Here is a 275,635-nt window from a genome sequence, read left to right on the forward strand (position 1 = left end):
AGTTCCCCCACCAGGGATCAAACCTGCGCCCCCTGCATTGGAAGGCAGAGTCTTAACCACTGGACCACCAGGGAAGTTCTCAACTTTTTAATGGAAAGAAAAATCTAATTTGACAATACTTTCTTTTCTCAAATTGCAGTTGACTACATAATTAATTTTTTAATTAACTTTTATTGGAGTATAGTTGCTTCAATAATATTGTGTTAGTTTCTACTGTACAGCAAAATGAATCCGCCATACATATACATATATCCCCTCCATTTTGGACTTCCTTCCCATTCAGGTCACCACAGTGCATTAAGCAGAGTGCCCTGTGCTACAAAGTATGTTCTCATTAGTTATCTATTCTGTACATAGTATCAATAGTGTATATGTATACCAAGGGGGAAAGGGGTGGTGAGAGGAATTGGGAGACTGGGATTGACATAATTAACTTTTAAAGCGATGGTAGAAAAGTGAATTGCATTATCCTTATAGTAATCATTTTTCAGGTCTTACAACACAACTACATCCTGACTAGATGTTCACAATCTCTGAAAAGAAGCTGCCCTCTTCAGTATCTACCTTCCTTCAAAAGACCCTTACGTAAAAGACCTGACAGGCTAAGTGAAGAGAAGAACAAATACAGCTATTCAAATTACAGCCAAGTAATCTACTTTCATGTAACTGAGGCAAGAGGACTTTCCTATTGAAGTATCAAGATAATTACCAATTCTCAGCTTTAATTGTCCCAGGGAAAAACTAGTCTGAAACAAAAAACAGCTCTAAGAAATTCAGAAAGTAGTTTCCTGAACATTTTGTAACTTGAAGAAAAGGACTTTGCAATCCGAGTAGCACTTTCTGCAAACCCTAAAACAGAAGTACAAGAAAGTTAGGAGGAACAGTACAATGGCAAATAATTAGGGCAATCTGCCCTCTGCATGGTTTCTGGTCAGAGAGCAATCAGGAATAAAACAGAATGCGTCCCACACTTTATTTAATTGGAGATAGAAAATATCATAGACAAGATTTATTATGTAGGCACAAGTTAAGAGAAATCATATTTTAATAATATTGTGGACACTGAATCTGAAATTAATCAGAGAAGTTGGAGAAAACTTTGCAGGCAAGCAAAAACACTTGAAATCTTCCATCTCCCTTCACTATTTGGGATATTTTAAAACAGAAAGGTCTAAATTCCCAGATTTAAAGATACTTTTTTGTTCTAGCTTAGTGAATGGGAACATTTCTTTTTTTCAGTCTAGCTTGATGTTTAATGGCATCCCTTCTTTTCCCCCATATCCCTTTTCAGTTTAGCCCAGTGTAGCCCTGAAAAGGATACAGGTTTCCCTCAGATTATAAATGCTAGTCAGCCTGTAATCCTCAGCACTTTTTTTTCTCACTGCCTGGCATCTAGGTATCCTTCCCAACAATTACTCCATTTGACTCTTTCTCTTTCATAGGGTACAGTCTTGGTGCAACTGCAATCCAGGTGTCCTGCCCTCAACCCTTGATGAAAGTCAAAGAGGTCCCTGAACAGTCCCTCTGAGAATTCAGATTCTACCTCCCAGGGCCTGGAGGTAGGACCTATCAGATTCCCTATCCTAGGATTTAAATCTACCATATATTTAAATGCTTTAGTGATAGCACAATGTTTCTGAACGTGATTTTCTATACTTTCCATCAATTCCAGAGACTCCCTGAGATCCTCCCACCAAAAAAAACCTTTTGCTTAAGTTGACTAAAGTTGGTTTCTTCTACCTGTAACTCAATAACAGTGACACTATCATATCATTGTAAATACTGTTTACTATTTTTCAACTTTGAGAATCAACCTAAACCAAACCCAGAGAACACAATTTTGGTTATAGAGGAGACTTTTCATGGTCGTGACTTGGAATATATAGCAGGTGGTGTTGCAGGACATTATTACCACACTTCCAAAGATCTCTGTAAAATGTGGCTTCTTTAAGCAGCAAAGAATTCAAGCAGATTGAAGAGGATCAGAAAATCCAATTATGCTGGGGGTTCCCAATTAGATGGAGCTGTAGCTTATCTTCAGTGTTAAATTACACTCCACTAAGTCTCTCATCATCAGATAAACTTAAATTATCCTTTAGCCTCCAAGGCAGAGCTCCTAGACTTAAATTCCCTTAGCCTTTTCCTGGCAGCTTTTACTTGTCTTCCCTGTGCATCTCAGGGGATGGTTTCATAGGCAGGGCAGAGCATGCCTGAAAGGTCCAGCTGAGTTTTATCAATTTGCAAGTGCATACACCCTATTTCAATTAACTCACATTGCTTATGGACTTTTATCTAATAATAATTCACCCTGAGCAGGTCCTGTGTTTTTATTACACAATATTCTTATCATTGTGCAGCTTCCCCAGACTGAATGAAGCCAGGTTTCTCCTCCCACCAGCAGGCCTCACTATGTCTCACTCCAGGTGAAAAGTATAAATTAACAGAAAAAAAGGGCAGAATTGTTAATATCCTTCTTTCACATTAATAGGAATCAAGATACTAACTAAAGTTTAAAAGAACAAGAAATAGGAGCAAAAAAAAGGAATTAAACAAACAAAATTAAGCACTTAAAAAACTAAAATTAATGTAATATTTAAATAATGAGAAGTAGAGATAAAGTAAATAAATTATATCTATCTTATTTGCAGTTAAAAGTTGGATTAGTTTTCTAATTCTGCATAACAAATTATTATAAGTTTATCAGCATAAAACAAAACAAATTTATCATCTCACAGTTTTCAATGTCAATGAAACCTGGTTAAACCTGTCATTAACCTGGGTCAATGTCCAGGTTAGCTGGATCTTCTGCTCAGGATCTCACCAAGCTGAAATCAAGGTGTCAGCCAAGGCTGCATTCACACCTGAGGCTTGTAGTTCTCTTCCAAGCTCTTTAATTGTTGGCAGAATTCATCACCTTGTAGTTATATGACTGAAGTCCCTGATTTCGTGCTGCTGTCAGCAAGGGATCACCCTCCAGAACTGGAAGCCACCCTCAGGTCCTAGCCATATGGCTCTCTTTTCTCAAAATATGGCAGCTTTCTCTTCAAGGCTGTAGGTGTACCTTTTTTGGAAAGGCCCAACCCCTCTATTAAGGGCTCATCTGAATAGGTCAGGTCCACCCAAGATAATCTCCATTGCATTAACTAAAAGTCAATTGATTAATAACCTAATTATTAGAGTTATGGCCCATAATATTCACAGGTCTCACCAACCCTCAAAGAGAGAAGATTACATAGGGCATGCACACCACAAGGAGGGAATGAATCTTAGTGGCCATCTTATTAGACTTCCAAATAGCACACAGTCATGATCTAAAGTAGGTAAATCAAAAATCAGAGGAACAGGGCTTCCCTGGTGGTGCAGTGGTTGAGAGTCCGCCTGCTGATGCAGGGGACACGGGTTCATGCCGCGGAGCGTCTGGGCCCGTGAGCCATGGCCTCTGAGCCTGCGCGTCCAGAGCCTGTGCTCTGCAACAGGAGAGGCCACAACAGTGAGAGGCCCGCGTACCGCAAAAAAAAAAAAAAAAAAAAAAAAAATCAGAGGAACAAGCATACTATTCGAACTTAAATTTAGACTTTTAACAACCAAAACATAGAATTAAACATATATTGGTTTTGAGGAATGGACCTGGGCAGGGAGAGAGACTGTTACTTTTCATTATATGTTTTTATGTACTATTTCGTGTTATTTTATATTACACAAGAAATTATGTTACAGTAGAAAAATTAGAAACCACAGACAGGGGTGGTGGAAAACTCTCACCTTCACAGGCTCATTTTTTCTTCTCTTAAGTGTTCAAGTTACTTTGAGTTGATTCTTTGGACTTATTCTCTTCTTTCTCTACCTACTCTCCCTGGATGATTTCACCCATTCCTGTGGCTTCAACTATCTTCTATATGCTGTTGGTTCTCGAATATATATTTACAGCCCTGACCTCTCTTTTGAGTTCTACACACGTCTTTAATTCTTCCTACATATCTCCAACTACTTAACTAACCAACATCTCAAACCTAGTAAGTCCAAATTTTAATTTATTATTTGCTACCACCATACCTTCTCCTTCTTTTATTTCCTATATCAGTTGATAACATAACTATTCACTCAGTCTCTCAAACTATAAATTTTGGAATCATCTGTCACACCTGCCTATCATTCATGGTCACCAAGTCCTCTTGGGTATAATCAGACTAGTTCCACATCCAACACTATCTCACCATCACCACTGCCACACCATGCCCAAGTCTCATTTCTTTTAACTGATTTCCATCTACCAACCTTCCACCTACTAATCTATCCTCCAAACTCCTAAGGGTCATCTTCCTAAAAAACAAATGTGATTACACCACTCCCTGCTTGAAAACTCTCCTTCTCGCCAGTTTCCTTAAGGATAAGCCCAACCCAAATCTCATCCTCATCTCCATTTGCTTCTCATCCCTCCTGTTACTCCTTCTCATCTCTCTGCCATGCAAACACAGTCTATCTTCCAGCCATACTGAATTTCTCACCGTTTGATAAATATGCCGTGTTCCTTTATAATTACTGAATTTTACACACGCAGTCCTCTCTTCCTAAAATGTTCTAGCCTCATACCCATCCACTTTCTTTTTTTTTTTTTTTTTTTGCGGTATGCGGGCCTCTCACTGCTGTGGCCTCTCCCGTTGCGGAGCACAGGTTCCGGACGCCCAGGCTCAGAGGCCATGGCTTACGGGCGCAGCCGCTCCGCGGCATGTGGGATCTTCCCGGACCGGGGCACGAACCTGCATCCCCTGCATCGGCAGGCGGACTCTAAACCACTGCGCCACCAGGGAAGCCCTCCTATTCACTTTTAAAGATCCAATTCAAATGTTGCTTTCTCTAGCAGAGGCTTCCTCATCTCCTCACAAAGAGTTCATTCCTTTTCCTCACAACATATAGTTCTTCTGCATTTTTCATTACCATCTCACTTATTATCTTCCCCACTCAAGGGCATTTTCAGGAGGGAATCTCTATTATTTGTATCTATATCATTAGTACCAAACACAATTCCTGGTGCATACTACATACTCAATAAATGTTTTATAAAACAAGATTAACTTGCACATATATGGCCACTTGACTTATGAAAAATGCAAAATTATAACGCATATCTATATGGAAAAGTGAATTTTGTCCTTACCTCACACCATATGCAAACATTTATTCCAGATAAATTATAAAGATAAATGTGATTTTAAAATAAAGCTTCTAGGGACCTCCCTGGCGGTCCAGTGGATGGGACTTTGCCTTCCAATGCAGGGGTTGTGGGTTTGATTCTTGGTCGGGGAGATAAGGTTCCACATGCCTCATGGTCAAAAAACCAAAACATAAAAAAGCCAGAAGCAATATTGTAACAAATTCAATAAAGACTTTAAAAATGGTCCACATCAAAAAAATAATAATAACTTAAAAAAATAATAAAGCTTCTAGAAGATAAATTTGGAAAATATCTTTATGACTTATGACCTCAGAGCAGGCAAAGATATCTTAAGCAGGACACAAATGTGCTAATCATAAAAGAAAAGATTGATAAGTTAAACTACATTGAAATAAAGAACTTCTGGCCATTAAAAGACACAACTAAAAAAACAAAAAGGCAAGTCACAGAATGGAAAAGATATTGGCAATGCATCCATTCAACAAAGAACTTGCACCAGCTACAAATAAATTTTTCTAAAAATAAAAAACAGACAACCCAATAGAAAAAATATGGATAATTGACTCACAAAAGAATATATCTAAATAACCTATATGGATATAAAGATGTAGTCAGTTTCATTAGTCATCAGAAAAATGCAAATCAAACTGACAAATGAGATATCAAAACCTACTCATCAGATTGGCTAAAATTAAAAAGACTGACAGTATCAAATGCTGATGAGATTGTGGAACAACAGGAATGCTCATGCACTACTGGTGACAGTTTAAAATGGTACAAACTCTATATAACAATTTGACAGTCTCTACTAAAATCATATACACTACACCCCTTGACCCAGCAGTTCCACTTCTAGGTATATACCCACAGATATCCTTACATATGAATACCAAAGAGAATTAACAAGAATGTTCACAGAAGCACTATTTGTAATAGCCCCAAATGGAAACAACATAAATGTCATTTATCAATAAAATAGATAAATTGTGGTATATTTATCAAATAGAAATTACACACTAACAAAAATGAAAGAACTACCGCTATATGCAAAAACATTGGTAAAGTCACAAAATGTTGAACAAAAGAAGCTAGACACAAAAGAGTACATACTACATGATTCTACTTACATAAGCTTCAAGAAACAGGTAAAACTTCCCTGTGGCAACAGAAGTCAGAGTTGGGTGTAATGGTTGGGAGGGGGCACAAGGCAGACCTCTTAGACCTCTAGTAATATTATATTCCTATCTGGGTACTGTTTACATGGGTTTGCTGATTTTGTGAAAATTCATCAAGTTGCACATTTATGATTTTTGCAGTCTCCTCTATGCATGTTATACTTCAATAAAAAGTTTACTTAAAAGATTAACCTGCACTGCTCTTACATTCTGCAGCATTAATGACTGCTGGTTGGACTGTAATTTCTATAATCAATAAGGAAGTGAATAGCATGCTACCATGTTATTATTTCCTAGAGTCAGTTTTTGAACTGAGATCATTATCCCAGAATGTTAAATCATTTAAAAGCATTATAAAAGCCTATTACAATTGAATATCCACTTAACCTGTAAATTTTTCTTTTTATTATTATTTATTTATTAATTTTTGGCTGCGTTGGGTCTTCATTGTTGTGCACAGGCTTTCTCTAGGTGCGGTGAGCAGGGGCTACTCTTCGTTGCAGTGTGTGGGCTCCTCGTTGCAGTGGCTTCTCTTGTTGTGGAGCACAGGCTCTAGGTGCTCTGGTTTCAGTAGTTGTGGCACACGGGCTCAGTAGTTGTAGCTCACGGGCTCTAGAGTGCAGGCTCAGTAGCTGTGGCACACAGGCTCAGTAGTTGTGGTGCACGGGTTTAGTTGCTCCACAGCATGTGGGATTTTCCCAGACCAGGGCTGGAACCTGTGTTCCCTGCACTGGCAGGTGGATTCTTAACCACTGCGCCACCAGGGAAGTCCCAACCTGTTAATTTTTCAAAGAACAAAAGTTTGAAGAGCATAATTTCACAATGTGTTTACAGTTAATTGGCTAATAACATTTAAGCACAGCATCAAAGGGTTAAACTAAGTCATTCTGCCCATTTCTAAGAGGTTACACTAGGAAGATTTCAAATGAAAACTCTGTTATTGTCAAAAAATCAGGCTATTCCTTATGTTCCTTTAGAAGGCTGTGTTAGGTTATTATGGTAGGCTGACAATGGTTCCCCAAATATATCAGGTTGTAAATCCAGGAACTTGTAAATGTTACCTTATAAGCAAAAAGGTCTTCACAGATGTGATAAAGTTAAGGGTCTTGAGATGGAGAGATCATCCTCAATTAATTAGGTGGACCTTAAATGTAATTATATGTATACTTAGAAGAAGGAGATTTAACTACATGTAGAAGAAAAAGTGATATAAAGACAGAGCAGAGAGAGATTTAAAGATGCTGGTTTTTGAAGATTGGAGTGATGTGGCCAGAAGCCAAGGAATGCTGGCAACCACCAAAAGCTAGAGAGGCAAGGAATGCATTCTCCCCTAGAGCCTCCAGAGGAAATGTCACCCTGCCAACACCTTGATTTCAGGGTAGTGATAAAGGTTCTGTACTTCTGGCCTCCAGAAGTGTAAGAGAGTAAATTTCTGATGTTTCAAGCCACCAAGCTTGTAGTAATTTGTTACAGCAGTTACAGGAAAACCATACAGGTGCTAAATATCAACACTGAAAATTGTATAATATCTCTAAAAATAATACCCTTTTTTCAAACTTGTATGTTTATTTTCCCAATTGATATTATGGATTGTGGCATTTTATAGGACACAGAAGTATTCACAGAAAGTAGAAAGATAAAACAAATACTAGAACATAATTTGCATGGTTCATCACGGGGACCTTAAAAAATACAAGTTTGTGATTTTCTACTCTCAAGTTATCTTTTGTCTGCTAAGGGCTGGACTTTAATATTCACTAGTTCTTAAAACTTCAAGTGGTGTTAAAAATGGAATGTAAGCCTTCTAACTCAAAAACTCAAATAAAGAGTATAAAAAGCATTTATTTTATTCATTAAGGATTATTTAAAATGAAAATATATAGGGATATATTGAGATTTCAGAGGGTTCTCAAATAAAACCTAAGTGCCTTATGGTAATTCATTAATCCACTTATCCTCAGTGAATGCTTGAGCTAATTTTAGCATATTGTATTCTCAATGAATATGTCCCAATTCACCCAAAAGGTTAATAGTTTATGCAATGCATTCTTATCAGGTACAGGTACACAAAGCAATGTGCTAGTTGCTGATGTTGGGAGGTGGAGGAGTGAGCCACAGAAAGCAAAAACTTTTCAGTGCTGATTTCTGCTGTATGGGACCTGCAGCAATAAGATACAGAAAGATAAAATGAACACAGATAGCTATATTACAAGATTGTTTCTCTAAGTGTTATACGAGAGTTATAGGTAAAAAGTTAGAGTTCGGAAAAAGGAGAAATTTCCATAGAACTAGGGTGGGAAGAGGGCGAAGGCAATGAAAATAGTCCATGGAGAAGGTGGACCTTGAATTATCTAATGTGCCAATTACCTAATTATCTAATGAACAGTCCAGGTGATAAAGTATCATGTGTCCAAGTTATTGTACAGAGACGACTTTGGCTGGTGTTTACAACTGATTGGAAACAACTCAGTAAAAGTCAGGCTAGGGAGGTTGGACTTGTCTATAAGCCATGAAAACCCACAAGAAGTTCTAAAGCAAAGGAGTGATAAGATTGAGAAATTAATCAAGCAAGGTGTAATAGGGAATGGGGCTAGGGAGAGAAGATGGGCAAAAGTGAATCAGATTCTAGCTCTGCTACTTGCACTAATCTCAGGCAAATTACTTGTCTTCCTGTATCTCAGACTCTATTTCTGTAAATGGAGTTAACTGAAATGACCTCGTAAGATTGCCGTGAGGGTCAAAAATAAATAAGGAACATAATATTACATAACTTTTAAAACAGGATAAGTAAAAGGTATAAAATACAAAGTATGCACTTACATTCATAATCCAGGCAAGATTTAAGGAGGGCCTGAAGAATTAACTGGGAATCTTAATCAAAAAATGTATACCAGAGATATTTCAGTGGTAGACCTGACAGACTCAGCAATTGATATAATGGGGGTGGAGATGCAGGGAACAAGGACCAAGAGATTTTAACCTTAGATGACAACAACAATGAGAACATAAAAAGAAGAGTAGGTTTATGGCTCACTAGATCTCTCCTTGACTCAACAAATAATCATCATGTGCAGGTATCACTCAAAGTTCTGGGACTGCTGCAGAAATAAAGTAGACAAAGAGCTGCCGCACAGAGTTTGTATTCTATGGAGGGACACAGGTAATTAAAGATAAATAAACACATGGTATGTCAGTATATTAATCATGTTTTTTATTATCTGTATTTTATGATATTTTGACAACTCCTTTTATGAGACTCCTGCAACCTGGTACACTATCTCCCAGGCCTAAATCACCCCAGGATCAGGTACCAGACAACTAGGAACCACCCTTATATCTCAGAGCCTGGAGAAATTACTCAAACTAAACTTGTTCAGCTACTTACTCTGCCTTTCCCAATCCTTCCCCCAAGAACCACAATAAAGGCCCTGGCCCATGCTTTCCCCTCACTCCTTCTGCATCCTGACCTACCCCTGTGCTTCCCCATCTGGCCCTGCATGGCATGGCATGCCTCCTCCTCTTGCAAACTATAACAAACTATCTTTTCAACGGCAATCATCTTTTATCATCTATTAACCAAAAGAATACCCTGTCATGGCAGTTAACTGAGGTTTTACTTCACATAGTCAGATTAATTTTTAGAGTACTAAATGGCTTTTGTCATGTCCTCCAACATACCAGAATGGTATTATACTTGGAAGTAATTCTCTAATATGTTTCACTATATTTTTTCCACTATAGTTATTTTCATAATAATTGAAATGTATATGAATAATTGAACATTTTACAATTTACAATAATCCCCAATATACTTCCCCAGTATAGATTTAATTACATCTATACTGCCTATCTAAAAAGAGGATTCATATAATATATCATATTTTTCAAGCATGTAATATAGTTCAATAAATATTAACATGTTATTAATATTTTATAATCAAAATAAACCTCTACATGAATTTTCACACTTACAGTTATTTCAAAATGCCATTTAAGACAAACAGTACCATTATTCAAAAACTTCATGTTGGTATAAATATTGGAAACATGGGAAATTAAAAAATTTTTAAACCTTGAGATTATACACATTAAAGAGGTTTTACATGTTGCTATTTTTGGCTACCTAAAACTAACTAAAATTACTTTCACCAGCGTGTTTTGAAGAATCTTACTCATTGCTGCAGATTCCCTAAGTAAGGTAAATATAACTATTAATGTCAAAAGATATGCAATATATAGATACAAAGTATCATAACCCAAATAAACCAACATAAATGTCTCCAGAAAAGATTTGTGATAATTTTGACTTGAAAGCTTATTTATTATCAATTGTTTAGAACGACTCATAGTTATTTGTTATAAGATGCACTTGAATCCGTAATGAAGCCACAATTATTTAAAGCCTCAAGTTGGCAAATCAGTTATCCCATAATGAATGGCAAGTGATATCAGTTGTAAATGTGCATCACAAGGATCATGTACCATTTTAGTAGAAATACTGAAAAAATACCCTGAACAGCATTTTATTACCATGCTAACGCAACACAAGTTTGTGGCAACTATATAGGATCCAGAAAATAATGTCTAAATACCCAAGAAGTACATTTAGAATTTCTATGAACACTGATGTCTTCAAACAACTGTTTACATTACACTAAACCAGCAGTACTCAAACTTTTTGGTCTCAGGATCCCTTTAAACATTATGGAGGGCTCCAAAGAGCTTTTGTTTATGTGGGTTCAGTCAATCGTTTATTACCATATAATAAGTTAAAACTGAGAAAATATTTAAATATGTATTTACTTATTTAGTAAAATTTTTTTAAAAATCATAATAAACTCACCACATATTAATATCAGAGCAACTATACTATCATGTGCTGTAGCCTCTGGAAGAAAAAGGGAGAAATAAAAGTCTGAGTATTATTATGGAAACAGTTTTGACATTGCAGACTCCCTGAAGAAGAGAACTGCTTTGAGAACTGCTGCTCTAAATCTTTCATTTTTCAGTAGGAAAAGTTGAATTTGTCTACTAGGTCACAAGAAAATGCAGTTTTCAGAAGGGAGAACTAACAGTAACCAAGCCAGTTCTTAGAGTTTTAAGAAACAGTCCAAGCCCAATGACTAAGATAAGGGCTATAACTTCCAGCTTTACACAGAGTTCAAGTTCAGAGCCTGAGCCAACAACAGCATAGCCTGGATACACTCATAGACAGGAGTAATGTTTGTGAAATGCAAATGGTCATCAGCAGTTAGTTAACTGTGACAATGCTCTTAGTTAAAAAAAATCAACTTAATGATTTCTTTATGACTGTTGAATCCATTAGAGTTAATTACATATCAATATTGCAATTAACTGATAAAAGTGATAAACTGTGCTTCTGTTCATCTTGTGTTGTCTAAAACACCTTCTGTGTGCTAAAATTCCTAAGGATAGATAAATAAGTCCTTGAGCTGGACCTGGCAAAATAGCTAATGAAGAACATTTGTACAATATAGTGCATGTGTGAGTAGCAAATGTTTATATTTATTTGGCATATATAAACATGCATGTATATTCACAAATTTCCTAGTCTCCTTAATTTACCATATTAATTTCCTTTTTTAAGCAAAAACAAAATATGAACATTGTTCTATAACTCAATGAATTCCAAGACAAAATTACAAAGATTTTAATTTTTTGATGTCTATATAGTAGACATTTTGTTTGTCCACTATTAGTACCTTAAATGATCCTGATTGTTACAATCTGGCTTCAAATTGATTAAAAGCCAACAGGATATACAGCGGAAAAAAGACAATCTCTTCAGCAAGTGGTGTTGGGAAAGTCAGACAGCCACATGTAAATCAATGAAGTTAGAACAAACCCTCATACCATACCAAAAATAAACTCAAAATGGCTTAAAGACTTAAATTAAGACATGACACCATAAAACTCCTAGAAAAGAACATAGGCAAAACATTCCCTGACACAAATCATACCAATGTTTTCTTAGGTCAGTCTCCCAAGGCAATAGAAATAAAAGCAAAAACAAACAAATGGGACCTAATTAAACTTATAAGCTTTTGTACAGCAAAGGAAACCATAAACAAAATGAAAAGACAACCTATGGACTGGGAGAAAATATTTGCAAATGATGCAACCAACAAGGGCCTAATATCCAAAATATACAAACAGCTCATACAACTCAACCACAAAAGAACCCAAACAATCCAATTATAAGCTACCTACATCTCTTCTCTTCATCGTCAAATTACTCAAAAGGATATCCTTGAGGGGTAGAAAGCAGTGTCTTAAGAATGAAGTATATGACAAATAACTGGTGAGCACAAAGAAATAATCACTGTGATGCCACCAAACGAAATGCCCGTGAGCCACTGAGCTGCACATTGGTCCCTCCTCTTCCTGGGGCTACCTGCTTCTCTGGATGTGAAGGAAGACCAAGGTTCAGAGAAAGCACCCCCAGAAATGATGTGTGCTCAGGGGATGTGATTCAACACACTCAAACTGTATACACCAGTTGACAGCAACCTCAGTTCACTTTCCCTTTACTACCAGGTAGCTAAAGGCCTTAACAAAGATTACAAGCTATATGTTTCCAGGCCTCCAACTCAAAACCAGCTCTATTTCTAGGAGTACAACTGAGAAAGTATCAGGTTAGAGTAGGAAGTCAAGTCAAGGAGAGTACACCCATAATTCTCTAGGTAAGCAGTCCTCTATAGATGAATAATAAACAGAAAGACTTGAATACAGGGCCTGTGCAAAACTATTACAAAATGAACTAAATAATTCTGTGTATGGTATAATACAGGGACCAAGTTCATTCTTATGCATGTGGATATCCAGTACTCCCAACATTTACTGAAGAGACTATCCTTTCCCCATTGCATATTCTTGCCTCCTTTGTCAAAAATTAACTGACCTTATATACATGGGTTTATTTCTGTACTTGCTATTCTGTTCCATTGATCTACATGTCTGTTTTTATACCAATACCATACTGTTTTGATTACTAGAGATTTGTAATATAGTTTGAAGTTAGGAAGTGTGATGCCTCCAGCTTTGTTCTTCTTACTCAAGATTGATTACACTTTTGGGGGACTTTTATGGTTCAATACAAATTTTAGGATTGTTTGTTCTATTTCTATGAAAAATGCCATTGGAATTTTGATAGAGATGACATTGAATGGACATTTCAACAATATTAATTCTTTTAATCCATGACCATGGAATATCTATTTATTTGTGTCTTCATTTCTATTATCAATGTCTTATAGTTTTCAGTGTACAGATCTCTCACCTCCTTGGTTATATTTGTTCCTAAGTATTTTATTGTTTTTGATGCAATTACAAATGAGATTGTTAACTTCTCTTTCTGATAGTTCACTGTTAATGTATAAAAAAGCAACTAATTTTTGTATATTGATTTTTTTATCCTGAAAATTTACTGAATTTTTATTAGTCCTAACAGTTTTATAGTGGAGTCCTTATGGTTTTCTATATATAATATCATGTCATCTGCAAAAAGTGACTTTTATTTATTCCGTTTTGATTTGGATTATTTTATTTATTTTTCTTGTCTAATTGTTCTGGCTACAACTTACAGTACTATGCTGAATAAAAGTGACAAAAGTGGCATCTTTGCCTTGTTCCTAAAGTTAGAGGTAGTTTTTAGCCTTTCACCATTAAGTATGATGTTAGCTGTAGGCTAGGTGTCTTGGAAACCCATCCCTCATGGGGGAGTCAAAAGTTGGGGTGCTAGGTGTGCAGTCCAAACTCTGTTCCTCAGAGAGAAGCTGGGAGTTGGAGTTCCCTCTCAATAGTATGACACTGCTGGGGGCGGAGTTTATGGTGAGTGTGTGTCTCAGCCTTTCCTACCCATTTTGTATTTTCTCATATGCCTGATATGTAGGAGTTGCTTAGCTAGTTTCTCGATTTTTTTCAGAGGGAATTTCTTAGAATGCAGCTACACACTTGTTGCATCCATGGGAGGAAGAATGTTTGGAGCCTCCTATGTTGCCATCTTGATAAACTCTCCAAATGTTAGCTATTTCTAGAAGACACTGAAATGGCTCACTCAGTACATGTTTTAACTCCTTCTAATATGCTGAAGCTAAAGAGCTGAAAACTATTTCTCAATCCCTTTGTACCTAGGGTTCTAGGTTTTATTCAAGTTCCTATGATCAGATGTTAATCTCGACTTTGGTATTCACTTTTGCTGGTGTGGCTTGGAACAGCAGTGGCACACTCTGGGACAGCAGCTGTAACAGCAGCTTCCTAAATTGGCAGACTATTTTCTGCTCGTAGCAGAGGCTCAGGAGCTGATAGTTTTGGGGGTGTCTTTCTGATACTATAGTATCCTGCTTGGGGTAAAAGCAACAAACCCTTGCCAGCCAGTGTGAGTTGGGAACCATTCCTGGAAGCTCAACCTAGAATCTGTGAGCCATTTAATACTCCATGATAAATCTCTTTGTGCTTAAACCCATTAGAGTGAGTTTTATTCTCCAAAACTGAACACAGGACAAAATACTACTGTTATTTCTTCTGGAGAAAATTTCCATCTGTGAACAAAAAGATCTGTGACCAAGATAGCAATTGAGAGACAGATTTCACTCTGCATATATGACTTTAAGTCAGTGAAGGGCGAACCAACTCAAAAACAAAGTATGGCAATTACAAGATATTGAATATAGTTCCCTGTGCTATAGTAGGTCCTCGTTGTCTATCTACTTTATATATAATAGTGTGTATCTGTTAATCCCAAGCTCCTGATTTATCCCTCCCCGCTCCTTTTCCCTTTGGTAACCATAAATTTGTTTTCTATGTCTGTGGGTCTGTTTCTGTTTTGTAAATAAGTTCATTTGTATCATTTTTTTAGATTCCACATATAAGTGATATTCAGTATCTTGTAATAACCTATAATGGAAAATAATCTGAAAAATAGTACATATATTTACATAAATATATATTAAACTGAATCACTTTGCTGTATACCAGAAACTAACACAACATTGCTAATCAACTATATAACTATATTTCGATTAAAAAAAAAAATGAATGACAAGCAATGGTTTGTAATGGGCCTCAGTGGACATTTGGGTTGTTGGAATTTGGATGCAGCATTTAAAAAGATATCCGAGGGCTTCCCTGGTGGCGCAGTGGTTGAGAGTCTGCCTGCCGATGCAGAGGACACGGAATCGTGCCCCGGTCCGGGAGGGTCCCACATGCCGCAGAGCGGCTGGGCCCGTGAGCCATGGCCGCTGAGCCTGCGCGTCCGGAGCCTGTGCTCTGCAACGGGAGAGGCCACGGCAGTGAGAGGCCCGCGTACCGCAAAAATAAATAAATAAATAAATAAAAGATATCCGAATTTCTTGACTATAACTTAGTTTAATAAAATAACATGCCACTGTTTTGCTATATATTTCTTTCTGTAAGCATGTATCAGGACTCTTCCATACAAACACCTTCAAGAAGCAGTAACTACTCATCTGCATGAACCTACAGGCCCTGGGAAGGCCAAGCACTGGATGTGAACTCCAAAAGGAAGCATAAAAGAACTCAGAATCTAGGTCTCCTGGAACCTCAGTGCTGTTCTGTCTGAATTTAGCTATCATTCTTTCTTTACCTCTGGGCCCTTGAGAAGCTCTATAACTTTACCCTATACCTTTAACCCTACTTCAAGTACTGCCTGATGAACAGCTGAGAAGGATGTGTGACACTCTCCATGGCTTTGACTTCTATAGCCCCATGACTATTTTTTAGGTACACAAACAATAGCCGTAAAATAGACCTAGTAAATTTTTGTAGCAGATAGTATGGCAACAAGAAATATTTATTGAGTGCCAAAGGTATAAAGCATTCCAGGTAGTTGAGATACAGATCAAAAAGTAGACCTAGTTCCTGCTCTTAATTCACAGGCACTGACCATTTTGCTTCTGAGTGTTTCTGCTTACTTGTAAAGTCACTGACCTCAAACTGAAACAATAGCAAAAAGCACAAATGCAAACCTTAATCTGTGTTTCTGTACTTATAAATAAAACTCACTTAAAATCCCTTATACTATAATAAGTAATTTCTCACCAATAGCGTACTCAGACCTGGAAATGTCTAGAATTTAACCATTTTACACTCCCTGTGTGTGGAAAAACTAACAAACAAATAAATCCTCTATGTACATTTTCTGTATCTTGATAGGGGTTTAGATAACCCAGGCTTTTGCATTGCTCAAAACTTATCTAATGGTATGCTTAAGATTTGAATATCACTGTTACATAAATTTTACCTCAAAAAAAAAAAAAACCTGAAAATAAATATTAAACTCTAGTTAATTACATGCATGCTAAGATGTCTAGGAGTGAAATGTACTTATGCCTGCAACTTAGTTTGAAATGCATCAAAAAATTAGATGGGCAGAAGGCAAATATAACAAAATGTTAACAATCATAGACTCTAGGTGATAGATTCAATAATTTTTCCAAATATTCTTTATATTGAATATTTCCATAATAAAATATTTAGGGGAAAAAATGGTCCCCTATAGCAGAGCAATCACCAATTTCCTAATTGGCCCTAATTCTGGGACCACATTGACTTGCACAGATAAAGAACCCTATGGAAAGAAAAAATCAAGAGCAAATAATGCAAATATGATAGATCATGGAAGAGACTAGGCACATTTTCTAGGCACATGGAAGATGGAGAGAGGTGCAGAGGACCCTAACAAGCTCACTTAATATCACCCTGCTAAAGAAAAACCTGCAAACACTAGCTGAAAACCATGATCACAGGTGGTGTTTTTTTTTTAATATCTGCAGGGCATGTTTTTTAAAGTATTTTTATTACACTGAAAACAGAAAAATTGTTCTGTTTTCTGTTTCAAGGTAATAAACTGCTACCACTGCCTTCAAGGAAGGGGGGAATCACACAGAGTGAAGGGCCCTCTACCGTAGAGCACCTTAGTGGGTTTGGAGGTGGGAGACCAGGAGAGAGAAAAAGGGAGAAGGAGAGGAAGAGGCAGGGAGAGGGGACAGGGAAATTGGGAGGAGATGGAGAGAGGGGGAGAGGGAGAGAAGGAGAATTTGAAGTTCCAGGGCCAAGAAGGGGAAAAGAGGAGCCAACAGATAAAGAAGGGCTGAAACAAAAGAAGTCTGTGAAATTCCATGATGGTGGGTGGCCAAAGGACATTCTGAGACCTGGGAGGCTGATTCATTTGTGCTTGTTTGCATTGCTGCTGTGTAAACTCTGCTGTTATCCTTTCCCCAAATCTTCACTAAAGTCTCTTAAATTCATGAATATTTTATGCAGATTGGCTTTTAGTGGACATCAGGCAGGGAGCTCAGTTTTGTTTCTGGGTCAATGTAGTGCAGAAGTCTTGAAAAGGGCTTCAGACTCCCACAGGCCTTTGAATGAGAGGTGTCCAAGTCCATTTTATGGAGATCTCTGGGGCTCAGAATGAATGGGAAGGGGGGATTGGGGAGTTCAGACATTGGCTTATTCAAGGAAAAGCTGGCCTGCCAAGAAAAAAATTGTCAAATTCACTTTTTCTCATCCATTTTTAACCCAGAACACCCTCATTACCAGATTTGGAAATTCTGGAAAGTCATTTTCAGCTTTTGGCGATCATTCTTTTTTTATGGGATAATATTGCCACCTGCTGGTATTTGAAAAAAAAATACCTTTATAATATTAAGTTTTAAACTTGAACTTGTTTAGAAACCTTAGAGACTCATTGGCAAATGTTTCCTTTGTGCCAGAATACAAACTTGTATAGATGAAGTTCTTTGGCCTCAAAGACTTCATGTTATCTAATGTCAAACTTAACAAAAACACTTTCTTAACTTTCCAGATTCAGTCACCATTTCATCAGTAAAACCTTTCTTGACAGCAGGTTCCCATACTTCTGAGGCAGAAATTGACTACTCCCTCCCTTGGGCCCTAGTCCATCCTGTATATATTTCTTTCTTAGCACATACAATATACTACAGTACTTGGTTTATTACAATACCTGTCTCCTATAACCAGACCATAAACTCCCTAAAATTCAGGGACTGTATCTTTTGTGCATTTATATTCCCAGCACCTGGAACAGAACCTACATATTGTAGCAAGTATATGGCAAATGAATAAATGAATGACAGTCAAAAAGCATAGGCAAAGCAAATATCACTACATATAAACTTTTATTAATTCAAAATAATTTTAAATAAATATTTTGGCTCCAGATATGCACATTATATACTTCCTTATATATGTGCTATCTTTTACCTCATGCAAAAAACCCACATTTTACAAAATTCATATATATGAAATCAGTAGAATAAAGAATAAATATGAAGTTACCTCAGCAGGTAATTTTCCTATCAGCATATAATCCATAAATTCTTCACTTTCATAGGGTAATCTAAAACAAGATACTGATGGACTCTCATCAATTAAGAGGACCAACTAAGAGGCAACATTCAGAGTAAATAAATTTTATTTATTTGATAATGAGTCAGCATTGTTGAGGTACAAAGGAATCTGAAAGTTGCATTATTTGAATTATCCATATTAGTTACATAACCCAGGATCACAAACATGAGTTTGAGATCTATTGAGATCCTCATATGAATTCTGTGGAACTCCAGGGCACCCAAGTCTCCTATCTGAGTTTGAACGAGAACTAAAGAGCTCTCTCCTTCAGAACTCTTTGGAAAGGCACTTCCAGGGAGCATGGCTGCTTACTCTCAGTCAAGAAAGGGTCAAAGAATGTGCAAAAGAAGTGTGGTGGGTAGAGGACCAATTTTCACAGGGTTCTGTACACATGCACTCTTAGCAGATAATCTGGACACCTATTTCACTAAGCAAAATCTGATGGAAATTCCTTCATGTTCTTCCCATTTGCCTCAGACCTTCTATTTTCCATTCATTCCTCTTTCCTTCTTGCCTTCCATTCTAAGGTTGATCTCATCCTTTCCCAGTTAAGTTCTGAAACCTTAATTTATAAACCGTCTCTTTCTTCCGTCTTCCTCCTCTTTCCCTCCACTAGTTCCTCCCTACATATCAAAACACCATTTTGATGTGTTTTGGGGCTCTTTAACTTCACTGAAAAGATTACAAAGTCTCTTAACTGATTTTCCTGGGAACAGTGCATGAGGATAGGTCTGTGGGAGTGGACATAAAATACGAGAATCTTTGTATCACATATTAATACCCATCAGAAGACACTCCACCACGGAAGAGGCACTAAATAACTAAGTATACAGAATACTAACCAGCTGACATCATCCAGCTTGTCATTGACCCCCTTAGTGCTGGCATAATGGACATAGTAGCCATGGTGGCATGGACAGAGACTATGCATGGGCCCAATAGTATGGCTCCCTCTCACCAAGGTTGATCTAGCTAACTGCTACAACAGATCATCCAATCTGCCAGTAACAGAGACCAAAGCTGAACCCCCAATATGGCACATTACCTCCAAGAGATCATCAGACAGAGTAAACTGATTACATTGGACCCTTTCCACTCTGGAAGGGGCATCGATTCACCTTGACCAGAATCAGCACATATTACAGGTATGGATTTGCCTTTCCTGACCATAAGGTAGTAACCAGCACCTGAGACCTACCAATGTTTCTGGTTCACTTTATATCCTGCTTAACTTTGCTACAGACCAAGGGATCTTCTTTATAGAGAATGAGATACGAGCATAGACCATTGGGTCCACTGGTCGTACCACATACCGCAACATTCAGAAGCTGCCAGTCTGAGAGAGCAATGGAAGAGCATTCTGAAGGCATGGTTGAGATGATACCATGTGAAGATACGACACCCTCCTCCAGGATGCAGTTATACCCTAAATCAGTAACAATTATGGTATGGCATCTGTAATAAGTAACACACATGCAAGCAAGAAACAAAGGGGAGGAAGCAGGAATGGCCTCATCATTCCCAGTGACCCAAATACAACAGCCACAGCTGGACCATCTCAGGTCCAGAGCTCACAATGCAGAAGATGAACTGCATCACAGGTGAACTTTTCCCTCTTCCAATTCTGCTTTGTTCACCCCCTTACAGGTGTTTTTCCAAAATGTACTCCCCAGTAAATCATCTGTGCGCACTCTCTGCCCTTTTGACAGGTCCCCATTCATCATGGCACATTTCCTTACTTTCTGTCATGTTAAAACAATGCAGGCTCACCTTCTATTTTTCCTGCCCTACAATCAGCCATTTCTAAAGAATTAGAAGTGATATACTACAAGAGAAATTGGTAAATCTAGGTAAAAGTCTTTCAAATTTTTATTTTGAAAATTTTCAAGCTGAAAGGTAGAGGAAAAAGAATACTTCTTTAGAACTTACAGTAAGCATTTTCCAACAATTGGAAACAGCTTCATTAACCACTGAAATTGGACCATGTGTATACTGACAGCTTCATTGCTTACCACTATTTCCTCTTTTATCTTCCCATATCCTAGTCACTGTTCAAACACTTTTGTTGGTTAGTATACCTTCTCAAGACTTCTCTAATCCCTGACTCCTCAAACATCTGCAAATCTCTCTCTCCTTGACAGATGACTGATAGCTTAGCCTAGTACAGGATTCATGGGGTGTAGTTCTGTCACTAGTCCATTGACATTATCCTACCATCTTCTAGTCTCCAAACTTGGATGCAGGAAATTCAATCTCAGTCTGATTTTTTTTCCTTCACAAGTAACTTGTTTTTTCTATCTGGAACCCAGCAAGATTTTATTGTTTTCCCTGGATTTTGAAAATTTTATAGGGATATGCCTATTATCAGTTGTTCTCATCAATGCTAACTGAAACTTGGGTCAGGGTGAGGGAATGGGGTATCCTTCAAGATACAGACTTAGGTCTTTCTTCTAATATGAGTTCTTGTTATTTTCTCTCTCCGTTTCTTTTTAACCTTGTAGAACTCCTCCTTATACATCTCCTGGATCTATTAAGTCTCTGTTGTCTTTCGTTATTCCACTTTATTTTTAATTTAGGTTTGGGGGGGTTATTTTTGGCAAAATCTCACATGTACATCATTTAAAACTTTATAAGACTTGTTATGAAAAACATCAGGCCCCACATATTTCAAATTTCTCACCCTAGGAGGCAACTGCTTCAACTCTTCCTGTTGGTTTTTGGTATTTACTCCCAATCTCTAAATAACATTCTTACAGTCTTATGTTCTTCCTGACTTTCAGTTATAGGCATTACTATCTACTGATAATATATATTACAAAAGATGAGAATTTAGCTCTCTTTCACATATAACCACCATTCTCACCACACACACACACACATGCATGCATGCACGCGCACACACAAACACTTGGGTTCCCTTGTTCTTCCAAAATCTTATAAAGTTATGATAGATCAATATCCATTTTTTTCCTAGTCTCTCTCCTCCATACTACCCCACTAGCCAGCCCTTCTAAAAGCCTCTGGTATCAATACCACAGGATCATATTACAGGATCCATATCTATTGCTTAGATTAATATCCAATGTTTATGTTGACCATATAAATACTATGATAGCTGAATCATGTTTACTATGATTATTTTCCCTAATTAAGAATTATCTTTTTTTCCATTTTTTACTTTTCTATGTTTTTAACATTAATTTCCCCCCCCATATTCTCCAGAGCTTGTATAAATCTCTTCTCAATAGACTCAGACCCATTAGGTATTTTATTAATTTCATCTTTTTTTTTTACATCTTTATTGGAGTATAATTGCTTTACAATGGTGTGTTAGTTTCTGCTTTATAACGAAGTGAATCAGTTTTACATATACATATGTTCCCATATCTCTTCCCTCTTGCGTCTCCCTCCCTCCCACCCTCCCTATCCCACCCCTCCAGGAGGTCACAGAGCTGATCTCCCTGTGCTATGCGGCTGCTTCCCACAAGCTATCCACCTTTCGTTTGGTAGTGTATATATGTCCATGCCTCTCTCTCACTTTGAATTTCATCTTCTTGAAGAAGTCTCTCCTTGAGCCTTCTGACCTGTTCGAATCTAGATTGATTCATTTTAGGCCTGCTGTACAGCTGTCATTTGGTGTGTCTCTTCACTAACACTCAGTAAATTCCTTTGCCTCTCTTTTGTGTTGGATCCTGTTCCCTCAATTTTGTTTACACCTTCCTTGACTTATACACCATTATTTTGATGATGCACAGGCTCCAATAATGTCGGTAGAAATGGTGTGTGGAAAATGAATCTTTAACCAAATGTCTTTGTTATAATTTATCTCTCTGTATGTATTTGTTCTTAGTTTTCAGATATTTCTTCCTCTTGAGTTTTCCAATGCACTAATTCAGGCAGATCTCCAGAGTGACTCTCCTTAAATTCATCCTCTAAAGTTTTATTTCAGTGATTTTTTTTCTATGTTTATACGTATGATGGTTAATTTTATGTGTAAACTTGATTGGCCATGGGGTACTCACATTAAACATTATTTCTGGGGTGTCTATGAGGGTATTTCTGGATGAGATTAGCATTTGAATTGGTGGACTCACTGGATTGCCTTCCCCAGTGTGGAAGGGCATCACCCAATCTGTTGAGGGCCTAAATAGAACAAAAGGTGGAGGAAGGAGGAATTTGCTCCTTTTTTCTAGCTTCACTGTTTGAGCTGAGACATCTCATCTCATCTTCTGCCCTTGAAGTGGAATTTACATCACTGGCTCCTCTGGTTCTCAGGCATTCAAACTCAGACTGGATTACACCACTGGTCTTCTTAGGTCTCCAGCTTGCAGATGGCAGATTGTGGGACTTCTCAGCCTCCAGATGTTATGTTTCTCTGAAGAACCTTCACTGCTACAGATTTGGGTACTGAGAGTGGGATGCTGCCATAACAAATAACTTAAAAAGTTGAAGTGACTTTGCAACTGGTTATTGATAGCAGCTGGAAGGGTTTAGAGGTACATGATAGAAATATGAGCATTAATGGTAATTATGGTGAGGGTTCAGAAAGAAAAGAGGACAACTGGAGAAAAAACCTCAATCTTCTTAGAGAATATTTAAGTAATCCTGAGCAGAATGTTGGTAGAAATATGGACCATAAAGGCCGTTATGATGAGGTCTCAGATGGAAATGAGGAACATGTTATTGGAAACTGGAGAAAAGGTGACCCTTATTATAAAGTGGCAAAGAACTTGACTGAATTGAGTTCATGTTCTGGTGTTCTGTGGAATGCAGAACTTGCAAGCAACAAAATTGGATATTTAGCTGAGGAGACCTCTATGCAAAGTATTGAAGGAGTGGCCTGGTTCCTCTGGACTGCTTATGATAAAATGTGAGAAGAGAGAAATGATTTGAAGATGGAACTGTTAAGCAAAAAAGAACTAGAACTTAAAGATTTGGAAAATTCTCAGCCTATCTATATTGCAAAATAAGAAAGCATTCCTGGAAAAGAATACTAAAGGTACAGTAAAGTGACTGTTTGATAAGAAGATTTATATGGATATAAACCACAGCCCTCAACAACCATCTCAACAGAAGCCAAATGTTATTCTTCAAGACAAGAAAAGAATAACACCACTCCCCTTCTCCCCCTACTTCCAAGGCACTTCAGATATTATCAGGGCTGCCACTGCCATCACAGGTCCAGGGTAGGGGTAAGCAGAATGGTTTCAAAGGGTGAGGCCACCTCTCTGGTTCAGATAGGCCAGCATGCCCCTGCCCAGTGCCTTAGTAGCAGGACCCTGACAGAGAGCTGCAGCATGGGCAGGGTCACTACACAGAGCCACGGTGTGGGCAGCATACCACCAAGCCATGATGGTGACATTGCCACCCCAGTGAGTCTGGAAGGCAAAGCATCAGGCCAAAGAAGATTATTCTCAAGCCTTAAGGTTTAATAGAATTTGCTGCATTAGGTTTTGTACTTACTTGGAAACTGTCACTCCTTTCTTTTTTTCGACTTCCCCCTTTTGGAATGGGAATGTCTATCCTTTACCTGTCCCACCACTGTATTTTGGAAGCACATAACTTGTTTGCTTTCACAGGTTCATAGCTGGAGAAGAATTCTGCCCCTGAATAAATCATACCTCAGTCTCAGTCATAATCTGATTTAGATGATATTTACAGAGACTTCGAACTTCAAACTTTAGAGATGATGATGAAAATGAGTTAAAACTTTTGGGGCTGTTGGAATGGATGGATGTATTTTGCATGTGAGAAGAATATGAGTTTTGGAAGGTCAGGGGCAGGATGTTATAGACTGTATGTTTGTGCTCCTCCAAAATTCATATGTTGAAATCCTAAATCCCAATGTGATGGTATTGGGAGGTGAGGCCTTTGGGAGTGAGGATGGGGCCCTAATGAATGGGATTAGTGCCCTTATAAAAGATATCCCAGAGAGCTCTCTTGCCCCTTCTGCCATGTGAGGACACAGCGAGAAGACAGCCTTCTGTGAACCAGGAAGCAAGTTCTCATCAGACAGGTGCCTTGCTCTCGGACTTTCCAGCCTCCAAACTACAAGAAATAAGTTTTTGTTGTTTAAGCTACCCACCCAGCCTATGATATTTTTATTAAAGCAGCCTGAACTAAGACAGTATGAAATCTTACTTCACTCAGTGAGACAATTTACACTTTAATTTGCTCACAGATTTATAAAAATTTCCACAAAGCAAACCATAAGAAATATTTAAAAGTAAATATACTATAAGTCACAGTCACTGATAATTCAATAATATAAGAAATAATTTTTAAATGGTTTGAAATATCTTAATGATTTGAAAATTAACTCCTGATCAATGAGAAAAACCATACTCTAGAAATTAATGAAAAGGTAAATACATAAAAATTTATGGAACACAGAAAAAGACATAATTAGATAAAAATTTATGTCCCTAAATCCTTTCATTATGAAGACAAATGAATAAAAGTCCAGAAACATTATGTTTATCCTAAGTTTTGGGGGTTTTTTTGAAAAAAAGCACAAAATTAACTGAAAGAAAATTTGAGGAGTGAATGGATAAAAATAACAGATATAATCTACCTATAATCTATATCAGATACAGGAAAATAGTAGAAGAATTGATAAATAATTCCAAAAGATGTTGTTTTGAAGACTAACAAGATACAAACAGACACACACACACACACACACACACACACACAACGCTTTACGATCCTGCTTAAAAATGTATGACAAAACAAATATTAGCAAGACTAGGAACAGAAGAAATGTATGATTTCCTAGAAAATACAAATAAACCAAAGTAAACCAAGTAGAAAACCCAAACTGACTACTTACCAAAGAAGGGATTGGAAAGTTGACTATTACTTTAGATAATAAGACAAACAAAAAACCTTTCAATTTGAGTCCACCTAACTGTTAAGGAACAAATAATTACACTATTATTTAAACTATTCCATACAAAACAAAAAGATAAAATGTGTCTCATTTCATGAAGGCAGCATAACTTTATTACCAAAACTTAATTAAAAAATAAACCCGGGCTTCCCTGGTGGCACAGCGGTTGAGAGTCTGCCTACCGATGCAGGGGACACGGGTTCGTGCCCCGGTCCGGGAAGATCCCACATGCCGCAGAGCGGCTGGGCCCGTGAGCCATGGCCGCTGAGCCTGCGCGTCCGGAGCCTGTGCTCCGCAACGGGAGAGGCCACAACAGTGAGAGGCCCGCGTACCACACACACACACAAAAAATACAAAATAAAAAAATAAATAAACCCCAAACTATAAACCATTCTACTTACTTCAGTTACTAAGACTATATTTAAAAGTTACCCTAAATCTTATTGACCTAAAGCAACAATATTTTTTTGTTCATGAACCTGCAATTTGGACAGGACTGCTCATCTCTGCTCCACTCAGCAACAGCTGGAAGGGCTCAAAGGCTGGGGACTGCAATTATATAAAGCCTCATTCACTAATCTGGTGGTTGATGCTGTCAGATGAGAATCTGGTGCCAGAATACCTACACATGGCTTCAATATGTGGCCTAGGCTTCCTCACACCACAGTGGGTGGCTAGATTCTAAAGGTAAGCATCCTGAGAGAGGCAGGCAGAAGCAGTACCATCTTTTAGAACCTAGCCTTGGAAGTCATACAGTATCACTTCCCCCAATTCTACTAATCCGTGCAAAGTCCAGCCCAAGTTCAAGGACAGGGGAAGTAAACTCAGTCTCTTGATGGGAAGTGGCAAGTTTCTAAAACAGCATGTGGGACCAAAAATATTGCTGAGACCAGTCGTCAAAAATATGACATACCACAGTCCACCTTCTGGCCACAGCAGTTCGTATCCCTCCTACATGCAAAATATACTCATTCCCTCCCACCGATACCCATAACATCAGGCTGAGGTTTGAGGTCCAGGTATTGATGAACTTCTTGAGTATAGTGCCTTAAATATAGCCCCTTGAGAAGAGTTCCTCTTGATCTGAAGAGCTGTAAACAAAAAAAGATAAGTTATCTGCCTCCACAAACACGAATACACAAAGGTAGAGCAGGCATAGGATAACACCTACAGACACTCTCATTCAAAAAGGGGGAAAGGAGACAGCAGTCACTGGTCAATTAAACCCAGCTGGGCACATGCTGCTAGTTGCTCTATTACAGCTTAGTTGTACTGCTCAGGAATGATTCACTGTGGCTCATGGCTTCCCAGCTCTGGGTTGTTGGTTCACGTTAAGTAGCCATGTTCTTAGCATGCTTCCTGTCTATAGAAGGTTGGGATCCAAAGCCCTCTTTTCATTTTGTACTGTCTCTGTGCCTTTCAATCCAAGCTGATATAATCATTTTAAAAACCATGTGGATCAAGAGACTGAGAAGACAAGCCACAGACCAGGGAAAATATTTGTAAAAAACATATCTGATAAAAGATTGTTACCTAAAATATACAAAGAATTCTTTTTAAAATGTTATTGGAAAAGCTGTCCTTCTGAAAAAGACTTCTTGAAAATAACTATTATTTTTCTTCTCAATGGTATTGTAATTAAGTTATTTCCTCTTCCTTTTCCTCACCTTTGGAAAGAAACCACGGAGCAGAGCCTTTGAGAAGAGAACAACAGGTGGGCTGCCCATCATGTTGGGAGGGGTTCAATCAAAATATTCAAAAAATTCTGAAAACTTAACAGTAAGAAAATGAACAACCCAATTTAAAAATGGGCAGAAGATCTGAACAGACACCTACCAAAGTAGATATACAGACAGCAAATAAGCATACGAAAAGATGTTCAACAGCATACTTTATTAGGGAAATGCAAATTAAAACAACGAGACACCACTACACACCTACGAGAATGGCCAAAATCCAGAAAACTGACACCACCAAATACTGGTGAGGCTATGGAGTAACACAAGCTCTCATTCATAGATGGTGGGAATGCAAAACAGTGTAGCCACTTTGGAAGACAATTGGCAGTTTCTCACAAAATTATACATATTCTTACAATATGATCCAGCCATCACCCTCCCTAGTATTAACCCAAAGAAGCTGAAGACTTACGTCCTCACAAAAACCTGCATACAGATGTTTATAGCAGCTTTATTCATAACTGCCAAACTTTGGAAATAACCAAGATATCCTTCAGTAGGTGAATGGATAAACCACTCACACAATGGAGTATTATTCGGCGCTAAAAAGAAATGAGCTATCAAGCCATAAAAAGACATGGAGGAAACTTAAATGCATAAGTGAAAGAAGCCAATCTGAAAAGGTTACACACTGTATGACTCCAACTATATGACATTCTGGAAAAGGCAAAACTATGGAGGCAGTAAAAAGATGAATGGTTGTTAGGAGTTGGGGGAGGGATGGAGGAATAGGCAGAGCACAAAGGATTTTTAAGGCTTATAATAGTGGATATATGTCATTATACATTTGTCCAAACCTATAGAATATATACCAAAAGTGAACCCTAATGTAAACTATGAACCAGGCATGATAATGATGCGTCAATGTAGGTTCATCAATTTTACCACTACTACTCTGGTGTCCGAGAGGGACAAGGGGCTATGTGGGAACTCTCTGTGCTTTCTGTTGCATTTTGTTGTGAACCCAAAACTGCTCTAAAAAATAAAGTCTTTTTTTAACTGTGTAGATTTCTTGTGAATCAATTTATAATCCACTCCATTAGACAAAAATCACACCCATAAATTTCGGTATAGGTCCTTGAGCTCCTATAAGGGTCCTGAGGGACAATTCTCTTAAAATTCTTAGAGGACCTTTTCGTTTAATAGAGAAGATCTGTGAGTCATCTGTGAGAACAGACACGGCATGTTCTCAAGATCCTTAGAGGGACTATTTGCCTTTCTGAGGCACGACATTAAATCTCCTGCAGCCTTAACTAGGAGTTTTATAATCACTCCCTTGGCTTTGTAGTTAAACCATGTTTTCTCACAATACTCTAGATTTGATCTCTTTCCATAAGACTTTTCTTAACTTGAAAATTGTCTGCCATCTGGAGAAACTGGAAAAATGAGTTTTATTTTCAAACTCAGTAAGTTCTGCTTCCTCTATATTTAACAATTCTTTCCTTAGCTTCTCTTTCTTAGTCCAGTTGGACTGCTATTAACGAAATGCCAAAGTTGGTGGCTTATAAACCACAAAAATGTATTTCTCACAGTTCTGAAGGCTGGAAGTCCAAGATCAGCGTGCCAGCATGGTTAGGTTCTGGTGAAAGCCCTCTTCCAGGTTACAGACTGCCAACTTCTCACTGTGTTCTCTCATGGTGGAAAGGGTTAGGGAGCTCTGCGGGGTCTCTTTTATAAAAGCAGTAATCCCATGCATGAGGGCTCCACCATTATGACCTAAGCGCCTCCCAAAGGCCCCATCTCCTAGTACCATCGCATTCGGCATTAACACTTGAATCTTGGGGGATACAAGCCTTCATACCACAGCACTGCCTATCAATTTTACTATAGGCAGCAAGTAATAGCCAGAAAACACCTTCAAATTCATGCAATTCATTATAACCGTTTTCTACTTTCCACGTTACCGTAAGTACAATGTTGCTAAACTTTCTGCTATTACATAACAAGGATCTTTTCTCCAGCTCCCAATGATACTTTTTCACTTTCCTTTAAACATTCACATCCTCCTTGAGAGCCATTAGGTTTCCACTAACAATCTCTTCAAGGTCCTCCACCGTCTGCCCACTGTCTAGTCCTGTCTAGTTTAGCTTCAGTCACTGCTGCATTTTGAGGTTTCTGTTACATGGCACCCCACCTCCAAACACCAAAATCTAACTCAGTTTCTATGACTGCATAACAAACTACTCCAAAATTTAGTGGCTTAAAAGAGCAACAATATTTATTTTGCTCAAGAATTTGCAATTTGGGCAGGCCTTGGTGGGGATAACTCATTTCTGCTCCATTCAAGGGAGACATAAGCAACAAAGAATTATAGATGTTATGATAGATGTTTAGAGTACAGATGAGGGGCAAAAAGGAGACAGTGGTTAATTCCACCTGGGAAATCAGAAAAAGTAACCTTTGAACCGAAGTTGGGGGCTGACATGAAGAGGAGCAGGTATCGAACAGTGGGTTATATTTGGAAAACCACAACTATATTGGTATGAATAAGTCCACTGAGGTGGGAAAGCAGGCAGGAAGTGACTGGTGAGAGCTGAGGTGAGAAGCAAGGCTGAGATCAGATGATGTTGCTACAGGAGGAAGCAGGGGGCCTGGGGACAAATCCGCTTAACGCTGCTACGGGGAATGGCTGCAGCTGAGAACTGCTAGGGACCGTGAAGAACTACAGCCGCTGAAGAGAGGCCCCTATGATAAGAGTCAATCAGAAGAAGCGAGACCAAGAGGTGCTGTCACAGAGAGAGGTTGTCGGAAGGTGCCACTTCAGTGGTACCTGAGAGAAAAGCTACCAGAAAGAAAAGCAAGAAAAGCCCTCAAAGGGAGCAGCCAGTAGGTCAGGCTGGGGTTCCCTGCACGTTCTGTATTTCTAATTTACCTTTACCTTGGAGAGAGAGGTTTTCCCCAGTATTTATTTAACAGGCAGAGATGGTAATGATCATGAGAATTTCAATACAATTTATCTCCAGAACATCTACAGAAACTCAGTGAGGCCTGCAGTTATTTACACGGGCCAGACTATTTTCTCAGGTTCATGGTGGAGAAAGTATAAACCTGGAAAAGAGATCTGTATTCTCTCACAGTCATATTCTCTCTCTCTCTCTCTCTCTCCCGCTCTCCAGCTTAACCTACTAGATTTCTATATAACTACACATTAATCTCTTATTTCAAGCCCACTAGAAGCCAACAGGATGAACTCTCTATGGAATCCTGACTGTGTATTACATGTTTTCTCCTTGAAATGAAGTTTTATTTAGCAGTAACACTTTCTGGAATAGAATTGAGAACAACATTCAGAGAAAAGATTATTACTCTGTAAAATAAACACTATCTTACCAAGCCTTCCTTTCCTGACAGCCTAACTGCACTCCCGGTGCCTAAGGAGTCATGACGACAACTGAAGACACTGTCAGTTCTTATAGCTCAAGTGGACAGGAATTATAGTGGAAATTTCAAAGAGAATCACTAGTGCAACAACTGTAGCCACTCAGATAAGTAGATATGTATGAAGAATGGAAGTAGAAAAAAATGCCTCTTGTAAACTGACAAACCATGAGCACAACTCCCTGTAGCCTAAATCTCACTTATGCTTGAAAACAAGCTTACATGAAACTTAAATAGAACCTGATCAGATAAAAAAAACATTTTTTAATATTTAGATTCAGGCAGCTCTAGCAGGAGTTGGTGGATCTCTATTTTATTGTTTCAACACTGACATGACTCAGTTATTTACTTGTGTTTTCTGATTCTTGCTCCTGTAACCAACTGCCTATATCACTGTAACTTCTGTTTAAAAAAAATCAAAGAAAGAAAGAATCTCATTGACCAGCAAATGACCATTTCCATTATGCAGGCAGTGCATTCATGGCAGCATCTTGTAGGCCCTGGCTGGCTACAGAAGAAGGGATGGACTACTGAGTCCAACAATCACCAATCAGCTGTAGATGAACTGGCAGAGTCACGTGGCACTGCAAAGAGCCACCATTTGCAAGGAACTGCCTCGAACTGCTTTCCTAGCAGGGACTGTGGCCATAACAAGTTCTACACAGATTGGATAGTATCCTCCTTGAGAATCTCCAGGCACTGATGTGCTCTGTTCTCAGCTCTGAGACCTCAGCCCAAAATCAGAGGGAAGAGGAAAAGTCCCATTTATCAACTTACTACATTAGTCTACTTTGAAATTTATATTATCTTTTAATTACTTATTTTAGTAGCTCTATTTAATAGCTTTTTTAAAATGTAGATCTTTAGGTAAAATCTTATAGACAGTTGGGTAGCAGAAATCCTTACATTCTTTTGATGTATGCAGTAGTTTCTTTATCCCAAAATTGTCCCCAGAGAAATCCCAATATCCCCAAAAGACTCCACAAAAAAAATAAACAAAAATTTTCCCATTCTATCCAAAAGAAAATAAGTCAAGATAATTTTCCTTTGTTCAGAAAATATTTGAAGGCCTTCTAGTTACAACAGGTACCATTTGGACAAGTAGATTAGAATCTTGTGTAATTTATTCTCGGGAGTGAGCAAATATATTTTGGCTATTGCCAAAAGAACAGACATGCAGAAAAATAAATGCAGTTGTGTTTGGGTAGTGATCTGGGTAGGAGAGGTTGGGGGAAAGGAAGAGAACATTGCAAACTATGACGCCAGCAACCTGCTATAAAGCCTACTCTCCATCATACCGTTTAAAGATTCTTCAAAACGAATCTATTTTCTGCAAAACCTCCCTACGACAGCTTACAGAATTGCAACATTCATTTTGGAGGCAAGTGGTCTAGTGACAAAAAAGGATGTTAAACTTAAGACCTGAAACTATACAACTCCTAGAAGAAAACATAGGGGGAAATCTCCTTGACATTGGATATGACAATGATTTTATGATTTTATGGATATGACACCAAAAGCATATGCAACAAAAGCAAAAATAAATAAATGGGACTATACCAAACTAAACAGCTTCTGCACAGTGAAAGAAAAAATCAACAGAATGAAAAGGCAATCTTCTTTTGCAATTCTATGGAATGCAAGAAAATATTTGCAAACCACATATCCAATAAAGGGTTACTATCCAAAATATACAAGTAACTCATACAACTCAGCAGCAAAAAAACCCCCCAAACAATCCAATTTTAAAATCGGCAGAGAGGGGCTTCCCTGGTGGCGCAGTGGTTGGAAGTCCGCCTGCCGATACAGGGGGCGGGGGTTTGTGCCCCAGTCCGGGAGGATCCCACGTGCTGCGGAGCGGCTGGGCCCATGAGCCATGGTGGCTGAGCCTGCTGTGCTCCGCAGCGGGAGAGGCCACGGCAGTGAGAGGCCCACGTACCGCAAAAAAAAAAAAAAAAAAAAAAAAAAATCGGCAGAGAAAGTGAACATTTTTCAAAAGAAGATATATAAATGGCTAACAGGTACATGAAAAGATGCTCAACATCACTAATCATCAGGGAAATTAAGACAACGAGATATCACCTCACATCTGTTAGAATGACTATTATCAAAGAGATAACAAATAACAAGTGTTGGCGAGGATGTGGAGAAAGGGAATCCTCGTGCACTGTTGGAGGGAACATAAACTGGTACATTCACTTTGGAGAACAGTAGGTAGGTTCCTCAAAAAATTGAAACTAGAACCACCATACAATCCAGCAATCACACTTCTGGGTATATATCCAAAGGAAATGAAATCAGGAACCCAAAGAGATACCTGTAAACCCATGTTCATTGCAGCCTTATTCACAAAAGCCAAGATACAGAAACAACCTAAGTGTTCATCAATGGATGAATAAAGAAAATGTTAAACACACACATATATTATTCAGCCACGAGAAGGAAGGAAATCCTGCCATTTGCTACAAAATGGATGGATCTTGATGGCATTATGTTAAGTGACATAAGTCAGACACAGAGAGACAAATACTGTATGATCTCACTTATATGTGGAATCTGAAAAAAGCCGAACTAACAGAAACAGAGTAGAACAGTGGTTGCCAAGAGCTTAGAGGTGGGGGAAATGGGAAGATGTTGGTAAAAAGTATAAACTTCCAGTTTCAAGATGAATAAGTTCAGGGGATCTAATATACAGCATGGTGACTCTAGCTAACAATACTGTACTATATACTTGAAAGTTATTAAAAGAGTAGATCTTAAACATTCTCACCACACACAAAAAAAAATAATGTGATAAAGGTGTTTAGTAACCCTATTGTGGTAGTCACTTCACAATATATATGTGTATCAAATCATCACACTGTATACCTTAACCTTACACAGTGTTATACATCAACTGTATCTCAATAACGCTGGAAGAAAAAAAAGGATGAACACAGAAAAACAGGTGTTTATAATACACAAATAATGAGCAATTTAAAATGTCTACTAATTTTACAAATTTATCAATCTAAGTTAAACCTGTTTACCTCATTAACTAAACATCAATCCATGAGAGTACCATCTTGACTGTAGGTCCTTAAATGTATAAATTCAAAGATATGCCATATTAGAAAGTGCCTGGCTATTCCACACATTGATACATTTCTCAAGTCTCAACATTAAGTATTTATTGTAAGCTATGGTAAGAATTGTGATCTTCATCTTAAGAGCCACAAAAAGTTACTGATACTTTTTTAGTAGAAGAGGATGTGATCAGATTTACATTACAAAAGGAAGCCTCCAGTTGTAGTATGGAGAATGAATTTCTGATGTGTTGGAGGTGGGGAGGTTGAAAAAGGTGGATGTGTGATGCTACTGTAAAATATTATTGCAGTGATACATATGAATAGAATCTTCGACAGTAATCTATGCCCAGATTATGGACTAGTGTGGTAGCAGCAGAAAGAAAAAAGGATGAATTGCCAAGATGACTTTGCATAGCATACAGGGAGCGAGGGTAAGGGAGCTCCTAAAGACAGGTAGTTTCTGGTTAGAAGAAAAAAATATATGGTGATTCCACTTATTAAGAAAAGGGACGCCAGAACATAACCAGGTTTTAGGAGAACAGATGACTCTGATCTGAGGCATACTGAGTTTGAGAGGGAGCTCAAAGGAGTGTTTGGCACATACTAAAGGAGCAGATATTATTATCATAATCATCCTTAATCTCCCACTTTTTGTCACATGTAGGGTCGTATACAAATACTCTTCGTCTTGAGATAGATATGGCTGATGGGGATGTTGTGGCATTGTCTCCTCATAAATTATGGGTCAGATATGAGGATCCCTGAATTTCTTGCCTTGGGGTAAGCTGAAGGAATATGGCTGTATCTCCGAGCACCATCTACCCGTGTTGGAGGTAACAGAATCCAATACCCCTAGATGAGGGCTTAGACTTCTTACAACAGTGCTCCCCATCCCACAGCTCTGAGACTTTTGAGTAAAGCCTGCATCTCACCAGACTGTCTTTCCCAAGATTTGGCATCAAAAGTAGAGGATTATCACTTTTTTGCCAGCTCCCTCCCAAAACCCAGCAAGACAAGTAGAGAATCTAGTTACTATTCAAATGTTTTATCTTACTAAGGGAGGAAAAAAGGTTGGCAAAAAAAAAAAAAAAGTATAGAAATCAAAATGTCCTTCTAACTAGGCCTCACTGACCATTTATCATATATCTGAAACAAAAATACACTATCTAAATTCTAAATATAGTATTTTTTCCTTCATTTTTTTCCAAAGGAAGGAAATCATAATAGTCTGTAGGAAATTTTCCAACACACAAGCTGTACACATATTTGTCATTTCTTCATCAAGCTGAAATCTTCACAATAGAATCTTAAGAAATCTTTTAAATATTGAGAAATTCACAGAGTTTTTGGCATATATATACACAAATATATACATTGACAAAGACTCTCACATTGACCAAATTTTAATCAAGCTCCTCTGAACCCTCTTCTCAACTAGGCCTCAACCTTTGGCCTTCCACATTAATCTCTGTATCACCCAGTTTTAGCAAGAATCCTGCTAAGTCAGTTTAGCATGAATCTCCCACCTTGGGTATCTAATCACTCTGGCCTGCCTCCAGCAAGAATCCTGTCAGTTGGTTTAACCAGGATCCACCCTATCCCTGATGTTTCCTCTTAGTAATTTTCCATCCACTGATCTCCATTCTGCTCCTTGGCTATAAATGCCCACTTGTCCATGCTGTATTCAGAACTGAGCACAGTTCTATACTTAGGTCTTTTTTCCCCTACAGCAATGGCTCCTGAATAAAATCCATTTTTACCAAGTTCACACACGTGCAGCTCTGGTTTCTTTGACAATATGAAGCTCTATATACAGTGTATATAGACACACACACAGACACACATATAAAGGAAATCATAAAACTTTATTTATAAAAGTAAAAGAATATTTAAGTAAATAGCGTATCATATCAAACCCCAGAGAGGATGGCTAAACATAATTTCCTACCCCTTTTTAAATTAATACCCTTTGCAATATGACTTTGTGGCCCTTCCCATCAAAAGGGTGTATCATATCAAACCCCAAAGGGGATACCTAAACATAATTTCCTACTCCTTTTTGAGTTAATACCCATTGCAGCAATATGACTTTGTAGCCCTTCCCATCAAAAGGTGTAGTCTATTCTCCTATTCCTTGAATCTGGGCTGGCTTTATGACTTGTTTTGCCCAAAAGCATCCAACAGAAGGGATGTTGTTAAGTTCTAAGCCAATCCTAAGTCTTTACTTCAAAAGTCCTTGCAATTCCGCTTACTTTGCTTAAGTCCCAGCAACTGTCATGTGAAGAAGTCTAGGTTAGCCTGCTGCGGGATGAGAGAGACACAAGGCTCACTGCCCCCACTGCCTCAGCCAAGAGCTCATCACCCTCATAAAGAATGCTGAAAACATTTTTTGAAAGAAGGACTAGAAAATTAAGGCAGGGGTATTTCCTAGAACATACAGCAAAAAGAAAGAGGAAAATATGGAACAAACAATATAAGAAATGGAATATAAACCTAAAAGATTCAACATCTGAATAACAGATATTCCAGACAGAAAAAATCAAGAAAATACAGGAGAGGAAATAATCAAATAAATAACAGAAGAAAATTTCAGAGAACTGAAGTAAAATGCAAGTCTTCATATTCAAAAACTATATACCAAGCACTAATCAGATGAATAAAAATAAGATCCTTATCTAGGTACATTCTTGAGACTTTTGAGCATGAGGTGTATATGAAAAATATTTTAGGGACTTCACTGGTGGTCCAGTGGTTAAGAATCTGTCTTGCAATGCAGGGGATGCTAGTTCAACCCCCGGTCAGGGAACTAAGATCCCACATGCTGCGGGTCAACTAAGCCCGCACGCTGCAACTACTGAGCCTGTGTGCCACAACTAGAGAGCCCACACACCACAACTATAGAGCCCACATGCTCTGGAGCCCACATGCCACAACTAGAGAGCCTGCATGCTGCAACTAGAGAGCCCACGCACTGCAACTAATAAGCCCACATGCCACAACTAGAGAGAACACCATGCACTGCAATGAAGAGCCTGTTCACCAGAATGAAAGATCCCACGTGCCACAATGAAAGATCCCATGTAATGTAACTAAGACCCAACACAGCCAAAAACTAAATAAATAAATATTTTAAAAAAGAGAAAGAAAAATATTTCAAAAGTTTCCAGAAAGGCAAGAAATAAGCAGGTATCAGGCTTCTCAGTAACAACACAAAATGCTAGAAGGCAATGTACCTTGCCTTCAAACTTCTGAGGAAAAAATGTTTATAATTTTGAACTTAAAACTCTATACCCACAGCTCCGTCAACAATAAAGGTCAAGCAAAAACATTCTCAGACACACAACAGCCCTAAAATTTGTTGTTAAGCAATGTTACGAAGACATCAAGGATGTCGTTCAGTGAAATGAAGTGAGAGACAAAGAAAACATAGGATCTAAGAAACAGAATATCTAATCCAGTAACACAGCAAAGGAAAGATCCAGAATGACAACCATGCAGCAGACCTAGACAGTAACAAATCCCACACTGACAAAAGGCTCTAAAAAACTGTCTCCAAGGGCTTCCCTGGTGGCGCTGTGGTTGAGAGTCCGCCTGCCGATGCAGGGGACACGGGTTCGTGCCCCGGTGCAGGAGGATCCCACCTGTCGCGGAGCGGCTGGGCCCGTGAGCCATGGCTGCTAAGCCTGCGCGCCCGGAGCCTGTGCTCCGCAACGGGAGAGGCCACAACAGTGATAGGCCCGCGTACTGCAAAATAAAAAAAAAATTAAAAAGAAAAAAACTGTCTCCAAGAAGAAAGTGGATTCTTAAAACCGAGTGTGACAGGCCAGATAATTTTGAGAATATAATGGTGTCTTATTCTTTTGTCAGTCAGAAGAAAAAAACAGTAATTCTAAACTCTAGAGAAAAAAAAGCTATATATGAAAGTCAAGATTCAATTATAAAGAAAATTATAGTATATAATTTTGAGAAATTTATGTAGAAGAAAAGACAACCCTCAGAATGGGGGAAAATATTTGCAAATGAAGCAACTGACAAAGGATTAATTTACAAGCAGCTCATGAAGCTCAATATCAAACAAACAACCCAATCCAAAAATGGGCAGAAGACCTAAATAGACATTTCTCCAAAGAAGATATACAGATTGCCAACAAACACATGAAAGGATGCTCAACATCACTAATCGTTAAAGAAATGCAAATCAAAACTACAATGAGGTATCACCTCACACCAGTCAGAATGGCCATCATCAAAAAATCTAGAAACAATAAATGCTGGAGAGGGTGTGGAGAAAAGGGAACCCTCCTGCATTGTTGGAGGGAATGTAAATTGATACAGCCACTATGGAGAACAGTATGGAGGGTCCTTAAAAAATTAAAAATAGAACTACCATACAACCCAGCAATTCCACTACTGGGCATATAACATGAGAAAACCGTAATTCAAAAAGAGCCATGCGGGCTTCCCTGGTGGCGCAGTGGTTGAGAGTCCACCTGGTGATGCAGGGAACACGGGTTCGTGCCCCAGTCCGGGATGATCCCACATGACGCGGAGCGGCTAGGTCCGTGAGCCATGGCCGCTAAGCCTGCGCGTCCAGAGCCTGTGCTCCACAACAGGAGAGGCCACAAGAGTGACAGGCCCACGTACCGCTAAAAAAAAAAAAAAAAAGAGCCATGTACCACAATGTTCACTGCAGCTCTATTTACAATAGCCAGGACATGGAAGCAACCTAAGTGTCCAACAACAGATGAATGGATAAAGAAGACGTGGCACATATATACAATGGAATATTACTCAGCCATAAAAAAAACAAAATTGAGATATTTGCAGTGAAGTGGATGGACCTAGAGTCTGTCATACAGAGTGAAGTAAGTCAGAAAGAGAAAAACAAATACCGTATGCTAACACAGGTGGATGGACCTAGAGCCTGTCAAACAGTGAAGTAAGAAAGAGAAAAACAAATACCGTATGCTAACACATATATATGGAACCAAAAAAAAAAAAAAACTTGTTCTGAAGAACCTAGGGGCAGGACAGGAATAAAGACGCAGAGGTAGAGAATGGACTTGAGGACACAGGGAGGGGGAAGGGTAAGCTGGGATGAAGTGAGAGAGCGGCATGGACATATATACACTACCAAACATAAAATAGATAGCTAGTGGGAAGCAGCTGCATAGCACAGGGAGATCATCTTGGTGACCACCTAGAGGGGTGGGACAGGGAGGGTGGGAGGGAGATGCAAGAGGGAGGGGATATGGGGATATATGTATACGTATAGCTGATTCACTTTGTTATAAAGCAGAAACTAACACACCCTTGTAAAGCAACTATACTCAAATAAAGATGTTAAAAAAAAAATCTATTTGAGCTTGATCCTAGAAACGTTCTCCTTAGGGTCATGACTTTGGATACAGAGACAAAGAAACGTAATCACAGCATAAACTGTTTGGTTCCCTATTACATAATCATAAATTGGGTAAATGTCATTTATTGAGGTTTTTTAATTTAAACAAACTTTTTTAGAACAGCTTGATATATAGAAAAGTTACCAAGATAGTGCTGAGAGTTCCCATATACCAGTTTCCCCTATTATTAACATCTTACACTACATGACATGGTTGTCACAACTAGGGAATGAACACTGGTACTTTAGTATTAACTAAACTACACATTTAACTTGGATTTCACTAATTTCTCCCTGATGTCCTTTCTGTTCCACATCCCATTCAGGATACTATATCATACTTAGTGATCACGTTGTCTTATCTTTTTCTGGTGACAGTTTCTAAGGACCTTATTTTTGATGACCTTAACAGTTTCAAGGAGTACTGGTCAGTTACTATGTTCGTTCTAGCCTTCCCCGCCCCATGCTTATCTCCAATCTCCCTTTCCAATAGTGAGAAACCTGGCCCCTATCAGCCACCACACTTTTACATATTTGTTCATTCTCAGTACACATGTAGTTTCAGAATTGTTAACCTGTACCCGTGAGACACAACTTTATCAGAGTATAGTGTTTATGTATATCTTTAGTCTTACAGTTTCCGAGTCAAAGCATTCTTTTCCAAAGTTATTCAAGTCAAGCATCTTTTTACCCATTCCTTCAGTGAGGCTATGCCATATACATTTCTAATACATTGGTTAGATTCTTTTATCAGTCTGCATTCCATTTTGGAATCCCTCAAACTCCTGGTTGATTTTTTTTAATATGCATACATTAACCTTTTTATGCTATAAAGTTCTATGGATTTTAAAGAATGCATAGCATCATATGTCCACAACAGTTTAGTTCATCACCCTAAAAACTTCTATGTGCTTGCCCAAGTCAAACACTCCCCCTTCCTCAAACCCCAACAACCACTGATCTGCTTTCCATCCCTATAGTTTTGCACTTTCTAGAAGACCATATGAATGGAATCATTTAGTATGTAGTCTTTTCAATCTGGCTTCCTTAACTTAGCATCCATGTTGTAGCATTAATTAATAATTCATTCCTGCTTTTTGCTGATTGATAACCCATTGTATGGCTGTACCATCATCTATTGAAGAACTTCTTGGTTGCATCCAGTTTTTTGATTATTATGAATAAAGCTAGCAGTTGTGAATAAAGCACACATAGGTTTTTGTGTGAGCATACATTTTCAAATCAATTTGGTAAGTACCTAGGAGTGTAATTGCTGGGTCATATGGTAAGTCTGTGTTTTGTTTTTGTTTTTTTAAACATCCTTACTGGAGTGTAATTGCTTTACAACGGTGTGTTAGTTTCTGCTGTAAAACAAAGCGAATCAGTTATATGTATACATATATCCCCATATCCCCTCCCTCTTGCGCCTCCCTTGCACCCTCCCTATCCCACCCCTCTAGGTGGTCACAAAGCACCAAGCTGATCTCCCTGTGCGACGCAGCTTCTTCCCACTAGCTATTGATTTTACTTTTGTTAGTGTGCATATGTCAATGCTACTCTCTCACTTCCTCCCAGCTTACCCTTCCCCCTCCCCGTGTCCTCAAGTCCATTCTCTACCTCTGCATCTTTATTCTTGTCCTGCCCTTAGCTTCATCAGAACCATTTTTTTTTTTTAGATTCCATACATATGTGTTAGCATACGGTCTTTGTTTTTTCTCTTTCTGATGGTAAGTCTGTGTGTAACTTTATAAGAAATTGCTAAACTGTCTCCCAAAGTGGCTACACCATTTTGCATTCCCACCAGCAAGTATGAGATCACCAGCATTGGGTACTGCCAATATTTTGGATCTTAACCATTCTAATAAATGTGTAGTAGCTCCTCACTGAGTAGCTCCTCATTATTTGTCATTAGGGAAGTAATTTTCACTTCCCTAATGACAAATAATGTTGAGTATCTTTTCACATGGTTATTTGGCATCCATAAATCTTCCTTGAAGTGTCTATTCAGATCTTTGTCCATTTTTTTAATCAGTTGGTTGTTTTCTTATTGTTGAGCTTTAAAAATAAATTTGTTATATAGTCAGGATATATGTTCTTTATCAGATACGTGATTTGCAAACATTTTCTCCCAGGTATAACCTGGCTTTTCACTGTCTTAACAGTATCTCTTGTAGAGCAAAAGTTTTTAATTTTGGTAAAGTCCAATTTATCAATTTTATCTTTCATAGATTGTGAAAGGACCATCTCCAAGAAGGAAGTGAGTTCTTATAACCAAGTATAACACAGAAGCCAGGTAATTCTGAGAATATGATCAAAGTATCTTATTTTTTGTCAATAAGAAGGAAAAAAGTAATTCCAAACTCTGGCGGGGTGGGGTAGGGCTCTATAAGAAAGTCATTATCCACTTATAAATAAAATTAAAATATTACATATTTTTTTAAATATATGGAGTAAAAAATATATGGAGAAGAAAATATAACCCATTTGACTTTGGTCCTAAAAACCTATTGCTAAGGTTATGATTCTGGACCCCAAAATAAAGAAATATAATCACAATGTACTATTTGTTTCTGCACTGTGATCATAATAAGTTAAACAGTTAAATGTTGTTTATTAACTTTTAGAATAAATTGAAAGCATGGAAGAGTTAATTATGATTACAGAATAATTATGATAACACTAATAGCAATCATTCATATAGTACTTAGTATGTACCAGGCCTTGTTTTAAATCCTTTACATACAATAAGTCACTTAATTATGACAATAATCCTGTGAAATAAGTACCATTATTATCCCCATTTTACAGTTGAGGAAAGTGAGGCACAGAGAGATTAAATAACTTGCCAACTTCACAAAGTTAGCATGTGGTAGAGCTTGGATTTGAAGCCAGTCAACCTGGCTCCAATGTCTACATTCTTAACCACAATGTTATACTGCCTTCTTTAAATAGAATATAAATATTATCAACTGTGATAATTTTAAAATAAATAAATATTTGACAGAAGTTAAAAGACAGGACTTCCCTGGTGGCGCAGTGGTTAAGAATACACCTGCCAATGCGGGGGACACGGGTTCGAGCCCTGGTCCAGGAAGATCCCACATGCCGTGGAGCAACTAAGCCATTGCACCACAACTACTGAGCCTGTGCTCTAGAGCCCGGGACACAACTACTGAGCCCGCGTGCCACAACTACTGAAGCCCATGCACCTAGAGCCCGTGCTCTGCAACAGAAGAAGCCACTGCAATGAAGCCCACACACGACAACAAAGAATATCCCCCACTTGCCACAACTAGAGAAAGCCCGTGCGCAGCAACAAAGACCCAATGCAGCCAAAAATAAATAAAATTTTAAAAATAAATAAAATAAAAGACAGGAAAAAAGGTAAAAGAGTTGAAGTAAAGGATATGAGTGATAATATCCTCACTTTATAAAAAGGGAAATAAGAGATACTGCTCAAAATTAATGGAACATGAAATAGGGGCTTAGTTATACTGGAGTTGCAAAAATAGAGGAAATAACATCAACAATATATAACCACATAAAATCTGAAGGAGAGTAGAGTAGCACAAGAATAGTATAAATGAACTAAAGCCTCATCTTTCTTTTTTTTTTCCGGCTATGCCGCACAGCTTCTGGAATCTAGTTCCCAGACCAGGGATCAAACCCAGGCCCCCTGAAGTGGAAGCAGGGGAATCCTAACCACTGGACCACAAGGGAATTCCATAAAGCCTCATCTTTAATGGCAGGTCATCAATGGTATTGCCTTAGATGATAAATCAAGAAATAGTGGTATATTATTTTAAATTATAGAGGCACCTATTAGAAGACAAAAAGAAATAATCAAAATTGGCTTGCAGTATTTCAGACAGGCTAGTATAGTACAGCAGTTAAAAATAAAAGCTCTGGATCAAAACTTCCTGGGATCAAACCCTATTCCTCCACTTAGTATTAATAGTGCTATTAAAGAAAGTTACTTGGTCTTCTTTTCCTCAAGTTCCTTATCTAAAAATGGCTATATGCTGAAAATAGCTAATTTACATGATGTTATGAAGATCAAGAGAGGTAATATAGGTACAGCATTAGAACTAACTGGCCCATAGTAGGTAAACTCTAAATAAATGTTAGCTATCAGCTATGAATTAGAGAGAACACACACGCGCGCACACACACACACACACACACACACACACACACACACACACAAAATAAGTTTACATTTAGTTCCTGACTTAGCCAAGGATCCAAATCTTATCAGCAGTCAGATTGCCACTAAGAGCAGGGACAGATGTAGTATATCTCAGCATAGCTTCCACTGGCCTCTAAAGTCATGCACTACCAGTGAAAGGACAAGGTAGGGTCTTGCAATATTTGGCAAGATCAATTCTTATGGTTCCACTTCTCTTTTATGCTTAGGGCTTACATTACCATTTTGGTAAAAACAAGCTCTAAGAATTTATGCCCTTTAACGGGAAAAAATTATAAACATCTGGGCTCCTGCTGGTTCTTGAGCCAAACTCATTGCTAATAAGGCCACAACTTTTTATCTAATGGGAGAAAGCAGAATCAATGTCCAGATGTTCCTGAACAGCCTTGCTTCCTCCAGGTTTCCAGTGTTTGTAAAGACTGTTTCTCCACAAATATACCCTGAGGAGTAGAACTGGGGTTCTGATCACTGCAGAAGACATTAAAAATCATGGTCCCTGCCACAGATTTCATTATGTCATTAGGGAAAAAAAGGACACATATAAAAATATGTTGAACTTCACAATACAGACAAGGTAAGGGGGGAGTGGAATAAAGACGCAGACTTTTCACAAAATGAAAAAAGTGGTGTTTGAAAAAGAAATAGATCATTCAGTGGTGATAAGATAAAGATGCTTGGGGCTTCCCTGGTGGCGCAGTGGTTGAGAGTCCGCCTGCCGATGCAGGGGACGCGGGTTCGTGCCCCGGTCCGGGAAGATCCCACATGCCACGGAGCGGCTGGGCCTGTGAGCCATGGCCACTGAGCCTGTGCGTCCGGAGCCTGTGCTCCGCAACAGGAGAGGCCACAACAGTGAGAGGCCCGCGTACCAAAAAAAAAAAAAAAAAAAAGATAAAGATGCTTGGAAAAAACTAGATTTCAGTTGGGTAGAAAGAAGAAAGCATTCTATGTAAAAGGAAAAGGATGAGCAAAACTAGGAAGGCAGCAATGCAAAAGGAGAACTTAGGAAATGTAAGTGTCCAATGTGACATAAGAGATTTGTACAAGACTACACTGTGAAAGGCCATGGAGAACCTGGAGCCTTTCAAGGTATGTACTAAGCAGAGATATGGGGTAAGGTGTTTCAAAAAGTTTAATCTTTTCTTTCTACATTCATTCTCCCGATGACTCAGTCTCATAGTTTTAGACACTATCTCAATACTGATGACTCCCAGATCTCGTTCCTGAACTTCAGTCTAATATACCCACATGAACCTAGACAATCTTGCTCTGCTTGGATGTCAAGCAGGAATCACAAACTTAGCATGTCCAAAGCTTAACTCCTAACAAACCCACTACCAAACCTGCTCCTCTCAGAGGCACCTCTATCTCAGTTGGCAAACCCATTCTTCAGCTGTTCAGGCCAAAGACCTTCAGATAATCCATGACTCTTCATTTCCCCTCATGCTTCACATCCAACCCATCAGAAAATTCTGTTGGCTCTACTTCAACTACATCTCAAACCAGAATACCTCTCACTACTCCCAATGCTATCACTGAGGTCTGAGCCACTATTATCTCTGACCAAGATTTGTGTCAAAGCTCGTAACTGATCTTCCTGCTTCCTCTCTCTTCTCAATTATAGTTACCATAATGATTCCATTAACAAGAAGGATCATGTCACTTGTAAGTTCAAAATCCTCCCAAGGCTAAACATTTCATTCAGAGAAAAAAACCACACTCCTCATCGTGTCCTACAAGGAACTACTCAACCTGTATTTTCCCACTCTATACCTCTCCTCCTAATACACACCCTTGCTTCCTACTACCCATCTTTCAGCTCACTCTATTGCTCTCCAATACTCAAACATGCCAGGTACGCTTGCACTCGAGGTCCTTTGCACTTGCCGCTCCCTTTGCCTGGAACCTTATTTCCCCAGATATTTGCTGCCTTCCCCACTCACTTCCTTTAGTCTTTACTCAAGTGCCACCTTTGCAAAAGGGCCTTCCTGGCCACCTTATCCAAAATATCAATCTTTCACCCTCGATACTCCCTATCTCCCCCCTTCATTTATCTTTTTCTCCTTTTCAGTTATCACCATCTAAGACATTATGTATTTTCCTACTTTGTCATTGTTCTACCTCACTAGAATATAAGCTACCAGTCATAAGTTTTTGTTTGATTGTTGATTACTATATGATTACTATACCCTTAGCAGCTAAAAGTCCTTGGCACAAAATAATCACTCAATAAATATTTGTTAAATGAATGAAAGAACATGGCAATGCTGTACAAAATACATTAGAAGAAGAAGAAATTATAACTAGAATACCATATTCTCAAAAACATTTATTGAGTACCAACTATGATGTAAGGCTTCTGGGGAGTACAAAGATGAAAAAGACAATAGTGAGACATAGTTAACTATAATCCAAAACAGATATTCACAACTTTCACATGAGAGTTACAAAAAAAAGTGGTATAAGGGACTCAAGAGAAAAACTCTATTGGCACGGGACTACTGCAGTAACCTAGGCATCAGCTGATCAGGCCCTATACTGGATAGAGTGCAATAAGAATGCAAAGGGTCATATGTGACAATGATCATAATAACAGACAAAAATAGTTGGTAGGATCTAGTGACTAGCTGAATTCGGAGAGAAAGAGCAAACCACTGCTAAACGTCAAGCTCAGGTAATGACAAAAATAGTAGTGCTATTAAAAAAAAAAGAGAAAAGAGGAGGAGGTTTAAAGTGGATGAAAAAAATGTTAAGTCCAACATTAGACATGTTTGTTTGAGGTAACACCAGATCACATAAGAGAAAATTTCAGGACAGTTCTAGACTGAGAACTATGACTCAAGGTTAAGAATATAGTTGATCCTTGGACAACACGGGGTTAGAGGTGCCAATCCTCCACCCAATCAAAAACTCATGTATAACTTTATAGTCAGCCCTCTGTATCCACGGTTTTGCACCTGTGGATTCAACCAGCCACAAACTGTGTAGTACTATTTAAAAACCGACATATAAGTGGACCCACACAGTTTGAACACATATTGTTTAAGTGTCAACTATATAGACTTAGGAGTTATTTTCTCACAGAGAGATAACCGAACTGACAAAGGTGAGATTTCTAAGCAAAAAACTAAAGGCAAAAACCATGAGAAATAGATAACCTACTGGGCAGGGGAAGGAAGAGGTACAACTGAACATAACAAAGAAAAAGAAGTTAGAGAGGAAGAAATAAAACAATGACACCTCAAAAGATATATATATATAGCTATTAAAAATTTCACCAGGCTTTAAAAAAATAACGAAGCTACCATCCACTTTTATATTTAATAATTTTGCAAATATGTTCATTTAGGTACTCAAAATATCTGAAAATCAAAGCAATAATTCATCTCAATCTGGACTTAGAATTGTCAGACTGGTGAAATTAGGCATTTTCCTGGTAATCTCTGAAACAAAAAGCAGCTTGTGTACTTTTGCACATTTAATGGATTGGAGTGTGGATGTAAGATAAAGAAAATGACACAACAAGACTCTGTCACCCAGGATACCACCTAATGGCAAATTGCTCAGCCTTCTTTTTAAATGTAACTCAACCCTGGTCAGCATCTGGCCCAGTTCCACATATATAAGGAGTATTCAATATGTATTCATTTGTAATGATAGCAAACAGAACAAGTAAGAAGACACAAAAATAGGTAAATTTAAAATAATTAGTTCAGGGCAGAGATGGGAAATGAGGAGTTATTTTTTAATGGGTATAAAATTTTAGTTTGAAAAAATGAAAAAGTTCTGGAGATGGATGGTGGTTAACAGTCGCACAATAATGTGAATATATTTAACGCCACTGAACTGTATGCTTAAAATGGTAAATTTTATGTTATGTATATTTTACTATAATAAAAAAACTAGTTCAGCTCATATTTTGTTTTATAAGCTAAATGTTAATTCTTCAGGAGCAATGTTTACCTCAATATTCTTTTTAATCCCAGATCTCTAAATTAATGACTGTAATTCAGAAGGAAGAAAAGCTTTAATCTAAGATAAAACTGACAAAGGAAAATAGAGAACAAGATAAAAACAAGTTTTTTTAATTTAAAATAATTTTTATCAGATTGGATCTAGATCAAGATGGCAGACAGAACAGGAAGATCCCAAGCTCACCTCCTCCCATGGACACACATAGAACTACACATAGAACAACTATCTCTGAAAGTGTCTAAAGACTAGCAGAACAGATTTTCTACAACTAAGGATATAAAGAAAAGGCCACATCAAGATGGGTAGCAGGGGCAGAGAACCCACACCCCAGTGCAGCGACCCACAACTAGGAGGGATATCACAACTGCAGGCATTCCCCCTGAGGAGTAAGGGGTCTGAGTCCCATGCCAGGCTCCCCAGCCTGGGGGACCAGAACTGGGAAGACAAGCCCCCATAACATGGATGGACCTACAGAGTATTATGCTAAGTGAAATAAGTCAGAGAAACACAAATACCACATGATTTCACTTATATATGGAATCTAAAAACAAACCAAATGAACAAAACAAAACAGAAACAGAGGCATAGATACAGAAAACAAACTGGAGGACACCAGAGGGGAAGTAGGTGGGGGTTAGGTAAAATAGGTGAAGGGGATTAAGAGGTACAGACCTCCATTTATAAAATAAATGAGTAACCAAGACGTAATGTTCAGCACAGGGAATATAGTCAATAATATTGTAATACATTTGTATGGTGACATTTGGTTAATAAACTTATAGTGGTGATCAATTCATAATGTATATAAATGTCAAATCAGTATGTTTACACTAAAAACTAAGATAATATTGTATTCAACTATACTTCAACAAAAAAATAATAAGTAAATATTTTAAAAGAACCAACCCAAATTACAAAAGTAGGAAAAGATAAAATGAAAAACAGTCAGTGTTAAAATTAGGGAATAAAGTCAAACACCTAACTGCAAACTTGGAGGAAATCATGAAATTCCTGACAAAGGAATTGTGTGGTAAAAGACAGAAGGATCCTTTCATATCTCAATCTTGAGGAGCAAGAGCTGAAGGCAAAGTCAAAGTAGAACAGTAGAAAAAATAGATGATTTTAATAGTTTGGCAAAACCGAAGCTACAGACAACTATGTGTAGGTAGCTATGAGCGAGTTCAGAATACATAGGGAAACAGACATACATAGTATGGAGAGTGGTTTCTTTAATTGATATTTTTTAATTGATATTTTCACCATTGTGTTTACTGTGTTCACTCAAACTTAGAGCTGGCAAGCAACTTCCATGACAGGAAGATCACCAACTGAATGGGATACTTCACTCCTCCAGTGTAGCAGAATTTTCAATGCATCTTCATGGTAGTCCTGAAATATAATGAGACCAGAGTCAAGTAAGATACTAAAGCTTCTCTTCAGATGCAGCAATTTCTACCAAAAGAATAAGCACAAATTCCCCTACCGAAGCTGTGAGTTCCAAACCCACCACCTTAGGATTCTGAGTGATTAAAACTATAAGAAAAACTAGCCTCAAATTCCCCCTTTTCATGGGCAGAACTGTTTCCCCCAAATTTCATATACTGAAATTCTAACCCCCAGTACCTCAGAATGTGACTATATATATTTGAAGACAGGAGACATTATATAGGTGATTATGGTTAAATGAGGTCATTAAGGTGGCCCCAATCCAGTATGACTGATGTCTCTATAAAAAGAGGCAATCAGGACACAGCCACAGAGAGGAAAGACCATGTGAAGAAGGAGTGAGAAGAAGGACATCTACAATCCAAGGAGAGATGCTTCAGAAGGAATCAAGTCTGCAGACACCTTTATCTGAGACTTCTAGCTTCCAGAACTGTGAGAAAATAAATTTATATTGTTTAGACTTTAAAAATAATTTAAAATTTAAATAATTTTTATCAATTATCTATTATTCTTTTAGTTTATATTTTACTTATTTACTTATTCATATTAAATCTACAATAAATTCAGCAACAACTAAAGTATCAATAAGCCAACCATAAAGGCTAAATTAAAAAGAAATGTTTCAAACAGGCAAAATGTAAAATGTACTCACTACTACTAGTCCCATGGAAAATCAGCAACAGACATATGGGAATGAAAGGTCTTCATCATGCAGTAGCCCAAGCAGTTACCAAATAAATGCTCTGATAACTGGTCAGCTCTCTGTGGACTTAATTTTTTTTTTAATTTTATTTATTTATTTATTTTTGGCTGCATTGGGTCTTCATTGCTGCGCGAGGGCTCTTCTCTAGTTGCGGCGAGTGGGGGCTACCCTTCGTTGCAGTGCGCGGGCTTCTCACTGCGGTGGCTTCTCTTGTTGTGGAGCTGGTCCAAAACATACTGATCTCTTCACTGCTAAATACTCATATGCTTTGTAGTCTAAATTAGTGCTTCTTGGAAGTTCCCTGGTTGTCCAGTGGTTAGGACTCAGCACTCTCACTGCTGTGGCCTGGGTTCAATCCCTGGTTGGGGAACTAAGATCCCGCAAGCCACGAGGTACGGCTTAAATAAATAAATAAACAAACAAACAAGTGCTTCTTGAACTGTGGTGAGATGTCTTTTTTTTTTAATTTTCTAATCCTTTGTGGACAGAGCCCTTTATAAAATGAAATTTAAATGAATTACCAGAATTTTTTTAAACATGTAAAATAGAAACCAAATTTTATTATAAATTTGACAGACATATAATTTCTCTGTCAAATTTCTATAAAAGTTTCTAAAGCTTATTCTCAATTTCCGTACTTATATTCCAGCATAGTGGTAACAGTTCATGCTCCAGTATCAGTCTGCAGACTGCACTTTGGTTTTTTTGTTTGTTTTTAAATTTTTATTTTATATTGGAGCATAGTTGATTAACAGTGTTGTGTTAGTTTCAGGTGTATGGCAAAGTGATTCCATTATTCTGCTCAATTTAGGTAATAACCTAAATGGGAAAAGAACAGACTGCACTTTGAATAGCACTGGTCTAAACGACTTAAAGCTTCAATCAATGAATATTTATTTAGAAAAAAAAGTGAAATTTGAATTCAGCATTTGTATCTAAGCAGGACTCAGATACGAAAGGGACAGTAACTCCAGAAAGCAGAGACTACATGTACAAAGGCACAGAGGTGAGAAATGACATGGCATGTTGATGACACAATGAACTGAACAGTTCTCACTTGAGGGGCATGTACTGTTAAGAGAGGGAATTGAAAACCAGGGAGGGTTTACAGAGGGAAAGATGAGCAAGGAAAAAGCACCAAACATTTCTAAAGAAGTACCATGATAGAATCAGTTGTCTGAAAAAGTAAGCTGGTAGTAGAATCAAAGTTGGGACAGAGTGAGTGTGGACTCTACACTTACAGGGATCATATATTATACCTTTTTACATGTCCTCCAGAGCCTGGAGAAAGTGCTCGGCACATGGTAGACAGTAAAGCATCTTCATTAAGCAGCAGGTATTAAAAAATAATTGAAATTCTGTTAGAGGTACTAACTGAAGATATTCTATATTTATTTCAACTGACTCCTAAAACTTAAACAAAAAACAATGTACAGATACTTAGGCCTGTATAACAGTGAAGAAAACTCAGCTTGGAAAGAGCTGATCATTGGCCAGCAAGAGATTTCAACAAATTTCTGAAAGACAAAAATAGAAGTGTATTGACAACTTAAACAGAACAGACTACACTAGGAGGAAGGTGCAATTGAGATGAAAGCTGATCTGCCCACTGGAACCCTAGGCTCAGGGATACCTGAGGAACTGTCTTAAAGGGGCATTAAGAAAGGAAGTAGCTAAGGACAGAGATGAACTGAAGATCTGAATATAGAAAAACTGTACCAAGTCAAATATTCCATGTCTACCTTCCTCTTCCACCTCTGCTCACAAAGCACACAAGGAGCCTAATATTTACCCCCAGCCAAAAACAACAAGAGGGTAACTCTCCTTTGTGGCAAAAATGGCCAAATGTCGACCAAAATTCATACACTTCCTCCTATAACATAGAGTTGTCCCTAAGAAATAACTACTTAGCCAAAAACATCATTTCTTAGACCCCTCTTGTATCTAGGCACGACCATATGACTAGTTTTAGCCAATGGAATGTAAATAAAAGTAATGTGTCATTTCCCTGCCAAGGCAATTAAGAAGTGCCTTCTCTGCTCTCTTCCCCTTCCGCTAGGAGGAGACAGAGAATCACAAGGAATTTTAAGGATGGCAGAATCATAAGACAGAAGAAATTCAGTGCACTAAATCCCACGAAGGAAAGTTGCCTGCTGAGAGGAAGACCTTCATTGGACTAATAAAGAAGTAAAAAAAAAAATGCTATTTTGTTTAGCCATTGAAATTTTCAGGTTTACTGGTTTCAGCAAATAGCATCCTTATTAATTATAGCCCCTTTTTAAAAAGGAAATAAGAAAGAGAGGGAGGGGAAAACATCACCAGAAAAATTAACTTTAAGCTATGGTTTTAGTGACCCAGAGCCAGGCCTTCCTCTTTGTGGCATTTGGAAGACCAGCAGCCTGATAGTCGGCTATCCACCCACGCTAAAGGAAAGCCTGGCAGCTGGCATGTTCCATCACACATACATATGAAGATGAAGAACTACGTCATTGGAACAAAAGGGACATGAATGATTATCACCAAGAGATCAGATGTGGTAGATTGAATTATGCTTGTAGTACCTTATCCTATGCAGCTAACAGCAACTAGCTCATGCTTTCATCTTGAAAGTTCCTTGCCAAATACTGCAACTTAATTAAACTGTCTTCCATGTTACCACAGACAAGTTTTATCAAACATTTTGCTACTACATAACACAGCCATTTCTCCAGCCTCCTATAATAGTTTCCTTGCTAACCACCACCCAGTTCCAAAGCCAATGGGCATGCATTTTTAGTTTTCATTATAGCAGCACCCCACTCCTAGGTACCCATTTTTAAATTGATCAACCTTTTCCTGCAAAACAAGCAAACACAAAAATCTCAGTAACATATGAAAAATAAGCATATATTTCTCACTTAGAAATAAGTTCTTTAGGTCAATTGGGGCATCTCTGTTTCAGGCTGTAGGTCAAGTTGACATCTTTTCTATGTTTCTCCATCTGGGGCTCTACAGTGGCCAGCAGATGCCTGGGACCTGTTTTATTATGCAAAGATTGGAAACTCCCAGAGTGCCAAGTAGAAACATTTAATACCTCTTAAGGCCTAGGCTCAAAACTGGTATACTGTCACTTCTGCCCAAGGTCTTCTGGCCAAAGCAAGTCGCAAGACCAAGGAGTAAACATCTGCTGAAAGTTACCTAATCTGTCATAATCCACTGTCTTGTACACAGAAGATTGTGACTGCTATGCAGTAAAAGCTGATTAATATAAGAACCAATACATAAAAAAAGATTAAATTTTGCCATCTGGTACAACATGGATGGAACCTGAGGGTATTGTGCCAAGTGAACAGGTCAGTCAGAGAAAGACAAATACTGTATGATTCCACTCACATGTGGAATATTTTAAAAATAACAAACAAAACAAAAAGCACACACACATAGATACAGAGAACAGACTGGTGGTTACCAGAGGTAAGCGGTGGTGGGGAGACAAAATGGATAAAGAGGATCAAGTGTATGGTGATGGATAGAAACCAGACTTTCGGTGGTAAGCACTTTGTTGTGCATAAAGTCGACAAATTATAATGCTGCACACATGAGATTTATGTAATGTTATAAACCAATGTTACATCAATAAATACACACACACACACCCCAAGAGAAAAACGTAAAATTACAACTAACTATCAAATATTGGTAGGAATTTGGGGGAAGGAAGGGGAAGTAACTGAATTAAATCTTCATCTTTTATAAAAGGAAGGAAATAGTGTTTAATCAATCAAGGAGTGTAGGTAAAAGCATATAATTTAAAGTTACCTAAAGAACAAACAACAAAATAGTTCAAATGTTTGTTTCTGGGGGCAGGCCTAACAATGGGAGGCAAGGAATGAAAAACTGTTGCTTTTCATCAAAAGTACTTTTGTACTACATTTTTTTGCTGCCATGTTCATGTAATACTCTAAGAAAAAAAAGTAATGAATTTCTACTAGATGCTTCTTGCTTAAAGGCTAGATTTTAGAGAGAATATTCCTGTATATAAACTGAATACCATGGGAAAAAAAACCCTGTATCCTTCAAGTGAAGGGAAATTTTGTTATATTTTCCTTGTGGGGCAAAAGCATATGAGTTCCCCCTTAATATTCAATATAAGTGAAGTAGTTCACATTCTTAGAGAATGCAGTCAGGAGCTGATAAATTTTAATATTTAGAAATTTACTTAACATCACTTTGGCTTTAAAAAATTCTTAATATGGAAAAACTTACTTATAAAACTTGAGTTATCTGCTGTTACTCACAATATAAGGAATTGATATGAATACTACCCATTGAAAAGTATATAGGTACAACAAAATGAAGGTAGAAAGCAAACACTAATATATTATTTAAACAATAATTACAGACTACAGATAGAAAATACAGGTCATTCAGGTCAACAATTCTTTCCAACCACAGCAGACATCACAAATCAAACATGGCACTCTTCCCAGCAGAACAAGAGAACAATCTCAAATTCCAAAATCCTTCCCAACACAGTACTACTTAGCCTCGAAAACTGTTTAGAGTTGGCATATCAAGTGAAACTTTCTTGCCCTAGAGCAAAGCAACACTCCAATTAATGTTTGCTGTATGAAAATATTCACTTCATTTCACCTTTTTGGCACTTAAAAGGCTTAAAAGATTTTTCCAAAGGATTAAATATTAAATTCTGCAATTAGAACATTGTGGTAATTGACCATGAAGAATATATCTCTTCATGACAGTCTCATGGCTATTCAACTAGGATAACCTGGAAGTCTGATGAGTACTCCAGGAGTAAGGGAAGCCAAACAGACTGCCTGAACACTATTCAACTATTTAAAAGATCAATTGACAGCTTAGGCCATTTTTGTTCTATACAGAGCTCTAGGCATCTCTGGATAAAAAGTTACTGAGCCATGGTATCTAGTAGATAGATTTCAGAGTGGTCTCTGGCTCACACCCTGTTCGGAACAAAGCTCCTTCCTCTCTTCATCCAAATCCCTACATCCATCTGTCCAAAGCATTCAGCACATTACTCCATTCTCCCAAATTCAGCTAATTGGACTAGGGCAGGACTCTTTACCTTAAAGCAGCCAATCAACAGGAATACCATCAACTTTTTTTGTTGCCTATCTCCCAAAAATAACCCAGTCAGATCCTCACAAGAATTTCAACAGGAGACAAAGAACAAATTTACAAATGATACTGGATACTTGAACTAGAAGACCATGTAGACTAGTAAGGGCCAGCAGTTGGGCCCTATGCAAAATGAAAAAGCAAAGGAAGCCTACTGAAAAGGAGAGACAGACTATGGAACAATTAGTTCCTGTTTTTAGTTCCCCATGTAGTCCCTGTGAGGATCAGGTATGCTCTAATGCATGTGTATGGATGTCCTCAAAACTCCCTAAAGTAACCAGGAAAAAAGAAAAAAAAATCCCCTCATTACTTAAGCTAGTTAAGAAACTAAAGGAATCCAGTTAAAGTGACTGCTTAGAGACAGTATCCTTGGAGTAACAGTCCTATGAGCCCCACTGTGGGATACTGCCTATATGTAATATAAGCTGTACAACTCAAACAAAGATCATTAAAATCAGCCAATTACTGATTTTGACCAGAAGTCAAGGAACACTATTGGCTGTATCAGCTGCATTAAAGATAGTGATATTCAGTTTTTAATAATAAAAGGTACCCCTAAAAATACCCATCCTCTTGAATAAAAGGCAAGAAAACAGTAATGCTATAAAATAGACATTCAAGTTAAACCTCTTTTTCTTTCTTTTTCTTTAAACTCTGAAAGGAATAAATGAAAAAAATAGCTCTGGGAGTGGACTTAAAACACAGGAATTAGCTAGCAGGCCTAGTTCTTGGAACACAAAGTGGCCCCAGCCCACATGTATGAGAGCTCTTTGGTTAAAAAGTTGTAACCAGGCATCCTGCAGACTAATCTAGTTTTGTTTGAATCTGGTTTTGTTTGCCCACGGAATATTTTTAATGTGAAAGCTAGCAATCAGGACATTTCATCTTTTAAAAAATTAGTATTTTAGTTTCTCTTGAAAAACTAGGAAATCTGGAAACAGAGCCCAGTTTCCCACTGGGAAAAGCATCCTCTGGTAAGCCGCAGTCCTCCCCACTACCTATCATATTGCTTAGGACCCAATTCTTCTCTTATTGCTCCTGTCTCCTTTAGGATATGAGCTATCAATCCCTGCTTTATTGATATAGATCCTCCAGTTCACAAATTTGCACAACCAACTTGTGAGTGGCTTGCTTAAGATCAGTTCTAACATCAACAACATGGTGCAACTAGGAAAAAAGAAACAACAGACTTGGTCCTTTGTCCTGCATCCAGCTCACCAGTGCAGACTTTCCCTACCCTAAAGACAAATGCCTTTCAATCCTTCATTTCTTTTTCCTGTAATATGACCTCACTAGGAACCATTCCAATCTGTCAGACAAGGGTGGAGAGAAAGAATCAAGTTCCCAGTTCTATTCTTCCAGGAGGCTCCTGTGCCTCTAAGTAACTTTATGGGTGCAGATAATAGATAATTGGAAGGACATCATCTCTACCTGCCGAAAGCGTCTGAAACCCACACCCTGCTCAGAAAAAAAAAAACATTCTTTCAAAAAATGTTTGAATTTAGGCAGTTTGCATGTCTATTGGTAGCCTTGAACATCTTTTCATGATGTAGCTAAAATAAAATCTGTATCACAGGTTTTTTCTGTTATGAAATGTCAAGTGATTCAGCATAATAAAAGTTATATTTTTATAACTATTGTTTGGCAATGGAGAGAAAGCTACAGTAAAAATATATTTAATATCCTAATAACCAAACTGGAAAAAGCACTAAGCTTAGTATGTTAGAAAAGGAAGAACATAAGAATATTGAATGTTTAATTTCTCTCCAGAAAAATACATTAACAGGAATTAAGGTATCTCTATAAAAAAAATCAATCATAATAAACATAACAAGAAAAACGGAACGAACACTTGACCATCAACAGGCACGCATATCAACCCACCAGGGTACATATCTGTCTTGATGTTATACTCTTATCCACCATTTGTTGCCTGGGTTTCAAATCCAAATAAGCATGGGTAGTTGCTATAGTGACAATATGCCACTTTTGGAACCAGAAGCTTAGTACTACTGAGTACTTATGGGCTTCATAACGTCAGTACTTCCTCCCACACTTTGAATCATAGCTCAGACATTATAACTTCACAAAATGTGATTTCATTCTGTCCTTTAAAGAAGTCAATTTTGTTACTTTATCAAAAAGTTTACCAAAAATAATTTATAATTTACATAGTATAATAAACGTCAAGAGAAATAACCTAACTCACTTAACATGCTAAGAATATACATACTCAATAAGTACTTAATGGAATAATATTAAAGATGTTGGCTTAATAAAACAAATTGTATGCCATCATTGAAATGTACTGTGTTTTAACTGTAACTGAGCAAGATCATAACTTATTAATTCATGTCTTAGCTCATTGTTATTAATAGCAGTATTCCTACCATCCTTCATTTAATATGAAAATTAAATGAAGTTTTAAAAATTCAAAAACAACACTGAGAAGCTTAATTTTATTTTATAGCAGATTGATATAGAGGTCCTTCCTGACTTATAATGAGGTTATGTTCCAGTAAATCCATCATAAATTGAAAATGTCAAAAATGCATTTAATACACCTAACCTACCAAACATCATAGCTTAGCCTAACCTACCTTAAACACACTCAGAACACATTAGTCTACAGTTGGCTAATCATCTAACACAAAGCCTCTTTTATAATAAAGTGTTGAATAGCTCATTTAATTTATTGTATACTGTTCTGAAGTGAAAAACAGAACAGTTTTTTAGTCTATTGGTTGTTTACCCTCAGTATCATGGGGACAACTGGGAGCTGTGGCTCACTGCCACTCCTCAGCATCATGAGAGAGTATCTTACCACGTATCACTAGCTCGGGAAAAGATCAAAATTCTAAGTATGGTTTCCACTGAATGCATATTGCTTTTGCACCACTGTAAAGTTGAAAAGTCATAAGTAGAACCATCTACTTTGGAGACTATCTGTATTTTTATTTCCTTTAGGAACTACTCCTAATACTTAAAGATTAATTATTAATGGTATCCAAGGAGAAGGTAGTTTGTTGCTAGTAAAACACTAAGAATAAGGAAAACTATCGGTCTCAAATCAATCAGAGAAAATCTCCAAATCATCAAAGAGTCAGAGACTAGGAACCTTCATACATTGCTGTTAGGACTGGAAAATAATACAATCACTTTAGAAAACAGTTTGGAAGTTTCTCCAAAAGTTACACATAGAACTATCAAGCAACCTATCATTTTCACTTCTAGGTATCTACCCAAGAGAAATGAAAACATATGTTCACAAAAGACTTGGACATAAATATTTACAGAAATGGTATTCATAATAGCCAAAAACTAGAAACCTAAATGTTAATCAGGGAATTCCCTGGTGGTCCAGTGGTTAGGACTTGCACTTTCATTGCCAGGGCCTCGGTTCAATCCCTGATCAGGGAACTAAGCACGGCCAAAAAAATAATAATAATAAATGTTAATCAACTGGTAAATAGACCAAAAATAAATAAATAAAATAAAATTCTATTCAGCAATAAAAAGGAATGAATTAATGACACATGCTACATCATGGATGAACCTCAAAAATATTATGCTAAGTGAAAAAAGCCAGACACAAGAGATCATATATTGTATGATTCCATTTATATCAAATGTTCAGAAAAGGCAAATTTATAGAGATGGAAAGTGCATTAGTGGCTGCCTGGAGGAAGAAGTGAGGATTAGCTGTAAATGGGTATGTGGAATCTTATTAAAGGGATGAAAATGTTCTAAAACCGATTTACAGTGTTGGTTGTATCATTTGATAAAATTACTAAATTGTTAAGGTGTATACTTGAAATGAATGAATTATATATCTCAGTAAAATAGTTTTTTTTAAAAAAGTCAGAGAATATCAGAGTTGCAGGGAACCTTGCCAAAACTCTCTACTTATACAGATGAAGAAAGTGAGGCCTCAAAGGGTTAAGCAACTTGTTTTAATGTCACCCAGCTAGATCACGACAAAAGTAAAAAAGAAAAAAGACCAAAATCCAGCCTCACGTTCCCACCCAGTCCAGTGTTACCTCTACTAAAAATGCTCAAGGAATTTTTTTTAAATTATAATAATAATTACATAGATTTCTTTGTGAAGAGTTCTAGAAGTATCAAAATCTGAGAACTGAAAAGAATGATTGATTAAAACATAACAAAAATGTTATGAGAATGTGATGTTCAGAAAAAATAAAAGCTAGAAAAACTCGTTTGTCACTCTTTGAAGCCATATAACTTACTTTCAAAACTGGTAATAAAAGAAAAAGAATTCAGCATTTTTTCTGCCTTTTCAATAGGAGCTGTATTTCAGGGTAACTAAATGTTGCCAGTTTGTGAAAGAAAGCTTCTCCTATACAGAAGAATGCAAATTAATAAATGTAAATGGAATGAAAGAATTAGAAATTATCGTTTTGGAACCCATAATACAATTAAGATTCAGGCAAGAATTATCAATTATTGTTAAGGCCATTAAGTGAATGGTTGATGGAGAAGTTGGACATTTGTAAAAAATAACATCTCATAGATTTTGTTTTTTTTTTTTTTTCATAGATTTTGTTTTAAGGTTTAACAAAACACAGAACTTTATATGGAGGAAGATCAAAATTAACCTAATCAAGCCTTTAGCATTAATGTCCCGGTTTATTAGAAATTCAGGTACTAGAATAGTAAGCTAAACACCAAGAGAAAGTAGTCAAACAATTACAAAAAGGGAGATATTCTACAGGACAATAAGCCTCCTCTCTTTAGCTAATGAGAGAGACAAAAAAAAAGAAAAAACTGTGTGTTGGGCGGTGACTATTCTAGATTAAAAGAGACTTGAAATACAAACAAAAACAAGTGTGGTCCTTAATCGGATCCTGGTTTGGACAAAACAGCTATAAAGAACATTTGGGAGATAACTAGATAAATTTGAAGATGGGTTATTAGATAACAGAAGTTATTTAAGTGTAATAATATTATTTTTGTTATAGTAATATGCTTTTAGAGATGCATACTGAAGTACTTATAAGTGGGAGATCCAAATGTCCATGGTTCACTTCAAAATATTTCATGAGTTTAAAATATAAAAAATTTAAATCCAAGTCTCAACTTCCTAATTCACTGCTGTTTCTATTAGTGCTCATTCATAAAAATATAATAATAATTACATAGAAGAATCTCTTGCAGACAAGAGGTTCAGAGAAGTGAGCTACCATGAAGGCTAGCTTTTTTCTTTTTTTTTCTACTGGTACCAAAATGAAGATAACACATCACTGGCAACGTGGTATGTGCAAGACACCAAAAGTCATCAAAGCAACATGAATGGAGAGTTTTGCCTTCAAAGAGCTAAAAATATCTAGTAGAACAGCTTATTGGAGTTAATCACTAGAAAACTAGGCTGTTCCAAGATCATAGTTAAGGCTTTGAAGCGGCAGCCTCACTGAAGCAATCCTCAATTATTACATAAAATCACTTACTCCTTTTCTGACTTCCCTGACCCTTACAATCAGTTAACTACTTCCCAAGTTGCGATGAAGTTAAGATACACTCTTTCGAAAGTCCCTCTCTCAAATTAGGGGCGCCAAGCTAAAGAAAACCTTTACCCTAACAATCAGCTTCTTTACACCTAGGGCCTCAAAATCGGGAACTCGGAGCCTCCCTCAAACCGCGGAGAAGAGGCCCATTATCAACCAACAAACCTAACTCATTCGCCTTTTTTTCTCCTCTCCCTCTAAATCCAAAGGGTGGCGCTGTCCTCACTCCTTCCCCACACACCAGGTGTACGCGCAAGTCCACTTCGAGGTCCGAACAAGGAATGGGGGGTGTCCACTCACGACCTCCGTCCGGCCTCCAGCCGCCCCGCCCCGCGCTTCTCCTCTACGCGACCCAGCCCCTCCGGGGAAGCCCGCGACTGCGCCCGCCCCCCATCCTTAGCGGCTCTCTCTCAGAAACTCCCAACAATACTCCGGGCAGGTGGAACGGCTGAGAAAGACCCAAGCCACCACTCTGGCTCTTGAGTCCTCAGCCCAGCAACATAGAAACGTATAATGAGAAGCGTCACGAGCCCTTGCACCAACGCGAGTTCCGCCACCTCCACCGCCTGAGCGCCCAAGTTAACCGACTTACAGACTTGACGGAACTCGGCGGCCTCTGTGAGACGGGAGGGGGCGCCCATCGCCGGCACCACCAGCGCTTCCCGCCCCGCCCCGCCCCGCCCCGCCGGTCTGCCTGCCTGCGTCAGGGATCACATGCTGCGTCTCCCTTCCCTACCGTCAATCTGGCGCTCCCTTCTTCCGGAAGTCGCGCCCAGTCACGCAGGGCTCCTCCCACCACCGGTGACGTCAAACTCAGCTCCTACCACTGCTCTGCCTCCGCCTCCAGGCGCGGGGAGGGCTGCCGTTTCCTTACAATAAATCCTGCCGCTTCCGGGCCCCTAACCAGTCCAAGCGAGGGTTTTGAAATTCCTGAGTGTGCAGGCCTCGGATGCGCATGAGTAGAGGTTGAGAGGCCAGAGCCTGGCTATCTGGAGGCCACCCCCGCAGAGGCCATTACCCCTCTCCGCAACTTGTGCTGCACTTGGTTCCGCCGAGACCCACGACGGTTCCGCCCCCTTCTTCCTTGTCATTGATGTTGTTGTTCTTGTCAGTGCCGCAGCCCCGACCACCGGGAGCCCGAACCCGAGCCGGGGCCGCCCGGGTGGCGCGGTGGCGGCGGCAGCGGCAGCGGCTGCGGCTGCAGCAGCTGCGACGGCTGCGGGGGCTGCTCCGGGGACTGCGGGGGCGGCCGAGGACCGGCAGCCTGCGGCGGGGCCGAATGGCTCTGTGCGGACAAGCGGCAGGCGCCGCGTCGCTGCCCAGCGAGCTAATCGTGCACATCTTCTCCTTCCTGTCCGCTTCCGACCGGCTACGGGCCTCGGCCTCCTGTTCTCACTGGCGCGAGTGCCTCTTCTACCCGGCTCTCTGGCCCCAGCTCCGCATCTGCCTCCGCGTCTCGCCCTCGGAGCAGCCACGGCTTGAATTCCTCATGCGCAAGTGCGGCTGGTTTGTGCGAGAGCTGCGCGTTGAATTCGCCGCGGAGAATTACCTGAGCGGCGGAGGCGGCCCGGGCGATGGAGGCCGCGTCGACACCAGGACTGGCGGGGAAGAAGTCGAAGCCCTGCAGCTCTCAACCCGTTGGCTGGAAGTGCTACGCACCTACTTAGAGCTGGTGCTGTGCGTGCTGGTCAGCATCCGGAACAACAGGTAGGCTCTTCGCGGCCCCTGCGTTCAACCTTCTCTCCCCGTTCCTCCTCTCCGGGGCGCAGGGTCGCCTCCTTCCTCACACCTCGAAACAGATTCAGTGCGGATACGCCCCGCCCGCTTCAGTGTTGCTCGTTGCTCTTTTCAGTGACTGGGGGTGTCAGTTCTAATCCGGCGGTTCCTTTGAGGTGGGAGGGCGTAATGGGACTCATAATACTTTATAAACAGTGAAGGACTTAGTGTTTATCAGACAGCACTCCTGGCGCCTTCCAGGCACTGTCTCATCCATCCTTTCGGTAGCAGTAGGATGGAGTTGACAGGCGCCGTCATTCTTCTTTTTACAGATCGGAGAGCTGAAGCTTGGAGGGTGAGGCCCAGAGTGAGTCTTGGGAGAAACAAACCATAATCCGTTTTTTTTGTTTCTGAATCTATCCATTCAGAATAGTTTGTGGTGGAGGAAGGAGTAGGTATGCTACTGGTTTCTCATAGTTACAAGACTCTCCTTGCAAAAAATCTTTGACAGCCATTTTCTTACCGGGAATAGTTTTGATTAACTAGGCCAGGCACAAAGAGTAGGAGGAGTGTTTGTTAAAGGGATTGGGGAACAGCCTGATCATCAGGACTGGAAGTCCCTCCCCGTTTTACCTCCAGACTCAGCTTATCCCCAGTGATTCACCTAAAAGTAGCACAGTACAGCTTGGTGTTTGTGTGTGTTGGGGGAACTGGCCGGTGTCTGCAAAGAGTAAGCCCTAACGGTAGTGGTTTTGCATCAAGACTTTACTGTAATTCTGGGGCTAACTTCCTATGTTCTGGCCCATTGTCCTAATCAGTATTTTCCGTTATTTATCTACCGCCCTCTCCAAAATCCTATTAATGTAGATTTTCTGTATCTGGATATTCTAACCAACCTTGCAATTAAACTATGAGGTAGAGGAAAGCTCAGAAGTTCAAAAAAGGAGCAACTTAGCAATAATAGTTTAGCAGTTTGCAAGTACTTTCACATTCACTGTCTTATTTGATCCTTTCAATGACCCTGTGAGTTAGTCGGGACAGCTATTATTATCCCTATTTTATAGAAAGGAAACTGAAACAAGTGATGTGCACATTGTCATACAGCATTGTTTTTCTCTAAGAGCAGTGTTCTTCCTTTTGCAATAAATACATTATGTTGAACAGGGTGGAGTGAAGGTCCTGGTTTAATGCTAGGTGAGATAGATAGATAGATATTCTTAATTCTGTGTTTGAATCATAAGGGTGGGAGATAAGCATATAGCTCCAAGTTGTATCTGGAGCATGGCTCCATCATTCCAGTGGGCTGTGTATTTCCCCAGCTTTTCACACCAAGCCATTTCATTTTATTACTTTGATTTTATGTGGCAAAAGAGGCTGTTCAAGGCTGTAAGTTGGTCTTGATCAGGTTGGAGACTCTTTGTCAGAGTTGAATGTATGGCTCGAGGCCCAACTGACCTAGAAGTTAGAAAGATTCAGTCAGGGAGCACTTACTACTGATGAGACCAATGTGGGGGTGGGGGGTGTGGTTTGAATTCAGCAAGTATCAATTAGATTTTTCTTGAGATCAGATAGCAGTTCTGAGCAGCCATCTAAAAATGCGTGTCTTTTGACCAAGTAAGAACAAGTCTTGCAAAGTGCCTGGTTCCTTTTAAGTGTTTTAATAACTGGATGGATAGGTTATATAGGCAAAATAGTGGTACACCACATCAACATTTGACATTGTTCTTTACATTTCCAAGTTAAATTTACAGTGGTTTTTCTTTATGATTTCTACCATTTTGTAGGTAGAAATGGGGGATATGAAACCTACCAAGTCACAAGCTTTATGTTTCCAGGCCTTGTGTTGAATTTCTTTAAACAATTCATACAATTCAGACTGTTATTTTGTTGTATTCAGTTATTTTCATGTCTTTAAAGAAAAGAACTAAAACCATAACCTTGAATTGTGGGAACTTTTCAAGGGTACTGTTCTGAGAGGATAATTGGCATTTTGTTTTGCTTGATTCCTGGGTTTCATATACACACGTACTCTCAAGAGTGACTATAGCCACCTTACCAATATCTTAGGTGTTGGGAACAACTGATGAGTATCAAAGAGGTACAAAAATACCTCGCAGAGGGTAAAATACAGTCCTCTACCTTCAGAGCTCACTTCTCTACAGGGGGCTAGGATACCTACCTTCTTGATCAACAACAGTAAGAGCAGAAATAAAATAAGTACTCATTCAACTTATTAGAGGTTAAATCGGCTGAGTTTCTTCTATAATTGTTCTACAGGAAATTGTACTTAGAAGTTCAAAACAACAAATTTAAATATGCATTTTTAGGATTTAACCTGTCAAGTTGAGTACTGCCTATTAAAATGCTGTATTTCAGACTCCTTAGGAAAAATGAGACTTCATGGACAATAAGATTTATGATAATAATAGCTAATAGACTCAGTCACTAAAAATACTTATTCTTAAACAGTAGGCATAGGTACATTGTCATCATCTGATTTATGCTTTCCTGGACTATATAAATATTTTGCATGAACCTTTTTTGGATGAAATACTATTTGGGGGGCAGTACTTTTTTAAAAGATGCAGGCTAGAGAGATTTTGTATAAGGGTGATTTTCTTGTTACAACTCTAACTACATGTATCTAGATTGACCAATTTTATGACTGCCTGCTATATCCCCTCTTAGTAGTAGAAGGTCTATTAATAATTCTTAGATTTGTTTTGCTGATTTGGCACCTGCAGTGACGGAGAGTCTTACCTTTGTATTGTTTTTTCAACATCAGTCTACTAAGACCCAACAGCTGATAAGGCAATTTAAAAATACATCTTAAAATAGATTAAAAATTGTTTGGACATTTCATATTACTACCTAAGAAGGTAGGAAATGTTTTGAAGGTATTATCTCCAGCAACCCTGAGCCTTATTTTTCTTGAAATACTTTTCCCCATCATGGGGTAATAAATAACATGTGATAATAACATTTCACTTTTGAGAGCTTACTTTTATTATTTGCTTTAAAAAACCCATTTACAGAATATGTATACTAAAACATTGGGATTCTGACCCGTCCTCGCACTCCGAGAAATGGTTGCCTTTAGAGAAGAGATACCATACCCAACAGACTCCTTACCTTAAAACTGACAAATTTAAAGTGGCTCCATGGGGACAGCTTCAAGGTCATTGAGAAGGAAGGAGACTAACCTGCTGAAGAAACTAATCTCCTCTGAGGGCTGCTGAGAGGAATTAGGGCTCTCTTTAGTCTATAGGTCCATTCTTACCATGACTGAGAACTGATAGAGGATAGGAAGATAAAACTCAATAAAAGATTGTCAAAGTAAAGTATTTTTTGTGTTAAAAGAAGCTGTTGAGCAGCTTTTGAATGAAGGGATTAAATTATTTCCATTTTAATGTGTTAGTTCTGAGGCAGCCTTGAAAGAGTTCACCCAGTTTGATCAATTTATTTATGACCTAAGATGATAGTTATAAAAAAGTCTGGTTTTTTTCCCTCCAAATATTGAGAGCTTACTATGTGCCAAAGCAGTGAAGACAAGCTCCCTGTTTCCATGGATTCAACATTCCAGAGGGAAAAGATAGGCAGAAACAAGTAAACAAAGATTATTTCGGTTGTGAAAGTAAAAGAAAATCTGAAAATAAAAGAGGACTATGTAATAGTGACTAGGTGGCAAAATGAGATAGAGTGGTGAGGGAAAAACCTCTTCTGAAAAGGACATTTGAGCTGCAGCCTGAATGACAAGAGTCACCTATCTGAAGATATGAGAAAATAGCATTCCAAGCAGAAAAAAACAGCACCAACGCCTTAGGCCAGACAAATTTTGGGCCTGTTGGAGCACTAGGAAAGAAAGTATGGCAGGACCATGTGAAGGGTGAAAAGTGGTGTGACAGTGAGCTCTAAGATGTAGCAGGAGGAAGGAATGGTGCTGTTTAGGTGGGCTTGTGGAATAAAGTTTGGACTATATCCTAAGAATAGAAGAAGTCATTGAAAAACTTTTAAGGACAAGCATAAGGTGATCTAATTTGCATTTTAAGACAATCACTCTGGTTGCTGTGTAATGAATGAATTTTAAGAATGAACAGAGAGGAAGCAGGGAGACTAAAGGGAAGCTGTTGCAATAATCTAGGCAAGAGATGATGGTAGCCTGGAGTATGGTGGAGGAAAAGAAGATTTTAAAAAGTGAATGGATTTGGAATATATTTTGGAAGTAGAGCCAAGAAGACTTGCTGCTGGGATGTAGATAGAGGAAGGGAAGAATCAAATATTTTTCATCATTTCTCTGTAAAACGCACTCAGTTTTGTTGTCCTTAGTACTGTTAAAATTATCTTTTAATAATATGTTAAATAACAATTTTAAATGTCAGTCTTATTTAAGTAAACCTTTTTTTAATAACATCTGGGATTTGAGGATGATGATAATTCTTAGATGGTAATTGAGTAAGTGAATTGGTAAAGCAAATTCTGGGAAATTACTTTTAATTAATGGATCTTAAGAAAGCTAATAAGGAATACTATTATAGGCCCGTGACTGATTTCTGGAATCTCTAAAGCTGTGCCACTAGCCACGTATAGCTATTTAAATTTTAATTACTTGAATAAAATTAAAGATTCAGTTATTTGTACTTGCCACATTTCAAGTGCTCCATAGCCATATGTGGCTAGTGGCTACCATTTTGGACAGCATAGAATAGAGCATTTCCAGCGTGGCAGAAAGTTCTGTTGGACAGCACTTCTCTAAAGTGTTTGTTTTCTTTGTTTGATTTGGCTGTGGTCATTCATTAACGTTTCTGAGAGGAGGAAATATGTTATCAAAAAGTGTTATGTGACTGTAAACACATTTGATATTGAACATAGACTAAGAAAATTAGAAGTGATCTGAAAGAATTTCATGCAATGATGTAGATTATTTTAGCTTTTTTCAGTTCAGAAAAGGAAAAAATTGCATTCTGTGAGCTCCTTTACATCATTGAGAAAGACTTCAACCGTTTTAAGTGCATCTTTTTAAAGTACCGATTTCTTATATATTCTCCTTTTCCGTAGTTAATTAAACTTAGCTGTATTAACTCTAAGGTGGCTGTGTTTCACATTTTTACACTGATACTACTTATTACATCAAATAAATAATTTTGGATCCTCTGAAATGAAAGGAAACATACTAGAGTTTCTGCCACGGATAAAGTTTGCCAATTCTGAACCACAGAAGAGAGAAAAGGTCTTCATGACCAAGACATCAGAAGCCTTTGGGTCTCAGTTGTACTAAACAGTCCAATAGAAATCCCAGAGAAAGATGAAGAGTGTTCAGCACTCTGCAGTTAGACCTTGAGGAATCTTTCTTAAGCTCATAGGATGTTAATATTGTTTTCAAAGAATAGTCCAATCTAACACATTGAATCTATATGTTGTAGGTTTTTGTAAAAGGCTGTCAGAAATTGTGTTGGTTGTTTGATTCACAGGGAAATTCTTACGCTAGAAAGAGAATAAGATATCTCTTTTCAGTGATTTCTTTTAAAATTTTTATTGGAGTTTAGTTGATTTACAATATTGTGTTAGTTTCAGGTATACAGCAAAGTGAATCAGTTATACATATATATATATCCACTCTTTTTTAGATTCTTTTTCCCATATAGGTCATTACAGAGTATTGAGTAGAGTTCCCTGTGCTATACAGTAGGTCCTTATTAGTTATCTATTTTACTGAATATATATAGTAGTGTGTATGTGACAATCCCAGTCTTCCAACTCATCCCTGCCCCCCCCAATCCCCTGGTAACCATGTGTTTGTTTTCTACATCTGTACCTCTATATCTGTTTTGTAGATAAGTTCATTTGTACCCTTTTTTTTAGATTCCATTATATAAGCAATATCATATGAAATTTATATATATATATTGAAGTGGTGTGTGTTTTTTTATTTTTTAAATTTTTTTATTGAAGTATAGTTGGTTTATAATATTGTTAGTTTCAGGTGTGCAGCAAAGTGATTCACTTGTATATTTTTTCAGATTATTTTCCGTTATAGGTTTTTACAAGATATTGAATATAGTTCCCTGTGCTGTACAGTAAATCCTTGTTGCCTATCTATTTTATGTATAGTAGTTTGTATCTGTTAATCCCATACCCCTAATTTATCCCTCCCCGCCTCCTTTTCCCCTTTGGTAACCATAAGTTTGTTTTTTATGTCTGTGAGTCTGTTTCTGTTTTGTTTTGGTTTTTTTTTGCGGTACGCGGGCCTCTCACTGTTGTGGCCTCTCCCGTTGCGGAGCACAGGCTCCGGACGCGTAGGCTCAGCGGCCATGGCTCACGGGCCCAGCCACTACGCGGCATGTGGGATCTTCCCGGACCAGGGCACGAACCCGTGTCCCCTGCATTGGCAGGCGGACTCTCAACCACTGCGCCACCAGGGAAGCCCTGTTTCTGTTTTATATATAGATACATTTGTATTATTTTTTAGATTCTACATGTAAGTGATAACATATAATATTTGTCTTTCTCTGTCTGAATTACTTAGTATGATATTCTCTAGGTCCATCCATGTTGCTGCAAATGGCAATATTTCATTCTTTTCTATGGATGAGTAATATTCCATTGTGTATGTATGCCACATCTTCTTAAACCAATCATCTGTTGATGGGCACTTGGGTTGTTTCCATGTCTTGGCTTTTATAAATAGTGCTGCTATGAACATTGGGGTGCTTGTATCTTTTCAAATTGGAGTTTTCACTTTTCCAGACATATGCCTAAGAGTGAGATTGCTGGATCATATGGTAGATCTATTTTTAGTTTTTGTTTTGTTTTGTTTTTGTTTTTGTGGTACGTGGGCCTCTCACTGTTGTGGCCTCTCCCGTTGCGGAGCACAGGCTCCGGGCGCGCAGGCTCAGTGGCCATGGCTCACGGGCCTAGTCGCTCCGCGGCATGTGGGATCTTCCCGGACCAGGGCACAAACCCATGTCCCCTGCATCGGCAGGCAGAGTCTCAACCACTGCGCCACCAGGGAAGCCCCTATTTTTCGTTTTTTAAGGAACCTCCCATACTGTTCTCCATAGTGGCTGTACCAATTTACATTCCCACCAACAGGGCAGGAGGGTTCCCTTTTCTCCATACCCTCTCCAGCATTTATTGTTTGTAGACTTTTTGATGATGGCCATTCTGACTGGTGTGAGGTGATATCTCAATGTAGTTTTGATTTGCATTTCCCTAATAATTAGTGATGTTGAACATCTTTTCATGTGCCTCTTGGCCATCTGGATGTCTTCTTAGGTCTAAGAAGACCTCTACCGAACTGTCTGTTTAGGTCTTCTGCCCATTTTTTGATTGGGTTGTTTGTTTTTTTTGATATTGAGTTGTATGAGCTGTTTGTATACTTTGGAGATTAACCCCTTGTCAGTCACATCATTTACAAATATTTTCTCCCATTCTGCAGGTTGTCTTTTGGTTTTGTTTATGGTTTCCTTTGCTGTGCAAACGCTTTTAAGTTTGATTAGGTCCCATTTGTTTATTTTCGCTTTTATTTCTTTGCCTTGGGAGACTGATCTGAGAAAATATTGCTACAGTTTATGTTCGAGAATATTTTGCCACAGTTTATGTCCGAGAATATTTTGCCTATGTTCTCTTCTAAGAGTTATATGGTGTCATGTCTTATACTTATGTCTTTAAACCATTTTGAGTTTATTTTTGTGTATGGTGTGAGGGAGTTTTCTAACTTCACTGATTTACATGTAGCTGTCCAGCTTTCCCAACACCACTTGTTGAAGAGTCTATCTTTTCTCCACTGTATATTCTTGCCTTCTTTGTCATAGATTAATTGACCATAGGTGCGTGGGTTTATTTCTGGGCTCTCTGTTCTGTTCCATTGATCTATATGTCTGTTTTTGTGTCACTACCATTGTGTTTTGATTACTGTAGCTTTGTGGTATTGTCTGAAGTCTGGAAGGGTTATCCCTCCAGCTTTGTTCTGTTTCCTCAGGATTGCTTTGGCAATTCTCGGTCTTCTGTAATTCCATAAAAATTTTAGGATTATTTGTTCTAGTTCTGTGAAAAATGTCATGGGTATTTTGATAGGAATCACATTAAATCTGTAGATTGCTTTGATAGTGTGGCCATTTTAACAATATTAAGTCTTCCAACCCAAGAGCATGAGATACCTTTCCATTTCTTTTAAGCAACTTCAGTTTCCTTTATCAGTGTTTTGTAGTTTTCAGTGTATAAGTCTTTCACCTCCTTGATTAGGCTTATTCCTAGATTTTTTTTTGTCACAATTTTAAATGGGATTTTTTTTACTTTCTCTTTCTGATATTTCATTGTGTAAAGGAATGCAACAGATTTCTGTAAATTAATCTTGTATCCTGCTACTTTGATGAATTCACTTATTCTAATAGTTCTTGTATGGAGACTTTAGGGTTCTCTATGTAGAGTATCTTATCACCTGCAAATAGTGACAGTTTTACCTCTTCTCTTCCAGTTTGGATACCTTTTGTTTCTTTTTCCTGTCTGACTTCTGTCACTAAGACTTCTAGTACAATATTAAATAGAAATGGTGAGAGTGGGCATCCTTGTCTTATTCTTGAATTTAGTGGAAAGGCTTTCAGCTTTTCACTGTCGAGTATTATGTTGGCTGTGGGTTTGTTGTAAATGGCATGTATTATGTTGAGATAAGTTCTCTGTATACCCATTTTGGTGAGAGTTTTTATCATGAATGTGTGTTGAATTTTGTCAAATGCTTTTTCTGCATCTACTGAGATGATCATGTAGTTTTTGGCTTTCCTTTTGCTAATGCAGTGTATCACGTTGATAGATGTGCATACATTGAACCATCCTTGTGACCCTGGAATGAATCCAGCTTGATCATGGTGTATGATCCTTTTTATGTGTTGTTGGATTTGGTTTGCTAATTTTTTTTGAGAATTTTTGCATCTATATTCATCAAAGATACTGGCCTGTAATCTTTTTTAGTAGTGTCTTTGTTTGGTTTTGGTATCAGGGTGATGGTGGCTTCATAGAATGAACTTGGGAGTGTTCCCTCCTCTTCAGTCTTGTGAAATAGTTTGAGAAGGACAGGTATAAGTTCTTATTTGTATGTTTGGTAGAATTCTCCAGTGAAGCTGTCTGGTCCTGGACTTTTGTTTGCAGGGAGTTTTTTATTACAGGTTCTGTGTTCACTTTTAGTGATCAGTCTGTTCAAATTATGTTTCTTCTTGGCTCAATTTTGGCGTGCTCTGTGTTTCTAGAAACTTACCCATTTCTTCTAGGTTGTCCAATTTTTTAAGTTGTATGTTTTTTGTACAACTTAAGTATGTATATTAATATACTATGTGTATAAAAACTATGGTTGAAAAGATAAGTGCAAATCACAGGTCTTGAGAAGAGAATTTTCACTTTTCTGAGCAAATGTGTTATTTTAGAGGTATTCCAAGTATATAATGTACCTGAAAACTGATCTACACTATATATCCATGATGTGTGAGGTATAGATAAAAAGCCCCTAGTTTTTGTCATGAATTAAGGTAAATAAACTATTCAACATATTTGTTGAATGCCAGGCCTTGTTCTAGTGACTGGGGATACAGCATTAATTAAAAAGCTGTGCCATCATAGAGCTTATTCTAGTGGGAAAACAAGACAAATAAATAAAATATATAGTATTACAGTTGGTAATACATGCTATGACACAAAATGAACCAGTGAAGGGAGATGGGAATGGTGGAGATGGGAAGGAGGGTTGCTGTGTAAAATGGGGAATTTAAGGAAGGTCTTAACTGCTGAAGTAGTATTTGAAGGAAGGGAGGGACTCAGCCATGTGTGTCTCTCTCTCTGGAAAGTGATTCCTGGGAGAAGTAGCAGTAAGTGGAGGAGTGGCTCTGCAGTGGGACTATGACTGGCATGGTTAAGTAAAACAGCATAGAACCAATGAGATGTAGAAAAGGTCAGCCAAGTAAGAGGGAGAGGTGATATGGAAATCAGTAGGCCTTTATTGGGCTTCTATAAAGACTTTGACTCTAACTGACATGAGGAGCCATGAAAGGGTTTTGTGACAAGGAGTGACATGACCTAATAGTTCAAAAGGAATATTCTAGCTGCTGTTTTGGGAATAGTTTGTAGCAGGACAAGGGTAGAAGCAATGAGCTGGTTATGAGGCTATTGCAGTAACCCAGACAAGACATGATGGTGGCATGGACCAGGGTGGGAGCAGTGGAAGTGATAAGTAGTCTGATTATTTATTTTTATCTGGAGGCCTTCTAGAAGTAGAATGCAAGTATGAAAAATTAGATACAATTGTTCAGCTAACATTACAGTGCTCTTTTAATTGCTACTCCCTAAATATATCTATAAAGATATTTCCTTTGGCTGTTTTTATTCATTTTGTTTTCCTTTTGTGTTTAAAAAAAAAAAGAAGAAGAAAAGAAAAAAAAGGAAATACCTAGGCTTTGGACACAGTTTATTTTCTGAAAGCATGGCTTATCTTTGATATTTAGCTCCTTTACCACCGAATACTTTCAAGCAGGGCCCGGTTCATATAGGCCTTACGTAAATTAGAATCAGTTTGTTGAATTTCCTCAGAAACTTCTTGGCCTTCCTTACTGCAGTCATTTGGATTTTCTTTTTCTCCTCTTCTCCTCCCTCACTTTCCTGCTTCATGTGAACCCATTACTCCTGGGAATTTGCCTAAGTCTGGCCCACATATGGGCTGTGGGTTCAAGATGGTAGGACTAAGTGGAAAAGAATAAGTAAGTGGTACTCTGCACAAGGCTTCTTCCCTTCCTTTGTCCCAAATCACTGGTCTTATCACTGTTAATGCTATGTCAGGTAAATCTGTTTTTCTATCGAGAAACTCATCATGTGTACTCTTCTATTACATCTCTTAAGTGGACAAGGAAAAAGCAGGAAACAGGGGCCACACTTGAGCTAACTTTTAACCTGGTTTGTTACTCAGATGTTGCTGGTAACTTCCAAAAAGAATCTCATTCTTAGAAACCTCAAAAAAGCAACTTTGGTTCAAGGCAAAGAAGAAAGGCTTCACCTGAGGCAAGAGACTTTGATCTTATGTATCTTAGATTCACCTTCTCAAGCCACACACCTTCTCCGTAACAAAGTCCTAGTAGAGTCACCACCATATTCGTGGGGCAGGGCAAGGTCCAGTCATATTGCCAGTACTGCAGAGAGCTGAGTGGATGTGTTCTTGATGGTCCTTAAAATCCTAAACTAGTTCTCCCAGAGAAACAGCAGTACTGAACAACCATATGAGGTAGGCAGCAGTATTATCTCTATTTTAAGGATGGTGAAACTGAGACACAGAGTAGTTAAGTGAGCTTGCCATTTACACAATTAGAGAAATGACTGCCTTTTTTTTCAAATTTTTTAGTGAAATTTTTGAACACACGCAAAAACTAGACAATGAACCTATCATCCAGATTCAGTATTTAAAGATTTTTGCCACGTTTGCTTTCTTTTATCTGTACTGAAGTATTTGAAAGGAAATCCAAGATATAGATGTCATTTTATACTGCACACTTCAATATAAAATTCTGAAAATTATGGACATTTTTATATATAACCACAGTGGCATTAATACACTTAACAAAGTTGTCAATACTTCTTTAGTCTCACCTGATTTTTTTTAATTAGTCTTTTTAAAACCTTTATTTCCACTCCAAGAGTCTAAACTCATAGACATTTGTAATTTAATCACAATAACTTTTCATGTAATTGGCACACAATACATATTTTGACAACTGAATGAGCAAAGAGTAGGAGAGCAGTCTGTAGACTAAGTTTCTAAATTATAAGTACTTAACAATCTGACTTCACTCTGAATCTGAAACTGATGACTTTTAAAAATAGGATTAAAGAAGAATGCAATTAGGTTGAAGAAATTCATTCTCTTTTTGCAATAGTATTAGAAATATTGATTATCAAACACTTTATGATTTTGTGCTCTTTCACAGCACATCTTAGGATTTGCAAAGGGACTATTAAGTAGGTTGTATCCTATTAATATTACCATAGGAACAGAGCTAAGTTGATTTGAAGAATTAAGATGAAAGAAAATATTTCTAACCAACTGAACTGTTTTCCCAGTATGTTTTTGTTACCTGCCTTTTGAGCAAAGGCATGTTGTGGACATTGTGCAGGAAAGAACTCAGTATTGTATACCTGGAACTAAAACAGAGATCTTCCAGACAGTCTCCTTATATTAACTTGTTAAATTTTACTAACATGCAGGGCGTTAATTTTTTTTTTTAAGATTTTGATGTGAATTAAGCTTTTATGAAGGTGAAAGCTATGTAAAGCTAATCTAAAGTAAAAATTCACCAGAGGTAATTCTAGTAAAATGTGAAACATCCTTTTACAAAATTGGAATAATAATATATATGTGGTTTTGAATAAACCTTTAGCCAGACTCATCAAGAAAAATCTCAAACAACCTAAACTTACACCCAAAGAAACTAGAAAAAGAAGAAAAAACAAAACCTAAAGTTAGTAAAAGGAAATAAATAATAAAGGTCAGAGCAGAAATAAATGAAATAGAGACTGAAAAAACAATATAAAAGATCAATGAAACTAAGAGCTGGTTCTTTGAAAAGATAAATAAAATTGATAAACCTTTAGCCAGACTCAGCAAGAAAAAAGAGAGAGGGCCCAAATCAATAAAATCAGAAATGAAAAAGAAGTTACAGCCAAACACTACAGAAATACAAGGATCCTAAGAGATTACTACAAACAACTATACACCAACAAAGTGGACAAGCTAGAAGAAAAGGACAAATTCCTATATATGTGCACTCTCCCAAGACTGAACCAGGAAGAAATAGAAAATATGAAAGGACCAATGACTAGTAGTGAAACTGAATTTCATTTTTTTAATAAACAGCCAATAAACAAAAGTCCAGGACCAGATGGCTTCACAGGTGAATTCTACCAAATGTTTAGAAAAGAGTTAACACCTATGCTCTCAAACTGTTCCAAAAAGTTGCAGAGGAAGGAACACTTCCAAACCCATTCTATGAGGGCAGCAGCATCCTGATGCCAAAGTCAGAAAAAGACACCACCCTGATACCAAAACCAGAAAATGACAGCACAAGAAAAGAAAATTACAGGCCACAGTAATTTTCAAATTTCTGTGTTGATCACTGATCAACATAGATGCAAAAGTCCTCAACAAAATATTAGAAAACTGAATTCAGCAATACATTACAAGGATCATACACCATGATCAAGTGGGATTTATCCTAGGGATGCAAGAATGGTTCATTATCCATATATCAATCAATGTGATACAACGCATTAACAAATTGAAGAATGAAAATCGTGTGATCATCTCAATAGATGCAGAAAATGCTTTTGACAAAATTTAACATCCCTTTATGGTAAAAAAAAAACTCTCCACAAAGTGGGTATAGAAGGAACAAAGTAAAGGCCATATATGACAAGCCCACAGCTTATCATCAGACAGTGAAAAGCTGAAAGCATTTCCTCTAAGATCAGGAATAAGACAAGGATGCCCATTTTCACCACTTTTATTCAGCATAATATTCAAAGTCCTAGCCACAGCAGTCAGATAAGAAAAAGAAATGAAAGGAATCCAAGCTGGAAAAGAAGAAGTAAAACTGGCAGTGTTTGCAGATGACATGATACTATATATAGAAAATCCTAAAGACACCACCAAAACCTATTAGAACTCATCAATGAATTCAGTAAAGTTGCAGGATACAAAATTAATGTGTAGAAATATGTTACTTTTTTATATACCAACAATGAACTACCAGAAAATGAAATTAAAAGAACAATCCCATTTACCATCACATCAGAAAAAATGAAATAACTGGGAATAAATCTACCTAAGGAGGTGAAAGACCTGTATTCCAAAAACTATAAGACATTGATGAAAAACATTGAAAAATGACACAAAGAGAAAAATATACCATGCTCATAGATTGGAAGAATCAGTATTGTTACCATGCTACACAAAGCAATTTACAGATTCAGTGCAATCATTATCAAAATACCAATTACATTTTTCACAGAACTAGAATAAATAGTTCTAAAATTTGTATGGAAACACAAAAGACACCGAATAGCCAAGGCATTCTTGAGAAAGAAGAACAAAGCTGGAAGTATTACACTCTTTGATTTCAAACTATACTACAAAGCTACAGTACTCAAAACAGTATGGTACTGGCACAAAAACAGACACATAGATCAATGGAACAAAACAGAAAGCTCAGAAATGAGCCCACACTTATATGATCAACTAACCCACAACAAAGAAGCTAAGAATATACAATGGGAAGACGTATAAAGGCAGCCTTTTCAGTGTTGGGAAAACTGGACAGCAACATGCAAAAGAATCAAACTGAACTATTTTTTCACACCATATACAAAAGTAAACTGAAAATGGATTAAAGACTTAACTGTAAGACCTGAAACCATAAAAAGTCTAGAAGAAAACATAGGCAGTATGCTCTTTGATATCAATCTTAGCAATATTTTTTTGCATATGTTTCCTCAGGCAAGGGAAACAAAAGCAGAAATAAACAAATGGGACTACATCAAACTAAAAAGCTTTTGCACAGTGAAGGAAATTATCAACAAAACAAAAAGGCTGCCAACTAAATAGGAGAAGATATTCACAAATGAGATATCCCATATGGGGTTAATATCCAAAATATACAAAGAATTCATAAAACTCAACATCAGAAAAACAAAAAACCCAATTATAAAATGGGCAGAGGAGCAGAACAGACATTTTTCCAAAGAAGACGTACAGATGACCAACAGGTACATGAAAAATGTTCAGCGTCACTAATCATCAGGTAAATGCAAATCAAAACCACAATGAGATATCACCTCACACTTGTCAAAATGGCTCTTATCAAAAAGGCAACAATAACAAGTACTGGCAAGGATATGGAGAAAAGGGAACCCTCCATGCACTGTTGGTGGGATTGTAAATTGATGGGGCCACTATGGAAAACAGTATGGAGGTTCCTCAAAAAATTAAAAATAGAACTATGATATGATCCAGCAATTTCATTCCTGGGTAACATGGTAAAGAAAAAAATTTTAAGGGTATCGTATATATGTTGTATACATACATATGTGTGTATATATGACAACTTATTTTAAAGTTTATAAGAAGAAGCAAAAGACCTAGAATAGCCAAGACAATATTGAAGAAGAACAAAGTCAGAGGACTGAGACTACCTGACTTGAAGACTTACTGTAAACTATACTAATCAAGACTGTGGAATTGATGAAAGTCTAGATAAATAGGTGGAACAGAATAGAAAGCCCAGAAATAGACACACATAAAGTCAACTCATCTTTGACAAAGGAGCAAAGGCAATATAATACAGAAATATAGTCTTTTCAACAAATAGTGTTAGAACAACTGGACATCCACATTGGGGGGAAAAAAGAGAATCAAGACACAGACTTTATATGTTTCACGATAATTAGCTCAACTTAGGATCACAGACCTAAGTGTAAAACATAAAACAACTCCTAGAAGATAACAGGAGAAAACTTAGATGATCTAGGGTTTGGTGATAACTTTTTTGATACAATATCAAAGGGATGATCCATGAAAAGAAGAATTGATAAGCTGGACTTCATTAAAATTAAAAATTTCAGTCTGTGAAAGACACTGTCAATGGAATGAAAACCCACAGACTGGGAGAAAATATTCATAAAAGACATCTGTTAAAGGCCTATTGTCCAAAATATACAAACAGCTCCTAAAGTTCAATAATAATAAAGCAAACAACCCTGTTAAAAAGTGGGCCAAAAAAAAAAAAAGTGGGCCAAAGACCTTAATAGACATCTCATCAAAGAAGCTATATAATTGGCAAATAAGCATGTGAAAAGGTGCTCCACATCATATGTCAAATTAAAACAGTGAGACGCCACTACACACTTATTAGAACGACCAAAATCCAGAACACTGACAACACCAAATGCTGATGAGGATGTGGAGCAACAGGAACTCTCATTCACTGTTTGTGGGAATGCAAAATGGTACAGCCACTTTGAAAGACAGTTGGGCAGTTTCTTACACCACTAATTCTCCTCCTACCATATGATCCAAATATCATGTTCCTACCCAAAGGAGTTAAAAACTTTTTTTGTCCACACAAAACCCAGCACACAGGTGTTTATAGCAGCTTTGTTTCTAATTGCCAAAACTTGGAAACATCCAAGATGCCCTTAAGTAGGTGAATGGATAAATAATCTGGTATGTCCAGACAGTGAAATAATATTCAGCACTAGAAAAAAAAAATGACCTATCAAGCCGTGAAAAGACATGGAGGAAACTTAAATGCATATTAGCAAGTGAAAGAAGCCAGTCTAAAAAGGATATATACTGAATGGTTCCAACTATATAACATTCTGGAAAAGACAAAACTATGGAAACAGTAAAAATATCAGTAGTAGCCAAGGGCTAGAGGGAATAGAGGGAGGACTAGGTGGAGCACAGAGGAATTTTTAGGGTGCTGAAGCTTTTCTGAATGATACTGTAGTGATGTATACATGTCATTTTGCATTTGTCCAAACTCATAGAAGGTACAGCATAGAGAGTGAACTGTAATGTGAACTATGGGCTTTGGATAATATTGATGTTTAAATGTAAATTCATCAGTTGTAACAAATATACCACTTTGGTGGGGGATGTTGATAATGGGAGGTTATGTGTGTATGGAAGTAGGGGGTATAAACGTGAGGAAATCTGTACTTTCTGATCAATTTTGCCGTGAATCTAAAATTACTTTAAAAATAAAAAAAGATGTGTATGTATGTTTAAAATTCTTCTCTAAAAGATGATTAGACCAATAAAGCATCTTCTGATAGTTTGTTTTCAGAGAATTAAACTTAGTATACCAAAGCATGATTAGCCTTGATATTGTTTATATCACAGTCAACTTTGTGTATTAGTCCATGACATGAGAATTATCTTGGTTTTATCTGAAGAAACTACGGGATTTTAAAATACCAGGATTTAACTAGCCTGCGTTCTTAATAGACAAAAGAAATTTATAAATTCCAGATGCTTTCCACCCACTTCCCCACTTGAATCTGAAACAAATTACCCTCTATTTCAGCAGTACTCCTTTGCATTTATAATTATTTTCATATGCGAAGGGCTTCTGACTCAGAAGCAAGAAGATTCTGCATTAAAAAGAAAATAGGGGGGCTTCCCTGGCGGTCCAGTGGTTAGGACTTCACCTTCCAATTCAGGGGGTGAGGGTTCAATCCCTGGTCGGGGAGCTAAGATCCCACATGCCTCACGGCCAAAAAACCAAAACATAAAACAGAAGCAATATTGTAACAAATTCAATAAAGACTTTTAAAATGGTCCACTTCAAAAAAAAATCTTAAAAAATAAAGAAAAGAAAATAGGAAACAATTAAGGCTTCCATTATTGTATTTATCTTATACCAGGTTATCTGTGAAAGAATCCAAAAAAGTAAATGAAATTTGCCCATTTGCTTAGAGTTTTACTTGGTATTTATGTAGGTTTTTACAGGAAAATACAGCCTAGAAATATAAATTATCCTTAGAGAATCCTAAATTGAAATCACCCTGGGAGCTAGTATGAACAGTACCAAAAAAAAAAAGTGCCAAATTTAAGAGGCCTTTTTATTTATTTATTTATTTATTTTTTGGTCTTTGTTGCTGCTCATCGGCTTTCTCTAGTTGTGGTGAGCAGGGGCTACTCTTTGTTGCAGTACGTGGGCTTCTCATTGCAGTGGCTTCTTGTTGCAGAGCACAGGCTCTAGGCGCGCGGGCTTCAGTAGTTGTGGCATGCGGGCTCACTAGTTGTGGCTCGCAGCCTCTAGAGTGCAGGCTCAGTGGTTGTGGCGCACAGGCTTAGTTGCTCCGCAGCGTGTGGGATCTTTCTGGACCAGGACTTGAACCCGTTTCCCCCTGCATTGGCAGGCAGACTCTTAACCACTGCGCCAGCAGGGAAGTAACTAAGAGACCTTATTTTCTTTGAGAGGTTAACTGAGCAGACAGTCTAGCACTTTTGTGAAGAAAAGGTTGGGCTAGAATTTTTTGAGGATGATTAAACACTATATATATGACAAAGTTCTTTAAGAATTTCCAAAGTAAAGCATTTTAACTTTCACCAGAAACGGGGAAACTCCATGTAATTTATGGGTTTTTGTTTTGGTTTTGGTTTCGGTTTTGGTTTTTGACAGCTTTGACTTAGGTTGATTAAAAAGTAGCATTTCTGATTAAAAAAAGTCTTTTTCTTAGAATTTGAAGGCTTGCCAACAAAATTGACAAACACTCAACACTCTAGGCCCAAAACAAATTAGGTATTGGTCCTAACATAAATGTACTTAAATTTTGCTTTTCCTTTTACTACTTTTGTGTTAATCTTTATAGTAATCTCTGTCATTAGCCGATGGCTGCTTGTTCTTTCTTAACTTACAGAGAGAAGTAGCTCTTAGAACTTGGCAGTTGTGAGAAGGGGTATACATTCGTAAATGTGGTTAGTATTACATTTTAAGTGTGGACGGGTCATGTATGTAAGTCTAGAGTTTTTGTTGTTTTTGTTGTTTTACTGTTGTGTTTTTTAACATCCCCATAGGACTCTAGGCCTAGGTCAATGGTTCCTGATCTTTTTTGGTTAATCTTTGAGGAGCTGATGAAAGCTAGTGATCCTTCTCCAGAAAGTGCACATAAACACAATGTTTTGTCAACAGTTTCTAGGATGGACTTCAGCTTAAGAGCCTATAAATCCTTGTTTTTGTATCATTTGGATGTATTTATTTATGTAATATTGGGGGGGTATTTTTTTATATTTCTTAAAAATTTTTATCACAGTGTAGTTGATTTACAATGTTGTGTTAATTTCAGGTGTACAGCAAAGTGATTCAGCTGTATATATACATATATTCATTTCAGATTGTTTACTTATATAGGTTATTACAGGATATTGAGTAGAGTCCCCTATACTATACAATAGGTCTTTATTGGTTATCTATTTTGTATATAATTGTGTATGTTAATCCCAAGCCCCTAATTTATCCTTCCACCCGATGTTTCCCCTTTGGTAACCATAAGTTTGGTTTCAAATCTGAGTCTGTTTCTGTTCTGTAAATAAGTTCTTTTGTATCATTTTTTAATTGGATTCCACATATGAGTGATATCATCGTACTTCATTTCGTATAATAATCTTTAGGTCCATCCATGTTGCTGTAAATGGCATTATTTCGTTCTTTTTTATGCCTGAGTAATACTCCATTCTTCTTTATCTATTTATCTGTCAATGGACATTTAGATTTCTCCCATGTCTTGACTATTGTAAATAGTGCTGCAGTGAACACTTGGGGTGCATGTATCTTTTCGAAGTAAGGTTTTTCTCCGGATATATGCCCAGCAGTGGGATTGTTGGATCATATGGTAGCTCTATTTTTAGTTTTTTAAAGTAATCTCCATACTGTTCTCCATAGTGGTTGTACCTATTTACATTCCCACCAACAGTGTAGGAGGGTTCCTTTTTCTTGACACCCTCTCCAGCATTTACTATTTGTAGATTTTTTAATGATGGCCATTCTGGCCGGTGTGAGGTGGTACCTCATTGTAGTTTTGATTTGCATTTCTCTAATAATTAGCGATGTTGAGCATCTTTTCATGTGCCCCTTAGCCATCTGTATGTCTTCTTTGGAGAAATGTCTATTTAGGCCTTCTGCCCATTTTTTGATTGGATTGTTGCCTTTTTGATATTGAGCTGTTTGCATATTTTGGAAATTAAACCCTCGTGGGTCGCATTATTTGCAAAAATTTTCTCCCATTCCGTGGGTTGTCTTTTCATTTTATTTATAGTTTCCTTTGCTGTGCAAAAGCTTTTGAGTTTAATTAGGTCCCATTTGTTAATTTTTGTTTTTATTTCCATTATTCTAGGAGATGGATCCAAAAAATATTGCTGCAATTTATGTCAAAGAGTGTTCTGCCTATGTTCTCCTCTAAGAGTTTTATAGTATCCAATCTTACATGTAGGTCTTTAATCCATTTTGAGTTTATTTTTGTATAAGGTATTAGAGAATGATCTAATTTCATTCTTTTACATGTAGCTGTCCATTTTTCCCAGCACCACTTACTGAAAAGACTGTCTTTTCTCCATTGTATATTCTTGCCTCCTTTGTCATCAATTAGGTGACCATAGGGGTGTGGGTTTATCTCTGGACTGTCGGTCATGTTCCATTGATCTATATTTCTGTTTTTGTGCCAGTACCATACTGTTTTGTTTACTGTAGCTTTGTAGTATAGTCTGAAGTCAGGGAGCCTGATTCCTCCAGCCCTGTTCTTCTTCCTCAAGATTGCTTTGGCTATTCAGGGTCTTTTGTGTTTCCATACAAATTTAAAAATTTTTTGTTCTAGTTCTGTGAAAAAATGCCATGAGTAGTTTGACACGGATTGCATTGAATGTATAGATTGCCTTGGGTAGTATGATCATTTTAACCACGTTAATTCTTCCAATCCAGGGACACAGTATATCTTTCCATCTGTTTGTATCATCTTCAGTTTCTTTCAACAGCTCCTTATAGTTTTCAGAGTACAGGCCTTTTGACTCCTTAGGTAGGTTTATTCCTAAGTTGTTTTTTTTTTTCATGTGATGGTAAATGGGATTGTTTCCTTAATTTCTCTTTCTGCTATTTGATTGTTAGTGTATAGAAATGCATCAGATTTCTGTGTATTAATTTTGTATTGTACAACTTTACTGAATTCATTAATTATTAGAAAGGTACAATCTCCCAACTGAACCAGGAAGAAATAGAAAATATGAACAGACCAATTACCAGTATTGAAACTGATTCAGTAATTTAAAGACCCTCAACAAACAAAAGTCCAGGACCAGATGGCCTCAAAAGTGCATTCTACCAAACATTTAGAGAAGAGTTAACACCTATCCTCTGAAATTATTACAAAAAATTGCAGAGGAAGGAACTCTTCCAAACTCATTCTATGAGGCCACCATCACCATAATACCAAAATCAGACAGAGGTATCAGACAAGAAAAGAGAACTACAGGCCAATATCACTGATGAGCATAGATGCAAAAATCCTCAACAAAACACTAGCAAAATAACTCCAACAATGCATTAAAAGTATCATACACCATGATCAAGTGGGATTTGTCCCAGGGATGCAAGGATTTTTCAATATCCACAAATCAATCGGTGTCATACACCACATTAACAAATTGAATAATAAAAACCATATGATCATCTCAATAGATGCAGGAAAAGGTTTTGATAAAATTCAACATTCATTTATGGGGAAAAAAAAAAACTCTCCAGAAAGTGGGCATAGAGGGAACATACCTCAACACAATAAAGGCCATATATGACAGAGCCACAGCAGCTTGGAAACCCTTTCCAGGCCATTATCTGAAGCAGTCATAGTGCTCATCTCATTTTATTCCATCCTTCAGTGATCACAGTCCTATATTGTTTATTGTCCAGTGTGTGAAAACAGCTGTCTCACATATTTTGTCCACTTTTCTTGTTGTTTACAGTGGGAAGGCAGTTCTTGTAGCTGTTTAATCCTTTGTGGAAGAAAAGCTTCTCACACATGTGTTGTAATACCACAAAGGACAGTGTTATGGTTATACAGTGATAATTAATGGAAACTGGGTTGGAAGGAGAAAAATACTAAGATTGTGTGACTTGTTTAGGACTCTCTGAACATTATTAGAAATCGAATGTGATATCTTTATTTTCTACTTTATATAAAAACTTGTTCTCCAAAAATAAATATTCTTTTAGATACAAGGTCTTAAATTTTCCTTTCTAGAAGAGGCTATCAACATCTGCTCTGAGAAGCAAATCAACCTCTTTATAATTCATGGATGTGGTGGCAACTTCAGAATAAAGAAAGGGTAAAAGGGAAAATACTTTAAAAGCAGTCATAATTATATATATAGCAGTGTACTTTGGAGTCTGATATGGTAGCCATGCTCTCAGGAACAGTTTTATAACCTTTTTTTAAATGGGAAAAAAGATTTAAGTAGGTGTCTTCCTTTGAAATGTTTTTAAGAATACAGTTTCTTTGGTAATCACATGGAAAGTTCATTAGGTTTTTTAGAGTGATTAAATTTTTTTTTAAGTCAAGAAAATATTAGATTTTTTCCATTAGCAATCCTAATATATTCCTTGACATGTTCTACATTGGTTATTTTATAACCTTTTCCCATTTACCAGTATGATTCTTAATGCTTTTGTTCTTGATTTATGTGGAGTCCTCTTATATCTTAAATAATGAATGTAGCATTTGTTACAAATTTTTTTCTCATTATGTTGGTTTGCCATTTTTAGTATACTATTAAATATCAAGGTTTTTATTTATATATAGTCAAAATTTTACCTCTTCCTTTCTGATTTATTCTATTATTTCTAGGCTTAGAAAGCCTTATCTCAGAAATTAGATTAAAATTCATTACATTTTCATGTACTTTTCATGTACGGTTTTACCTTGACTTTTTAGTATGTAATAATATCTCTGCAAATTATTTTGGTCTGTTGAGTCAGAATTGGCTCTAATTTGATTTTTCTCCAAAACTGCTAATCACTTATCCCAATGCCATTTATTAAATATGCCTTTCCCTATTGATTTGTAATACATTCTTTATCATTTATTAAAATCTTTCATGTAACAGGGTCTACTTTTAGCTATCTGTTCTATTCCATTGACTTGTCTTCTTGTTTTTCTGCTAATACCAATACTGATTTTGATATTGTTGGCCACATAGTACGCTTCACTATCTGGTATGAAAGTCCTTCATCCTTCCTTATCTTGCTAATCAAGAGCCACATCCATTCTCCTCTACCTTTACCTCTCATCTGGAGGCTTTTATGTATTCTCTAGTCCCTTCTGTTACTCCTTTTCATACCATATTTTTAAAAATATTTGTATCCACTATCTCTATTTCTAAACATCCAATCTGACCTCTTCTCATCACACTGTACAAAACAACTTCCATTCTGATCACCATGTTGCTAAGCCAAAGGGACATACATGTCTAGTCCTCATCTTATGAGACCGCATGACTCTGCTGTGGATCACTTTATTCTCTGTAAAATACTTATCCCTTGGTTTCTGTGACTTCCGTATTTCTGGCTTTTCTCCAACTTCTGACCTCTTCTTTTGAGCCTCATCCTTCTCTAATTATTGGAATTCCTCATAACTTAAATTTTTGCCTGCTTTTCTTCTCATTTATGCTCTTTTCCTAAGCCCCATTCTCCCCATCCATGACTTCAATTATCATCCAGATAACTGCTCAGCTCTAGAACTGGAATAGCCTACTTGACATCTTAATTTGACTATCTTAAAGGCACTCAAGCTCAACATGTGCAAAATAGAGCTCATAACCTAACTATTCTACCACCTCACCTCCACCCCGTAAGCCCCCCAAAACCCTAATTAATTTCTGATTCATTTCTATGAATCCTTGTCTGAATGAAAAGCTCTACCAGCTATGCAGTTCCATAACCTCAAAAATTTAGGAGTTATTCTTGACTTCTCTCTCCCTCACCCCTTTATAGCTAATCCAGGACCTTTTCCTGTCCATTTTAGTAACTAAATATAGTTTTGAGACTGTCTTTTTTCCTTCACCTCTACCACTAAAAATCCAGTTCAGGATACCATTTTTTAATCTCTATTACTAAAATACTCTCTTAACCAGTCTCCCCACTTAGACTCTGCCTCCTGCCAGGCTATACCAATGCTACAGCAATATTTTCCAGACACAAATTTAATCATTATTATTTCCTGCTTAAAATCATTTGGGGGCATCTCATTATTTTGAAGGCAAAAACCAGAAATTTTTATTTAGCATATAACTCAGTCTACCTCTACAACCTCATTTCACTTTATGTTCACACTCTCTGTATTCTAGATTCCTTTCCTTGAGTGTCTCAAGCTCACTTTGTTCCTTTCAACTTCAGGGGCTCTGCATATGCTTTTCCTTTTCCCTACAACAGCCTCTCCTCATGCTTCTTCTCCTGGTTAGCTCCCACATTTCCTTCAGGTCCCGTTTTTCATCAGTTTATTTAGGGAAGCCTTTTCTGACTTACACAGTGTCAGATACCCCCATTAAGATGTGACACCATGTGCTTGTCCTTCACAGCGCTTGATCCCTGTCATGTCTCTGATGGAGCACACAGTGCCTGGTATTTAGTAGGCCCTCAGAGAAAATTTGGTTGAATGAATAAATGAATTAATGATTTATTCTTCAAGCTAAGTTTTAGAATCATCAGGTTTTTTAGTGAAACTAAGGCTATTAATTTGGGAAAATGTGACATACTATCAAGAAGTGTTATCTTTCGTTTACTTAAATCTTCTTTTGTCACTCTTGTGATTATACATTTCTTATTAAAGTTATCCCAAACTTCTGTGTTACAGATGTAATCTCTAGTGCTTATGTTAAAAAGGAAACAGCAGACCCAAAATGGAGTCACTTATGCTAAACCCTGTGTCACCAAACTAAGACTTAATACCTAGCGCAATTGCAGTTTCAGTCTACCCCAGGAATGTAATCAGTCAACCTGGTCAGCATTAGTAAGGTAATCTGCCCTATAGGCCCTTCAGTTCCCTTTAGGAGGGTGACCATTGCCTGCAACAGTGCATTATTTGCTAATAATTTACTTTTTCTGCCCCCTTTCCACCTTTAAAAGCCTTTCCTTTTCTACAGCTCTGCAGAGCTCCTTTCTGTTTGCTACATAGGATGCTGCCCGATTCATGAATCTTTTTTTTTTTTTTTTTGCGGTACACGGGCCTCTTACTGTTGTGGCCTCTCCCGTTGCGGAGCACAGGCTCCGGACGCGCAGGCTCAGCGGCCATGGCTCACAGGCCCAGCCGCTCTGCGGCATGTGGGATCTTCCCAGACCGGGGCATGAACCCGTGTCCCCTGCATCGGCAGGCGGGCTCTCAACCACTGCGCCACCAGGGAAGGCCCATGAATCTTTTAATAACCAAGTTGATCTTTAAATTTACTCAGTTGAATTTTTGTTGTTTAACCATTATTATTAGCATTTAGGAATTTTTAATCTTTATTCTGTAACCAACTTTCTCCTACTTTATTTAGAATTTTACTGTTAGAAAAATATGTTTGGTAGCTAAAGTTACTAAAATTGAAAGATTTTTACATATTTTTTTTTGATAAGCTGTACATTTGGTCATAAAACTGGGGAAGGTTCTCTAGATTTTAGTTAAAGAATATTTCTTACTGAGACGATATCTCCGGGGCAGTGCCCCACCCTTGAGCATTTAACACACTAAGTTAACTGGTTTGGGGAAATTTTATATTACAGTTAACATATATATAAAACTTAGAGCTTAAATAGTTCTTTCATGTGTCATTTTGTTATTTATTCACCCTAAACCTTTAAGGTAGCTAGTATTATTACTGATAAAGAATTGAGTCCCAGAGACTTTAAGAAGACTTTTTCCTGGTCACTAAAACATTGAGTTTCTGAACTAATTGTTATGCCTCATTCTTTAACGCTTATGCTATTTCTCTTGTATCACATTGCTTTTCATTGTATGTTAAAAGCAATCTGAAAGTACTTAATTGGATTCTAAATTATAAGATAGGAACATCTCTAGAATATTGGATTCTAAGTTATAAGATAGGAACATCTCTAGAATATCCCTTCTGCATATTTTTATTTTTAACATTTATATTTTTATGTTAATTATTTAGACAATTACTTTAAATTACTTCTCTTGTAGGAACCTCCAGAAGTTTAGCCTTTTTGGAGACATAAGCGTTCTACAGCAGCAAGGAAGTTTGTCAAATACATACCTCAGCAAGGTGGACCCTGATGGCAAAAAAATTAAACAGTAAGTTATATAGTTAGTGGAAAGGGACTCATATTAATAACAATTTCAGTTTTTTCTGAAAAATTAGAAGATACAATTAGAAGAGTAATGATACTTGTTTCTGAAAAGAACATCTACCCTGGAAATGTCTTAACTATGAAATACAGTGATCAATACATGCCATTCCATGTCATAAATCTTTCAGACATATCAAAGAATTTACTGGGTAATTATTGCTGTTTAAGACTGTTATTACTCTACTTGTCTTTGCTGTAACATAAATTGTAAATCATCAGTCTTTTCTGACGTACTGGTGTAAAATGCTCCTTTACTTGAAGAACATATTTCTATATGTTTAATATATCTATTTGTTTAGTACTTCTTATTCATTATATTTTATAACTTTTTTTTTTTTGCGGTACGCGGGCCTCCCACCGCTGCGGCCTCTCCCACCGCGGAGCACAGGCTCCAGACGCGCAGGCTCAGCGGCCACGGCTCACGGGCCCAGCCGCTCCGCGGCACGTGGGACCCTCCTGGACCGGGGCACGAACCCGTGTCCCCTGCATCGGCAGGCGGACTCGCAACCACTGCGCCACCAGGGAAGCCCCCCATTATATTTTTATGTGAATTTTAATGATAATATTACTTGTAGGTTGAACAGAAATTAACTAATGAGAGCAAATGGATCTCAACATTGTATGCCATTTAATTCTCTATTTTCAAAAATCAGTGTTAAAAAAAAAAATCAGTGTTAAAGATTAGAGCTAAGTCTTAACAGGATCGTGTGGCATGTGTTTTCCTTACAGAATTCAGCAGCTGTTTGAAGAAATACTTAGTAATAGTAGGCAACTGAAGTGGCTGTCTTGTGGGTTTATGCTGGAAATAGTAACCCCAACATCACTGTCATCTCTCTCAAACTCTATTGCCAACACCATGGAGCACCTGAGTTTACTGGACAACAATATTCCTGGTAACAGCACCCTTATCACCGCAGTAGAACTGGAGCAATTCGTGAATCTACGCTCACTTGCCCTGGATTTCTGTGACTTTACAGCTGAGATGGCAAGAGTCTTAACCGATAACAACCATGTGCCTTTGCAGCGACTTTCTCTCCTGGTCCACAATGTTTCCGTGATGCACAAGTCTCTGGACAACATGCCAAATGATGAGCATTGGAAAGCCTTGTCAAGAAAGAGCACCAACCTCCGAGTCTATATAATGGCTTTTGATATCAAGAGTGAAGATATGTTAAAGATTCTGAAACCCAGTATACCACTAGAGAGGATTCATTTTGACAGCTACATCACTTGTGTTTCAGGAGCTATTGTTGATCTTATATCTAGGCAGTATGACAAGTTCCTCACTCATTTTATATTAATGAATGATGTGATTGACACATCTGGTTTTCCAGATCTTAGTGACAACCGAAATGAAGATCCGTTGGTTTTATTAGCATGGAGGTGCACAAAGCTCTCTCTTCTGGCAATTCATGGTAGGTGATTTTTGTTCACTATAATTTGATATTGATATTACACCTAAAACATTTTATACCAGTAAAAAGATAGCACTGGCATTTATACTGTCAAGAACTCTTATTAACAAGTTGATATACAGATTTTTATACTTTTTAACGTGTATAAGATATACCACTTTTACAAGTGGAAAGTCATATTTTACCCTAAGTGTAGTGTTTTGTTCCAGCTCTCATGTTACTTTTTTCTTTTACCATGTGATTGATGGTATTCACAAAAATGGCATTTGAAATTATCTAAGAAAATATACATACATATCCACCTGCAGTAGATATATTTCTTTCTCTAATCATAAGAGCTCTTAAAAATATAACACAGAAGGAAGAAGAAAGTATGATTTCTTTCATGCTCACTGCCTAATCTTCTAGATTCTAGCTATCAACATGTTAATTTGTACAGTATTTTTTAAATGATGGTTCTCTCGGCTGGGATATATTCTTTTCTTACTGGCGGGCCTGTCATCTTGCTGTGAACTGTTTTCATTTGGAGAGCATTCCTCTTCTTACAAGTTTGAAGAACATATTACTTCCTTTCTGTAACTTATAAGACATTTAAAGAATACAAAATAGGAAGTCTCTATGAACATCTTAAACATACTTTATTATCTCTGTTTCATTATTTTTGAATTAATCTTTTAGCTGCATTTGAGCGGGAGTATATTTTGCTTTTCAAGTTTTGCTTTATAATTTGGCCAGTCATCAGAGGTAATAGCAAAGAATAGATCAGTATTGAAGGTAATAAATAAATAAGGATTTTTTAATAGGATGAAGAAATGGCAGGTTATTGAAAATTAATTTAAGCCAGTCTTTTTAAACCTTTTTTTTTGGGGGGGGTGCTGTGCCACGAGGCTTGCGGGATCTTAGTTCCCCAACCAGGGATTGAACCCGGACTCTGGCAGTGAAAGTGCCAAGTCCTAACCACTGCACCACCAGAGAATTCCCTAAAGCTTTTTTCTTTTCTTTTTTTTTTAAACAGGCTATTTTAATATTTTTATTAAGGGCTATAAAAATATCCAGAAAGATAAATAAATGTGATGCAATGATATATGTCCTAATATGAAGAACTTTCTTTCACTGCATTGTTTTCCTTCACAATGGCCTTCAAATCACAGGAGGCAGTGATTCCATGCCATTTCCTCTTCTTTCATTACACGCTGCAGAATTTCTGAATCAGTATCCCGCCCTCAGTCTTCTCATTTATAAATCAAATTCATTTTCAATCCATTGTTTAGAGGGAGCGTATTTTTTTCTGTTCCACAAAGAGGACTTTTTTTTTCACTAGTGGATCATAATGCAAGACAGTCAGTTTCTCCCGCAGTCGGCTTCTCTTAGTGTTGAAGGAAAAACCTCTTCCAGCTTGGCTCAACATTTTCACCAGAATTGTTTTTGACTTGGTCTTGACAAAGGTGACCGCGGACAGGAACATGGCGACAGCAGCCTCGGTAACAGGTCCAAATTCCTAAAGCTTTTTTCTTTTATTAAGAAGTAAAATGTAGCTACAGCTAAAGCTCCTCCATCTATTCAACTTTATTCCTTTCCAGAGGAAAGGAATTCTAAAGTTAGTACCTATCTAAAGTTAGTACCTATCTAAAGTTAGTTAGTACACTATTCTAAAGTTAGTACCTATCATTTCATTCTAAAGTTAGTACACTATTCTAAAGTTAGTACCTGTCATTCCTATATCTGTTTTATACTTTATATATTTGCTACTGACAATTAACAGTTTATCTTTAAAGTATCACTTTATAACTTTGGACTGTGAAGCACCATAGGAGATGACTTTTACTAATGAAAAATACCAGTTTACTATGTATTGTTTCGTTTTTTAATTTTTATATATTTTATTTATTTATTTTTGGCTGCATTGGGTCTTCGTTGCTGTGCATGGGCTTTCTCTAGTTGCAGTGAGCAGGGGCTACTCTTCATTGCGGTGCACGGTCTTCTCATTGCAGTGGCTTCTCTTGTTGCTGAGCACGGACTCTAGGCACGCGAGCTCAGTAGATGTGGCTCGTGGGCTCAGTAGTTGTGGCTCGCGGGCTCTAGAGCGCAGGCTCAGTAGTTGTGGCGCACGGGCTTAGTTGCTCTGTGGCATTTGGGATCCTCCTGGACCAGGGCTTCAACCCATGTCCCCAGCATTGGCAGGCGGATTCTCAACCACTACGCCACCAGGGAAGTCCCCTATGTATTGTTAATAGATACATACATATGAAATAAAACTCTTTTTTTTGATACGACACTGTCAGAAGCTATAAAATGATACTTTAAACTTTAAATGTCTTCAGTTTGACTAACTAAAATGATATCAGAATACGATTACAGCACCTATCTATTCACCAGTCACAGTAATATTCTTGGAGACAGTATCAAGTTTCTAGTCTTTTTTTCCCTGAGCTAAGCAATCATACTTCCTTTCAAATTTCAGCATATTTTTAAAGGCAAAGGACCCCCAAAGTACTAAGTGAGATACAAATTTGTGGAAAAGACTAACTTATAAAACAGACAAAATAAAATGCAAGGAAATGACTGCTTCTCTTTTGCTTATTTTTAAGGTTACACAGTGTGGGCACACAACCTCATTGCCATTGCTCGTCTTCGTGGCTCTGATCTAAAAGTACTTGAAGTCACTGAAGAAAGCATTGATTTTGACCAAGGTGAACTGGCCGACCAGGATGTGGATCCAGTACATAACCTTATTGAGCAGGTATCCCTGGGCCTAGGTCAACCTTGGCACGCGATCATGGACATCGAATCACTCAGTGTCTTCACTGAACCAAATCGTCATTTTTACAGAGAGATGCAAAGCTTCAGCGAAGACATTTAGCTTTTTTTAAATGTACAATTCCTGTGGTTACATATGCAAGTAGGGTCCTATTACGTTTTTTTTCTTTCAGTAGTGTGAATTAATCCCTTTGTGCTGTGTTTAATCAGTATTAGCTTTATAGAATTATATATGTATATTCTACTTCTTGATCAAAGAACGTAGTCAGGTATTGGTTTAGAAGTTCAAAGTGACAATGTATAGGGCTTTCACGGTTAATGGACTTGTTACCAAACCTTAAGAATATACAACCGAAGGTTGTCTGAGGTTGCTGGCTAACTTTATTTTTTCACTGAGTTACTCTGCCTTTTGATGTTTTTATTCTTTGTGTGTCAGAGCTCAGGAGCCAAAATATTTTTATACATATATAGATATATATCCATAGCCTGGTGGATTTGTATGCAATGCACTGCATTCATTCATTGTGTGATAGCGTTTCATTAATTTTTCTTTGAAATGGAAGGAGGGAGGATAATACAATCCCAAATGCGTTATCTTTAACAGAAAAGCCAAGCCTTTAACTTTCATTACATATATAATAGTTGGTATCACCAATTACCATTCTCAATTTTGTATAGTACTAGGTTAGAACACTGCTGAATCCTTTTTTAAATGCATTTACATCAATACAAATACTCAAATTATTGGATTTTTTTAAACTATGTCTGACATAATTTAATTCATCAATTACATCATACATTCAAGTTAGCTTTTTAGCCAAGATTTCAAATAGTGGAGGAAGAAAGAAACAATATTCCAGGGTAAAACCTCCTAAATGAATATCAAAACACAGAGTTTGTAAACACACATGCTTGCAAACAAACATTAGTCGTGAAATCCCTAGCAACAAGTCACTGGATTTTTCTCTGTCAGCGCGCGTGTCAGCTGCCAAAGAATAGATTTAACTGAAGAAGTGCCCACATGCTGGCAGGGGCTGGCCCACTGTGGCCAGCCAGATACTGCTAGATTGTAATATTTAAGGTCGAATTTCGACCTGTGGTACACAGCTGTGCTGTGGCTCAGTCAGCAACCTCAGAACTCTGAAAAACAAAAAAAAAAACAAAACAAAAAAAAAAGAAAAAAAAACCATGCACCTGTTTCACTGTGAATAGTGAATGTAAAGGAAAGAAAGGAAAAACTGAAAGCTTGTTCTATCACAGGTATGAGCTGCTATGTTACATGAAGAACATTCCATGAAGTATGTTTTAAAACCTTGTTATATCTGAGAGGCTTTAAAAGCCGACTTAACTGTTTCAGGGCAACCGCGGTACAGACGTGGTCTCTGTGAGACTTCCACCTGACCCCAGTTTTAAGTGGTACGAATGTTGTGCATTTAATGTTAAAGGACAGTCTGCAATAATAAAGTAAGTAGCCAACGTGGGTGCCCAGCAGTGCTGAGACCTGGCTGCTCTAGTGTAAGCTTTGGAAACACAATTTATGCAACAAATGTCCAGATATGATTCTATTTATGGAAAAAGTTTATATGTATTTTACAAATGGTTTTACCATCTTATATTAAAATGACCTTTTGACAGGTGTGCACTGTTTTGTCTCCAGTGAGCACATACCATGCGGATTTTATATGTACATCAGTAGTGTGAATCCACTGGCACAGTGTGTGTAAATGCCAGATGTGGTGAGATTTTATCTTATAAATGTGATCAGATAAAATAACTCCTGACAGAAACTGTAAGGAAACCAGCTGAATGTTTGACCTGATGACTGATGTTGTTGTATGGTTTATGTTAAATGTATATTCTTTTAATCAATGAATAAAGCATTAAAAAGTGATCACTGTAACATTTTATTGTTCATGAAGCATGAAAACCTTTAGTGTTAAATAAACTGCAGTAATCCTTATAATGTGTATAATCATGTTAGCTCCTATTGTATTCTGATGCAGCAAAGCTTAAATTTGAGAATATATCATAAAACCTATAGGCAGAATAATTTGGAGGGTTTTAATTTTTTTTAACTCACTATGGCAAAACATAAGCTTAAAAGCAAACAACAGACTGTTTAGCACAAAATCCAAGTGTATTATGCATTTAGAGTACATTATTTATATTGTAAAACTTAATTTATAGACTATAGGAACTTCTTATTTTTAAAAATTCCTCTACTGGGTGAAGAAAGTACTTCAGTATGCCAGTACTAAATAGTTCTTAAACCCTTATACTGCTTTAGTTTGGCTTTGTCATCTCCATTCTTGGTTGCTGAGGCAAACTGCTGTGGTTGATGAGAAAGAAAACGGCTGCTTTTCTTTCTTCCTTCTCTTCTTCCCTAATCGTTCCAGACACTGCCTCTTCTAAGCACTGCCTCATCATGGAATAATCTGGTGTTCACAAAGAACTGTCATTATACCTATTGCTCCCTTATTTCATGGACATATCTAACCCCTTTGGATGAATCAACATGTCTGTGTATTTAAGGACTTCCCAGGTGGCTCAGTGGTTAAGAATCCGCCTGCCAGTGCAGGGACACGGGTTCGAGCCCTGGTCCGGGAAGATCCCACATGCCACGGAGCAACTAAGCCCTTGCACCACAACTACTGAGCCTGCGCTCTACAGTCCGCGAGCCACAACTATTGAGCCCACGTGCCATAACTACTGAAACCCACGCGCCTAGAAACTGTACTCCGCAACAAGAAGCCACCGCAATGAGAAGCCCACGCACAGCCACAAAGAGTAGCCCCCCGCTCGCTGCAACTAGAGAAAACCTGCGCACAGCAACAAAGACCCAACGCAGCCAAAAATAAATTAATTAAAAAAAAATGTCTGTGTATTTAAAATACCAAAACAGTACCCAAAACATATGAAAAAAGAAAGTCTATTAATATATATATATGTAGTATACAAGTGAAGTTGCACATAGTAAAGCAGTAATCTGGGAGTGTCGACCTCTGTTTTCTCCACTAAGCTCTGACTCTAATGCTACATGAGCACAGACTCTTCCTTGAGCCTCACTTTCCTCATCTGTGAAATGAAGGATTCACCTTGGTTACCTAAAACTGATTCTTTATTGAAAGTTTCAGCTGTTAGGCTGACAGCTTATAGAAATGTACAAGGTCATCTTTGAACAAACGTATTAAATATTTTCAAAACACAGCTTACTATATGAAATTTATGTATCTAAAATTACTTTCCCATTTCCTCCACCACCCTGGGAATAAAGAAGTTAGGGAGCTAGTAGGGTGGGGCTTGGGAAGGACAGTGTGCTTATGACTGAACACACAGATTCAGCAACTAACTTGCTTGAGGCTTATACAATAGCATGAACCAAACCGGATTGTTATGAAGCCAGTAGTATTAAATGGTGCTGATGGAGTAATATACAGCAGGTGTGAATAATACCCAAGAGTCACACCACATTGTCTATATCAATGCTTCCTAAGCTTTTTCATGTCCTGACACATAGAAAATATTATGCAGCATACTCGTTTAAACTAGAAGGAATTGAAGCCAAAAAAACCCCAAAAAACATTGTTTTCTTTATTATATAATTGATGAGAAAAATAAAATGCAGAGGCTTGGAGGAAATAATTGCTGAATTTGTATAAAACTGTCAAATAAAATCTTGTCAAATGTTTTAACTTATAACCTATTAAAAATTTTAACATTCCTACCAAGAGAAACACCCCACAAATGGGTGATAATTTTTAAACCTTTCTGTCCACAACATTCAAAAATTTATGCAGCTGAAATTATACTTATGAAATCTAACAGCTTTAAATGTAATGGTAAGTGTAATGTTGAGATTTCTTATGTAATGTAAATTAATTTCAAATTCAAGTGATTTTTTTCACTACGAATATTTCAAAATAATGATGAAGCTCTAATTTTTACATACATAACCCTGCTGCTAGTTTAGCCACCGTTGAGAACACACATCAGCCACCAACATGCAGAAGTATCTGATTTATATGCAAGCAATTCAAGGCCTGCAGGGAGCCCTGCTCCCCCCTCCATCTTGCGACCCCCTCACACCCACCAGCTCCATCTGGAGCTTCACACCTGGGCTTCCTACCTGCTCTTCAAACATTTGCAGCATACTTCTCTCACAGCTTCATAGACCCCCGTTGTCCACGATGGACAGTGGAACACTGCATCTGGCAAGGGAGAAGTGAGTGCCTGGGTACAATTACAAGTACACATCACTCTGGTACACTTATGATTACATTGCCATAGTCATTCCATACTTACTACCATTCATCTATTTTAAAGATGCCCTAAGCTCCTGATCATCTATTTTAAAGATGCAATAAGTTCCTGATCATTTGGAAATTTTATATCATTTTCCTCCTTAAACCCATATATTGTATCAATTATTAATTTACTGCCTCAGCTCTGAAGTCACCCTTCAATATATTCCCTCCAATAATGGAACTCCTTTAAGTAACATACCTTTAAAGTCAGCACAATGTTAAGTTTTTTCAGTAAGGGCCATGGGGGATATGGTAGAAGGCAGAGGTTCTCCTGTAGTTCCCAGGGCAGGCCAAGGTAGGCCAGGGTAGGCAGCCTGGATATAAGACTTGCGGTGGAGCCTCCCCCAGCCGTGGTCCCTCTGCCACCTTGCAGCCTCAGCCTGACCTTCCTTCACACAGAAACTAGAGCTGCTATATAGCTCATATGCTTTGAAGGCCTCCTGCCTGCACTGGACTCCCATTCCCTGCCCTGAGCAGCCTGCATGTCATGTGTGGCCCACCCACTGGCTCTGAAGACCTCCCCATCCCTGGCATCCACACTCCCACTGCACACCCAGTGCCAACGGGAGCACCCTGGCCAGTGCCTATTGCTTGCTCAGCATCTCCAGACCAGCTCAGGCCTTGTGGATTCAGCGATCTTCTCTGCTATCCTGGGAGTTGAAGTACACCTTCACCAAAGAGGGCTGAACCCCTTCCAAGTTTGTCCTACCATGAGTGACCTCCCTCAGCTCTAGGGGCTTATATACAGTTTCCTCACATTTTGTAATTATTCTTACCACAGTTAATAATTCTTTATATTAAACTTTCCCAGTTTGAACTACTGTGTGCTTTGTCTCCTGATTTGACCCAGACTGCTACATATATCCTTTCCAACTATCCCACAGCTTTTTATGCAAATGTAATGCTTTTTGTTAGTCTTTCATTGATTACTTACATATTTTCTGCAAAAAAAACCCATAGAATTTAAAATGTGTGATTATTTTCTTAAAAGCCATGTTAAATTTTTTCTCCTACTAGATTGTATACATATTAAATATAATTGATCAAAAATATTATAAATTTAAATTAGTATAAAGAAACTTACTAGAACTGCATTTCTTAATGAAATGGATAAGGCTGGGTCTTTTTTTTTTACCCAAATAGTTCATATTCCATGGATGAATATTACTTGTTCCTGACATGAGTCAGGTCCATCATTCATTCTATTCCTATTTTCATTTTTATAAAAACAAGTGCTAAAAATCTTTTTCACATAAAGTAGATGAGAAGAGAAAATTTTGTTACAGCAATGTCACCCATTCTTCGAACTTCTGAGCTTTTAGGACCAAAAAAAGCACTGGTCTATTACCAAAAATTATTTTAGATAAGTCAACTGGTTGAAAGCAGTCACTAGAGTTATTCACTTTCTCAGCACTGACACCAATATTTCATATTGTCTCTTGAGCTCCAGAGGTTTACACACCTTAGTATGATGCATCATCATAAGACTAGGACAAGGTTAAAGGTGTGTGCTCATTTTATACACGCAAGAAGGGTAACTGCAAAATGAACAGTAGGAAAGGAGAATCTGCACCTTGTTCACAAGTTCTTCCTTAGGCAGAACAACTTTGAAGAAGAATATACATGGAAGGTGAAATTCTGTGAATTTTCCTAGAAGCATACCTGTATACTGCTCGGAAATTCTTTGCATACTCTGAGGGGGTGTACCCCAGTTTGAAAACTACAGCTCTAGAAAACTGCTTCTGTGACAAATATTCAAAGGCTTATTTCCACATTATTTATAACAAAAAGTCAGCAGCAACCTAATGACCATTAATAACAGAATAAAGTTATTGTGGCAAAGCCACACAGTGGAATACCACACAGTGGTCAGAATGAACTAACTTGATATACATTTCTTAACTTTGATGGATCTCAAAAAAATGTTGAGTAAAAAAAGCTGACTTCTAAAGGAGATATATATATATATATATATATATATATATATATATAAAATGAGGCTATTGATGTACATCTTTAAAAGGCGAGAAAAATAAACCTACATACTATACATAAACTCATTTAACTGGAAAAACAAAAAATATTCACATCGTTTTCACAAGAGTACTTACCTCTGCAGCATGAGGACAACTATCTGTAATGTTTTTTCTTGAAAAAAATTAAGGCAAATGTTAAATTTGCTCTCTAGGCAATAAGTAAAAGAGTATTCTTTATATTATTTTGTTACAGAAAACATTACAGAAAAAAACCTCAGCTATTTGGGGTGTGGCCAAGAATACACAAGTAAGTAAAAAAGGCTTGTGGAACCAGATTATTCCCTGCATTAATGCTTAAAAAGCATCAAATTCAGAAGAGCCACTTGTTTCCTTTTAGCTCATTTATTCTTATGTTCAGCATAATTCTAATAAGCCTGTTTGTCTTGTTTCTCAGTCTCCAGTAGATTAGAAATGGAGAGAGGTGACTGAAAGGCATAGAAGTTTACAATCCTAAAAAGAGAACATAACTTATCTTAAGCCATTTGTAAAGGAACTTGAAACAGAATTAAATACCCCTATAACAAGCTTGAAATACACAGCAATGATAAATGTTTGTAATGACCCTGAATCAACAGGAAAGTATATTCAAAATATCTCTGCAATGAGTTAACAGAGCATTTAATACATCTTAGAAATCTTTTCACATAAGATGGTTAAAATAAATACTTGTGTTTAAAAAAAATGGATTTTAGTTAATCAAGAAACATTCATTTAAGTGAAATTTTCTGAGAAAACACAGATAAATTAGCTAAGAAATATCATGACTGACAGAGAATATTTACTGTGTGCCAAGCATGATTTTAACCAGGTAATTAACACATTATCAGTTCACTGATTTGATCATGTTTTCCACTAAATTAATAAAATCAACAGAGTATTTGGACATTTTGTAATCCAAGGGGTCAACAAATTCACAGATCCAAATTTTTCAGACCTAGGTAATTACCTGACTCCTTTCACCAAAAAAAGAAAATTAAGTTCTCTTTTTATCATAGTGCATTCTTTGATAATACTTCCTATTATACTAATAAGTATAACTTTATGAAAGTATCAGTTAGTTAAGTGAGACTTTAAGATTTCTTTATATAAGTTTAAAGACTAAAATAAAACAGACTCTGAGGGCAAACTATTTCAAAATATAAAGTTAACATAAATATCTAGCAATTTGAAAAACTATCAAAAAGGACTTGAACTTAAGTTGAGAGAAAATCAGTTAACTTTGGTTGAAATAACCATAATTCAAAATGACAAGTTCCAACAAAGAAGTGGTAATAAGTCTTAGAACATCACTTATATCATTTCTAAATAAAGGAGAATCAATATAATTATAGGTTAATGAAAGAACATATGCGAAAAATTGGAACAACCAAGCAAAACTAGAGGGAATGTACCTCAACTTTAAAATACCCATACATGACAAGCCCACAGCTAACATCACACTCGACAGTGAAAAGTGGAAATCCTTTCCTCTAAGATCAGAAACATGACAATGGTGCCCACTCTTACCACTTCCATTCAACATAGTACTGGAAGTCCTAGCCAGAGCAATTAGGCAAGAAAAAGAAATAAAGGATATCCAAATCAGAAAGGAAGAATACTCTGCATTGACATGACATTATATATAGGCGCACCTTGTTTTATTCACTTCACTTTGTTGAGCTTTACAGGCACTGCAGTTTTTACAAATTGAAGGTTTGTGGCAACCCTGTGCCATTTTTCCAACGTTTGCTCACTTTGTATCTCTGTGTCACATTTTGGTAATTGTCACAATATTTCAAACGTTTTCATTATTATATTTGTATGGTGATGTGCAATCAGTGATCTTTGGTGTTACTATTGAAATTGTTTTGGGGTGCCATGAACTGTGCCCATAAAAGATGGCAAACTTAATTGATAAATGTGTGTTCTGACTGTGCCACAGACCAGCTATTCCCCTATCTCTCTCCCTCTCCTCAGACCTTCCTATTACCTGAGATACAACAATACTGAAATTAGGACAATTAATAGGCCTCAAAGTCCTCTAAGTGTTCCAGTGAAAGGGAGAGTCATTCATCTCTCACTTTAAATCAAACATGTCGAAAGATGAGATAGGCCAAAAGCTAGGCCTCCTGGGACCAAACAGTTAGCCAAGTTGTGAAGGCAAAGGAAAAGTTCTTGAAGGAAATTGAAATTGCTGCTCCAGTGAATACACGAATGATAAGAAAGCTAACAGCCTGATTGCTGTAATAGAGAGCGTTTTAGTGCTCTGGAAAGAAGATCAAACCAGCTACATCATTCCTTTAAGCCAAAGCCTAATCCACAGCAAGACCCTAACTAATTTCAATTCTAGGAAGTCTGAGAGAGGAAAGGAAGCTGCAGAAGAAAGTTTGAAACTAGCAGAGGTTTGTTCATAACGTTTAAGGAAAGAAGCCGTCTCCATAACATAAAAGTACAAGGTGAAGCAGCAAGTGCTGATATAGAAGCGGCAGCAAGTTATCCAGAAGATCTAGTTAAGACAATTAATGAAGGTGACTGCACTAAACAAAGGATTTTTAATGTAGATGAAACAGCCTTCTATTGGAAGATGCTGCCATAGAGGACTCTCATACCTATAGAGAAATCAATGCCCGGCTTCAAAGCTTCAGAGGACAGGCTGACTCTCTTGCTAGAGGCTAATGCAGTTGGGGACTTTAAGTTGAAGCCAACGCTCATTTACCATTCTGAAAATCCTAAGGTCCTGAGGTAGATTATGCTAAATCTACTCTGCTTATTCTCTATAAGTGGAACAAAAAAGCCTGCATGACAGCACTTCTGTTTACAGCATGGTTTACTGCCTATTTTAAGCCCACTGTTGAGACCTACTGCTCAGAAAAAAAAGATTCCTTTCAAAATATTCCTGCTCATTGACAATACACCTGGTCACCTAAGAACTCTGATGGAGATGGACAATGAGATTAATGTGTTTTCATGCCTGCTAACACAACATCCATTCTGCAGCCCATGGATCAAGGAGTAATTTCAACGTTTAAGTCCTACTATTTAAGAAGAACATTTTGTAAGGTAGAGCTGCCACAGAAAGCAATTCCTTTGATGAATCTGTGCAAAGTAAAGTGAAAACCTTCTGGAAAGGATTCTTCATTCTAGATGTCCTTAAGAACATTCTCATGATTCATGGGAAGAGGTCAAAATACCAACATTAGGACCTCCCTGGTTGCCCAGTGGTTAGGAATCCGCCTGCCAATGCAGGGGACACGGGTTCGAGCCCTGGTCCAGGAAGATCCCACATGCCATGGAGCAACTAAGCCTGTGAGCCACAACTACTGAGCCTGCGCACCTAGAGCCCGTGCTCTGCAACAAGAGAAGTCACCGCAATAAGAGGACCACGCACCATAAGGAAGAGTAGCACCTGCTCGCCGCAACTAGAGAAATCCCGCACGCAGCAATGAAGACCCAAAGCAGTCAAAAATAAACACATAAATAAATAAAAATTATTTTTTAAAAAAAATATATATATATATAAGAATTACATGAAAAGGACTCAAATTCCCTAAGGGCAATTACTTTAAAAATTGAGATATTTAGGAAAGAAAGAAATTTTTTTAAAAAATCAACATTAACAGGAGTTTGGAAGAAGTTGATTCCAACCTTCATGGATGACTGTGAGGGGTTGAAGACTACAATGGAAGAAGTCACTGCAGATGTAGTGGAAACAGCTCGAGAACTAGAATTAGAAGTGGAGCCTGAAGATGTGACTGAATTACTACAATCTCATGATAAAACTTCAACAGATGAGGAGTTGCTTCTTATGGATGAGCAAAGAAAGTGGAGATGGAATCTACTCTTATGAAGATTGCTGAAATGACAACAAAGGATTTAGAATATTACAGCAGAGTTTGAGAGGATTGACTCTAATTTTGAAAGGAGTTCTACTCTGGGTAAAATGCTATCAGACAGTGTTGCATGGCTAGAGAGAAAACATTCATGAAAGGAAGAGTCAATTGATGTGGTAAACTTCATTGCTGCCTTATTGTAAGAAATTTCCAGTCACACCAACCTTCAGCAACCACCACCCTGATCAGCCAATAGCCATCAACATAGAGGCAAGGCCCTGCACCAGCAAAAAATTATGATTTATTGAAGGCTCAGGTGATGGTTAGCATTTTTTAGTAATTAAGTATTTTTTCATTATGGTGTGTACTTTTTTTTTAGACATAATGCTATTCCACACTTAATAGACTACAGTATAATAGAAACAACTTTTATATGCACTGGGAAACAAAAAAAATCATGTGACTCTATTGTGATACTCACTTCACTGCAGAGGTCTGGAACCAAACCTGCAACATCTGCAAGGTATGCCTGTATGGTATACCTTAAAGACTGAACCAAAAAACTGTTACAACTATAAAAAAAATTTAGTAAAGTTACAGGACACAAAATTAATATACAAAAATCAGTTGTACTTCTAAACATTAACAATGACCTACCTGAAAAGGAAATTAAGAAAGCATTAAGAAAACAATCCCATTTACAACATCAAAAACAATAAAATACTTAGGAATAAACTTATCCAAGGAAATGAAAGATCTGTGCACCAAAAACTATCAGACACTGATGAAAAAACTGAGGAAGACACAAATAAATGGAAAGATAGTCCATGTTCATGGGTTGAAAGAATTAGTACTGTTAAAATGTACATACTACCCAAAAAGATCTACAGATTTAATGCAATTCCTATTCAAAATTCCAATGACATTTTCCATAGAAGCAGAAAAAAAAAAATAACTAAAATTTCTATGGAACCACAAAAGACTCCAAATAGTCAAAGCAATATTGAGAAAGAGGAACAAAGCTGGAGGCATCATATTTCCAGATTTCAAACTGCATTACAAAGCTATAGTAATCAAATCAGTATGGTATGGGCAAAAAAACAAAAACATAGTCTGACAGAATAGAATAGAGGACCCAGAAAAATAAGCCCATGCATATATGGCCAATTAATTTTTGACAAGGCACCAAGTATACACAACAGGGAAAGGATAATCTCTTCAATAAATGGTGTTGGGGAAACTGGATATTCATATGCAAGCAAATAAAACTGGAACCCTGTTTTACACCACACATAAAAATCAACTCAAAATGGATTAAAGACGAACATAAACCTAGAGCCATAAAGCTAGAAGAAAACACAGGTGGTAAGCTTCTTGACGTTGGTCCTCGGAATGATTTTTTGGATTTGACACCAAAAGCAAAGCCAAGCAAAATAAAAAATAAACAAGTGGGGGCTTCCCTGGTGGTGCGGTGGGTGGGAGTCCACCTGCCGATGCAGGGACGGGTTCGTGTCCCGGTCCGGGAAGATCCCACATGCCGCGGAGCAGCTGGGCCCGTGAGACATGGCCACTGGGCCTGCGCGTCCGGAGCCTGTGCTCCGCAATGGGAGAGGCCACAACAGTGAGAGGCCCGTGTACGGCAAAAAAAAAATTTTTTTTTTAATAAAATAAAGTAAACAAGTGGCATTACATCAAACTGAAAAGCTTCTGCACAGCAAAGGAAACCATCGACAAAATAAAAAGGCAACCTATGACATGGGAGAAAATATTTGCAAACCATGTATCTGATATGGAGTTAATATAAAAAATACACAAGGAACTCATACAACTTAATAGCAAAAAAACAAATAACCCAATTTGAAAAGTGGGCAGAGGACCTGAACAAGCATTTTTCCAGACATACAAATGGCCAACTGATACATAAAAAGATGCTCAGTATCACTAATCATCAAGGAAATGCAAATCAAAACCACAATGAGATACCACCTCACACCTGTTAGGCTATCTATTATGAAGAAGTCAAAAGATAACAAATGCTGGTGAGGATGTGAAGAAAAGGTGGGACTATAAACTGGTACAGCTACTATGGAAGAATTATGAGGAAGTCCCTCAAAAAATTAAAAGTAGAATTGCTGTATGATCCAGCAATCCCCACATCATGGTATATACCCAAAGAAAACGAAATCAGTATCTTGAAGAGATTTTAGTACCACCATGTTCATGCAGTATTATTTACAATAGCCTATATATGGAACAACCTAAGTGTCCATAGACAGATGAATGAATATACAATATACATAATATATAGAGAAACAGTTATCAGATAGCTCTCGTGTTCCACGAAAAAACCCACCATCTCTTTTGTAGCACTTGTATCAAATTCTGTCAAAGTAGCTGCTACTTCGAAAGAAACAGGAGATTTAATTTGAAAAGGTTATCAAGCTAGATGCTTATTTAAGTAAACTCATGATGAACCCTGAACCACACCTGCAGAAACAGACTAAAAATCACCAACTATACTCATAAAATAATTTTATAGCATCTAACCACATCTACAAATTGTCTGGGTTTAAAAAAAAAAAAAGTCAATTTTTTTTTCAACCAACCTGGTTCCAAAGAATGTGATCCTTCCTCTTAACGATCCTCTCTCCCCTGCCCCAAATACTGGTCCCAGAATATATTTTAAAAATATATCCCTAAAGAATTATCCTAAATTCAGGGCGGGGGGCATGGGTAGAGTGTATATACTTCTTAGATGTTATACTATCATATATAATTCTTTAAAAATTCTAAAGAGAAAAAGAAAGAAAACAGCTTTAGTGCTCAGCAAGAATAGTCAAGTAAACTATATTCACAAAAGGGAAACTTAGACAACCATTAAAAATGAGCTTTACCATGACTACATAAAAATTATTTATATTAGGAGATTACATTTAAGAATATAAAATTATAGACATAATTACAACAATACAAAAGATACTTGAAGGATAAAAGGCCTGACAAACTACAACATAAATGCAAAAAGTGATTTTGTTTTGGTGATGACCCTGGATGATTGTTTTTTCTTCGGCTTTTGAACATTTTCTAACTTTTCTTATAGGACCACATTTTACTTTTCTATTTAAAATATTATACAGAGGGGAAAGTTATCCAGCCAGGACCAAGAAGCATTCTTTCTTGAAATGTCCAAGCCTATTGCATATCAGTCCAAAATAATGCTCCGTTCAATATCTTGAATGTTGCCTTATCCCTTTAACTATCCCTTCAGATGCTGTCCTGATGTTATCAGGGGCTGGGAGTCAGTCTGCCTGATAGAACCTGAAGCTGGGCTCAGAGCCAGTCCATATACTATGTATAGAACCGAGGTATGAGTGTGAAAACAGGGAGATTAGCTGAAAATCTGTATACAGATAACTAATAGTTGCTACCGCCATTCCCCTGACACAACCCCAAGCACAAGGTAGTAAGCCAAGATTTGGCTCCAGCTAAAATAATGTATAGATATTCCCTAAAGATACTAAACTGTCTGGAACAAGTAAAAGCGTCTAGTGTGAATGGCGGTGTCCTAGATGAAGTCCTTCTAATTCTGGTATCTGGAGGGCCTACACACAGTCAGCCAGATCCCTATCTGCTCATCCTAAGACAAAGCTCGTCAGTCACAGATGCCCTGTCTCCACTCCTGCCTGCCTCCACACAAAGATCTCCCAGTCTGAATCCTCACTCAAGAAAGAGATCTAACAAGAAAACCGTCTTTCTTACATACAAAAAGGTTTAAACTACAATCAGCTGATCAGTTCATCTTTATTAAACGTGGACGACTTTATGAGGCATATAAGGAGAGAAAGGCCAAGATAAGCAAACAAAATTATTAACGTCAGAGAAAACAGATAATTCAGAAGAACGCTTTTAGAAACCTCTAATTTACTATGGGGAAATTCAAGGTATTAGATCCTTACAAAAAAGACAGAATCTAAGGAAAAGGAAAGAGGTATAATAAAAAATGCTCTTAAAGATTAAACATCATTGGTGGAAACAAAAATTTTAAATGAGTAGAATACACAGTTAAGAAAATTTTCCAGAACAAAAAAAAAGGAAAGAGAGAGAGGAAAATTATGAGAGAAAAGGAATTTACCAAAGATAAAGAATTTCCCGGGGTTTTAGGATGTGAGACATGAGTCTTCAGAGTTTACGTGCCTAACAATGTGGGAGCCAGGAGTGCACAAGTCAAATATGCCCCCAGGAGAGAGATTGCTGTGAGGAGTCTAGTTAGCTGACAGCCTCTGGCCAATGCAGCTTCAGCATTCATGCCAAGCCCAGGTCCTCCCTGGTGTCTGCTTCTGGCAAGGAAGAACATGCAGGGGTACTAGGTACTAGAGCAGACCATTCCTACCCAATGAGGAACCCTTCTAATAGGCCGTCTCTGCCCTGGACTGCCACTGCCCCAGCTCGGGCTTTCTTGGAGATGCACTGTAATCTGAGGCTCTTCCTACCCAACCTTCCTTCCTGCCCTTCTCTCTTTTCACAGATGTGAATCTGAACCACAGTCTGAAGGTTTTCTCCACCTCATTCTGCATTCTCACCCCTTAATCCTTCACAGGTGTTCTCCCTAAATAAATCTCTTTATGTCTAATTACATCTTAGAATCTGCTTCTCAGAGGACCTGAACACAAAAATGAGTGAAAAAAGTCTTACTTGTAGATGCATCAAACTGTGATTTTTTAGAATACCAAGGATAAAGAAAAAAATCCTAAAAGTTTCCACAGGAAAAAGGTCACCAACAAAGAGAAAAGAATCAAATTCCCTTCAAACTTCTCATCAGCAACAACAGATATTACAATATACTGATGCTAATTAACTGATATTAAAAGAACAATACATTCAAAATTCTGACACAGAATTCTATACCCATATAAACTAACCCCCAAAAAGGGGTTGGAGGGCTGAATTTTCAGACATGCAAGGATTCACAAATTTTACATTCCCTACATCCTTTCCTAGGAAATTACTTGTGAACTCCAGCAAAACAAAAGACTTAAATTTAAAAAACGGCAAGATAGAGGGTTTATAAAACAGGAGCAACCCCAAGAAATCAGTTAAAATGCAGGCTCTATTCCCAGGCCTAGAGAGCAGGCAGTGTGGTTTGCAGCAGGAGGACAAAGGCCTGCAAAATAAAAGTCTTTAACAAATGCATATAGAATAATATATCCAACAGAAAAGATATGAAAGGAATTTTTTTTAATTAGGGTATGATAATGGCAAATAATATGAGGGGGGAAAAAACTACATTAGGAAAGTGGGTGGGGGGGTTGTATTCTTGGCCCAAGTATAAAACTAACCAAAATATGTCATTATTTTAGGATATTATTGGTAAATGGGGGAAGAGAGAATAGGTAAGAAAAAATTACTCATTTGACCCTGATGTTTAAAAAACAGGCTCTTCAGAGTGGCCCAGAAATTATGATACTGGCATTCATAGAGAAGGAAATGCAAACTTTGTACAGTTGACCCTTAAACAATGTGGGTGGCAGGGGTGGGGGGCAGTTAAGGGTGCCGACCTTCCATGCAGTTGAAAATCTATGTATAACCTAGAGTCAGCACTCCTTATCCGCAGTTCCTCCATATTCAAGGTTCCTCCATATCTGAGGTTCTGCATCTGCAAATTGCAACCAGCCGTGGATTGTGTAATACCGTAGTATTTACTATTAAAAAACATCTGGGTATAAGTGGACCTGCACAGTTCAAACCTATGTTGTTCAAGGGTTAACTGTATATGATTTGGCCTGCTGGTGAACAACATTTAATGATGATAATGTTATAAATGCTACTTATGTTTTTCAAATTTTATTTTATGTTTTGAAAGATTTATTTATTGTTTACTTATTTATTTATTTTTGGCTGCGTCAGATCTTACTTGCAGCACGCGGGACCTTCATTGAGGCATGCAGGATCTTTCATTGCAGCGCGCAGTCTTCTCTCTAGTTGTGGCGTGCAGGTTTTCTCTTCTCTGGTTGTGGCGCGCAGGCTCCAGGGCGCGTGGGCTCTGTAGTTTGAGGCACTCGGGCTCTCTAGTTGAGGCGCACGAGCTCAGTAGTTGCAGCGCATGGGCTTATTTGCCCCACGGCATGTGGGATCCTAGTTTCCTGACCAAGGATCGAACTGGCGTCCCCTGCATTGCAAGGCAGATTCTTTACCACTGGACCACCAGGGAAGTCCCTGATTTTCAAATTTTAGATCAACTGTGCGCCAAGTACAGAAAGTAGGTTATGCTTGTAAATCAACTATAGTTCAGTTTAAAAAAAAATTTTAAAAAAAGAAGACAGGTTATGCTTGTAGGCATAATATAATTATTAGCAACCTTGAAAATATAAATGTATAGCTAAGAGAAAATAGGATTTTGGCCAGGGTAGGGGAAGAAGGGAAGTGGAATAAAGAGAAGGGATACTAATAGGGTTTAAATATATTAAAAATTACAAAGGCAACAATAGAAAACTTTAATTTGGATAAACATCAAACATGAAGAGGAAAGGAAAATGTGGATGGTAATAATACAAGTGCATTAAGTCCCAATTTTTCATCTCAAGGAATCAATATACAAACTGATAAATTTAATAAATTAAGTTGATAAATCAGAGATTAGAGGTATAAGATATCTTCTAAAATTCTAAAATCATCAGAATTAAAAAGGGAAATAAGAATTAAAAGAGAAACTGACTAGGATGTATAAATGGGGATAAAGAGTAAACAGAGAAAACTTGCTATTCATCCTAAAATACTATTATTTGATTTATTCCCATTTGTTTATATTACTTTAATAAAATATACTTTACAACTAATTATGTTCCTTTATTCTGGAATCCCAAAGTATTTTAGACCAGTCAGCCCATATCAAGTCTTCTTGCCTTCCACCATGCTCTCATCCAATGCTCTCCTTGCCTCCTCTACGATTCTGCCTCTCAGTTTATTACCACTCTCTCTACTAATGTTTGTTTGCCTTCCCCTCTCTCCTTCTCTTCTGTCTTAAGCCAAGACAAGTCTCCCCTATCCCAGGGCAAACAAAAAAATTTTACTTGATTGGAGCATTCTACATCACTCCTCTTTCGTTGCTCTTCTTTCTTTCACTTTCCAACTTGAAAAAATAGTCTATTTCCCCCTGAAATCTGGCTTTTAACACCAAATGTAATGATGCTTTTATAATCCTCATTCTACTTATTATTTTACCCAGGCATTTCACACAGATCCTTTCTTTTTAGCCTTTTTTCTAAGCCTATTTAGCCTATTTTCTGTACATAAATAGTATAATATTTATTACCTATACTTAATTGCCTTTCCTTTCATAATCATACTAATGTGCCAGATGACTAATAATAGAACACAAACATGAGTTAGAGAGACATTCTAAAGATACTGAGTCCAAAGCTCAAAATGACACGCTGCCTCAATACAGTTACCTTACAGTAAATCTCAACATTCCCCACTAAAAACAGTAAATATCTTACAAATGAAGAGAAAAACAAGAAGAAAAAAAAACTGCATAGGAAATCAGTGAATGAACTAAGAAGATTCAAATTCTGAAATTTGCCATTAGACAATATCCTGGTTTTCTTTAAAATACAGTGAACTTTGACTTTTAAGAGTATTAATTTGTTGCTTTGGGTCGTTCATGTCTATTTGCAAGAAAGAGAACACATTTTTGGTTAAGATAACTGAATGGGAAAGACCCATATAAAGCATTAGTTTTGAGCCTCAAAACTATCGGCAGAAGTAAAGAAACTAACTAATGGAGCCATATTTATTTAAAAAAACTAGCTGATTTTATTATTATCAATGCCAAACAAGTCTTTAAATCAATTAATATTTATTTAATTAAGCATAAAGTTACTTTCACATTTGTCTACAACCATAGTAAATACAGTTCTTGGAATAAAGACACAGCCTTTGGAGTTCAAATTATCCCCAACTGCAAGATTACATATATAAAACTCTCATTATTGTTTATGTGATAGTGGATGTGTTAAATTAAAATAATTATACTATCTAGAATAAAATAAGATGGAAATAATTTACTCATAAGATTCATATTTAAATCATCTTTATTTACAAAATACTATCCTGAGAATTATAACTCCATTAAGCTTCAATTTGAGCAAAAATATAATCACTTAAGTAACAGCAGTTACTTAAACTGAAAATGAGAGAGAAGTCAAAATTACTTTTGAGGAAAGACCCAACAATATTGTCAAGTTTCTTGCTGTGGTTCTGGATGTTCAGTAGTAGGCTCATTTGAGGGCGGAATCAGCCCTGATGGGAAATCACTTCTACTTTCAGGATGCGGGGGTGGAGGGAAAAATCCAGCTCTTGGGGGAAGATAATGAGGAAAACCTCTTGGTGGATAGACATTTCTCACTGTTCAAAGAGATTGGTAAAAGACATTTTTTAACTTTCAGCACCTGTACTGCAGCCCCAGTAAATCATTAGCTTATAACTGCTAGTACCTATCTTTATTTTCAAAAGTTGACACCAGAATAATTACCTGATCTAACAAATGAATTTTTACAACATTGAGCAACACATATTCTCTTCAACTACATGCGATTATAGGGAATATCATTAATCTAGGTGCAACTTTTTTGTCCTATGAAAATCTAACATCTTAACACTTTTTGAAAAGGAGAACAATTATTTCAAAATCTAGTAAAACTTGCTCTAAAAAAAGCTTTCATGTAATATAATTTTCACGAGACTTAAAACTCAAGTCTAATTTGATACTACCCTAAAATATTTCCAATTATATCAAAAACTGTCTTTAAATTTCCCAATTAAAATTCATTTTAATTCACCTTAAACTTTAAAAATAGAGGTGGAATGAGGGAAGGAATGACTATATTAGGCAAATGATAGGCTTTTTCCTAGTGTTTGGTAACCCTGTATTTATTCTGCTGAAACCTATAGTTCTAAATGGCAATGCATAGACATAAAAGCAATAACTATTCCGTTTTTCGTATGTGAGGCTATGAGGAATTTCAATAAATTCAACAATTAGTCCAAACATGATAAACACATTTTAGGTTTTAAACAAATAAGACTGCATGGGAGCTACTTATGAAAAAAAGATTTTAAAAAATACTTTAGCCAGTGATTTTAATGCAAAAATATAAATTGAAATTACTTTTACTAATTGACAGAGTACCCAATTTCTATCAAATAAGATACAAACAATTTTAGTCTTAACATAAGACTGCTGCAAAGAGCCAATGATTTTCTTGATTACTGAATCATAGAAATAATTCCACATTATTAAGATGAATCAAGTTGAAGCCTCATTACTGATGAGGCCTCATTACTGATGGTTGGCTATCTTCCCAATCTGGAAAAGTAATGGCACACTCACAGAAGCTGAGAAAAATTTTCCTCCACTGTATTACTACATGAATAGAAAGTAAAATTAATATTTCTGATCTACTCTATAAGACATATATTAAGCTTAAAAAAAAGCATACTTGCAAATAGAGGAGGTGCTGGGCCAGGGAAATCCCTTGGTGGAAAATAATCGCGGGAAGCTCCGTACATGCTTCCTGGAGGAGGTGGAGGAAAAGGAGGACCCCTTCTAATGAAAGGGCCCCTTGTACCCATTGGAAACAATGGGCCTCTGATTGGAGGGTGAGGTGGGGGAACCAAGCCGGGGCCAGGTGCTTCATTTTCAATGGGATGAGATGAATCAGGCACGTTTAAATTCTACAGCAAATTGACAAATGGCAGTCATTAAACAACAGCAAAATTTGCAATAGTTTTCCTGAAAAGCTTAGGCTTAGAAGAAAGCATCTAGGCACCTAGGCAGAAAGCAGTCTATGATATCCTAAAAGGCTCCAGAGAAATATTCAGTTTTCTACATCAGATGAATTTTAGCTATCATGAATATTTTATTAACTCAACAGAAAACAGCTTTAACCAACAAAGTAATAATCTGGCTAAAGATAAAACATAAGAATAGTCCAAGAGTACCAAAATATACATTTCTTTTATCAAGCATATACTGAGAAAAAGAAATGATGCTTATGTTAATATTTCCAAGGTGACCAAAAACCAAGACTGTAAGCGCAGTAAACAGAAAACATACTTTAAAACATTAAAATAAAAATCCAAGGGGGAAAATTCAAGTTCTTGTTTAACTATATAAACTAAATCAAACCTCAAGTCTGTACCTTGTACTTTATCACCATAGGGTACAATCCAGAAAGGAAATAGCTATAATGTTAAGTACGAAGTATATTTGTGGAAAATAAAAAAGCAGCTTTTAATCAAAAACTAGATGGCTAGCTAAATTTCTATTCTAGTAAACCAAGAGATTAGAAAGATCCTGAATACATGGATAAAATTCCACTTTCAATACTTACTCCAAGATCATCTTTGCTATCATTTCTACTGGATTCCATTTCTGAAGACACTGGCCCATCTAGACATAAAAGTTAAACCGTGAAAAATACATGATTTATCACTCCATTCTTAGATCAAGAGATCACAAAGGACACTGACAACCAGCTTGACACCAGCATCCTGTATTAGGGCCACAAGAACAGCTTGAGGTCCCTGGAAATTTTGGCAGACTCACGAGTTCTGCAAAGGCATGTGACTGTGGTTTCCCTATCCTGTGCCTAGGCAATCCTGAAAGGAGCATCATTAAGGAAGCTTCCAGGAGGTAGCATCCCTCTCCCTCCCTCCTTCCTTCATATTTCTCCTGCCTTCCTTCTTTCCTTTCTTCCTTCATTTTTCTCCCGCCTTACTTCTTTCCTTTCCTTTCTTCCTCCCTTCTTCCCTCTCATCTTTCCTTCCTTATTCCTCCATCATGTAACACAGACTAACAATTGGATTAGCCACTGTTTCAAAATAAATGTTTCTGGACTTTATCATCAAGAACTGCTCAGGCTCTAAGAACATAAATTCAAACAACCCTCTCTCCGACCAGGACCACCTATCCTCTCCTAGCCTTCTCATTTAGTTACTCCCGCTATACCTGTCCTTGGATTTCACTGAAGCTTCCAGTCCTCTGATCTCTCAGTTTCCTCCTTTCTTCATTTCCTTCCCTAATTAACAGACTTCAAACTCCATCACTAACAGCCCGTCACTAGTGTCCTTATCCTATTGGCCATTTTTCACATGTGCTTGACAACATTCAGCCCTGGATTAATTCAACTCTCTGCTTCCACTCTGCCTATACCTGAGCCACTTAGCACTTGTGGGGGGTAAACTACACCACAGAGCCATGTAGACTGTCTCCACTCCAGGCTGGCAGACCTCTAGCCACATTTCCAGCTGCCTGTTGCCTAGCCTTCCTTCTGCATCTTCTAAGCCAGTTTTCCCTTCAATTTGAAACCTCCATTCTCCTCAAACCTACTATACCAGTCACTTAGAAACTCCCTTAACTTTTTGTAGTCAAACATATCAATGTATCAGCCACTATATTCGTATGATCTTACTTCCTATTATCATGGGAAAGGATTCTTCTAGACAATCTAAGACCCTGATTCTGTACTCAGAGTCCCCCTCCTCCAGCTTCCACAGGGATCTTCCTCTCTCTGTTGCCTCCCTCCACCCTTTCGGCTAGACCCATCCTATCAGCAGGTCTCTCCCAACTACTATTTTAAAATAAGACAGAAAAAGAGAAGCACCTCCTTACAGCTAGCTCTCCCCTTCACAGTGAAAAACTGTTCTATATATATTATTCAGAATGCCTCCCATTTTGTCCTCACTGTAGTGCAATCTAGGTGCAACATCCACTGCTTCCCCCAAGATAGAAAAGTCTCTTTTTTTGCTAAATTAAAATAGAACTTTTAGTCCTCATTTAATTTGTTTGTTTGTTTTTTTGCTGTACGCGGGCCTCTCACTGTTGTGGCCTCTCCCGTTGCGGAGCACAGGCTCCAGACGCGCAGGCTCAGCGGCCATGGCTCACGGGCCCAGCCGCTCCACGGCATGTGGTATCTTCCCGGACCAGGGCACGAACCCGTGTCCCCTGCATCGGCAGGCGGACTCTCGACCACTGCGCCACCAGGGAAGCCCCCTCATTTAATTTTATTTCTCACCATCGTTGACTACTCCCTCCCTCTTTAAGTCCTCTCAGCCTTCAACTACTGGGATGGCACCCTCTCTACCTCTCCTTTCTAGCTGCTCCTTCTCAGTCCCCTCGGTGGGCTCCACTACTCCTCAGTGGTGTCTCCTCAGAGTTCCACCCTCAGCCCTACTCTCTTCTCATTCTTGACTTGAGAAATCTCATCCACTCCTACAGCTTTAATTTGATGTATATCACTACAGACTTCCAGACGTATAATTCAGATCTAGATATTTCCCCCAGGACTTCAGAGCTTGAAATGCCTACTTGAATAGTAGTGCAGGTGTATCACAGGTGCAGCTAAGTCTGTAAGTTCAAAATGTAACTTATAATCTTTCCTGTCAAATGTTCTGCTGCTCCTTGTTCCTTGTCTCCAAACAATGAATGGTCCAAGTGCCCTAGCCAAGAACCTGAGCATCAGCCAAGACTCCTCCTCCTCCTTCACTACCACATGCCTTCAATCTTAAGTCCTCCCAATTCTATCTTTTCTGTGTCTGTTCACATCTATCTGATCTGCTAAGTCACCACCATCAACCCTGTAGACTTGTCACAGTCGCCTAAAAAGTTACCCTCCTGGGCTTCCCTGGTGGTGCAGTGGTTGAGAGTCTGCCTGCCGATGCAGGGGACACGGGTTCGTGCCCCGGTCCGGGAGGATCCCACATGCCGCGGAGCAGCTGGGCCCGTGAGCCATGGCCGCTGAGCCTGCGCTTCCGGAGCCTGTGCTCCGCAACGGGAGAGGCCACAGCAGTGAGAGGCCCGCGTACCGAGAAAAAAAAAAAAAAAAAAGTTACCCTCCTTCCAACCTTTAACCGCACCCTCCAATCTATTCCCCATAATGTAACCAGAGCAATTTCTCTAAAATGCAGATCTGATCTGATTATTTCTCTGTTTAAAGTCCTTTAATGTGTTCCTATTATCCTGCAAATAAGTCCAATATTTCTGAACAGGTTTGCAGGTCCTTGAAAACTTTATGCACTGCTTACCTCTTCACTACTTGTTTCAATATTCCCTGACGTGCACCTTCCACTCCATGTTGCAGCCATAATTTAAGAGGCATTCTTAATTCTAAGTCTTTAAAGATGCTATTCTTTCCTCCCAAAACATTATCAACATCACTTTGGCCCAGCTAATTTCTCCTTTAATTCTCAGCTTATACGTCACTTCCTCCAAAAAGATTTTCTTGACAATCCCACATTCAAAATACCGCCACCTAGGGCTTCCCTGGTGGTGCAGTGGTTGAGAATCCGCCTGCCAATGCAGGAGACACGGGTTCGATCCCTGGTCTGGGAAGATCCCACATGCCGCGGAGCAACTAAGCCCGTGTGCCACAACTACTGAGCCTGTGCTCTAGAGCCCGTGAGCCACAACTACTGAGCCTACATGCCACAACTACTGAAGCCCACACGCCTAAAGCCCATGCTCTGTAACGAGAAGCCACCACAATGAGAAGCCCACACACTGCAACGAAAAGTAGCCCCCGCTCGCGCAACTAGAGAAAAGCCCATGTGCAGCAGCGAAGACCCAACACAGCCAAAAAATAAAATAAATTTATAAAAAAACAAAAATACCACTACCTCTCATCTGGGTTAGTGGCTAGTGGCCCATATGCTCCCATAACATTTTGCACTCATTACTTTTGTCACTATATAGTGCAACTGCCTACAGACCTTTACTAGACCTCAAGGTATAAGGAATGCTGACCTATTCACCACTGAAATACAGCAGCTACCGTAGTGCCTATCATACAGTAAGCATTCTATAGGTATTTAGTGCATCAATGGCAGGGTTGATGCACTAAATTGATCCACTACCCTCTCATTTCAGTATAGGGATCAAGACAATGGCTCTGGAGTCATACAGACATGGGATCAAATCCTGGCTCTAATACCTCCTACCTGAGACCGTGAGCACCTTTTTGAGCTTTGGTTTCTTCATCTGTAAAATCAGGATAATAGCATCTACTTTATAGGTTCATTGTGAAGATTAAATGAGATAATTCATTTCATTCAATAAACATTTACTGAGCACTAGTGCTAAGTTAATGTATCAACCTATCTCTCACCACTCTCCTTCATGTAAATACCATAAACTGATAAACCAATAATAACATATTACATATATAGAAATTTTTCTATTTACAAAATACTTCCACACACATTAACTCATTTAACCCTCTTAAGATCTTGTATCAGGGGATTAATAGCTCAGTTTTACAGCCATTCTCCATCAATAACTCATGCTCTTTTGTTTTTGCTTATACTGTTCATTATTACTAGCACAGACCCTTACCTCTTAACTAATTTTTCAAATTCCCTCAAAAGCAGCTCAAATGCCACCTCCTTCATGGAGTTTTCCTTTATCCTTCAACTATATGGGAGCTCTCCCTTTCTGTGAACATAACATATTCTCTCATAGGACTTACTATTCTAACCACTATTAGTTAAGCATATATATTTGTCCTTCTCTCCTATTTAATTATTAGCTTCTTACAGCTAAAAACTATACTTTACTGTAATTATATTATCTACCACGTCACGCAGGCTACCTTCCAAACAGAAAGCACTTTAAAATTATTTGCTAAATTGGATACTGTTCTATTACCAAAAAAAATGGACATGTGAAAAATTTTAAACAGTATTAGTTTAGAAACAGATGTTCAATCATACATGTACTTTCATTCCATTAAGCTTGAATTAACGAGGGAAAACAATTTCAAAAGCCAAACAATTAGAAATAATTAACTTAATTATAATAACAGAAAAACAGGCCACAGGTCTGCTTTTTTGCCTTATTATTCAGAGAAGAATGAGTTTCTAAAATAATACATGTTTCAACTGGATAAATGCCTCCCCTAAAATATATACCCTTTCCTGAAGAAACCTTCAACTCATAAATTTTAATTTTCCACTTACTTTTAATCTTTTTATTTCCTTAATGTTATGTACTTCTAATAGATTCACTGGATATATATATTTCCCAACTTCAATGGGTTGCTGTGAAGTGGTTTAAGAAAAAGAGCCCCTGACAAATAGTTGATTGCTCAGTAAAATTTAAATCTACCTAAGCATGAAAGGTTTAAACAAGGTAATTGATTAACCCATCAACAGAGTATGCACTCAAATTATTTTTCTGGTAGACTGTAACATATCCATTCACACCAGCCTGATTTCCCTAATTACTAAACAGGATATATGTCAGTGGACTGGAAAAACTAGAAAATTAATCACGGAACACAGTAAAATTTACCGTCTTGGGTTCATATAGTAAACTCATCACAATGGTGCCCAAACCAACCACCAACATATGTGCAGACGCCATGGATGTGTACAAAATAACAAGAAACATAAAACCAGGAAGTTCTCAGGAAAGAGACTGTGGCCTTAAGAGCTAAGCAGAGATCACAATTATATTAGTCCTTTATGCAGCTTCCAGTTCTTTAGTATGCCACCATTATTAAAAAAACACATACACACAAGTACTTCTTACCCGTTTTATCCAAAGATGGCATATTAAAACTTCTGAGTTCTGCTGGTCCAGAAAGTCTACCAGAATTAGAATAAAATCTGTCTTGCCTTTGTGGAGGAAGAACTGGATCAGGATACGGTTGGCCTAGAAAACACGTTTTTAAAATATCTTCATTACGATAAAAATAAATCGAGTTTCCTTAAGTTTCATATAATGAATGTAGATATTTTTCTTGCTTTCTAAAAGACTGACACAGGGACTTCCCTGGTGGTGTAATGGTTAAGAATCCACCTGCCAATGCCCGGGACACGGGCTTGAGCCCTGGTCTGGGAAGATCCCACGTGCCGCGGAGCAACTAAGCCCGTGAGCCACAACTACTGAGGCCTGCACGCCTAGAGCCCGTGCTCTGCAACAAGAGAAGCCACAGCAATGAGAAGCCTGCGCACCGCAACCAAGAGTAGCCCCCACTCGCCGCAAATAGAGAAAGCCAGCGTGCAGCAACAAGGACCCAATGCAGCCAAAAATAAATAAATAAATTTTAAAATAAATAAAAGACTGACATATATTCTGGGTAGATAACAGTGGACAATTTTAGGAAAATTACACACTTTACTAAAGGCAATAACTTTGCTTTTGCAGTAAACACAAGTATAAATGCTACCCTGGAGTTTGACAGATTCCATGACTATGTGTAAATTAGAATATATGAATAGAATTTAGTTACATATATTAACTTTCAATTTTAATAACAGTGGAAGGAAGCAGATACATCAATATATCAAAAAAGGCTGTGAGAAGCTAGCTACTAGCAAAGAAAGAAAAAACAGAATATGCTGTAAACATAGCAAGAAATTTAGCAGAACTGACAACGATAAAAGAAATGGTCACCAAAGCAGAAAGAGTTATCATTGAGGTCATCAAGTGATCAAATTTTCAGTAACTTCAACATTTTGGAATTTAGCATCCCTCCAAGACTAAAGGGAAAGATCTCTGACTCAAAAGAGGAATGGAAGGTTCACAATACTCAGATTAAGGATATCTGGAGAGACACAAATTTAGGCACAGACTCTGAGGTGCTTCTACAGCCAGACTCCTTTGTCATTTACAATGACAAACTGGTAATAATTCATGGGTCTTTGTGGAACTCATCATTCTTGAAAAAATATAGGTAGTCTATCTCATCTCCGATAGGTGATGGTAGACTTTGATAGATTAAGTAGGCATTTGCCAATCTCCAAAAATATGGCAAAGGACAAAGGGGATAAACTGTGTGACTCTCCCCCACCCTAACAGATACAGACAGATGGCCTCAAACTACCTTCTATGACTGTCTCAGGCTGTGGTTCATAATGTGAACTCCATACAATGTTGGATGTCACTTGTCATCTGACTCAGCCACATGGGACCTTATTGACACATCTTTCCCACACAAAGTGAAGGATACCACCTGGCAACAACTAGAGTCAATGAAGAGAATATTTAATGAGCTCTCAAGGTTCAAGGGATGTGACTTAGAAGAGGAAGATCCAGATAGTCTTGAAGGCTCATTTCCTCCCCGTTTCAGAGCTGTCTCAATGGTCTGAATGAATTAGCCCAGTGGAAGAAAAGGCCAATAACAACCACTGAGATCTAAACTGAATTTTCCCTTTCTACTTTAAACATGGGATTAATTAAATGGCAGAGCTGGGCAAGGGGATAAGGATAAGATGGGGAAACCTGAAAACTTCCCAACTCTTTCTCAATCAGCTCTCAAGATACCATATCATTATTTTGCTTCTAAAATACATCCCCACAATATCAATAACCTCAGAAATACAAAATTTTGCTACAAGTATTCTATTTTATCAATTATATGTCCACATTGCCCTCCTCTGGGATAATTAAATCTACCAGCTCCTATTATGTGCCAGGCATTAGTGATACAAAGTTGGTTTTGATACAGTCTGTGCCCTTATGGTGACAGAAACAAATAAATTAATGCCTTAAATAAAAGGGCATACAAATAATATGAGAGATGGCCTATCTAATTCTGATTAGAGGAGTCAGAAATGATATCACAGAGGAGGTAAAGCTTGCCCTGAAAGAAAAATAAGGAAGGATGAACAAGTAAACAATGGTATTCTGGTCAAATTCAAATACACATATACATGTATATGTACATGTACACACACACACACACACACACACACACACACACATTTAATGTAATAAGATAAAACTATGTAGAAAGCATATGACTAATCAAAGACTAAAATACAAATAAGGACATGAATGGTTCCCTTCTTTTTTGCCTTTTTACCTTTGTTTCCTACCACCCTTCTAAGAAAAGAGCTGATTAAAAAGAAATAATGGGAGAAGGAAAAAAATCAGAGAAAAAATGAATAAAAGAGTGGGAAGGAATGTACAGTGCATTGTGAAGCAATTTCGTAAACTAAAAATCAGAAAAAAATTCAAGATGTCTAGTTCAAACAGAAGTGTTATTCATCTCTTTTCATTCCAAAACAAGTCTTGGATTGCAATAGTTCCTTGAGTAACTGTTTAATAATTTGGGGGTCTATCACATAACAAGAACATCAGCATGGTTGAGAAGAGAATTATAAAGATGGATAAAGGGTTTGAATTTTTTTTAATTCAATACTGTTTGCTAATCAAGTACAATAAGCATCTTCACATAGAATGTGAAGAAATAAGTTTAATCTAATGATTAAGGAATTTAAAAGGAATGGAAAGCAAAATTTCCAGGAAGTAGTTGATAAAAGCATTGATATGGACAGGTTATGGCTCTGGAATAAAGAGACCAATGGTACAGAGAAAATGTCTAAGAAACAGACCTATGCAAATATGGACATTTAAGATAAAAGTGATATTTCAAATTGATATACCAATATACAGTATTAAAACAACTGTCTATCCAATGGGGAAAAAAATAACTCTCCAACTAAACATTAAAACAAAAATAAAATCCAGACTAAAGGCTTAAAAATCAAAACAAAATTTTAAATATTTAGAAGAAAACAGAGAATATATTTTTAATCTAAAGATAAGTCTTAAAGAAAACAAAAATTCCATAAAAATAAATTAACTTACCTATAACAAAATTTGAAAACTTGTTTTTTGATGTATAACAATAACATACATAATAATAAACTAAGAAAATATTTGCAAAATATAAAAGATTAGTATCCAAAGGATACTAAGAATTCCTATTAAGCAAGAGGGAAATGGATCAGGCAATTTACAGGAGGAAATACAAATGATCAATAAATATGAAAAGAGGCTCAAGCTTACTAATAATAAAAGAACTACAAAAAATAATCAAAGGAAGAAAAATGAGAAAACTTTTAACTCATGTGGCTGGAAATATTCAAAAAAGTTTTACATCAGGTATTGAAGAAATAGCTACTCTCAAATTCTTCACACATAACTACTCTTGAGGCCAAAGGGCAACATTTATTAAAACCGAAACTACACATATCTTACTTCCCAGCAATTTCATTAACTGGACTCATCTCTAAAGAACACATGTGTAAAACAAAAAGTGTTAATTGCAGCATTGTTAGTAATGGTGAAACACTGGAAACACCGTATATGTTCATCAGAGGAGATTAGATAAGACTGGATAAATATATTGTGGTATATTCATATATTTATTTATACAGCAATTAAAATAATAAACTTTATATTAAAATGGAAAGAATTCAAGAATATATGCTGATAAAAACTTGATAAAATAGAAAAATACTTTTAAAAAAATCATATATAGACTGTAACTTTACACACATTAAACTCATGAGTGGTTGCCTCTGCGAAAGAAGGAACGTAATGACCTTCGGAAAGGAAACAGAATAGACTTCAACTGATATAGTGTGCTATTTATTTTTATGTTTTATGTACCCATTCTCTCTCTCCCCTTCTCCCTCCCTCTCTCTCTCTCTCACACACACACACACAGCTACATATATATATATATATATATATATATATATATATATATAAATATATATATATGAAATAAACATTAATATGTAAATTCTGGGAGGTGATATACAGTATTTTGCTATATTATCTATGTTTTTGTTTCTTAATCTGTAAAATGGGAATAACACTCTTAAGATTCTTCAAATGATTAATATAAAGCACTTAACATAACATCTGGCACAAAGTAAGCACCCCAAAGTAACTGTAATGATAAATTAAATTTTTTATGATTATAAACTATATTAAAACATAGTATTGGCTAGTCTCTTTCAAATCTAGGACCATAAGCTTCAAGTAGATATTCAACATTGCTCTGTAATCATACCACATTTCACTGACATTTAAGCAGCTTCACTCTCCTAAATGGCTACTCTGTACCTTTTTCTCCCTCCAAATCTCTGACAATCCCCTCCTCTCCTATCCCAAGTTAATGATCTTGCATATCAAGAAACTTGATGCAGGGACTTCCCTGGTGGCGCAGTGGTTAAGAATCCGCCTGCCAATGCAGGGGACACGGGTTCAATCCCTGGATCAGGAAGATACCACATGCCGCAGAGCAACTAAGCCCGTACGCCACAACTACTGAGCCCGCGTGCCACAACTACTGAAGCCTATGCGGCTAGAGCCTGTGCTCCTCAACAAGAAAAGCCACCGCAATGAGAAGGCCACGCACTGCAACGAACAGTAGCCCCCGCTGGGCACAACTAGAGAAAGCCCACATGCAACAATGAAGACCCAATGCAGCCAAAAATAAATAAATTTATTTATTAAAAAAAAAGTACAAGGAGGGGAAATGACATAATTCACCTTTAATGCATATCTCTCTACATTAAGTAGCACAAGATCTGCTGAGAATTAAGATTCTCATTCTTCTCTATTACTTCTCTATTCCTAGAAAAGGAGGCTGTGAGGCTAGATAGAGGAACAGAAGGACACTGAAGTCAGAGTACTGAAAGATCAAGAGGGGCACTGAGAGGTCAAGAATACCAAAGGGTGAAAAAATGATAAAAACTGAAACTTTTTTCATTAAACTATCTGTGGTTTTCTTACTTTTTTTTTAACTTAAAATTCTAACAAAATAAAGTATTTACATGAACTTAGACACAATTACTATCTTTCTTGTTAGATTCATGAATATATTACTGATTAATACCTGCACTACATATTATTTGTAGATATAATTCTCAAGAATCAGTTAAAAGACTAAAAGCCAAGAATCCTGCAGATTCATACCCTGACAGTCAAAAAACTATCCTTTAAATTCTAGCATTACTTTTCTTATTTGAATTATTTGTTACTAGTATTGTTGAAACATAGTTACTAATTACAGTTTATAAAAAGCATAAGAATATTTTGATATGCATGCCTCTTAAAATGTATTAGTAACTACTAAATATGGGAGTTAAGAGATCGTATTTTAAGACTTTCTAAAAACTTGCTTAAATTATTACTCTTCAAGATTGCTTACTATGCACAGCTTTGTAAATAAGAGCAAGTACAAAGAAAACAAGGCAATTACTTAAGTGGAACTAAACAGAAAAATCATATATTCCTTTCTTCCAAAAGGTAATTTTAAAATCTAAGAAATTATGTTACCCCAATATATTTTTAAAAAGATAGTTATATAATAAGTGAAAACACATTATAAAAGTATAACCCCTCTGGGTAGACTGCATTCATGACCTCAATTCTTCACCCTTCCTTGTAGCCCTGTTCTTAAGAGGTAGAATATATATCCTGCCCAATGGTTCCAAATTCTGTCATGTGACTTGCTTTGCCAATCAAATGTTAGCTACTGTGATTCAAAGAGAGGTTTTAAAAAGCACTTTCATGTGTTTGCTTTTCTACTCCTGAACTTCAACAGGATGAGAACCGCACAGAATAAAGTTCCACTTCTTACAGAATGAAACACTGAGCAAGGTAAGCCACACTGATTAAATTTTTGTTGCAGTCCAATATTTATTAAGAATTTATAATGGGCTTGTTATTTCCAGAACATTTTCCTGTTAAAATTCTAATTCTGATTACTTATGATATGTGAATATTAACTTATTTATATTATTTATCAAGAACTTTTTTCTGCTTTAATTGTAAAGATTTCTATCTAAATTCATAAGATGAATAAAAATAATCAGAAAACTGTCCCTTAATCTGAATGCTGGTTTATAGGTGTGCTCAAATTGTAAAATAATCATCAGGTTAATATGCTTTAAAACACCTGCACTTTACTATATGTGTATTGTATCCAGATAAGAAGGTTTTTTTTAACTTTTGATTTTAAAATAAAGATTCCCAGAGAGCTGCAAAAATAATACAGAAAGTTCCTGCATACCCTTTACCCAGTTTCCCCAAATGTTTACATCTTTCACAAATATAGAGCAATATAATAACCAGGAAACTAACATTGGTCCTATGACTAACGTGTATAGTTCTTGCCATTTTATCACGTGTAGATTTGTGAAACCACCACCACACTCAAGATACAGAACTATTCCATTACCAAAAAGATCTCTCCATGCTACCCTTTAGTCACATCCACTCTCCTCCCCCTTCCATCCCTAACTCATGGCATCCACTAATCTGTTTTCTAGTTCTATGATTTTGTCATTTCAAGGATGTTATATACATGAAATCATATAATATGTGACCTTCTGAGACTATTTTTTTAGTCAACATAATGCCCTTGAGATCTATTCAAATTATTGCATATATCATTTCTAGTTCATTTCTAGTTCATTTCTAGCTTGATTCCACCAATGTCAGAGAACACACTATATGATTTCAATTCTTTTGAATTTGTTAATGTTTGTTTCATGGCACAGGATATGATCAATCTTGGGAAATGTTCCCTTGGGGCTTGAAAAGCATGTCTATTCTGATGATGATTTATCTGATGATTTTTGAGGATTTTTTTGGTGGTTGCTCTAGGTATTAACATAACTTATCACTGCTTACTGGTGTCAACATTTACCAATTTGATTAAATTGTAGCTTGACCTAGAACAGGAACTCTCCCAATAAGAAGTTTTTAAGAACTGAAAAAGGTATGTTCATCAATTAGGTTTAGAAAAGAATGTGTAAATAGTCTTTGGTTTTACTAACATTGTATATTACAATACGCTATTTGGTCTACCAACTAGATTGAACATTATCTAACAAATTCAGCATTAACCATTAATACCTAACTAAATTTTCTTTTTTTTTTTTTTTTTTTCCGGTACGCGGGCCTCTCACCGTTGTGGCCTCTCCCGTTGCAGAGCACGCGCAGGCTCAGCGGCCATGGCTCACAGGCCTAGCCGCTCCGTGGCATGTGGGATCTTCCCAGACCGGGGCACGAACCCGTGTCCCCTGCATCGGCAGGCGGACTCTCAACCACTGTGCCACCAGGGAAGCCCTACCTAACTAAATTTTCTACTACTCAGATAAACAGATTACACAGCTCACTCAGTTCATCTCTCTCACTGTATATAAGGACTGAGGTCCAAAGAGATAAAACAAGTTTCAAAACACATAAAACGATTAAAAAGAGTGAAGATTAGAAACCAAATTTCTTAATTTCCAGTCCAAATACTTTTTCAGCTGAACGATTCTTGCGCTACAACATGCACTCTAAATTATAAACACATAAAAGAATGTTAGATGAACATATACATTACACTGCAGAATTCTGGAAGAAAAGATGATTAAAACCTATATTGGTCTATTAAAAGATTGATTTGCAGCTAAAAATAGTGAAAATAAAATGTTGATTACTTGAAGAAACTAGATCTATACTGTTAACAAAACTTCTAAGTAATAAAAATATCTGAAATATAATATACAGGAAAAAGACAAGTTAGAGTATATCTTTTTTGACTATATAAGGTAAGAACATTCCCCCCACCCCGAAGTATTTAACAGTGCAAAAACAAATGATTCCTTGGAATTATAGAATCATTTAAAATTATTTCTGCTTACTCATCTTAAGTAAAGAAATTTTTTTTTAATTTTGGCCAGGTACTAACATGTTAAGGGAATATATGAATTTTACAAAGTATGCTTAATAGGACTAAATTACAGAAAATCTGAAACAACTACGGAGGCCACATCATTCAGAAATTTAGTTATTCTCGTTGTCATTATTTTTTAACACAAGTGTTTTAAACTAAAATATTTTAAAATTTAAGAAAAATCTTAAAGACACAATTATTACTAGAAAGCAGGACTCTTCATGAGTCCTGATAGTTCAACATAATATAAAATGTACGTAGGGGGAGATTAGATTATTGCCATCTCTTATTTTATGCAAGTCCACATTTTAGAGCTGAGAAAACAGTGACAGGTAAAATGAAAAACTCAAGATTATACAAAAAATTAATATCAGTGTTATGATAAAAACCTAGGTCTCCTCCTTCCTTATTCAGTGTTCTAATTTACCAATTAGCTAAGAGTAATACAAAATAAAAGAATCAACCCAGAAACCTGTTCAGTGACTATTTAGATGAAATAGGGATGTACTGAGGGCAAACACAGAATATTTTTATAATTTTACTCTAGGTGAAAACAGGGCTAATAGCTAAATACATTTATCAGCATTGCTCCAATTCAAGTAGAATCTTTGGAGTCATTTAACCCCACTCATTCGTAAAGTATAGGACAGTCTCTAAAATTCCTTTGCTCTTTCTGTAGAGTTATCCTATTTCATTAAGATTAGCACTGGCACAGGTGCCCCTGTGTTAAACCAAATGGATCAGTTACATTATTTGGAAACACTCTCTATCGAATGGATATATATCTCTTCTATGAAGACGTTAATTCAGAAGCTCACGATTTTGAATTTTCAGTTAGACTTTGAAAATAATGGATACCAGGTTCCACTTCTAGCATGGCAGATTCAGAAGTTCACAATTTTGAATTTTCAGTTAGACTCTGAAAATAATGGATACCAGGTTCCATTTCTAGCATGGCAGAGTAAGCTCATAACAGACTGACCCTCCTACATATAATAAGTCCAGACAATTTACAAAAAATAACTACCTGAAGTGTAGTTACTATAGAAAACAGTATCAAAGTTCCTCAAAAAATTAAAAATAGAACTACCATATGATCCAGGAATTCCACTTCTGGGTATTTATCCCAAAAAAACCCAAAAACACTAACTTGAAAAGATATCTGCATCCCCATATTCACTGCAGCATTATTTACAATAGCCAAGACATGGAAACAACCTAAGAATTCATTGATGGATGAATGGATAAAGAAAATGTATATACACATACAAACAATGGAATATTATTCAGCCATAAAAAAGAAGGAAATCTTGCCATATGTGAAAACATGAATGGACCTTGAGGGCATTATGCTACGTGAAATACAAATCCTGCATGATCACACTTACATGTGGAATCTGAAAAAACAAAAACCAAACTCATAGAAAAAGAGATTCGATTTGTGGTTACCAGAGGTGGGGGGAGAGAGAAGGGAAACTGGGTGAAGGGGATCAAAAGGTACAAACCACCAGTCATAAAATAAATAAGTACTAGGGATGTAAGGTACAACATGATGACCGTAGTTAACACTGCTGTATGATACATAGGAAAACTGTTAAGACAATAAATACTAAGAGTTCCCATCACAAGGGAAAAAAAAATTTTTTCCTTTTTTTTGGCTGAGTCACGGGGCTTGTGGTATCTTAGTTCCCCGACCAGGGATCAAACCCAGGCCCCGGGAATGAAACCACCGAGTCCTAACCACTGGACCGCCAGGGAATTCCCAAACTTTTTTTCTTTTATTTTGTATCTATATGAGATGATGGATGTCACTAAACTTATTATGGTAGGTAATCATTTCACGATGTGTGTAAGGCAACACATTGTGCGGTACACCTTAAACTTACACAGTGCTGTGTGTCAATTATGTATCTCAATAAAACTGGAAAAAATCAAAAAATTTAAAAATAATGAAATAAATAGCTGAAGACTCAGGACCATGAACAAAAGTAGGCAGATTTGGGAAAGGAGTGGGAACTTGAAAGAAGGGACCCATATGGGGTGAGTTTTCCTTTATAGTTTAGCCTGAAAGCAGACCACAGTCAAACTATAGCACAGAGCAGTCAAAATTCACAGAACTTTCTGGCTTGAAAAACCAAAGGACAGAGCTCATGAGAGCCAGAGAAGTGGAACCTAAAATTCTGAGTTTTCTGCCCAAGTCTATTGCTGCCCCTGAACCACACACATGTGAGGCAAACTTAAGCAGTTTTCAGCAAAGGCTAAAAACTGAACTGATATTTGAGCTGCTACCCACCACAGGAGAGAATAAGTCTACAGTTTCACCAACTTAATTGTCTTGTAACACAAAACAAACAACAGTCTTCAGAGAAATACGGTAGAATCCTGAACCTCCACAATGTCTATAATACAATCCAAAATTAATATACAAAGAAACAGAAAAATGTGACCCATTCTTAAAGGGAAAATACAATTAATAGAGGCCATCCTCAAGATGACCTTGATGTTAGAATGACCATACAAGGACTTTAAAGCAGATATTGGGGTTTAAAAAAATACTTATAGTGATTTTTAAAAAGTAAGAAATTTCAGCAAAGAAATCAAAACTTAAAAAAAAAAAGGAAATTCTAGAACTGAAAAATACAATACCTAAAATAAAATTGTACTGGATGGGCTTAACAGCAGACTGGAAGTGACAGAGGGAAGGGTCACTAAACTTGAAGACAGATCAAAAGAAATTATTCAACTGAAAAAAGAAGGGAAAAAAATTGGAAACAAAATGAAAAGAGACTGAGACCTGGGACAACACCGAAATGTCTGAAAAATTACTGGTTTCAGGCAGTTTTTAAAGGACATGTAAAATTTGTTCCAATTTTATGGATAACAGTCACTACTATTTGAGCTCTAGTCTCAGCTCCTCACCTGGCTGTTTTAACCTAAGATTGTTAGCTAATCTCTTCAGGGACTCAATGCCCTTCTCCATTTAGTAAGGGCACTGAATAGATTAGTGGTTCTTAAATTTAGCTAATCCTCAGAACCTCCCAGGGAGTTTTTTAGAAATACAGAGCTTACCTCCAGAGTTCATGTTCAGAAGGTGTAATATAAATCAACATTGTAAATCAACTATACTTCAATAAAATTTACCCAAAAAAAAGGTGTAATGAGGTGAAACCCAGGTATTTGCATTTTTTTTTGAAGTTCCCTAGATTATTTCTGATGATAAGCCAAGTTTGAGAATCACTACACTGGATAATACTTGGGGAGGTAGGCAGAGCATGTGACAGGGACTCTTGGTACTGACAGCTTGTAAATTCTCAAAAGGAATGTCCTCTACAAAGATATACAGAAATATGATATCCAACAAAACCCTGAAATCAAGTTCCTTAAGAAAGGGGCTGTAGTTTATTAATCTTTATTTTTATCACAGCTAAACTTTAAAATGAAAGTTACTCAAGAAAAAGTCCTTGAAAAAAGGATGTTCTATGCCACCTGCTAACAGATTCTTAAGTTTTTAAGTCACAGCATATATATTTCTAAATATAAAAACAATGAGAAAAAATATTCAGCTTTCTGTGAATTATTGGGGTATTCATTCATTCAACAAATATTTACTGGGCAAGTACTACAGGTCCAGCATTGTTCTAGGTGCTGGAGATACAGCAGTGAACTAAAGTGACACAAATCTCTGTCTTTATGAAGCTGATATTCGAGTGATATCAAGCCGAGGAAAGTGATATCAAACCAAAGGAGGTACCACTTCATAGAACATACACACTATCAAAGCAAAGGCTAATTCTTGGAATTAAAGGTTTGTTTATCACAGTATTCTTACCTCCAACTCCTCAGGAAGCAATCTGAACTAGTATATTTTTTTAATTGTAACTAATTTATACAAAGCAGGCATAGTTCATTTTACATAACAGTGTCTGTCCGTGAAACACTATGCATAAATAAAAGTTTAGCAAGCTGAATAATTTAAAATACATCCCTTGAGAAAGTAGGGGAGATTTTAGTTCTATCAGGAGAACAGCAGTTATTGCCTTACTTCAGGATGTTCTACTGTGAGTCTTCTGGTAAATATATTTATTTTGGCAATTAATCTAAGATATACTGTTCAAGGTAAAAAGACAATTACAGGCTTCCCTGGTGGCGCAGTGGTTGACAATCTGCCTGTCTACGCAGGGGACATGGGTTCGAGCCCTGGTCTGGGAAGATCCCACATGCCGCGGAGCAACTAGGCCCGTGAGCCACAACTACTGAGCCTGCGCGTCTGGAGCTCGTGCTCCACACAAGAGAGGCCGTGACAGTGAAAGGCCCGTGCACCGCGGTGAAGAGTGGCCCCCGCTCGCCGCAACTAGAGAAAGCCCTCGCACAGAAACGAAGACCCAACACAGCCAAAAATAAATAAATAAAATTAAAAAAAAAAAAGACAATTACAAGAAGGTGAATAGTATAACTGCACAGAAGTGATGAAGGAATTGGTATACCTAGGTTTATGAATGCATACCAAAAAGGAACTCCCTAAAAGATATAAAACTAAATTCTGGGAAGGGCATGCTTAAGATGATGAGGGGGATTTTTTTCACTTTCCTAATTATACATTTCTCCATTGTTTGGATTTTCTAACATAAATATAAACATGTATCACTTCTATGAGCAACAAAAACAGTAAAGACATTCCATGGGGCGGCGGGGGGGCAGGGGGGGTGCAGAGAGGACAGCCTTCTGTAATGTGAACAATTATCCCTAATTATTCTATTTGGAAATGTGTGTATTGTTGTTTTCTAATATATATCATGGCTTTTCTTAAGACAGGGCACACACGTTCTCTTCTTTTCTTCCATTCCTGTATGTTGCACATACTGCTTGCCTTTCAAATAAACATACTAACATACTCTTTCCATACCTGATGGAGGAATCATCATCCTACGATCTTGTTCCCAGGGAGGTGAAAGGGACCCAGTGTCAGATGATGCTCTATGAGGATCAGTTAACCTATCAGAGCTTGATTCTCCTCTTTCATTGGTAATCTGATGGTCCAGAGGATTCCCTGGGCCTCTTGAGCCTAATTAAAGAAGAAAAATACAACTATGTTTTATCTAAAAAAGTATTACAAGATCCACCATCAAATAACATCCAGACCTTTTTAAAACGGAAAAACAATCAGATTCCAACAAAGTTTCCCTAAGACACATTAAACTGTAACTCTATCCTACCAAAGCCATTTCTAAGACAAAAAGGAAAAAATAATTGTCATGTACATAAGCAAACACTTGCCTATAAAATATTTCTAAATGTTATCACCATCATTATTTACACATAAAATCAGTGGTTAAACTGAAAATTATAACCACTAAGTCTGAAAAATAAGGGTAGAAAGTGAATTGCAAAGCAAGAGATGTCTATACCAGATATAATAATTACAAAATCAGGTTTTTGTTGCTTAAACTAATATGCCAATAGTCAAAAAGCACATGATGCCTTTAAAACAGTCATCTTAGAGGCTAATATACCTATTTCAATATTTCTGAAATGACTCGAAGTTTTTTTTTTTTTTTTTTTTGCGGTACGCGGGCCTCTCACTGTTGTGGCCTCTCCCGCTGCAGAGCACAGGCTCCGGACGCACAGGCTCAGCGGCCATGGCTTACGGGCCCAACCGTTCTGCGGCATGTGGGATCCTCCCGGACCGGGGCACGAACCCGCGTCCCCTGCATAGGCAGGCGGATTCTCAACCACTGCACCACCAGGGAAGCCCTCGAAGTATTTTTTTAGAACAACTCTTTTAGAAATGTACTCAGATTAACTTAAGAGCCACTCAAAAAATTGGATCTTAATGTTGTAACATGACTCTCTACTTCTGCCCCAAAATGATTTTAACCAGTCTGATTACAAACTTTATATCTGCCAAATAAATTTGGCTTTAAATGGCTTCTAGCAATTTCTAAATATCAAATTCACCCTCAAAGACAGCTCACAACTCTGAAGGCGAGTCTAAAACAAGAGTTTCAAAAACAACAGCACTGTCGAAATAAACAGTTTGAACAAGGTAACACTCATTTGGATAAGAAAAACTGACATGCTAACATTTATAAAGAAGGAGAATCATTTTAAAGTTCCTTTCCTATGATCACAGAAAGAATGGTACCTCAATTAATAACCCATATTCAATTAAAATGAAAAATATTAAAAAATTTTTAACATTAAATAACAAAATAAATTAATACTTCATCTGTCATTGAGGGGGGAATGAGTTCAAAAAACAGTTTTAAAAAAATTGTTTTAATAGAAATCTTTCTACAATGCTTCCCACATTTCAGTACCTCCTTTAAAAGAAGAGACTAAAGCAGAAACTAACACACCACTGTAAAGCAATTATATTCCAATAAAGATGTAAAAAATAAATAAAATATAAATCTTAAAAAAAAAAAAGAGACTAAAACTAATACGACCTTTTCATGGTAACTTGTACAAGTAAGTATAACCATTTTTTTTAATATGTAGTAATCTTTAAAATTGTCCTATCTACTCTCTTTTGTAGAGTCAGGAGGCCAACTGACTTTTATATCAGAACGTCAACTTTTCCTTCGTCCTTCTAGCATGTTCATCTTTCTAATCAGTTCATTAGAAGAAAAAGGCTGGGAAAGCAGAAAATTAAATCAACGAGACATGTGCGAGAGTCCATTAGGCTGTTTGTCTAGAGTGAAGGACAGATCTTTAAAGGAGACATTCAAAGGCTTTCTCCTGATTGTTTACTTCCAGAGAACAAAGTACAGGCCAAGTGACTACCAGGTGAAAAACTGCAAACATGAAAACGCTAAAGGTTAAGATTTTTCATTCAGTCCAAAAGTTACATACAATTTACTCTAAAAAGAAATTATTTTCCTATACTCAACCTTATTCAAACATCTATCTCATCCAAACTTTCAAAAAAAAAATGATAACAAGAGGAAGGAAAGGAAAGGTCATTCTTCTCTGGTGGGTCACAGAAACTTTTAGTTCAAAACAACTCTTTTTAAGACCTGCTGATAACTTACCTAAAACTTCTGTAGCTTTTCTAATGAATAGTAAAACACACTTGCAAATGCTAACCACACTGTATCTTGAAAGTAATTTAAAAAGAAAGGAAAGTAATTTAAATAGGAGAGGAGAAATCAAAGGTAATTTTTACTGTTATTCCAAATATTCAGTTGACTACAAGCAATCCTTGACTTATGTCATTCAACTTCCAGTGATTCACATTTGCAGTTTTGCCAATTATATACCCTTATTTCTAGGGCACTGTTTTTCAGACTGCTGGCTACAACCCATTGTGGTACATGAAATTAACTTAATCTTAACTAGCATTCTTTTTTAATGAAATGGAATAGAACTGAATAGAAAATATCAGAAAGCATCAAAAATAGTAAGGGTAGTGCTATTTCATGTGACTGGTTTCAATTACATTTATGTTGGTGTGTATAATATGACATGATATAAACACAGATTTGGTGCTAAAAACCTAAGACTCTTGATTTTGGAATACATAGGTTTGAATTTTGCTACAACTCAAGGGAAAATTTTAAAGTAACTTGACAAAGTAAACAAAATATAGTTGAGAGATCAAAAGAGTAAAACTCCAGATATACAGGTAACATCAGGGTAAGCGCTGATGAGGTAAATGCAGAAATATCAATAGCTAATGCTTGAAGTGGCTCTGGAAATTCTCAAAAACACATAAGAAGGTAACAAAGCAGACAATTTGGGGTCAGTTTCTCAAAGTATTAACAAATGATTTAGGTCTCTTTTAGGTTCCCATCAAAACTCTGCCTTCAAGAGAGCACTTCTGAATTCCTTGTTTTTTGTTTTTTTTTTAAAAAAAAGGATCTTTCACTTGTTGATTTTCTACCATGAAAAAGATCATGATAATAAGGTAAAAAAGATTTTTAAAATTCTATATTCCAATAATGTTTCATTAAAATTCAATTTTATGTATCCTTTATAAAGTGATATATAGTATAATACAGTTTTTAAGAAGTTAAAATATGATTTTAAAAGATATATATCAAGTCCTTGAACAAAATGTAATCCATTATAACAGTGTTTCTAAGGGAAAAATATATTCAAATTAGATGTCACAGAGCTCCTTTTCCAAACAAAAGTAACCCAGAATAAGTGCAAGGAATGCCTGTATTTTGCAAAGATTTATTTTAAAGATCATTTTAAAGATAAGTTGAGATGAAAATATAAAGTAAGGAAGAAATCTAGAGTAATAAAGATGTTTAAACAATATACCTCTTCCTCCTCCCCCTGGAAGCAAAGGTGAGAGTCTGAGTGGACCCTCCAACAAAGTTGGAGGGGAGAGAAAAGCTCTCATTTCAGGTGAAGGTCGACCCAATGGTGAGGGACCATATGGGGAATGCTCTGGAATAATTAAAACAGCATATTTAAATTCATAGTTTCAATTACCTACACTACAGATTAGAATCCCATTTCAACAATTACCTTCGGGTCATTCTATTGCCAATTTAAGTTTAATCCCTGTCTTAAATACTAACCATGCCTTGGGTTTTGCTGATATGGGATAGAATTAAATATTGAACCCTCTGTTTTTAAAGTCTATCTACCAAATGGACACTTCAGTCAATAAAAACATCATCTCCTTGGTAACTAATACACTTGAATAACCATACAATATTAAGCAAAGGACATCATATTTTACAGTAGTAAGAGGACTTCAGGGGCATGAAGTTTGTTTGGTTTTGTTTTGTTTTTAATGGCAGTATGTTTCCAGATATTTAAGCTGGTGAAGGTTGTAACATGGAAGGGCTCTGTTTAAATCAGGGCCAGTCCCAGATAGGCTGTGTTGGGCCATGAATTACTTGAGAAAAGCTCACATTTTGAAAAGTAGGAAAAAAAAACCCACAAAATACTCTGAAACATCAGAAATTACTTTTGATTCATCACCAGTGAAAATTCAGTTTACATAAAATAATTCATTAAATAAATCACTTTATCTATAAACCATATAACCAAGAAGAGCCTTATCATTTTACAAACTTCACCATTCTCAAATAATGGTTATACTTTCAAAGATCAAAAATCAACAACATCAAAAAACAAACAAACTTAAATGCCACCAAAATAACACTTTTCCAAACATGTTAAATTTTATTATGTAGCTTATATAATATTCAAATATAGTTACAACAAAAGATCAAAGCATTATTTACCCTGAGACTTTTTTGCTTTAGATTCAGATAAAAATTCCTTCTGAATAATTCCCCCCACTCCAGATTTTGTTCCTATTTGAAATCCATAACAATCTTCTATTTTTTAATGTAGAAATACTTTCATTTTAATGAAACTGGACTCTCAAAAGTGATTTTTATAACTTTTCAACAGTTATTAAAAGGGGAATCTACCTATATAAAAATAAGTTTGTTTTCACTGCCCTAGAAGCTTAATTCCAATTCAACCAAAATTATTTGGAAAAATTTTAACTATTTGGAATAGTATGAGATCATAAAGATGCTAACTCATTAATGAATGGACAGAAATATTAAATACATCTTCTAAAGAACTGTTTCTTTTAGGGATAATTAAAGCAATCAAAACTCATATTATTAAGGTTTTCCCAACTTTTTAATGAATACTTTTAAATAATTTAAAACCAGTTGTTTTAATTCTTATTTTTATAATTCAAGCAAATTCCAAAGAATAGTTAATATATAAACAGTCACAATGCTATTCCATTTAAGCAATCCTTATTCATTCTCCAAAAAAATAACTAATGAGTACCTTACTATGTACAAAGCACTTTGCTTCTCAAGGAGCTCAAGGTACTAAACATACTTTATCTTAACAAATGCCACTGAGAAAAGGAGGCAGCCATTATTTACATTATTGCGAGAGAACAAAACTCAGAAAATTGGGAGACCATGAGAGAACTCAGATTAGAACCCTAGCTCCAAAATCTAAAATATTTATTAGCAGTGTTAATTCACACTAATATAAACTATATATGCAATATGTATAAAAATATATGCATTTTAAATGAGGGATTAAAAAAAAAAAACTACCTCTGCCAAATGCTGTATTTGGAACATCAAGTGCATAAGGATCTTTTTCTAAAAGTTCAAATTTAAACTCTGTTTCAGTTAACCTGCAAATAAAGAACAAACATCTCTAAGTTACTCATCCAAGAAAAGCACCCACATTTCAAGAAACTGCCACTATTAAGTACAAGCTACTCTTCACTATCTCAATATCTACATAAGAGAAACAGATCCTTTAAAATTATTCTGACCAAAATACCTTTCCATATCCCCCACTATTTATTTTGCGGTAACAGGTTCCTTTTTGCCTAGTAATAGTGATGTTTTGTTGAGGCTTGGAATTGTTTTGTTTTGTTTCTTCAAAAACAGAGTATAAAGAGTACTATATCACAGAATCCAAATTTTAGAAAGATCTTGAAGGGTCCTCCAAGGTCAACCAGTTCAAGTCTATTATTTTACAACTAAGGAAAGTGAAGCTAGCAGTTTAAATGATTTATGCAAAATGAAAGTACCAGGATTAAAACACAGGGCTCCCAGCTCTGAGTCCCATATGCTTTCCATTATGTTATCCATATGATTCCAATCATAACATAAAATTGGAATCTGATTAACTCATCCTACTATTTTACTCCTAAATTTTTTTATCTGAAAAATATGACATTTTAAAAGAATCTTATTTCTAGTTCTTCACCATCAGATCTGAAATGAAACATTTAATCATTCAGTTTTCATTTGTGAGTAGAAAAGACAAGAAGACTAAAACTAATACTGGATAATGTTAATAGTACATTCTGTCAAGAAATTGTAACACTATGGGAAGACTTTCACAATCTTCATAGAAAAGCGTTTACTCTTCCCTTTGATTGTACACTGTACCCTTTTATCCTCCTATCCATTTTGTTATTGTAAAGCAATGCCATCCAATGCAATAAAACCAGGGGAAAAGAGAAATAATAAACATTCTATCCACTTATTCATTAAAAGATGCTAATACTCCGAGAAGTACTATATCAGAGAGATTCATCCTGTCTATCTCCATCTCTGGTAATCTCCTGCTACCTACACTGGTTTAAAAAAAAATTTTTTTTTAAGTTACTTTTTACAAAAGAATCTGTGAAAAGTTTCCTTCTGTTAGAGTAACCTCTCCAAGACAAGTGTTTCAAACAAAAATCTAGTAACTCCTAGTAAAACTAATAGATACTTTACCACTAGATATGTTGGGTTCACTGAAAGCTTTCTTGTTTATCCTTATAAAAGTATTAACTAATTACTAAAATGACAACTAAGAATAAAAGTCATAACTAAAGTTTTTAAAGTATTCCCACTAAGATACTTACTTTTGTCTGTTGTGAGCATTTTCTTTCCTTAAATCATTGAGGTTTCTTTCAGTAGTTCGAGCTGCCAACTTAAGGAAAATAATATATCTTTAAAAACATTTATGAAAACTTAAAATGAAAGATAAGCATATATAAATATCTCAATAATGGCATACAAATATCCCAGTCACTTAAGTAACTAAGTATCCATTTCAGTAAACTCAATGTAAAAAAATTCTAATTCAGAAAATTATTTTAAAAGGGAATGAGTTTCATATAACCAGAAGACATGAGCCTAAGGCTGCAGTTTAATCATGTACTTGCAAGAAATGCTTTTAGCTTGATGTGAAGTCAAGGATTAGCATTATTTGGTGCTGTAAATATCCAAATAAAATGACAAGAGCAATGTAACAGGACCGAAGCTTAGGAACTGAGACTCAGGATCATTATGCATGGCCGCATTGGCTATGGAACAAAGTAACCGCTTCTGGAAAGAAATCACTATAATTCTGTGAACCTATAAAGGTCTAAAACAGTTTCAGAGCTGGTAAAGGCCATTTTTTTTAATGGCTGAATATAATCAAAGCATGCTGTGTGTTTATTAAGTACACAGCACTGTATAGATATATTCCTTTAGTCTTTTACATTTGCTTAGAGACACTTTCATTTAATAAAAATCAGAGTATATATGTTTTAGAAAAAAAAGCTTACACTTATACCAAGAACATGAAATATACCCAAATAGTTGTGGGCAAAATTAAGCTTGTATAGAATACTGCATGTTTCCCAGTTATTCTGTGGACTCTCCAGATTACAAGCAACAGGGTGTGGAACATCAGACCTGCCAGATTAATGCAATCCACTAGAGCAAATGTAACGATTACAAAAAGGTAGGTAAATTAACTCAGTCTGTAACTTTTTACAAGTAAAAAGAACTATATTATCAAATGTGTTCACTTAAAATGGTGAACTGCACCTGAGAATTGACTTTAACTGGGCACCAAAAATGTAGCTTAACCACATTTTAGCACTCAATATCAAAAAGATTCCATGTGTGAATCTTTTTCTGATATATAATTATATAATCAATTTTGTACTAACAAAAAAGAATACTACACCATAACAATTTTAGTTAACAAAATACCAATTCATTTCACTTTTAATAATGCAGAACTAAAATCATTTCTAAATGTTGTCTATAGTGTAACATATTTACTATTAAGCATATGGCAAAAAAAATGCATAGTTAAGTCAAAAGTAAGTTCTACTCTGATTATAGTATCGTATATATTAAAGATATACCTACAACAGAGAAATATAAAAATAAACTGATGGCAATGATTCATACTTGAAAAGTTTATACCCAAAGGTTAGCAAAAACTGTAATTACAGTGAATAACTGCACTGTATTCCAAAACATTCGTATTCAGATATTAAATATTTACAATATGCAAAAAAGATTCTATTAGGAACAGGTGTTATGGAAAACGAAACAGTCCCTATAAGCTTAAATCTGTGGTAAGGACAAATATAAATGACCATAGTACCTGCCACGGGATACAAAAAAGCAAAGTACTATGACAGTTTGAAGGAAGAAAAGATTAAATCTAACAGGATGGAGCAAAGAAATGCTCAATAGAGAAAGTAACATCTGAAATTATGAAATTATTTATAACAGTAAAATAGTGGAAACAAACTAAAAGTTTATAAAATGAGAAAGGTTTATATAAATTATAAAACATTCATAAAAATATCTGTGATACATTAAGAAAGCAGGGTATAAAACGTTAATATATGATTTTGTTTTCTTAAACATATATATGTGCTTTATGTCTAAATGTATCAAAAAAGTATGGAATAAATTAAAGTAATACTGCTGATTACTTCTTTGTACTTTTCTACATGGTATGAACTTTTGTTCAATAAGTATATATTATTTTTATAAAATCTGAAAAATATCTTTTCAATTTGAGACATGAAGGGCATATTTTCTGCATGTTTTAATTTAAAGTCAATGTCATTATTTACTAAACAAGAGATTCAATGTATTGAAAAGAAAAAGTACAAGACTTATGAATCTGAAAGGTCAATTTTTCAATTTCCAATTTTCCCTCTCTAATCATGCGACCTTGGGCTATTTCCTCACCAATAAGACCTGAATAATAATACCTATTTTACAGAGTTACAGTGTGGATTGAATGAGTAATATATGTAAAATGCCTTTAAGTGCAGTGCCTAGAACATAAGAGATATTAATAAACATCAGTTCCTCTCCATCTTGAAAAAGTAATTTGCATCTGAGTATTTAGAAACTGGTGAGAGGGCTTCCCTGGTGGCGCAGTGGCTGAGAATCTGCCAATGCAGGGGACACGGGTTCGATCCCTGGCCCGGGAAGATCCCACATGCCACAGAGCAACTAAGCTCGTGTGCCACAACTACTGAGCCTGTGCTCTAGAGCCCGTGAGCCACAACTACTGAGCCTGCATGCCGCAACTACTGAAGCCCATGCGCCTAGAGCCCGTGCTCCACAATGAGAGAAGCCACTGCAATGAGAAGCCCGCGTACCACAATGAAGAGCAGCCCCCGCTCGCCGCAACTAGAGAAAGCCTGTGTGCAGCAATGAAGACCCAACACAGCCAAAAATAAATATATAAAAATTTTTAAAAAAAGGTGAGGAGTGGTGAAGAAGACTAAATTCATTTCCAAGCCCAGCTTATTAATTCAAAAACAAATCTTCACTTGACCACTCAATACAGAAGCATACAAAAATCTCAAAATTGGGAAGGACCTTGATATTCAACACATATAATCTCTCACTGTAAGTTGAAATCTCCATTCCAAGAAACATCCATGCCTAAAAACAAAAATACCTTCCAAGCTTCAGTATAACAACAGTGATAATTTAACAGTTAATATCTACTGAGTGCTTACTATATGTCAGGTACCTGGCTAACAGAATTATCTTATTTAACCATCACAATAACTCTATGAAATAGGTACTAATGATATCTCTGTCTTTAGGTAAGGAAACTGGTGGTAGATGATAGGGTCAGAATATCAACCAAGACGGGTTGACTCCAGACCCCATATTCACCCACTGTGCAAACTGCTTCCCCTTGAAGACTGCAAGGGACAAGTCTTCCAAAGGCCAGCTATTAACAATAGTTCTTCATTTTAGAGGGATCATCCTGATCACTAGCCAAAATCTACATGCTTATCACTTCCTCATACAGTTCCTCTGGAGCACTGACATGTCATTTCTCATGATGGTCTTTTTCTTAATGTGTAACAAGTAATTCAACAATGAGAATCAGATACCTGAATTGTATAACTTTTAGAATTAGGAGGGGCTCTAGATTATTACTTAGTACAGTCCCATTGTTTTACAGATGAGTAAACAGGCCCAGAGAATTTTAAGTAATTTGTCCACAAGTAATTAGTTGACAATCCAGTGCCTGAAACAAGTCCATGAACACTACCTCACCTCCGCCAAAGAGTATAAGCTCCTTGCAAAGAAGCAATGTGCTGAAAGCGGAGAAGGAAAGGTCAGATTTTGTGAATAACTGTATCATAACAAAGTATGTTCATAAGGAACATAATTTCACTACTGGTGAAATTAAAAGAAACTGATTTCTTTAAACACCACCTTTTTTCTCAGTTTTAAAAGTGTACTTTTTACACTGCTCATTTAAATTAGGAAAAAGAACAATTTGATGAAAAAGCCTAAGAAAATTTAATACTTACCCAATTATCATGTGCTTTTTTCTCATGAGAAATAATCTGAAAAAGAAAGTCATTAAAATAGTACTGACAACAATTTTTTTCAGTAAAAAACATTCACACCTACCACTATGATTTAGTACGCAACTCATAAACTCAAAAATAACTCAAGCATCTCTAAAAAGTCAGCAACTAACATTTTAAAGCAAATTTTCATATACATATGATCTACTCTATTATACTTTTAAACAAAAACTGAATGTAAAGACAACTAAAATTTTTGTCTAGTAACATTTCTATTTTACACAATTATCAACTACAATAGGAGGTGCCAATTAAGAGACAACTAGCCAGACTAAACAAAGGCCCCAGTGCTGATATATGTTTATTTATTTATGCAACCCAAATTCCCAAATCAGCATCAGTTCACATGGCAACTTTAAACAATATCTTTTGTTCCAGAATCTCTGCCTACCTAGAAATGTTCCACAGCCATGTGCAAAACCTTAAGAGAGTAACTATACTCCTGCATCAAAACAGATACCAATTCAAACAAATCACAACTGTTTTAAGTCACTCACACACACACACACACACACACACACACACACACACACGCACACACACATGCACGCACATACCTACCTGTCCTTGATAAGAATGAATGGTTCTCTCCAATTCTTCTTCTAGATCTTTGGCTCGCTTTCTATAAAGAACAAATAATCATTCCACTATTAACATATACTAAGAAATTATAGAACACACTATCTCTACTGAAAATATTAATTAAAACACCTAGAGTGCTTTGTTTCATGTAACTCTAGAACTCCACATGTTAATCACCTTTATGAGGTTCTAAAGTATATTTTTTCCTGATATAATTTCAACCTTAATTAAGCTTTAGGAGTACTACTACTTGGGTTTACCTAAATCAAGATCATGAAAAGATTAGATGGTATACTGGCTTATTTTTATTTTTAAGAAGCATAGTATTGGGAGATTTATTCAGACTTCATATAATCTTAATAGAACTCTAGGAAATTAATGATCTATAAGAAATAAACTGTTATTTATTACCTTTATAAGACTAAAAAGACAATTCCTTCTTTTGGATAAAATTCAAGCTTACTCTTCCCAATGTAAAATGAAGTATCACAACTATTTGGAATACTGTTGAATCTTGCCACTTATTTTATCTGGGTTTTTATTATATCTACTATTTTACCTTAGCTCAGTGAGGATTGAGCTAAGGTAAAAACCAGACTTACGGTCTTATAAACACTTCTTCATAACTTTAATTAAGGCTTACTCTCCTTTTGGTGGCATACTTCTCAAATTGATTAACATTATATACATTCTTCCCCATGTGAACCAAAGAGGAAAGACCTTAAAATTAATCACATTCATAAAGTTCTTAACATTAACATAAAATAGGATCGCTCATATTCAAATCCAACTAATGTGAGAGATTTAAAATCGCACACACTGAAAGTGCGATTCCTTTCTATATTTTCTGTGTAATTGCATAATAGCAAGACATCTAAGGGAAAAATAATGAATCAAAAATATGTGGGGTTTTTTTGGTTGCTTTATTATTTTTTCTGGTATTGGGCTTTTGGATACTCTTCCCACCTCAAAAGAAAGGGGTAAAATATATTCAATACCTATAGGTCTCCAGCTCTTCAGCTGCATGGCTGATCTTTTCATCTGCTTTGGAAAGTTTCTCCTCTTTCTCTAACCGGTAGTTTTCCTCTGCTGTTAACTTCCTTAAAACAAAAAGTGTTTTATTTCTTTTACTATATGTCATAAAATAATCAATAATCAATTACTGCTTCCCATTTTACTGATTTTACTGATACTGCAAATATCAGTAAAAACATCACATGCAAGAAAAAAATGTACCTGAGTGTGGAATTTAATATTATAAACTCAAATTGTAAAGCACCTTGTCTAATACAGTACTAGTAATACAGAAGTTTCAAGAATTTTCTGTAAGACTTTATCACAGAAATAAGATTATCAAAGGTAAATATTAATAAAAAATATTATGACTATATTATTTACCAAGCTTTCTAGTATAAAGTATTACATTTATTAGACAAGAAGTCACCAACTAATGAACTATGTTTCAATAATTTTTAAATTGATTGTTAGTTGTTAAAATAGTGATTAGGCTTCCAGGCCAGGACACACGCACATGCGCGCACACACACACACACACACACACACACACACACAAATGAACCCAAAGTAAATAAAATTTAGTGTCCAACTTACTACTTCTACTTAACCATAATAGCTAATTTAATGAGCCCTTGAGCATGTGCCAGAAACTCTTCTTTCACCTCTATATATATTATCTTATTTAATTATCACAATAGCTCTACAAGAAGGGTACTGTTGGGCTTCCCTGGTGGCGCAGTGGTTAAGAGTCCACCTGCCGATGCAGGGGACACGGGTTCGTGCCCCGGGCCGGGAAGATCCCACATGCCACGGAGCGGCTGGGCCCGTGAGCCATGGCCACTGAGCCTGCGCGTCCGGGGCCTGTGCTCCGCAACAGGAGAGGCCACAACAGTGAGAGGCCCGCGTACCGCAAAAAAAAAAAAAAAAAAAAAAAAGAAGGGTACTGTTTACAAAAAGAAAAATGAAGCCCAGAGAAACTAAATAACTAGACCAAGGCATACAGTCAGCAGTTAATGACTCCATTATACTACATCACCCATGCTGTTTCACACGGTATCATTAATAACACTGGTCCCTCAAGATATACTTGTTGAAGGCCACCGGAAAACATATTTGGAGTCCTACCTATGGATGCCTCACCTTTTTCATGAGCTTTGGGGAAGAACATGACAAACCACTGAAGAAATTCTACATGTCAACAATAAATGTTTTATATTCCACACACTACATTACCTATTGCTTAGGAAGCACTCCCCAACTCAATCCTAACCTAAAAAGAAGGACTCATTCCTAGGTTTACTGACAGAAACCATGAGGCTACCCTCATGGTAGCTCTTCCATTTTGTCAAGTTTATTTCTCTTTTATGCCTGGAGCAGTCCCCAGTGGCCAGAAGTCCATGATGAATAGAAAGGTTGTAAATTCTGAACTGAATCCAAAGCATGATTGAAGTACACAGCTTGGTACTCAAAGAGCCTAACAAATCACCTAGCATCCTGATGTCAGTGGAGTTTTAATATTCTCTACCAGTTTCCGAACACATACAATAGAATCTCGTTATTCCCGCTAGTTATGGTCTATAAAGTCACCACAAATCCTAAATTAGCAAATACTGCTCCTAGGGGAAATACAGGGTTAGATTCCTATGAGCTCTGATCACAGCACTTTTATCATTAATACATAACCCTGTTGTATGTGTTTCTGGTTAAAGACACCTTATTTAATATATACTGCTGATTCATAACAAGGAACTCATGGCCCACAGCATTATAACTCATGCCTGAACAAAGTTTATCTGCACATGTATTTTCTCTAGAAGGCGCACCCCTGCCTTCCTGCACTTAGCAACGCTAGACAGCACTTCAGTACTACACTTGGGGACCATTTTAAACAGCTAAATCACCAAAAAAATAAAAAATTAAGATGTGGCCCTAAATAAAGAACACTTGTTTACAGAATGAGAGCTGAAACGAGAAGGCAGAGTTCTTGTTCGACATCAACTGGGAACATGCACACTGGGCAATTCAAATTTTCTGCCATTCTGTGCAAGTTTGCAAATGACCACTAAAGCTTTGCAAGTATTGATTTTTTTTAAAGATATTTTAATATACATGTTTATTTATATTTATTTATTTTTGGCTGTGCTGGGTCTTCATTGCTGCGCGTGGGCTTTCTCTAGTTGCGGCGAGTGGGAGCTACTCTTTTGTTGTGGTGCGCGGGCTTCTCACTGCGGTGGCTTCTCTTGTTGCAGAGCATGGGCTCTAGGCGTGTAGGCTTCAGTAGATGCAGCAAGCGGGCTCAGCAGTTGTGGCTCGCGGGCTCTAGAGCGCAGGCTCAGTAGTTGTGACGCACGGGCATAGTTGCTCCACAGGATATGGGATCTTCCCGGCCCAGGGCTTGAACCCGTGTGTCCTGCACTGGCAGGAGGATTCTAACCGCTGCGCCACCAGGGAAGTCCCACTAGTATTGATTTGGGGTTACAAATAAATTTTCACAAGTAGGTGAATTTACAAATACAGAATCCTCGAATAATGAGGATCAACTGTAAAAACTTGCATTAAGTTATAAAGAGGCTTGAAAGTCTGTTACATTTTGTTTCCTTTAATGATGAAAAACATGTGATATAGTAGTATTTGAAAATCTGGTGTCTCCAGATAGATATCTCAAGGGTCTTCTGTGTATCTATGCATTCAAGCATCAGCATACATACACATACACACACACACACACAAACACAATCTTTCACTACAATATATAAAAGCACTAAACATATTTATTCATATATTTAACAAATACTTATTGAATACCATGTGCATAGTTTCAGGCACTGGGAATACAGAAGAGAAGAGAATGAAGTAATTATCTCATGGAGTTTACATTTAATGTGGGGAAGATTAAAAAAAAAAGATAATCAATCATCAGAGGATAATGAAGAAAAATAAAGCAAGATACAAGATAAGGGGATAGGAAGGGGCAGGTATTATTTTAGTTACAGTAGCCAGGGAAAGATTCTTTGAGGTAACATTTGAACCTAGACTCAAGTGAAATGAAGGATTGAACCTAACACAGGGGAATAACCACTCCAGGCAGAAGGAACAAGTGCAAAAGGCCCTGAGCTACAGATGTGCTTGGCATGCTAAAGATCATCAAAAAGGCCAGCATGGCTGGAAGATAGTGAGGGAAAAAGAAAATGAATAAGCTAAAATTAAAGAGGTAGCAACACGCCAGATCTTATAGGGTCTTGGAGGCCATGATAAAAGCTGTGGATTAAATTCTGAGTGTGATGTGCAGGCACTTGGAATTTCCAAGCAAGAGAGTGACAATACCCATAATTTATGTTTTAGAGGGCTATGCTACTGAAAACACATGCAGGAAGTTAAGAGTGGAAAGATGGAGACCACTCAGGAGGCTACTGCAATAAACCAGGTACTAACAGATGATGGCTGGGATCAGAATAGCAGTGTGGAAGGTGGTAGAAAGTGGTCAGATTCAAGACATAGGAAAGCTGACAGAATCTGACAATTGACTGAATGAAAGAGAGAAGGCAAGGATGGCTTAAGCACCTGCTCTGAACAATTCAGCAAATAACACTGCCTTTTACTGAGACAAGGAACACTGGGCTGCAGCAATTTACACAGGGGAGAGGAATCAGTTTTATATATATCCGAGATGGAATTAATGGATACTTCAATTAGTAAGATGTCCACCCAGATTCCCAGACCTAGCTTGCAATATTGGGAAGTTTAATTAGCAATAATTTGCTGACTACTTATTAGAAGTTAAAGAGGATTTTGTGAACCAGCCTGGAAAGTCTACTATCATTTATATTTTCTTCCTTGAAGAAAAATGTGTCAAAATCAAATAACTTTCTTAAAAATAAATTGATGAAAAGCAACCCAGTCATAAATTGAGAACTGTGAATAATCACATAAGCCGCATGCATATGCAACATTTTTAAGCTACTTTACTTCCCACTCAGTGGAGTTACCAACATAATTTTTATTACCTGTGAAGTGTCATTTCATTTTCTTGATACAGTTCAGTCATTACTTTAAGTTTCTGCTGAAGCTTTTGAGTCTCACTTTCAAACTGTGTATTTTCTGACTGTAAAGATGCTTGTTCAGTCTGGAGATTTTTAATACACTCTACAGAAAAAGGTTTTAAATCACAGTTAAAGGAGCAAATATTCTAAGTTGCACAGTAACATTTCATAAAAATAAAGATTACCAAAAGTAATTAATAACCTAAATTCTTTGCAACAGAAAATTTATAAGGTATTTTGTTCACCTAAATACCTTTTAACATTTTAAAGAGCTATATAAATTATTATAAATTTTTTTATTATTTAAAGATTTACTTTAAAAACAAATTTCCTAAAACCTTCAATATTCTAATTCTAGCATCTAATTTTCAGTTTAGGAGACAAAAGCCACTAAAATTCTCAAAGTTTTGGTGATGAGGGTTTTGAAGGCAAATATTTTTGTTCAATATTTTCCATGAAACTACTTCCACATGATGAATAATGCATGTTTTTTATCTAGTAAAAACTTTATCCATTAATACTTAACTTCAACCCAGCCTCTTCTTAAGCCAAAATTTTGATATGTGTTATAAATCAAGCCAGAAATTTGGATCTTCTGATAACAAATGCTCTAAAGTCTTGCTAGTTTAAACCATATCAAGACTGGAAAGAAAAATACCAATTTTAGCTTTGTTTCAACCTGAAAGAATTACCTATGGAACTAAAATTAACAATTCTAATTAATTATGAATATTTTATAATTAGTGCAACCACTGTTTTTAAAACCTTATTACTCTTCCAACATAACTTAACTCAACTCCTCTAAGACTGAGGTGATATCTCCCCAAAAGTGTGTATGAATCACCACTATACCATATATCTTAAAACAAGGCAAAACACTCTGCCTAAAGAGGACAGTTTCAAAATCATACTAACAAGCATTAAAATTTTATTTACATGTAATAGTATACAATTATTCTAAAACATCTATTAATTAAAGGTACACACCAAAATGATAGCTTAAGTAAATACCTTAACATTGAATGATTAAATGTGTAAGAAATTGTCCACATCTGTCTTTCCACAGAAATTTTTAAATCTGTATCAGTTAAAAAGTCTGTTGAGCTACGCTTTAAGCCATTGCCACTGTTAAGTCTTAACAATTCTTAACAAGCCACTGTTAAGTCATTTAACTGAAATTAATGTTGGATATTATCTCTATTAAAATTGGATCATCCCTACTTTTTTTAAAAAAATTAAACCAACAGTTAAATCTTCATTATATTTTTGTACTTCTACCTTAACTATTTTGTTTCAAATCCTCTGTATCTTAAAAGAGGACTGTAAATGATTACTGAAAAAGGCAAGATCAGAGGAGAAACAGTTTAGAAGAAAACTTTCCTGTTATGAATAGAAGATCAATTATAGAAATTTATCTTTCATGACCCATTAAAAAAAAGAAAGATTTGGAAGAAGCATACAAACACAAAGTCTCCAAATACTACTTTTAGAAAATAATAATTTGCCAAGAAATTTTATTAAGTGATGGGGTAACTGGTGAGCAAATTCCTTGCTTTTCTAGCACTTACTACAGTTCCTCACTGAGAGCCTGTTAATGTACTAAAATATACTAAAATATACTAAAATATACTAAATATACAAAAATATGGCTTCCTGGAAAGCAGGCTCCATATCTTTTCCTCCTGTAAATCTCCCATGGCTTTTAGCACTATACTTTACATATAGCAAAACGTTATTTTTAAGTTAATATTAATATTAATATTTTCAAAATCCAAAAATAATCTAACTACCAGTATCGTGTGAATAGGACAATGATAATTTTTTAAATAATCTGTATCTCTGGTGGTTCAATCTTTTCAAAAAGTGTCTTATTATAAATACAGTTCATTTATTTTAGAAATTATTGAAAATACAGATAAGTACAAAGAAAACAGAAATCTTTCCCATATTCAAAGAGAATCATGGTTGACATTTGAGAATGTCCTTCCATTATTTTTTTATGCTAACAGTTACAGTGATTTTTTTTTTTTTTTTACAAAATGGAATGTTACTTATATCAACTTTAAAAAATTTCAAACATAACTAACTGCATTTGTTTACTTTAGGGAAAAAACACTATCAGCAAAATAAATAAAAATCTTTTCAATAAAAAAAAACTTCAGTTCTACAGGTCTAACATCATTCCTGTATGTGCTAATACAGTATGCATGTACATTAAAGGAAAAAACTATTCTGTAAAAAGTTCTGTAAAATACAGTAGTACCACTACTAAAAATCAATTTTGCAGTCAACAAAGTTTTTTCTTAACATCTTTATTGGAGTGTAACTGCTTTACAATGTTGATAGTTTCTGCTGTATAACAAAGTGAATCATCTATACGTATATATATATCCCCATATCCCCTCTCTCTTGCACCTCCCTCCCACCCTCCCTATCCCACCCCTCTATTAACATTTTTAATTTGCTACTTTTTAACAACTAAAACCATACCATGCGTATGACACTGAAATTCAAAGGTAAGTAGTTTACATGTTTTTAAAATAATGCCATTAATTTTATATAAATATGGAGAAAATGATATGGCTTTACCAACAACAATAAAACCTCATGACTAACTTTTCAGATAACCGACAAAAGTAAAAGTAAAAAAAAAAAATCAAATTGTATCTCCCCATAATTGATTCAATTAATGTACCATTCTCTATAAGATGTATTTATTTAGAAAAACTTTATAAGTATGTAGATTACCTACCTGTAAGCTCTTCTTTTGTTTTATCAGCTTCGGATAATTGAGTGTAAATTTGGTTTCTTTCTCCTTCTAGGGTTTTTAAAGAAGCTCTTAACTTCAAAGAATGGGAGAAGGAGAAGGAAGAAAAGCAACATTAATCAATTATACCAAAAAAACAAAAAAATCTCAATAAACCATGCCAATCCCTTGAAGCTCTTTTACACTCTGATGAAATTATTGCCTAGACTACATAAACCAACAATGTAGCTTCCATCCTGGAAAGTTAGCAAAGTCATCAATAGCTGTAAATCTCCAAAAAGGAACAGAGAAGATCAGTGACAGATGCTTGAATAGTGGCTATCTGCTTTCAGCACGTAAGATTTTTTTTTCGTTTTTTGTATTTTTGTGTTTTTTTTTCCCCCTGCAGTAGAAGCTTTGGAGTCTTAATGACTGGACCGCCAGGGAAGTCCCAGCACATAAGTGTTGATTAAAGCAGCCTTCAAACTACATTACCAAGACTTCACATAGATCAATAAAGATCAGGATACCACTACCAGGATGAAAAAGGTTAGGGATAAACCACAAGAAAATGAATCTAATACCTACTTCTCAAAATAAGATATTAGGCAATAGAGGATCAGAAAATACTGAGACCAGAGGATGAAGAATGCACAAAGAGGGAAGTATGGGAGAATATATAGTAAACATTCTTAATATATTCCTTATCCAAAGAAATGAGTGTATACCTTGAAAAATTTTATGATAAATTCTAAAAATTAACAATATGAATTTTATAATAACAATAGTTACTATAAAAAAGAAAAAAGTGATTGAAGAAAATTCTGATCACTTCTAAAAATTCTATCACTTCATGGTAACTATAAAATGGACTTTTAAAAGTTACTAGGACATATGGATGTTTATTTCTTTGTCTATATTCTTTACATTTCTGTAGTAATGCAAACCTTAGCAGCATGAATCAGTTTCTTCAAAGCTCCTTTTGGTTGATTATCTATAGTGAAAAACAAAAACATAATAATAAATTGAGAAAACAGTGCAATGCCACAACAGACATTCCAATGATTTTATTAGTTCACTCAACTAGAGCCTTATAATCCCTCTTCTTGCTACAATAAAGAATTTAATATAAGGCAGAACAGCCTCGAACCTGCTCCCAGGAAGCTAAACTAAAAAAGCACTGGAAGTACCATAGTATCATCTAACAAGGTTCTTCACCACTAACTCCAAGAACAGAGTTATAACAAGGGTTTGGTATTCACCTAAATCCAGCCCACCGTCTCAATTATTCTTAGAATCCTTCAGCATACAAAATATGAGTGGAATTGTACTCCAAATTAAAATAACATTAAAAAGCATGAGTTTTCTCATTAGAAAAAGAATTATTTCTTACAAGATAAAACAGAAGTGAAAAAGTATAAACAGAACTATACGTATTTACTTTGAAATGTACTTTTCTTCCAACACATTAATGCTATCATCAAAGAAAATCTTTTAAAAAATCACATCTTCTCCTTAATATTTGTTAATTATACAGGGGATGGAGGGAGAGAAAAGAGAAAGGGCACAAAAGTCAAAAGAACTATCATTGGGGGAAACTGGATGAAGATACATGAGACTTCTCTGTACTGCTTTTACAACTTTCTGTGAGTCTATAATTATGTCAAAACAAAATGTTCTTTTTTTAAGTCAAAGGAATTGGTTTGAAAATACACTAAGTGGCTACAGTGAACCTAACTTTTGCTGAGTTTCCAGACTGCAACCGGCAATGGCAATAAGAATTTGGGATGGCCAAGATTAAAGTACTGTAAACATCTGAACCATCTAAAAAAAGAGGTATCCTGAGGCATTCATTTACATAACACTCGTTTTTCAAACTACTCACCCAGCCATTTGATCAGTTTACAGTACAGGGAAAAACAGGCATGGAAATGATTATGACGCAATGTGAAGAGTGCTGTAATGTACAACATATGAAAAGAACAGAGAGGAAGAAGACTGAAGGTCTATCTGAGAGGCTGAAAAAAGATTTACTGAAAAGGTGTTATCCCAGCCGAAACAACCATAAGGGATAGTGAGAGAGGGACAGAATATTACACAAGTATATAAAGAACATGGTGCACATGGGGAACTAAAAGGAAATACAAGAGCCAGTCATCGTTTTCGGTAAAAGAGGATAAGTCATGACTTAATACCTAAGTGCGCACCATTCCCTGAATCACTCTTCATTTCCAATTCCAAGTTATCATCATCTGTTATGTCTTCTCCAAGCACAGCAGCCCAGTCTTTCATCTTTTGTAAGCGCTCAGTCAGAGACTTGACATTTAGCAACGGGGGAAAAAAAGAGAGAGGGTAATACCTTATGCTAACAGCTTTACAACTTCTGAATGCATACTTGTAGTCTAAAAATCAATCCACATAGATGACGGTACAGGAGCTCTTATTCTCCACCTGGCATAAAATATGTAAACACTCTCAAAAACTCACATTTATTTACTATTAAACTCTGCAAGTTAAAAATCAAAACTGGTTACTCCTAAATCAAATACAATACTTGATAAGGGCCCATTTTTGCTAAAAGTATCACATGACTATAAAGCAACAAAACATATCTTAACGTGATGTTTCTCACTTGCCATAGTAAGAGTGGACATTAAAATGAGAGTCAATTTTGTGTGAAGTCAAACAAATCCTCAAGTGAGGTACATGATATATAAAAAAATCACAGATTTCACAGATTCAATTTATTCAAGTAAACAACTAGCTGAGGAGCTCAACTGACATAAAGAAAAGGAAATTATAAAAGAGAATCTGAATTGGAACATTAAAGGTTTTCCAACAGTACTTTTTTGAATTTTCTTAAATAAAGGAAGATTTTCTTAAACCACAGAGAATAAAATAGACTGTCCCACATATTTCTGTGGAAGGACCCACCTAAAAAAACCCATTCTGCTCTACAATTTCCACCCTTCGATCTCCTCCCTCTTGAGTTCCAGGCACAAATATCATGGCCTACAACTTTGAGTAGAGCTTGAGATTAGCATCTCATTCTTGTTCTGTTAGGAAGAGTCCCAAGTTCTTTAGTAGGGTAAGTTTAGGGAAAAAAAATGAAACAACAAAACAAATAAAACAAATTATGAATACAAATCCTAAAGATGGAATCTTAAAAACATCCTTAGTAGCAACGTAAATAGCATAAATGTACAGCTTCCAAGATGAAAACATCCATTTCACTGTGTAGATTACAGAATGTTAATTGTACAGCTTATTACTTAGTATTTACACTTGAGTATCTGTTTGCAGTTTGAAAGTATAAGATCTAAAAGGGTAGGCAGGTGGACATATATACACTACCAAATGTAAAATAGATAGCTAGTGGGAAGCAGCCGCATAGCACAGGGAGATCAGCTCGGTGCTTTGTGACCACCTAGAGGGGTGGGATATGGAGGATGGGAGGGAGATGCAAGAGGGAGGAGATATGGGGATATATGTATATGTATAGCTGATTCACCTATATATAATGCAGAAACTAACACACCATTGTAAAGCAACTATACTCCAATAAAGATGTTAAAAAATTAATTAATTAATTAATTAAATTTAATTAAATAAAAGGGTAGGCAGGAAAAAGTGGTAGGAGGGAGAGACAGGGCGTAGGGAAAAAAAAATCAACAAATCCGAATAGTAATATCAACTATTTTATTCCTATTGGAGTCAAATTTCAATTAGATTTACTTAAAGTAGTCCTCTCTGTAAAAAGTACATGTATCAGTTAATCTAGTATTAAAGACATTCACCTAATACACATAACCTCATTTGTCCAGTTTATAAAATTCTTTCCAACCTCTTCTTTTCAACAAAAAAAGATGGCAATCTTAAGATAAAAGGTAAAATCCAATATCCTTTGTCTTTCTTCACTAAATACCCAGGCTAAAATACAGAGGAGAGAAGAAAAAAGGACACAGGGAATATAGATGTATATATACTACAAATCTACAAAGTCTTCAAGGAACATTAGGCAGCAAGGATATCAACACTGGTACAAATTGGAATGTATGCCCAAAAGTATACTTCCTCAAATTTGGCCAAATAAATTATCAAAATAAAAGCTGCTAAAAACAAAAATTTTCAAATTCCATAAATTAGTATAAAATTCTAGCTTAACTCATTCAGTAAACCAGCAGGGTCATTTACCTTCATCTGATTTTCTTTATCACATAGAACTTGTTCCACATGTACTTTGGAGTCTTTGAATGTTATTTTCTGTTTATTAAGTTCATTCACTTTTTCTCTCCATTCTTCAGCTTCTTGTAAAAGCTAAAATTCAAATCCCAAATAAAAAGAAAAGCAACTCATATTATCTCATCATACTTATGTGTAGGTACACTTATTTATATATCTAAGGTGTATCATTAATAGAACCTCACAAAAAGGAAAAGCACCTCATTATCTTATCATATGTAGGTGTAGATGCACTTATTTATATACCTAGGTGTACCACTAATAAATATGCAACACAATGTGTTACTGAGAAGGGAGAGAGAAAGGGAGGGGGGGAAGGAGAGAGGAAGGAAAGGAGGAATGGAATGAGGAAAGAAGGGAAGGAAGGAAAGCGGGAAGGAAGGAAGGGCTCCTGTTTTCAAAGAACTTTCAAAACAGGGGTAAGGCAAAATAAGACACTTAAACATTCGTCAACTGATTTACATAATAAACTTATATCAAATAAAAAGGTTTCTAAGACAAGCATATTTGTTAGATTTGGCCATTCCTTATATCCCATATAACATGCCATACCTTACTTGTATTAAAATTTATTTTTTTAATCATGTGCCATTTTGTGGTTAATTAACCTTCAGAATACCATTAATCTAGAACAGGTCAAATTCTGCATAAATAATCTTTTACTGTATATACTTTTACAGGAGAGGAAAGATTTTCTCAACATGAATAAAAGATAAAGATTGTTATAAAAGATAAACTTAACTACATACTGCTTAAAAGCTTTGCAAATCAAAAAATAACAGAAATAAAATTTAAAAACAAGTAACGAGAAAGAAATTCTTATATATACCAAAGCGTTAATAACCTTAACATGCAAAGAGCTCTTAGAAGTCATTAAGAAAAATAGCCCCCCCCAAAAAATAGAATCAGCAAGCAATTTACAAAAGAATCGGCCTATATATATATATATATATATATATATATATATATATATATGAAAAAAAAAGGCCAATTTTATTTAGTCTTTAAAACTCTATTCTATCAAATAGTAATTACTGGGTTTCTCTGAAAAACTAAGGCTTCATTAGCATATTCCCTAGCACAAGAAAAACCAATCCTTCTCCATGCATGTATAATAGAATAAGACAACACTGACAGATTAAAAATAAATAAGAATTGAAGAATGAAAGATTTGGTGATTGGCTGGTCTCTAGTGATTTACTAAAGACACTGCATACACAGCATGCAGTCTTATAAGGTTAAAGAAGGAATGTGTTAGAACATGGAATCAGTGAATATAGAATAGTTTATTTCAAGAACTCTGGTGATTAAAAAGGAATTAGATGAAAGCAGTTATAAAGAGTAAGACAATCTAGGTGAAATTTTTTTTTCAAGGTACAAAAGGTCACTTTTGATTATATTGATAACGTAGCAAAATTAACACAGGGTGTACTTTCTCCTGAAATCTACTAAGATGACAGTAAAGAGGTTTAAGGGAAAAAAAGCATAAACCCTCAAGGAAAAAGAGAAAACATGATGAGGAAAAAGATAATTCTAGAAGTGGAAAGTGGAAAGAGATGGAAGCACAGTAAAAGACCAGACAGAAGTGAAATCTAAGGCAGAAGATGGGAGACTCTAAAAGCAGGTTGACTTGATACAACTCAGAATGGCTTATGATTTGGAGGCACAAGTACTACGGTATATGTGGAATGAAAAGAGGAGGACTACTCAAAAGTCTTTATGAAAAGCAGTTAGAAAATCCCCTAAGTTCTCCCCGCACACATATACACACACTCTAATGCTCAATCCATCCCTCTCCCCCACACACACCACTGTCTTTCACATGCATGCACACATGCACGTGCACAGGCACACTCACACACATACACACACATCTGGCAAGAACCTGGAAGGTTATTCTCTGGAGAGCTAGAATCTGAAACTCTGGGACACCTGACCCAGGTAAAGGTGTGAGTAACAAGCTGAAAACATAAAAGCATTAAGCAAAAGTTGACTTACTGAAATGAAGAGTGAGATACCAGCCCTCCTGACCTCACTAAGCTGCTTACCTCACTGCTGGGAAACAGGCTTATACCTCCCAAATGGGAACTATGGAGGAGTCATCCCTGTGGAAAATGGTCTTTGAATACCAACAATCAGGGATCCTCCAATGAAATACCCTAGCCAGATTACCCTATGGAGGGGTCCACAAAAAACACACACAGGGCTTCCAATTAGATTTGGAGAGCTTCACTATTAAATGAGCAGACACCCAAGAACCATCAAATACCTGAAAAAAGAAACTCTTAGATAAAAGACATAGACTAAAACAGAAAATAAAGGAGCTCAAAGGAAACAAGGCAACTCAGGGAAGAACATGTCAAAAAAGAGAAAAAAAAACCCATAATATCCTCAGCAAAGTAAGACACTGCACCCATGAAACCAGAAAAAGGCATAAGCAAAAAAAGAACTCTTACAAGTGAAAAATAGCAGAGAATAAGTGAATGAAAGTTCCACAGACACAAAGAAACCAAAAAAGACATTTTCAATAATTTCATATATCATACAAAATACACCCCAAAAAGTATGAAATAATTTAAGTAAATTTCCCAGAACTGAATCAAGAGCAAGTTTCCAGACTGAGAGTATCCAACAAATGTATAGAAAAAGACCCACACTAAGGCACACCATCATGAAATTTTAGAGAACTGGAAACAATGAAAGATATTAAAATTTTCTACCGGAGAAAAGAGTAGGTCACAAAAAAGGTTCAGTAATCCAAATAGCACTTGACTTCTCAAAAGTAATATGGAAAATGAAGACAATAGAGCAATTATGTCAAAATATCAAGAAAAAAAAATTTCAACCCAGAAGATACCCAACCAGAATGTTAACAGTATGAAAGAAGAAGACAGTCTAAGTCATGAAAGTTTTTTAAAAGTTACCTCCTATACCTTTTCTCAGGAAGCTAATCAAGGGAATTCACCACATAAAAGCACAGGTAGGACACAGGAAATAAAAGATCTAACACAAAAGAAAGACAAGGGAAAGGATGGGGGTGAAGTGAAATCTCAGAACAGCAGAAGTATAACAGACCTAGAGAACAAGTTCCTACTGGACCAGGAGGATGGAAGACCCCAGGAAGGACTGCTTCAAGGAAAAAATGAAATTAATAGATTAACCAAAGCATTTGAACACATAAATATTTACATAATCTCTAAAAGAGATATATATGATTGAACTACAGATGAATTACAGATAGGTATAAAAAGAAGACAATTATTAACTCTAGGGCAAATAAAATGTTGAGTGAAATGGAATATGTAATCAGAGCACACCATGTGTCTCAGCTGTAATATTTAGAAAATCATAAATAATGTAATCATTAAAAAATTTTCCCACTGAAAAATTATAACTATCGGGAGAACAGTTGGAGAGGAAATATATTTGGGTATGTGGCAGTGTATACATATGTGGGGAGGAAGAGGGTAAAAGTTAAATCCTCATTAGAGATCTGCCACAACAACTGCTTCTGTCTTCAGGGCCCAGACACACAGCTGCAATAACTCACGGTATTCTCTGCCCTCCTTCAGTCTGGCTTTGAAGATTTGTGCTAAATGCTATTTGTTATTATTATTATTAAAATGCTGAGTGCCCGGGCTTACTTTCACTCCTGGGGGAAGAGGGTTCCAGGAATACAGACCTCTGTATCCTATATAAAAGAGACACCATAGGACACACAGGAGATTGTCCTGATCTTGTGGTCTCCAGAAAGAGCCTACTTTTGCCCCTAGCATGGGTCAGTCATGACTATGCCCAGAACGTTTATAATTACATACTCACAAGCTGGAGTCCCTTTACAGTACAAACCTGTTTCTGGCTTTCCTGAAGTTGAGAATTTTCACTCAAAGCCTCTTTTATAGCTACCTTAAGTCTTTCTTCATTCATCTGAAATATTTTGAAGGTTGTTTTGGCCTAAGTAAAATACAACATATTGAGATTACAAGAATTAGTTTAATACAATAGCTCTTTTTTACACACACTCCCTGAAACATGGAATTAAAGTCAAAAACATGCCAATATTAATAGGAGAGACAGTATGCTGTAGCAGAAAAAAAGTCTGGCCTAGACTCAAGGTCTAGTCACTTAAGGTCTAGTTGCTCCGCCACTAACTTGCCACATGACCTTGGACAAATGATTTAACCTCCTGTAACCTTCTATGTACTATGCGGCAAATTCTGTTAACTTTCTACTCTCTGTCTCTCTTACCAGAATTTAAAATCCACAAGAGGGGCTTCCCTGGTGGCGCAGTGGTTGAGAGTCCGCCTGCCGATGCAGGGGGCACGGGTTCGTGCTCCGGTCCGGGAAGATCCCACATGCCGCGGAGCGGCTGGGCCCGTGAGCCATGGCCGCTGAGCCTGCGCGTCCGGAGCCTGTGCTCCACGACGGGAGAGGCTACAGCAGTGAGAGGCCCGCATACAGCAAAAAAAAAAAAAAAAAAATCCACAAGAGCCTTTCTATTTTGTCTACTAATATTAAGTGCCAATCACCTTCAACAGTGACCAGTACATAGCAATGGCTCAATAAATACTGTCCAATGAAAAAAATGAACTTTCCTCAGATACCTTGTATTTTTAAAATATATCTGAATTCTATTATTATAGCTTATTCTTTAATTATAAAAGTAATAGTAAAATGTAAGTGATTTTCAAAAGCAACAGAGCTATTAAAGTAATTCAACTTACTTCAGATACTTGTGATTTGAGGGACTTAGATTCATCTTCTAGGGACTGTATCCTTTTTGAAATATCCACCATCTAAAAAGGCAGTATAAATCAATAAACAAGTATATACTAAACTCCTCCAGTTTCCAAGATGCCATATATATTAACTATATTATTAACCTAACACTTTTGCTCCAAAAGTGAGGGTTCAAATTAAGAAACATTCTCAGCCATATGCTTAAAGGGATTTCATACAAAAGTTACATAACAACAGTATTTCAACTCATCTTTAATATTTCGTAACACTTAAGTTATATAGGCACAAAAGAAGTCCACTAGCATCATATCTTACTAAATAATCTCACACACATCAAGATCATCCTTAAGACAGATTTTAAAATAGAAAGACAAATAAAGGAAAGTTAAAGTTCTTAATACAAGTTTTGAGTAATTTAAAAAAATCCACTATGTATGTGACTGTTCAACTTAAATTATTTGTGTGAGCTACTTCCATAGTGCAAATAGAAAATTTCTATAAGAATATGAAAGAAATGTAACATAATAATGGTAACCTCTAACAAATGAAAAGAGCTAGTGGATGTGGAAATTTTTATTCTCCACTTTACAGCCTTCTGTACTCTTTGGATTTCTTTTTTTTTTTTTTTACAGTGCATGTAATACTTTAACCAAAATCATATCATTTTTTTTAACTCAATAACTTTCTTTTTCCTACAGTTTCCTCAAACACAAGTCTTACCAATTCATCTTGTTCCGAATGTTTAGATTTCTCTTCTTTTAACTCTTTTTCTAGAATGAGTATTTCATCCTCAAGTTCAGATGTGGACCTAGTCAGCTTTTCACAGACTGCCTAAAAGAGGAAGCCAACTTTATAAGACTGACATGGGAATTTTTGGTCAAGATAAATCAGATGAGTGTAATCAAATGCATACACTATAAGTTAAATAAGTCTAATTTATATATTTGTTCATTTTTATAACACTGAAATAACAGCAATACTAGCAGGTATCGCCAATTTTTTCTATAAAGAGACAGAAAGTAAATATTTTAGGCTTGAAGGCCACATAATTTCTGTCCCAGCTATTCAAGTGATATGCATATGTAGTGAGAAAGCAAAGGCTATATGTAAATGAATGAGCATGGCTGTGTTTCAATAAAATTTTATTTACAATAACAGGTGGAGAGCTCAGAGTGTAGTTTGCCAACTTCTGCTCTAAAGCATTGTAAAAGAAACGATAAGAAAAAACCAAATTTAATATAAATAAAATAAAAAATAAATTCAAAAAACAATCAAGATAATATTCTACACTGAATTAAGACATATTTTCTGTGACCTTTTTAATTTAAAATGATTAGTTGTTGGATTATTCCAATTGGATTTTAAATACTGTAATAAACATACCTCTGATATTTGTGATCCTTCAACAAACTTGTTAAAAAAAAACCAAAAGAATCAAAGAATTCAATGCAGGCCAAAATAAAAGTAGCACAAGTACATACGATATCATACTGGTTAAAAAACTCATTTTTATATATATATATATATATATATATATATATATTTCCCCAAATTTGACTATCTGATTATATGAATTCTCTGACTTGAATCAAAATTACTCTAGTGTTTTGATTTTATCTATAGATTCAAACATTAATTTTTGTAATTATATCACATTATAGTTTATATTCAACTATGTTTACCAATCTTGAAAATAAACACTATATGTTTAAAAAAATTACTAAAATTAGAGGAAAACTTCCAAAATATTCATTATAAAGTAAAAATTTAGCTAATTTTATGGCCAGATTACATAAATTCAATGCCTGAGAATAAATCGGTGTGTTTTATTTTATCCACAACATCACAAAGCTTGAGTAAATTTTTTTGCTACCAGTTTTTGCTGTTTTGTCAGCATACTAAATTCCTTATAAAATTATCTTTTAATCAATCTAATAAATTACTACCATAACAGCAGTTAAAACAGAGGGTCAACAAATAAAATACAACAATTTTAACAAGTTCTTAAGAATATTAATAGGTAACAAATGAAGAAAGAAAAGGTTAAGAAATTCATTTCATTTGGAATTCAATTTATAATTTCCTTTGGACTCTACTAAGAAATTTTGATTCATGATACATATGCTTTCTGATGATTACAGACATCAGTGATTGAGAACCGCCAAGCTGAACTGACTGAACTCGTACAACAAAGGTACAAAGTCCATTGTTTTCTACTTTAATATTAGTATGCTTTTTACAACATTTCCATCTCTAAAGAAATTGCTATTACTTACCCTAATCTGTCGTAGCTTAGCTAAATGACAAATTATCACAGTTTCCTTCCTTACTATTACCTAAATCATGCCTCACTCAGGAGAGCTGACTCTTTATCTCTTCCAAACTCCACATTCAGTGGCATCATGTTGGTACCTTGAAATTGGTCAAGGTGGGAGTATTTACACAACAGAACCCAGCAAATGCTACAAACAAAGGCTCCTGCTTTCTAAACAGCCAGTTGTTAAACATTTACCAGCACACCACCGTGTATAACATAAATCTTTGGTCTAATTCTAGTCAGCTCCTAATACATTGGTATGACGTAAAGGCAAGTACTGCCTCAACTTACATAATTTTTCATTGCCAACTATTCCTAAATTTATGAAAATAAATCCTATTTTTCCTTCCTAGAGCAAACTGAGTCAAAAAAGAAATGGTTACCTTAATACACTTCCCAGGAATGAAGAATCAAGAGCTTCTATATAGCTCTAGGTTACATTGAACTGAATATGCTTCACTCAAAACAAGTTACCAACAAGAGCTCAAATTTTTAAAATACCTTACGCTACTTACTAATATTCTGTTTCCTGTATTTAACTTCTTAAGTTTTAACATCTAGAGATACTCTTTCACATTTCCTTTGAAATGTGAGTTTTGAGAAGATACATGACTTTCAAAATTTATGTTATTTAGTAAGAATCTTCCCCCTAACTTTTATAATTATACTATTTGTTTTTACCTCCAAACTTTGTGCTTCTGTTGACTCCTTCTCAAAGCTGGCATCCTTTAAAGATGACTCTAAGCCTTCATACTGAAAGAAAGCAACACTGTAAGTAAAAGGGCCGTAAATTTTATTCCAAACTACACCTGCCCTATGACCCACCAATTCCATGAGAAGGAAGAGTAAATCCTCACTGCAGAAAGATAACATTGCCCACAGTTTCAAATTTACCACTATAATTTCTGTTATACTATTACTGATACTCAACATAAAATAATCTGGTATTCAAGAAAACAAGAGCTGACTGAGAACCAAGAGAAAAAAATAAGCAAGAGAGCAGACTCTTGGAGGATTCAGGTAATACAGTTCTCCTTCAGACATTAAAATAAGTAAGCTTGATATGTAAGAGGAACCAAAATAATTAAACCAGAAAAAAAGAACTACAAAAACAGCCACACAAACTTTAGAACTGAAAAAGGAAATAAATGAAATTAAGATGGTTTAAAAGATGATTAGATACAGATGAAGACAATTAGTAAAATGGAAACTAGATTAGAAGAAAACATCTAGACTGAAGTGTGAAGAAAGAGATAAGAAACCCAGAAAAGAACATAAGAGATACATGGGATATAGTAAAAAACTAAAATACAAGTATTTAAAATTACAGGAAGAGAAAAAAAAGAAAGCAATAACAATATTTGAAAAGGTTATGATCAAGAGTGTTACAAAACTAAAGAAAGTCATTAAGCCACAGATTCTAGAACATCATGAAGCCCAGGGATGATAAATAGAAGAAACCACATCTAGACAACTAGTAACGCTGCTGAAAATCAAAGATAAAGAGAAAATCATAAAAGTAGCCAGATAGTTTCTTATAAAGTTATACAATACCTGCCCTATGACCTACCAATTCTAATACTAGATATTTACAAAAGAGAAATGAAAATATATACCCCACACACACACACAAAAAGATAGAATGATCATAGCAACTTTATTCATAATAGCCAAAAGCTAGAAATAACCATATTAAGTGGTAAATGGATAAAAAAAATTGTGATATGTTGATGTAATGCAAATTTACTTGCAAGTTAAAGTAAAAAACTACTAGTATATGCAACAACATAGTGAATCTCAAAAATACAATGCTAACTGAAAAAAGGCAGAAACAAAAGTATGATTTCATTTATACAAACTCTGAAACAGACAAAAACTAATTTATGGTGATAGAAATAAAAACGGTTGCCGGCAGGGGTAGGGGACTGAGTGAAAATGAGCACAAGGGAAATATAAGGGTGATAGAAATGTTTTATGTATTGATGGGAGTGGTAGCTTCATGGGTGAATATACCTGTCAAAATTCACAGAACTGCATATTTAAGAATGTCCTTTTTATTATATGAAAATTATACCTCAATTTTTAAAATTGAAAGAGAAAAAATACAAAACAAGATCACCAAATTGCAATAAAACTTATAGCTGACTTTGACCCACAAACAACATGCCAAGGAAAAAAATCAGTAAAATGAGATGTCCAAAGTGCTTAAAGAAAATAACTGCAACTGCCAACTCAGACTTCTATAAAGAGCATTATACAAAATGGAGAAATAAAGACGTTATCAGACAAACAAAAACTAAGAGAATTTATCAACAGTATATTCCAGAAAAGAAAAGACCAGGAAGTTTCTCTATCCTTCAGGAGGAAGGAAAATCATCCCAGATAGAAGGTGGAAACGAAAGAATGAATAAAGAACAATGGAAAGAATAAATGTGTGGATAAATTCAAATGAATCTTGACTGTTTCAAAGAATAATAAAATGATTTGGAGGTTTATATAAAGTCAAAATACAGTGCAACAGGGCTTCCCTGGTGGCGCAGTGGTTAAGAATCTGCCTGCCAATGCAGGGGACATGGGTTCGAGCCCTGATCTGGGAAGATCCCACATGCCAGGGAGCAACTAAGCCCGTGTGCCACAACTACTGAGCCTGCGCTCTACAGCCCGCGAGCCACAACTACTGAAGCCCATGTGCCTAGAGCCCATGCTCCGCAACAAGAGAAGCCACCACAATGAGAAGCCCGCGCACCGCAATGAAGAGTAGCCCCCACTTGCAAAAACCAGAGAAAGCCCGCATGCAGCATCAAAGACACAACGCAGCCAAAAATAAAAATAAATTAAATAAATTAATAATGAGAAGAAAAATACATATATATATATACTGCAACAGCACTTAAATAAAAGGGGGCAAGTGGAATTAAAGCATTCTAAGATCTTTGCATTATCCAGTAAGTAGCAACAGCACAAATTTATATTAGAATTTAATAAATTAAGGATACATGTTGCAATCTCTAAGGTAACCATTAAAAAAATAAAATCTATAACAAATGCATTGATGTAGAAAATACTGAATTAATAAATGACTATTTCAATCCAGAAGAAAACAAGAGAAGAGAAAAAGCCACATGGGACAGGTGGGTCAAATAGAAAACAAACAGTTAAGATGGTTGATTTGACCCCTAATAAATTAGAAATTACATTAAATGCAAATGAACTAAATAATCTAATTAAAAGATTTTTTTAGACTGATTAACAAAAGCAAAACCCATCTGTAGGCTGTTTCCAAAAGAGACAGCTTAAACAAAAGTATATAATAAGGTTGAAAGTAAAATAATGGGAAAAGATCTACCACGCAAATGTTCACCAAGTGAAAATTGGGATTGTTACACTGTATATCAGACAAAGTCAATTACTACAAATACAAAACAAAAAGACAACCTTCAGAATGTGAGAAAATATCTGCAAACAAAGCAACTAACAAGGGATTAATCTCCAAAATATACAAACAGCTCATGTAGTTCAATTATCAAAAAAAACCAAATAATCCAATCAAAAAATGGGCAGAAGATCTAAATAGACATTTCTCCAAAAAAAGACATACAGATGGCCAAAAAGCACATGAAAAGATTCTCAACATCACTAATTATCAGAGAAATGCAAATCAAAACCGCAATGAGGTATCACCTCACACTGGTCAGAATGGCCACCATCAAAAAATCTACAGACAATAAATGCTGGAGAGGGTGTGGAGAAAAGGGAACCCTCTACACTGTTGGTGGGAATATAAATTGGTACAGCCACTATGGAGAACAGTATGGAGGTTCTTTAAAAAACTAAAAATAGAACTACGATATGACCCAGCAATCTTACTCCTAGGCATGTACCTGGAGAAAACCATAATTCAAAAAGATACATGCACCCCAATGTTCATTGCAGCACTGTTTACAATACAATAGCCAGGACATGGAAGTAACCTAAATGTCCATCAACAGAGGAATGGATAAAGAAGATGTGGTACATATATACAATGGAATATTACTCGGCCATTAAAAAGAATGAAATAATGCCATTTGCAGCAACATGGATCGACCTAGAGATTGTCATACTGAGTGAAGTAAGTCAGACACAGAAAGACAGATATCATATGATATTGCTTATATGCAGAATCTAAAAAAAGGGGTACAGGGGCTTCCCTGGTGGCGCAGTGGTTGAGAGTCCGCCTGCTGATGCAGGGGACACGGGTTCGTGCCCCGGTCCGGGAGGATCCCACATGCCGCAGAGCGGCTGGGTCCGTGAGCCATGGCCACTGGGCCTGCATGCCTGGAGCCTGTGCTCCGCAACGGGAGAGGCCACAACAGTGAGAGGCTCGCATACCGCAAAAAAAAAAAAAAGGGGGGGGTACAAACGAACTTATTTACAAAACAGAAGTAGAGTCACAGATGTAGAAAACAAACTTATGGTTACCAGGGTATAAGGAGAAGGAGGGATAAATTGGAGACTGGGGTTGACATATACACACTACTATATATAAAATAGATAACTAGTAAGAACCTGCTGTATAGGACAGGAAACTCTACTCAATACTCTGTAATGGCCTATATGGGAAAAGAATCTAAAAAAGAGTGGATATATGTATATGTATAACTGATTCACTTTGGTGTACACCTGAAACTAACACTATATTGTAATAAATCAAATATACTCCAATAAAAATTTTTAAAAAAGGAATTACTACAAATAAAACAGGGGTATTCATAATGATAAAACGGTCAATCTAACTAAGAAAATAAATAATTTTAAATCTATATGCATCTAACATAGCCTCAATATACATAAAAATAATAAAACTAAGAGAAAAACGAATCTACAATATTAATGGGAAATTTTAACATATTTCTCTCAATAACCAATAGACGATATGAATAAAAAATTAACAAGTGACAATTTTTATATTTATATACCAATAAACTAGTAAATAAAATGGTATGGTATTGACACAAGGATAATAATAGTATATATGTATATTGTATATGAAACATTTACCAAAATCAATCTTATGCAAAGCCAGAAATTAAGTATCAACAAATAAAGGAACGAAATCATACAAAGGATATTCTCTGAATTAAATATAATTAGGTAGAATTAGGCTAAAACTTAATAACAAACTATTGGGAAATCCCCATATGTTAGGAAAGTAATAAATATCCTAACAAATAACCAATGTTTCAAAGAAAATATCACAATAAAATTTTTAAAATATTTTACACTGAATGATCAGCAAACCATGACATATCAAAACGAACAAGATGCTTTAATAAAAGCCAAACTTGCCAAGTAAATTATAACTTTAATGCAGAAATTATAAAAGAAGGCTAAAAACTCAATGATTTTAGTATCCATCCCAAGAAGTGATAAAAAAGAAAAGCAAGTAAACCAAAGAAAAGTTAAAAATGAAGTAATAAGGACAGTAATGAATTAGAAAGCAAATAAAGTAAAAAGAATCAACTGAGCCAAAAGATTGTTCTTTGGAAACACTAAAAAAGTTGATAAACCACTGTCAAGGATAAGGTGACAAAGAGAGAAAGACAGACAATCAACCTAATGTCAGAAATAAAAGAGCAGACCTCTCTGAAGGTCCCATAAATGTTTAGAAAATAACAAGAGAATAAACACTATACCAGCAATTAGCAAATAAAAGATAATTTTTTTTAAATTCCATTTGCAGTAACATCAAAAAGAAAAAATACTTAGAAATAAATTTTGCAAAAGAAGTGTAAACCTAATACTCTGCGAACTACAAAATATTACAGAAATAAAGAAGACCTAAATAAATGGAAAGGCATCCCATATTCATGGATCAGAAGACATAATACTGCTAAGATGGCAATAACCCCAAACTGATCTACTGATTCAACATAAGCCCTATCAAAATCCCAGCTAATTTATTTGCAGAAATTGCAAGCTGATCCTAAAATTCATAGAAAATGCAAAAGGCTCAGAATGATCTTAAAAAGTTGGAGGACTTATACTTCCCAATTTCAAACCTTACTGCAAAGCTACACGAATCAAGACAGTGTGAAACTGGCATTAAGGATAGACATATAAATCAATGAAATACAACTGAGAGCCCAGAAATGCACCCTCACAATTATGGTCAGCTGATTTTCAACAAGGATGCCACAACAATTCAATGGGGAAAGATCAGTCATTTCAACAACAGTGCTAAGACAACTGGATATCCACATGCCAAAAATAAAACTGGACCCCTACCTAACAATATACAAAAATTAATTCAAAATAGATCAAAGATCTAAACATAACAGCTAATCACATAAAACTTTTAGAAGGAAACACAGATGTAAATCTTTGTGACCTTGTTTTAAGCAACAGTTTCTTAGAAATGACACCAAAAGCATAACCAACAAAAGAAAAAATAGATAAACTGAGCATCACCAAAATTAAAAAGTTCTATGCTTCAAATATACCACCAAGAAAGTGAGGAGAACATGCCACAGAATAAGAGAAAATATCTGCAAATTACATATCTGATAAGGGGCTCATATCTATAATATATAAAGTTAGAACTCAATAACAAAGACAAATAACCCTATTTAAAAATAGGCAAAGGGGGCTTCCCTGGTGGCACAGTGGTTAAGAATCCGCCTGACAATGCAGTGGACACGGGTTTGAGCTCTGGGCGGGGAAGATCCCATATGCCATGGAGCAACTAAGCCCATGTGCCACAAATACTGAGCCTGCACTCTAGAGCCCACAAGCCACAACTACGGAGGCCGCATGCCACAACTACTGAAGCCCGCGCGCCTAGAGCCTGCGCTCTACAACAAAGAGAAGCCACCACAATGAGAAGCCTGCACACCGCAACGAAGAGTAGCCCCCGTGCACCGCAACTACAGAAAGCCTGTGCGCAACAACAAAGACCCAACGCAGCCAAAAATTAATTAATTAATTTTTAAAAATTAAAAATAGGCAAAGGAACTGAGTAGACATTTCTCCAAAGAAAATATATAAATGCCAATAAGCAAATGAAAAGATGTTCAACATCACTAGCCATCAGGGAAACGCAAATTAAAACCTCACTGACACAACACTGTAAACCAACTATACTTCAATAAAATCAAAAAAAAAAAAAGAAACACCTCATTGAGACACACTTCACATCAACTAGGATGGCTATAATCAAAAAGACATAATAACAAGTGTTGGGAGGGAATTCCTGAGGGGTCCAGTGGTTAGGACTCCACACTTCCACTGCAGGGGGCACGGGTTCGATCCCTGGTTGGGGAACTAAGGTCTCACATGCTGCATGGCGTGGCCAAAAAAAAAATAAGTGTTGGGAAAGATGTGGAGAAAACGCAACATTCACAAACTGTTGGTGGAAATATAAACTAGTACGGCCACTGTGAAACACAATCTCGCAGTTCTTCAAAAAGTTATATATAGACCCAGCAATTCTACTCCTAGGTATATGCCTCAAAGAATTTAAAACATATATCCACACAAAAACTTGTACAAGAATGTCCACAACAGCATCATTTATAACAGCCAGAAAGTACAATAACCCAAATGTCCACCACCTGAAAAATGGATATATCAGTTGTGGTAGGGAATATTATTTGGCAAAAAAAGATATTAAGTATTGATACATAGTACAACATGGATGAATCTTGAAAACATTATGCTAGGCTTAAAAAGCTAGTCACAAGGAAGCACATGTTGTATCATTCCATTTATGTAAAATGGAATCTAGAGTAGGCAAGTTTATAGAGACAGAAAGTAGATAAGCTGTCTAGGGCTTACAAGTAGGGGAGATTGGGTGAAGGGTGACAGCTAAAGAGGTACAGGGTTTCTTTGGGGTGTAAAAAATATGTCTGAAAATATTTTGTGGTGGACATACAACTCTGTGAATATACAAAAGCCATTCATTTGTACACTTTAAATAAATAGTATAGTATGTGAATCATACCCCCGAAAAGCTGTTAAAAAAACTATACTATTTATAATAGTTTCAAAACTCATCAGATACCAGGGAATAAATCTCAGAAAAGATGTACAAGACCTCAACACAAAAATGTATGAACAATACTGAGAGAATTTTAAAAAGACATAAAAAGAAGGATATATCACAGCCCACGGATAAACACTCAACACTGTAAAAAGGTAAATTCTCTCCAAATTAATCTATATATTCAATGCAATCCCAAACTCCTAAGAGGCTATGTGTATGTGTGCATGTGTAAACTGATGAAGTGATTTAAAATTTACACAAAAAGACAAAGTGCCAAGACGGCCAAGACAATCTTGAAAAACAAACCTGGAGGTTTATATTGTCAGACATCAAGACGTGCTAGGTAGACTTTAAAAAACATGATATTCCAATAAACATGTTAAAAAAATTAAAAAATTAAAAAAAAATAAAAAGCATGGTATTGGTGCAAGGATATATTTTTTTAAAAAAACAGACCAACAGAATAGAAAATATTATAGAAACAGACTCAGATATATACAGTCACATAACCTAAGACTACGACACTACAGAACAAAAGGAAAAGATGGTCTTTTAATAAATGGTACTGGTAAATTCAATAGCCACGTGAAAAATATTGAATACTGGGCTTCCCTGGTGGCACAGTGGTTGAGAGTCCGCCTGCCAATGCAGGGGACATGGGTTCGTGCCCCGGTCCGGGAAGATCCCACATGCCACGGAGCGGCTGGGCCCGTGAGCCATGGCCGCTGAGCCTGCGCGTCTGGAGCCTGTGCTCCACAACAGGAGAGGCCACAACAGTGAGAGGCCCGCGTACCGCAAAAAAATATATATATAATATGTTGAATACTAACCACCAATCACACCATCACAGATTCAATTCTAGATAGATTAAAGACTGATTAATTTAGGGCTGAACTGTTTCCCCTCAGAATGTGTATGTTGAAGCCCCAATACCTCAAAATGTGACTGTATTTGGAGACAGGCCCTTTAAAGATCATTAAGTTAGGACTTCCCCGGAGGCGTAGTGGTTAAGAATCCACCTGCCAATTCAGGGGACACGGGTTCAAGCCCTGGTCTGGGAAGATCCCACATGCCGCAGAGCAACTAAGCCCGTGTGCCACAACTACTGAGCCTGCGCTCTAGAGCCCGTGAGCCACAACTACTGAGCCCACATGCTACAACTACTGAAGCCCACGCACCTAGAGGCCGTGCTCCGCAACAAGGGAAGTCACCACAATGAGAAGCCAGCGCACCGCAACGAAGAGCAGCCCCTGCTTGCCGCAACTAGAGAAAGCCTGTGGGTAGCAACAAAGACCCAACACAGCCAAAAATAAATAAAATTTAAAAAAAATAAAGGTTGTTAAGTTAAAATGAGCCCCTTGGATTAAGATAGGCCCTAATCCATCTTACTGGTGCCCTTACAAGAAGAGGAAATTTGGACACACTGAGAGACATCAGAAACGTGCACCTGCACAGAGAAAAGACAATGTGAGGACAGGGCAAGAAGATGACCAGTTATGTCAAAATGATAAGCCTCAGAAGAAACCAAACCTGCCAACACCTTGATCCTGGACCTCTAGCCTCCTAAACTGTGAAAAAAAATTAATTTCTATGTAAGTCATCCAGTCTGTGGTATTGTGTTATGGCAGTCCTAGCAAACTAGTACAAAGACTAAATGAGTAAAAAAATTAAGTTTCTAAAAGATAACACAGAAGAATATCTTCATACTCTTGAGTACACAAAAAAATTTAAGTAGGAAACAAATAACAGTCATCATAAAGAAAAGACTGAAAAATTAGACTATGTTACAATTAAGAACTTATGCTTACCAAGACACCATTTGAAATAAAAAGGCAAACCACAGAGTGCAAGAAGATATTTGCAATACGTATACCTGACAAAGGACTTGTATCCAAAACATAGGAAAAAATCCTACATATCAAAAGGAAAAAGAGAGATAAGCATACTTTTTAAAATGTGAAAAAAAAAAACTAGGCAACATGACAAAAAGGATATCCAAATGGCCAATAATCATGAAAAGGTGATTAACCTCATTAGTCAGGGAAATGAAAACTGAAACCACAATGAGACATCACTATGCACCTACCACAATGGTTAAAATTTAGACTGGTAATATGAAAGCCACTGAAGTCTCACACTTTGCAAACAAAGCATGAGTGATCTTCAACTAACACAGAAGTAGCTGCATTGAAAAGTATCAAGTCTTCTGATTCTAACATGAATGTCAACATTTTCAAAAACGTCTTACCTCCTTTTGAACAACACTAAATTTTTCAAGTAGTTTACATTTTTCTTCGATCAGTGTAGAAAGTTCTGCAGCAAGCTTTTTCTCTCTTCCTAAAAACAGAGTTAATGCTATCATGTTTTTAAGTTGATTTAATTGTAAACAACAATGATGAGATCTAAAATAGAAAAAAGAGCTTACCCACATAGAGCCGGCTTCTAACCTGAAACAAATTTTTAACAAAAATTACATTAAAACACACACACATGCAAGCACATATAATTTATTTAACTTCTATTGCCAACTTAAAAACAAAAGGTTTGTTATTGCCTTAGTATAAATGTAAGTTCGCCAAAAAGTGTTCTATTTCCAATGAGAAAAATACATATGAAAGTCGTCCTACTGAAGTCACATTGTGTATTAGCATATTAAAGCCTCTGAAATAAGTCTACCTTAAAGATATCTGTTTCATTTCATTTAGCCCACTGCTCCTCAAACATATTTGACCCTAAAACAAATTACTTAAGGAAGCCCCTATATCATCTCCCCAGTAATGATATCCAAAATAACAGTTTGAAAAATGTTACCATGCGGCCATGGATCTGCTGACTATAAAGTAAAAAAACTTTTTTCTTCTTTAACCTCTCTCTCAAACAATGAAGGAAAAATTCCATTTATAAGGGAAGCAGGTTTAGGACTAAGGTAATCTAAGTAGAGAAAACAGTGGGGACTTAAATGATCTACAGAAGATATACAGGAATAAAATTAAATAAAACAAGATTTAAAAGTCAAGGTACAGGGTTTACGTGGTGGCGCAGTGGTTAGGAATCTGCCTGCCAATGCAGAGGACACGGGTTCAAGCCTGGTCTGGGAGGATCCCACATGCCGCGGAGCAGCTAGGCTCGTGTGCCATGGCTGCTGAGCCTGCGCTCTGGAGCCCGTGAGCCACGACTACTAAGCCCGCGAGCCACAACTGCTGAGGCCTGCGTGCCTAGAGCCTGTGCTCCGCGGCAGGAGAGGCCACCGCAATGAGAAGCCCGCGTACCAAAGCAAAGAGTCGCTCCCACTCGCCGCAACTAGAGAAAGCCCACGCACAGCAATGAAGACCCAACGCAGCCAAAAATAAAATAAAAATAAAATAAATTAATTAAAAAAGAAAGTCAAGGTACAATATAGTAGGTATAGATGAGGAACAATTAGTGAACTGAAACATCAGATTCAGAAACTATCTCAAAAGGTAACAGTAAACCATTAAAAAAAAAAAGGAAAAAAAGTTAAGAGGGAAGTGAGAAGTAGAAGAGCCAACATCTTAAAAAAATAATAGTTCCAAAGAGGAAAAAAAAATGTAAAATGCAGAAGAAACTTCCCAGAATTAATAAAGATAAAAGATTTCATATTTAAATATTCAAGAGAATTTAAAGAAATAAGAAAAAAAATCAAACCTGAACATATTATATTGAAATAAGGATATCAAATTAAAAGCCTCCACAGAGAACAGATCACTTACAAATGAATAAGAATCACATTGACACTAGACCTTTCAAAAAGTAACATTAGATGTAAAAAGACAAGGAAGTAAAAGGATAGAACTTTGCACACAGAATGCTTGTATCAAGCAAATTATCATTTCAGTGTGAAGACTTAATTCAAACATCCTCAAGCATACAAAAGGTTTGCCACACAAAGACCAACACTGAAAACAATCTAGAAAGAAGTATTCAAATATGCGAAGAATTAAATTCAGGAGCCCCTGCAAGAGATATGTCAATTATGGGTGATCAAATATCTTGGTAATATATGTTGTTGTCTTGAGGACTGGAGAAGGGGTGGAGGAGAAAGTAAAAAACAAAGAAATGGAAAAGGAAATATTTTTAGAACTAAAATTCTAGATTATACCAATATGAAAGGGGATTGGAAAGTGAAAGAGACCAAGGGATGTGAAAGTATGCTAAATAAGGTTTTTGTTTTCTCAGAAGGAAGATTTACTTACAAATGTAGAAAAGAAACATTAAAAGTGGAACAAATTAATAAAGTATCCTAGAAGAAACTGGTCCAAATACATCAGTAATCAATAATCATAATATATGTAGATACACTAAACTCAGTGAAAAAACAGAGATTTTCAGATTATATAAAAGAAATTCATACAGAACTGAATTACTTTGCTGTACATCCGAAACTAATACATTGTAAATTAACTATACTCCAACAAAATAAAAATAAAAAAAGAAATTCATACAGGACATACATTAAGTAAAAGACCACAGAAAGACTGGAAAATATAAGGATGGAAAAAGACACATGAAATATTACCAAAAAGAAAACTGGTCTGGCTATACTAACATCAGATAAGAGACTTTAAGACAAAAGCACCGGAAGAGTTATAGAGGGTCACTAGTTATTGATAAAAGATTCAATCCACCAAGAAGAGATGTAGCAATTCTAAACATGTATCCACCTAACAAAATATCCTCAAAATATGTAAAGCGAGAATTGACAAAACTACAGAAAGTAACTGATAAATCCATCATGACAGTGGAATTCAGCCAACTTCTCTTCACTCTTGACAGATGAAGGAAACAACAAAAAAAGAGCAAGAATATGTAATACACGAACACCACAAATTAGATAATTAGCAAGCTTGACCTAATAATGGATGGATATAGAATGATATACATGTATCTGCTTTCAATAATAATCAGGAGCATAAGGAGCACAGAAAAAGTCTACATGTATGTGGAACTCTCATATGTAGCATGGCAGATGAATGGGAAGAAGGGAGACTATTCAATAAACAAAGCTGGGGAAAAGGTTATATTGCGGGGGAAGAGGGGTGGGGAATTACACCAACTCCTTACCCCACACTAAACAAAAAATCAACTCAAGATGGATCAAGCAATTCTGTGCTAAAAGAAAACTGTTTTAATTAAGAATTTCTACTCATCACAAAACATCTTAAGAAAAATGAAAAGATGTTTCGTACTGGGACATATGCAATATAGATAATCAACAAGGATATCATCAAGAATATATAAAGAACTCCTACAAATAAAAAAGAAAACAAACTACTCAAAAGAAAAATGGGTATAAGACATAAATATTTCCCTGAAGAAAAAATACATATGGACAATAAATTTACTGAGTTTTCAATCTCACTAGTGATCAAGGAATACAAATCAGAACCATGGTTAAGATACCATTCAAGTGGCAAAAATAAAGAATTTCAACAATAACAGGTGTTGGAGATGACACAGATCAAATGGATCTCCAGGACCTCTTATATACTACTGTTGGGAGTATAAATTGGTACAGACAATTTGGAAAAGAATTTGGTACTATGTTTTAAAAGCAGAACTTCCAATATACTATATAACCCAGTAATCTCACACCTAGTATATTCCCAAGAGAAACTTACAAATATACAACAGGAGACAAGTATAAGAAACTACCCAGCAGCATTATTTGTAATAGAAAAAAACCTGGAAACAACTCAAAGGCCCAAGACCATAAAATATATAAATTAATTGTAATATATTCTTACAATATAATATTCTTAAAACAATCAAAATGGGTCAAAAATATGGATGAATCTTAGCAATATAGGATGGAGTAAAACAGTTCCAAAACATGACATATGGCATGAGACTAAGCAAAATTACTACACTTCTGAAGGATTTGTGTACATATGACCAAAAAAAATTTTTTTTAAGGCATGGGAATAATTAACACAGGATCCAGAACAGGATTACCTCTAGTGCAGGGAGGCAGGGGGATGAAATGAGGGAGGATCACCTAAATATAGGTGACAGTCAATATCTTTGATTCCAGGTTGGGTGGTATATTCACAGATGTATAGTATACTGTTAAAAATAAACACAGACCCCAAATAATAAGCAAGTAAGAAATAAAGGTAGGTTTTGCTGTACACCTGAAACTTACACAACATTATAAATCAACTATACTCCAATAAAATTTTTTTAAAAAAAAAAGAAATAGAGGTAGGGTTTTAGTATTAGTGTGGAATACTCCTATAGAGAATTTTTACACTTTAAAAAATTCCTCTAAATCCATATTCAGTTTCTAGCAGCCACACATTAACATGAGTAGCCCACATAACAATAACCTGTTTCCTTAAAACAAAAGATATGTTTCTCACATTACTTGTTCAACATGAAGACAGAACGAACATTCTCTTAGTATACAGAGCACTGGTTACTTACCGATCGAAAACTTCTCCACAAAAACAAAAGAATAGCAAAAAATCCAACAACAGTTGCACATATCACTAATTCCCATGGAAAACCATAGAAGTTAGAACCTGGTCTCATATCTTCAGGCAATGCTGCCACAACCTTCAAGACAAAGAAAATTAACCTCTTAAAAATACACTTTTGATAAAAATTGTTGATTACCAACTGCTAAACACTGAATTTTTCTGTGTCCCCCTGCAACCCCAAAATTCTTATGTTGAAACCTAATCCCCAATGTGATGGTATCTGGAAGTAGGGCCCTTTGGAGGTGATTAGGTCATAAGAGTGGAGCCCTCAGAAATGGGATTAGTGATCTTAGAAGAGAGGTTCCAAGCTCCCTTGACACTTCTACCACGTGAGGTTATAATGAGAAGACTATGAACCAGAAGTGTGCCCTCACCACACACCAGATCCGTGGCATCTTTATCTTGGTGTTCCCAGCCTCCAGAACTGTGAGAAAAATGTTTGCTGTTTAAGCCACCCAGTCTATGGTATTTTGTTATGGCAGCCCCAACAGATTAAGACACAAACGTAAGTACAAGTTTACATGTAAATACTATTAACACCCTTTTCATGAAACGGGTACCAGACTATCACCAAACAGCAGGTATCAGAGGGTATTTTTCTGGCAATTTTCAACCACTATCACCAAGTGATGAAGGAAAGTAGTATGGTGAAATTTAATGATTTTCTGACCAGAGTTCTACAGAGATGCCTCAGAGCTTCTGAAAATGAGAGTAAGAGGAAAGAAGGCCAAAGAAAAAAGCTGAATCAGGTGGTCTTACCCTGATTCAACCAGTTTAGGCTTTTTCCATAGAGTATATGGGGTTCCATATAAGATTTCCCTATGCGGGGAAAAAATGGATCTGCTGCTTTATTAAAGTTTGAAAACCACTGATGAAACCTTGGGTTTAGAATTTGAATCCCTCTACCCTACCTCAGTGGCTCCCTTCTCTTATCTGTAATGGGAATAATGCTGTATGAATATGGAGTGCAGGTACTCAATAAAGGTAGCTGTTTCTATTAGTCCTCCTCCAAAGACCATGATCCTATAACCACAGCCTTTCCACATTATTTCTCTCCCTAACAAGTTTTCAGCACAAAACAGCTTAAGGCTTTTGCAGTTGCTTCTGTATCTCATCTTTCTCTGGGTCAGTTCATTATTCACTGTCATCCAATGAGGTTATTTTTCTTTGTTACCAGGCCCCACATATTATTCAATCACATAAAAAGGTGAAAAGTAGGGGGGAAAAATACCCTTTTTTAAGAACAACCTCAAGTCTGATCAGGTTTGATTCTTTCCTGGGTTCAACCCAAAACCTCTATGGCAAATCTTCCCTTTTTAGGCCCCTTCTATCTAGAAAAACACCTTTTAATATCTATTCTCTTCTCCAAAATCTTTTTTGTAACTGTGACCCATATATGCTATCAACAGTTCATTAACCTGTATTAAATAAACCTGATTATACCTTTTCTAAAAAAAAAAAACAAAAAACAACCCCTTTACCCTGATCTCTGCCTCTGCCTCTCCCTACATTACCCTTGTTACCAGCTCACAGAATTGTGACATCGCTAGAAACAACCAGTGATTTAAAAAAAAAAAAAAAATCTATTTCTGCCTCTGAGTAAAAGAGGCATTTGACACACAATACTGGGAAGAAAAGATGCTTTCTTTACAGTTTACATATTCTCCAACCATCTTACTTTCAGCTAACTATGTCAAAACATAGAATGCACATCACTTCAAAAACCTAATAATTGGAATGATTTCTTTACAACACTACAACACTTTAAGAGACAATTCTAAAAGCATCTCTCAGATTAAACATGAAATTATCTTTAGTATAGTGATATTTCTTAAATCCAATAACATTTTATCAGTCCTTCTATTCTAAAAGGAGATGGTAAATTCTACGTTAAAGCCTTGAGCTGGTGGAATCTGGTGGGATCTGGTGGACTGAGGAATAGCAAAGAATCTGAGTCTCAAGAATGCATCTCAAATCCATTGCTCAGGTCTTAATTATGCTGGTTTTCTCATGGAGATTTTTCACCCTTAAATTTTAACTAAAATATAGAACCCTATCTCACAAAAGTATAGAAAGAATAACCAAATTTATCAAACATCAATAAATATAATGCAATACACAATTACACATGATTTGATAAACTGGTCCTAAATTTTAGAATAGGTAACCCTCCATACAACATGGTAGTGATTAATCACGGAACACTTAAAACCTATTCCACTCCCAAACGTGAGTATTAAAGGAATTCTAGACCACGTAACTTAAAAGAAGCAATTAATCAAGCTGACAAAATACAGTGAGGTTAAATTAAAATTATTTTTCATTTTACCTCAAATAAATATTATATTAATAAAAACAACATAATAAGATGTCCATATACAGGCCCTGATAATACTTGACTGTAATGCAAAGTTTTATGAACCTACACTCTCCAATACATAAAACTTAAAAAATAATTTCCACTTTACATAAAGAGATTTTTTCCTGTAATTAGTGATAAACCACCAAAAAGTTTAAAAGGGGCACTGATTCACTCATTATCCATAATCAAGTTTGATAAAAACTATTTTTAGTATATCCCTTTCTTAAATTTTTTTCTTTACAAAAAATGTAAACTTGTAATCATTAATAATTCTCCCTTTAAAAGGGTATCAAAAGAGCTTTAGAATCAAATGGTCTAAAAAGAGCTAAGGCAGAATAAGAGTTCAACCCAAACAAGATGAAACACGATCTGTAAAATTAATAATTACCTCACAAGAAGCAGTTAACATTCGTTCAGTCATTCATCCATCTACCCAGCAACTAATTCCACATTTATTAACAAGTTACATTCCAGACACTTTTAAAAACATACTCTTTTCATTTTATCCATTTCCATTGTTTTAACGGAAACTAAACACTAAAACCACTATGCTAATAACTCACAAATCTGTGACTCCAACTCTGAGTTTTATAATACCAGTTTATTGGACAAATCTACATGGATGTCCTGGAGGGGTCACTGTACAAAAAGATCGTCTGATACAGTCTATGTTCCACTGAAACGGGAAAGTTTCCTGCAAATAGTTATGATATCATCCTTAATGTGGTGAGGGAAGTGATCATTCCCAAAGCCAACCATACAGATAAAGGGAGAGGACCTCTAAAAGGAAACCAGTATCTGATCTTAAGCTGGTAAAACAACTATTTCTACTTCGGTCATTCTCTCTTGGGACCTAGACATTGAGGAAGGTAGGAGTAAGGATGGGTGCTAAAATGGTACCTAGCCCATAAAAATATGCCAGGTCCTGGGACTTCCCTGGTGGTCCAGTGGTTAAGAATCTGCCTTCCAATGCAGGGAACACAGGTTCGATCCCTAGTCAAGTAACTAAGAGCCCACATGCCACGAGGCAACTAAGCACACAAACTCTAGAGCCCATGCACCACAACTAGAGAGCCCGTGTGCCACAACTAGAGAGCCCGTGTGCTTCAACAAAGAGCCCATGTGCTGCAATGAAAGATCTGACGCAGCCAAATAAATAAATAAATATTAAAATATATATATATGCCAGGTCCTAAAATGGGACACAGGCTGAGAGGAAGGTATATTATTAAGACTAAACTGTCTGATTCTTATTCTTCTCCTTTCTTTTTTTTACCCTCAGTATAAAACCACTTAGTAAAGGTTTACTTAAATGTTTCAGTCTTGTTTCAGCCTTGTTTCAGCAGCCTTATCAGATATTAGGCTTAGCCTAACGTTCTAAATAAAAGCAGGGCAGGGTTATAAACACATTTTTGTTTATAACTCCCTTTTTCTCTATCTAATTTAAAACACAATTGCATAATGCAATAATTAGAAATTTATTTTGTTGGATGTAAAATACATAAAGATGTAAATTGTAACAAAAACAGCATACAGAATGCAAGGATGGAACTATATAGAAGAAAGTTGTTGACATTAAGTGGATTAACCCAAAGTAAATGATTATAAATCAAACACATACAGTTAAGGGGCAGGGGGGGAACACTAAAATGGCACAATATAAAACATCTATATAACACAAAAGAAATGGAGGAACTAAGAAACAAAAAAGACCTAAGAAATATAGAAAATAGCAAAATGGCAGAAGTATCACTAATTATATTAAATGTAAATGAGTTATACTGTCCAACTAAATGGCAGAGATTGGCAGAATAGACAGAAAAAAAACACGTTCCAACTATATGCCATCTACAAGACACACACTTTAGATTAAAACACATAAATAGGTTGAAAGATGGAAGAAGAGGCAAGACTAGTTCAAGATGGCAGAGTACAAGGACGTGTTCTCACTCCCTCTGGTGAGAGCACCAGAATCACAACTAACTGCTGAACAATCATCAACGGGAAAACACTGGAACTCATCAAAAAAGATACCCCAAATCCAAAGACAAAGGAGAAGCCACAATAAGACGGTACGAGGGCGCAATCACAATAAAATCAAATCCCATAACTGCTGGGTGGGTGACTCACAAACTGGAGAACAATTATACCACAGAAGTACACCCACTGGAGTGAAGGTTGTGAGCCCCACGTCAGGCTTCCCAACCTGGGGGTCTGGCAATGGGAGGAGGAATTCCTAGAGAATCAGACTTTGAAGACTAGCAGGATGTGATTGCAGGACTTCGACAGGACTGGGGGAAACAGAGACTCCACTCTTGGAGGGCACACACAAAGTAGTGTGCACATCGGGACCCAGGGGAAGAAGCAGTGACCCCAGAGGAGAATGAACCAGACCTACCTGCTAGTGCTGGAGGGTCTCCTGCAGAGGCGGGGGTGGCTGTGTCTCACTGTGAGAACAAGGACACTGGCAGCAGAAGTTCTGGGAAGTACTCCTTGGTGTGAGCCCTCCCAGAGTACACCATTAGCCCCACCAAAAAGCCTGGGTAGGCTCCAGTGTTGGGTTGCCTCAGGCCAAACAACCAACAGGGAGGAAACCCAGCCCCACCCATCACAGACAAGCAGATTAAAGTTTTACTGAGCTCTGCCCTATAGAGCAACAGCCAGCTCTACCCACAACCAGTCCCTCCCATCAGGAAACTTTCACAAGCCTCTTAGATAGCCTAATCCACCTGAAGGCAGACAGCAGAAGCAAGAACAACTACAATCCTGCAGCCTGTGAAACAAAACCACATTCACAGAAAGAGAGACAAGATAAAAAGGCAGAGGGCTATGTACCAGATGGTGGAACAAGATAAAACCCCATAAAAACAACTAAATGAAGTGGGGATAGGTAACCTTCCAGAAAAACAATTCAGAATAGCAATAGTGGGAGAAGGGGAAGAAGGCGGAAGAGTAAGACGCGGAGATCACCTTCCTCCCCACAGATACATCAGAAATACATCTACACGTGGAACAACTCCTACAGAACACCTACTGAACGCTGGCAGAAGACCTCAAACCTCCCAAAAGGCAAGAAACTCCCCCACGTACCTGGGTAGGACAAAAGAAAAAACAATAAAGAGAGACAAAAGAATAGGGGCGGGACCTGCACCAGTGGGAGGGAGCTGTGAAGGAGGAAAGGCTTCCACACACTAAGAAGCCCCTTCGCGGGCGGAGACTGCGGGTGGCGGAAGGGGTAAGCTTCGGAGCCGCGGAGGAGAGCACAACAACAGGGGTGCGCAAGGCAAAGCGGAGAGATTCCCGCACAGAGGACTGGTGCCAACCGGCACTCACCAGCCTGAGAGGCTTGTCTGCTCACCGGCCGGGGCGGGCGGGGCTGGGAGCTGATGCTCGGGCTTCGGTCGGGGCACAGGGAGAGGACTGGGGTTGGCAGAGTGAACAGAGCCTGAAGGGGTTAGTGCACCATGGCTAGCCACGGGGGACTCCGGGGAAAAGTCTGGACCAGCCAAAGAGGCAAGAAACTTTTTCTTCCCTCTTTGTTTCCTGGTGCTCGAGGAGAGGGGATTAAGAGCGCTGCTTAAAGGAGCTCCAGAAACGGGCGCGAGCCGCGGCTAACAGCACGGACCCCAGAAACGGGCATGAGACGCTAAGGCTGCTGCTGCCGCCACCAAAAAGCCTGTGTGTGAGTACATGTCACTATCCACAACTCTCTTCCAGGGAGCCTGTGCAGCCCGCCACTGCCAAGGTCCCAGGATCCAGGGACAACTTCCTCCGGAGAACGCACGGCGCGCCTCAGGCTGGTGCAACGGCACACTGGCCTCTGCCGCCGCAGGCTCGCCCCACACTCTGTGCCCCTCCCTCCCCCCGGCCTGAGTGAGCCAGAGCCCCCGAGTCAGCTGCTCCTTTAACCCCATCCTGTCTGAGCGAAGAACAGACGCCCTCCGGCGACCTACACGCAGAGGCGGGGCCAAATCCAAAGCTGAGTCCTGGGAGCTGTGCGAACAAAGAAGAGAAAGGGAAATTTCTCCCAGCAGCCTCAGGACCAACGGATTAAATCTCCACAATCCACTTCACGTACACTGCATCTGTGGAATACCTGAACAGACAACGAATCATCCCAAATTGAGGAGGTGGACTTTAAGAGCAACATTTATTATTTTTTCCCCTTTTCCTCTTTTTGTGAGTGTGTATGTATATGCATCTGTGTGAGATTTTGTCTGTAGAGCTTTGCTTTCACCATTTGTCCTAGGGTTCTATCTGTCCGTTTTTTTGTTGTTCTTTTTTTACTTTTAAAAAAATTTTTTTCTTAATAATTATTTTTTATTTTACTAACTTTATTTTATTTTTTATTTTTATTTTCTTTTATCCTCTTTCTTTCTACTTCTCCCTTTTATTCTGAGCCATGTGGATGAAAGACTCTTGGTGCTGCAGCCAGGAGTCAGTGCTGTGCCTCTCAGTGGGAGAGCCAACTTCAGGACACTGGTCCACAAGAGACCTCCCAGCTCCACGTAATATCAAACGGCAAAAATCTCACAGAGATCTCCATCTCAACACCAACACCCAGCTTCACTCAACTACCAGCAAGCTACAGTGCTGGACACCCTATGCAAAACAACTAGCCAGAAAGAAACACAACCCCACCCATTAGCAGAGAGGCTGCCTAAAATCATAACAAGTCCACAGACACCCCAAAACACAACACCAGACGTGGACCTGCCCACGAGAAAGACAAAATCCAACCTCATCCACCAGAACACAGGCACTAGTCCCCTCCACCAGGAAGCCTACACAACCCACTGAAGCAACTTTAGGCACTGGGAACAGACACCAAAAACAACAGGAACTACGAACCTGCAGCCTGCAAAAAGGAGACCCCAAAAACAGTAAGTTAAACAATATGAGAAGACAGAAAAACACACAGCAAATGAAGGAGCAAGATAAAAACCCAAAAGGCCTAACAAATGAAGAGGAAATAGGCAGTCTACCTGAAAAAGAATTCAGAATAATGATAGTAAAGATGATCCAAAATCTTGGAAAAAGAACAGAGAAAAAAGCAAGAAACACTTAACAAGGACTTAGAAGAACTAAAGATGAAATAAGCAACGATGAACAACACAATAAATGAAACTAAAAATACTCTAGAAGGGATCAATAGCAGAATAACTGAGGCAGAAGAACGGATATGTGACCTGGAAGATAAAATAGTGGAAATAACTACTGCAGAGCAGAATAAAGAAAAAAATGAAAAGAATTGAGGACAGTCTCAGAGACTTCTGGGACAACGCTAAACGCATCAACGTTTGAATCATAGGGGTTCCATAAGAAGAAGAGAAAAAGAAAGGGACTGAGAAAATATTTGAAGAGATTATAGTTGAAAACTTCCCTAATATAGGAAAGGAAATAGTTAATAAAGTCCAAGAAGCAGAGTTCCATACAGGATAAATCCAAGGAGAAACACTCCAAGACACATATTAATCAAACTGTCAAAAATTAATGACAAAGAAAACATATTTAAAAGCAGCAAGGGAAAGACAACAAATAACACACAAGGGAATCCCCATAAGGTTAACAGCTGATCTTTCAGCAGAAACTCTGCAAGTCAGAAGGGACTGGCAGGACATATTTAAAGTGATGAAGGAGAAAAACCTACAACCAAGATTACTCTACCCAGCAAGGATCTCATTCAGATTTGATGGAGAAATTAAAACCTTTACAGACAAGCAAAAGCTGAGAGAGTTCAGCACCACCAAACCAGCTTTACAACAAATGCTAAAGGATCTTCTCTAGGCAAGAAACACAAGAGAAAGAAAACACCTACAATAACTAACCCAAAACAATTAAGAAAATGGGAATAGGAACATACATATCGATAAATACCTTAAATGTAAATGGATTAAATGCTACCACCAAAAGACACAGACAGGCTGAATGGATACAAAAACAGGACCCATATATATGCTGTCTACAAGACACCCACTTCAGACCTGGAGACACATACAGACTGAAAGTAAGGGGATGGAAAAAGATATTCCATGCAAATGGAAACCAAAAGAAAGCTGGAGTAGCAATTCCCATATCAGACAAAATAGACTTTAAAAGACTATTAGAAGAGACAAAGAAGGACACTACATAATGATCAAGGGATTGATCCAAGAAGAAGATATAACAATTGTAAATATTTATGCACCCAACACAGGAGCACCCCAATACATAAAGCAAAAACTAACAGCCATAAAAGGGGAAATCGACAGTAAGACATTCATAGTAGGGGACTTTAACACCCCACATTCAACAATGGACAGATCATTGAAAATGAAAATAAATAAGGAAACACAAGCTTTAAGTGATACATTAAACAAGATGGACTTAATTGATATTTATAGGACATTCCATCCAAAAACAACAGAATACACATTTTTCTCAAGTGCTCATGGAACATTCTCCAGGATAGATCATATCTTGGGTCACAAATCAAGCCTTGGTAAATTTAAGAAAATTGAAATTGTATCAAGTATCTTTTCCGACACAACGCTATGAGACTACATATCAATTACAGGAAAAGATCTGTAAAAAATACAAACACATGGAGGCTAAACAATACACTACTTAATAACGAACTGATCACTGAAGAAATCAAAGAGAAAATCAAAACATACCTCGAAACAAATGACAATGGAGACACAACAACCCAAAACCTGTGGGATGCAGCAAAAGCAGTTCTAAGAGGGAAGTTTACAGTGATAAATTCCTATCTTAAGAAACAGGAAACATCTCAAATAAACAACCTAACCTTGCACCTAAAGCAATTAGAGAAAGAAGAACAAAAAATCCCCAAAGTTAGCAGAAGGAAAGGAATCATAAAAATCAGATCAGAAATAAATGAAAAAGAAATGAAGGAACAATAGGAAAGATCAATAAAACTAAAAGCTGGTTCTGTGAGAAGATAAACAAAATTGATAAACCATTAGCCAGACTCATCAAGAAAAAAAGGGAGAAGAATCAAATCAATAGAATTAGAAATGCAAAAGGAGAAGTAACAACTGACACTGCAGAAATACAAAAGATCATGAGAGATTACTACAAGCAACTCTATGCCAATAAAATGGACAACCTGGAAGAAATGGACAAATTCTTAGAAATGCACAACCTGCCAAGACTGAATCAGGAAGAAATAGAAAATATGAACAGACCAATCACAAGCACTGAAATTGAAACTGTGATTAAAAATCTTCCAACAAACAAAAGCCCAGGACCTGATGGCTTCAAAGGCGAATTCTATCAAACATTTAGAGAAGAGCTAACACCTATCCTTCTCAAACTCTTCCAAAATATAGCAGAGGGAGGAACACTCCCAAACTCATTCTACGAGGCCACCATCACCCTGATACCAAAACCAGACAAAGATGTCACAAAGAATGAAAACTACAGGCCAACATCACTGATGAACATAGATGCAAAAATGCTCAACAAAATACTAGCAAACAGAATCCAACGGCACATTAAAAGGATCATACACCATGATCAAGTGGGGTTTATTCCAGGAATGCAAGGATTCTTCAATATACGCAAATCAATCAGCGTGCTACACCATATTAACAAACTGAAGGAGAAAAACCATATGATCATCTCAATAGATGCAGAGAAATCTTTCGAAAAAATTCAAAACCCATTTATGATAAAAACCCTTCAGAAAGTAGGCATAGAGGGAACTTTCCTCAATATAATAAAGGCCATATATGAGAAACCCACAGCCAACATCATCCTCAACGGTGAAGAACTGAAAGCATTTCCACTAAGATCAGGAACAAGACAAGATTGCCCACTCTCACCACTCTTATTCAACATAGTTTTGGCAGTTTTAGCCACAGCAATCAGAGAAGAAAAGGAAATAAAAGGAATGCAAATCGGAAAAGAAAAAGTAAAGCTGTCACTGTTTGCAGATGACATGATATTATACATAGAGAATCCTAAAAATGCTACCAGAAAACAACTAGAGCTAATCAATAAATTTGGTAAAGTAGCACGATACAAAATTAATGCACAGAAATCTCTGGCACTCCTATACACTAACGATGAAAAATCTGAACGTGAAATCAAGAAAACACTCCCATTTACCACTGCAACAAAAAGAATAAAATATCTAGGAATAAACCTACCTAAGGAGACAAAAGACCTGTATGCAGAAAATTATAAGACACTGATGAAAGAAATTAAAGATGATACAAATAGATGGAGAGATATACCATGTTCTTGGATTGGAAGAAACAACATTGTGAAAATGACTCTACTACCCAAAGCAATCTACAGATTCAATGCAATCCCTATCAAACTACCACTGGCATTTTTCACAGAACTAGAACAAAAAAATTCACAATTTGTACAGAAACACAAAAGACCCCGAAGAGCCAAAGCAATCTTGAGAACGAAAAATGGAGCTGGAGGAATCAGGCTGCGTGACTTCAGACTATACTACAAAGCTACAGTAATCAAGACAGTATGGTACTGGCACAAAAACAGAAATATAGATCAATGGAACAGGAGAGAAAGCCCAGAGATAAACCCACGTACATATGGTCACCTTATCTTTGATAAAGGAGGCAGGAATGTACAGTGGAGAAAGGACAGCCTCTTCAATAAGTGGTGCTGGGAAACGTGGACAGGTACATGTAAAAGTATGAGATTAGAACACTCCCTAACACCATATACAAAAATAAGCTCAAAATGCATTAAAGGCCTAAATGTAAGGCCAGAAACTATGAAACTCTTAGAGGAAAACATAGGCAGAACACTCTATGACATAAATCACAGCAATATCCTTTTTGACCCACCTCCTAGAAAAATGGAAATAAAAACAAAAATAAACAAATGGGACCTAATGAAACTTAAAAGCTTTTGCACAGCAAAGGAAACCATAAACAAGACCAAAAGACAACCCTCAGAGTGGGAGAAAATATTTGCAAATGAAGCAACTGACAAAGGATTAATCTCCAAAATTTACAAGCAGCTCATGCAACTCAATAACAAAAAACAACCCAATCCAAAAATGGGCAGAAGACCTAAATAGACATTTCTCCAAAGAAGATATACAGACTGCCAACAAACACAAGAAACAATGCTCAACATCATTGATCATTAGACAAATGCAAATCAAAACTACAATGAGATATCATCTCACACCAGCCAGAATGGCTATCATCAAAAAATCTAGAAACAATAAATGCTGGAGAGGGTGTGGAGAAAAGGGAACACTCTTGCACTGCTGGTGGGAATGTGAATTGGTACAACCACTATGGAGAACAGTATGGAGGTTCCTTAAAAAACTACAAATAGAACTACCATATGACCCAGCAATCCCACTACTGGGCATATAACCTGAGAAAACCATAATTCAGAAAGAGTCATGTACCAAAATGTTCACTGCAACTCTATTTACAATACCCAGGAGATGGAAACAACAAAAGTGTCCAACATCAGATGAATGGATAAAGATGTGGCACATGTATACATGGAATATTACTCAGCCATAAAAAGAAACGAAATTGAGGTATTTGTAGTGAGGTGGATGGACCTAGAGTCTGTCATACAAAGTGAAGTAAGTCAGAAAGAGAAGGACAAATGCCGTATGCTAACACATATATATGGAATCTAAGGGGAAAAAAAATGTCATGATGAACCCAGGGGTAAGACAGGAATAAAGACTCAGACCTACTAGAGAATGGACTTGAGGATATGGGGAGGGGGAAGGGTAAGCTGTGACAAAGTGAGAGAGTGGCATGAACATATATACACTACCAAACGTAAAATAGCTAGTGGGAAGCAGCTGCATAGCACGGGGAGATCAGCTCGGTGTTTTGTGACCACCTAAAGGGGTGGGATAGGGAGGGTGGGAGCGAGGGGTAAGTGATATGGGAACATATGTGTGTGTGTGACTGATTCACTTTGTTATGAAGCAGAAACTAGCACACCATTGTAAAGCAATTATACGTCAATAAATATGTAAATAAATAAATATATATATATATATATAAAAAAAAAAAGAATAACAAGAGTGAAGATGATCCAGGACCTCGGAAAAAGAATAGAGGCAAAGATCGAGAAGATTCAGGAAATGTTTAACAAAGACCTAGAAGAATTAAAGAACAAACAAACAGAGATGAACAATACAATAACTGAAATAAAAACTACACTAGAAGGAATCAATAGCAGAATAACTGAGGCAGAAGAACAGATAAGTGACCTGGAAGACCGAATGGTGGAATTCACTGCTGCAGAACAGAAGAAAAAAGAATGAAAAGAAATGAAGACAGCCTAAGAGACCGCTGGGACAACATTAAATGCAACAACATTTGCATTCTCCTTCTGGGGTCCCAGAAGGAGAAGAAAGAGGAAAAGGACCTGAGAAAATATTTGAAAAGATTATAGTCGAAAACTTCCCTAACATGGGAAAGGAAACAGTCACCCAAGTCCAGGAAGTGCAGAGAGTCCCAGGCAGGATAAACCCAAGGAGGAACACACCGAGACACACAGTAATCAAATTAACAAAAATTAAAGACAAAGAAAAATTATTGAAAGCAGCAAGGGAAAAATGACAAATAACATATAAGGGAACTCCCATAAGGTTAACAGCTGATTTCTCAGCAAAAACTCTACAAGCCAGAAGGGAGTGGCATGACATATTTAAAGTGATGAAAGGGAAGAAGCTACAACCAAGATTACTCCAAGATTACTCAAGATCCGGCAAGGATCTCATTCAGATTCAGTGGACAAATCAAAAGCTTTACAGACAAGCAAAAGCTAAGAGAATTCAGCACCACCAAACCAGCCCTACAACAAATGGTAAAGAAACTTCTCTAAGTGGGAAACACGTGAGAAGAAAAGGCCCTACAAAAACAAACCCAGAACAATTAAGAAAATGGTAATAGGAACATACATATCAATAATTACCTTAAACGTGAATGGATTAAATGCCCAACCAAAAGACACAGGCTTGCTGAATGGATACAAAAACAAGACCCATATATTTGCTGTCTACAAGAGACCCACTTCAGACCTAGGGACACATACAGACTGAAAGTGAAGGGATGGAAAAAGATATTTCATGCAAATGGAAATCAAAAGAAAGCTGGAGTAGCAATACTCATATCACATAAAATAGACTTTAAAATAAAGAATGTTACAAGAGACAAGGAAGGACACTACATAATAATCAAGGGATCAAACCAAGAAGAAGATATAACAATTATAAATATATATGCATATACATGCACCCAACATAGGAAAACCTCAATACATAAGGCAACTTCTAGCAGCTATAAAAGAGGAAATCGACATTGACACAGTAATAGTAAGGGACTTTAACACCTCACTTACACAAATGGACAGATCATCCAAACAGAAAATTAAGAAGGAAACACAAGCTTTAAATGACACAATAGGGCCTTCCCTGGTGGCGCAGTGGTTGAGAGTCCGCCTGCCTATGCAGTGGACACGGGTTCGTGCCCCGGTCTGGGAGGATCACACAAGCTGCGGAGCGGCTGGGCCCGTGAGCCATGGCCGCTGAGTCTGTGCATCCGGAGCCTGTGCTCCGCAACGGGAGAGGCCACAACAGTGAGAGGCCCGTGTATCGCAAAAAAAAAAAAAAAAAAAAAAAAATGACACAATAGACCAGATAGATTTAATTGATATTTATATGACATTCCATCCAATAACAGCAGATTACACTTTCTTCTCAAGTGCGCACTGAACATTCTCCAGGATAGATCACATCATGGGTCACAAATCAAGCCTCAGTAAATTTAAGAAAACTGAAATCATATCAAGCACCTTTTCCAACCACAATGCTATGAGATTAGGAATCAATTACAGGGGAAAAAACGAAAAAACACAAACATATGTAGGCTAAACAATACGTTACTAAATAACCAAGAGATCAGTGAAGAAATCAAAGAGGAAATCAAAAAATACCTAGAGACAAATGACAATGAAAACACGATGACCCAAAACCAGCAAAAGCAGTTCTAAGAGGGAAGTTTATAGCAATAAAATCCTACCTTAAGAAACAAGAAACATCTCAAATAAACAACCTAACCTTACATCTAAAGCAATTAGAGAAAGAAGAACAAAAAAACCCCAAAGTTAGCAGAAGGAAAGAAATCATGAAGATCAGAGCACAAATAAATGAAATAGAAACAAAGAAAACAATAGCAAAGATCAATAAAACTAAAAGCTGGTTCTGTGAGAAGATAAACAAAATTGATAAACCATTAGCCAGACTCATCAAGAAAAACAGGGAGAGGACTCAAATCAATAAAATTAGAAATGAAAAAGGAGAAGTTACAACAGACACTGCAGAAATACAAAGCATCCTAAGAAACTACTACAAGCAACTCTATGCCAATAAAATGGACAACCTAGAAGAAATGGACAAATTCTTAGAAAGGTATAACCTTCCAAGACTGAAGCAGGAAGTAATAGAAAATATGAAGAGACCAATCACAAGTAATGAAATTGAAACTGTGATTAAAAGTCTTCCAACAAACAAAAGTTCAGGACCAGATGGCTTCACAGGTGCATTCTATCAAACATTTAGAGAAGAGCTAACACCCATCCTTCTCAAACTCTTACAAAGGCTCAAGAGGGAGGGGATATGGGGATATATGTATACATATAGCTGATTCACTTTGTTGTACAGCAGAAACTTACACAACACTGTAAAGCAAAAATACTCCAATAATGATAAAAACAAACAAACATTGGTTTTGGGGGGGGGAAGAAAATCAACAAAATCTAGCAACAAAATTGACAAATCTGTAGCTAGATTAACCAAGAAAAAGAGACGACTCAAATTACTAAAACCAGTAAGTAAAGTATTACTAGCAATCTTACAGAAATGAAAAAGATCTTGAGAACAATAGTATGTCAACAAATTACATAACCTAGGTGAAAATGACAAATTACTAAAAACACATAAACTACTAAACCTAACTCAAGAAGAAATAGAAAATCTGATTAGACCTAAAACAAATAAACAGACTGAGTTAGTACAGTTGTCCCTTCATATCCATGGGTTCTACAGCCACAGATTCAACTAACTGTAGATAAAAAAAAAAAAATTTTTTTCATTTCCAGAAAGTTCCAAAAAGGAAAACTTAAATTTGCCACACATTGGCAACTACTTACATAGCATTTACATTTTATTCAGTATTATAAGGAATCTAGAGATTTTTTAAAATATACAGGAGGAAGGATGTGCATAGGTTATTTACAAATACTATGCCATTTTATGAAAGGGACTTGAGCATCCTCCGATTTTGGTATTCATGGGGGTCCTGGAACCAATTCCCTGTGGATACCAAAAAGAATAACCCAGGGCCAGTTGGATTCAGTAGTGAATTATACCAAAAGTTTACTGAAGAATTAACACCAATCATTCTCAAACTCTTCCAGAAAATAAAAGAGGAGGAACTCTTCCTAACTCATTCATTCTATGAGGCCAGTATTACCCTGATATGATAGTCAGACAAATACATCACAAGAAAAGAAAACCACACATCAATATTTGTTATAAATATAGATGCAAAATCCTCAACAAAATACTAGCAAAGCAAATCCAGCAGCATGTAGAAACAATTATATATCATGATAGTGGAATTTATTCCAAGAATACAAGGTTGGTTCAACATACAAAACTAAACCAATAAACACAATATTAAAAGAATAAAGAAGGGAAAAACCCATGATCACTCAACAGACAAAGAAAAGAGATTTAAGAAAATCCAACACCCTTTCAGGATCAAAGCACTCAACAAACTAGGACTGAAGGGAACTTCCTCAACCTTATAAGGGGCATCTATGAAAAACTCACAGCTCACATACTTAATAGTGAAAGGCTGAAAGCTTTCACCTTAAGACCAGTAACAAGACAGGGATGTTCACTCTCTCCACATTGATTCAACATTGTACTAGAGATTCTAACCAGGCAATTAGGCAAGAAAAAAATAAAAGGCACCCAGACTGGGGGAAAAAAAGGTAAAACTATCTCCATTTGAAGATGATATAATCTTACACATAAAAAAAAAATCCTAAACCATACATACACACACACACACACACACACACACACACACACACAATTAGAGCTAACAAACAAGTTCAGGAAAGCTGTAGGATACAAAATCAAAAAAGAAAAATCAGTCATATTTCTAAACAACAGCAATGAGCCACCTGAAAATGAAATTAAGAAAACATTTCCATTTACAATAGAAAAAAAAAGAATAAAATACTTAGGAATAAATTTAACAAAGTTAAGTGGAAATCTTATACTCTGAAAACTACAAAACACTGTTGAAAGAAAGTAAATAAGATCTAAATAAATGGAAACACATCCCATGTTCATAAACTGGAAGACTTAATATTGTCAAGATGGCATACTCTCCAAATTTATGTACAGAGTCAATGTAATCCCCATCAAAATTCCAAATGCCTCTTTCGTAAAAACAGACAAGCAGATCCTAAAATTCTTATGGAAATGCAAGGGATAGCATTTCCTTTTACAGAGATATATAGTCATAGATACATACAAACATACATACATATGGCTGTCTATCTATCTATCTACACACATATTAGCCAAAACAATATTGAAAATGAAGAACAATGTTGGAGTATTCATACTTCCCTATTTCAAAACTTACTACAAGGTTACAATAATAAAGACAGCTTGGTAATAGCCTAAGGAAAGACGTATAGACCAATGGAGTAGAAATGAGTATCCAGAAATAAACTTTTAGACTTACCGTCAATTATGATGGAAAGTTATACCATGTTCATGGACTGGAAGAATTAATATTGTTAAAATAGCTATACTGCCCAAGGCAATCTACAGATTCAATGCAATCTCTATCAAATTACCAAGGGCATTTTTCACAGAACTAGAACAAATAATTTTAAAATTTGTATGGAAACATAAAAAAACCCGTATAGCCAAAACAATCTTGAGAAAGATGAACAGAGCCAGAAGAATCACGCTCCCTAACCTCAGACTATACTACAAAGCTATAATAATCAAGCCAGCATGGTACTGGCACAAAAACAGATACATACATCAATGGAACAGAACAGAGAGCCCAGAAATAAATCCACACACTTATGGTCAATTAATCTATGACAAAGGAGGCAAGAATATACAACTGGGAAAAGACAGTCTCTTCAATACATGGTGCTGGGAAAACTGGACAGCTACATGTAAAAGAATGAAATTAGAATATTTTCTCACACCATATACAAAAATAAACTCAAAGTGGATTAAAGACCTAAATGTAAGATCAGAAACCATAAAAACTCCTGGAAGGGGGCTTCCCTGGTGGCTCAGTGGTTAAGAATCCACCTGCCAATGCAGGGGACATGGGTTCAAGCCCTGGTCCAGGAAGATCCCACATGCCGTGGAGCAACTATGCCCGTGCGCCACAACTACTGAGCCTGCTCTAGAGCCCGCGAGCCACAACTACTGAGCCCGCGTGCCACAACTACTGAAGCCCATGTGCCTAGAGCCCATGCTCCACAACAAGAGAAGCCACTGCAATGATAAGCCCGTGCACCACAATGAAGAGTAGCCCCCACTCACTGCAACTAGAGAAAGCCTAAATGCAGCAACAAGGACCCAACACAGTCAAAAAATAAATAAATAAATAAATTTAAAGAAAGAAAAAAAAACAACAACTCCTGGAAGAAAACATAGGCAGAACACTTTTTGACAAAAATTATAGCAATATTTTTTGGATCTGTTACCTAAGGCAAAGGAAACAAAAGTAAAAGTAAACAAATAAGGCCTAATTAAACTTAAAAGCCTTTGCACAGCAAGTGAAACCATCTACAAAATGAAAAGACAACCTAATGAATGCGAGAAAATATTTGCAAATGACCTGACCAATAAAGGGTTAATATCCAAAATATATAAACAGTTCATACAATTCTATGTCAAAAACACACACAACCCAATTTAAAAATGAGTGAAAGACCTGAAAAGACATTTTTCCAAAGAAGACAAACAGATGGCCAACAGGCACATAAAAAGATGCTCAACATCACTAATCATCCAAGAAATGCAAATCAAAACCACAATGAGATATCACCTCATACCTGTCAGAAAGGTTATTATCAAAAAGACCACAAATGCTGGCAAGGATGTGGAGAAAAGGGAACCCTCGGACACTGTTGGTGGGAATGTAAACTGGTGCAGCCACTGTGGAAAACATTATGGAGGTTTCTCAAAAAACTAAAAATAGAGTTACCATATGATCCAGCAATTCCACTCCTGGGCATACATCCAAAGAATACAAAGATTAATTTGAAAAGATACACGCACCACAATGTTCATTGCAGCATTATTTACAATTGCCAATATATGGAAGCAACCTAAGTGTCCATCAACAGATGAATGGATAAAGAAGATGTGATAGATACAGATATAGATACAATGGAATGTTACTCAGTCATAAAAAAGAATAAAATTTTTCCATTTGCAACAACACAGGAACCTGGAGGATATTATGCTTAGTGAAATGACTGAGACAGAGAAAGACACTGTATGTTATCACTGTGTGTGGGATCTAAAAACATAAAACAAGTGAATACAACAAAACAGAAACTGACTCACAGATATAATGAACAAACTAGTAGTTACCAGTGGGGAGGGGGGAGGTGCAGGAAAAAGGGAGGGGGTTAAGATGTACAAACTACTATGCATAAAGTAAATAAGCTACAAGGATATATTGTACAGCACAGGGAATATTGCCAATATTTTATAATAACTCTAAATGAAGAATAATCTATAGAAGTTCTGAATCACTATGTTGTACACCTGAAACTAATATAACATTGTAAATGAACTATATCAATAAAAAAAAATTATGGTCAATTGATTTTTAACAGCAGTACCAATAAAAAATTAATGAGGAAAGAGGTGTCTTTTCAACAAATGGTATTGGGACAAGTGAATATCCACCCACTAACAAATGAATCTGTACCCATACTTTATACCATATATAAAAATTAATTTTAAATGGATCACAGACCTTAATGTAAGAGCTAAAACTCTTAGAAGGAAGCACAGATGTAAATATTTGTGACCTTATTTTAAATACTGGTTTCGTAGATATAACACCAAAAGCATATGCAACCAAAGGAAAAAAAAGGATAAACTAGATTTCATCAAAATTAAAAACCCTGGTGCTTCAAAGGTCACCATCAAGAAAGTAAAAAGACAATCCACAGGAGAAAATATTTGCAAATCATATACCTGATAAGGGTCTAATTTCGTTAATGTATAAAGAACTCTTATGACTTCAACAGTAAAAAGACAAATAATCCAATTTTTTAAATGGTAAAAGAACTGAAGAGATATTTCTCCAAAGAAGACAACACAAACGGCCAATAAGCACATGTGAGGTTGCTCAACATCATTAGTCATCAGGGGACTGCAAATCAAAACCACAATGAGATATACCACTTTACACTCATCATTAGAGTGACTATTTAGAAAAAAAAAGTATTGGAGAGGATGTGGGAAATTGGACCCTCATAAACTGCTGGTGGGGGTGTAAAATGGTACAGCATCTGTGAAAAACAATTTGGCAGTTCTTCCAAAAGTTAAACATACAGTAAATATGATCCAGTAATTCCACTCCTAGGTATATACCCAAGAGAACTTAAAATATTCATTAAAAAAATTTGTACATGAATGTCCATAGCAGCATTCGTCATAATAGTCAAAAAGTACAAACAAGGGCTTCCCTGGTGGCGCAGTGGTTGAGAGTGCGCCTGCCGATGCAGGGGACGCGGGTTCGTGCCCCGGTCCGGGAAGATCCCACATGCCACGGAGCGGCTGGGCCCGTAAGCCATGGCCGCTGAGCCTGTGCGTCCGGAGCCTGTGCTCCACAACGGGAGAGGCCGCAACAGGGAGAGGCCCGCGTACCGCAAAAAAAAAAAAAAAAAGTACAAACAACCCAAATATCCATTAAACTATGAATGAATATTCAAAATATAGTATATCTAGACAATGAAATATTTTTCAGCCATAAAAAGGAATGAAGTACTGTTACATGGTACAACACGAAAGACTCTTGAAAGTGTGCTAAGTAGATGAAGCCAGACACAAAAGGCCACATATCGTATGATCCATTTACATGAAATGTCCAGAATAGACAAATTCATAGAGACAGAAAGTAGATTAGTGGTGGCCAAGGGATGGAGTGAGGTGAGAATTGGAAATGTACTAATAAGGACAGGGTTTCTTTTTAGGGTGATAAAAATATTCCAAAATTGTGGTGATAGCTGTACAATATAATGAACATGAAAAATAATCACTGAATTCCATACTATAAAAGGGTAAATTTTATGTTATATGATTATACCTCAATAAAAAATTATTTTTTAGCTTAAAAAAAAAATTTTAAACAGCAGTGTTGTGCTATCCTAGGCCCCAGGCCAGTGTTGTGAGCATAGTGCATTTAGCCAAAAAAATCATCCAGATGAAGATATTGTTCACAGAGTTGTTCTTCGTGAAGAAAGGGAAATATGTGCAATCTGAAATTCTCTCTCATCCCACAAATCCTTATCTTTCTATATATTCTATCTCTTTGAATGAGTAAGTTGCCATAACCAGAAACTGGGAGTCATTCTAGATTCCTTTTCTCTCTCTGATCCTTTGCATACAATCATTAAATTCCTACCCACTATAGTTCTCAGCTACTAAATATTTCCAATTCAGTACCCTCTTCTCTACCCCTACTTGACGACTCTGTCACCTCTCCCTTACACCCTGCTTCTAGTTTTGTTGTCCTTACACCTAACCTACATACTACTATCAGGAAGATCTATTTAAACCAAAAGTCTAACCACTGCAATACTTCAAGGGCTCTCCAGCACCTACATCACTTGGAACAAACTTACGTCTCCAACAAGCATCACTGCACATCACTCCCTGAGCCCACTTTACACTCTAGTAATACTGCTCCCAGTCTGCTGTACACAAGAAACCGATCATCATAACTGCCCCAATGTTTCAACGGGCTTTTGACATTTTTAATGCAAATAGTTTTTTTAAAATACGGCGACATAAATGCCCCTAAACATGTCAACAAAGACACCTGTAAATACTTAGTGAGAAAAATCCCTGCAACCTGATTATAAACTGAACCTAAAAAAAAAAAAAAGGAAATTGTGAACACTGGGAGCTCAGTATCTCCAGATTTTACATTAACGTGACCTCTCACATTAACAAGACACAGAAAGAAACGAAGAACAATCTCACTTACGGTAAAGCATCTCAAAAAAGCATTCTTTATTAAAAGAAAACGCAGAATTAGAATACCGATTCCCTACCCAGGCTTAGGTGTCTTTTCAAGCAACCTGAAGTTTCAGTACTACAAGGAACTCATTTCAGAGGATCTGTCCTCAAGTTTCTCACTGTCGGGGAAACCACGTGTTATTGACCTCTGTTCAAAATAAATAACACGACCGAAAGGCTAATTCATTTTAGGAATCGGGAAACACACCCTTCTTTGCAAAGTCCTGCTAAGCTAATATGCTCTGTTCACCTTCCTGATCTCCAGGTCCCCTTACACCACACAAAAAAACCGCCCAGGCATCCTAGGAACCTGGCTACTGTCTCGGACACAGGCCGTAGCCCGGCGACAGGTGAGAACTGGCTTCAGGACCTCCGACCACCGCCGCTGAGACCCCAAAGCCAAAGTCGGCTGCTACCTTCCCCGGGCGTCTCCCGCGACCCCTGAGCCAAGTGACCCGGATCGCGCCTGGACTCACCCGGCGAAGCTTTCCCAGGACCAGCCCCAAGTGCGGCTGAGAGACAGTCCCGGGGCCCTCCATGGTGTCAAGCCTGCCCTGGCAGTCGGCACCGTAACCAGGGCCTGGCCGAGCCACCACCAGCGGCACCGGACACGCAGCGTTCGGTCCGGAACCCAAACCCGCACCCGGCAACCGGAGCAGACCACTGCGAAGCCGGCTGCGGGGAGGTGCCAGAGATGAAAGGCGCCTACGGGCCTCAAGTGTCCACGCTGCCCAGCCGGGGAGCTTCGGCCCCTAGGTTACGCTTTGCGTCCTGAAGATCCGAAGGTCCAAGCCCGCCCGCACGAGCCTGCGACCGGCACTCTCCTCGCCGCCCTACCCCTCGGTTTGGTTTCGGCCAGACCTCCGCACGGAGGCGGGGTCGCGGGGACTCCGTTAATTTCCCCTCCTACTTCGCGCGAGGTTAGTAGACGTGTCCCGGTCGTTCTCTCTTAAAGGGGCCGGGGCTCTACCTGGCGGAACTACCCAGCCTTGGAAATCGAGAGGCTTGGGGCTGAGAGAATGGGATTCGACCTCCGGGCCTGCTCTGTGGTGTGGGCCGCACCGCCCCGAACGTCAGGACTAGGTCTCAGGAGTCCCCACCTCGGGTGCCGGCGGCGAGGCTTCTCCCGGAAGCCCCTCGGCGTAACCCGGCGGGGTGAGCGCGACGCGCCCCCTCGGCCCGGGTGCCGGCGCCTGGCCCAGCTCCAGCCCCCATCGCTTTCCTCTCGCAGCCCCGCTAGAGCCTGCTGTCCGCACCCCACGGAAGCCCTGACGGCGTCGTACCCTGGGGGAGCCCGCCGGCCCAGGGAAACCGGCCGCCGTCTTCATTCCTGTCAGAAAACGGTTTGCAGGGCCCGCGCCTCCTGCCAACCGTGTCCGGACTTTGGACAGGAAGGCGTCTCGGGTCAGCTGTGGTCTGGGCAAAGTTTAACCTCTCCCACGCAAGAGGACATCGATCGGGCCTCCTCTGCCCAGCGAAGGGTTCGAGGGCTTTACTCACTTTTACCTGAGTTACCTGGGCACTTGCTGGGCAAAACTCTTTAAACTCCATGAGCTCCTAGTTACCCAAATGCTAAATCAAACCCGTATGGACCTTAGCTGGGCGCGTGCTGTTCTCCTCTGAGGAAGGGAAGCTAAAAGTAGCATCTTGCCCTCTAAATTTAGGACCCTATATTTAGGTCTGTTGAATAAAATACCCAGGGCTGGATCTGTTCTTGGGGATGGGTTTTAGCTAACACAGGTGTAAAGGATCACCCATCTCTGAGTCTTCTAATTGAAGTCCTTAATGAAGCAACTCAAAAAGCCACAGATACTTCTTCCTAAACAAATCACCCGAGAGAACTCAATAATTGAACAGAATCTTAGTTCGTTAGGAAACTTCCCTAATGTTAAGCTCTAGCAGCAACAGAACTATTGTGCCAAAAAGAATCCAGAAATGGCCCAAGTTCACGGCAAGTGATTTTCAGGACCAAAATGCAGGCTAGTTTTTTGGAACTCAAAGTGCTCTCTCTCATTTGCCACATCAGCTTAAGGAGTTTCAGGAACTTTCACAAGTAGCAAAGAGTAGCAGAAATTGCTTGATGATTCTCCATTTTTAAGGTATTACACAACCTTCATATGTGTTGGACAGTATGTGCTGAAACTAAACTATGTGAATAGCTTACTAAAATCAGAAGATAAGGGGCTTCCCTGGTGGTGCAGTGGTTGAGAGTCCACCTGCCGATGCAGGGGACGCGGGTTCGTGCCCCGGTCTGAGAGGATCCCACATGCCGCGGAGCGGCTGCACCCGTGAGCCATGGCCGCTGAGCCTGCGCGTCCGGAGCCTGTGCCCCGCAACGGGAAAGGCCACAGCAGTGAGAGGCCCGCGTACCGCAAAAAAAAAAAAAAAAAAGAATCCGCCTGCCAGTGTAGGGGACATGGGTTCAAGCCCTGACCGGGAGGATCCCACATGCCGCAGAGCAACCAAGCCCGTTCATCACAACTACTGAGCCTGTGCTCTGGAGCCCACGAGCCACAACTACTGAGCCTGTGCTCTAGAGCCCATGCTCCGCGACAAGAGAAGCCACTGCAATGAGAAGCCCGCGCACTGCAACGAAGAGTGGCCCCCACTCTGTCGAACTAGAGAAAGCCCGTGTGCAGCTACGAAGACCCAATGCAGCCAAAAATAAATAAACTAATTAATTAATTAATTTAAAAAATCTAAACAGAAGCATAACCAAAATTTAGAATTTCAAAGGATCTTAGAACAACAACATATGCCTCAATTAAAACACTGTATTACTGAATGAAAATTCTTCAGTTAGTCTGAACATTTTCAGGGAACTCCAGAATCGTTAGCTTTCAGGATCTATTTTACAATGTTTTACAATGTAAAACATTTTTTAAAAAATCCCTTTGCCCTCCCTGAGACAGTCTGTGTCCTTTTCTAGTTTTTCAATAATTACCATTCCAAATATTAAAAACAGAGCAGGAACAAAAGGATAAATGAAATTTAAAAGAAAAATCTACAAGTTTCCCATATCAAAAACAGTAAAACTTAAACTCAATGCCAGGTTCAAACCTAATTTCTTTTCTGCACACTTAATAGTCATATAGAAACTTACCTCTTCCTCTAGATGTTTCAATCCCATTTTTTAAAAGGTTCATGTTAATATATTCTAATATGTAAATAAAGTTCTACTAAGCTCCTCATATCCTTGAGAAAGATTTCAGATTCTAATACATCATCCTGCACTCTTGTGTTTCCACACTGTGATCCTGCTTTGACACTTGTGTGGCAAAGGGGTGCTATTAGGTGGAGTTGTGACTACCAACCCATCATCTAATTTCATGGACATAACTCCTGATTAATTCTTCCTTAAATGTCATGCATAGTACTACCCTCTTAAAATCTACAATTGAAAAGAGAAATACTAAATTAGGTAACTGATAAAAATAAAATTGAATGTTTTATTCTATATTCATATAGAGTACATGATTTTTACCATGTGAAAGATATCAAAGTTTGTCCTCCTTAAGTAGATATGGGATTTTGCCATTTTATATAAGCTTACTTTAAAGGAAATGGAGAACAAATGCTGTTAGTGTTTGTGACAGCTGCTAGAAAGCATACAAGAACATTAGAAACATGCTAACCAGTAAACCTTGTCCACAACCTAGAAACTGATTTCCCTTATGAAGGGCCCTGTTGCTAAACTGTAAACACTAGTTACTCCCATTTAATTAAACAGTCAGTGTCACAGGCTGTACAATCTAGTCCTTCAAAAGAAAGTCAAACATGCTGAGCCACATCTTCATTCTCTGCACTAGTGATGTAAGAGCTGTTCTCAGAACATACTAAATCAGGAGCTACCTGTTGAACAAGAGCTGGGTAATTTCCATTGTTTATTCCACATATAAATGAATATATTTATATATATTTTTTATTCTAGTTAAGAATATATAAAGGTTAGAACCAAAAGAGCCTCCTCAATTATAAAATAAAGTAGATTAAAAAGTGATGTTGATTCCTATTACTTAAACAATTCAAAAAAAGTATTTTGTATACAAAATCTAACTAAAATTATCAGCGAATAGAAACAATTACCTGAAGCATTTAGGCAAGAAGAAAAGGAAACACTTTTGCCTAAATTTAACTGGAAAATTGCTCAAATTTTCCATTTACTGCAGCTATTATGGATGCTTAATAGACCCACTAAGACTTAGAATTCCTGACCTGGCAGAAACTCTTCAGAGCATTTAGCCCAAACATTATGAACTTAAAGCCGTATAGAGGCCAAACAGCTGAAATAAGTGTAGGGAAATGAAAACTGCATGTCTATTCAATGCAAGCGCTATTCAGCTTGAGCTTCTTGTTGCCACAGAAGAATGGAAGACTATGTATTACAGTCTTCTACTTTTTCAAGAGAATGCAGAAATCCAGATTTTTATATAAACTAACCTTTGAAATGTAGTCAGCTGGTTCATAATTTTTAAACAATGCTCAAGCCAGCCAGTGACCAGTCTGTCATCTAGTCTCTGCTACTGGTATTACAGTTTTAAACCGAGACTTCCCCAGAGAAAAAGTGACTCTCCAAGGTCACAAGATAATTAACAAATTTAAATTCAATATTTTCATGTCTGAAGAATTTCAACCAAAATGGTTCAAGTAAAATGTATTTGATGATATTTAATGAGTCCACAAAAGTAAGCTTACTTAGCATAGCCTGTATTAAGTAAGCACTTTATATGAAAGGTGAATATGGTGTACTAATAAATTATTTTTTAATTTAGTAACTTCACTGGTATAATTTATGGGAGAGGGGGATGACTAGTGAGGGCTATGTCAGTTGGACATACTAATAAGTAGAATTAATTAAATGGGTAGTTGAAAGTTTTATTATGACTATTTTTATAAATTACATCATTATTATTAGTTTTCCTTTTCTCCTATGCTAGAACAGATTTTTAAGTAATGTTTTTAATCAACATCTTCAACACCAAATCATACAGAGTAAATTAATCACTTCTCTGAACTTAGTTACCAAGTAATGTCAACTCTCTAGAAACCAGCAAAGAAATAAAGTAAGGAGGAAGCCTCTGAAAGCAAAACAATATGTGTCATTAAGCCTAGTTTTCACAAATACTCCTACAGTCAGTGGCACCTGGTCACCATAACTAAAAATCTGGTAAATTATCCTCACTTTTCCATTTTCTTCTCCTTGCTACATTCGATCAATCATTAAATCCAATGAATTCTATCTACAAAAATCTACCTAGTTTGTCCTTCCAATCATTTTAACAACCACTATCAGATATTAGGCCAAAGGTTAAAAAATGTGGCTAGTGGGCCAGACCCAACTCACAGAATGCTTTGTCTGAACTGCATGATATTTTTTCTAATCTAAATATTTGCCAGCATTAAAAATTGGGAGATTTCACACAGAAGAACCCAGATTTCCAACTTTTCTTGAAATATCAGAAGATCTGGCAAAAACTAGGCTGAAGGTAAGTAGCAGCTACATGTTTCAGAGAAAGCATACACTCTCCAGTTGGTTACAGCTCTCACCTTTACCTGTGCTGCACTCATTTCATTTGAGTTTATAAACCCTGTTTTAGACCTTCAACATTTATTTCCTGAACTAAAGTGATAACTTCTTGATTGGCCTCCCTTTCTCTGGTCTTTATCCGCTTCAATTCTTATTTGACAATGTTGACAGATAGACTTTAAAATGAAACTTTTTCAGTTCACTCCCTACTTAAATTCCTCAATAGTGCCCCATCATTTGAAAGATAGAGTTCAACTTCCTATCATAACATGCAAAGCTATTTTTTACATAATCCCAGTATGCAACTTCAGTCCTACTCTGTATTCAATCAGACTGAATTGCTTATAGATCTCCAAAAATGCCAAGCTCTCTCCCACTTCTGTACTTTTAAAAATGCTCTCTCCTCAACCTAGAATGTTTATCCTTTCTTGCCTGGCTAACTCCTACTCTTTCTTCAATATCAGCTCAAGTAAGATCTCTTCTGGGACATTTTCCCAGGCTCCTCCTCCCCACCCTCTCTACCTACCACTTCCAATCAGTCTACTAGGCAGCTCCTCCTGTATATCAGTAGCATCCTGTGGCTATTACAGCACCATATTATAATTATTTAATTTTTTTTTTCTGGTGTCCTCCAACTAGACGGAACTCCTTGAAGGCAACCACTGTTAAATTTCATCTTAAAATGTAAATGAGAAGACAAAAGTGCTTCCTCAATTATTTATTTGGTAGCAGTAGATGAGAAAAGGAACAAACATTTGTAAAAGGCCTCATGTGCCAAGTACTACAGCTAGGTCCTTTTGCAATATTTAATTTACAATAAATGAGATAGAATTTAATAGGATTTACAATAAATGAAAAAGTGGACAGATTTTAGAATTTCAGTTATGAGTTGGTTAAATTTTGAGGTACTAGTTGCTTTTGCAAGATTCTCACATTACACCATTCTGAGGTCACAGCTGTCATTCAAATACTAATAATTTGCTTAAGATTAATTTTCAGTTCATATTATTTCTGAGTTAACTCTTAGTGTCATTTCCCCTGATCTGAAAAAAAGGGGAAGGAAAAAACCCAAATGCTCAAGATCAACAAAGCTTAAGGAAAGTTTTAGAAAAAATCCTTAACAACATCCATGCAACAAAACATTCATGTAAGGAGAAAGCTTACATGTAAAATCTTATGTAAAGAGAAATATTATGTAACACTCACATAGGAAGGATTCACTCAAACATAATTTTCAGCTGTTCCTATACTTAGTAAAAGAGGTAAAATTATTGAAAAACATCTAAAACGTCAACTTACCCTTTCTGTAAGAACTACAATTGGTGAAAACGCAGAATTCAGGAAATCATAAACATCAATTTGAAATAAATATTTCAGAATCTGACACTCAGAAGCATCTTCTGTCAATTTATAAATAAAAATATGTTAACACTTGATGCAATGTAATTTTGAATCTAATTTTTTCCGTACTTGCTGCATTGGAGAACAAATAGCTTGTTTCTTACCTTTTAGAGCAACATAATTTTGAGAAGACAAAGAGTAATCAGTTGAAAAGATCTGACTGTTTGACAGGGTATTTTCCACAAATGTGTCTATTTCCACTTGAGTAGGTCTTTCAGTGTCTAGTGATGTTTCTGATTTTTCATCATTATTTTCAGAAGATAGAGTTTTGAAATGTACTTCTTCGTGAACTCTCATAGATAACTCTATTTTAGAGACCATATCTGTAAATAAATAAGGAGAAATGTTTGGGATTTTTTTTTTACATGCTTGCTTTGTTGTGGGCTTCCTATTTTTTTTCTAGGCAGGTCATTCTTTGAATCTTGCGGGCATTGTGATACTTCATTATGGAAAGAATTCATTAAAACATAAATTTGTAGCCTCTATTAGTTGCTACTTCTGATGTAATAAATTACCACACACTTAGTGGCTTAAAGGATACAAATATATTCTCTTAGAGTTCTGGAAATCAGAAATCCTACAACCAAGGTTTTGGCAGGGCTGTGTGTTCCTTCTGGAGGCTCTAGAGGAGAACCCATTTCATTGCCTTTTCTACCTTCTGGAGGGCATCTGCATCCTTTGACTCATGGCCCTGTATATATGAAGATATATATGTACATCTCAAGAACCTTCATTTAAAAAGGATTACCAGGCTTCCCTGGTGGCGCAGTGGTTAAGAATCCGCCTGCCAATGCGGGGGACACAGGTTCAAGCCCTGGTCCAGGAAGATCACACATGCCACAGAGCAACTAAGACCGTGTGCCACAACTACTAAGCCTGTGCTCTAGAGCCTGCGAGCCACAACTACTGGGCCTGCGGGCCTAGAGCTCATGCTCCACAGCAAGAGAAGCCTGCACATTGCAACGAAGAGTAGACTCTGCTTGCCGCAACTAGTGAAAGCCCGTGTGCAGCAACAAAGACCCAATGCAGCCAAAACTAAATTAAAAAAAAAATTTATTTTAAAATTTATAAAAAATAATAAAAAATAAAAAGGATTACCCTTCCCCAAAATAAAGAAAAAAAAATAATTTGAAACATATATGTCATAATTTTACACGTTTGTAATGTTGCATCATATGCATACATGTGCATACCATGTCAAATAGCCATCAATTTAAGACAATTCAATTTTCAAACATAGTTTAAACTGATCACCTGATTCAATGAACTAATCAAACAGGATTAAAAAAAAAAGTTCTAAGTAGTCCTAGCCTGATCTATAGTATTCAAGTAAATTGTGGGATTTATTCCTCAGTTACTTTTTAAGACAAGGATAGAAAAGTATCAGTGCAGCCCTGAAAAACAATATTAAAGAATAGTCCTGGGCTTCCCTGGTGGCGCAGTGGTTGAGAGTCCACCTGCCAATGCAGGGGACACTGGTTCGTGTCCCGGTCCGGGAAGATCCCACATGCCGCAGAGCAGCTGGGCCCGTAAGCCATGGCCACTGAGCCTGTGCGTCTGGAGCCTGTGCTCCGCAACGGGAGAGGCCACAACAGTGAGAGGTCCGTGTTCCGCAAAAAAATAAATAAATAAATAAATAAAAATTAAAATTAAAAAAATATATATAAAATAAAAAGAAAAATGAATAGTCCTAACTGAATTATTCAATGTCTATCTTTGCTCTTTGAGTTATGAATTTAACACATGGCTTTGATGCTGTCACTTACTTAGCATTGTTTAAAAGATGAAAGTCCCAAGTAAGCAAACACATATCTGTAATTTACTCATGCCACCTGTGGACATTAAACTTAAAAATGAACAATCAACTCAGGAGTCTGAATACAATAGAACTGTTGTAAATACAGGACTCAAATAGTGATCTACAGTTATGTTTAATGGCATTAGGGGAAAAAAAGGCTTATTCGACAATTAATTACACCAAATTTATATGTGCCTAAATTGGTTTATTTTAAATATTGTTTTACACTGCATTTGAAATAAATACATGTGAATAAAATGAAAATTTCCTATAATAATTTCATATTTGATTATACTTTTGAGGTATTATTTTCACATTACTTAAATCTAAGCTTTAAGATTTACATTAGAAGCCAAAACAATCTTGAAAAAGAAGAGCTGGAGGAATCAAGTTCCCTGACTTCAGACTATACTACAAAGCTACAGTCAAGACACATGGATCAGTGGAACAGGATAGAGAGCCTAGAAATAGACCCATGCACTTATGGTCAATTAATCTAGAACAAAGGAGGTGAGAATATACAATGGAGAAAAGACAGTATCTTCAATAAACGGTGCTGGGAAAACTGGACAGCTACATGTAAAAGAATGAAATTAGAACATTCTCTAATACTATATACAAAAATAAACTCAAAATGGATTAGAGACCTGAATGTAGGACTGGATACGATAAAACTCCTAGAGGAAAACATAGGCCGAACACTCTTTGACATGAATTGCAACAGCATTTTGGGGGATCTGTTTCCTAGAGATGGAAAGGGAAACAAAACCAAAAGTAAACAAATGGGACCTAATTAAGCTAAAATGCTTTGCACAGCAAAGGAAACCATAAGCAAAACAAAAAGACAACCTATGGAATGGGAGAAAATATTTGTGGATGATGCAACTGACAAGGGATTGAGTTCCAAAATATACAAACAACTCATAGAGCTCAATATCAAAAAAGCAAACAACCCAATCAAAAAAATGAGTGGAAGACCTAAATAGGCATTTCTCCAAAGAAGACATCTGGATGGCCAAGAAGCACATGAAAAGATGTTCAATGTTGCTAATTATTAGAGAAATTCAAATCAAAAGTACAATGAGGTATCACCTCACACCAGTCAGAATGGTTATCATCAAAATATCTACAAACAATAAATGCTAGAGAGAGTGTAGAGAAAAGGGAACCCTCTTATACTGTTGGTAGGAATGTAAACTGATACAGCCACTATGGAGAACAGTATGGAGGTTTCTTAAGAAACTAAAAATAGAACTACCATATGATCCAACAATCCCATTCCTGGATATATATCGGGAGAAAACTATAATTTGAAAAGATATAGGCACCCCAATATTCATAGCAACAATATTTACAAATAGCCAAGACATAGAAGCAACCTAAATGTCCATTGACAGATGAACAGATAAAGAAGATGGTATGCATATACAATGGACTATTACTCAGCCATAAAAAAGAATGAAATAATGCCATTTGCAGCAACATTGATGGACCTAGAGATTATCATATTAAATGAAGTAAGTCAGAGAAAGACAAATACCATATGATATCACTTATATGTGGAGTCTAAAAAATGATACAAATGAACTTATTTACAAAACAGAAATAGACTCACAGACAGAAAACAAATTTATGGTTACCAAAGGGGAAAGGGGGGAGAGATAAATTAGGAATTTGGGATTAACAGTTATACACTACTGTATATAAAATGGACAAACAACAAGGTCCTAATGTATAGCACAGGGAACTATATTCAATACCTTATAATAACCTAATATAGAAAAGAATCTGAAAAAGAATATACATATATTCTTATACATATATATTCAGTTATATATGTATAAGTGAATCACTTTGCTGTACACCTGAAACATTGTAAATCAACAATACTTCAAGTAAAAAAAGTACATTAGATACAGATATGACTTTCTTATAATTGTTAATAAATTAATAAACAATTTTAATTCAAATAAAATAATGAATAGTTTTCATATTTAACTGTACTTGGGAAATTCATTATTTAAATAAGCTCAGTTTGGAGTCCTTTTGTAAAATAGAGTTCTAATATCCTAATATTTCCTTAGGATCTATTAATATTGTAATATAAATAATTGTTCCCTAATTTATCTGTTTTGTAAATTCTTATCTCAGGATATTAGCTTTTTATAAATGTGGTTATCTCAAACCTCAGCTTTTCACAAATACTTTTTCAAGATCAGTGATTCATTTTCCTTATGCACTCTTTCTAAATAAGTCAAGTTTTCATTTGTTATTCCCTAAAAGAGTTGTTGAAATTATCTGAAAATATTGGCTATTTTAGCTATTTCTCCAATATTGAGAAAATAGAGTCTGTGATTTTATCTGAATCCCTCTTTCAGTATTCTTCTTTTTTTTAAATATTTATTTATTTATTTGGCTGTGTCGGGTCTTAGTTGTAGCACTCGGGATCTTTGTTGCGTCATGAGGGATCTTCCGTTGCCACGTGCCGGCTCTTCGTTGGGGCTCTTAGGCTCTAGAGCACGCGGGCTTAGTTGTCCTGCAGCATGTGAGATGTTAGTTCCCCAACCAGGGACCAAACCCACATCCCCCTGCATTGGAAGGTGGATTCTTAAACACTGGACCACCAGGGAAGTCCCTAGTATTCTTTTTTTAAAACAAATTTTGCATGACCCCAGCTTGTTTTTCATTTAATTAATAGTGAAATGTTTTGAAGTATTTATATAGTAAGACATCTTTTTTCTGAAACTTAAAGGAATTTCTTAACATTTTTATAAAAGTCCCTCAAAATTAGTTATAATTGAATAAATGCCCTGTTCTCAATTGACTATCTACCAAGTTATTCATATTTATAAATTCTCCCAGCATCACTATATGAAATGATAAATTCTACTAAAATGATATTCAGAATGCCCTGAAGTTTCTATATATAAGCTCTAAAATATTTTTATATATCTATATTTTGCATACTGTATTTCTGGGTCTGATATTGTTTTGTTTTAGTCTCTCTTCTTTCCAATTACCATCTGCTTTTTCACAAATACTCCCTTAGGATCTAACAAGCTTAGAACAAAGTAATTTCCTCTAGCCTTTGAAAATCTAGGTCTCTAATGTTTTCAGTCATGAAAATCATCACACCACCTTATTTAGAAAAGCGTTAGAATCTAAAGTCTATATTCTGGTTGAGGATGTTGATCAAGTAAAGAACTCATATTTTGTAGAATATTAAGAAATAACATATAGTTCTTCTGGAAATTCAAGATAATCAACCAGCACCAGTGAAATGTGTTTCCTTCTGAGTTTGCAACAGTGTTGATCTCTTCTTGTGAAAATTTTTCTGTCATTCTAGGATTCGATTGTTTCTGTATTATTGGCCAATATTTGTTGAGTTTCTAATCTGTCCATCATAGAGACATCAGAATGGAGATGTGGGAAAGTCATGTTATATAATTCTTTACTTAAAATACTATCCACTTGTTTTTAATCATAGGAGTTGCTAGATACCTGAACATCTAGATCTAGAAGTATCCTCTGACACTCTGCTCTCTTCTGTTGCCCTCTGTTTATCTCCCAGAATTGAGAGGCTTGAGGAAGAAAGCTGAAAACTTTTTACATTGTTTTTGCTTGAGTTTCATTATTATCTTGTACACTTAAAGAAAACCCTTGTTATCATAGATCTTCTTGGGGGGAGGAGCTATAGATCTAGAATAAAATATCATTCAGGAATTAAGACGATTTTAAATTACCTTAGCTTAGGTTTCTAAGAACACAATTCAGATATAGCTATATTGGGAAGGTGTAAATGAGCTAAAAAGTGGGTGCAAATAAGAAAAAATTCTCACCTAACAGAACAGGAAGTCAATGAACATCATCTAAAATAGGTTACTCAAAGAAGAATATAAGTATTTTATTTAGAAAATAGAGATAAACACTAAAAGAAATTTTCTTAAAAAAATAAAGGAGGGCTTCCCTGGTGGCACAGTGGTTGAGAGTCCGCCTGCCGATGCAGGGGACACAGGTTCGTGCCCCGGTCCGGGAAGATCCCCCATGCCGCGGAGCGGCTGGGCCCGTGAGACATGCCCGCTGAGCCTGCGCGTCCAGAGCCTGCGCGTCCGGAGCCTGTGCTCCGCAACGGGAGAGGCCGCAACAGTGAGAGGCCCGCGTACTGCAAAAAAATATAATAAAGGAAATTATTGTCCCTGGGACAGAAGTAGAAGTAGAAATGGACAGAGGGAACAGAAATTGCTTTTGTTAAAAAAAAAAAGCCTTAGCACTATTTATATTTTTAACCTGTTTACGTATAATAGTTTGATTAAAGCTTATTGTAAAAGACCTTGAGATCTCCTTGAAACATCCATGTATAGCCAATCATTCTTTGTCCCTTGGGATTTTATTTTATGATATTAAGATCTACTAAATCCCAGAGTAAACCAGAAATTGATAAAAGGGTGATTGATAAAGTTGTTGTTGATTATTGAGTATTTTGAGAAATATGGATTCCTGGATGTTTCATGTGATTTTCACTTTTTAAAATAGATTATGTTTAATGTATGGACACCAAGTGAGGAAAGTGGTGGGGGGGAGGGGTGGTGGTGTGATGAATTGGGAGATTGGGATTGACGTCTATACACTAATATGTATAAAATAGATAACTAATAAGAACCTGCTGTATAAAAATTTTAAAAAATAGATTATATTTTAAAAAGAAATCATATTATAGATATGTTTATACTAACCTGGCTGACCGTGTCCGTTTTTCAACATCATATCTTCCGTATTATCTGCGGGGTAATACTCAACTGAAAATTCTCTTTTATCATTTTCACCTCCATTATTTTCATCCAGTGTCTCTTTGGGAAATGGCAATTCTGTCTCCTTTGGAATGTTCTGGAAGTTCCAGGGGTTGTCAAAAGTATACAAGAACTTTTTAAAATATGGTAAAGTATCAGAATCGTCTGTTTTCTCTAAGACCCTTTTCTTGCCTATTTGATTTTCAGTTTCCATAATTTTTATTATTTTTATTTCTTGTTCCTTATCAGGGTCAAATTCACTTGTTGGAGGATGTCCATGTTTATCTCCCACACCTTCTTCTTCATTTTTTCCATCATCTGATATAATTTTATCTTCATTAGCATATGAAAATCCTAGCATAGCAAAACCAAAATCAAACCAACTTGGCCTGAGAATTGAGCTATCATTAGTGATTGTGTCTTCTTTTTCTGTTAATATTTCTGTATAAGGAACGGTGGGTTCTTCCTCAGAGGATATGGAACTAGGAACATCTTGTAAAGGTGGGTTGCTTTCTTTGGACAGTAATTCAAGCCCTGTATCCTCACCCCCAAAATCAAAATAACTTGTAAATCCACCACCAAACCAACCAGTGTCTTGAGGATTGAGGATGTGCTCTGACTCAGACACTAGTTCAGACTGTTTCTTTGGCACTGAATCAAATTCTGATTCAAGTTCTTGCTTATGTTCTCTTTGGGGCTCACCATTGTTTAATCCCTCTGGGTCATTCTCATCTTCCACTGTTATTTTTCTATTTCCAAATGAGCTTTCTTCTAGAGGTTCAGTAACTGATTCAAAAGTCTTTTCTCCAGCTTGGTCCTTTCCAAATCCAAACCATCCTTTCACTTCAGGAATAGCTGAGGATGGTAGGACATGATCCCCTTCTGGAATAGGATACTGTTCCACATTTCCAGCTTCTACTGCTTCCCAATCTTTTGATTCACTGGTACTTCTGATATCTTCAGGAGCCTCTGATGCTGGAAATTGGTCTTCAAACAAAGTACTTTCAGAAGTTGAATAAAAGCCGAGGTCTATCTGAAAATCATTTTCATATACTCTAGATTTGGGCTCCTTGCCCTCTTCATATGGATATATATTTTCACCATTACCACTGTTTAACTCACTATCTTCATTTTCAAATGTGTAGCTTATTCCAAGAAGACAGAGAAAGTCAGATTCCTGAAAGAAAAAAAGTTACGATTGACATTAATATATAAAAACTCCTTGTTTCTCTGAAATCATTTAAAATGGATGAGTATGATTTCCCAAGGCCACACAACTAGCTGAACAGCAGAGCAAAAACTCCTAATCTCAAACACTTGTATCATAACTGACTTTTCAGGGTTACTGATGTAAACGTAAATGAAAATCCTCTTGCATTAGGATTTATTTATTATCAAATAATTGAAGAAATTCAGAAGCAGAGGCAATCAAGTAGTGAGTATATTCTGCAAATAAACTCTAGTGAACAGGCGTACATGGCCACAAAATCTTGCTCCTGGTAAGGGTACACTGAATGGACATATGCAGCTCTGCAGCGCTTTCAGGGAGGGGAATGTACAGCACATGGTCACAGCTCAGACAAACCAAAGACTCTAAAGCATGAAGGCCTGGTTAGAAGTTGCACTAAAAAAACTTCTTTTTTTTGGCTGCGTTGGGGTGTAGCTGCGGCACGCGGGCTTCGCTCTACTTGTGGCATGCGGGCCCCAGGGCACATGGGTTCTGTGGTTCGCGGCACGCAGGTTGAGCCGCGCGAGCTCAGCGGTTGCAGTGTGCGGGCTCAGTTGCCCCGTGGCATGTGGGATCTTAATTCCCCGACCAGGGATCGGACTTGTGTACCCTGCATTGGAAGGCAGATTCTTTACCACTGGACCACTGGGGAAGTCCCCACTTAGACTTCTTTTATTGAGATATTGCATGTAGCCGATGGAAGCAGTGATCCCCTTGCTCATCTCACAAAACAACCAAATCATCAAGAAGAAAAATGGTGAAGCTATTTTTTTTTAATCTGAAGGTATGAAACAGTGATATACACTGCTCTTTGGATATCACCATTATGAAATGAGAATAAAGCTCAGAATTTTACAAAAAGAAACTTCAGAATTGCAATTTTACAGTATTTTTTGGCATTGCAACATAGTAGGTGATTAACAACAGACGCTGGAGCCAAACACTCTGGGTTCAAATCCTAATCCTGACGTTTACTAGCTCTGTGACCTTGGGCGAATAGGATGACCTTTCTATGCCTCAGTCTCCTCAACTGTAAAATGAGAATAATGACAGTACCTACCTTATAGGGGTGTTGTGAAGATTAAATGAATCAAGTAATTAAAATAGCAACTGTCTCTAGTAAATACTAGCCTAACCTAGCCCAAGGTTACACTACCCCAGATGAACCAGTCATGCAAGGATAAAAAGGCCCAACCCCTTGCCTCTGTTCAGGACAACCCTGAAAGCCCATTCCAGCTTCAAAGCTCCTTATGGAATCACCTGAAACCTTTGTTGCAACCGGATCACAGTTCAACTTCTCTGTCTGCCCAATCCTGCTTTTTCTTGTATTCCCTCACAGGTGCTATTCCCAAGAGTACTCCCTAGTAAACCTCTTGGATGCAAAGATCCGTCTCGGATTCTATTTCCCAGGGAACTTGACCTAAGAATTTGGGCCTTCTAGGGACTTCCCTGGGGGTTCAGTGGGTAAGACTCCACGCTCCCAACGCAGGGGGCCAGGGTTCGATCCCTGGTCGGGGAACTAGATCCCACATGTATGTCGCAACTAAGACCCGGTGCAGCCTAAATAAATACATGTTTTTTAAAAAGTAAAGAATTTGGACTTTCTATATGCTTACTATGTGCTCTGCACTGTGCCAGGTGCTGAAATTCTACAGTAAACAATAGAAAAACGTAATTATAAATTGTGATAAGTGCTATGTAGGAAGTAAACAGGAAGCTGTGATGAAGAAGCAGTAATTCCTTTAGAATTATCATGGAAGAGCTCTCTGAGGCACTGATGTTTCAGCTGTGACCTAAAGGATAAAAAGGAACTAACCAGGTGAAGAACTTAGGGGAAGCGTTCCAAACAGAGGGAAGAGCCCGTTTGGGTTTCTGGGCTAGGAAAGAGCTTGGCATGTTCTAAGAACTATCAATAGGCCAGTGTGGCCAGGAGCATAGTGAGTGCGGGGAGAGTGGCACGTGACAGGGTCAGCAGCGGGAGCAGCAGCAGATCATGTAGAGCCAGGGTAAGGAGTCAGGGCTTGATTCCAGGTTCAATGCAAAGCCATAAAAAGGCTTTAAACCAAGCAAATGACATCATCTGATTTCTTTGTTTTTGTATCTATAAGATCCATTGCTGTCTGGAGAATGAATTGGAAGAGGGCAAAAGCAGGGGCAAGGAGACCAGTTAGAAACCTATTGCAGTGTTCTACTCAAGAGACAATGATGCTTTGAATCAGGGCTATGGGGAGAGTAAAAATGAAGAGAAGACAGATATATTTTGGAGACAGAACTGACAGGACCAGTAGTTATACAGTGAATAGACATTTAATCCCAGAATCTGTGCTGGAAAAGAGCCAGATAATAGTTTACTTAACTAGGCAGACTGACTTCACACTGACCTCACGTAAGGTAAATAGGCTTAACCTGGAATGTGAATTAAATGGGCTAATCAAATTCACATATTGAAGAGTCACCTTCTGATTCCCATTCTCATTATCAAGCCCAGCATTATCAAGCTCATTTAAAACTCCAACAGCAAAAGAGGTTTACAGATATGAGACCTAGAGAGTGTGATGGGAAATAAACTCTGTCCCAGTAGGACAATAACATTAGTAATAATATCTAACACTTACATAGTACTTACTAAGTGCTGTTCTATGTACTTTACATATGCTAATTTTTTTTTTTTTTTTTTGTGCGGTACGCGGGCCTCTCACCGCTGCGGTCTCACCCGTCGCGGAGCACAGGCTCCGGACGCGCAGGCCCAGCGGCCATGGCTCACGGGCCCAACCGCTCCGCGGCATGCGGGATCCTCCCGGACCGGGGCACGAACCCGCGTCCCCTGCATCGGCAGGCGGACTCTCAACCACTGCGTTACCAGGGAAGCCCAATATGCTCATTTTTTGCTCAATAAATTTGTTAAGGTAGCACTATATTATAATCATCATCTTCATTTTACAGATGAGAAAAAAGGCACACAAGACCACATGGGAACTAAGTGGCTGAGTCAGGCTTTGAACCCAGTCCACTTCCAGAATCCATGCTCTTAACCACTATACTTTACTGCCTGTTAATTTTTCAGTAAGCAAAATCCTTGTCATCAATCTCGCCTTACCTGATTTTATTCACATACTCAAACTATTCCTAGAGTGAGTTTTCAGACTATTTTATATATCCACTATATAAGATGTATAACTGATGGGCACTTATACTACAGAAAACTGTTTTAGCCAAAAATTTTTAAATTCAGTTAATAACCGATAAAGCAACTAAACTCCAATATCAATTAATAAAAATAAATAAATAAAGTAATACATTCATTAAAAAAGAAGAAGAAAAAAACTATTGGTAATTGGAAAAGAGAATTCTTGGGTGTTTACAACTATTTCTTTTGTTAGAGAAAATAAAATACAAATTTTCTTTAATAAATAAATAAATAAATTCAATTAATAACCGAAATGAGTTTACTCACTTTTGTTGATATTTCAACTTCCTCAGATATGAACACCTCTTCAATCTGGACTGCATCTTTGGGAAAATACCCAAAGTCCTTTCCTTTCTATCAAAATGAAGAATGAAGATTAGCAAGGAAGAGTGATCAGAGCAATAATGGCCATTGAGCTTAATTTTGTTTCATGTCCTTGGCTTTCATCTATTTCAAATTACAAACATTAACGGCTTTCATTTACCATCTAAAAGAAAGTCAGTGAAATCATATTCCTTTTGCTACTCGACAGAACAGCATAAATCTGAGGGAAAAAAGGGCCAAGCTATAAAATGCCACATTTTCAGATTTCAGAGGGAAAACCACACATTTTCTTTCTTTTTCTGTTCTTAATGACCTTTCTTGCCCAGGTGGACCACAGATTTACACTAGTAAACCTGGAATATCAAAAAGCAAGAGAATTGTGACTGTAGCCAAGCAAGATGGAGCTGTGACATACGCAGCATTTTCAGGATGTCAAAATTGGGTAAGATGTTTAAACTCTGAAGGGCTGAGGTGGATTCATCAAGATAGTAAAGATCTATGAGTCTTCCAGGGTGCATTTGGTTCCATACAACTTTTCTGAGGGTGCCTTGGTAACAGAGATCCTCTCAATCGGTTTAAGTGCATACAAGATGTCCCCCAAGAGTGAAGGCTTCACATAACCACACTCGGCCCATTTCCCACCCCTGTCAAAGTTTAAAGAGCATATTTCTTTTGGCCCTTTGATTCAGCACCATTATACCTCAACTGTGATTCTTCCAGCTCTCCAGTTGCTGCAATTATTTGGAAACTGACAGAATGAACTCCACAGTGTGGCTTCTTTTTCTTGGCCATGCCAGTGGGGCTTGCGGGATCTTAGTTCCCTGACCAGGGATTGAACCCGGGCCCCCTGGCAATGAAAGCCCAGAGTCCCAACCACACAGTGTGGCTTCTTAAACAGTTATCGCCTGGGTTAGACACCTAAGGCACAAAACCAAGTGTGCTTGAAACGTCACCCTGGCTCCACACATTACATGCTGCTTTTGTGTGGAACTATCATTTTCACACATAGTAAACAAGAAAGAATGCTTTCTTTTCCTCTTATGATACTGTGTCATTTTCCTTATAGTTGCATTGGGTACCTCCCATGCATTCAAGACAGAGAAATGGCATGTTTAAGGCACCATAAGCAGTAAGAAGTCTTGGGAGCTGCAAAGTCCAGGTAAACAATTCTGGCCAACAAGAGTCTGAGGTTCAGTCATGTAGTCCCTCATGCTAAAAAGCAGGATAGACCCAAATAGAATCTGCTCCTTCAAATAAAGATCACAGAGGCGACACAGGGAAGAGATCTTATGCATACGCAATATGGAAATGATGTATGTATCAGGTTGGTCATGCTTGTTCAGCTTGGGAGTAAAGTCGCTTGTCATGGTATCTTTTCATTCTGAGGCATGATATAATCTAAGATAAGACCTATATTCAACTGAAAATATTAATCATTAATTTTTCTATCTGTATATTCAGAGAGGTGATTGAGGCATCTAGGCGTTTCAGTGTAATAGGACTTTGGGCCAAACAGTGGTCTCTCTCAGTTATTCTTTTTCTCCACGAAAAATTCATATACCTCGCTTCCCTAGGTTACTGATCTTTCTAAGGATCTCTTCAATAGCAACTCAGTCCTTGATTTGCTCAGAAAGACATGTCTTTTTTTTTTTTCTTTTTTTGGCCAAGTGGGATCTTAGTTCCCCAACCAGGGAATGAAACTGCGCCCTCGGCAATGAAAGCTCAGAGTCCTAACCATTGGACCACCAGGGAATTCCCAAGACATGTCATTTAATCTGATTAACTAAAACTTCCCAGTCTCTCTTAAACTTGGCCATTGGTAGCACCAAGGGATGGCTGGGGTTACCTAGTCATCCCATAATCTCCACTGGCACCTCTAAAAGTCTCTTCAAATAAATATAAAACCTAAGTTCAAACACTATGCATGCTGTGTAAAAGTAATTTCAAGGCACTCTTAAGCCTTCATCCCAACCAGACTGGCTTCCCCAAAGCTACTTTTTATAGAAATTCTGGAACCAACACTAAACATGACCATATTTTGTTTGTTTGTTTAAATATGTTAAGGGTTTTTAATAGATATATAAAGTACTTTGAAATTCTTAAAGTTCCTTTAGAGATGAACACCAGGCATCCTTGTGCAAGCTAGTCATTTATTCTGTATTCAATTTGTAAGATTAGATACTTACACTTCCTGCCCACAAATCTTCACTTTCTCCTGCAAGTTTAACATAAACAGATATCTCTTCTCCCTTAGTGAAGTTCAGGTATCGACAGTCAGGTCCTCTGTAATCTCTTATGGCTAAAACTCTGCTTATTAAAGCTATGTAAACATGCAGAGAAAAACACACAGTAGAGAAGGGAAGGAAAAGATAATTAGTTTTCTTCTGGCACCTACTATACTCCAGGCATCATGATAAGCTCTTTCATACCTTTTATTACTGCTATTATTAAATCCTCAGAACAGACTTATGAGATAAATAATCTCATCTCAGACTAAAAAATGAGCCTTTAATTAAGTATCAAAGAGTTGGTCACACACCTGAAAAATGGTGGAGCCAGATTTGAACTGAAGTTCTTTTCACTGTAACATCCGCCTTCTGTATTCTGAGTTTTCTTTCTGTTTTTTCCTAAGCCTTTCTAAAAACCCATCAGTCTCTCTTCATGGACAACTCATATCCTACTTCCGCTATAAGACATCCTTAATTGGTCCATCCTACTCTGCCGCTTCTCTGAATTTCAATATTATCTATTATCCTTATGTTGTATTACTATTTACTGTTTCATATTGACCTGTCTTGTCATCATTCACTAGAATGAAAATCCCTGGAGGACAAGAAACTTACCTTACATTTCATTTTATCCCTCTTAGATACACACCCCTCATCCCCCAGACCCAGCACATAATAGGCCCTTAATAACTATGAAAGACCATAACCACATATGCTAGATTTAGCCCTTCAGCACATAAAGTAATATACATACCTTATTAACGAATATAATTATACTGGCATATGTAAAACATTTTCATTAAGTCGTGCAATTAAAGTTAAAATAACTTTTATCAATTACTACAAATTTGAATGTTCTCTTTTCATGTTATGTGCCTAGCCCTAAGGAAACTAAAATGAGGCTGTAAAGAAGGAAAGAAAAGTTGTTATAATAATATTATTATAAAACATCATCTAGTAAACATTCTCTATATATTAAATTATGTATCCAAATGATTAAGGAAAATGTTTACACATAAAAAATTTACTTTTAAATCATTTATGTTCATACTAATAATATTTTGCATTTTTAATTACATGTTGCAAATTCGAAGTAATTCTCATATACTGGAGGGATAGAACAATATAAAGCAATTCTAATATACTGGGATGCTATTCATTTTGTACCATAATGCCAATTTCAGAAAATAAGTTCTTAAGCAATAAAATGAAAATTAATTTCTCTTTGTAGAAGAAGGAAGTTTAATATTCAAAGATATAAATAAAATTATGTATTCCTAACACTGATTTCAGTATTTTTGCATAATAAGGGAACACAGAAATAATTAATATTTGATAAAGTTTACATAATAGATCATGATGGTTTGAAATAAAAACAGTCTTAGAAAACTCATGAGAATCAGAAACTTCTGATTGTGAAATAGAAACTAAAAAATGTAAGGGCTTCATAAAAATAACTATCAAATGGCTTGATATCTTTTTTAATACAAATCAATCACATTTATCTTAAAAAATAGTAAAAGTGCTAATTAGTTTGTTTTTGAGATCTGGATTAATATCCTTAAAATTTCTTATATATTTATATATCAGGCTGATCTTTGCCCCTTTGTATATTTACATTAAAAACGATCACAAAATACTTTGCTTCCAGCATTTCTCTTTTATAGTGTACTATACCTTATAAATATTTCTCAATGATATTAACGTTCATTTTTATCATACATGTCCACAATAACATTTTACATTATTTCAGAGCCTCATTTTAAGAGGAAAAGAAGGGAAAAAAAGAAAAGCGACTTACTTTCACATTCCAAGTCACCACATTTTTTTAAGTCTGCCAGCAGTTTTGTGCCCTCCAGACATTTTGTCAGAGAAATAACCAGAAGGAGGATTCTGTGAACTCCAAGATCCGCCATGCTAAAACAAGCAGGAATCCCAAACAAGGTTTAAACCAGTTGTTTAGGTGCTAGATATGCCAGCCAAAACAGGAGATACCCCGCACCCTTTACTAAATATAAGAGGAAAAATTTGGGGTTTTTTAAATCCCTTGATAACTACCTTTTTCTACTGGTGTTTAGGCTTAACTTGAGGGACAAAAACTCTCTGTTCTCAATCTGCAGTATCAGCAGTGTCAGGTATCCAGATTATACATAAGGGTTTAATAATTAACAGGGATTTTTAGTTGGAGTCATGTTTTATAAAGCCAGTGCAGTAAAACTCTCTTGCTTAAAGGCACCTTGCATTCCACAGAACAATTCTTAAAGAGGCCTTCATAAAAAGGTAGTTCATCTCCTTCTGTTAAAGTCTTCAGGTAGATCAGTCAATAAGTTCATAGTATTTGCTGCATGCAAATACCAGCATCAGTGGAGATATAGTTATATGTAGAAGCAATAATAATTTATGTTAAAAGCATGGTTTGGGATTATCATGATGAAAGTTATTTGAAAAAAAAATCCCACGTTCGTATTTTAACAACCTTCAGTGTTACTATGAAGTTGAAACTTATATTTAGTTAAGATAGTTAAAATGTATTAAGTACTTATTAGGTTGCAGGTACTGTCAAACAATTATGTGATCTGATTTTACTCTCACATCAACTCTCTGAGGTAGGTAATATTATCATCCCCATTTTTGCATTATGAGGAAACCGAGGTACATAGAGATGGGTTAAATCACTTGCCCAATGTCACATAGTGAGTGGAGAAGAAATTAAAACCTAGGCTCTGTGACTCCTCCTACCCACAACCACTATGCTTTACCACCAAGAATCAAGTCATCTGCCACAGAAAGATGTCTACTCCGTCTGCAACAATACCATTCCGGAAACAGAAGATACAATATCATTTTATGTACTTAAATTCATAGGCATATTTCTGTATATATAGAGAGAAAGTGAGAGATGTCTGAAAGAATCCTCCCCCATACGGTGGGAATATATCATGTGAGTTCCAGTTGTGTTCACTTTCTTCTTTGTATTTTTCTCTATTGTTTGACTTTCTTTTTAAAAATCAGTGAGCATATATAATTTTTAAATAACAATAAGGTTTTGAAAATCAAATTATTTGAAAGATATTGTCACTAAAAAGGAATCAAATCCCTATATTGGGAATTTTGGTGTAAAACACTAGATCACAGTAGATTTTTGGAAACCAAAGTTGTCCTTTTTTAATCTCAGGAAAATATTTTTCTAAGCCCTTCTTTGCTGTACCTTTTCCCAGTATCTGGGCATGCCAGGGTATACATACTTTGCAGAAGGCAGCACTTAATGACACCACGCTCCCCTCTAGCGTCTGAGCAAGCTAATATGAAAGACTGTTCCTTTCAAAGTCCTAAAAAAAAAAGACGTGTGTTTTCTATTTGTTTGTTTTCCAGAATCAATAATTAGTAAGAAGCCTGCTCTCTGAGATCAAAGATTTTTTTTTTTGCAGTACGCGGGCCTCTCACTATTGTGGACTCTCCCGTTGCGGAGCACAGGCTCCGGACGCGCAGGCTCAGTGGCCACGGCTCACGGGTCCAGCCGCCCCGCGGCATGTGGGATCTTCCTGGACCAGGGCACGAACCGTGTCCCTTGTATCGGCAGGCGGACTCTCAACCACTGCGCCACCAGGGAAGCCCAAGAGATCAAAGATTTTTACATCCTCAGAAAGAATCTGATAGAGCATGGGTTTGAGGATCCTTTGGTTTACAATCAGAGCGCTGCATAGCTGTACACGTGCACACTCAAAAAGGTGTAGGTTGAAAACTTTTGCAAATCTATAAACTATGTTGTCAAGGACATTAAAGAACAATTAGCTCTTCAGCTTCAAATTTTGGCACATAATTATTTACATAATCTATAATATCAAATCAAGAATATTTAATAACTGGGACTTCCCTGGTGGCTCAATGGTTAAGACTCTGAGCTCCCAATACAGGGGGCCCAGGTTCAATCCCTGGTCAGGGAACTAGATCCCACAGGCATGCCGCAACTAAGGAGCCCACAATCCGAAACTAAGGAGCCTGCCTGCTGCAACTAAGACCCGGTGCAACCAAATAAATAAATATATTTTTTTAAGAATATTTAATAATTAATGTACTTCATCATTTTTGTATTCAATACTAAAGATGTTATGGCTAAATTCTGAACTAGTTAATTTAATTGTGTTCTAAGTTAAGATAGAGAAGAACCCAGATAAATTTAAATTTGCCTGTTCATTTGAGTCCAGAAAAACAAGAGAACAATCCTTGCTTAAGATACCAGCTTGGAGGGATTTGCTCCTGCTAGAAATGTTCCCACTTTCTTGCTACTTAATGCACTCAAATGATCTCATTTTATGTCCAGATCATTACTTAAATATATTTTAATAGGATATCTGAAAATGTGGGTAGCACAATGTCAACTATCTCTAACAGATCCAGATGAAGAGGTGGTACATGAAAGGGATAAGAACATTTAGTTTAAAGAAACCAAAGCATCAGGAGTTCCCTGGTGGTCCAGTTGTTAGAACTCTGCGCTTCCATTGCAGCGAGTGTGGGTTTGATTGCTGCTCAGGGAGCTAAGATCCTGCAGGTTGCTGCGGTGTGGCCAAAAAAACCCAAAGTATCAATTTTCACCATAAAAACAGGCATATTGACTTAGCCAGACATTATATAATGGCTGATGCATTTTGCAACTCAAGTGTTGTGTCAATATTAAAATATACTACTACTGCTAAGGAATGGTAAGAGTCAGGAATACGGATTTGGAAAGCCTATAGCTTTCTTCAGAAACCACATAGGAGGTAAGAGTACCTACTGCACAGAGCTGAAGAATTAATTGTCAAAGCCACACGTGTTCAGTGTCTTAGAGGTAATATCACAAAGCAACCCTTTCCATGAGTATATACAGACAGAAGCATGAATGCTGCACTTCTATTACTTGGTGATGTTATTCTGATACTATATAGTACTATCTTTTCTCTTAGTACCTCAGATTTCCTAAAGTGGGAACATATTTCTTCAATCAGCTGCCTGTTACTTTGGCAGTTTATAAGATAGAGAAACTTGATTACAGTGGTGCCATCTTATCCACGGTTTCACTTTCCATGCTTTCTGGTACCTGAGGTCTGAAAACATTAAATTGAAAATTCCGTAAATAAATGAGTCACAAGTTTTAAATTGTGCACCGTTCTGAGTGGTGTTGATGAAATCTCATGCTGTCCTGCTCCTTCCTGCTTGGTCATGAATTATCCCTTTGTCCAGCATGCCCTGCCCATCAGTCACTTAGTAGCCGCCTTGGTTACTAGATCGGCTGTCAAGTTATCACAGTGCTTGTGTTCAAGTAGCCCTTGGTTTAATTTTTTTTTTTTTTTTGGAGTATAGTTGATTTACAATGTTGTGTTAGTTTCAGGTGTACAGCAAAGTGAATCAGTTATACATAAACAGATATCCACTCTTTTTTTAGATTCTTTTTCCATATAGGCCATTACAGAATATTGAGTAGAGTTCCCTGTGCTATCCAGCAGGTTCTTACTAGTTATCTATTTTATATATAGTAGTGTGTATATGTCAATCTCAGGCTCCAATTTATCCCTCCTTCTCCTTATCCCCTGCTAACCATAGTTTGTTTTCTACATCTGTGACTCTACTTCTGTTTTGTAAATAAGTTCATTTGTACCCCTTTTTTTTAGATTCCACATATAAGCAATATCATATGATATCTGTCTTTCTGTGTCTGACTTACTTCACTCAGTATGACAATCTCTAGGTCCATCCATGTTGCTGCAAATGGCATTATTTCATTCTTTTTAATGGCTGAGTAATATTCCATTGAATATATGTACCACATCTTCTTTATCCATTCCTCTGTTGATGGACATTTAGGTTACTTCCATGTCCTGGCTATTGTATTGTAAATAGAGCTGCAATGAACATTGGGGTGCATGTATCTTTTCGAATTATGGTTTTCTCTGGGTACATGCCTAGGAGTAGGATTGCTGGGTCATATGGTAGTTTTATTTTTAGTTTTTTAAGGACCCTCCATACTGTTCTCCATAGTGGCTGTACCAATTTACATTCCCACCAACAGTGCAAGAGGGTTCCTTTTTCTCCACACCCTCTCCAGCATTTATTGTTTATATATTTTTTGAAGGTGGCCATTCTGACTGGTGTGAGATGATACCTCACTGTAGTTTTGATTTGCATTTCTCTTATAATTCGTGATGTTTAACATCTTTTCATGTGCTTTTTGGCCCCAAAGTGCAAGAGTAATGATGCTGGCAATTAGGATACGCCAAAGAGAAGCCGTTAGGCGCTTCCTTTAAGTGAAAGGGGGAAAGTTCTCTACTTAATAAGGGAAGAAAAAACATCATATGCTGAAGTTGTTAAGATCTAAGGTAAGAATGAATCTTCTATCTGTGAAATTGTGAAAAAGGAAAAAGAAATTTGTGCTAGTTTTGCTATCACACCTCAAACTGCAAAAGTTACACTCACAATGTCTGATAAATGCTTAGTTAAGATGAAAAAGGCATTAAATTTGTACAATAATATTCAGAGAGAGACCACATGACTTTTATTACATTGTATTGTTATAATTGTTCTATTTTATTATTAGTTATTGTTGTTAATCTCTTACTGTGCCTACTTTATAAATTAAACTTTATCATAAGTATGTATGTATAGGAAAAAACATAGTATATATAAGATTCAGTACTATCCGTGGTTTCAGGCATCCACTGGGGGTCTTGGAATGTATCCCCCATGGAGAAGCAGGGAGTATTGTAGAAAGTACTTAGGATAAGTTGAACTAATTAAGCTGGGGTGTTTCTTACTAGGGAGGAGGCATTAGAATGGAGCCTTTGGAAACAGTTCCTGTGGTAGACAGGCACACAGTGAGAGACTGGGATCAAACTGGTGTGGAAGATGTGGGGATGGCACCCCACATCCCATCTTCAAGGTAAGACTTTCTGCCCAGCTGCAGGGAGTGCAGTGAGCTGGCAGCCTCCGGCTGGCACCTACTTCCATGTCTGCCTCAGCTACAGAGAGCCACTTTACCCAAGATCACCCTTCCTCGGTGATCTAGTGAATCTAGTTAATAAATGACGAGCGAGTACAAAGGTAGGATCATCTCGGCCTAATGTGGGACACTCTGACAGGCATTCCTCACTCTAGAGCTCCCTGTTGGGTTGACTGAAGTTTTGTAAAGCCTGAATTGGAGTTTGACTTCCCCCTTTTCCCAGCCCTGCCTTCTCCCCATTCCTTTCATAGGTGTTGATCCCTTCAACCCAAAATTCCGTCTCAGAGTTTACTTCTAGAGGACCCAACCTCAGATGCTAGTGATCCACAGATGCAGAAAGAGGAGATGGCAGAACTTGCACATTTTGGCGCTAGTCACTCTATGGCTCTTCTTACTTTTGTTGCTTTTCTGTTGCTAAAGGCCAGGTTTTAATTCTGCCCACTTTTTCTCATTCTATCAGTCAGAGTTCTACCAGGAAACAGATGGGTATTCCATTTTGAGGAAGGCGCTCTTCAATGACCGAGGAGTTTCTAATGGACTGTTAACAAAGGTGTGGGCAGGGTTAAGGAAGACCAGCAGGGGATGTAACACCTCCAGGCATGAAGGAACAGTAACCACAGCCTGGAGAGAACTCTAGGAAAGGACTGCCCAACAGAAACTTGAAGGCTTCAGGGAATTCCCTGGTGGTCCAGTGGTTAGGACTCCACGCTCCCACTGCAGGAGGCATGGCCCTGGTCAGGAAACTAAGATCCCACAAGCTGTGCAGGTAGCCAAAAAAAATTCCTTAAAACTAATCCAGAACATAAAAAAATAAAGTTTCCCAATTCTTAAAAAAAAAAAAGAAAAAGAAACTTGAAGCCTTCAGTAAAGGAACTCAGTCAAGAGAATATCACTCTTTTTTCTATCTCCTGACTGTACCTCCCTGGTGTTGTACCATACCCAGTCAGATGCCAGAGAATAAGGGAACCCTTCAAAGCAGTTCTAAAGGTCTGTGCTCTAGGGACACAGAGCAAAGTGGCAAAGAGTGGACCGAGAGGAGCAGAAAGAGAACACCCCACACGTCGTCTTTATTCCTTTACTCTGTGTTTTTGAATAATATTATGCAATATCCTCTATATCCAAGATGGTATGTGTGTGATATTTGTTGATCAGGGGACTGAACTGATGAGTCTCATCAGTGGGTAGGAAAGGAATTTAATGTTTGTTGAGTACCAACTTTGTGTCAGTGAGCTTAATATTTCACATGCAAATCCCATCTTCCAGGATAGGTATTATTTATTGAATGCCCATGTTGTGTCAGACACTATTCTAGGAGCTAGAGGTACAGGAGTGAACCGGACAAAGTCCTGCACTCATGGACTTTGTATGCTAGTGAAGGGAGACAGAGAAGAATAAACAAGCAAATAAGTGAACAAGAGGACTGCAGTGATAAGTTATGGAAAAGTTCGTCATCTGCTTAGATAAAGCTGTCAGGAAAGGCATCTCTGGACAGTGACATTTGATTTAAGATTGGGGAGTAGGAAAGCAGAACATTCTGTGCAGAGGGAAGAATTCACGAGAAAGTCGTACTTCATTGTCTGAAGTTTGATTACCAAAGATTTAAAGACAAAAACGAAAGAGGCATATTGAATGCATTCTAGTATGTCAGAAACAAGGCTCTAAGGTGGAAACTAACTTGGCATATGTAAACAAGAAACACAGAGGCAGGTGGAGAGTGGTCAGAGATGAAGTAGAAGACACAGACAGAGGTCCAATCATGTAGGGACTTTTGGCTGTGGAAATGAATGTGAGCTTTATTCTAAGTGTAGTGGGAAGCCATAGGAAGTTTTAAGGAAGAGAATGATGTTATTTGTGTTTTTTATCATATAACTTCACTTTTTTGATTTACTAACTCATTATTCAGGTCTCTTAGGTTAAATCAATTAATGAATACATCACTCAACTTTTTATTGAATGAATAAATGAATGCATTCATGATGAATAAATGAATCCATTTCTTTTCAAGGGCAAGATTCTTCATGCCCCATTACTAAACAAAGTTCTATCTTCAGCTGTGTAGCTCAACGGCTTCTCTTTCTCTCATTTCAAAAAGAAAGTCAAGCAATTCTTTTGATTAAATTTTCTCTTTGGTAAAAAAATTTTTTTGAGAAAAAGAACTGGATCTCCTATTTATCTTTGTCATTGTGTTGATATTAGTAGCAGCAGTAAAAGTCTAAATATCCAGCAAGCAAAGCTACGAAAAGCCTTTGGATTCCCAGATAGCGTAGAGGATGCTTGACAAGTTGCAATAGATGAGTAGGTTAATGAGCAACGGTACGAAAATATTTAGTATCCTACTAATTTCCAATCATCAATAGCCTGAATGTCTTTTAAGAACCCATATGGGCCAATTTTATGTACTCTTACACCACCTCCTCCAAAATCATCCTCCTTCACTCCCTGCTGCCATCCTCTCCCCATTTATGTACTCTTTCCTTCTTGCCTCTTTTAGTGTCCATGTCCCTAACAACGTCATTAGCTCAAGTTTCTTTAAGAAAAAAAAATAGGGAATTCCCTAGAGGTCCAGTGGTTAGGATTCCACGCTTTCACTGTTGCGGGCCTGCGTTCAAGGCCTGGTCAGGGAACTAAGATCCTGCAAGCTGCACAACATGGCCAAAAAGAAAAAAGAAAAAAAGAAAAAATAAACTAACTCACAAAAACTCAGCAACTTCATATTCCCCCAAATAATTAAATTTTAAAAGAAATTATAGAATAAAATTTCTACATAGGAATGAATAGACAGATTCTTTATGATTATTATTTATTATTTACTTTATCCACTTCTTTCAAAGATGTATAGAATAATGGGCCTGATGCTATAATTTTCCTTATTTTTTCTCTCCTCCTTCTTCCAGATTCTCTAGGACATAGAAATAAATGCCCCCTCTGCTAGGACTTGGCAAACTACTTAGCCTCTTGAAGCCTCAAAGTTTTTGTTCATGGAATGAGAGACCTGCACTAATGACTTTCACAAGTCTTTCCAGCTCACATGGCTCCTGCCATCAGAACATCAGATTGGACTTAGTGAAACTTCTGTTAATGAGGAGGCCACACTCGATTTCTAAAACTCAATTATCACAGATTAAAAATAAATAAATAAAGGAGACATATGGATGCATCCCACTATGGTAGATACAAGGGGATGTGAAAATACCATTAAATAGCAACGTACAATAAAATATGCATTCATTCTCTCATTTAGCAAATAGCTTTTGAGTGCTTGCTATGCACCAGGCACTGTGCTAGGCACGTGGAACACATGGGGAACAAGGAAGACAGTGCCTTGCCCCCAGGGAGATTATAATCCATGGGGAAAGACAAAAAAGACAACTGAATTCAAGAATATGAAGGAGATATTCAGGATAGTTGATCAATTCATTGGGAAGTGAGGGAGAAGGAAAAGGAAAGGATGACTCTCAATTTCCTAGTTGGACAACTGAGAGAGAACATGGTAGTGCCATTTACCAAGACAGGAACACAGCAGAGGAGCAGGTTTGGAAGAGAGGAAGAAGACAATCTGTTTGGTTTAGGACGTGCTGAGTGAATAAAAGTAAAGCAATGCAAATTATTTGCAGAAAAAAATAAAAATTCAATGGTCTTGGAAAATTGTATATAAGCCTGTTTTCAGAAGGCTTATGTTGAAATAAGTTTAAGATCTTCAGAAAAGCTGCAAATATAGAATTACTGTATACCCTTCACCTAGCTTCCCCTAATGTCAACATCTAATATAACTGTATTACAAAGATCAAAAATATGAAATTAGGGCTTCGCTGGTGGCGCAGTGGTTGAGAGTCCGCCTGCCGATGCAGGGGACGCGGGTTCGTGCCCCGGTCCGGAAGGATCCCACATGCCACGGAGCGGCTCGGCCCGTAAGCCATGGCCGCTGAGCCTGCGCGCCTGGAGCTTGTGCTCCGCAATGGGAGAGGTCACAGCAGTGAAAGGCCCACGTACCGCAAAAAAAAAAAAAATAAATAATAATAATAAATAAATATATATATATGAAATTAACATTAGCACAAAACATTAAACTATAGACTTTATTGGGATTTCCCTTTTTTTGTCCAGGGATCAAATCTAGTATACTACATGATATTTAGTTGTCATGTCTCCTCAATCTTCTATGACAATCTTCTGTGACAGTCTCTTATTCTTTCCTTGCGTTTCATGACCTGGACACTTTCAAATATCCTTAGTTTGAGTTTGTCTGATGTTTTCTCATGTTTAGACTGTGGTTGTAGATTTGGGGGGAAGAATATCACAGAGTAGTGTGCCCTTCTCATCATAGTCTATCAGAGGGCACACATAATATCAATCTGTCTAGTTACTGGTATTGTTAACCCTGATTATTTGGATAAGGTGATATCTACCAGGTGTCTCCAATGTAAAGTTACTGTTTTTCTCTTCCATACTCTATTCATTTGAAGGGAGTTACTGAGTCTAGCCTACTTTCGAGAGAGGGGAATTTAGCTCTACCTCCTGGAGGGAGGAGTATCAAAGAACTCAACAGTAAGTTCAACAGTAAGAACCTCATTATCTGCAATATATTTACTTACATATTCGATCCTAGTATATTTGCAAAGTAGTTCTAAAATTAGTAATCCATACCCTGTGATAAATGAATTTACCAATCAGACTTAGATGTTTGTGTACAAGTCTTTTTGTCTATGGCTTTACAGTACCTAATCAAAACACTTTTTTCAAAGTTATTTAGGTGAGCTCCTTTCTTCCCCATCCCCATCAGTATGGTTATGTTATACATTTGCAATACAGTTAGATTTATTTGCCATAGCCTACATTCCATCTTGGGCTCGTCTGACATTCAAGCTGATTTTTTAAAATTTGCATGCAGCAAAATTAATTATTTGTGGCATACTGTTCTATGGGTTTTGACAAATGCATAGTCATGTATCCACTACCACTGTACCATACAGAACAGTTCAAAATCAGATTAAAGTTAACATTTAAGCCAAAAACTTATTTTATCTGAATTATGTGGAGAATTCTTTTTTTTTATTTTTAAATTTTATTTATTTTTGGCCATGCCAAGTGGCTTGTGGGATCTTAGTTCCCTGGCCAGGGATTGAACCCACACCCTCGGCAGTGAAAGTGTGGAGTCCTAACCACTGGACCACCAGGGAATTCCCTATGTGTAGAATTCTTAACTTTACCAATTCCGTTCATGAGGCTTATTAATCTTTTAGCAAACTGGAAAGATACTGAAATATATAAGACCATTGAAAGCAAAATAAATATCTTTTAATCTTTGCAAAACAAAACTCCAATAAAGGTTACCTTTGAGACTTTCTACAAGTTCAAAGTTAAGAATGTTTAAACAGATGTATCCCTTGTGACTTTTTTTCTTTAGTCAGGGATTAAATTGATCACACAAATCTGACATGGAGTATACAAAAAGAAATGCAGAATCAAAATGAATTATAAGACTCATCAAATTTAATTAAAATACATTTGAAAACAAAGTAACTGAATTTTAAAATATTGTTTCTCACAGAAGTAATTTCCATGACCCATTCTAGCTCAAATACATTGCCAAACCTCACCTGCTTTTACATAACTGTCCTTCAACTAGGCTTGTCTCCTGATGAAGTGGTGGCATAAAGTTGCAGGAGGGAAGGAAGAGAGAAACAACAGGAAGGTTAAGAAGTGGGGGATGGGACTTCCCTGGTGGCACAGTGTTTAAGAACCCGCCAGCCAATGAAGGGGACACGGGTTTGAGCCCTGGTCCGGGAAGATCCCACATGCAGCGGAGCAACTAAGCCCGTGCGCCACAACTACTGAAGCCCTCGTGTCTAAAGCCTGTGCTCCGCAACAAGAGAAGCTACCACAATGAGAAGCCTGCGCACCGCAATGAAGAGTAGCCCCCGCTCGCCGCAACTAGAGAAAAGCCCGCGCACAACAACGAAGACCCAACGCAGCCAAAAATAAAGTAAATAAACAAAAAAAAAAAGAAGTGGGGGAAAAGCAGAAGCGTCAGTCTCTGCAGCTTCAGGTGAGGGCTGAATGAGGTGAAGTGGGTGTAGCCTGGTTCTGGGCCATGAATACTGGCCTCACCTGCCCAGTTACCTCACGGAGCAGAAGGACTAGAGATGGAATGGATCCAACAGGCGGTACCCTAATTCAAGCACACATGTCTATTCTTCTACTAAGTCTGTATCTACAGGATAACACTCAATGACTCACCACACACAAGCCTACTATTTAGTTTAAAAAACAAGAGCACAGACTTACCTGGTGGTCCAGTGGTTAGGACTCTGGGCTTCCACTGCAGGGGGCACAGGTTCGATCCCTGGTTGGGGATCCTGCAAGCTGTGTGGCCAAAAAAATAAAGAATGAACAAGAACAAGAACAACCACAAAAATGTACAGTCTAACCTCAAGAATAAGCAGATGGTACCATTTTAACTTATCAAACTCTATTAACAATGTACAGCTGCTGATGAAGACAACAAGAAACCATTTGAGAAGGTTCTTTCCAAGACTTTGCCCACCAACCAGAATTAATCCACTAAATCCACTACAATTCTACTACTAAATATACCCATCCTTTTAGCCTCAGGAGTCACCATGACTTGAGCTCACCTTAGCTTCATAGAAAGCAGCCACATAACAAATGCCTCAAACTTTTTTTTTTTTTTTTTGCGGTACGCGGGCCTCTCACTGCTGTGGCCTCCCCCGCCGCGGAGCACAGGCTCCGGACGCGCAGGCTCAGCGGCCATGGCTCACGGGCCCAGCCGCTCCGCGGCACGTGGGATCCTCCCAGACCGGGGCACGAACTCACGCCGCCTGCATCGGCAGGCGGACCCCCAACCACTGTGCAACCAGGGAAGCCCTCAAACATTTTGTATTACTATCACCTTAGAAGTTTATTTTACATTTCCTAAAGACAAAATATTTTCAAACACTATTTACCATCTATGATTTTTATGAGTCTACATTTTTCATTACAGCAGGATTTCACAGAACAACCTTCTTAAGTATATGTTTCCTTCACCAAATAATATTTTACTTTACATCAAATCAATTGGATCCAGGGCAATTTTTACCGATTTATAAAGCTTTTGTGGGGCAAGGTTGCTAGTTGAGATCCCAGAAATATGTGGCATGATGTCATCCAGGCCAGTGAGTCTGAGAAGCCTGATAACTTGTGATTTTTTCCTGGATCATGTGGGATTATGTTTTGTTTGTTTCTTTATCTCCTACAATGTGATGAAAGAGATACTGGGAATTCATCTTCACATGTCACTCTATTTTGGAAGTTTCTGGAATTATTTGAATGTTGTGATTATTATGGTTGGTTTAGAATGACAAATTTTCTTTCTAGTTATAAAATTTTAAAGCGTGTTAATTATGTCCTTGTTCACGTCACAACATTGTACATCTTGATACCTCTGAAGGAAACTCCAAAGTGTCTCCACTATTATATCAACTTTACTGTTCTTAATAATTGTTTCATTCTACATGAGTTACCCCTCTGGACTGACCAGTCTTCTATAACTGGAGGAACATCTGATATCAACTCTCAGTCAACTTCATTAACAATGAGAATAATTGAGTAATAGATATTTGTATTTGGAACATATTATGAGATCCTGGGAAATAACTGTCATCACTTTTCTAGGGACATTTTTCTTGAACTTATATTAAAATGAATTTATATTCCTTTACACATGTGTGAACTGATGGCAAAAAGAACTATCTTGAAAGTAATTTTGGGGGCAAGCAAAATTTGGCTGGGATATTAAGTTTCCTACAAATAACCACAAAAGTAGAAATTCACTTTACAACCATTAGGTACTATGACTAACCTTGACTCTATTTTAACTTCTAATATTTTCAAGATCTCATACCTATGCCATCTTCAATATCTCTTTTTTTTCTTTTATTCTTGCCATCTAAAATATCTCATTCCCAAAGGCAGCAGTGCAGAAATTTTGCACCTTTGCACATTTCAGCATTAGAAGCCCTTGTGACCCTTGAACTTTTAAGCATGTGCATTTTTAGAAACAACATTATGGGAGACCATGACATTGTCACTAATGTAACTATGAGGTGTATGATTCTGTGTCTCAGCTGGACAAGACAAAGTGCAAAAATATCCCTCTGAACTCTTGGGAGAATAATGAATCACTCTACAAATGTCTTCTGTTTGATTATCATTCTTCATTGCCTTTATCCCTTCTCTTACCCTCACCCCACTTCCTCCTTCAAAAAAGTACAACTTTGGCTTTGTGACTCACTCACTGGTAGCCTTGACATGAATCTAGAATTCAAGACCAAATGTCATTTCTCACTACAATTGGGTGATTAAAATTCAAAAAACGGTTTTTGTTTGTGTGTTTATAAAGGATTTTTTAAAAGAATAGCAGCTAACCAGTGGCTACACCATCTGGAATATGAGATATCCAAGGCCGCAGTGATGGGAGAAAAGAGCTGGAGAACTACATTCGATGCTGTCAAAGACCAGGTCTGGAAGTGGTTTATATTATTCCTATTTACATTTTTTTGGCCAGAACTACGTACATGGCTCCACCTAAAGGCAAGGGGGAGGAGGGGGGTAAAATTTCATCTACCTGTCTGCTCAGGGATAATGATTACACAGCATTGCCTCTGACAGAGAGAGAGAGAGCTTCTCACACACCAAAGTTCCTCAACAGGGACATGGACTGCTGGGTGATAACCTTACAGAGTCTGAATTCTGCCAGGCTCATGAAGCTTTCTTAACCATTCTCAAGGTGCAGTTTTTACTATCCTGGCCCCTTCTCACTTGACTATTTTTCTAATGTGTACTAATTTTTCATTTTATTTTCAATTGAAAATATGGGTCGGAGGTTAAAAACCATTCATTCAAACCTACAGAAACAAGGAAAATACTGAGGGAACAAACTGAAATCATAAAGATTTGTGATGGTTAAGGTAGTGTTCCCCTAAGCCCTCCAGCCCAGTGCCTACAATAGTTATGTTTACTTTATGCTGTAGTCTACTAAGTGTGCAATAGCATATTATGTCTAAAAACAATGTACATACCTTAACTAAAACTACTTTATTGCTAGAAAATGCTAACCATCATCTGAGCCTTCAGCAAGTCATAATCTTTTTGCTGGTAAAGGGTCTTATCTCAGTGTTGATGGCTGCTGACTGATCAGGGTGATGGTTGCTGAAGGTTGTGGGTGCCTGGGGCAATTTCTTAAAAATAAGAAAACAGTGAAGTTTGCTGCATCAAATGAATTTTCCTTGAGATTTCTCTGTAGTATGCAATGTTGTTTGATAGCATTTTACCCACAGTCGAACTTCCTTCAAAATTGGAGTCAATCCTCTCAAACTCTGCTGCTGCTTAATCAACTAAGTTTATGTAATATTCTAAATCCTTTGTTGTCATTTCAACAATCTTCACAGCATCTTTGCCGGCAATAGACTCCATCTCAAGAAATCAATTTCTTTGCTCATCCGTAAGAACCAAGACCTCATCCATTCAAGTTTTATTATGAGATTGCAGCAATTCCATCACATCTTCAGGCTCCACTTCTAATTATAGTTCTCGAGCTGTTTCCACTACATCTGCAGTGACTTCTTCCACTGAAGTCTTCAACCCCTCCCAGTCACCCATGAGGGTTGGAATCAACTTCTTCCACACTCCTGTTAAGGTTGATATTTTTATGTCTTCCCATGAGTCACGCATGTTCTTAATGGCATCTAGAACAGTGAAGGTTTTCAATTTATTTTGCCCAGATTCATCAGAGGAGTCACTATCTATGGCAGCTATGGCCTTACTAAATGTATTTCTTTAATAATAAGACTTGATGGGAAATTCCCTGGCAGTCCAGTGGTTAGGGCTCTGCTCTTTCACTGTCGAGGGCCCAGGTTCAATCCCTGGTGGGGGAACTAAGATCCCACAAGCTATGCTGCGCAGCCAAAAAAAAAAGACTTGAAAGTTGAAGTTACCCCTTTTTTGGTGGGGGGGGGGGTGCCGTGCCATGTGGCATGTGGGATCTTAGTTCCCCGACCAGGGATCGAACCCCCGCCCCCTGCATTGGAAGTACGGAGTCTTAAACACTGGACTGCCAAGGAAGTCCCTGAAATTATCCCTTGATTCATGGGCTGCAGAATGGATGTTGTGTTAGCAGGGATGAAAACAACATAAATTTCATTGTCAATCTCCATCAGAGCTCTTGGGTGATCAGGTGCATTTTCAAAGAGCAGTAATATATTGAAAGGACTCTTTTTCTGAGCAGTAGGTCTCAACAATGGGCTTAAAATATTCAGTAAGCCATGTGGTAAACAGATGTGCTGTCATCCAGGCTGTGTAGTTCCATTTATAGAGCACAGGCAGAGTGGATTTAGCATAATTCTTAAGGACCCTAGGATTTTCAGAATGGTAAATGAGCATTTGCGTCAAATTAAAGTCACCAGCTGCTTTAGCCCCTAACAAGAAAGTCAGCCTGTCCTTTGAAGCTTTGAAGCCAGGTATTGAATTCTCCTCTCTACCTATGAAAGTCCTTGATAGCATCTTCTTCCAAGAGAAGGTTGTTTCATCTACACTGAAAATCTGTTGTTTAATGTAGCCACCTTCATTAATTATCCTAGCTAGATCTTCTAGTGCTTCTACATCAGCACTCGCTGCTTAACCCTGCATTTTGATGTTATGGAGACAGCTTCTTTCCTTAAACCACACGAACCAACTTCTGCTGGCTTCAAACTTTTTTCTTCTTCACCTCTCTCAGCCTTCCTAGAATTGAAGAAAGTTAGGGCCTTGCTCTGGATTAGGCTTTGGCTTAAGGAAATGTTGTAGCAGGTTTGATCTTCTGTCCAGACCACTAAAACTCTCTCCATTACAACAGTCAGGCTGTTTTGCTTTCTTATCATTCTTGTGTTCCCTGGAGTAGCACTTTTAATTTCCTTCAAGAACTTTTCCTTTGCCTTCACACCTTGGCTAACTGTTTGTTGTCAAGACACCTAGCTTTTGGCCTGTCTTGGCTTTTGACATGTCTTTCTCACAAAGCTTTTGATTTAAAGTGAGAGATGTGGGACTCTTCCTTTCACTTGAAGACTCAGAGACCGTTGTAGGGCTATTAACTGGCCTAATTTCAATATTGTTGTGTCTCTGGGAATAGGAAGGTCTGAGAAGGAGAGAGACAGGGGAACGACCAGCAGGTGGAGCAGTCAGAACACACACATTTATTGGTTAAGTTCACCATCTTAAATGGGCACGGGTTCGTGGTGCCCCAAAACAATTACGATAGTAACATCAAAGATCACAGATCACCACAACAAATATAATAATAATGAAAAAGTTTGAATTATTGTGAGAATTACCTAAACGTGACACAGGGACATGGAGTGAGCAAATGCTGTTGGAAAAATTGTTCAAATAGAATTACTTGAGGCAGGGTTGCCACAAACCTTCAATTTGTAAAAAGCACAGTATCTGCAAAGCGCAATTAAGCAAAGCACAATAAAATGAGGTATGCCTTTATATGTTATGCTTTATACATTGCAGTATTCAAGGCTCAAATTGTCCCAAATTTGGCCAATGTGAACTCCTTGAAGTTGACCCCTGTATCCACACAATCTCAGTGGTATTGATAGCATTCCTGCTTTCTGGCATAGCAAGAGGCATCAAGCTCATCTGGTACATTTCCTGCCCCAGACCTAGAATCAGCCATTTTTTTCAAGGAACCCTTCTTCCTTTTGTTGAGAAATGGCTTTTAGAGACTATGATCAGCACTGGGGATGCTCACTTCTACCAGACTGTCATTATTTCTATGCCCTCTCAGTAAATAAAACTAGGAAATATGTGAATTTCAGAAAGAAAAATAAATCATGCATTCATATGGATATTTCCAATTCAAGTGAAAAATTAAATCATCGATTATTATATTTGTATCTCTTTGCTTTCACACTGAAAATCTTGGTTTTAATGACATTAACATGATTACATATTTGATTATGCATATACATATATAATGTATATTATGCGTAAAATAGTTTCAAAGCAACAATACTAGTATTACTACTAACAATAGAACTAATAGTACTAACAATAGAACTATCAATTGTGGGAATTCCCTGGTGGTCCAGTGGTTAGGGCTCCAAGCTTTCACTTGCACAAGCTGTGTGGTCAAAAAAACAAAAAGAACTACGAATTGCAACTAAATATTTCATTGTGGTTCTTTTTGCTCTCTAGGATATAACTCACCATGGAGCTACATTAAAAGTTTGAGTTTTAATGTCATTTGAAATAATTTTTTTTTTCTCTGTGGCTTATACTGTCAATTTTATATACTCCTAGGTTCATTTGTATCCATTTGTTTCAGATTTGTAGTTTTTTTTTTTCCTTTTTGATCCAAGTTTTTTACTTATAGGAAATGTTCACATGGTTCCAAAATCAAAACTATAAAACAAGGTGCAGTCAGAGAAGCTTTTTAAACACTTTTTGTCCCTCCTTTTCACAATAAAGGTGTTTTTTAAGGTTATGATATTGGACTGACTTGTTAAAGAGAACCTGATACCAGAGGGAGATTCAACAGAGTGCATTGTTAGTAACAGTTACAGGGGGGAAATTACATGTTAATGAAATAAGCCTTATTTAAATCAGTAAACATATTATAGATCCAAAATAAATTTTACACAAAAATAAATTTTCTTGTCTTCCTGGTGAAGTGCCTCTCCTGATCTTTTCAGCTAGGATCCAATCAACTATGGGGTGGGGGAGGGACTGGGGGGGCTGTGGACAGAGACACAGAAGTCTCTACTTCAACAAGAGGAAAACAAAAGAGCTTCCTGCAAATTGGAAAAAAAATTCCAAAGTTTCCCATATACAAACAACAACTAAGTGGAAATACAGAAAAGGGAAAAATTCTTATTAAAAAGATACCTGCACACAAACCCTGTGGCTAAACCTAATAAATATGTGCAGGACCTGTATAAAAAAAACTATAAAATTTTACTAAAATGGATGACAGAATAAATGGAGAGGCATACTAGTTTCTGTTTAGACAGATCAATATTCCAAAATTGTTGATTATTCCTAAATTATAAAGTCAGTGCAATCACAATCAAATTACAACTTTGGGGGGAACTTGAAAAGTGATTCTAAAGTTTTCAATTAAAAATAAATATATATTTTGGGAAATTTGGAAAAGCATAATTGGGGGCACCCCATGTGTGTCCCTAATCCCAGCTGGTCTGCCTGAGACCCCCTGAGCGCCAGAACTGGTCCCCCCACAGGGCCCCATTTCCACTCCCTCAAGATGAAAGAAACTATCATGAACCAGAAGAAACTCACAGAACTGCAGGCCCAAGTGAACATTGGTGGGAAAGGAACTGCTCACAGAAAGAAGTTGGTTCATAGAACAGCTACAACAGATGATTTAAAACAAACAAACAAACAAACTTCTCCTTAAAGAACTTAAAGAAACTTAGGGGTAAACAACATCTCTGGTATTGAAAAGTTAATGTGATGCACATTAACAACTCTAAATTTCAAGCATCTCTGGCAGCCAACACTTTCACTGTTATTGGCCATGCTGAAACAAAGCAGCTGACAGAAATGTTACCTGGCATCTTAAACCAGCTTGGTGCAGACAGTCTGACTAGTTTAAAACAACTGGCTGAAGCGCTGCCAAAATAATCTGTGGATGGAAAAGCACTGCTTGCTATTGGAGAGGATGGTGATGATGAAATTCCAGATCTTATGGAGAATTTTGCTGAGGCTTTCAAGAATGAGACAAACTGCATTGAGTCAACTTCTGAAGATGAAACTTGAAGTTACTGGGTGCTGCTATTTTATATTAAGACTACTTTTTAAAACTTTGTCCCTGTGTCTGATAAAATATACATTTCTAATATTTTAAAGTCCAAGCCCCTTGGACACTGAAGCTCTTTTCAATTTTTGCTTATACACAATTCATTCTTTGCAGCTAATTAAGCTGTAGAAGCCTGGTAATAAAGTTTGAAACAAAAGTTAATAAAGTTTTTCACTTAGTTTTTTGGGTTTTTTTTTTTTTTTTGCCGTACGCGGGCCTCTCACTGTTGTGGCCTCTTCCGTTGTGGAGCACAGGCTCCGGACGCACAGGCTCAGCGGCCATGGCTCACGGGTCTAGCCGCTCAGCGGCAATGTGGGATCTTCCTGGACCCGGGCACGAACCCGTGTCCCCTGCATCGGCAGGCGGACTTTCAACCACTGAGCCACCAGGGAAGCCCATCTTCACTTCGTTTTTAAAAAATGCATAATTGGGGAGGATTTAGCATAGATAAAAAATAGCTATTAAAACCTACTATAAAATAACTTTAAGTAATACAATACAGCACTCAGTTGAGTAGACTAGGGTCCATAAATAGATCCAGGAACACATGGTAATTTGCTATATGAGTGCATTTCAATATAGGGAAGACAAAGGTTATCCAATCAATTATACTGGTACAACTAACAGAAACTTGGGAAAAAAAGAAGCTGATCCCTATCTGTTTTTTTTTGTGTGTGTGTGGTACGCAGGCCTCTCACTGTTGTGGCCCCTCCCGTTGCAGAGCACAGGCTCCGGACGCGCAGGCTCAGCGGCCATGGCTCACGGGCCCAGCCGCTCTGCGGCATGTGGGATCTTCCCGGACCGGGGCACGAACCCGTGTCCCCTGAATCGGCAGGCAGACTCTCAACCACTGTGCCACCAGGGAAGCCCCTCTACCTGTTTTTTTTAACAACTAAATAAATTTCAGATAAATTAAAAGTTAAATGTAATATATACAGTGGAATATTACTCAGCCATAAAAAAGAATGAAATAATGTCATTTGCAGCAACATGGATGGACTAGAGATTATCATACTAACTGAAGTAAGCCAGACAGAGAAAGACAAATATCATATGATATCACTTACATGTGGAATCTAAAAAAAAGATACAAGGAGTTCCCTGGCTGCCTAGTGGTTAGGATTCCAGGCTTTCACTTCCATGGCCTGGGTTCAATCCCTGGTTGGGGAACTGAGATTCCGCAAGCCACGTGGCATGGCCAAAAAAACCTAAAAAATAAAAATAAACAAAACAATACAAATGAACTTATTTACAAAACAGAAATAGACCCACAAACATAGAAAACAAACTTATGGTTACCAAAGGTGGGAGGATAAATTAGGAGTTTAGGATTAAAATATACACACTACTATATATAAAACAGATAACCAACAAGGACTTACTGTATAGCACAGGGAACTATACTCAGTATCTTGTAATAACCTATAATAGAAGAGAATGTTAAAAAAGTATATATTTATATATATTGATAACTGAATCACTTTGCTGTACACCTGAAACTAACACAACATTGTAAATCAACTATATTTCAATAAAAATTTAAAAAAATTACAAACAGAACTACCATATGAAAAAATATTAAATGTTAAAAAAATCCCCAAATTATAAATGTACTAGAAAATATGTTTCATTCTTTATTAAAGAAATACAAATCAGTACAAGGTTTTTATTAATGAGATTGCCAAAAAAAAGAATATAGTTGACAAAACTCAGAACTGATAAGGATATAAGGAGAAAAACAATTTCATATGTAGTTGGTAGGAGTATAAATCTGTATAATTTTCCAATATGCTTCAAAGGTCTCATTGACCCATCAATTTTATGTATATGAATTTACTTAAGGCCAGTTTTGACACTGCCTGAGAATAAAGGTGAGGCTCACATAATAATGGAGAAAATTTGTTTAATCATTAAGATGAATTAATTTGGGGTCATTAAATGACAGGCAAGCTGAGAAAGTGCCCTTGTTAAAAGACATTATAAAGTGATGAATCTTAACATGCTCAAAAAGTATATTTAAAAAACTTAGTAAAAAACTTAAAACTTGACTCTTGGTAGTGGGGGAAGGGAAATTAGGAACACATTTTTTTATTAGCTAGATAATAAGTTCACAGGTGTTTGCTATGATTTTGGCTATTTTTTAAATGTCTGAAACATCATTACATAGTAAAAGGTATTTTAACTGGATGAGAGACAGGGATTAAGTGAATTCTTCTTTTTGGATAAAATTACACACTGTACTGACTTTTTGATTATTTATTCCTTGTTTGCCATATTTGATTTGATGATATCTGAGAAGACATTTATTTTCAAAGTGAAGAAACTTTTAACAAGATATATGAAAAATTTGTGAACTTGGAGTCAACCAGAAAAAAATGCATAGTTATAGCCAAACCTACTACAAGTAGTAGCTGGCAATGAGGCTGCTATGCACTTGTCACACAAGCGTATGCAGCTTGTGTAACATTCTCTAGGAATACTTCTTATCATGAGTGAGAATGCATATTCATACATCATTTAAATATTTTAAATTGGATTTTTAACTGATAGATTATAGATATATGTGTGTGTTTGCACAATGTGCACATATATATGTACATACATAAACAAAATAAAATAATAGTGATTTGAACACTTGTATTTATAAAAGTTGATTCACTGAGGGGGCAAACATGTGTGATTCCATTACATGAATTAATGCACTAGAAGATTTATCTGAAGAAATTATCCATAATTTAGGATGGAGACACAGAGATGCAAAAGGTAGGTTCAAAGATACTGAGGAAAGACTGAGGTCTAACATACATTTAAGCTGAACACAAGGAGAAAAGGGAGAAAAGGACAGAAGGAATATTTGTAGAGATATTGGTTAGGAATGTAGGCCCCATGAAGGTAGAGATTTTTCCATTTGTTTAAAAAAAGAAAAAAAGGAAAGAAACTGGATTCCTTATACCATACTTAAAATTCAAACTTAAGGATTTAAAGACTTAAATGTGAAATGCAAATATAAAAAGCTCTGAGAATGAAGTATAGGCAATTATGTACACAAATTCAGGGCAGGAAAGGATTTCTTAAGATGTAAATGATTTATAGCTTTGACATGTTAAAATTAAGAACTTCTGGGAGAAAATATTTGTGATGAACATAGCCAACAAAGGACTAGTGTCTGGAATATATATGCAACTCCTACTACTAAAGACAAACAAACAAACACACAATCCAACAGAAAAAGGGGCAAGAAATAGGCACTTCATAAAAGTTCAAATTGCCAAGCAAAAGCATATGAAAATATGCTTGAATGCTTTACAAGATACTAATAAAAAAGTAAAAAGCAGAGTAACAGGAACATCCATGCATTGATGGTTGAAATGTAAATGGATACAATCACATTGGAAATCAGTTTGGCGCTATCTAGTAAAGGGGAACATATCTAATAACCTAAAAAGGTCACTCCTAGGTTACTTACCCTAGAGAAACTCTTGCACCTATGCAGCAAGAGATGTACAAGAATATTTATAAACAATATTTTTTGTAACAGCCACAAACTGGAAAGAACTCAAAGGATCATCACCATAAATAAAAAGAATAAATTATTTTTATGTAATGGAACACTATACAGCAATGGAAAGGATTAACTACAACAGATGATTCTTAGGAACATAATTAAATGAAAGAAGCAAGTCACAAACAAGTACAGTATGGTTTCACTTATATAAAATACAAAGTCAGGCAAAATTAAGTCATTTTATTTTATTTTATTTTAAAATTATTTATTTTTGGCTGTGTTGGGTCTTTGTTGCTGTGCGCGGGCTTTCTCTAGCTGCGGTGAGTGGGGGCTACTCTTCGTTGTGGTGCGCAGGCTTCTCATTGTCATGGTTCCTCTTGTTGCGGAGCACGGGCTCTAGGCACACAGTCTTCAGTAGTTGTGGCACATGGGCTCAGTAGTTGTGGCCTGTGGGGTCTAGAGCTCAGGCTCAGTAGTTGTGGCACATGGGCTTAGTTGCTCTGCGGCATGTGGGATCTTTCTGGGCCAGGGCTCGAACCCATGTCCCCTGCAATGGCAGGCGGATTCTTAACCACTGCGCCACCAGGGAAGCCCTGATATTTTAAAGATACATTTTTAGGGATGCCATGCATAGGTTTTATAAATTTTATTTATTTTTTAAATAAATTTATTTATTTTGGCTGTGTTGGGTCTTCATCGCTGTGCACATGCTTTTTCTCTAGTTGCGGCAAGCAGGGGCTACTCTTCGTTGTGGTGCGCAGGCTTCTCATTGCGGTGGCTTCTCTTGTTGCGGAGCACGGGCTCTAGGCGCATGGGTTTCAGTAGTTGTGGCTCGTGGGCTCTAGAGCACAGGCTCAGTAATTGTGGTGCACGGGCTTAGTTGCTCCGCAGCATGAGGGATCTTCCCGGACCAGGACTTGAACCCGTGTCCCCTGCACTGGCAGGCAGATTCTTAACCACTGCACTACCAGGGAAGCCCACAGGTTTTAAAACTATAAAGAAAAGCAATGATTATCACAAGTCAGAATAATGACACTCCTTGGGTGGAGGACCCAATAAAGAAAGGATGGACATACAAAATGTTGCTAAATCATGGTCGATGTTCTGTATCTTAATTCATGTGGTGGTGACATGGATGCTCACCATATTCACACTTCCATAGTTATATTTCACAGTGTATTAACATAAAATAAAAATGTCATATTAAATTTTTAAACCCTGGATAAAGTGAGTGATAAAGAGTATCTCAGAGTGTTGGTTTGTTTAGTGGACAGTTTTTCAAGGTGTTATAATCTAAATCAACAAAGGCAAGGAAAAACTGTGAATGTTTTAGTGCCTATGAAAAGATTGCGCCTGTAAAAATGAAGTCTGTATTTGGAATGAAGAGTCGACTTTCCTCTAGGGTCATTTAAAACTGTTAGTTCATTTAATATGTGAAGGAAATCACACTGCTGAGAAACTACAAGAAAATGATAAAAAAAAATTACAGCATGTGAACTTATATTAAAGGAATATCATCATCAGTCATCTTTCTTCTTTCAGAAAGTTCTTTCAGGATTTCCCAGATTAGAGTGAAAGAAACCAGCAGGTCAAAAATTCTTTCAATATTTAACACTTGTCTTCTCACCAGAAGGATACACTTATTGAACAGCTGCATGAGAACCACACACTGTAATATTGCATTGGCCAGTAATATTACAAAAAGTTCATTTGGGTTTTTCTGTAACATCTTATGGAAAAATCCGAATGAACTTTTTGGCCAACCCAATATATTTTTAGCTTTTTTTTCTTTTAAAGTTCTGTCTCTTCATTTATAACATTTGTTGGTAAGATAGGAAGAAATTACCAGAGAGTAAATTGCTATTGGGTGAACCTATCACACACATTTTGTCCCCAAATTGATAACTTTTCATTGTAATTGATAAATGTTAAAAAGGAAACTTTTTGCTTTGTGCTCATCCTATGTTCCATTTGGGGGCATTCTTTTTTTCTCTTCTACAAATAGGAGGTATTCTGGAGAATAAATTTAAGCAGCACTGGCTATAGAATGTAGTTTGTTAAGATCTTTCACTTGAAACACTATATTCCTACTCTAGTACATTTTTTTTACCTCTTCCTGATAAATAAAAACTACAGTAACAGAAAAAGGGGGTAACTAGAAGAAAAATTTTTTTATTGAAGAACATACAAATTTACATTTTACATTTTAAAATATGAATTTTATTTTATTTATTCCTAATCTAAAACCTAACTTAAAAACTTCTAATAGCTTTACATTTAAATGAGAAAATAATTCCACAGTCAAATCAATTTAGAACACAAAATTAATTTGAGTTGCTACAGAATTTCTCAAAGTCTTTAATATGCTGATATACATTATAAATCTCTAAGGAAGGGATACACAGCTGTAATTTCCTAAACTTATTTAACCAAACCTTTTGTAGCTTTTAAAACTGAGGCTACTTTGAAAAATCATGTAGTATAAACTCCATAGGCTGTTTGGACATTCTGGACCACCTACACTATAACCTCAAACCTTTCCAAATCAAAATCAACTAAATATGATCTATTAATTGTCCCTGAAACACTGTGTGTTGCTAACATACGTTTTCCTGACTCCCTCAGAGCCAATGAATATTTGATGTATATATATATAGTCTTTGCACTGGCACTTGGAGCCATTTGACCTTGCATACCTTGGCTGGAAACATAAAATGCCATTTCCAGGTTTAGCTCATATCCTTAGGATTCCTAAGTTTTCCACATTCTGAAGATATATAGAGATTTTCCTTGGCTTACAACAAGGTTACATCCTGATAAACCCCCACTGTAAGTTGAAAATATCATAAGTCAAAAATGCATTTAATACAGCTAACCTATCAAACATCATAGTTTAGCCTCGCCTACCTTACACGTGCTCAGAACTCTTACATTAGCCTACTGTTGGACCAACTCCTCTAACACAGTTTATTTTATAATAAAGTGTTGAATATCTCATATAATTTATTGAATACTGTACTGAAATTGAAAAACAGAAGGGTTGTATGGGTATAGAATGGTTGTAAGTATATTTGCTGTTTACCCTCATGATCTCAAGTCTGACAGGGAGCTGTGGCTCGGGCCACTGCCCAGCATCACGAGAGTATCCCACCACATATTATTAGCCTGGGAAATTATCAAAATTTCAAGTACAGTTTGGAAGTAAAAATTCGAAATACCATTTCTACTGAATACTACATACTGCTTTCCCACCACAGTAAAGTCAAAAAATCATTAAATCGAACCTCGTAAGTCAGGGACCACCTGTACAACTTTTTTTTCTTGTACCACCTATCTCCCAGTTAATTTCTTCCAAAAGGAAAAAAAATCTTAGACTTTTCCAAAAATTGCTCAGCATACAATAATATTTCTCATTGTAAGTACTTTTGTTCATTAAATGAACACTGTTTTCACCTCAAAGGAAACTGATTCCATGATGTAACCATTAGAGTCTTAGTTTTGCTAAGTATTCTTGTGGGAAGATTGTGAAAAATCTTTAGAAGCTAAACCACAGTGCATTGTAAACGTCTGAATCTTGACTATTCTCTAGGAAGCAGTGAGGTCTATGTGAATGCGCTCCATTTCCAGCACCAGGTGTTGAATAGATGCTCAATAAATGTAGAGTGAAAGACTATTACCAGTCCTTAAGAGAGTAAAAGAAATCAGCTTAAAGTTCTTCTCTTAGTAATGAAAGGCAAGGACTACCACTCAATCTCTAATGCCCCAAATGTCTTCCCTTTACTTAATAAATAGGCTTTCAGGGACTTCCCTGGCATTCCAGTGGTTGGGACTCCACGCTCCCAACGCAGGGGGCACAGGTTGGATCCCTGGTCGGGGAACTAGGATTCCGTATGCCGCATGGCGTGGCCATAAATAAATAAAGAGATAAAGAGATAAATAAAGAAATAGGCTTTCAATAAATGTTTCCTAAATTGAATAACTCAAAAGACAAACTGAGATTGTTAACATTGATATGTTGAGAGACTAACTTGTTTGGGTTGATTTAGAAGTAGTAATGCACTTCCCTAGTGGCGCAGTGGTTAAGAATCTGTCTGCCAATGCAGGGGGCATGGGTTCGATCCCTGGTCCGGGAAGACCCCCTATGCCTCGGAGCAACAAAGCCCATGCACCACAACTACTGAGCATGCACTCTAGAGCCCGCGAGCCACAACTACTGAAGCCCGTGTGCTCTAGGGCCCATATGCCGCAACTACTGAGCCCACATGCTGCAACTACTAAGCCCATGTGCTGAAACTACTGAAGCCCAACACAGCCAAAAAAAAATAATAATAAAAGTAGTAATAATCTATAAGCATCGTTGAGATGGTCTTAAGTATAACAAAGGTACAGAAAAGTGCACAAGTCGTAAGTATACGGTTCAGTGGATTCCCACAAATATAACCATTACCCAGGTGAAGAAAGAACTTTACCAGCAACTTAGAAGTTTCCTTCAAGCCCCCATTCAATCTTTAACCTCTCTATTCTCCCTGAAGGCAGCACTATCCTGATCTATAACACCACAATTTCTAAAACCATAGATTAGTTTTTGAAATTTGTGTCAATGGGATATTGGGTTGGCCAAAAAGTTCATTCGGTTTTTCTGTAAGATGTTATGGAAAAACTCGAACAAACTTTTTGGCCACCTCAATGATATGTATTTTTACCTGGCTTCTTTTGCTCAGTATTGTAGTTGTAGGAGGTATCATGTTGATGATGTAGCTGTGGTTCATTTATTTTAATTGCTGAACAGCATTCCATGGTATGAATATGCCACAATTTGTTTATTCCACTGTTGAGGGAATTTGGGTTTTTACAGATTGAGCCATCTATAAATAACACTGCTAGAGACATTATGTACATCTGTTGGTGAAGAGTGCATACTTTTCTATTGGATTTATACCTAGTGATAAAATTGCTTGGATATAGGATATGCAGAAAAATGTACTTCAGCAGATATTGCCAGTTTTCTAAGGTGGTTTTACAAATTTACTTTCTCACCAGCAATATACGAAATTTCTCTTTGCTCCATAACCTTACCAACAATTGGCATTGTCACTCTTTAATTTTAGCTGTTGTGGTAAGCATCTATTTTTGACTCTATTTCATTTGTCTGTTTTATACTTTCACTAGTATCACAGTCTTAGTTACTTTAGTTTATAAAATAAGTCTTCACTTTGTTTTTCGTCAAGGATTTAGTTCTGTACCTTTTCTATTTCCATATACATTTTAGAGACACTTGTCAATTCTTCTACACCCCACCTCTCCCTTCCCACACACACTTGTGGAATCTATACTGGAATTGCACTGAATCTATAGATCAACTGGATGGAAACTGACATTTTTATAATAGTATTTTAATGATGGAATCTGGTATATTCTTTCACTTAATTCTTCTAAAATTTCAATTTAAACAATTGAAATTATACAGAATATGTTCTTTAATGACAGTGGAATTAAACTACAAATCAGGGGACTTCCCAAGTGGTCCAGTGGTTAAGACTCTGTGCTCCCACTGCAGGGGGCATGGGTTTGATCCCTGGTCAGGGAACTAAAGATCCCACAGGCCATGCAATACAGCCATAAATAAATAAATAAACTACAAATCAATAATAAAAAGGTAACTAGAAAATTCCCATACATTTGGAATTTGTATTTGGTTTTTCAGAAGTTTTACCATGCTCAAGTGGTTTTATTTATCCCACTTGAGGTTCAAGACTATGGCCTTATTGTGTTTCTTCAGTTGTACAAGATCCTCAGCCATTATTCACTGACCATCTCTGATCTACCATTAAATTTGGCCACTGAATTCTTAATTTCAAAGTGTTTCTCAGTTCTAGAATTTCCATTTGGCTCTTTTTTAAAACTAGTTTTCCATTCTCTGTTTAATTTCTATTCCTTGTATATATTAAAGTTATTTTTAAAAAGTCCAGGATTGATAACACCATTATCAGGATTCCCTTTGGCTCTGTCATCTTTGTATCTGTTGTCTTTCGACTACAAGGTCTTATCTCCTTTTATTCTTAGTTATGTTTGATCATATACGAAAAATTGCATATAAACTTGAAACATTGGTGATGTCATCTTCATACAAAATTTAACTTTGCTCCTGCAAATCCCAGATAACAATCCAACAGGTTCATTCAGTCCCTTTGAAGACTGGTCTATTTCTGGTTCATCTTATTCCTAGAGTATAGCACTTTGGGGTTCCAACCCAAAGCCTGGGGTGTGGGAGGCTTAAAAGGGCTCCCCTTTTTAATGGCTGTTGAACTCAAAATTTTGTCTGCCTGGCAACTTGATTCTGTTTTCAGCATCTTGGCAGCCTCTTCCATAACAGGATCTAGGGGAAAAATAACCCCAAACACCAGGCACCTGTTTGGGTTTCCTCTTTTCTCAGATTTTGGCCCTATAATTCTATAGTACCTTAATGGTTTTCTGAAGGTTTCAGATTTTCATATCTATACTTCTATACACACACACACACACCCCCCACAGCTTTTCTAGTTCTCAGTGGGAGGATTGGTCCAATTTAACTACCTTAACTGGAAGTGATACATATCTCCAACTCTCTTCAATCATCTTACCCCCATACTCTCCTGAAACTGCTTTTTCTAAAAAAAATTATGTTATTCAAGTATAGTTGATTTAGGGACTTCCCTGGTGGCGCAATGGTTAAGAATACGCTTGCCAATGAAGGCGACATGGGTTCAATCCCTGGTCCAGGAAGATCCCACATGCTGTGGAGCAACTAAGCCCATGGGCCACAACTAATGAGCCTGTGTGCCACAACTACTGAAGCCTGCGCGCCTAGAGCCCATGTTCCACAACAAAAGAAGCCACTGCAATGAGAAGCCCGCACACCGCAATGAAGAGTAGCCCCTGCTCGCTACGACTACAGAAAGCCCATGCACAGCAATGAAGACCCAGTGCAGCCAAAAATAAATATTTTTTAAAATTATAAGTAGTTGATTTACAATTGTGTTAATTTTTGCTGTTCAGCAGTGATTCCGTTATACGTATATATACATTTGCATATTCTTTTCCATTATAGTTTATCACAAGACATTGAATATAGTTCCCTGTGCTATACAGTAGGACCTTGTTTATGAAACTTTTTCTGAAGGTCACTAATGACCTATGTTGCTAAATTCAGTGATTCTTACTCTTCATTTTCATTAACCTATCAGCATCACTTCACATTATACTGCTGCCTCCTTGAAACACTTCCTTCCCTTCCCTTCAAAAACACCACTCTCTTCTATTTCCTTATTTCTCTGGCTTCTGCTCTTTTGCTGGTTCCTCTTCAGCTCCCCATCCTCTTAAAAGCAGAAGTGCCCAGGGCTGTCATTACAACTCTTTATACTTACTCCTTCATGATCTTACCATTGATACACTTAGAACTCTCAAATTTACATTTCCAGTAAAGTGCCTCCTGAAACCAAATGATATGTCTAGCTTCTTCTACCTCGCATCTTCACTTCGATGTCTAATAGGAATCTCAAACTAAGCCCTTGACCCACTCACCTTCACTATCCTCAAACCTGTTCGTTTAACCTGGTCTTTCCCATTTCAGCTAATGGCAATTCACTTCTAGCTGCTCAGGTAAAATCTTTAGTCATCCCTGACTTCTCACACAACATAGTCCACCAGAAAATTCCTTGGGGACTATCTTAAAAATATATCCAGAATCTGATAACCACTTCTACTGCTACCACCCGGCCTAAGTTACTACATTTTGCCTAATTATTGCAATAGCTCCTTAACTATTTGTTTCTGCTCTTGGTCCCATTTAGTCTTTCCTCAGCACAGCCCATAGTAGTACTATTAAATTCTATCATTTAACTCCCCTGTTCAAAACCCTCTAATGGGGACTTCCCTGGTGGCAAGAGTGGATAGGAGTTTGTCTGCCAACGCAGGGGACACAGGTTTGATCCATGGTCCAGGAGGATCCCGCATGCCACGGAGCAACTAAGCCTGTGCACAACTAATGAGCCTGCGCTCTAGAGCCCGTGAGCAACAACTACTGAAGCCCATGCACCTAGAGCCCGTGCTCCACAGTAAGAGAAGCCACCGCAATGAGAAGTCCCTGCACCGCAAAGAAGACTAGCCCCCCCGCTCGCCACAACTAGAGAAAGCCCACAAGCAGCAGTGAAGATCCAACGCAGCCAAAAATAAATAAAATAACAAAAACCAAAAAAACCCTCTAATGACTTGCCATAAATAAAAGCTAATGGACTTAAAATTGCCTGTAAGGCCCTGTACAAGCTGGGCCTATTATTTCTCTTAACTACTGTACTTTTCTCTCTGCTTACACTGCTCCAGGCACATCTCCTTGGCTCCAGCCAATGGCTCAGTTCATTGTTTCAAAGCATTATCTGGATGTGATGGAAGAGGCAGCTTAAGTTGGAAAGACAATCAGAGATCAAATCACACAAACCACATTAATGGCCCATCACAATTTATTCATGATATTGCCTATATCGCACAAGGCCCTATCCTAGGTATTTGAATTACAGCAATGGGATTAAAAAAGAAATCACTCATGGAGCTTGAATTCTAGTGGGAAGTACACAGTGGATCAAAGTACAATATAGCTACATAATGCTGTGCTATGAAAGCAAATAAGGCAAGGAAAGGGGACAGCGAGGGGAAGTGTTATAAATTTAAATAGGGTACTGAAATGGCAATGGGAAGCAGAGTTGTAGGCATCTGAACATCATGCCACGTGAGAAAAGGATAGTGTAAGAAATTTTCAGATACTTGAGGTTTATTTTTGCCAAGCTGCAATCTTCCCCACTGATTTCTTAGAGAAAGAAAGTCCAACCATGTAAATAGGCTACAGGTTTTCTGGGCTAAGCGCTTTTATAGCAGTATCTCAAGGGAAACTAGTTAAGACTTTTATTCAATGATTTCAAAAAAGATTTTTAAAAAATTCATAAGAAATTAAACCCTAAAACATTTTAGTGACTTGTTATTCTGAGGGCATTGGCCCACATTACTATGCCATGTAATCATTTCTTTAACTCATTAGTTTACAAACGCATTCAATTGCTACTTTAGTGGGTTTTGCTTGGCCCAAATTACTAGAGTATTCATGTGTATAGTTAACAGAGGTCTAGACAGTGCATAGACAAGCCCTAGCCTGGATACAGCTCATTGAAGATCATACTATTTTCTAATTTCTGTGGCCACACCAACCTTGGAATCCCAGAGCAAATGAAGTGTTTCCTAAGCAGCCCCTTAAATGTCTCTGATTAACAGAAGTCCAAACTAATTTCAGTCCTTAGTCACTAGCTGTATCCCTATTCAGCTTCTAAATTTTCCATAAAAATGATTTCTAACAGGAAATCATTTTTCTGTATGTCTTTTTCTCCTGTATGTCTTTTTCTCCTAAGAAAGTTTCATTACTTTTAAATTCTAACATTCCTTGTATCTTCGCAAGGAACCAATTACACGATTCTCTGAACATAAATTCCTTAAAATATCATTTCCGTTGGCTGGTGGGAAGCAGCAGCACAGCACAGGGAGATCGGTTTGGTGCTTTGCGATGACCTAGAGGGGTGGGACAGAGAGGATGGGAGGGAGGCTCAAGAGGGAGGGGATATGGGGACATGTGTATGCATATGGCTGATTTGCTTTGTTGTGCAACAGAAACTAACAGTATTGTGAAGCAATTATACTCCAATAAAGATTTTTTAAAAAACCGGATCATTTCCAAAGATAAAGCAAAACTCAATTTTAAAAATGAAACTTTCCAATTTATAAATGCATACCACTAAAGTCAGTAAAATTCAAGTTATTAGTTTTCTATATACTTCATCAGCAGAGCTTAACTAAAATAACTGAAAATTGTTCTGCATATTCCAAAGATCTTTTCCTTTTTTTCTCCTCATGCATAAGCCCAAAATAATCTTTTGTATAAGCATCATGACAACTGTTGAAATTTTCTGGATAAAAATGAACAAAACTTAATTTGTACAAGATCTTAACACATACAATTATTTTAGATTCATCAAATAAGGACTTTTTAAAAAAAGAACCAGGTTTTACAGTCATCCCTCTTAAGTGTTTAACAACCTTTTCCCCATAATTGCACACAGGAAAATAAAATTTGTTACTGCATGCTGGAAAGTATTAAAATTCCTGGGTGAAGTGACCCTTGATATAAACAACTGGCCCAGGGATGCAGGTAGCTAGCTCTGCAGCCTGAGAACTTCTTCTCCTTTACTATTTAATAATTGCTCCAAGAAAGGATTTTTTAAAAATATTTCTTTTAACATGTTCACTTACATTTATACAATGCTGAAAACGTATGTTGACATTTTTACTCTTACCGTTTACTTGTCAAGGGAAGGCATAATGAATATTCAAAGTCAAGCCTAAAGCTGTAGTCACAACGTTAAATTATGAACTCAAAAAAGGCCGTTTGCAATTTAAGTGCTCTCTTGTACAAAGTATCAAAAAGTTAAATACAAGTACTAGTCTTAAGCAGTCACACAAGTCTAAGCCACATTTATTTGCACATGTATAGTAATGGGCAACAGATACTCCAAATTTATACAAATTTATAAAACAACAAAGTTAATAATCATTTGGTACCACTTGCGTGTTATCTTGCTTACAGATTCAAGTGTAGATGAACTTCCTTCATTTTGTAAACTTTCATACAATACTTACTAAAACAAAAATTCTTGAAAACACATTGGCATGTTTCAGTTACGGCCAACACAAAAGTTAAGACAAGACCACAAACTCAAAATCCAAGCTTAGAATATACTTTTCTACCTCTCTTCCCTAGAAAGTGACTTTTTTTCTTTAATAGATGTATATGCTATATCACACAAGTAACCAAGGAGACAAAAAATGATGCTCCCATAATCGTAAAGAAAACTCCAACCAAATCATACTGTTTTAAGTTATCTACCAAATATATGGTTTAAGTATGAGAAATGGGGAAATGCTTAGATTAAAATAACAAGGGAGATTAGAAAGAAATGGTAAGTGATTTTAAGGAGAACAAACTATGTTCCCAACAAATCTGCAAAGATCTGACTTTGACAACTCAAAATAATTGTCTAAGGCAAATAAATGTGAGGAAACCTTCAAAAACATTCTAATCACGTTCAATATCTAGTGATAAAAGCTGAAAATGATATCAAGAGAATACTTATTATACAAGCGTCAACAAGGACATCCCAAAACTAATGGAAGAAATGCACATTTATTTCTACAAAAGCAATGTATAATACAGAAGGGAACAGACTTAAAGATTTACCTATTAAAATATACAGATTCTTACTGAAGAGTATAGGATATTTAAAAAAGATGACAAGGGATGTTAATTTTTTTATTATTATTGTTTTTACATATTTTGGAACCTCACATAATTTTGATAAATAACTCTTACAAAATTATGCAAAAGTACAAGAATGTCTGGTAAACAAACAGTCTGTATTTTCCAAAAAAATTTTTACAACATGCAATTCTTAAGGCAGCATTCTCCTTACAAGGAAAGGTAATCCTTTTACTCATCAAGAAATCTTCTGCTGCAAAGAATAGGCTAAGAAAGCCTGGCTTCTTCCATTAACGCCTTTTGTCTTTCCTGTCTGATTTTCGGTCTCTTTCACTTCTTGAAGATCTTTTGCCTGATCGACTACTCTCTGATATAGACCTCTTTCTGTCAGACCGGGAATTCTTATCCTTTGATCCTTTTGTATCTCTACTACTACCTCCTTTTGAAGATTTGTGACTTCTTTCTAGTCCTGAAGCATCCCTTCGCTTCCGATCCACGCTCCTTCTGTGCTTTCTATCTCTGTTATGTCCCCGTCCCCTACTCCGACTTCTACTCTCACTACTACTAGTAGTGCTGCTGCTACTGTCTCTACTGCTGCTGCCACTTGTACTGGAGCTGCTACTGGAACTACTTCGACTACTGCTACTGCCACTGCTGGAACTGCTTCCACTGCTGCTACTGGTTGAACTGCTACTAGAACTACTACTGCTACTGCTTCGACTTCTACTCTTGCTGGTTTTATTTCTAGCTCGACCTCTACTTCTGCTCCTCGTTTTGGTTTTGCTCTTGCTCTCTGAATGTACTGTCAAGACTGGTTCTACTATCACCTCAGTGAGTTTTACGGATTCTACAGGAAACTCCTTCCTCTCAGGTGGTAAATGCCCTTGCTCCTGAATAACCTGAGGTGGTGGCTGTGAAACAGCTAATGGCAAAGTCTCAGGCTGAGAGAGAGGCTGGGGCTGGAGTACTGGTTGGGGTTGGGGTTGGGGTTGGGAGTGGGAGTGGGAGTGGGAGTGGGAGTGGGAGTGGGAGTGGGAGTGGGAATGGGAGTGGGAGTGGGGCTGGGGCTGGGGCTGGGGCTGGGGCTGGGGCTGGGGCTGGAGCTGGAGCTGGGTCTGGGTCTGAGGCTGAGGCAGGGATTGAGGCTGAGCCACAGGCTCAGGCTGGGGCTCAGATTCTTTTTCTTCCTTTTCCTCAGGCTCATTTTCCATTTCTAGAGCACTAGCATTCTCTTTTGCAGGAGAAAGAGATTTACATTCTTTATCTGGCTCAACTTCAAATTCCATCTCTGGCTCCAATTCCTTGCTAGTTTCATTTTCTGAAGGTTCTATGCTTTCAACTTGGTTGATTTCCATTACCTCCTGCTCAGCAATTACATTTTTGACACTCTCGACCATCTCCAGCACATCCATAACTTCTTCAGGCTGACTATCCTGCTGCTTCTCACTTTCCCTTACCTCAGTTTCCTCCTCCAGCTTAACTTCCATTTCCTGCTTCTGTTCCTCCTCCTCCTGTTCTTTCTCTGCATCACTATGAACGACACCTATTTCCTTTTCCTCTTCCTCGCCTGCTTCCTCTATTTCTACATCATTGTGCTGATTACCTGTCTCCTCCAACTCTTCCTCTCGCTGAGCCACCTTACCCTCTTCTTGTTCCGACTTCTGTTCTTCATTACGCACCACTTGATGCTCTTTTTCCTTCATTGATTGTCTTCTAGGCCTAGCCTCCATTTTATTTATTTGTTCTGCAAATTCGATGCGTCTACCTTCAAATAAAGCTAAAGGATAAAAATTTACACGTGTAAAATATACTATGATTTAGAAAATTCAAAATCACAATTTGACACCTGGTCACAAATTGTCATCGAGCTTATCTAAATGTCTTTTTTGTAAAGAGATGACAAAAGACTGATTACAGCACGTAATTACAAATTGATATAAGATGACAAAAGCAAAGATCCACTGGAAACCTATACACTAAGAAATTAGCAAAACCACACCACGTTATCTAACTGACGGAAAAACAGGATAATCTTTTGCTATTTTACTTCATACTAAATGAAGAAAATAAAGCTTCTTTCAAACAATCAGTTTTATGGTATCATATCATGCATTAATTTTTTTGATCCCAAGGAGACACAAATCATCTAATCACCATCTTAGTAGTGTCTACCTTCCATGTGTGCTTCCTCTATGGACTACATCAATGTTGACTTTTTCTTGATTCATCAGCATTTGTATCTGGCTACTAAGAGTATCAAGCAAAAGAGAAAGCTCACTCAAATGCTTAAGAAATAAACATGCATTAAGCACCATCACCTAATATACAAGTTTCCAGTTAATATCTATCATGAAACAAATGCTCCTGTACTCCAAACACATCAGCATCTTAGAATATCTTTCTAAAAAGTTAACTATTGAATCACAGATGTCACAGGAAACAAACATGTATGTATTTGTGTGTTACCTTACCCATTAAGGAAATTTCAAGGGACCTCTTCATTTATACTTACCATTCATTTTTCTCTGTGACTCTTCTATTAGTTTTTGGGTAGCTGGACACATTCTTCCAGGAATATAGAACAAATGGGGCTTTGTTTTAGTTCTTATATATTTAATTATCTTGGCATTATGCTCATTCCATTCTTCTTGCTAAAGAAAAGGTAAAAAGGTCAGCACTTTTGTCAACATGAAGGATTACCAATCTTAGAATTTCAAAATATACTCACCAGCTGCGCAAGCTCAACCTTCTGTTCCAAAAGCCGCAGTTCTGTCTGTTTAGCACGCCTCTCTTCAAACAGTTCTCTCCTCTCATTTTCAACCTGCTTTCTTTCTTCTTCTGCCTGCACTTCAAGTTTCTGTTCAATTTCCTGGCGTCTCTTTTGCTAAAGATAAACAATAATCTTTAAAAGCTTATTATACATCCTGATTATGTGAAATATCACAATTTTACTGTTGTCTGCAAACATGTTTCACATCTGCAATTCAGGACACCAGCTAATTCAAACTTGGCATTTGAGGTGGACTGCAATTTCCCTTCCAGGAAATGGGGACTGAAGTCTTTTCATGTATAAATCTAAAGTTTAAAGCCATTAGCTATAATATCAGTAAGTGTTTTATTCCAACATAATTTATAAAAGAACCTTACCTAAAAGTTAACCTGAAAAAGAAGAGTACTGTCTTTATAGGTTATCTTCAGCTATTCTTTCCAAAGCAAAGAATTTGAGACAAGTGATGTCCTAGTGAACAAAGTAACTAACAAACTAGTCAACTGTTTTTAAAAATCTACAAAATAAAAAAATCTACATTCTTCAAACGTTGATGCTTTAAGTTTTTATATTTTCTAATAAAGTTAACATATGAAAGATGAAATAAAATAACTGAATTGTTATCTTTCACTATAGTTCTCCCGAGAAGCAACAAGTTTGTGTTCAACTCCAAGGACACAATTTTGTAGCTTTAGTAAAATAAAAACTTCCAGGAAAATGACACAGTTAAATAAACTCTGGAGGGCAGGGAATATAATTTATGCTGTTGCTTCTGGAGTGCCTCTGAGTGTGTAAGTCTTAGAAATTATAATTATTTAATAAATTACGATGATTAGTAAGTTCAACACTCTGTTTGAAAGAAAGCACTCTAAGGCCTAAAGAAATTAAGAGACATGTCCAAGACCACAAAATGAGATTGTTATAGAGCTGAAACCAGAATCCAGGTTCTCCTGAATCAGACTAGGCTCTTTGAACCACAAAGCAAAGTTCACTAAGTTATTTTAACAGCACCTCAAAAAGAACCAGTCAACAGTATAACAACTTGAGAAAGTTTTAAACGTTTTTGCTTGGCTTCATTTTAGGCTAGCAATTAAATCTTTTCCTTCTCTCTTTTTTTTCCTTAGGAAATATTAGTAACGCGCTTTATGAAGCTTACAGTTAAATCTTGAGAACTTTTCAGTGTTTAAGAAATATGTCATCAACTACTTTGATAGCTTAAATAAAGGAAGCAAAGGAAAAATTGCATAAATACCCTTTCGGTAGCAACAGTGGATTCTTGTTTAAATTTCTGAAGGGTGCCCATCAACAAGCCAAATATTCGTCGGTTCCTAAAGAACAGAAAAAAAATCCAATTTCAAAAGGTTCCACTTCATTTAAGCCTGCCATTTCCTAAAAGAAGCATAGCATAGACACTTGAACAATTCCTTAAATTTTCTTAAAATTGCATTATTTGACAAGAGTTGTTTTCCTCCAGAAAGATACTTAAGATACCTTTGCTTTCCCTTTTCATCCATATTTTGATCCTGGATAAGGTCTCTCCGTGTGCGCTCTTTGGAGGTAGCTACAACTGAAGACTGCAAAGCTGGCTACAGGAGAAAAGAAATTTCAGTTATTTAACTAGCATACAGTGGCACTCCTTTAAATGTACTAAGGTGAAAATACTATATTCACCCTCTATGAAGTTCTTTTAATCTCAATTACCTTCTTAACATCATCGTCCTCAGGGTCGCTTTCTTGGCGTGATTCTCTCCGAGTCCGACGCTCCCCGCCCAGCCTGACAAAGGAAAATGAATTTAAAAGGACCAATTCAAACTCTGATCTCCTATACGTCTCAAGCTGGTTAAGTTTTTGTAGTACAAGTCAGAAAAGTAACCCAAATTATTTTCTCAATATTATTCTTCTCATGACCTTTACTTTGGTAAAGTTTCTGTTATTGTTAGTGAAGAATTGAGTTTTGAGGGATACCGGCTGTCTCAGTTCAAATACCAAGGAAACAGACTCAGGGTAAGTGCTATACTACTCAATTCTAATACAACTTAATTCAACAATATTTATTAAATTTTTATATTTGTATGCTACCTCAGAAAATGGAACATACAACTATGCCTTCAGAAACTTGTCCTCTAACATACCTACTGACTGCCCCTTCAAGGTCTCTCTGTTTGGCTGGGGGTCCTCCTCCAATATCTGAGAATCCACGCCTGCAAAAAAAAAGGCCAACATAAAGTAAAGCACTTGGAATTTGAGAAAAATGGTATTTCCATTTAAGGAAGATAATTTAGTTGCAATAAAAAAAAAAACTTCCAGTTAAAGTAACCTTAAATTGGCATTTACTTCAAGATGCTTTTGTAGCATTTCTTTTAAAACTATGAGAATAAGTTAAGTGTGCACATAACTGGTATAGTTACTATATTCTTCAATGTCTAGTTTTGAATGCAAATGAAATTCCAGGATAACTCTGCAGAAAACTATAGCTGATCACAGCTTCAAACAAACCAAACATTTCTAACATTGGCTCGACCACGAAATTTGTTTAAATCATTTCATTAATTTAGTGTAGTAAGTACCAATGAATCAAAATCCTAAGGAAATCTTACCTCAGCAATAAACTACCACGTCCTCTACCTCCACCAGGACCAGAAAGGGCCAGCAATCTGGCTTGGATGGGCCTACAAGATATTTACAAATCAGTACAAAAATCGTTTCTAATAGCACCAAATATTTTAACGGGTGCGGTTCATCATCAAAAGAAATTAACCAGAAAAGTTCGAAGATGATGGTTTCAAAACCCACGTGTTTGAAACAGGACACTAAGCACTTTGTTAACTTCCTGATTTTTCCACGACCAGTATCACAGAAATTATATTTACCTCGATGCCACTACACATTAACAAGCTTGAATCAGGTCCGGATTTCGCCAACCCAAAGGAAGTTGCACGTGGGCAAGAGCCAGGGGGCGAGGCGGCCGGACCGCGTCCCGGGAGCGTCTCCGGGCCAGCCCCGAATCGGGTGGCCCCGGAAGAAGGAAGGCTTTGTGCTGCAGTTCCGGGCCTGCAAGGCCGAGGGCGGGAATCGGCAGTCTGGGCCTTCCCGCTGGACGGGAAGCCATCCTGGCGCACCCAGGCCCCGCTCTCCTTCCTCACGCACCTGAGCTCCAGGACTTACGGTGGGAGCCTTGGAAATTCCCACCTCACCGAGGACGGGGTTCCACGGCTGCCCCGGGAACAGGCCTCGATGTTCGAGTCCTCTCAGGACTGTCCGCCCTCACCGCCCCAACTCACCCCGGCTTCGTGGCTGCCTCTCGGAGCCGGCATTTCCCATCCGCCCCTCACCTCACGTCATTCGGATCCCGCCCGGTGAGCTTGCGAATATTCTCATCCACATTCTTTAAGCTCTCTTTGGCCTTTTCTAGCTGCTCCTGCAAAGTTCTCACTGCGACCGCCATCTTCTCCCTGCAGCAGGCTCCGAGACTGCTCTCCAGGCCACGCCTGCTTGTGTCGCGCCGCGAGACGCGAGAAGACTGACTGCTGGACTCAGCCAATGGAGATAGGAGTTGTATTTCGGCCTCAACCACTCAGCAACCGGAAGGGGGAGAAGCTGCCAGCCTTTGTGACTCTGGGCCAATGAAAAGTCCGCCAGACGGTCGCTTCCCTCCCCGATTAGCTGCGGGTGGCTGGGCTCGGCTTCTAGCGCAGAGTCGGGGCGGATTTGAGAGTCTCTGGGCTCCCGAAGACGTGAGTTTGCGGGCCGGCTCTTCTGGCGGGGAGAGTGGAGTTTTCCAGCCCTTTTAACCTGTATATGACGGCCTCTTATCGTTTTACCATCTGTTCCCCTCAGAGTAGGGTGCAGGCGAGTCTTTTTTTCCCTTTTTCCCGGGTAAATGATTTGATTAGGACAGGGTGCGGCCGTTCTGTTGGTGCGCATGCCCAGAGAGGCAGTGGGAGGGGCGCAGGCTTCTCTTGACTAGGTTAAGCTCAAATGAGCAGAGGGAAGCGAAAAGTGAAGGAAGAGGAAAAGTCATTCATCATAATAGCTAACAATTGCTTTGTGTTGTACTCTGTGAAACATTTCACGTGCCTTATCCCCCACAAACCAAAAGCGTGAATAAACTGCCTGTTAATACTGATAAGGAAATACCGTAACTGTCCCCAGGTCACGCCGGCCCAGAATCATCATACGATTGATCAGACTATGTGCAAGGCTTTACTACAATTAAAAAAGAGACAGAGACAGAAGAGACGTGCATTAGCCTCTACACCGGTCTAGAGCTGGTTGGTTTAAAATAGGGTCTGGGGGAGCAGCGCTACTGTTAGCTGTGTGTGTGTCGTCCACCTTCTGGTTCTGCTCTACCCGCACTGCCAAAGTGAGAACCGGCTTTGTTCCAGAAATGTATTTGTAAATTGTAGATCACTAAGCATTTTCCCACAGAAACAATATTATCAATAATCCTTGTGTTCTCATCCTCCATCTGCAGCCAGTCATCCTTGCACCAAGCATTAGCAGGCCAACTGTATTTAATCTGAGTTACCATTTTAATTCATCCAGCAATACTTAAAAGCCCTTACTGTGTTAAGCTAGACTCTGGAAAAAAGCCTAGAACAAGATAACTGTGGTTCCTGCTGCCATGTAGTCTGTAGGCTCCTCAGGGAGCAAAGATCATTCATGTACTTATTCATTCAACAAATATTTATGGAACGCCTGCTTTTTGCCAGGCACTATTCTAGGCCCTTGGATAGTCAGTGTACAGTAAAGATATCTGCCCACAAGGAGCTTGGAGGCAGGAAGAGTGAGGAGACATATGATAAGCGTAAGTAAATTACATAGCATGGTAGAAATGGGTTAAGTGCTATAGAAAAAAGAAAAAGTAAAACTGGATAAGAAGGATGAGTGTTGATAAATAATTACATGACTCTGGGACTTCCCTGGTGGTCCAGCGGTTAAGACTCCGTGCTTCCACTGCAGGGGGCTCTGGTTCGACCCCTGGTCTGGGAACTAAAATCCTGCATGCAGTGTGGTGTGGGAAAAAAAAAAAATTACATGATTCTGATTGTGAGCATACTTTGTCTCATTGATCCTTATTACAATCCTGTGTAGTAGGCAGTACATGAAACCTGAGAATGTGGTAATGGTACCACGAAGTATAACAATGTTTCCATGGGAGATGCTTCTAGAGTTAGCCAAAAACGTAGGATCTATTCTTACTTCCGTAGACTCTATTACTAAGATCCTGGGAAATTTAACATAGTCTAATTTATGGGGGATAATCAGTAGGATGCCATGTTCAACATTTAGTAATGCTCAATAAATATTAGTTTCCCCTTTAGTCTCCAGAATATGCAAAGAACACCATGTTACTGTGGTTTGAGAAATTGACCTTGGTAAGTGGCCAGTCTTTTGCTTAATCTTTGACCTTGATGGTGGTGATGAGGGAGAATGCAGTTGGGACATAAAGGACCTGATTTCACATATGGGAAATTTTAGTGCTGGAAAAAAAGATTAAGATTGCAAAATACTCTTCAAAATTAGTGTTTCTTTTCAAAGAGTTAGGTGAAACTTACATGCTTGATTTTATGAGGTGATGGAAAAAACGGATCCAAACATTAGAAGGGGATATGAAAGGGTATGAAGAGTTGAGAGGTTATTGTTAACAATTTGAGAAGACTCGACATATTACTTCGGGGGAAACAATGAATTAATTGGGGGAAAAAATCTGCTTTGTAAATTACTAAGAAAAGATCTAATCATAGGCTAAGCATCACGTTTAAGACAAAGTTTGCCAAATTTAAGACGTGCATATGATCTAACATATGTATTCGCATGTCTGTAGGGGTTAAGTCCCACATCCACCATAGATTCTTAGATGAACTCCGTCCCAAAGTGACGTCGCATTTCTGATGTCTTTAATTTGTATTTTCTGATTCAAATTACCTTGTGCTTTGCTTACTCCATCCTTCTTGTCCCTTGTACCCTACTCCCAGTAAACCTCCTGGTGGTCAAAACGGCTCTAAATCTTTTTGTACACCCAGGCTTAATCCAAAATGGATTGGGATAATCTCTCAATATACCTAAAGTATATAGCCCGAAAAATGACGATTTATTCACTTAAAACAATTTTATTTATTTATTTATTTAGGCTGCACCAGTTCTTAGTTTCTGCATGCGGGATCTTTAGTTCCGGCATCCAGACTTAGCTGCCGCATGCATGCGGGGATCTAGTTCCCCGACTAGGGATGGTACCCCGGACCCCTCCATTGGGAGCGCGGAGTCTTACCCACTGGACTACTCGGGTAGTCCCAATATTCGCTTTTTTTTTTTTACAACTTTTCATATTAAGCAACATATGCCAGAAGTGGAAGCTTTTGATGAAGCTAATAGAAATTCTTGTCGGTTCTAACATAGCTAATCAACACAGAGATGGCAGCGGGAGGTCCCGTCTTATTTTACCACCTCCCGCGCCGGCCGCCTTCCATGTTGTAGGGGGAAGAAACCTTCCTCCTCTCGGGGCGTCAGCGGTTCACCCCGCGGAAGGAACTCTATGACCATAGAGCTGGCGGAATGCCGGGGTAGAGGAGACCGGAAGTTGTTTTTTCGCCTCCCCCGCCCAAGGGCCGGATGGGGTCTCCGGGAGTGGGTTTGGTTCCCGCTGCTGTCAGACCGTTTCGTTTTGCCCAAGGACTTAGTGGTCCTAGGGTGGGCTCGCCGCGGCCCCCGGCTCAGTCCGGTATCAGCCTTCGGGAAGCTGAGTGAATTCCTCGGTCTTTTAGCAACGAGGGACGGGCTGCGGACTGAGGAGCGGCGGCGGCTCAGCCCAAGCTGCCCAGGCGCTAGCCGGAGCTCCGAGCCCGGCCCAAACGGGAGCCTAAACCCGGAGCTTGGAAGAATAAGCAGGAAATGGCGGACGAGGCGTTGTTTTTGCTTCTGCATAACGAGATGGTGTCTGGAGTGTACAAGTCCGCGGAGCAGGGGGAGGTGGTGAGTGCTGCCACACGCCCTTGAGGTCCTTTTGCGGTGACACTCCTTGTTTCCACTCAGTTTTCTTTTACCCCCGTCCCATCACCACTCATCGCCTCCCGAAGTGTAGGCAGATTGGTCCACCTTAAGGTATCTTAAGCCTTAGAACCTATCAGCTGTCTTCAGTCTTTCATCCTTGGCTCTTTCGTATCTTTTACTATTTGATACCTTTTTGTCCAGTCCCATATCTGTGTGTGGCACGCCACAGATTTTTTGTTTTGTCCCTTCCATGTGTTGTCCCTACCATGATTTGCGTCAGAGTTAACTGCTGATTTTGGCACCCCTACTTAATTCGGCTGTCACTTCCAGCACTTCCCAGTCGTCCACTGGACAGACCTCTCCCAGCCTGAGAATCCTGTCCCTCCTTCCCCATCCCTAACCCTCAGTAACACTCCAGGCAACTCAAAGAGGGCTAATGAGATAATTTAAAAGAATATTTAGTGTCCATTATATGTCAGAGCTAGTTGCTAGGGATATGGTAATGAGCGGAACAATGGCCCCATCCTCCTGGAGGTTACTTCTAACGTGTGGTAGTCTTCATTCGCTAATTGATTCATTCAGAAAATATATTAAGCGTGTATGTGTATTGTGGGCCTGACATTGTTAGATGAATAAGATAAAGTCCCTGCCTAACAGTCGTTGGGGAATAAGGGTTCAATGAATAATTAACGTATTGGGTGGTAATTAGATATGGAATCATGGAGTTGTAGGATTTTATAAATGAAATATTACAAAGCCATGCTCAAGTCAGAAGCTCTAGTTTCTATAATGCTATTTGATAAAGAGGGGTGGAAAGTGAGGGCAGGAAAAGCATCCTAGGCAAAGGTAAAGTCATAGAGGTATGAAAAAGTGCAGTGCATTTAAATATGCTTGAGTATTTCACTGTGACTAGATTGAATAGGTGGAGAGTGAGAAGTTTTGAAAGCTGAAGCTAGAAAGAGGTCTGTATGATTAACAGACATGGACCTTCTCAGTGGAGGATTTTTAAGGAGGAGAATTACATGCTCCATTTGCATTTCAGAAAGATAAACCATTATTTGAGCTGGAGAGGGAAGGTCCTTGTAGTGAGAAGACCCATTATTGGAGGAGTCCAGGCAGGAGATAATGAAGATCTGGATAACGAGAAGAGGAGAGAAGGTTTGAGAGATAGGAGGTAGAATCTCTAGAACTTGATTAGGTATAGGAATGAGAGTTGAAAAATTATCCCCAGGTTTTTAGCTTGAGCCACTGGGTTGGATGGAGAGGGAAGAAAGAGGTGATGATAATGAATTATTTTGAACAGGTTGAATTTATGGCACCTGTAGGACATCGAGGAAGAGGTACTGTCAGTTTGTAAACTATAAGAAGGATACTGGCTGTTTTGGGTACTATAACAAGAATGCCACAGACTGAGTGGCTTATAAACAACAGAAATTTATTTCTCACAGTTGTGAAGGCTGAGAAGTCCAAGATCAAGGCACCAGCAGATTCAGTGTCTGGTGAAAGCCTCCTCCTGGTTCATTTATGGATGTGTTTTGGCTGTGTGCTCACATGGTGGAAGGGACTAGCTAGCTCTCTGGGGTCTCTTTTATAATAAGGGCACTAATGCTATCCTTAAGGGCTCCATCCTCATGACAGAATCACCTCCCAAGGGCCCTACCTCCTAATACTATCTGGGAGTTAGGATTTCAGCACACTAATTTTAGGGAGATATTAGTAGGAAGACATCAGGAAGAGTATTGGAAATGAAGCAAATTCTATTCCTTTTTTTTTTTCTGGCTGTGCCTTGCTGCATGTGAGATTTAAATTCCCCAACCAGGGATTGAACCACTGGACCACCAGGGAACTCCCCCAAATTCTATTCTCATTCAGATCATCTGTAATAGAGATTTTTTCCAAGTTACAAACTTTTGACTTTATCATCATCCACAAGCAATAGTTAATGTTTTGCATCTGTGCTAAGTGCTGAGTAGCAGACATTTGCTGTTTGTGCAAAGTCAGCTTTCCTTATACCCTTTTCCCAAAAGAATAATTAGCAACACACCTTTTGTTTTTTTTTTTTTCTTTGCGGTACGCGGGCCCCTCCACTGTTGTGGCCTCTCCCGTTGCGGAGCGCAGGCTCCGGACACCTAGGCTCAGCAGCCATGGCTCACGGGCCTAGCAGCTCCGTGGCACGTGGGATCTTCCCGGACTGGGGCACGGACCCATGTCCCCTGCATCGGCAGGCGGACTCTCAACCACTGCGCCACCAGGGAAGCCCCAACACACCTTTTTTAATCACAAAACCTCTGCTCCCCACCCCACCATGTGTGCAATCAATTCTCTTCATTCTACTCTTTCTACTTTCTTTTCCTGTTCCAACTCTTGCCCAGGAAAACCTTTTTTAAAAATCCCTCTCTTTTTTCCCCCAATGGATTAGCTAAAATAAAACAGCTGTTCTAATCATGACTGATAATTCTGAGACATGTGCTAGTCCTATAAGAGAAAGGAAATCCATAAGTGTTGAATCATTTAAACTAAAAACAACTTTCTTTTCCTATTGCAATTTGTATATGGTGGGGAAAAAATTTTAAGTCCATATAAGCAAAAGGGATTTTTAAAAAGTTATATGGTAGTCCACAGGGCAAGATGGGAATAAAGACAGACCTACTAGAGAATGGACCTGAGTTTACCGGGAGGGGGAAGGGTAAGCTGGGACAAAGTGAGAGAGTGGCATGGACATATATACACTACCAAATCAGATAGCTAGTGGGAAGCAGCCACATAGCACAGGGAGATCAGCTCGGTGCTTTGTGACCACCTAGAGGGGTGGGATAGGGAGGGTGGGAGGGAGGGAGACGCAAGAGGGAAGAGATATGGGGATACAAGTATAACTGATTGACTTTGTTATAAAGCAGAAACTAACACACCATTGTAAAGGAATTATACTCCAATAAAGATGTTAAAAAAAACAAAACAAACAAAAGTTATGTGGTAGTCTTGATGAGTAGAATCCATATTGGAGTCTAGGTGTATGAGGGTTTGTTAGTGTCTCTACTTCGAGTGTGCTTCAAATTTTTCATAGTAAAAAAATGTAAAAAAGATATAATCCTATCATCCAGAAATGGTTTTTATATATCTTTTTAAACATAAAGTCATAAGTGTAAGTGAAATAAAGGAAAAAACCCAATGTTCTCACCTTCCCAATCAATGATTTTCAAACTGTGCTGGAAGAGGAATTAAGTCTAAAAACTGAATAATTGGACATTTACCAATTTATGGAGAATAGTGTTTTTTTTAAGGTTAATGGATAAAATATTCTTAGGTTTTTCTTTAAAATTTGGTACTTTACCTAGTGAGCACTCACAGATGCCAAAGTGAATGAACAAGTGCAGCATCAGAAGGTTTTTCCTGGGGCTTAATTCAAAAGCTCATGTGATCAATAGCTAAGATTTGAGAATGTCTGCATATAAGCATATTTCCTGCTTATCAGTATGTTCCTGGGCTCCTGTTCCACAAAGAGCATCATGACTTACAGGTACTCATTCTACCTAAGCAAGTTTGGGAATGGGTGTGGAAATTAACAGAATGGTGCTGAGTGGTCCAGTAGAGAAACAACATGATTTGGTTTTTACAAAGTCTGTACCAGAAATACAGAAGATAATCAAAGGAAGAAAAAAAAACTAGAGATGAGATCACTTGGAAGGCTCTAACTGAAGACCAGGAGAGAAATGAATGCTAAGAGCTACTTAAGCAGTCAGGAGAGAGAAGATGGATTTTGAAAAGCATGTAGATAATAGGCTCCACAGGACTGCAGTGTGTGTGGAGGGCTGGGAGCAAGGTGAAGAAAATGGAAGTTTTCTGGTTGTGGTAACTAGATAGATGGTGGTGCCATTGATGAAGTTAAAGAATTTTGGAGGCAGAGCAAGCTGAGAATGTTAAGATAATATCATTTGAATACACCTAATTTGAGGGGCCTGTGGGACCTCTGGATGGCTGTGTCCACTAAAGTCTACTAGAAATACAGGTTTAATAGTCAGCCCCATTAGTAGCATACATGGTTCCTTAGAATAGAGTTCAGCAAATAATGAGGCCTATGGTGGTAGCGGGAGGCAAAGGCTTCAGAATACATAAAAATTCTTGCCCTTTTGGAGCTGTATTCTAGGAGAGGGTGGGGATGAAGGGACATGAGCAATACAAAATTAGTAAAATGTACATTAGGTTAAATGGTGAAAGAAGTTCCTTGGAGACAAGCAGGGAAATGAGATAGAGCATCAGAATCACTTTAGGAGGGGTTCTTAAAACACAGCTCGCTGACGCACACCTACAGTTTCTGATTCACTAAATTGGGGGTGGGATTACAGAATTTGCAGTTTTGACAAGTTCCCATGTGATGTTGATGTTGCTAGTCTTGGGACACAATTTGAGAATTACAAGGATAGAAAGTTTCTGAAGTGGAATGATACTGTATTTTAAAAGGTTGAAATGAGCCTCATTGAGATGGTGACATGTGAGTGAAGACTTAAAGTGAGTGAGTTGGTCATGTGAATATCTGGAGGAAGAGCTGCCTATGAGATTGGAGCCTGCCTGGCATGATTAAGAACAGCAAGGAGATCAGTGGAGCTGGATGGAGTGAATGAAGAAGAGTAGAAGGTTGAGGCCAGAGAGGCACAGGAGTCTGGATTGTATAGGGCTTTGTAGTTCATCCAGAGAATTTTGAGTCTTCGACTTAGGGGTGGTATTTAAAGCCTTAAGAGTGGATGAGATTGTCAAAGGAAGAGTGAAGCAATTGCATGATTCCAGGCATAGGAAGGTGGGGTCATCAACTAAGACATACTGAGAAATGGAAAGCTTGGATGACTGTGAGACATTTTGAAGCAAGGGACGATAGAACTTAGTGAAGGCACAAGGGAATGACTGACAGAAAAGTCAAAAGCGATACCATGACCTCAGTTTTATAACTGAGGAGAGGAGTTGAAAATGGAAAAAGCCAGGGAAGGTGAGAAGAGTAATTGGGAAGGGGCTTTGGCATTTCTGAAAAGTAGTAACAGTTCCCTGTTTATCTTATTGCCTTATGAAAATGATTAGTACTAAGAAAATTCAAGTATGACTTGTAATTCACTTTTTCTTACAATGTTTCAGTGAAAAAAGTATAAATATTTACATTCTAGCATTCTAAATTTATTCAAAACTGTTTTTAAATAGGAAAATGGACGCTGTATAACTAAGCTGGAAAACATGGGGTTTCGAGTGGGACAAGGATTGATAGAAAGGTGAGCAGTATGGATTTGAAAATTTTCTTCCAGGTAGGTTATGAACAAAGATGATCCATTTCAAAAGACTGAATAAAACTTGAGACAATTTAATTTTAATTCCCAAACTTTATTTATTCTCTGTTCTTTAATTCACAGATTGAAATTTCTTTTTAGGTCTGATGCTATTTTAACTCAGTTATCCAACTTTCATGTTTTAATATCTGAAGAAAATATGTATCTTCTATGTTTTAGACTTTTTTCCTGAAAACTTTGGTATGCTGAAACAACCATCTAAAAGCTTACTGCATTTCCTACTTAAGATCTAATATGTTCTTTAACCTAAATGGAATTTTGTTTAAATGCATACCTTAGAGTCTCTGTTTATGCATGTAATAATCTTTCAATTTATAGATCAATTTTTTTTAGTATTCCTTTCTTACTATCTGAAATAGTTGAACTCTGATTATATTTTATATAACAATACCATGATTATGCTCAGTTTTTTTTTCTTAATGTGCTAATTGTACCTAAAATTGCTGCGTACTGTTAGACTAATACACCTTTAGACTAATTTTAGCCCCCAAATTATATAACAGAATGTGACTCCATTGAGATGGGATCTACTTTGCTTGGTGCTTATCACTTTATGACTGTCAGTAAATGTTCAGTGCTGTTGTGGCATTTGAAAATTAGTTAATAATCTGCCCCTCCTGCTTTCTTTGGAGGAAAAGTACTGTGTTACTTCTAGTTGATCTTTTTAGGTTTACAAAAGATACTGCAAGGTTCAAGGATGAGTTAGATATCATGAAGTTCATCTGTAAAGATTTTTGGACTACAGTATTCAAGAAACAAATTGACAATCTAAGGACAAATCATCAGGTATTTAGATAAGGCCTATTTTTTAAGTCCTTTAACTTAATATAAATGTATTTTAGTGATTTACTTACTATGTAAAACTTAATTTCTCGTCAACTTTGGAATGTTTCTCTTACATGTTATTAATACATCATTACTTTTTTTCTCTAATAGGGTATAGTGAATAAAGACCAAGAGACAATTATCAGTAGTTATAGCTGTCCCTTTCCCTCAATTAAATTTTAAGTTTTAAAAAGTAGCAGATGTCAGAATGATAAAGGTTTTATTATTTCATTATTATTACTTATAATATGCAGAACCAGAAATATATCACATTTTTCTGAAGGCTAATTTAGAGAGCATATTTAACTCTTAAATAACTCTTACCTGTTTAGTTGCTGTCATATTTCTTATTCTTAAAATATTTTGTTAAAATAAAAATAGGTTGCATGGAAAATCATGCATAAAATAGATTTTATAAAACTCAAGGAAATATTTGGAGTATATTTGGCATTTTAATAAGGTATAAAAATGAAAATAATGTATCTTGTAGCTACCAATAGAATTCATTTTTTCAGATAACAGTATCAACCTTAGCTTATAAGTACCTGAAATGCTAATAGGAAGAAGTGACTATGATTTTTGGCTTTCTAGGTATGAGTTAATAACATATAGCTGCTAATTTCACCCAGACATGTATTTCTGATTCTTTCGCACTAGACTGTGTTCTTTAAGGATAGGAACTGTCTTAGGTATCTTTGTATCTTCAGTATCTTAAAGCATTCAATAAATATTAGTGTTATAAAATGCTGAACTCTTCAGCTTGAACATTACAAAACTTCTTCATATAAAGAAAATTTGACCAACAGAAAGGAGAGTTTTAATAACTTTAAAAAGTTCTTAAATTGTTTTGAAGGGAAGAGTACAGATTACATTGACTTTGGATGTTTTTCTATTTTTGGAACAGGGCATCTACGTACTTCAGGACAACAAATTTCGCCTGCTTACTCAAATGTCTGCAGGAAAACAGTATTTAGAACATGCATCAAAGGTATTTAATGGAATAGAAGTTCGGGGTTTTTTTATTATGAAAAAAGTAGAACCATAGGGAAAAGTACAATGCCAATCACAACAGACTTTTGAATTCAAAATATGTTTTTAAATTGTTCCTTTTGTTTAAACACTTTTCAATGAAATAGGAGGTGTTCATCATATTGAAACAACTTACATTAACCTGTAGCTAAGTAGGCTTATGATGACCAATTAAAGAAACACTATAGTTTAAATGCCATTAAAAATGTAGATTAATGGTAGATTCTCGAATACAGTATGGATACATCAGAAAAGATACTCAAGCTTAAAAAAACTGGTATTAGCTATGCAGAATTATTCAACTCAGAGTTCATATTTACAATCTCCATCAGTAAATTTTAAAAATGTTTTAAATATAATTAACATTTGTTTCTAAGAATACATGTTTTGTGTTAAGTATATCTGTGTTTCTGGGTTTCATGTATTTTTTTTCAGTCTCAGGTAGGAATCAATAAATAGACCAGATGTATTAAAGAAAAGCTGACAAGTTTTAATGTAAGGGTTCCTTTGAAGTGGTTAAAATATCTTGGGCAAGCATAGCTCCAGTGGCGCAATCGGTTACTCTGCGGTACTTATAAAATACCTTGGTCAGTATGTATAAGCTGCTGTTTATCTGTAAAATCTGTCCATATCTAAATTATCTAACACAAAGGCAGTTTGGTGTAGTGGAAAGAGTATGGACTTGGGACCAAATAAATCTAGATTTTAAGCTAACTCCACAACTTATAGGTTTGTGACATTGGGTAAGTTACATAACCCCTCTGGACCTTCCTTAGTATCCTTATTAATAAAATTGATTATAATAATACCTATATTATAAAGAATCTCTAGGTTCTCTCCCAGCTTACAATTTCATGACTCCATATCTGATTACTTATCAGTACCCATTTATTTATATTAATTATAAAATAATAATATTCTATATTATTCATAGATACATAGTAGTGTTGTTGAATATCATGCAAAATGTAGATAATAAAAAATTTCTTGGATTATTTGATTTTTGGTTCTCATTTTTGTCCTGGCTGTCTCTGCTATGGCATAGTCCCATTTCCCTTCCTTGTTTCCATATGACAGGGTTTCTCAACATTGGCGCTTTGATATTTTAAACTAGGTAAGTCTTTGTTTTGGCAGGCTATAAGTCTTGAACAAGTCAGGATTCTTGGTTGTAGAAAGCAGAAACCAATTTTGATTGAATGGAATAATAATTAGTTAGCTTACAGAACTGATGGGAAGGCTCAGAAAACAGGCAAGAACCATGGGAGCAGGAATTCCCTCGTGGTCTAGTGGTTAGGATTTGGGGCTTTCACTGCTATGGCCCAGGTTCAATCCCTGGTTGGGAACTGTGATCCCTTAAGCCGAGCAACATGGTGTAGCCAAAATTAAAAAGAACCATGGGAGGTTAAAGCAGCCAGAAAGCCCAAATCACTCCACAAGGAGGGTCTATTTAGAACCCTTCAGGCAGCACTGAAGGTAGACACAAATCACCTCTGCTGCCTCTGGAACTAATTCTAACCGGTTTCCAGCTTGGTTTTGTCACAATCATGATTTTCAATGATTTGAAAAATTCTTCCACAGCCCTTTCTTAAACAGCAATGACTTATTAATATCAAGGTTTAACTATCATTTATCAATAGCTTTACTATCTTAGTAAATCCTTAATATATTTTACACTTTTTTTTTTTTTTTAGTACTTAGCATTTACATGTGGCTTAATCAGAGGTGGCTTATCAAACTTGGGGATAAAAAGTATTGTAACAGCTGAAGTATCTTCAATGCCTGCCTGTAAGTTGAATTCACATTTCTTACAAATGTTTTTAGCAATTATTTTTCAGGTCTGGTGTTTTTTTGTTTGTTTCTTGTTTTTGTTACTTAGAGAACATTTAAAATGCTAAAACCATTTCATTTTACTTTTATCAAATTTTAACATTTAATGTAGTAACATGTAGCATACTTATATTCATAGTCAATGATTTTTTAATTCATAATAGTGATTTAAGAAAATGTGCTAAGGAAATCCAAATTTATAAGACAACTTAAGGAATGATTCTTAACTCTTAAAGGACAATTTTCTGCAGTATTCTTTTAAGATAGCAAATTTCCTTATAGTGTTGAAAATTTTTTTTTAAACAGTTTTCTAGAAAATATCTATTATATAAAGCTAAATAAAGCCAACTAGTCTTTTATTGCTAAACTCCTTTCCAAAGATCTTTCCACCAGAGCTACCAACCAAGAATAAAATTGGCTTTGAGCATCACTGTATTTCCTTTCTATTCACAATAATTAGCAATGAAATACCTAAAATGTAGGAATCACAAAGAAACAAAAGTAGTCATTCACAAACCAGATAATCATCTGATAAAAACGAAATTGACTTTATCAAATATTGTGAAGTGTGTGAAACGTTGTTTGATATAGCAAGTTTCTTGATTGAAACTACTTACTAAATGAAGCAGGAAACTGATGTTCAGGCCTGTTTTCCTTGTACCTAAAATCAAAGAATGATTTTTCATGTTTTTTTTAGGTAAATTTCAAGTGATGATACAGAAGCTATAGAAACTACTGAAATGCAAGGCTTCAATAGTGTAAAGAGATAAATTATTCCTGTATAAATTATTTCAAGTAGCAATGATTTAATTACATTGTTGGACATTTGTATTGATATAAGCTATTTGCTAACTTATATAATGAAAGATGCACTCTTAAGCAGGAGTAAGGGTGTATTTTATCAATTTAATAGCACAGACCTTAAAACAGGTAAAGACACATTCTACTGTAACATACACTTTACTGAAACTATTCAGAATGAAAACCTAATTTCAAATAAGTAAACACCAATGCAGGACCCTTATTTAAACATTCTTATTTGCTTAGTGATATGTATTTAACCAGAGATGAAGAAACAAAACTCAGGGTTTGGTAAATTAGCATAAAGAAAGTATGTACCAATCAGAATCTTTTCGGTAAGAATGAACAAATTTTGGTTTTGTCTTATGAATTTGTTTTAGTTATTTAAAAAAAGCAAAGAGTACATTAAAATTTAAACTTAATTATTATTTTATTGCTTATAATTTATTTCTATTAAGAATCTTTATGCTTGTATAAGGATTTCATTATATACATTGTGTGTGTGTTGTGTATGATATATATATCATATTTAACTGCCTAAATTGCTTAAAAACTTTATTTCACTTTAATAGAATTCAGTTCTTGAGAGCTCCATTAATGTAATGAAGTGAAATATAGATCTAGATAAAGTGAGATATAGATGTGAATTCAGTGACTCCAGGGCCAAAGAATATTAGGTATTTGAGGAAGGAATTTTTATACTTCTTGTTATCAGTCTTGACTTTCAGTTTCTCTCTCCATGTGTGGAAGTGCTGGTGAAGATTCTAACATCTTTAACTTTTTTCCCCCTTATTTAGTCTTCCCCAAGGGCATAGGGGTGGATGATTGGATTAGTCACACCAACATTCATGGGACCATATCTTCTCAGTGGGTTGGGGTCAGTGCTCATCTAGTGTATCTCTCACCTTCTCTCCCATCTGATGACCATGAAAGGGACAAGCATGGAGATGAAAGCTGTCATACTGAGGATAGCAGGGTACACAGATAGAAAGTACCTGAATTGTGCTTCTGAATTAACCAATCCTGGAATTGCTTCACCTCTGGACTTTTTGTTATGTGAGATAATAAATTCCTTATATTGTTCAATCTACGTTTTGGTTGTGTATTTTGTTACTTGTAGCCAAAAAGAAGTCTCTCTTAGTAGAGACGAGGGGAAAGTTAGGTTATACAAAACACAATATGGGAATATTGAATTTCCTTTTTTTTTGTAGGGGGAGGGGAAGACATTTAAAGGTTTATATTTAAAACAGTAAAACCATAAAGTGCTAAAGAAAATATGAGGTTAGTTTTATGATCCTGTAGTAGAGAAAGCCTTTTCAAGACATGCAGAAAATCATAAAGGAAAATAGTAGAAAAAATAACATATCTTCAACAAATGGTACTGGGAAAACTGAATATCCACATGCAAAAGAATAGAACTGGACCCTTACACCATACACAAAAATCAACTTAAAAGTGCATTTAAGACTTAAGACATGCAGAAAATCATAAAGGAAAATAGTAGAAAAAAATAACATATCTTCAACAAATGGTACTGGGAAAACTGAATATCCACATGCAAAAGAATAGAACTGGACCCTTACACCATACACAAAAATCAACTAAAAGTGCGTTTAAGACTTAAGACCTGAAACTTTAAAACTCCAAGAAGAAAATAGGAGAAAAGCCTTTATAATATTGGTCTTAGCAATGATTTCTTGGATTTGACACCAAAAGAACAGGCAACAAAAGCAAAAATAGACAAGTAGGACTATGTCAAACTAAAAAGCTGCATAGCAAAGAAAACAATAGAGTGTAAAGGTAGCCTGTGGAATGGGGAAAATAGTTGCAAACCATGTATCTGGTAAGGGGTTAATACCTAAATTACACAAGGAACTAAAACTCTAGCAAAAACCCCAAATAACCCAATTAAAAAATGAACAAAGCACTGAAACAGACATTTCTCCAAAGAATACATACAGATGGCCAACAGGTATACGAAAAGATGCTCAGTATCATAACTAATGAGGGAAATGCAAATCAAAACCACCATTAGTTACCACACCACACCCACTAGGATAGCCATTAAAAAACAAACAAAAAAAACCCCCAAAACCCAGAAGATAAGTGTTGACAAGGATGTGAAGAAACTGGAACCCTTGTGCATTCTCAGTGGGAATGTAAAATGATATAGCCACTAGGGAAAAGAGTATAAAGATTCCACAAAAAATTAAAACTAGATCTACTGTATGATCCAGCAATCCCACTTGAGAGTATACAAAAGAATTGAAATCAGGATCTTGAAGGGTTATTTGCACTCCGATGTCCACTGCAGCATTATTAACAATAGCCAAGAAGCGTAAACAACCTAAATGTCCGTTGTATAAGGATTTGCACTATTTGGTTGTGCTCACTGATGGCACTTGATTTGTACTGGCATGCAAGGAAATACTGTGCAGCCAGTAAAAAGGATGAAATAGATCTACATGTATTTGCTTACATGGAATGATGTTAATTGGTATTAAGAGAAAACAGTTTGTTACAGGACACTGCACATGCAATATATAAAATGTACATTATGGGGACTTCCCTGGTGGTCCAGTGGTTAAGACTCCATGCTCCCAATGCAGGGGGCACGGGTTCGATCCCAGATCAGGGCACTAAGGTCCCACATGCTGCAGTGAGGCCAAAATATATATATAAATATATAAAATATATAATATTTATATACATTATGAATATAAATACGATTGTGAGCATATCAAAAAGACTTGAAAGTTACAAGTAAATTGTGCATTAGATTATTTTAAAGTAATCCCATAATAAAGATATTTTTATTTGGGTATCCTTTTGTACAACTTTATATCTTAATTATAGCCATTAACAGCCCTAAGTGAATAGTAAACTTGTGTTGAAGAGCAGATGTATGTTTCAAAAGTAAAAACTACACTGTACGAATGACAAACTATGAGGACAACATTTATAAACTATTTAGTCAGTGGCCTATGCTAACCATAATGACATAGTTCAATCCCCTGTGTCTACCAGTCAAACCTCATTAAGGGAATTTAAGCCTCGAGATGTCATCAGAACCTGCCTTGGTCCATTTGGGCTGCTATAACAGAATACCACAGATTGGTCACTTTATGAAACACAGAAATGTATTTCTCACA

General features: G+C 37.2%; 5 protein-coding genes, 1 long non-coding RNA gene and 2 pseudogenes across 21 annotated transcripts; 3 read left to right on the forward strand and 5 right to left on the reverse strand.

Moving 5' to 3' along the window:
* Positions 1 to 48,515: 48,515 nt before the first annotated feature.
* LOC137224262 (uncharacterized) lies at positions 48,516 to 60,956 on the reverse strand. Its single transcript, XR_010943307.1, has 2 exons — positions 60,816 to 60,956; positions 48,516 to 48,805 (listed from the first exon to the last, which is right to left on the reverse strand). It is a non-coding gene; the product is annotated as an uncharacterized lncRNA (long non-coding RNA).
* Positions 60,957 to 61,066: 110 nt separating this feature from the next.
* Positions 61,067 to 93,918, forward strand: FBXO33 (F-box protein 33). 2 transcript variants are annotated; one of them, XM_067737134.1, is made up of 4 exons: positions 61,068 to 61,930; positions 87,689 to 87,799; positions 88,585 to 89,270; positions 91,859 to 93,918. In XM_067737134.1, exons 1-4 carry the CDS (start codon positions 61,317 to 61,319, stop codon positions 92,128 to 92,130), a joined length of 1,683 nt encoding a protein of 560 aa, XP_067593235.1. In that variant the 5' UTR covers positions 61,068 to 61,316; the 3' UTR covers positions 92,131 to 93,918. The 2 variants fall into 2 exon arrangements, with proteins under 2 accessions (XP_067593236.1, XP_067593235.1); XM_067737135.1 differs by lacking the exon at positions 87,689 to 87,799 and having other exon boundaries at positions 61,067 to 61,930.
* On the reverse strand, positions 90,285 to 90,790 carry LOC137224251 (large ribosomal subunit protein bL33m pseudogene; annotated as a pseudogene).
* Positions 93,919 to 110,248: 16,330 nt separating the features above from the next.
* Positions 110,249 to 200,016, reverse strand: MIA2 (MIA SH3 domain ER export factor 2). 11 transcript variants are annotated; one of them, XM_067737160.1, is made up of 24 exons: positions 199,876 to 200,016; positions 175,010 to 175,141; positions 170,991 to 171,012; positions 170,814 to 170,920; positions 161,224 to 161,295; positions 158,946 to 159,056; positions 158,210 to 158,281; positions 157,335 to 157,439; positions 153,438 to 153,560; positions 151,439 to 151,559; positions 150,191 to 150,237; positions 149,250 to 149,340; positions 146,462 to 146,600; positions 142,439 to 142,540; positions 141,420 to 141,480; positions 140,799 to 140,834; positions 137,076 to 137,143; positions 135,763 to 135,845; positions 133,976 to 134,104; positions 130,611 to 130,769; positions 117,763 to 117,885; positions 112,568 to 112,626; positions 111,674 to 111,908; positions 110,249 to 110,579 (listed from the first exon to the last, which is right to left on the reverse strand). In XM_067737160.1, exons 1-24 carry the CDS (start codon positions 199,900 to 199,902, stop codon positions 110,413 to 110,415), a joined length of 2,391 nt encoding a protein of 796 aa, XP_067593261.1. In that variant the 5' UTR covers positions 199,903 to 200,016; the 3' UTR covers positions 110,249 to 110,412. The 11 variants fall into 11 exon arrangements, with proteins under 11 accessions (XP_067593261.1, XP_067593256.1, XP_067593266.1 ...); XM_067737155.1 differs by lacking the exon at positions 199,876 to 200,016 and adding an exon at positions 198,056 to 198,177; XM_067737165.1 differs by lacking the exon at positions 199,876 to 200,016 and adding an exon at positions 197,743 to 197,865.
* A 2,998-nt stretch (positions 200,017 to 203,014) lies between these two features.
* On the reverse strand, positions 203,015 to 219,341 carry LOC137224345 (melanoma inhibitory activity protein 2-like). The gene is made up of 6 exons (XM_067737191.1): positions 219,054 to 219,341; positions 217,211 to 217,344; positions 214,968 to 215,054; positions 210,232 to 211,462; positions 203,805 to 204,023; positions 203,015 to 203,699 (listed from the first exon to the last, which is right to left on the reverse strand). The coding sequence occupies exons 1-6, from the start codon at positions 219,166 to 219,168 to the stop codon at positions 203,590 to 203,592; spliced, it is 1,896 nt and encodes a 631-aa protein (XP_067593292.1). The 5' UTR covers positions 219,169 to 219,341; the 3' UTR covers positions 203,015 to 203,589.
* Positions 219,342 to 237,502: 18,161 nt separating this feature from the next.
* LOC137212798 (transcription factor BTF3 pseudogene) lies at positions 237,503 to 238,043 on the forward strand (annotated as a pseudogene).
* A 14,065-nt stretch (positions 238,044 to 252,108) lies between these two features.
* PNN (pinin, desmosome associated protein) lies at positions 252,109 to 259,197 on the reverse strand. Its single transcript, XM_067737195.1, has 9 exons — positions 259,017 to 259,197; positions 258,282 to 258,353; positions 257,817 to 257,885; positions 257,386 to 257,458; positions 257,176 to 257,270; positions 256,937 to 257,012; positions 255,646 to 255,801; positions 255,430 to 255,568; positions 252,109 to 254,694 (listed from the first exon to the last, which is right to left on the reverse strand). Exons 1-9 carry the CDS (start codon positions 259,127 to 259,129, stop codon positions 253,208 to 253,210), a joined length of 2,280 nt encoding a protein of 759 aa, XP_067593296.1. The 5' UTR covers positions 259,130 to 259,197; the 3' UTR covers positions 252,109 to 253,207.
* Positions 259,166 to 273,569, forward strand: TRAPPC6B (trafficking protein particle complex subunit 6B). Of its 5 annotated transcripts, XM_067737226.1 has the most exons (7): positions 260,468 to 260,491; positions 261,009 to 261,062; positions 267,859 to 267,926; positions 268,670 to 268,787; positions 269,731 to 269,814; positions 271,547 to 271,640; positions 272,380 to 273,569. In XM_067737226.1, exons 1-7 carry the CDS (start codon positions 260,483 to 260,485, stop codon positions 272,409 to 272,411), a joined length of 459 nt encoding a protein of 152 aa, XP_067593327.1. In that variant the 5' UTR covers positions 260,468 to 260,482; the 3' UTR covers positions 272,412 to 273,569. The 5 variants fall into 5 exon arrangements, with proteins under 5 accessions (XP_067593319.1, XP_067593333.1, XP_067593336.1 ...); XM_067737218.1 differs by lacking the exons at positions 260,468 to 260,491; positions 261,009 to 261,062 and adding an exon at positions 259,166 to 259,418; XM_067737232.1 differs by lacking the exons at positions 260,468 to 260,491; positions 261,009 to 261,062 and adding an exon at positions 259,394 to 259,533.
* The last annotated feature ends 2,066 nt before the right edge of the window (positions 273,570 to 275,635 follow it).

The sequence above is a fragment of the Pseudorca crassidens genome, chromosome 1 (assembly GCF_039906515.1).
Source record: "Pseudorca crassidens isolate mPseCra1 chromosome 1, mPseCra1.hap1, whole genome shotgun sequence".
NCBI lineage: Eukaryota > Metazoa > Chordata > Mammalia > Artiodactyla > Delphinidae > Pseudorca > Pseudorca crassidens.

Excerpts from the sequence above, each read along its gene's own strand:
- FBXO33 (XM_067737134.1), top strand. The coding sequence starts at position 61,317 with ATGTTGTTGTTCTTGTCAGTGCCGCAGCCCCGACCACCGGGAGCCCGA. Across the intron at positions 87,800-88,584 it reads GATGGCAAAAAAATTAAACA|AATTCAGCAGCTGTTTGAAG; the intron begins GTAAGTTATATA and ends TTTTCCTTACAG. Across the intron at positions 89,271-91,858 it reads CTCTCTTCTGGCAATTCATG|GTTACACAGTGTGGGCACAC; the intron begins GTAGGTGATTTT and ends CTTATTTTTAAG.
- MIA2 (XM_067737147.1), bottom strand. The coding sequence starts at position 197,311 with ATGGAGGGCCCCGGGACTGTCTCTCAGCCGCACTTGGGGCTGGTCCTG. Across the intron at positions 171,013-175,009 it reads TGTGGAGAAGTTTTCGATCG|GTTAGAAGCCGGCTCTATGT; the intron begins GTAAGTAACCAG and ends AATTTGTTTCAG. Across the intron at positions 159,057-161,223 it reads CAGAAGCACAAAGTTTGGAG|GCAGTCTGTGAAAAGCTGAC; the intron begins GTAAAAACAAAT and ends TTCCTCTTTTAG.
- TRAPPC6B (XM_067737218.1), top strand. The coding sequence starts at position 259,308 with ATGAAAAGTCCGCCAGACGGTCGCTTCCCTCCCCGATTAGCTGCGGGT. Across the intron at positions 267,927-268,669 it reads GGACAAGGATTGATAGAAAG|GTTTACAAAAGATACTGCAA; the intron begins GTGAGCAGTATG and ends TGATCTTTTTAG. Across the intron at positions 271,641-272,379 it reads AGTATCTTCAATGCCTGCCT|GTAAATTTCAAGTGATGATA; the intron begins GTAAGTTGAATT and ends TGTTTTTTTTAG.
- LOC137224345 (XM_067737191.1), bottom strand. The coding sequence starts at position 219,168 with ATGGCGGATCTTGGAGTTCACAGAATCCTCCTTCTGGTTATTTCTCTG. Across the intron at positions 215,055-217,210 it reads AAGATTTGTGGGCAGGAAGT|AAAGGAAAGGACTTTGGGTA; the intron begins GTAAGTATCTAA and ends TCATTTTGATAG. Across the intron at positions 203,700-203,804 it reads AAATTATGTTGCTCTAAAAG|AAGATGCTTCTGAGTGTCAG; the intron begins GTAAGAAACAAG and ends ATAAATTGACAG.
- PNN (XM_067737195.1), bottom strand. The coding sequence starts at position 259,129 with ATGGCGGTCGCAGTGAGAACTTTGCAGGAGCAGCTAGAAAAGGCCAAA. Across the intron at positions 257,459-257,816 it reads CTTGAAGGGGCAGTCAGTAG|GCTGGGCGGGGAGCGTCGGA; the intron begins GTATGTTAGAGG and ends TTCCTTTGTCAG. Across the intron at positions 254,695-255,429 it reads GTCACAGAGAAAAATGAATG|CTTTATTTGAAGGTAGACGC; the intron begins GTAAGTATAAAT and ends TTTATCCTTTAG.